The following is a 272,601-nucleotide window of genomic DNA, read 5'->3' on the forward strand; positions in this document are numbered from 1 at the left end:
CAAGAAAATAAACTCTTGATGAAAGCATTACTAATCCTTGATAATGATCCAGCCCACCCACCTGGTCTTGAAGATGACATTCTCGATGAGTTCAAATTCGTGAAAGTCCTCTACCTCCCACCTAACACGACTTCAATCTTGCAACCTATTGATCAGCAGGTCATTTCCAACTTTATAAAGCTTTACACAAACCACTTATTCTGCCACTGCTTTGAGGTGACTGAGAATACAATTCTAACCCTTCGAGAGTTTTGGAAAGATCACTACAACATCGTGATATGTTTACGCATTATTGACTTGGCATGGCAAGAAGTTACAAGAAGAACCTTGAACTCGGCATGGAAAAAGTTTTGGCCTGATGTTGTTGCAGACAGGGACTTCAAAGGATTTGAACCAGAGACCGAGACCAATGTAGAAGCGTTGGAGGAGATTGTGTCCCCCAGAAAGTCGATGGGTTTAGAGGTAGATGAGGGTGATGTAAACGAGCTCGTCGAGGAACATGAGGAGGAACTCTCAACTGAGGAGTTGAAGGAGCTATAGATGATGCAACATTTGGAGCTTCTGCAAGAGATTAGTAGTGAGGAGGAGGTAGAGTTGGAGGAAGTGATTTCTACAAGTGAAATTAAAGACATGCTGGTAATGTAGGAAAAGCTTTCAAGTTTCATGGAAAAGAAACACCCAGAAAAAGTTTCAATTGGTCGTGCTTCAGCACTTTTTAATGACACTTGTTTGTCACATTTCCATAACATTTAAAAGGCAGGCTAAAGCAAACCTCTTTGGATAGATTTTTATTCAAAAGTCCTGCAAGTGAAAGTGCCGAAAGTGCAGCCAAAAAGGCAAAAACAGGTGATGATTAAATGAAAAATACATAATGTTAAGCTTAGGTTAAGTTTAAAGTTAAGAAAATGCGTTTTTGTACAATTAAGTTTTTGTGGTTTCATTTTAAGTAAAGAAAGTGCAGTGCAGTTTTAGCTTTGTTTAAAGTAAAGAAAATGCAGTTTTAGTTTACATTTAGTGTTAAGAAAGTGCAGGGTTTTTTATTTTATTTTATTTATTCATTTTAGAGAGGAGAGAGAGGGGGAAAGAGAGAGAGAGAGACAGAGAGAGAGGAGAGAGAGACAGGGGGGAGGAGCTGGAAGCATCAACTCCCATATGTGCCTTGACCAGGCAAGCCCAGGGTTTCAACTGGCGACCTCAGCATTTCCAGGTCGACGCTTTATCCACTGCACCATCACAGGTCAGGCATAAAAGTGCAGTTTTTGTTTACATGTCTGCAATGCCTGTATCCCTTCCTCCCTCCCTCCTCCTCTGCCATTCACCTCCGTTAGCCGCACTCATCTGTCTCCAAGGTAAGAATACAGTACTAAATAACACTTTTTTCTTTTATTTCATATATTTTGTTATGTGTTGGTAAAGTAGACATGTGTGTTTCTTAATTAAAAACATGTCTTTTTTCATAATTTAGGATGGTTTGGGGATGTTTCACAGGGCTGGAATGGATTAAATCTATTTTAGTTATTTTAAATGGAAGAAATTTGTTTGATATACGAGTTGACTGACGAGCTCAGTTACAGAACGAATTAAACTCGTATCTAAAGGTACCACTGTATTGCCACAGGGATATTTGCATAGCCCTACTCTGTGTCATGGCCTGGTGGCCCAAGATTTGGCCTCATGGAACCACCCTGAGACAGTGCAACTGTCCCATTACATTGATGACATGATGCCAACCTCTAATTCTCTTGCAGAACTTGAAACAGCAGCCCAAGGTCTTCGAGAGGCCCAGACGGGCTGGGGGTGAGCTGTCAACAAGGACAAGGTCAAGCGACCTGAGTACTCTGTCAAGTTCTTGGGTATTGTTTGGTCGGGTAAGACAAAGGTTATGCCTGAGCTAGTGATTGAAAAAATTCAAGCATACCCCTAGCTTGAGACTGTTTAACAGTTGCAGACCTGTGTAGGTCTGTTAGGATTCTAGCAGACCTTCATACCCAGCTTGGCCTTTTTGGTTGACCCAGAAGGGTGAGCCCTGGGACTGGACCCCTGAGGCAAACCATGCCTTCAGAGTAACCAAGAGGGCAGTGGCACAGCCCAGATGTTACAGGTAGTAGATCTGGCCCTGCCGTCAAAGTTGAGAAGACAAGGTTTGGCTGGGGTCTTTGGAAAAAGCAGGATGGTCAGAAGATACCCATTGACTGTTGGCCCAGGTGTGGAAGGGAACTACTGTCCAGTATACTCTCATTGAGAAGCAGTTGGCAGCAACGTACGCTACCTTGCTGGCCTATGAGAACATCACAGAGCTACAGCCAGTCACGGTGCAAATCACATGTCCAGTCAAAGGCTGGCTTCATTCTTGGGCTACACGTCCTCCAAATGGGGTGGCGCAGACTCCCACCTTGACCAAGTGGGGTGTATTTCTGGAGCAATAGCCCCCTGAAGCAGGAGCTCCACTGCTTGCTAGGACCAATACAGTTTTTAACAGAGAAATAGGGAATAGAACCAGTCCTAGATCAAGTGCACGAGAGTCCGTACCAAAAGGGGAAGCCTCCTCCCCTTGGGGAAGCATGGCACATGGATGGCTCCTGTAAGGGGCAGCCACCAATGTGGACGGCTGTTGCCCTGCTGCCTCAAACAGAGACCTTTTGGTTTGAGACAGGTGTAGGACATTCAATCAATGGGCTGAGCTACAAACAGTATGGCTGGTCCTGATGAGAGAAACTGGACATCTGCATAGCTGGGCTGTGTACTGTGGCCTGACTCTGTGGTTACCCTGTTGGGCCACTCAGGATTGGCTGACTGGCCACTGCCTTCTGTGGGGGAAAGGGATGTGGCAGGACCTGTGGAAGCATGGCTTGCGGGAAGGAGCCATGATTTACTATATTTCTGGGCACAGACCCTTTCAGGCCCCTGGTAATGATGCTGCAGATGCCTTGTCACGGGTCAAGTGACCGTGCAGACCCAGAGCCAGCTGTGATCACGGCGAGGTTGCAGAAGAAGCTGGGGCATGTGGGGGTTCATACCAGGGACCTTGTTGCACAGTGCTGGGGACTGGCTGTGTCCTGGCAGAGGCCAAAGAAGCCATGAGACAGTGCACATGGTGCACTCCTCAACCTATAGAGGAAGTGCCTGGCTACCACCCCAGAACAGATACCTGGGGGGAGAAGTCACTGCAATCGCGGCAGGTAGTTTACATAGGCCCCATGCCAGAAGACCGGGGAGTCCGGTACGTCTTCACAGCAGTGGATACTGCCACCAGCTTGGGATATGCCTACCCTATAGCCAGGGCTGATCAGGAGCAACACCATACAGGCTTTAGAGGGCCTTTCAGCAGCCTACAGCTGCCTGCTAGCAGTTGCTAGTGACTGAGGGACCCCTTTCACTGGGCAAGCTGCCCAGGGGTGGGCTAAGGACAATGACGTGCACTGGCAGTTGCATGTGCCATATTGCCCTCAAGCTGCCAGCACGATTCCATGTTTCAATGGGCTGCTGAAGGAGAAGCTGAAAGCACTGGTGCCCTCAGGAAAGCGGTGGAAGCAGCAGGTTCCCGTCCGGTGTGGCTGCTGAATGAGCAGCCTGGCTGAACAGGAAAGAGCCCTCTGGATCAGGTGCTGAAAGGGGCAACTTATTGCTGTAAGGTGACCCTTTCTGGATCCACGGACAAGCATATACAGGTACAGGATGGAGCCCTAGTGCTACCAGCTCTGTCCATGGTCATCCCGGGGATGGGAGGAAAAATGGAGCTGGCCATGGGAACTAGAGACAGAGTGGTCTCCGTGGGTAGTGTTGCTAGAACCTGGGGGGGAGGCAGGCCTAGAGAAAGGCTTGACCCTCCCACCCTGGCTCACCAAGTAGCTGGTGGAAGTGCAAGCAACTCTGCCTGCTACAGCTCCCTCCTCCCTTCTGAGAGGCGTGGTTGCCATGAGACTGTGGCCCGTGCCCTTGTACACAGTGGCTCTTAGTGAGGGCCCCCCTCCCCCAACTGCAGGTACACAAATCTGGTATCACTGACTGGGAGGCTCTTCAATACCTGCCATGGCTCTCTCACAGGATGGGAGGGTGGCTTGCATTCTCCCTGAGGGATGGGACTTGCCTATGATGGTTTCACTTTCTGCTCTGTCATATCGTCCAGGTTGACTGCTGGCCTCAGTCTCATGTCATGGGCCCAAACTTTTGCACAGGTGCATCAGGTGTCCCATTGCTGGATTTGCACCGAGCTGCCTACAGAGACAGCAGAAGGGCTTTCTTGGCATATTGCCCCTGCATCCCTCCAGAACTGGACTGAGTTGTGCGCCGGAAATGCCCAGCACACGAGTCTGGAGTGGAATGTGTGTTGATGTGCTATTGAGATGCTTCTCCGGAACTCTTGCCTCAATGAACCGCCCCTGCTGGGGAAAGCTGTGCATAACCATTGGGGTGGGTGGCAGGCATTCATGTGGAGCTTTTGCAGGCAGCCCCTTTTTTGTATAGAGCAGCTCAATGACAGTGATCCCAACCGCACTGTGGGCTGGCTGCCCGCAGACTTGTGTGCCAACCTGACGGTGTCTCCCACCACAAATCACTTGTGGGATCAGAGAAAGCTTGTAGGTACAAAGCCTACAGATAGTCTGCCAGGAGACGGGTTGTGGGTCTGTGGCAGGTGTGGCTGGCTCTACCTGCCAGCTCACTGGACTGGCCACTGTACTAGGGGTCTTCTGTTTATTTATGGCAAGGTGATGTAGACATTGCCACACAATCCCCCAAATTGGGACCCTGGGTATCACTGCTGACATATGAAAAAGAGAGCTGCCTAGTGGTTTTACCCTCTGGCTCTCTTTGTACTTGGGGGTAGCACTATTATTATAAAATTGCAGGTTGAGACATTTGCCCAATACATAGCCCAGGCCTTGAATGTCACATGCCATTCCCTGAGTCTTCTCCTTGATGAGACTACCAGATGTGGAAGGTAGTCTTGCAGAACCACATGGCTTTAGACTTGCTTACTGCAGCACAGGGCAGTACTTGTGCCCTGGTGCATGTGGATTATTGTGTGTATATCCCTGATAATCAGCAGCAGATCCGAGAGGCTTTGCAGGAGATGGATGCTGAAGTGTCAGCCATCCAGTGTCAGTGGGCCCTGTCAGGGGAGTCTCTCTCCCACTGGGGCAAGAGCCTGGGAATGTCCTGGAGATGGGCCTTGCTTGTTTTAGCAGACATAGCAGGGAGATTAGTAGTAGCCTGTTGTTCCCTCTACTGCCGTTGTGGCCTCTGGACCCAAGGGAGTGCCCTGAGGGAGAAGGCCAGGCACTCTGAACACTAGGAGGGTGGAGTGTGAGAGCCCAACTATGACCTAGAGCCCGGAGTGCCTGCACAGTAGCTATGCCAGAGGACATAACCTGGAAGTGGGAGTGCATGCGCTGTCACTCCCAGAGTTATATAACCTTCTGCCTTATATACCGTTTACTTCAGCAGAAGGGGGTTTGCGCATGCGTGAGTTCCTCTGCACTGTGTAAAGCTGGCCTTGGGAAATAAAGTGCACAGCAGTTTCTATATCTCTCTCCCATGTTGACCCCTCATGCATTCTCTTCCCTTGGCACTGCCTCACCTCCCAAGGGGCCCCATGACCCTCACAAGTATGTAAACAGTAAGTTCCCTATGTTATTTGAAAATAAAGCCAGTATTTTGTTTTATTTTAGAGCAATGAAACATTACACAGTACATTACAAAATCATGTGATTCAGCATAGCAAACATATATTCTCAACCTGTATGATAAAAAAATACTAACTGTATAGGAAGAACAATGAAGTGCTGTTCTGGCTGCTGAAGTAGTTTAACACGTAGAAATAAAGCAGATCCATGACAGTGAATGTGGGGGTGAGCGGCATGTATCATTCATGGTGGTTTGAATTAAGGAGCTAGGCTTTCAAAGCTCAAGGAACAGCAGGTACTTACTAACAGTATTTAGCTTCAGAAGGTTTCAGTGCTTAATGTTAAACCATAATGCTCTCCTGAAACATAAAATTGTTGTCTTAACTTCAAGCCAAAGCAGCAATATTAATAAGGTTATGTTTTTACCTAATCATTGTCCAGGCTCACAACTTCTGTTAATATTTGGTTTATTTTATTCTTCTTCTCATAATAATTAAGTCAGATATGAAATTAGCTATTACAGAAAATAGCTTTTGTGTATTGTTTAAACCTTTGAGGATGAAATGCATGCAGGCTCTTCCCCATGCAGAAATAACAAGACAGGTGAGGTATAAAAATGAACATTTATTTTTATTATTTTCAGTAAAAGATCAGAGCTATAATAAGTTTCTTAGAAACCATTGCCTACAAGTTACTTCATGGTAGAAAACTGCTGTAGAAATTTTCCTGGAGAATGGCAGGGGGAGCAGCCAAGTGTCACATGCTGATTTCCCAAACATAGAATTCAACAGAGTCGGATTGATAGAGGAAAACCAAATTCCTAGAATGCGGATGTTATAAATCTAATATATATATATATATTGTATGATGTTAGTAATTTCCATCTAAATTAATTAAGCTAATTTGTTGTAATAGAGACTGATGCAAATAGATTTCATTAACAAGGTAATCTAAGTATATGCAACTATCTCTATTTAAATTGTCTCCCTTCATAAATTTTCTGTAGAAATGCTCACAGAGACAATCCATAAATTTAATAGTTTACAAATCAACAAACTAATAAATAAATAACATAGATAATAATCAAGGGTAAATGTCGTGGCTTTACCCCAAATCATTTAATAGTATCAGACTAGGTTGTCGTTATCTTTCAATTATATAGAAGAATAGTGACATTCTAACTCAAGAATGTCAAGTAAGGCCCATATGAGTTTTGTTTTTGAAATAAGCTTAAATAGCCAATGCTTAATTTTTATCTGGAAATGTTGCTGTTGTGATATATATACATATATATACATACATATATATACACACACATATATGATATATAACCTGATTTCCTCAAAAAGATGAAAAAATGAAAGTGGGAGTGGGGTGTTCTGAGCAGGATAATCTTCATTATCTTGGCAGGCAAGTAAAATGCTATGCAAAGCTGATACTCGAATGTCAAATTATCTGGAAGTGAAAGGTTTACAGAACCAAAGAGATAATGACGTGAGCAGTGGTTTGGAAACATAGAGCACATCACAGCATTTGATGTGTCTTTCACAGCTCTCTTCTTTCACCTGCACAGCTAAAAAGGACAGTTCACCGAGGTAAGTCTTGACGTCCCCGTCTGAATCTGTTCACAAGTCACTGGAGCAGATGTCAGAGACAGAGGGAGTTCATCAGCCTGAGTAGTTGCATGTATGGCTCTGTAGTTTCCCAAACATTTTCACTTTGGTCTGAAGATCTGAAAGAGAATAAACACAATTACCCATGAGTCAGACTTTGGTTTTCATACATCTTTCATATACAAAAGATCAATACAATCAATCAATCGATCAATCAAGTGAAGAGTCAAAACATACCCACACTACAGTGAAGGGGCCTGTTCAGAGACATTTGCACACTTTCATGCACTGAGCCTTCTCCACCATGAGTAGGCATTGAAATGACATCATTAGATAGATGATCAGCATGGACTTGAGTTTGTATAACTTCCGTATTCAAATGCAATATAAAAATGTAAATAATAGAAGAATTAAATCAAAGGTAAACCTATCTTATCTGGGTCTATCTTTCCTAAAGTTACAAGTAGTGAAGGAGTATAGACAATACTTTTCAGGGTCACATTAGGAAGGCTGGAATTTGGACTCTGGCAAGCTGGCTCCACAGCCCAAGTTGTTAAGGACTTTGTTATATTGTCTGTTTTTTACTATGTCTAAAGTATTCATTGCTAAACATTTTGGTATAGCAGAATCTATAAGCTATTAAAACTCTTTGCTTACAACCCACTATTTTTTCCTAAATCAACAGCTGGCTGAGGTAATGCTACTAGTATTAAATTACACTGGGGAACAATTTTTTTTTTCATTTTCTGTTGCATGAGGTTTTAGAACTGTTTCTGTATATTTCTGCATCGCTGATTCCAAATCTGAAATCTGTATTTTGATGCATGCTCTAGTTTTTATACAATTTTAATTTCTTTTTGTTACAATTAATGGCATGCGTTGATTTTTAAACTGGAGTTAAAGGGTAACGACTCTTGGATTGAACATAACCACAAGGCAATTAATGTTTTATAAACATCACTTTTACATAATTGTAGTTGTTTTTAAATGTAAAAAATTATTATCTGATAAAACACCCTCTTATTTTGTTTTAAGATTGAATCATGGCTTCTTCGAGTAGGCATAAATGTAAGAATAGTCCTGACACCTTCTATTATATATGTGGCTGTTACACAGTTCAACGTCAAAGGTGCAATATTTCATCATTTGTGATACATGCATATAATTGCCTATTTTCAAGTTCCCCTTAGTGATCAAGACAAGAATTGGGCTCCTCATATTGTGTGTCATAATTGTGAGGAAATGCTTCATGACTGGACAAAAGGAAAACGCAAAGGAATGCCTTTTGGTATTCCCATGGTTTGGCGTGAACCTAAGGACCACAGCAGTGACTGTTATTTCTATCTGATTCATACAAAGGGCATCAGCAAGAAAAAACGGCATATGATCGCATATCCTAATATTCCTTCAGCAATACGACCTATCCCACACTCTGAGACACTCCCGGTTCCAGTTTTCAATGGTTTTATTTCTTCTAAGGACGAAGAAAGTGAACATGGTGATCAAGTGTATTTTGATAAGATGCATGAGGAAATGGTTGTAGAATTTGAAAGGTCTTCTTCTGATGCCAAGCAGCCATTAACCCCTCAGCAGTTTAGCCAACCCAAATTGAATGACTTAGGAAGAGATTCGGGCCTATCAAAGAAAGCAAATGAGTTATTAGCCTCCAGGCTTCAAGAAAAGAATATGCTTCACCAGTCAGCTAAAGTATCCCATTTTAGGAAGCATGAACAAATTTTTGTGGACTTTTTTTCCGAAGACAAACACTTTGTTTACTGTCATGATCTCAGTAGTTTTCTCAGCCAGGTAGGTGTTACCACTTAGAGTCCAACAGAATGGTGGCTATTTATTGACAGCTCTAAATGGAGTCTGAAATGTGTTCTCCTACACAATGGTAATGTTTATGCAGCGGTTCCAACTCGTTATTCAACTCATCTGCGAGAAGATTATAATGACATAAAAATTGTCCTCGACTTCCTGAAGTATGACGAGCGTAACTGGATCATTTGTGTGGATCTTAAAATGGTAAAGTTTCTGCTAGAACAACAGAGAGGTTTCACGAAGTATCCTTGCTTTCTGTGTTTGTGGGACAGCCGAGCTCAGGAGAAACACTGGACACAGAAGAAGTGGCCAAAACGTGAAGCTCTGGAAGTAGGGATGCAAAATATTGTGAATAAACCTATAGTTAATCCAGACAGGATCATTTTCCCCCCACTTCACATCAAACTTGGCTTAATGAAGCAGTTTGTTCAGGCTTTGAATAGAGAAAGTGAATGCTTTCAACATATTATTTCTACTTTTCCTGCCTTGTCTTTCAAGAAGATGAAAGCAGGTGTATTTGATGGACCTCAAATTCAAACCCTTAAACATGACGAAGAATTTGCCGGGAAGATGAATAAGGAGGAGAAAGCAGCATGGCAGTCTTTTGTGGCAGTTACAAAGAACTTCTTTGGCAACAAAAAAGCAGAAAACTATGAACTTCTGGTTCAAAGGATGCAGCTGGCTTTCTGCGACATTGGATATAACATGAGCATTAAGATTCACTTCCTGAACAGTCACCTTGATAAGTTTCCCGAAAATCTTGGAGCTGTTAGTGATGAGCAGACTACTGCTGGAGCATCAAATGAGATTGTCCTCAACAAGTACAAAAATGCAAGAGCTACAAACGCAAATTTTTGCCTGAATAGAATTTAAATAAGTTTTGTGCAAATTTTATGTTTAAAATAAGTGTTTTAGGCCCTAGCCGATTGGCCCATTGGTAGAACGTCAGCCTGGCATGCAGGAGTCCTGGACTCAATTCCCGGCCAGGGCACACAGGAGAAGCGCCCATCTGCTTCTCCACCCCTCCCCCTCTTCTTCCTCTCTGTCTCTCTCTTCCCCTCCCGCAGCCAAGGCTCCATTGGAGCAAAGTTGGCCCGGGCACTGGTGATGGCTCTATGGCCTCTGCCTCAGGCGCTAGAATGGCTCTGGTTGCAACAGAGCAGCGCCCTAGATGGGTAGAGCATCGCCCCCTTGTGGGCATGCTGGGTGGATCCCAGTTGGGCGCATGTGGGAATCTGTCTGACTGCCTTCCCATTTCCAACTTCAGAAAAATACCAAAAAAAAAAGTGTTTTAATATGTTTTATTTTGAAATTGTAGACAAATTCTGATGCAATCATATCTTTTATTGTATTAATGTATTTACTGTGTTATATGTTATATTTTCACAAAGATGATGCCCAAGAAGACATTCTACTTCATTATGTTAAACTAAATGTTGAAAATTTTACAATAAGATGAAACCCTAAAATATTGAATAGCAAAAAACTGTAGCTTACTGAGAAAAACTAATGTCATATTTAAGATCAGCACACTTGAATTAGGTAAGAAGAAGTGTTTTTGTGGATGCAAGAAAAATTTTGTTCCCCAGTGTTATTGAATATCATAGCAATAGCAGTTTTATTCTAGAAAACCCAATCATCGGTCCTTTATGCCTTACAGAGAACACTTAATAAAATATTGAGCTTGGCTGTAGTGTTTTTATACTTTCCTAAGAAGCACAATGTGAAATGGAGATTTTGATTTGTGGGGAACATGAAGAGACAGAAAAAAGGAAGATCTGGATGGATTCTTAGAAAGTAACATGAGACTGAGTACTCAGAAATTATGTGAAAGAAGCTAAGAAAAGATATCTGAAAAATATAAGAGATTCTGAGAGAAGAAAAAATGAGAGGTGATAGAAAAATAGAAACAATTTTATAGCACTTTGTAATTTTACTTATGGTCTTGGTGGTAGCAACTGCCTTCAGACCACTGAAAAATATTTCAGTAGGCATGTTTGGTTGCTATCACATAGGGCAGTGATTTTCAACCTTTTTTGAGCCGTGGCACATTTTTTACATTTACAAAATCCTGGGGCACACCACCTACCAAAATGACACAAAATGACACTCTAACACAGTACATATTATACATATAGTTAATAATATAGTTTCTAAATGTATTTATACTCACTTAGTGTGAAACCTGGGCCTGTTTCGATGAACACAAAAGGGATATCCTGGCAGGAATGGTAGAAAGACACACACGAAGCTCTTCCTCAACAGTTCTCAGTCTCTCTCTGTTTTTAGTTTTATTGCAGTCAAGCTTGAGAAGCTCACATAGATATGTGGTTGAAAACGGGAGCAATGTCAAAATAGCTTTGTTGGCCAGAATGGGGAACTCCTTGGCAACAGATAACCAAAAACTGTCCAAAGGAAGATCAGCAAACTTTAGCTTTAAAGTTAGATAACATTGTGATGAATTGTATATCACCTTCTTTGGGGGTCTCTTTTAAAAAGAAAAAGGTCAAACATCTATATACACCATCAGGATAGATATAACCAGCTGAGGCTGAGGCTTCATCTAGTGGTGGCAACATTTACCTCCAGTCCTGACCAGGATTAGAAATTGGGACCATGGGGAGGAGTAGCAGCTTCAACTACTCACCACGGCCACACAATGACAAGTGCGAGGCAGCCCGAGCGGGGACCTTCCTGTGTGTGGATAAGAGGCGGCCTCCTATTGGTTCATCGCTAGTGGTCGGGATGAATCCTAGAAGGTGATTGGTCAGTGAGCGTTCCCTGTGCCTCCACTCTTCCTGTCGCTGATAGCTGGAGGGATTGTGAGGGGAATGTTTATGTTCAGATGGAGGCGGCTGGCAGCGGGCCGGATAAATAGCCTCCGTGGGCCGTATCCGGCATGCAGGCCGTAGTTTGGGTACCCATGTTTAATTTCCCCACGGCACACCTGTCCATGTCTCACGGCACACTGGTTGAAAAACACTGACATAGGGTATTACTAGCCAAATTAAAGAAGCTTGATGAAGAAACTTTTGTGAAGAGTCCCTTTGTAACATGAATAATGACATCTGATAGTACTGAAGACTTAAAAATTGGCCATATCTTTACTTGTGTTTATAAAATAATGACTAATTTCCACTGGCTATATCTACATTGAGGCCAAGCATTTTAAAGTCTAGACCAAGGGTCCCCGAACTATGGCCCGCGGGCCACATGCGGCCCCCTGAGGCCATTTATCCGGCCCCCGCTGCACTTCTGGAAGGGGCACCTCTTTCATTGGTGGTCAATGAAAGGAGCACATTGACCATCCCATTAGCCAAAAGCAGGCCCATAGTTCCCATTGAAATACTGGTCAGTTTCTTGATTTAAATTTACTTGTGTTTTATTTTAAATATTGTATTTGTTCCCGTTTTGTTTTTTTACTTTAAAATAAGATATGTGCAGTGTGCATAGGGATTTGTTCATAGTTTTTTTTATAGTCCGGCCCTCCAACAGTCTGAGGGACAGTGAACTGGCCCCCTGTGTAAAAAGTTTGGGGACCCCTGGTCTAGACTCTATATAAATAAAAATGTAAATGTTCGTTTCTTCAAAATCTTAAATCTTGAAAATTTCTTCACTGATTGCTTTGAAATTTTGACACAGCATTGCATTCAAATACACAAGTGTTTTTATGTTTTTATATACCTACTATTATTATATAGATGTCACACCTGTGACAGGTAAAAACATGCTTTTTTGAAAAACAGCACCATCTGTTGGACGTAAAAGCAACACACTCTATACTAAATATTTTACGATTTCATTTCAGTGGTATGGGAGAAATATAAATCACACATGGTGAAGATATTTTTGGTCATATACACAAGGAAAATTCAAATATGAACATGGATTTCACAGCAGAAATCTACAACAAAGTGTTGATAATTATTGAAGATTTATGCTTAGAAATCACGAACAAAGTTCTCACTCAATTGGAAATGCCATCACTGAATTGATCTGCTACTGCTTCCTTCGATGTATAATTGTGGTCACAAACAAAATTACAACATAGGTGACCTTTTGTCGTATGTGCAATCAAATATTCCTAAGCTAACACTTGAGCAAAAAGGCATTTACGATCAAATAATGCAAACTGTTATAACGGGGTTGGAGAAATCTTCTTATAGATGCACCAGGAGAAACTGGTAAAATATTCCTAATTAGATTGATTCTGGTAGTAATTTGATCCCAAAATGACATAGCCTTAGCTTTTGCATTGTCCTGAATAGCTGTGACATTGCTACCAAATGGAAGAACTGCTCATTCCACTTTGAAATTGCCACCGAACATGCAATTCATTGAAACTCCCACGTGCAACATTTCCAAAGCATCCGGCATGGGAAAAGTATTGCAGAAATGCAAACTTATTGTTTGGGATGAATGCACAATGACGCACAAAAAATTGCTCAAGGCTCTTAATCGATCATTGCAAGATTTGTGTGGAAACATCAGACCATTTGGGAACACATTAATATTGCTTGCAGGAGATTTCAGGCAAACATTACCTGTAATTCCTCGATCAACACCAGCGGATGAAATAAATGCTTGCCTGAAATACTCTACTTTGTGGCAACACGTAAAGACGTTAAAATTAACTACAAATATGCATGTCCAGCTGCAAAACGATCGATCAGCTGAGATAGTCTCACATCAATTGTTGGAAATTGGGAATGGAAAGGTGCCGGTTGATCTGACCTCAGGACGAATTTCATTGCCTCATAACTTCTGCAATTTAGTGATGTCAAAAGAAGAATTGGTTGAAAAGTATTTCCCAATATTCAAACCAGTTATAAGAATCACGAATGACTGAGTGAACGAGCTATTCTTGCGGCCAAGAACAAAGACATCTATGAACTTAACAATATTATTCAGTCTAACATTCAAAGTGAGGCAGTCACATACAAGTTCATCAACACTGTTGTGGAAGCAGGTGAAGTGGTTAATTATCCAACAGAATTTTTGAATTCACTCAATATGCCAGGGATGCCACCACACGTACTGCAATTGAAAATTGGCGTGCTAGTTATCATGTTGCAAAATATCAACCAGCCAAAGCTATGCAACAGCACGTGACTTGCAGTAAAAAAAATTAATGAGCAACATCGTAGAAGCAACAATCTTTTTTTTTTTTTTTTTTTTTTTTTTTTTCCATTTTTCTGAAGCTGGAAACAGGGAGAGACAGTCAGACAGACTCCCGCATGCGCCCGACCGGGATCCACCCGGCACGCCCACCAGGGGCGATGCTCTGCCCACCAGGGGGCGATGCTCTGCCCATCCTGGGTGTCGCCATGTTGCGACCAGAGCCACTCTAGCGCCTGAGGCAGAGGCCACAGAGCCATCCCCAGCGCCCGGGCCATCTTTGCTCCAATGGAGCCTTGGCTGCGGGAGGGGAAGAGAGAGACAGAGAGGAAAGCGCGGCAGAGGGGTGGAGAAGCAAATGGGCGCTTCTCCTGTGTGCCCTGGCCGGGAATCGAACCCGGGTCCTCCGCACGCTAGGCCGACGCTCTACCACTGAGCCAACCGGCCAGGGCGAAGCAACAATCTTGACAGGACCTTTCAAAGGTGAAGATGTCCTCATTCCTCGCATTGCTGATTCCAACGGATATGCCATTTCAATTTAAGAGATTACAGTTACCAATTCAATTGGTGTTTGCAATCACTATCAACAAAGCTCAGGGCCAATCTTTAGAATTGTGCAGTTTAGATCAGGAGTCAGGAACCTATGGCTCACGAGCCGATGTGGCTCTTTTGATGGCTGCATTGGCTTGCAGACAAATCTTTAATAAAAAAAATACTAACGTTAAAAATATAAAACATTTTCATGTTTTACAATCCATTCATTTTCTACCGCTCATGTTCATGGCTATGGGTGGCTGGAGCAATCACAGCTGTCCTCCGGGACAACACCAAATTTTTATTGGATAATGCCTAATGTACATGGGTCATTGTATGGCTCTCACGGAATTACATTTTAAAATATGTGGCGTTCATGGCTCTCTCAGCCAAAAAGGTTACCGACCCTTATTTTAGAGCTAGACACGGATTGCTTCTCACATGAACAATTATATATTGCGTGTTCTAGAGTTGGCAAACCAGACAATCTCTGTATCTGCACAGACAATGGAACAACAAAAAATATTGTATACCCATAAGCATTGTGAAATTAAACATATTAGAAACGTGCACTTTCTCTTTTCTTTCTTTTCCATTTAAACAGACTGAGCCACAGCAACACGTGGTCAGGTACAGCTAGTATGTGTCTGCCTGATTAAAATAAATTTTAGTAATTTAATCAGATTTAAAAATAACTGTTGTTTCCTATATAACCATACTTTTATCACTGAGAAATTATATACTCAAGAGAAGCTAAAAACCCTAAAAATTAGCCATAATCTAATCATGCATGGCTAACAACTTTATATTTTGGTATACTTTTAATCTTTCTCTATGTATTTAAAAATCAGGATATGTTTTATAATCTAGTTTTCTCTTTAATAGATCATATTTCTATGTTACTAAATATTCTACATCCTAATTTAATGGCTACAAACATTCTATGATATAGATACACTATAATTTATTAAAACCATATTATTAAAAATCTTTAAACATAAATTTTCATGTATATATTGCATTACTTCTTCATATTAAAAGATTAAGAAGCAGAACTTTCAGGAATGTGTTAACTAGAACATGAGTGAAAAGAAAATACAGTATTTAGAGTGAGGCAGAAAGAGCCAAAAGAATGGAAAATGTAGAAAAGATCATAAGAGAAATAGAAGATAAGATGACAATGAGTAATATATTATATTAATTATAGTTATAGAGAAAAAGAGAGATATTTGAACAAATGACAAAATTTACCAACATTCTCAGATGTTATTTATCAAAATAAAAACAAAGGAAACCATAACTAGGCACATTACAGTAAAACTGAAAACCATAGAGAGAAAAACTTAGGGGCAGCCAGAGAAAAAAGATATATTCCTTCAAAGGGGCAATCATGAGAATAATGCAGAGACCCTTAAGGATACAGAAGACTGAAAATAAAAAGATGTGGAAATATGTACCATACCAACATTAACCTTAAGAGAGCTGGAGTCATTGTATTTGTGCTATATAATAAGGTAGCTTCAAAATATATAACACAAAAATTGTTAGAATTATAAAACTAAATATGTAAATTTCAAGTCACAGTGGAAGATTTTTAACTTACCTCTCTCAGTAACTAATACATAAGTGGACAAAAATTCCATAAGGATATAGAAACGTTAATATGATTGACAGACATGTGGGGCATTGTAGCCAACTGCAGAACACACATGCATCTCAAGCACATATGGAACCTTTACAAAAGCTGACATATGTTACTCCTAACACAAGTTTCATAATCTTCAAAGATTAAATTCATATGTGATGTATTCTCTGGCCACAATTTAATTGGCCTAGAAATCTATAACAAAAATATAACTACGAAATGCCTGTTATGCTTAGAAAATTTAAAATATGCTTCTAAATAACCCATGAACAAAAGATAAAATTACAGTGGCCTGACCTGTGGTGGCACAGTGGATAAAGTGTTCAGACCAGATTGAAAATGTATTGTTATCAACTCTAAATAAACCTTTTTTTAAACCTTATATACTTTTAAAATAACTATTATTAAAATCCATAGTTTCCTAATAACTCTGCAAGCATAATAATGTAATGTGGATTGTTAGAAATGTTAGCTGGATATACTTATTAATTGGAAAATAGATTTGGTGCCTCTTCTGGATTTCTCAAAGCTAGCCTTTGTTATATTAAAACCCTTTTGTTGTCTCATTAGCCTGGCTTTTTCTCCCAATTTTTGATTAGGTGGTATTATTATGGGGAAGAAAAATAGTGTAAAGGTGTATGACACGTTTAATATTTATCTCTTTTACTATGTTTACATTTATCTATGTATAGATGTATATAATGTGCTTGGGAATGGGAGGATAGGCAGTGATGGTGGATAGATGGTTCAAGGTAAGGAAAGATGTCTTGAATGGCATATAGCTTGGTGATAAGGGAAACTGGCAGAGAATTGAAAATTCAATTATAGTACAAAAATTGTTCTTTTAGTCACATAATCATTCCATAAATATTTTTTGAATTCCTTAAATTTGCAAAATATTGTTCTAGGTACTGGTAATACAATAATGAACAAATGGGATATGATCCCTTCTCTCACAGAGCTTAAGTTCTAATGAGAGGGACGATCTTAAGCCAACTACACAATTATTTCATGACAATTGTGATGAGTGCTATTGAAGCACATGACATATATAAAGAATGGCAGTATATAATTAGGCTATCAAAGGAAAAGTATGCTTGAGCTGGCTTTTAAATAAAAGGGTTTAATTGATGATGATGGGGAATGGGAAGGGCATAATTCCAATATATTACATAAAGCAACTGAAGAGATCAGCATGACTGGTGCACTGAGAGCAACAAGGGCAGTGGCCCTGGATGGAACTGGTGTGTCCAGCAGGGACAAAAAGCACGCAAGGGCTTGTAAATTGTTCCTAATCCTAATAGTTGCAGGATGCTAGTAAAGACTCTTAAGCAACCACTCCAATGTAGGAAGCAGGTTGGTATTGCAGACAGAGTTTTGGTCTGGCAATCAGAGCTACAGCATGAATTATAGGCCTTTCAGGAAAGAATTAGCCTCCTGGAAATGGCTTCCTCATGTGTAAATTGAGAATTTGGATTAGATGAGCACTAAGATTTCCTTCAGCTCTAAAATTCTGTTTTTACTTCTGTATATTCAAAGTCAAATGTCAGTTACTGGTAACTTTTTAAAAAGTTCAAAAACGATTTTTTAAAATTATAGTTAACATGCAATATTATATTGGTTTCAGATGTACAACATAGAGGTTAAACATTTATATAATTTATGAGGTGATCACCCCATAAATCTAGTACCAATCTGACTCACAGGTCACATTTTGATGAACTCTTCCCATTTGTAGAAACGAATAAGCGTTCAGATCCCATTAAGAGTCATAATTTAATCTATGTAATGGTGATAGGGCTGAAGTTTCCTTATCTCAAAGAGGACTGGGAGGTCTTAAGTTGGGAAATGGAGAAGATAGTAGTGAGCAAAATAAATGTAATCAATGTTTATAAAGATAAAAGCAGCAAGGCAGAGGCAGGCCAGAGGGGGAAATTCAGCTTTAGTAGGATCACTTAACATAAAGGTAGCTAGTGGCAATCAAAGGGAAGCTTAAGAGTAGGAAGGAATTGTTTATCAGCAATCCTCTTTCCCACCATTTTGATACTATAACTGACGTTTCCTCAAGCTTGTGCCTTGTGTAGTATGTTTTGCAAACAGTTGCAAGCACCGCATTCCTTGAGATTTGTTCAAATAAAACTTCTATTTAAAAACTTTTGAGCAGAGGTGAAGGCGACTTTACAATCTGAAGGACAGTAGAGTCGGCTTGTGAGGGTTTGTGGGGAAGAATTAGTAGAAAGAAATGCCATTCCAAAGCGTTCGTCCTAAATACAGTCTTGGCGATCACCTTCAAAGCACACTCCGGATTTTAGAGATAAGACAACGGAAACCTTCGAGGTGAGGCGATTTTCCCAAGTTGCCACAAAATGGATTAGCCCAGCCGCAGTCTGAGGGTCGTGGAAGGACCTGGGTGTCCCTTTAAACCTGGGAAACTGCAACCTTTTTCCTAGCTGGAGGAGTGGACAGGAGGCTGGATGCGGCGTGGCCTCAGAATGCCCGACAGCCAGGGAGCTCCCCCCTTTGCAGGGTCGCTAGCTTGGTCTCCCTCTTGTCCTCCCGGGGTGCTAGGAGGACACTTGGGGCAGGGTGGGCTCAGCGCTGGGAGAAACGCAGTTTCTTTTTTTTCTTTTTTACATTTTTTTTTTTTTTTTTTTTTTTGTATTTTTCTGAAGCTGGAAACGGGGAGAGACAGACAGACTCCCGCATGCGCCCCACCGGGATCCACCCGGCACGCCCACCAGGGGGCGCGATGCTCTGCCCCTCCGGGGCGTCGCTCTGCCGCGACCGGAGCCACTCTAGCGCCTGGGGCAGAGGCCAAGGAGCGATCCCCAGCGCCCAGGCCATCTTTGCTCCAATGGAGCCTTGGCTGCGGGAGGGGAAGAGAGAGACAGAGAGGAAGGAGGGGGGGGGGGGGTGGAGAAGCAAATGGGCGCTTCTCCTATGTGCCCTGGCCGGGAATCGAACCCAGGTCCCCCGCACGCCAGGCCGACGCTCTACCGCTGAACCAACCGGCCAGGGCCCGCAGTTTCTCTTGGATCACTGAGAAGACAGAACGGGCGGGGCACAGTGGTCAGAGCAGGTTACCGAACGGTCCCCGCCCGGGACCAGGCAGTGCCGGCCCACACAGCCCGGTCCTCGGGGATGCGACACAGCGACCCTCAAGGCTTGGCGCTGCCGCAGGGGGCAGCCATGCATTGGGCTTGCCAGGTGTGGCCTTTGCTGCGGGAGACCGGGGTCGAGCAGCCGGTTTCTCTCCCCTACTTCCGGCAGCCGGAAGGGCCGCCCCAAGTTGCGGGGTACCCGACTCTTAGCTATTCCCGCAACCCCGAGTCCTCCCCAAGAGCAGGTGGCTACCCGCCGACGGATACAAATTTGGCGCGGCGTAAACCGAAGCGAGCCGCAAAGAGGCACGGACCGGAAGAGGCGGTTGTTATGACTACCGAGGTGACAGGCCTCCTTCCCGCCTCCACAAACAGAACCAGATGCTCCAAGAGCCGTGTAGACCGGCTGATTCCGGAGAGGACCAGACCGGAAATCGTTGTTTCCATGGTAACCCCGGAGAGGGTTGCGGGAGACGTGACCCCTTTTGGTCTCTTTGAATCTCTACGGTAGCGTCATTTCTAAGGCAGAGCTGACACCCTGGATTGTCTCCTGCCATGATCCCCGGGAAGTGCCGCTCTGTCTCTGGCCGAGCTGCGAACAACGTAGGTTGGGGTCTCCTACTTTCACTTCCCTTCCCTTCGTATCGTCCGTTCTGTCTGGCGTCTTTGTCCTGGGTGGTGTGTTACTGTGACCAGGATTGCTGAATCTACCTAAGCTATTGTCTGACCGGGGTTTGAGATTCGTGGGCTGGACCAAGGCAATTTGAGGATATTTGTATTGTATGATGGATAGTCAAAGCCTTGTCCCAGATCTGGGCTTCCCGGGAGGTGGAGCTGGTCTGCTGTGAAAGGCTAATGTTCATTTAAATCCCTTTAAATAGTTCTTCCTTTTTTTTTTTTTGTAAGAAAAGTCTATTAACAAGACACTCCCATCTTCTTCACTTGTTCCATTGAGATTATTTAACTAGACCTGAAATACCAAGTGTCAAAATCCTGAGGTGCACAATAGAGGGTTAAATTGCTGCAGACATTTTGGAAGATGAATCACAGTGAAAACTTTAATTTTTCTTGTGATTTTATTGTTTTAGCAAATCCTCAGAACATGATCGTAGACCAGAAACAAACAAAAAGCAGGCATTCTGTTTGTACTATTTTGGGGAGAAATGTGTGTGTAAGTTAAGAACATATTTTATGGTTTAATTTTTACATTGCAGGTGAACTGTGGGCTTCATCTGGTTATTCAAACATCATCTCTCCCTGAAAAAAACAAAGTAAGAAACAGCATGATTTAAAGAGTAGAGTCTGAATTGCAAATTTGAAGTATTTTTGTCTCCAATCTAGAACTAATTTTTATATTCTGCCTACATGAAGTAAAAAAAAAAAACCCACCCCTCTTTAAGAGACTGAATCTTATTGTTCTGCAAGAGGTAACATATTCTTTCTTTTTTCTTTATTCATTTTTCATATTTTCTTTTTTCTTTATTCATTTTTCATATTTTCTTTTAAACATTTAAACATTTTTAAAATCAGAATCATTCTTAAAATTGATGGCACATTGTACTTTATTGGAAAAGTTTTTATTTTTAGTAATGGGTAAAATGATGGTGTGTCATACTACTCATGGTGTCTTGTAATGTAACAATTACAATGTAATAAAATGTAACAATTTGGGGGGCATGCATTTAAAATTGGGGGAAAATAGATTAGTAGTGGAACTATGCTATTTAGAAGTTAAGATATGAACATGACTTTCTATTTCCACCCCCAAATAATTTTCCCGTATCTCTGGTATTTCCATAATTTCTGGCTTTTCATTTGATTTTTGAGCTACAGATGTTTTTCTTTCCCTCTTGTCTCAGTCAGCACTCAAAATAGACCCATCTCTCACACAGTTGTCTTAAGACACAATATAATTTTTCTCCTTTGACCAAGATGTACACCTTGACCCATCACAATTCAGTTGTTTTTTCTGAAGAAAATGTTCAGTGTCACTGGAGGAACTCTAAAGCAAAGGGCAGATTTTACAGATTAACAGCATGAGGAAGGTAAGTAGGGACGTGAGGAGGGTGGATGGAAGGACACAGTTAAGGCCACAACAGTTGATTATATTCTGTATATGACACTCAACACTTGTAAACTAGAACATCTTGAATAAATAACAGTTAGCTAGATTAAGTGAAAATATTCCTCTTAAAATCGAACAGAATGGATTCCCTCCAAAGTTAATTGACTTCACTGAACAAATTCTATTCTGCTATTAGAGTGTTTCTAAAAATGATGTATCTCATCCCAACAATTCATTTTCCCTCGTGTGAACATATATTTTGAGACAATACCTTCAGCTCATATAATTCATAAAAAAATGCAAATGCTATTATAATGTTTATAGTGTAGATGAATCAGAAGAATCATAATTCTTTTAAAATATTTAAGGTTTTTCGTGGCTAATCCTGAGAGAGTGTTAGATTTTGTCTTTTTTCAGTTCTAGCAACTAATTAAAAACAATTTGGAGAAATCTTTTCTTGGAAGATTTAAGTATATAATTTTATTATTTTACAATTAGACTCTTAAAGGAATTCTAATGATAAAAACTGATTTTTTTAACAGAATTTAGTTTTTATTTCATGTTTCTTGTTTTTGTTTTTGAGAAAGTTGTTCTTGAAATCATTGTATTTTTGATGAGGGTCTGGAGGAATTGGAAGTGCCTCTGAATGGAGCATGGCTTCATCTGATCACAAGAAGTAGCTCTGATTATGTGTGTGTTTGGTAAAACATGCATAACATAAAATTTACCATTTTAATTTAAATTATACAAATCGGTGGTATTAACTGCATTCACAGTGTTGTGCAGCCATCACTGCTATTTACTTCTACAACGTTTGATCACCTGAAAGGGAGTCCCTGTGCCCATTAAGCAATCACTTCTCATATCTCCTACCCCACTCCACTGGAAGCCACAAAATGCTTTCTGTCTCTATAGATTTTCTTATTCTTGATATTTCATAAATGGAATTCTGCAGTATGTGGCATTTTGTGTCTGGATTCTTTCACTTAGCATAATGTTTTCAAGGTTTATCTGTATGTTGTAGCATACTCCAGTTATGTTATTTTATAATTATCTTCATTACTTATTGTTAGGTTCTTAATCTAAGTTTTTAAAATAATGTTTTTTAGGTTGAATTCAGGCTAAATAAAGAAGCACCATCATTCTCTGGTCGACTCCTACAACATGACCTTGAAAGAAACTACTCAAGTCGGCAAGGTATTGTTAGTGACTAGAGATCAGTTACGGTTTATCTTGTTTGAGTAATTTTGTTTAATAATATTGAATTTCTAGATCCAAAAAGATGTGAATTAAAAATTAAATGGTTATTTGGTTACCAAGTCATTTTGGTATTTGTTTAAATCAGAATTGATTTTATATGCACAGTATAGCAGATTATTTTCAGTACAGAAAAAGATGCTGTGTTTTAGTTTTGGAGTGGTCAATGTATGAGAGAATGTGAAAGAATCTTTCAAATACTGTATTAGAACTAGGAACAATGGCTCATTAGTGAGGGTAAGAATATGAGAACACATATTCTATAGGAAATAAGGAAAAAGTGGGAAGAGTAGAAAGTTAGGAGTGGAAAAGAAACAATCTCCCTTACTCACACATATAATTAAATATATTTTATATCAAAGGCCCTAAACTTTAGTGTACATCACCTGAGATTTTGTTAGAAATGCAGGTTCTTAATCCTTCCCTGCTCTTTTCCTCTTCCTCATTCTGATTTTGTAGATTTTTGGTGGAATTTGGAAATGTGGATTTTTATAAATACACAAAAGGGATTTTGATGGATGTGGTTTGTGTATGACACTTTGAAAAATACTGCCTTATGTGATCTGGTTATATTTATGAATGTATTTTTCAATTTAAGGAGAAATTTTCTTTAGCACCTTTGAGTTGTTAGTTGGTTGCTAACAACTGTTAGCTAATGGTAATGTTCACTACAGAATCCTCATACATAGCACCTTCCCCACCTCCCAGAAGTTTGAAAGAGGGGGTTGATCAGTATAGGCCTCTCTAGATTATTCATCTCATTACTGCATGAACATGTGGTGACTTTGAACATTTGATGAGTTTTCCATTTTCACTTCCTTACTTTTGGACCTTCCTCATGGGCCCATGTAATCTGGCATGATTTTCCTCCTTCCTAAATCCTGCACTCTTGCCTTGGCCAACTGCTGGGCATGACATCAACCTAACCGCAGTCTCATAGTGCAGGAAATGTCTGTCCTGCCTTCTTTGGTTCGGTGAATTCATATTTATTGAGTGTGTAATGTACCAGGTACTATATTAGGCACAAAGTTGTACATATGAAGAACCTGAAAGTTTTTGAGTAGAATTTTTTATGTTGGCATTGTGAATTTTCTTCACATTTTTTATAACAATATCTTAAAATTTTTTCAGATTAATAATCATAATTAAATACTTTTCCCAAGCTATTCTCAAGTTAGAGGAAGAAGTTGGTATACAGATTTGTGAATGCCTGGCCATGTAAATTTATTTAAGTTGTAATGTATTACTGGATGTTTGCTAATTGAGAAATAGTATAGAGGCACTGAATTCTGTGAAACAGAGAGATGAATAAAGTCTTATATATAAATAATGACCCATGAAATACAATTTAATTCTTTAGGGAAAAATAAACTTATTTGGTTGTTTGGTTTTTTTTGTATTTTTCTGAAGTTGGAAACAGGGAGGCAGTCAGACAGACTCCTGCATGCGCCCGACCGGGATCCACCTGGCACGCCCACCAGGATCCACGATGCTCTGCCCATCTGGGGCGTTGCTCTGTTGCAACCAGGGTCATTCTAACACCTAAGGCAGAGGCCATGGAGCCATCCTCAGCACACGGGCCAACTTTGCTCCAATGGAGCCTTGGCTGCGGGAGGGGAAGAGAGAGACAGAGAGGAAGGAGAGGGGGAGGGGTGGAGAAGCAGATGGGCGCTTCTCCTGTGTGCCCTGGCCGGGAATTGAACCCGGGACTCCTGCACGCCAGGCCGACGCTCTACCACTGAGCCAACCGGCCAGGGCTAAACTTATTTGTTTTTTATTGAAAGATTTTATTCAAAATCATTTTCTGTGACAGACTACTTATTCATACCTGGTGTTTCCAATTGTGCCTTCTCTATAGCATCAGGCAGCTTCCTGTAAAGAAGTCCACATAATATATAACTATTGTCTTGATTTGTGCTCACAATTCTACCATCAAAGGCATAGAACTTTGGAAGAATTATAAGTAGCACTTTATCAGGAAAAGATTGGGGATGTCTGTTTAATAAACTGCACCCTGATACCTAATCATTGTAATTGATTTCACCTCATATTTTTATTTTTCAAAATTAATTGAAAGTTGATCCTTGAACAACACTAGTTTGAACTGTGTGGGTCCACTTATACATGGATTTTTTTCAATAACGATGCAATTGGCACATTGTATCTCTGGGTTGTGTATTTGTAGATTCAACCAACCTCAGATGGCAAAGAGTATTTTCTGTCCACACTGAGGAATCTGCTGATGCTGAGGGTCAACTGTCTGTATTGTTTTATACCATTTTATATAAGGGACTTGAGCATCCATGGATTTTGCTGTTTGCAGGGGTGGGGTCCTGGATCCAGTCCCCCATGGACACTGAGGGATGATTGAAAATTCTGGGGAGTCAAAAGATACACTCAGATTTTCAACTGCATGGGGGTCAGTGCTTATTGTCCTCACATTGTTCAGCATAAATAAACCAATTGTACTTTAAGTCCTAAGGAAAGAAACTATATTTTAGCAAGACTGCTTAGTTTAAAACTTGGTATGTGATTTCTTTTAGGCTTCTTAGAGTATTGTTAAGAGTTAACTCTGTATCTTTGAGATTTTTGTAAGAGTCAGATATTGCAGGGACTACAATACAATAAAATCTCAGTAACATAGACTATAATTGATCAAGCCCCTTAAGAATTCTAGAGTGTGAATATAAAAAAGAAGAGGCAATGTTTAACTTTTAAAATCATGATAAATCACTAGATTTTAGCTACCAAAGAACTCTCAAAGACGAGGCTGAGTGGACACACACATATACTGACATACTGTATAATCCAGCCAGTCAGCCAGCCATCATGCATCTATTTATCCTTCCTTTTTTCCTTCCTTTTTTCCTTCCTTTTTTCCTTCCTTTTTTCCTTTTTTCCTTCCTTTTTTCCTTCCTTTTTTCCTTCCTTCCTTCCTTCCTTCCTTCCTTCCTTCCTTCCATCCATCCATCCATCCATCCATCCATGTATTTCGGCTGAAGTGAAGATTCTTACCAAATGTTGACCATTATGCCTCTAAACAACTGTGAAATCCTAATTATAAAAGAATTCATTCAGCATTTTTATACTAAAATATAAGAGTTTATGATTTGTTAACAGAAATATTATATATAAAATAGATTTCCTGTTAACTCATAGTAAATTGGAAATCAGTTCACTTACTGATTCCTACTGAGTTTAGATTCTTTGAAGCATAGAAAGAATATAAAATGAGGTCTGTCTCTCAAGGAGCTTAATTGGGAAGAGAAAGCCTACATATCTGGTAAATTAAATAGTGATATCTGAAATAAAAAATAGCTAGGAATATATCAATTACAGTTTTTACCATATAGTAATGCAGTTTATATGTGGGATGAAATATCTCATATATGTGGGGTTTTTTGTGTTTTTTTGGTTTGTTTTTTGACAGAGACAGAGAGAGAGTCAGAGAGAGGGACAGACACACAGGAAAGGAGATAGATTAGAAGCATCAGTTCTTCACTGAGGCACCTTAGTTGTTCATTGACTGCTTTCTCATGTGTGCCTTGATGGGGGGGGGCTATAGAAGAGCGAGTGACACCTTGCTCAAACCAATAACCTTGGGCTTCAAGCGAGAGACCTTTGGGCTCAAGTCAGCAACCATGGGGTCACGCTAATGATCCCACACTCAAGCCAGTGACCCTGCGCTCAAGCTGGTGAGCCTGTGCTCAAGCCGGCGATCTCAGGGTTTCGAACCAGGTCCTCTGCATCCCAGTCTGATGCTCTATCCACTGCGCCACTACTTGTGTGGTTTTTTTCAGGCTATATGTGTGGGTTTTTTATATACCCACATATGTGCATGTTTATATATCCACATAAATAAGTGGATGTTTAAACAGATCACTCTGGTTCCTAGTCATTAAGAGGGTCTTGTTTGTGGATCTTAAAGTTTTTTTCTACTCAGTCATTTTCATTGCTATTTATTGTAAAACGTATATCAAACTGATGATGATAGCAAGTGCATGGTATAGTGATTATGAGAGGAGCTGAAAAGTGTGAAGATAAATCCTTTACTCACTGAGTGTAAATAAAATTTACTGTTCTATTACTGCCTCTACATCTCAAGTCTTATAAAGTTTAAATCTGCATCTTAAATTGAGGATTGGCTTGAAGTCTTTCCAAACAGATACTAAAAACCTAACTCTGATGTTAGTAATAGAAATCAGGTTATCTATTGTTTGGAGTTTTCTCTTTATCTGGCCAGTTTATTCTTAATCAGTTAATCCTTAGACTCCTTGTAGTTTGTTTTTCTTTCCAAATCAGTTTACTGAATGATGGTTGCTTGGGTATCCTGCAAGCAGCTGGTCATGTCACAAAATCAGTTCATTGATGAACCTGATGTCAGTTCTGAATGCTTATGATATTTTATGATATTCAGAAAAGTGTGATCCCTGCTTATTTTGTTCAAGAAGCTAGGTGTGTAATATTTGGTTTATTTATACCTTTCATACCTGGAAAAGTTTAGCAAATTCCACTGCTTTCTGGTTCTTTCATACAATCTATACAGAACTTGATTTTAAGTTGCCATCATATTGTCTGATGGCCTCCCAAAGAGTCGGTTAACTTCCTGCATTTGGTTTTATCTTTTCTCCTTATTGGTCGTTTTAAGAAGAGAATTCTGAGGTAATCTTAGGTTCTATTTTACTGCTTATTTCTACCCTCAACATCAGATGTTGCTTTCAGGAAACTTTCTTTTCACAGAAGAAAATACAGTAGAATTCCTTTGGTGGTGAAACTGTCACTTTTAACCCAATACTTAAATCTTATCTCCTTTCTGGAACTTCCCAGTGTCTCTTCCTGACCATTCTACATTCTTCTTGGTCTTTAGAATATATCTTAATATCCTCCTCTCCACAAACTCATCTGCAGCCATCTTTTATTTTTTATTTTGTTTTTTGCAAGAGAGAGACAGAGAGGAACAGACAGCAACAGACAGGAAGAGAGAGAGATGAGAAGCATCAATTCTTCATTGCGGCACCTTAGCTGTTCATTGATTGCTTTCTTCATTGATTGCTTTCTCATATGTGCCTTGACTGGGGGACTCCAACCGAGCAAGTGACCCCTTGATCAAATCAGCAACCTTGGGCTCTAGCCAGCAACCTTGAGCTTCAAGCCAGTGACCTTTGGGCTCAAGCCAGTAGCCATGAGGTCATGTCTATGATCCCACGCTCAAACCAGCAACATTGCGCTCAAGCTCGTGAGCTTATGCTCAAGCTGGATGAGCCCGTGCTCAAGCCAGCGACCTCAGGGTTTCAAACCTGGGTCCTCAATATTTCAGGCCGATGCTCTATCCACTGCGCCACTATCTGGTCAGGCTGTAACTATCTTTTAATAAAAAACAGTGAAACACATTTATGTGTGAATATGCCATTAGATATTATTTTTTATTTTGTACATGTTCATATATATACTTTAGTAATTTCATAGGCATTTGCCCACTAGATTGAAAGCTACCTAATGGGAAGGACAACATCTAACCAACAGCCTATAAATGTCATGTGGATGTCCTGTACCCTGTGACCCATCACTATAAATGTGCATGATTTGTTGACACCCACTGTGGTTCTGCTGTATTCTCTATAGTAGTAGTTGAGTGTACAGAAGAGAAGTGATGACATAAGGTTTACCTTTGCTATCCAACTGCTTTCTCTGTATTTCCTGTAGCAAAGTCATGTACTGTGTAGCTTTGTGATAAACTTTTTGATATTTTGAAGGAGATGGAAGAATAATAAGCCCTTCGCCTCGTTATAAATCATCATGCATCTCATCCACAACAAACGTGACAGAACTCTGTGGGCTGGACATGAAAACTACCTTGAGCTCCTTATCATCATTTGGAGATTCTTCCATTCAGATACCTTCAAAGTCCAGAATCCGGCAGGGCTGTCATAGTGCTGGCCCAAATGTATCTGGTAATGAGGGACTATCATCTCAGTTATAAGAGAGCTAACATTTAGTGTGAGGTTTCGGCATTACCAAGGGATAAAGATAGCACTAGATTATTTGGCACACACAGAACACATAGTTAGGTTTGAAGAGGAAAGAAACAAACTCAAATTTAGTAATTAGTCTCCAAACATGGAGAGCTATAGAAACTATACTTTCTGGAAAAGATTTTTGTAGGAGCCAAAGTTCTCTAAATTTAAGGTGACTTTAGTTTTAAGATTTTAAAGGTGTTTCTTAAGTAATTTGTATATCATTTTCAATAGGTGATCATATTAATTTGGTGAGCTCATCAATGCCATCATTTCCCATTCTCCAACGTTCTTGTGAAGAGAAAATTCTTTACTCAGACAGGTTGACCCTAGAAAGGTGAGGACAATTTATTTCCTTATTATTTTTTTGACTAGATAATACATAGGCCTGGTACAAGATTTGAAATGTATAGAAGTCTCTCTGCCTCGTCTTGTTCTCCACCTATCCAGCTCTTCTACTGAAGTATAACCACTGTTACCAACTGTTTTTCTTCAAGGGGTATGGGGAATTTTATATCTATATAATGTAAAAGAGTACTATACCTAAAAGAGTACTAAGTAATTCTGGAATATGACCGATTTGCAGTATAGACCACACACAGGCTACTGGGGCCTGTCCCGTTGAATTCTGCCCCCTGCTGGCCTCAGTCCTCCTGACCCACCTTCTCTCACTCTGCGTCCGTGGCCACCCCACGCGTGCTCACACTACAGGGCTCCTGCGCTTACTCTTCCCACACACCTGTAGGCTCTAAACTCTTCCTTCTTCCTTTAGGTTTTTAGTCAATGTCCTTATCTCAGGGATGACCTTCCCTGGCCACCCTCTCCAAAGTTTCAAACCCTTCCACCCTGACAATCCCCAGCTCCCTTCTCTGCTTTATTTTTTTCTCAGCACTTATCACTCTCTAACATAGTAAATAGTTTCCTATCAAGTTTATTATTTATCTCCTACTAAAATATAAGCTCCACAAACACAGAGTTGTGTTTAATTCTGTTCCCCCAGCACTTAGATCAGAGCCTGAGACAAAATAGGTTCTCCATAACAATTTTTAAATCAATGAACTGCTCACAAAAATTAGGGGATATTTAGAAATGAATATGAAGTGATAAAATACCCCCTAACTTTTGTGAGCAGTGTAGTTGGGACTTGCGCCCTGTCTTTGGACTCAGGAAGGCATCTGCTGTAGAATGGTGGGTGAAGGGTCCGAGCCCCACCTTAGCGCCATGGTCAGCAGGGAAACCGTCTGCTGTGTGTGCCTTTCTTCTCGCTGCACAGCCCGAACATCAGTTTGTTAAGCAGACTTCTTAGCTTAGCAGTGCACAGCGTGATAGCCAAGGTCACAGGCCATTTCTATTTGTATTTGGGAGGAAACTCTCTGGAGGGTGTGACATGTTTTGTACGCAGAGTAACACTCGAGGGCAGTTACTCTCATGACATCTTTACCGTATTGTTGGTTTTTGAAATTCTAGTGCTATCTAATATTTATAACATAAACAATATCATTTTAATGTTTTGATGGGTTTTACGGTAATTTTGATCTAAGTCTTTAAAAATCCAGCCAAGAATAATACCTCAGCCCTTTCATTTCCTCTTACTTCAGACTAACAGGAGCCAGTGTTTATAAGATTGTGACATAAGTTAGTCACTTGTGCTATCGGTGAGGGTAACTGAGGCAGTGGGGAAGATGGTCTTCGGTGCATGAAGCCAACTTTGATCAGATGGAGGCTTGCTTACCTAGGAAGTCAGACCAAAGGGATGGACTCAGCTTCCAAGGCTGGTGGTAAAATGGCAGGGTCACAGAGCTGTCACAGGCTCAGGCCCAGTTTGATCAGTACCAGGATGTGCAGTCATGGAAGCTGGGCCAGCAGCCAGACACTTAGGGATCATTGTCTGAGAGCCAGTGGGAAACAGCAGAGATTTTCAAAGGGAAATCTGCCATGGTAGGCTGTTTCATAGCCAGGAGACTGAGGGTTCAAGAGTGGAATCCAGCCCTCAAAAGAAGTGCTAGAAGCTCAACTCTTACTGTTCTGGAATTTAGGATAGGTCTGGAGTACCCAGAAGGCAGCTTACCAGCACCAAATAGGAAGTCAGAGACAAAAGCACAATCCAATAGACACCTCAGTAATGGGGTAGGGATTTTGTAGGCATAACAAACTCTCCCGGAGAGCATAGATAGAACCCATGGTGTGTCTGCTTGCTTTGCTGGCTGACAGGGACTTATGGATTAAGGAGTATGCAGGTGAGTCTTAGAGTTGGGACTTAGTGACTGGATTTGGAACCTGAGAAAGTGACTATTTCGAGTTGCAGTGGCTTATGTAAGAGGTAGTTAGAGGTGTTTTTGTTTTATTTTTTTCTATTTTAGTGATACTGACTCAAGAATTGGATGAACTAGAAGCTGGGTATCAGTAAGTTTAACTATGAGAAACAGAGGGAGACTGAAGCAGGAAAAATGAAACAACTTAAATTTTTTTGCTAAACTGATGTACCAAGACATACATTTTAAACTAGAATACTTAAAATGTAGGAAAATACCAAATGAGGTAGTGTAATGAAGCGCATGAAATGAATTCAAAATACTAAGCACACATTAAAAGAGTTAAACTATTACATAATACTTTTTCTTCTGTTTAAAATTAATTCTTCAAGGGTCTGTATTTTAAACACCATGTCTTTGTCAACTGTTGACGTTTGGTTATTGCCTGTGCTGGTCTTTATTTCCCTTTATGCGGAGGGTCCTGATCACTCACGCAGTTTCTCTTATGCTGTGGCACTCTGATGTATTTGCTTTAAAAGGTTTCATTGACTTGATCTTTACTGAAAGAAAATATTTCTAATTAATCTCCTATTAGAAATGTTCACACTTTAATCAGTAGAACTGCATTTTCCTTAAAGATTCTGTTGGGAATCTCAGAGTAGAATCATTTATATTTGGTCATTTTATTATCCTAGTAGAATTCTTAAAGGGCCCTGCATATATTAACTTCACAAGTAGTACATTATACTTTTTGCATAATGGAGGTTTAAATATATATAGCTAAAGGCGTATATTGTTAAGGTTTTATCCTATCCAGTAGTATTCTAAATATCCTGCAAAGTTTAAACTTAATGTTGAACATGTAAATATATACTTAAAATCTAAGTGTCTGCAGAAATGTTCAATAAAGGATGAAATTGTTTTTATCAAAGTGAGCTGTAGAGGGCTGAATTTCTTGCTCTTTCTAAGATACCACCCAGCTCAAGAGTCTACAGTTCTGAAAGACCCCCATTTTTTCCCCTGATGACTTACCATAGTTATCTAGGCAGTCTTTGTATCAGTCGATTGATGGCAAGGACATTTCTCTGGCTATGTGACATGGTTCCTTGAATCATCTAAACCTCTATTGCATAAGGGGGTGCATTGAGAGTTTTCTGATGTTAAGTCAATTTTATGTGAAATAATTTATATTGGAGTTTTTTTTAATATAATGAGAGCTTCGACTTTATTTTAATAATTAATTACCCTTGTCAATGTATATTGGCTTTTATATGAACAATTGACAGATCTAGGATGCTTAGTTCATGGAGGCAAGAAGTGGTTTTATTTATATTTTTCTCTCATAACAGGAGCTCAAAGCTACTAATAATATTTGTAAGAGAAGGCAGGCAGCCAAATCAGAATCTTACTAACTTTTTGAGATGTTTTTTAGGCAAAAGCTGACTGTATGTCCTGTCATCGATGGAGAAGAACACCTTCGTTTATTGAATTTTCAACATAATTTTATAACTCGAATCCAAAATATTTCTAAACTACGGAGGCTAATATTCTTGGATTTATATGATAACCAGATTGAAGAAATTAGTGGGCTTTCTACTCTGAGATCCCTCCGTGTCCTTCTGTTGGGGAAAAACAGGTAAACTTTGTAGAACAGTTCTTGTTTATTATACTTAGGATTAATGGTGAGTCCTGTGATGTTTCTATGGCAACTCAGAATTGAAAAAGAGTTAAGAACCTAAAAGATGAAATTTTTCGAAAGATTATTTGAATGGATTAAGATTTAGTTGTATTTGTTTTATGAGAGTCAGTGTGACAATTAGTTAAACCACTTGACGTACGGACTGTGTATCTCATTATTCCCATTGCTCTCCAGGGCCACCGCTTGCGTGGCAGTGAAGGGCAGATTGGCCTTATGTTCTCAGGCTCTGTTTTAAGCGTATGTATTCATTAGGAATATGTATTTCAGTGGTGATTCTTCTCAGTGCTTGACTGAGGGTAGACATGTGATACTTTGTAATTGCCAAATTACTGATTCTTGTTCAGGTGGTGTTTTCAGTATATATTTAAGATTACATCCTATGTGGATGTCCCCACTTCTTTTTTTTTTTTGCATTTTTCTGAAGCTGGAAACGGGGAGGCAGTCAGACTCCTGCATGCACCCGACCTGGATCCACCCGGCACGCCCACCAGGGGGCGATGCTCTGCCCATCCGGGGCGTCGCTCTGTCGCGACCAGAGCCACTCGAGCACCTGGGGCAGAGGCCAAGGAGCCATCCCCAGTGCCCGGGCCATCTTTTTGCTCCAATGGAGCCTTGGATGCGGGAGGGGAAGAGAGAGACAGAGAGGAAGAAGAGGGGGAGGGGTGGAGAAGCAGATGGGTGCCTCTCTTGTGTGCCCTGGCCTGGAATCAAACCTGGGACTTCCGCACGCCAGGCCGACACTCTACCACTGAGCCAACCGGCCAGGGCCTCCCACTTCTTTTTTCTCTTTTTTTTTCAAGCAAGGGAGAGAGACACAGGAAGGGAGAGAGATGAGAAGCATCAACTTGTAGTTGCAGCACTTTAGTTGTTCACTGATTGCTCCCCATATGTGCCTTGACTAGGGGCCTCCAGCTAAGCCAGTGACCCCTTGCTCAAGCCAGTGACCTTGGGCTCAAAACATCGACCATGGAGCCATGTCTATGATCCTACACTCTAATCAATGACCCCGTGCTCAAGCTGGTGAGCCTACATTCAAGCTGGTGACCCTGTGCCCAAGCTGGTGATGTCGGGGTTTCAAACCTAGGTCTGAAGCATCCCAGGTTGACTCTCTGTCCCCTGCACTACTACCTGATCAGGTTCTGCATTTTCTTCTGGTCATGACTATATATTAAACTTTCTTTCCTCCAGACCCTGGGATTCCATATTCCTTTACTTTTGATTGCTTGAAGTTTCCCATGTATGGGTTTGTTTCTGACACCTGAATAGCCTCGCCTTCCTATGGATCCTGTAGAGGGGCCTTATCCTGCCATCAGGGTCAAACTGTGGCCTGCAAAGACAGCTGTCATACATCCCTAAAGGTCTATAGCAGCGGTTCTCAACCTGTGGGTCGCGACCCTGGCGGGGTCGCCTAAAGCCATTGGAAAATACATAATGCATATCAGGTATTTACATTCCGAACCATAACTGTAGCAAAATTATAGTTATGAAGTAGACACCAAAATTATTTTTTGGTTTGGGGTCACCGCAACATGAGGAACTGTATTGCGGGGTCACGGCATTAGAAAGGTTGAGAACCACTGGTCTATAGCCACTGAAGTGATAGGTGAGCCTTTTATTTTTCTAGTCTCAGTTTTGTTTAATGGAAGAATTTTTTTTTAATCTTTTGGGTCACTTTGGTGTTAGTGTAAAAATCTTTAACTGTTTGGGAACTGACTAGGATTCTGCAGATTCCCAACATCAGTACCGGAATCTGACTATGGCCTTCTGGTCAACTGATCACTTCATCTGTCTCTGAGTTCTTTAGGCTTGTATTTGTTTTCATGTCATTTCCGGTCCTGGGCGTGTGCCCAGAGGCAGTTCATGAGAACAGGACAGCAAGATGGTTAGTTGGTTTTGAGTTTAACTGACTGAGCGACTTGGCCTGTTTTTCTTCCATTCACCTCAGCGATCAGAATCTGCAATGAGAGTCTCAAAACCAGTCTGTGTCCCAGCTCAGGGAGTGCTTGACATCTCGACAGATGGCACTGTTTCACTGGGTAGCTTAGCAGTCTGTGAGGCCCCGTGCTGTTCTGTGGGAAGACATGTGCACATTTCGGTTTCTGAGATGGAAGTGCCTTACACATGCCCAGAGTTCCTGGTCAGCACAGAACAGATTACACTGACCCTCCAAATCACAGTAATTGGGCTAAGACAGCCTCCGTGCCTGTGTCTGATTTCCAAAGTATTAAAAATACAATTGTCAGACAGATGGTCATTCCAGGCTAGTTTTTAAAATCAACTCATTAATGAGGAAACCAACCAGTAGGGTGACAAAGCTGGTTCAAAAGAGGATAAAAGAAAATGATACATATTCAATGAAAAATGAAGAATTCTGGAATAAGACTGTTAAATTATAAAACAGGTAAATGTCCTACCCTCTGGGCTATCTTTCCTATGAGACAGAAATAAATTAGATTTCTACTTGACAAAAAGCATGAGATCATCAGTGTTTTACAAGTTAGTATATAACTTTACAGAATTTGGGCTCCTATGCGAAGAAAATAGCTAATGCTCAGGGAGGCTATCGATAGTGCTCTGACACAACATTGGAAGGACACATGGTCATCCCTTTGCCTTCTTTTCAAGATGTGGTTGTCTACACCAAGTAGCATCCTTTATTCTATATTCACATTTCACAGTTTTATAAATTGTTTTTATACTCTGTTTTTTACTTGAATATACTTTATTTTTTCCCATGTCATTAAATGTTCTTTGAAAATATAATTTTTAAGAGCTGCATAATCTATATGGGTATATAATAATTATATAATAATTTACTTAATATTTTTCCTTTTTGTTAAATATTTACATTATGTTCCTTTTTTGCACTATGATAATGCTGTGATGACTGTTTTTTGTCCATAAGTCCTTGTCTGCATCTCTGATTATTTCCTTAGAGTAGACTTCCTATTAGGTAGGAGTTCAATGTAATAAAGCTTACATGAGGGGAAATTGAGATTTGATAAGAAGAAAATCTATATTTTAGGGCATTACTTCTCAAAATGTGATCCCTGGCCCAGCAACATCAGCACTATCCAGAGAACTTACTAGAAATGCAAGTGTTTGGACCTCACCGTGGAAACCCTGGATGGGGTGCTCAGATGCATGTTATCAAGCCCTCCGGGGACTCTGACACACACAAGTCTGAGGACCGTCATTTTAGGGCAGGGGTCCCCAAACTACGGCCCGCGGGCCACATGCGGCCCCCTGAGGCCATTTATCCGGCTCCCACCGCACTTCCGGAAGGGGCACCTCTTTTATTGGTGGTCAGTGAGAGGAGCATAGTTCCCATTGAAATACTGGTCAGTTTGTTGATTTAAATTTACTTGTTCTTTATTTTAAATAGTGTATTTGTTCCCGTTTTGTTTTTTTTAAACTTTAAAATAAGATATGTGCTGTGCTTGCTTCGGCAGCACATATACTAAAATAAGATATGTGCAGTATGCATAGGGATTTGTTCATAGCTTTTTTTATAGTCCGGCCCTCCAGCGGTCTGAGGGACAGTGAACTGACCCCCTGTGTAAAAAGTTTGGGGACCCTTGTTTTAGGGACTGCGAGTTTAGGAGTATAACAATTGCAGAAGAGCCTTCTCTGGTAGCTCCACTGTCAGATGGCTGTCAGGACGCACCCCTCTCCCCTTGGCCAGATTGTCATGGGACTGTCATTTTCCTCAACTGTTCTAGATATTTCAAAAGCAAAGCAAGCAGAGGAAACTGTTCAAAGTTTTGTCTGTTTTCACATCTGGTTTGGCTGTGCTTATTATTGTTATTAATATTGATCATTATTATTAGAGAGATTTAGTATTAAATACTTAGCTCTGTGTGAAGGCTAGTGAAGGATTCCAAAAAATCTGGAAGGATGTTAATGGTTTGGATGAAATGACTTAGGAGTGTTCAGGGCATAGGTTGCTTTCTAGGAAAAGAGCAGATTCTGCCAGCATGATGGCGTGAGATAAAAGATTGATGAGGAGGTTCTTGGCATAAGAGAGAGTGGTGTGTGTGTGTGGGGGGGGGGGGATAAGGGAGAGAGAAGAACTATAATCACGCTGTGATGGTATATAGTGGGTATATAATAAATATATTTGTAAGTTGTAAAGAATTGGTTGTGCTATAATTCTGAATTTGGCATTATGGAAGATGGGTGAGGTGAAATGGAGATAGAAATTCATGAAGTTTAAGTTTGCATTATGTTTACGTGGTGATTAGCATATGTGAAGTTTTAAAGGATGAAACTTCCGGGCTCTGGAAACACTTAGGAAGATGGAAATATATGTAGTTCTTTGAGACAGTAAACAATGGCAACAGAAATGAATAGTGAAAGGAAGACAATGATCAAGACCAGTTGCATGAACTTCATTTCTGTCCTTTCCCTGTCCTTGTTTCTTCCTACTGAACAATGGAAGGAGGAGGACTTAGGGTCGCTGGGAGTGTAAAGGATGAAAGGAAGTGAGTTTTTTTTTTTTTAGAAGAGTCCAGTTGAAGGCACTTAGACAGGTAAGGTAGCCAGAGAAGACAGGAATGATGAAGACTGGGTAGGCCCTAAGCGTTAGAAGATGTAAGAGAAGGTATTTAAGAGATAAAATTCTCTGATTTTAAATTTATTGCAACATTTCAACTTTTCAAAAGATGGCAAATCAAAAATTCCAAATAAATACTCACAGACTGAGTGAGTCGAATAGAAAGCATTTAGGTAGTGTTTATTTTGTCTCTGGTAAATAATCCTGTTACGAATACCCTTCTACCCATTTAGTTATGCTCACCCATTTAGTTATGTTCATTCATTCATTGAACATGCATTTATTGTGTATCTACTTGGTGCCAAGCATTGTCATGAGTCCTGGTGATAGAGAACATATCAAAGTTTCTGACCTCTTAAAGTTCACATTTTGGTTAGAAGGGGAGCGTAAAAAAGTAAATACATGGATATTATCATTTTAGGCAAGATGAGTGTATTGAAGTCAATTAAATCAGGTGAAGGAAAGAGTAATGAAGACAGGGAGGGAGAGCTGTTTTTGATGAGGTCATCTGGAAAGGCCATTCTGAGAAGACATTTGAGCCGAGATCCAGATTATGCAAGGGTTTAAACCAGTGTTTTTCAGCTGCTGGTCCACAGACCAGTCCACCAGAAATTTCATGCTGGTCTGCAAAAGAGTTAACTGCCCTGATGTTGTATGAAGACTATAGACTCAGTGATCTTAATTGAAGTTGCTTATGGTCAGGGTGATTGCTGCATATCAGCCTGTATCATCAATGAAAATATTGTTGAGGTTGTCTTAGATGTCTTTGGAGCTTGTAGGCTCATTGGAACAACCTTTTGCACCATGCAGAGCATTAACAAATCATGTGCAATAGACAAAGAGCATTCAGACAAATTATGTGGTATCCAATGTGTCATATATGTGGAGTTTGGAAACCAAGTACCAGCTTGTACTGTGTTGCACTGTTAGACGCAATAAGATAAAACTTTGTTTATTGCATGTTTCTGTTTCCGGCCAGCTAGGTCAGGGATTCCCAAGTGTAAAAAGCTTGAAAACCACTGGTATAAACCATCTGAAGTGCTGGGGAAAGAACATTAAGGAAGAGGTAACAGCAAAGGTAAACACCCCAAGCAGGAACAAATTTGTGAGGACAGAGACAGCAAGAAAGGCTGAGGCTGGAGCAGAAGGAGCAAGGGCGCCTGAGCTGTGGGAAGAGAGCAGGCTGGAGGGAGAGTCAGCAGCCAGTGCTCAGGGCCTCGAGCCAGTGGAGGAGTTCGGATTATATTCTAAGGTGGAGGGAACTGCTTTGGAGAAGTGCCTTGCCTAAGGTTCTTAGAAGAATTCCTCTCTCTAAAGATAGGACTTTTAAGCTGGGGGTACATTTCCTCTATTAGAAATGCATATTTAACAATATAATTAAATTAAATATGTTTTTATTTAATATATAATTATATATAATCTATATATTTATATAGATAGAGCTACTTCCATATCTGTATTTAATTTATAGAGAAGAAAGTAAGATGAGTTATGCCTTAGCCGGTTTGATTTGTAATGGCTGTGACACATCTGTGGTTCTACTCTACCTATTCTGATTTCAGAATCAAGAAAATCTCCAATCTGGAGAATCTAAAAAGTTTAGATGTCTTGGACCTTCATGGAAATCAGGTACTGTAAAGACCTTTTATATTTTTCTTCTTTGAAAAAAAGTCCTGGAAATTTGTCATTCTAAACGTTTTAAGAGTTATGTTGAATTTTTTAAGAATTCCTTTACTGAGTCATTGAAATATGAAGCCTATTTATATAAAATCTGGTAATTCCTCTCAGTAAATGATATATAAAGTATTCAAAATCCTTATGGTTATGACATTTCTGTTTCTTATTTAGTTTTCTATTAACTTATTTCTAAAATATACACTATCCAACCCCAACCCAAGAATTAGAATATCACTAATGATTTTCTTCTCCTTAGGTGTTCCTCCTTTATTTTGGATTTTATGTTTACCATTCTTATGTTGTTATTTGGTTTTATAACATGTATGTATGCCTGAGTAATATATTGTTTAGTAGCCTTGTCTTTTAATTTGAAAAAGGTTTCATAATGTTGTCATCTGGTTTTTGTTTTTTAGATACAATATGATATTACCAGAATTAATCTTTTTTATTAAGTAACTATAGTTTATTTATTTTCACTGTTGTATGTTCCATGGTGTGGTTAGATGAAAACTTTTTCTCCAGTTAATTATTGATAGACATTTGGGTTGTTAGCTTTTTCTTTTTCTGTTTTGTTTCCTATTGGGTATAGTACTTCTAAGAACATTCTTGTACCTACTTCTTCCCTACAACATATGTACTCTAGAAGTGAAATTGATGGGTTAGGTTATCTAAATGTCTAACCTTAAAAGGTAATGTCAAATTGTTTTTATAAAGTGGTTGTATCAGATTTGTTACTTCATATCCTTTTCAACATTTGAAACTGTCAGATTTCTTAATTTTTGCCAATTACATTTTTATAGTGTCTCTTTGTGGTTTTAGTTTACATTTTCCTGATTACCATGTAATCTGGGCTCATTATTCTGTCCACTCAGTCCATTTGTCTACCCCCACAGTTGTCTGTCTTCATTTCTCCATCTGTTTGTTGTGTTCCCTGCCTTGTTATTCTCACAGATCATCTTGGCTGTTTTGTTTTGTTTTTAACCCTTTGCTCTTCTGCTGGAGAATTTAGCTGCTGTTGAGGAATGGTGAAAGATGAAGTAATAAAGCCAGATTGTAGAGGGCTTTGTATGCCATACTAAGGAATCGCTGTTTTACCTTGTAGTCACAATTTCAAAAACAGTGATTGACTACAAGTGAAACATTTTATGGTAGCAAGATTTTATTAAGTTTATTTTAAAAGGTACATATGAGAAATAAATATGTGGTTTTTACATAATATATCTTTAAGAATTCATAAGCATTACCCAAGGTCTGTAAGACCACCTGATAAATGAATAACATATCACTTGATCTGTGTAGTATGTCTATGATATTATTTACCAACCATTAGGTAGATGAAAAATGCTCTATTCCTTGTTAGATGAGACCTGTTATATGTCTTATAATTTCAGCATATGTTTGTGATATTCCGTGTATTAACATTAAACATTCATACGACACAAATTATTTAATAATCTATAAAAAAGAAGAAAGAATTTTCAAATGAAAATCTGAGTTTTGTTCCAAAGTAACTAAATCCAATAATAAAATTTGGAGTGTTTTAAAGGAAAGATAGTCTTGATAACCTTAGGTTTTTAAGAAGTCAGAAGATAAATTATTCAAGATGAAACAGTGTCTAAATGTAAAAAAAAAAATAGCATCGGTAGTTAAAAAAACGCTAGAAGAAAATTGCATGTATAATTTGTCTTTTGAATTTACTTCTGTTTTAAATAAAAATGAAACTTAGTGTGCATTGTGAAAATGTACTTGGTTTATGGATGTGAAATGTTCTGAGGAATGATGGTGAACCATTCTGAGGAATGATGGTGGTGTTCAAGAACTAGACTGGGGACTGGAACAAGATGTAGGGAGGTGAAACCGGGACAGAAGAGTTGAAAGTCTAATCTAGCAATCTTGGCGAGAAGTGATAATGGCCTGAATTTCAGTAGTAGCAATAGGGACATTACAAGTGCAGACTGGATAAATATACTGTATAGAAAGTAGAAACATCAAGATTCAGCAATTGATTAGATGTGAATAGTGACGAACACAAAGGAATCCAGGTGATTGACTCTCAATTTCTGACATCAGTTTTGTTTGTTCTTCTCAAATTTATTCTCTTCATGGATGCCTGCTTTAACACAGACACGGATATGCTTCAAGAAGAATCTGTTCTTTCAGTGACATCTTTTCCTTCTGGGGGAACTTGCTCTTTCTATAATTGCTTGCCTGAAAACAGACAGTTACTCTTTCGGTGTTGCTGAGTAGGAACCGTCTGGGTTACTCACAACAAATTAAGACTGGGGTGTCCAGCTTCCCTAGATACAGTCAGAAACTCTGCAGTCTATCTGGGGACCCTCTCTCTGATCAGTGTGACCCATAACTAGGCTTTCTCACATCCCCATCATCTCTTCTTGCAGTCATGTTTATTAACTAACCAAGAACTATGCTGTCACCCTACACCACCTTTGCCTGGAGTTTCTGTCATTTACTGTATGCTTGTGATTTTGTCTGTGGCTCAACAAGTAACAGACTATTTTCTTAAAGAGACACCCTAGGATTATTAGCAGAAGGAGGAAGACACCCTATGCAGGTCATACAACTGTGCCCCTTTATTCTGTACTTTTATATCTCCCTAGAGCTCAGCAAAGTTTTATTTTATATATTTAAATATTGCTTCTCCATTGATGTTTATTAGACCCATGACTGATTTCCATACCCACATCTATTTTTTATTCTTCCTATATCTATTTCTTTTAAGTATTTTAGGAGAATTTCTTAAGCTTATGCTTACATTAACTGACTTTCTACAGTGTCTATTTTGCTTTCTACCAATCCATTAATTTCTAATTCTGTTACCTATTTAGTTTTAAAATATTTTTGTCTAAGTTTAATTATTCAGTTCTGTCATCTGCAAATACTGATATTATAATTTTTATTTAGTTTATTTTCACTTTACACTACTTAGACCAAAAATCTTAGGACAAATTTTAAAGCATGATCCGATCTTACCTTTATATATTATTCAATTTACAATAAGCATATTTAAGTTTCACCTCTTGAACCTATATGGAATCTAGACAGTACTTCTGGAATGTAAGAGAAATAACAACATAGAAATTAGATTATAAATTTAAAATTTTTTAGCCAACATCTGCTCTGAAGTGTTAAATAAAAAATTCAAATGAGGCCCTGGCTGGTTGGCTCAGCGGTAGAGCGTCGGCCTGGCATGCAGGGGACCCGGGTTCGATTCCCGGCCAGGGCACATAGGAGAAGCGCCCATTTGCTTCTCCACCCCCCACCCCCTCCTTCCTCTCTGTCTCTCTCTTCCCCTCCCGCAGCCAAACCTCCATTGGAGCAAAGATGGCCCGGGCGCTGGGGATGGCTCCTTGGCCTCTGCCCCAGGCGCTAGAGTGGCTCTGGTCACGGCAGAGCAACGCCCTGGAGGGGCAGAGCAACGCCCTGGAGGGGCAGAGCATCGCCCCCTGGTGGGCAGAGCATCGCCCCTGGTGGGCGTGCCGGGTGGATCCCAGTCGGGCGCATGCGGGAGTCTGTCTGGCTGTCTCTCCCCATTTCCAGCTTCAGAAAAATACAAAAAAAAAAAACTTCAAATGATACTGTGATGGTGGTATAAATGAGAAAATCTCTACTGATTGTGGAATTTGTTTTTTTTGATGTTCAAGAAAAGTGTTATGTGTATGAGTCATTGTTACTTAAGTATGTTACATTGAAAGGTTGAAAACTCCCCTCAAGGACCCCTGCTTATTTCTGTGTCACATAGAAACTCATCCCATTGTGCTATGCCTGCGATAGATGTTACAGTAGTATGGCTTAACATCATGTTGAGCTCTTATCACATCGTGGGTATAGTGTTTACTTACCCGTACCTTACTGTGCAACTTAGACCCTCTGCTGCAGTTCAGTCCTATGTGAACGTGCATACTCTATGACTCGGGTCCTCTTGCATTACACAGTCAGTGTCCACCAGTGCTATCCCATCTCCTTCCTGAGTACTTCCACTAATAAAGAATATTCATCCTCAACCTTGCTGGGAATTCTGGCCCCTGAACCCTTTCCATTCAGACTGTTGACTGCTCTCAGGATGCTTCAGTATAAATGAAATGAACAGAAGAACTTGGCATCATTCCTTTTTCTTGCCTTTTCTTTCAGAAGGTGGTTGTGCTGGTCAAAACATTGTAAGCTAATGCCCTGGGCTCACAGTGACTCTCTATTTGGCGGGTAGTATGTATACTTCATGTCACCTTCATGGGACCTGGCACAGTTTTAAACACTTAGAGATGTCCCAAATCATGAACTTTTTGGTTATTTAATAACATTGACACTTAAAGTGTCTACTGCAGTCAAGTGATAAAATAATGTTTCTTAGTTAATCTTCATAAGTTAAATGACTTCATACTATCTACAACAGAGGAAATTAGAAATAGATTTTTATTTTTTAACTTAAATTGGCTTTATTTTTTATGTTTTTAAATAAAATTTTTTGGGGTGACATTAGTTAATAAGATTACATAAGTTTTAAGTGTACATTTCTGTGATATATGATGCATAATATTGCATTGTGTGTCCACCACCGAAAAAACTTGTCACCATATATTTCAATATTTGGCCCTCTTAACTATTTATTACCCTCCAACCCCCCCCTTCCCTCTGGTAACCACCATATTGTTTTCTGTCTATGCATATCAATTTTATATCTCACATTTGAGTGAAATCATATGGTTTTTACCTTTTTCTGACTGACTTACTTCGCTTAGCAAAATATTCCAAGATCCGTCCATGTTGTTGCAAATGGCAGTATTTCATCTTTTCTTATGGCTGAGTAGTATTCCATAATATACAGTATGTCTGTAAAGTCATGGTGCACTTTTGACCGGTCACAGGAAAGCAACAAAAGATGATAGAAATGTGAAATCTGCACCAAATAAAGGGAAAACTCTCCCAGTTTCATACCTATTCAGTGCAGTTCGATGTGGGCTCACGCACAGATTTTTTAGGGCTCCTTAGGAAGCGATCCCGTATAGCCTCTATAGACTCGTCACTGACTGATGGCCTACCAGAACGGGGTTTCTCCACCAAACTGCCTGTTTCCTTCAACTGCTTATCCCACCGAGTAATGTTATTCCTATGTGGTGGTGCTTCGTTATAAATGCGCCAATATTCACATTGCACTTTGGTCATGGATTCGAATTTAGCGAGCCACAGAACACACTGAACTTTCTTCTGTACCATCCACATCTTGACTGGCATGGTTGTGGGCTGCTCCGCTGTATACACGGTGTTATGTCATCATCTACGCACGCGCACATGCTGCCACATCATCCTACAGAAACTGGGAGGGTTTTCCTTTTATTTGGTACAGAGTTCACATTTCTATTGTCTTTTGTTGCTTTCCTGTGACCAGTCAAAAGTGCACCATGACTTTACGGACACACTGTATATGTACCACATCTTCTTGATCCAATTCTCTGTTGAAGGGCACTTTGGTTGTCCATGTCTTGGCTGCTGTGAATAATGCTCCAGTGAACATAGGGGTGCATATATCTTTGCAAATAAATGTTTTCAATTTTGGGGGGTAAATTCCTAGAAGAGGGATCACTGGGTCATATGGTAACTGTTCTTAACTTTTTGAGGAACCTCCATAGAGTTTTCCATAATGGTTGTACTCTACTAATTTACATTCCCACCAGCAGTGACTGAGGGTTCCTTTTTCTCCACAGCCTCTCCAACACTTGTTATCACCTGTCTTGTTGACAATAGCTAGTCTAACAGGTGTGAGGTGGTATCTCATTATAGTTTTGATTTGCATTTCCCTAAGAGCTAGCAAGATGAGCATCTTTTCATATATAATATCTGTGGACTATTTGTATGTCTTCTTGGAAGAAGTGTCTAGGTCCTCTGCCCAATTTTTAAGCTGGTTTGTTTGTTTGGTATTGAGTTGTGTAAGTTCTTTATATATTTTGAATATTAACCCCTTATCAAAGCTGTTGTTTACAAATACCTTCTCCCATTTATTGGTTGCCTTTATGTTTTGTTGGCAGTTTCTTTTGCTGTGCAAAAGCTTTATTTTGATACAGTCCAATTCATTTATTTTTGCCTTTACTACCCTTGCCTTTGGGGTCAAATTCATAAAATCTTCTCTAACTTTAGAACCTATGTTTTCTTCTATGTAATTTAATTCAGATCTTATATTTAGGTCTTTGAACTTATTTTAAATTAATTTTTGTACATGGGAACAAACTGCAGTCTGGTTTTAGTGTTTTGTGCTTTTGCATGTGGCTATCCAATTTTCCCAGCACCATTTTGTGTGTGTGTGTGTGTGTGTGTGTGTGTGTGTGTGTGTGTGTGACAGAGACAGAATGAGGGACAAGTAGGGACAGACAAACAGATGAGAAGCATCAATTCTTTGTTGTGGCGCTTTAGTTGTTCATTGATTGCTTTCTCATATGTGCCTTGACCGGGGCCTACAGCACATCAAGTGACCCCTTGCTCAAGCCAGGAACCTTTGGCTCAAGCTGGTGAGACTTGCTCAAACCAGATGAGCCACACTCAAACTGGCAACCTTGGGGTTTCAAACCTGGGTTCTCCATGTCCCAGTCCAAAGCTCTATCCACTGCGCCTCTGCCTGGTCAGGCCCCAGCACAATTGTTGAAGAGGTATCCTTTTCTCCATTGTATCTCTTTGGCTATTTTGTCAAAAATATTTGTCCATATAGGTGTGGTTTTATTTCTGGTTTCCCAGTTCTGTTCTATTGGTCTCTGTGTGTTTTTCTGCCAATACCATGCTGTTTTGATTATTGTTGCTCTGTAACATAATTTAAAGTGAGGTGGAGTGATACCTCCAACTTTGTTCTTTTCTGTTTTTGTTTGTTTGTTTTTGATTTTAGGATTGCTATGGCTATTCAGAATACTTTGCGGTTCCATAAAATTCTGATGATTATTTTTTTCCTTTTTTTAAAAAATGACATTGGGACTTTGATGGAAATTACATTAAATGTGTATATGGCTTTGGGTAATATGGCCATTTTAACTGTTTGTTCTTCCAACCCATGAACACAGAACATCTTTTCATTTCATTGTGTCTTTTTGAATCTCTTTCAATAATGCTTTGTAGTTTTCAGTATGTAGGCTATTCATATTCTTTGTTAACTCTATTTCTAGGATTTTTAAATCTTATTTATATTAATTTTAATGCAGTGACATTGATAAATCAAGGTACATACATATGTTCCGAGAAAACATCTCCAGATTATTTTGACCTTTGATTATGCTGCATACCCCTCACCCAAAGTCAAATTGTCTTCTGGCACCTTCTATCTGGTTTTCTTTGTGCCCCCTACCCTCCCCCTACTCCCTCTCTCTCCTTCCTCGCCCCCTCCCCACCCCTCTACCCCACTCCCTGTTACCATCACATTCTTGTCCATGTCTCTGAGTCTCATTTTTATGTCCCATCTATGCATGGGTTCATATAGTTCTTAGTTTTTTCTGATTTACTTATTTCACTCCATATAATGTTATCATGGTCCATCCATGTTATTGTAAATGATCCGATGTCATCATTTCTTATGGCTGAGTAGTATTCCATAGTATATATATACCAAAGCTTTTTAATCCACTCGTCCTCTGACGGACACTTGGGCTGTTTCCAGATCTTCGCTATTGTGAACAATGCTGCTATAAACAGGGGGGTCCATTTCTTCTTCTGGAACCGTTCTATGGTGTTCTTTGGGTATATTCCTAAAAGTGGGATGGCTGGGTCAAAAGGCAGTTTGATTTTCAATTTTTTGAGGAATCTCCATACTGTTTTCCACAGAGGCTGCACCAGTCTGCATTCCCACCAGCAATGCAGGAGGGTTCCCTTTTCTCCACATCCTCGCCAGCACTTATTCTGTGTTGTTTTGTTGATGAGCGCCATTCTGATCAGTGTGAGGTGATATCTCATTGTGGTTTTAATTTGCATTTCTCTAATGATTAGTGATGTTGAGCATTTTTTCATATGCCTGTTGGCCATCTGTATATCCTCTTTGGAGAAGTGTCTATTCATTTCTTTTGCCCATTTTTTGATTGGATTGTTTGTCTTTCTGATGTTGAGATTTACAAGTTCTTTATAAATTTTGGTTATTAACCCCTTATCAGACGTACTGTCAAATATGTTCTCCCATTGTGTAGTTTGTCTTTTTATTCTGTTCTTATTGTCTTTGGCTGTGCAAAAGCTTTTTAGTTTGATATAGTCCCATTTGTTTATCCTGTCTTTTATTTCCCTTGCCAGTGGAGATAAATCAGCAAATATATCGCTGCAAGAGATGTCGGAGAGCTTACTGCCTATGTTTTCTTCTAAGATGCTTCTGGTTTCACGCCTTACATTTAAATCTTTTATCCATTTTGAGTTTATTTTTGTGAATGGTGTAAGTTGGTGGTCTAGTTTCATTTTTTTGCAGGTTGCTGTCCAATTTTCCCAACACCATTTATTAAAGAGGCTGTCATTACTCCATTGTATGCCCTTACCTCCTTTGTCCAATATCAGTTGTCCATAGAGCTGTGGGTTTATTTCTGGGTTCTCCGTTCTGTTCCATTGATCTATGTGCCTGCTCTTATGCCAGTACTAGGCTGTTCTGAGTATAATGGCCTTGTAGTATAGCTTGATATCAGGAAGTGTGATACCTCCCCCTTTATTCTTCTTTTTTAAGATTGCTGAGGCTATTCGTGTTCTCTTTTGGTTCCATATAAATTTTTGGAATATGTGTTCTATATCTTTAAAGTATGTCATTGGTATTGCATTGAATTTGTAAATTACTTTGGGTAATACAGACATTTTAATGATGTTTATTCTTCCTACCCATGAGCACGATATATGCTTCCACTTGTTTGTATCTTCCTTGATTTCTTTTATCAATATTTTATAATTATCCTAGTACAAGTCTTTAGTCTCCTTGGTTAAATGTACTCCTGGTTGTAATAGTGAAGGGGATTGTTTCCTTAATTTCTCTTTCTGATGGTTCATTGTTGGTGTATAAAAATGCCTCTGATTTCTGAGTATTAATTTTATATCCTGCCACTTTGTTGAATTCATTTACCAGGTCTAGTAGTTTTTTGACTGAGACTTTAGGATTTTCTATATATAATATATCATCTGCAAATAATGATAGCTTTACTTCTTCTTTTCCAACTTGAATGCCTTTTATTTCTTCTTCTTGTCTGATTGCTGTGGCTAGGACTTCCAGGACTATGTTGAATAAGAGTGGTGAAAGGGGGCACCCCTGCCTTGTTCCTGCACTTAAGGGGATTGCTTTTAATTTTTGCCTATTGAGTATGATGTTGGCTGTGGGTTTGTCATAGATGGCTTTTATCATGTTGAGGTATGTTTCCTGTATTCCCACTTTGTTGAGAGTTTTGATCATGAATGGGTGCTGGATTTTATCAAATGCTTTTTCTGCATCTATTGAAATTATCATGTGGTTTTTCTCCATCCTTTTGTTTATGTGATGAATAACATTGATAGATTTGCAAATATTTTACCAGCCTTGCCTCCCCAGAATAAATCCCACTTGATCATGGTGTATGATTTTTCCATATATTAGTGGATCCAGTTTGCTAATATTTTGTTGAGGATTTTAGCATCTATATTCATCAGGGATAATTTTCTATAATTTCTATAATTTCCTATAATTTTCTTTTTTTGTGTTGTCTTTGCCTGGTTCTGAAATCAGGATTATGCTCGCCTCATAAAAGGAACTTGGAAGTCTTCCTTCCTCTTGAATTTTTTGGAATAGCTTGAGAAGGATAGCAGTTAGTTCTTCTTTGAATAGTTGGTAGAATTCACTTATGAAGCCATCTGGCCCAGGACTTTTCTTTGTTGGGAGTTTTTTGATAACTGTTTTGATCTCGTTTGGTGTAATGGGTCTGTTTAGGTTTTCTGATTCTTCCAGATTGATTTTTGGAAGATTGTATGTTTCAAGGAATTTGTCCATTTCATCTAGGTTGTCTAGTTTTTTGGCATACAGTTCTTCATAGTATTTTCTTACAATCCTTTGTATTTCTGTTGTGTCAGTTGTTATTTCTCCCCTCTCATTTCTAATTTTATTTATTTGAGTCCTCTCTCTCTTTTTCTTGGTGAGTCTAGTTAAAGGTTCATCAATCTTCTTTACCTTTTCAAAAAACCAGTTCCTAGTTTCATTGATCCTCTGTATTGTTTTTTTAGTCTCTATGTCATTTATTTCTGCTCTGATCTTTATTATTTCCTTTCTTCTACTACATTTGGGCTTTACTTGCTGTTCTTTTTCTAGTTCTTTTAGATGCAGGGTTAAGTTATTTATTTGAGCTTTTTCTAGCTTCTTAAAGTGTGCCTGTAGTGCTATGAACTTCCCTCTCAGTACTCCTTTTGCTGTGTCCCATTAATTTTGAGTTGTTGTATGCTCATTATCATTCGTTTTTAGGAATTTTTTTATTTCTTCTTTGATCTCATTCTTGATCCATTCGTTATTTAACAACCTGCTATTTAGTGTCCATGTGTTTGAGAATTGTTGAGCTTTTCTGTTGTGGTTGATTTCTAGTTTCATGCCATTGTGATTAGAGAAAGTGCTTGATATGATTTCAATATTCTTAAATTTGTTGAGACCACTTTTGTGCCCTAACATGTGGTCTATCCTAGAGAATGTACCATGAGCACTTGAAAAGAATGTATATTCTGCTGCTTTAGGGTGAAAGGTTCTGAAGATATTTATTAAATCGAGTTGATCTAGTGTGTCCTTTAAGTCTGCTGTTTCTTTGTTAATTTTCTTTCTTGAGGATCTATCTAGTGATGTTAGTGGGGTATTGAAATCCCCTACTATTAAAGTGTTGCTGTTGATCTCGCTCTTTATATTCATCAAGGTCTGCTTTATATATTTAGGTTCTCTTATATTAGGTGTGTAGATATTTATAATAGTTATATCTTCCTGTTGGATTGCTCCCTTTATCATTCTGTAGTGGCCTTCTTTATCTCTTAATATTCTTTGTTTTAAAGTCCATTTTGTCTGATATAAGCATTGCTACCCCAGCTTTTTTTTCATTTCCATTTGCATGTAATGTTATTTTTTCATCCTTTTACCTTCAACCTATGTGCATTTTTTGTTCTAAGGCAGTGGTTCTCAACCTGTGGGTCGCGACCCCCGTGGGGATCGAACAACCAAAACGCAACCCCTGTGTTTTGGTCATTCGATCCCCGCGGGGTCGCGACCCACAGGTTGAGAACCGCTATTCTAAGGTGTGTCTCTTGTAGACAGCATATGTACAGGTCCTGTTTTCTTATCCATGCAGCTACCCTATGTCTTTTGATTGGATCATTTAATCCATTTACATTAAGGTTATTATTGATATGCAGTTGTTTATTGCCATTTTATGCTTTAAAGCTGTATTCCTCTTTTGCTATATTCTTTTCCCACTTTGATCTGTTTGCACCATGCCCCTTAACATTTCCTGCAGCATTGGTTTGGTCGTAATGAATTTCTAATTTTTTTTTTGGTCTGGGAAACTTTTTATTTCTCCTTTAATTTTTTTTTCTATTTTCTAGGTTTTTATTGGTATTTTTGCTATTTGAATCTCATTCATCTTTTTTTTTTATTTAAATAAATTTTTATTAATGTTAATGAAGTGACATTAATAAATCAGGGTACATATATTCAAAGAAAACATGTCTAGGTTATCTTGTCATTCAATTATGTTGCATACCCATCACCCAAAGTCAGATTGTCCTCCGTCACCTTCTATCTAGTTTTTTTTGTGCCCCTCTCCCTCCCCCTAAGCCTCTCCCTCCTTCCCTGCTATGTCCTCCCTCCCCCCATCCCTGGTAACCACCACACTCTTGTCCATGTCTCTTAGTCTAGTTTTTATGTTCCAACAATGTATGGAATCATGTAGTTCTTGGTTTTTTCTGATTTACTTATTTCACTCCATATAATGTTATCAAGATCCCACCATTTTGTTGTAAATGATCCGAAGTCATCATTTCTTATGACCGAGTAGTATTCCATAGTGTATATGTGCCACATCTTCTTTATCCAGTCATCTATTGAAGGGCTTTTTGGTTGTTTCCATGTCTTGGCCACTGTGAACAGTGCTGCAATGAACATGGGGCTACGTGTGTCTTTACGTATCCATGTTTCTGAGGTTTTGGGGTATATACCCAGTAGAGGGATTGCTGGGTCATAAGGTAGTTCTACTTTCAGTTTTTTGAGGAACCACCATACTTTCCTCCATAATGGTTGTACTACTTTACAGTCCCACCAACAGTGGATGAGAGTTCCCTTTTCTCCGCAGCCTCTCCAACACTTGCTAATACCTGTCTTGTTGATAATAGCTAATCTAATAGGGGTGAGGTGGTTTCTCATTGTAGTTTTGATTTGCATTTCTCTAATAACTAATGAAGATGAGCATCTTTTCATATATCTGTTGGCCATTTGTATTTCTTCCTGGGAGAAGTGTCTGTTCATGTCCTCTTCCCATTTTTTTATTGGATTGTTTGTTTGTTTGTTGTTGAGTTTTATGAGTTCTTTGTATATTTTGGATATTAGGCCCTTATCTGAGCTGTTGTTTGAAAATAACATTTCCCATGTAGTTGGCTGTCTGTTTATTTTGATGTCAGTTTCTCTTGCTCAGCAAAAACTTTTTATTCTGATGTAGTCCCATTCATTTATCTTTGCCTTCACTTCTCTTGCCTGTGGAGTCAAGTTCATAAAATGCTCTTTAAAACCCAGGTCCATGAGTTTAGTACCTATGTACTTAATTGTTTCAGGTCTTATATTTAGGTCTTTGATCCATTTTGAATTAATTTTAGTACACGGGGACAAGCTGTAGTCGAGTTTCATTCTTTTGCATGTGGCTTTCCAGTTTTCCCAACACCATTTGTTGAAGAGGCTTTCTTTTCTCCATTGTGTGTTCTTGGCCCCTTTATCAAAAATTATTTGACCATATATATGTGGTTTTATTTCTGGGCTTTCTATTCTGTCCCATTGTCTGAGTGTCTATTTTTCTGCCAATACCATGCTGTTTTGATTGTCGTGTCCGTATAATATAGTTTGAAGTCAAGTATTGTAATGCCCCCAGCTTCATTCTTTTTTGTTAGGATTGCTTTGGCTATTCCGGGTTTTTTATAGTTCCATATAAATCTGATGATTTTTTGTTCCATTTCTTTAAAAAATGTCATAGGAATTTTGATGGGAATTGCATTAAATTTATAAATTGCTTTGGGTAATATGGCCATTTTAATTATATTTATTCTTCCTATCCAAGAACAAGGAATATTTTTCCATCTCATTGTGTCTTTTTCTATTTCTCTTAACAATGCTTTGTAGTTTTCGTTATATAGGTCCTTTACATTCTTTGTTATGTTTATTCCTAGGTATTTTTTTGTTGTTGTTGCAATCGTGAAGGGGATTATTTTTTTGAGTTCGTTTTCTAATATTTCATTGTTGTTATATAGAAAGGCTATGGACTTTTGTATGTTAATTTTGTATCCTGCGACCTTACTGTATTGGTTTATTGTTTCTAGTAATCTTTTTGTGGAGTCTTTGGGGTTTTCGATGTATAGGATCATATCATCTGCAAAAAGTGATATCTTTACTTCTTCTTTTCTGATATGGATGCCTTTTATTTCTTTGTTTTGTCTGATTGCTCTGGCCAGAACTTCTAGCACCACGTTAAATAAGAGTAGAGAGAGTGGACAACCCTGTCTTGTTCCTGATTTAAGGTGGAAAGTCCTCAGTTTCATGCCATTTAATATGATGTTGGCTGATGGTTTATTATATATGGCCTTTATCATATTGAGATATCTCCTTTAATTTTAAATGATAGCCTTGCTGGATAAAGTAGTCTTGGTTGTAGGTTCTTGTTCTGCATTATTTTGAATATTTCTTGCCATTCCCTTCTGGCTTCAAGTGTTTCTGTTGAGAAATCTGATGTCATTCTTATGGGGGCTTCTTTGTAGGTGATAGCCTTTTTTTCTCTCACAGCTTTTAATATTTTCTTTTTATCACTTAGCTTTGGTATTTTAATTATGATGTGTCTTGGTGTAGGTTTCTTTGGGTTTCTTTTTAGTGGATTTCTCTGTGCTTCTTGAATTTGTGAGAGTTTCTCCTGCATTAATTTAGGGAAGTTTTCAGTTATGATATGATTGAACAAAGCCTCTATCCCTTGTTCTTTCTCTTCTTCTTCAGGAACCCCTATGATGTGGATGTTATTTCTCTTTATGTTGTCACAGAGCTCTCTAAGAGTTTCCTCAGACTTTTTTCATCTCTTTTTTTTCTTCTTCTCTGCTTTCATGCCTTCATTCCAGTTGTCCTCCAATTCGCTGATTCGATCCTCAGCTCTATCCATCCTGTTTTTAATTCCTTCCATTGTGGTCTTCATTTCTGATATTGTATTTGTCATCTCCGATTGATTCTTTTTTAATATTTCAATATCCTTTTTTTATACTTTCTATTTCTTTTTTTTTTTTTTTGGTATTTTTCTGAAGCTGGAAACAGGGAAAGACAGACAGACTCCCGCATGCGCCCGACTGGGATCCACCCGGCACGCCCACCAGGGGGCGACGCTCTGCCCACCAGGGGTTAATGCTCTGCCCCTCCGGGGCGTCGCTCTGTTACGACCAGAGCCACTCTAGCGCCTGGGGCAGAGGCCAAGGAGCTATCCCCAGCGCCCGGGCCATCTTTGCTCCAATGGAGCCTCGCTGCGGGAGGGGAATAGAGAGACAGAGAGGAAGGAAAGGGGGAGGGGTGGAGAAGCAGATGGGCGCTTCTCCTGTGTGCCCTGGCCGGGAATCGAACCCGGGACTTCTGCACGCCAGGCTGACGCTCTACCACTGAGCCAACCAGCCAGGGGCTATTTCTTTATTTAGGTGTTTGTGCTGACCATCCATTGTTATTCTAAGATCTCTACGCATCCTTACAATCATTATTTTAAACTCTGCATCTGAAAGTTTGATTATTTCCATATCACTCAGTTCATCTCCTGAAGGCTTCTCTTGTGGTTTCATTTGGATTTCACTTCTTTGTCTTCTCATTGTGTCTGCATGTCTGGGTGTTTTCTTTGTAGAACTGGTTGAGTCTAGGCTTGGTGTTGTCTGCCTTCAGTTTTCACTTGTGTTGTTTCTACGTCTTCTTGGGTTGGCATCAGCTATTATTTGTAATCCACTTTCAGATTTGGGCTGCTTTGAATTCTTGATTTGTTTGTTTTCTAAACAGGTGATTGTCTTCTTTGCTGATCTCAGCAAGGGGCTTATTTGAAAGTGTATCCAGGAATGCGGTGGGTGTGACTTCAGGCTCTGAAGTCCTCTTCTGCCAGTTAATTTCTCTGGGGGTGGGTTGCTTTCTCAGCTTCAGTACGGGGAGATGTATCTCAGATCTCCATGGAGACCTGAGTTACTGCCCCTCCTCCCTACTTCTTGTTTTCAACTTTGTCTTGTTGCACTGTTTGGCACTGGAGAGATGTCTGTATCTCTGTGACCTGGAAATAGTTTTGTATTTTGATTTGTGGAAGGATCAGCCCCTCCCCCAGTAACGGCTCCCTCCAGCACAGAATGAGTCAGGTTTTCATGTCATCACCTGTATTCCTCTCCCCCTCACCATCTGTCTCTCTCTCTCTCCTTTCTTTTTGGAAGACAAGCGGGCCCTTTCAATGCACCTCGTTTCCTGGTTGCCAGGCAAGTGGCTGTGTATTTACTGCTCTTTTCCTTGCAGTGAGAGCCCGGCCTCACTTACCCCCCTGTTCCTGTAAGCTGGGGAAATTCAGGCGCTCCCTACCAGGTTTGTTGTGGCTTCTTCTTTGCTCCTTGGTTTTTGAAAGCTGTTATTGTAGTTCAGATTTGGTTTTTCACGCTGATTGTTCATAAATTAGTTTATAATCCAGTTCGGTGGTGTGAGCTGGGAGTCTGTGCGTCTGCCTACTCCGCTACCATCTTCAGGTCTATTTCTAGGATTTTTTTATTAATTGCAACAATTTTTTTTATTTCCTGAAATTTTATTAAGAATGCAGTGGATTTTTGTATATTGATTTTTGCATCCTGCAACTTTACTGTATTTGTTTACTGCTTCTAATTGTATTTAGGGTTTTTTACGTAAAAAACATGTCATCTGCAAAAAGTGACACTTTTAGTTCTTCATTATCAATCTCAATGCCTTTTATTTCTTTCTCTTGCCCGATTTCTCTGGTTAAGAATTCAAAAACTATGTTGAGTAAGAGTGGTGAGAGTGGGCATCCTTGTCTTGTTCCTGATTTAAAGGAAAAGCTTTCAGTTTTTCATCACTGAGTATGATATTAGCTGAGGGATTGTCATATATGGCATTTATTTATTGTTATGGTACTTTCCTCTGTACCTATTTTGAGTATTTTAATCATAAATGGATGTTATATTTTATCAAATGCTTTTTCTCCATCTATTGATAAAATCATACGCTTTTTATCCTTTGTTAATTTGGTGTATTAAATTGATTGATGTGCATATGTTGAACCCCAATTGATCATGATTTATTATTTTTTAAGTATTGTTATATTCAATTTTCTAGTATTTTGTTTAGAATTTTATATTGATCTGTAGTTTTTCTTTTGTGTGTTGTCGTTGCCAGGTTTTAGTACCAGGGTTATGTTGTCCTCATAAAATCACTTAGGAAATATTGCCTCTTCAGTTTTTTGGAAGAGATTGAAAAGGATAGATCTCAGATCTTCTTTGAATGTTTGGTAGAATTCACTAGGGAAGCCATCTGGTCCTGGCCTTTTATTTTGGGGGAGGTTTTTTTGTTTGTTTTTTTGTTTGTTTTTGTGTGTGTGTGTGTGTGACAGACAGAGAGAGAGAGAGAGAGATAAGGACAGACAGGAAGGGAGAAAGATAAGAAGCATCAGTTCTTCGTTGTGGCCCGTTAGTTCATTGATTGTATTCTCACATGTGCCTTGACTGTGGGGCTACAGAAGAACGAGTGACCCCTTGCTCAAGCGAGCAACCTTTGGGCTGAAGTCAGTGACCTTGGGCTTCAAGCCAGTGACCTTTGGGCTCAAGCCGGTGACCATGGGGTCATGTCTGTGGTTCCACACTCAACCCATCGACCCCGTGCTCAAGCTGGTGAGCCCGAACTAAAGTCAGTGACCTCAAGGTTTTGAAACTGGGTCCTTTGCATCCCAGTTTGATGCTCTATCCACTGCGCCACTGCCTGGTAAAGCTTGGGGGAGGTTTTTGATGGTTGTTTTAATTTCCTCACTGTTGTTCAGTCTGTTTAGATTTTCCAATTCATCATGATTGAATCTAGGAAAGTTATATATTTCTAGGAATTTATCTACTTCTTGGTTATTCATTCTGTTGGCATATAGTCTTTCATGGTAATCTTGTATGATCCTTTGTATTTCTGTGACGTCTGTGGTACTTTTTCATTTCTGATTTTGTTTATATGAGTTTTTTCTCTGTTTTTCTTGGTGAGTAGTGAGGAGTTTGTCAATTTTATGAATCTTTTCAAATAAAAAACTTTTCATTTATTTATTTTTGTTTTCTATTTCATTCAATTCTACTCTAATTTTTATTTCCTTTTTTTCTGCTGATTTTGGATTGCCTTTGTTGTTCTTTTACTAGTTCTTAAAATGTAATGTTAGATTGTTTACTTGGGATTTTTCTTGTTTCTTGAGCTAGGCCTGTAATGATATGAACTTCTCTCTTATTACTGCTTTTGCAGCATCCCAGAAGTTTTGATATGTCATATCATCATTCTCATTTGTTTCTATATATTTTCTATCTTAACTTTTATTCCTTCTTTGACCCAGTCACTTTTTAGTAGTATATTGTCTAATCTCCACATATTTATGGGTTTTTTTACTTCCTCTTTGTATTTTGTTTCTAATTTCAAAACACTGTGGTCAGAGAATATGCTTGGTATGATTTCAGTCTTGTTAGATTTTGTGGTTCTACATATGGTGTATCCTTGAGAATGTTTCATGAACACTGGAGAAAAATGTATAATCTGATATCTGGGATAAAAGACTCTGGATTGCAGTTATACCCATTTGATTTATCTTTATTGATATTCTGTTTGGATGATTGATCTAGACTATCAATCAAGTGTTAAGGTCTGGAACTGTGTTTGTGTTTTTGTCTGTATTGGCCTCTTGTTCTGTTAGTAGTTGCTTTATATATTTCAGTGCTTCCTGATAGGGTGCATATATATATGAAGTGTTATGTCTTCTTGATGCAGTGTCTCTTTTATCATAATAAAATTTCCAATGTTTTCTCTTGTCTCTGTTGTTATTGAAATCTATTTTGTCAGATATTAGTATGGCTACACCTGCTTTTCTGTGGATGCTATTTACTAAGAGAATCATTTTGCATTCTTTCATATTGAGACTGTCTTTGTCTTTGCAGCTTTGATGTGTCTCCTGATGTCAGCATATGGTTGGGTTTTGTTTTTTGATCCAATCTGCTACTCTTTGTCTTTTTATTGGGGAATTTAACTCATTCACAATTAGGGCAATTATTATTATTATTATTTTTTTTTTTTTTTTGTATTTTTCTGAAGCTGGAAACGGGGAGAGACAGTCAGACAGACTCCCGCATGCGCCCGACCGGGATCCACCCGGCACGCCCACCAGGGGCGACACTCTGCCCACCAGGGGGCGATGCTCTGCCCCTCCAGGGCGTTGCTCTGCCGCGACCAGAGCCACTCTAACGCCTGGGGAAGAGGCCAAGGAGCCATCCCCAGCGCCCGGGCCATCTTTGCTTCAATGGAGCCTTGGCTGCGAGAGGGGAAGAGAGAGACAGAGAGGAAGGAAGGGGGGGGTGGAGAAGCAAATGGGCGCTTCTCCTATGTGCCCTGGCCGGAAATCGAACCCGGGTCCCCCGCATGCCAGGCCGACGCTCTACCTCTGAGCCAACCGGCCAGGGCCTAGGGCAATTATTGATATATGAGGGTTTTCTATAGTCCTTTCATCTTTTGTTTTTTGGTAGCTCTGTGCTTCCATTGATTCTTTTCTTTTGTGTTTCTATTTCCTCCTTTTTAAAGTTTCATGTCTAAGTTTTGTTTTGTGTGTGTGTGGTTACCATTAGGTTTAAGAAAAAGAAAGTTTCTTATATACAGTAGTCCTTTTTTTTTTGAATGCATCTGATCTCCATCCTGCTTTACAAATTCAGACCTTTACACACTCCTCTTTTACGTTATTGTTGCCACAAATTATCCCTATTTATGCTGTAAGGTTGTTGGTGATCTTACTCATAGTTTTGTGATCTTTTGTTCTTTGTTTCAGGTAGAATAACCCCCTTAGTATTTCCTGCAATAGAGGTCTTCTGGTGATAAATTCTCTCAGCTTCTGCACATTTGGAAAAGTCTTTATTTCTGTTTCATATTTAAAAGATAACTTTGCTGGATACATTATTCTTGTCTGGTAATTTCTCTCTTTCAGTAGCTTAAATATTTGGTTCCACTCTCTTCTAGCTTGTAGAGTTTCTGCTGAGAAATCCAGTGACAATCTAATAGGTTTTTCTCTATAGGTTACTTTCTTCTTTTCCCTGTCTGCCTTGAGAATTCTTTGTCATTAATTTTGACAATATTAATTCACTGTGCTTTGGAGAGGGCCTTTTTGGGTTGAGGTAATTAGGTGTTCTGTTTGCTTCTTGGATATGAGGATCTAGGTCTTTTGATAGGCTTGGGATGTTTTGTCAACTATTTGTTTGAATATGCTCTCTATCCCTTCTTCTTCTCTTCTTTTTCTGGTATGCCTGTTATTCTTATATAGGTCTTTTTGATAGAGTCAGATGGTTTTCATAGTTTTTTCTTTTTCTCAAGGGTCTCTCTCTTTCCTTCTGTGGTGTCATTTCTATATTTCTATTTTCAATATCACTATTTTAAAGTTTCAGTCTCTTTGGCAAAGTACTCATTTTGGTCATTTATTTGGTATCTGAGTTCATAAACTGCCTATCTGTTTTCTTGCATTTCATTGAGTTTTTCAGAACTGATATCAAATTCTTTGTCACTTAGTTCACCTATTTTTATGTCTTTAAGTTTATTTTCTGGAGATTTTTCATTTTATTTCTGAGCTGCTTCATGGTATTTGATGGATTCCCTCTCTGTTCTGGGCATCTAGTAAATGTGATAAGAACTCTATTGTTTTCCAGCAGGTGGTGCTGAGTCACAAGTATTTTTTAGCTTTCTTGGATTGCTTTGGCTTTTCAGATCTCTATAGGGTAGTGGAAAATGCCTTGTGTTCTCTAGGAAGGTGGGTGTCCCCCCTGTGACCTGGTTGCCCAGGTACCAGGGGACCAACCCCACAGTGATGGGGCTCCAAATCTGTGAAATTTCAGTGCTGACCCTCCATAGTCAGATACCACTCACTGTGCAGCCTTGATGTGTTGGAGTGTGGTGATTTGGGGGAAGCTGTCTGCCTTCTTTGTTGTTTTGCCCTTCCAGCAATGGTGACCAGTGAACCTCTAGCATTCCCCTGTGCCTCTTCCTAAGCCTGGGATTACTCACAGAGTGCACCCTTCCCTTAGGGAAAATGTGTTTCTGTAGTACCAGTTCTCAGGTTTGCAGATAATGTTCTCTGCACCCAACAGGAAGAGTAAGGAGTAGCAGCTTACTCTGGGAGGTTAAGGGAAAGTGGCCAGGCTCTGTGGCCAAACAACTGCCGCGGCACCTCTGTGCTTTGTCCCTGCCCAGGTCACTGGGCTTAGCCACACTTCATACTGCCCATTCCTGTAGGAATACCTACTAACTCTCTTTGCTCCTCCTGGCTGCAGGGAGTGCCATTTGCAACCTGATACCTCTTCTCTCTGGGCTGAGCCCCACAATGAACTTGGGCTGCAGGGCTGCGTCTGTGACTCCTGTGAATTCTTCTCCCTTCTTGCTTTCCTGGTTCACTCCTACTTGTCTACCCTTAGATGTTTCAATGTGCGGATCTCACAGACATGTTTGTGCATTGAGCAGGGCATCCTTTGTTGAATTATAGCTATTCAAATTGTGGAAACTTCAGGGGGAGAGACCAAGGGGATCTCTCATGCCAGCATTCCTCTGATGTCACTGAGATGAAAGACAGACTTTTAAATGTCTTCATATAAACTTGTACCTTAGTGCAATGGCTATATATTTTATTTTGGGTTTTTATGACAGACATATCTGAGATTTATGCCTGCTAATCATCTCTTCTTCATTTTTAACAGATTACCAAAATTGAAAATGTCAATCATTTGTGTGATTTGAGAGTTTTAAACCTTGCTAGGAACCTTTTAAGTTACATTGATAATCTTAATGGGCTGGATTCACTGACTGAACTTAATCTGAGACACAATCAAATCACTATGGTGGTGAGTATTCAAATGAAATATATGCACAATTCTTCACTTTTCTTTTAAGGAAATGAAATAAATGTTTCAGTATTGCTTTATGTAAAGTAAGCAGCTAAGGTAATTTTTTTTCTGAATTTAAATTGTAGATTTAATTATTAAGCTTTATATTTTATTGATTTGGGAAGTATTAAGGTATTTTCCATTTTAAAAGATAAACATAAAATTAGGAACAGAATAGAAGTATTATCAATAAATGGATCAGCTGGTGTAAATAAATACTGAATCCTTTCCTGTTTTGTCATGGTTATGAAATTAATAAGAAGATTATTAGTGATTGCAAATTGATGAATTGTTGTATCAAGAGGGAAAAACTTAGGAGGTTTAGGGCTCTAAAGACATGCATAAATATATCCTGTGCAGTTTCTAAAGAGGCAGGTTGGTATAGTGGAAGAGCCATTGCATAGGGCAGCAGAGGCCTGGTTCTGGTCTTAACTTCATCTCTCATTTCCTGTGTGACCTTGAATAAACCCCTTTAACTGGTAAGCCTTAGTTTACTTTTCTCTGAAATAAGGGCATTGGGCTAGATTGTTTCTAGGGTCCTTTTTTGGCTCATTGACTCTGAAAAAAGACAAAGATAGAAGAGAACTGGCATGTGAGCTAGAGGAATAAGGTTAGAATTGTGGGGGAAAAACTACAGGAAGGCAAGTGTACAACTCTTAGGATAAACTTTGTCCAATTTATAGTTTTACTCAAGTTCAGCAACTAACAGTTAACACTCAGGTATTTAGTATTGGGCTTATATGAAGAGCACTAGAAATATGGACTGTATCATGTCATACATGATACAGTCCATGCAGACTCCTAATGATTAATAAAAGCATTGTTCTTTTATAATTGTTTGTACATTTTACAATGTTCTTTGTTTACATGCAGTGGAAAAACTATGTTAGGTTCTCTCTGGGTATCATTTAAGCACGTTCAAAGGCACAATCTAACTCAACTTTCTCAGACATTTTGTACATTTTACAATGTTCTTTGTTTACATGCAGTGGAAAAACTGTTAGGTTCTCTCTGGGTATCATTTAAGCACGTTCAAAGGCACAATCTAACTCAACTTTCTCAGACATTGAGTTCCTTTGTAAATAATTAAGTGTACCATATGTAGTACACATTAAAAAGCTAGAGGACATATAATGTCTTATCTGTAGGCCTCATTATACAGACTGGTTTCATTTTTGAAGTTTTCCCAGAAGATCTGAGCCATGTAATACTCATATTTTCTTGGGATAATTTCAGAACCTTCTGGATTTACTCCAGAGTCTCTAAATTCTGTCTGGTTCTCCTCAGATTGGATTTAAATATTGGAAATGGTTTATTTTAAAAGATAAGCAAATTGAGTTTATCTGTTACATTGCTGAGTCTCTAGGAACTGCTCAGGCTAGATGTAATCTGTCTTCATAACATCGATTATGGTTAGAATCCAAAAAATTTTGGTAGAGTAGGGTATAGAAATCTGTTGGCCCTCGCATACTCTGGTCTACATTTTGTCTTTCTCTTGGGAAGTGCGTTATGCAGATCCAGGAAACTGCTTACTGAGTTACTCATTGAATATTGTATCTAATCATTATTGATTTAGCTGAGGCAGCAGTAAACATCTTAGGGAAAAGGAAATTATATATTAATTTCTAAAACTTAAAAACATGCATATGGTATCATTGTCATGATAATAGGTGTCATGAATATTAATTTATAGGAAATTACAAATAAGAAACTTTATCCAACTCTTATTTTTTCTTTTTCAAAGAATTATTTTCCTAAAAGAACCAAGAGGCTTTTAAATCTGAGGAGTCTCTTTTTTTCCCCCCCTCACTATCTCTTCTTTTCTCCAAAGTCTGTTATCATACTAATTATTTTTGTTTTGTTTTGTTTTCTTTCATTGTTTTTGCTCTTTCTCAATGGCTGGTAATTCCTTTTTTTTTTTTAACTTTTATTTATTTATTTATTTTACAGAGAGAGAGGGATAGATAGGGGCAGAGAGACAGGAACGGAGAGAGATGAGAAGCATCAATCATTAGTTTTTTTTTGTTTGTTTGTTTGTTTTTGTATTTCTCTGAAGCTGGAAACGGGAGAGACAGTCAGACAGACTCCCGCATGCGCCCGACCGGGATCCACCTGGCACGCCCACCAGGGGCGACGCTCTGCCCACCAGGGGGCGATGCTCTGTCCCTCCGGGGGGTCGCTCTGCCGTGACCAGAGCCACTCCAGCGCCTGGGGCAGAGGCCAAGGAGCCATCCCCAGCGCCCGGGCCATCTCTGCTCCAATGGAGCCTCGGCTGCGGGAGGGGAAGAGAGAGACAGAGAGGAAGGAGGGGGTGGGGTGGAGAAGCAAATGGGCGCTTCTCCTATGTGCCCTGGCCGGGAATCGAACCCGGGTCCCCCGCACGCCAGGCCGACGCTCTACCGCTGAGCCAACCGGCCAGGGCCAATCATTAGTTTTTTGTTGCGACACCTTAGTTGTTTATTGATTGCTTTCTCATATGTACCTTGACCCTGGGGCTACAGCAGACCGAGTAACCCCTTACTCGAGCCAGCGACTTGGGTCCAAGCTGGTGAGCTTTGCTCAAATCTAATGAGCCTGCGCTCAAGCTGGCGACCTTGGGGTCTCGAACCTGGGTCCTCTGTATCCCAGTCCGAAGCTCTATCCACTGCGCCACCACCTGGTCAGGCAATTTCTGGTAAATCTTAAAGGAAGATTATATTAAGTGGTAGCTAGGTCTCTTGTGAAGCTGAATAGGTCCTTTTAGCCATAACACCTTTGCCTAGAATGATCACTGGATTTGTGGAAGTTGTGGAATCCCACACATTGGCTGGCTCCCCTTTTGAGTGAGTAAAAGGGAAAGTCAGGCTTATTCTGTAATTGCCAACATAAGAAAGGGTGTTGTTGGGGTAGAAAGATGTTAGTACCTTTGGTGCCAGGTGAAACTGCCATTCTTTTTTCACCTCTGGTCGTGCTGTAGCAGTTATTAACCGTCTCCACAGATCAAGTGTTCACACCCTTCATCCTTCCTTGACAGATACTCTGTTTTGTTTAGACAACAGATCCTGAGCCTGCACCTGAGGTTGTCCTCAGCCACTTGCTCTGTGCATGGTATGTGTGTGTGCATGGCAGGGTAGGGGTGGCCTGGGTTTGTTGGTATTCCAGGGATAGTTGTTGAGTAGACAGACCTCTAATTACACATCCACTGATTTGCCACATCAAGCACCGTGTACCTGCGTCATGTGCACATGGACCTGAACGTGGAGCATAGAGCAGGAGGGTTCATCAGAAGGGACCTGCTTTTGCGCACAACGTTTTCCACGAGTGCTGAGCTCAGGTCTCCAGTATTACCGTGTCTGCTTTCCAGCTCTCGAAATTCATCTAATGTGTATCTCTTATGATAACTCTCTTTTCCTTTTCTTTTTTTTTTATCATTTCCATGTATTTACTCATTTTATGTTTTTTTCCTTCACCCATTGAATCTTGAGAAGGACATGAAAGAAACATAGTACCTATTCACCATCTGATTAGAGACCTGCTCATTTTTTGATGTAGAAAAGTGACTGTTTGTTGTAGGTAAATTCACTGATATTTTTCTTAAAAATTTTATAAATTTTAAACCACATGTTGTTTTTGTTTACATCGTATTTTTTCCTTTTAAGAATTATGAAATAATTTAGACATTCCCAAAAGAATATTCCAAACATTTGTGTATCCACAAATCAACTTAATAAATAAAAATTTTTAAAATAGAGTTGAGGCCTTCTCTGTGTCACTCCCCAAAACATTTTTTCCCTTCTTTGCAGAGGTAACCACACTTCTGAACTTGCTGTTTATTCTGCATGTCTTTTTCCCCCATATATATATATATCTATATATCTATAGATATAGATATAGATATATAGATATATATATAGATATACATACACACACACACGTGTGTGTGTGTATATGTATATATGTATCCCTAAACAATATGAAATAATTGTTTTGCATGTTATTAAATGTTCTGTAAATGGTATCATTTTACTGTACATACATACCTTCTGTAAGTTGCTTTTATTAATGTTATGCTTTGAGAATTATCTTTGTTGATACCTGTAGCTCTGGTTCACTAATTTTCATTGTTATATAGAACTACATTATATGATTATAACTAAATATTCATTCTTCTATTTAGGGACAGTAATATGTAGTTCCGTTTTTTTTGTTCTTAAGAGTAGCACAGATAAGTTATTTTCCTGTCTTTTTGTCATACTGTAACAATTTTTCTAGGTTAGTGACTTTCAGACATTTTTAACCATAATGGTAATAAATAAAATTTACATTAAAACCCAATTTTTAAATTCATATTTATATGAGTACATTATCAATACTGGAAACAAACATTTCAATGAAACTATATCTCCTCTTACTATATAATCCATTCTGGTATATCTTATTTGATTCTATTGTATCTCATTAAAAAATTTAAAAATGTTGGTCTCAAAAAAAATGTTGGTTTCAACCTACTGAATTAAATTCTTGACCAATGAAAAATTGTTTGCAACCTGCATTTGAAAAACAATGCTGACTAATGGATACTTGAGAGAAGCCTGCTGGGTGCGGGATTATGCACAGTATTTCACTTTATCAGCTATCTCCAAGTTTTTCCCACAGTAATGGTACCAAATTATACTTCCATCATCACCTGAGAATTTCTTTAACTTCACATCTTTGCTGACACTTGATGTTGTAGACCTTTTTATTTTTGCCAATCTTTTAACTATGAAGTTGTATTGTTTTGAGATTTTATTTTGAATTTTCAATAAGGTCTAATGGCTTTCATCTTTTTTCTTTTTTGTTATTGATACTGTCTCTTTTCTGGGTAGTCTTAGTGCTTGCCCAGTGTAATAACAGTATTTTCCCATTTCTCAGTTGATAAACAAATTTGTTTCTGCTGTCTTTTGAGGTACAGAAGTAAATCATCAGTAGTTTTTTGTTTGTTTGTTTCTGCCATTTTTGTTTTTCTGTAAAACCATTCTTTTTAGGCTGTGGCCATAATTATATATTTTTTACATTATCTAACCAAAGTTTTAAGGGTTTTCTTCACATGTAGATGCTTCATCAGTTTGGAATTGATTTTACTTGTAATATAAAGTTGAAGTCCAATTTTATTTTTTTCTCATTTATTGAAATGCGAATTCTTTCTGTCTTTCCATCTCCTGTTGATAGTATCTTCCTCTAGCAAATTAAATATTCATATATGTGCATGGATCTGTGCCTGAACCCTCTGGCCTGTTTAAACTGCTCTCTATTCATTTTTCAGTGTAGCACTCTCTTAATGATGATGACTTTCTCTTATGTTCTAGGTCAGGAGCTAGTGGAACGAAGTTCCCAGTCTTCTTTCTTCTTCCTTCTCCTTCCTTTCCCAAGCTGTCTTGCCTTCCTTCCTTCTTTTTGAAAAATCATCTTGGTCCTTTCTTCTTCCATATACATTTTAGAAATAGTATGTCAAGTTTCATGAATAACCCTACTACAGTAGTCTGTTTGATTGGAATACTTTTGAGTGTGAACACAATTGACTTTTTTATGATACTGAGCCTTTATATTATAATATGATCATGTCATATATATTAATATGAATGGCATAATATTAATACAGAATATCTCTCAATTCATATATGTTTAATTTAATGATTTTATGCTTTTCTCCATGAGTAACCTAATTTTTTTTTGTTTAGATTTATTTCCAGATATCTTATACTTTTTGTTGTTATTGTAAATTTTGTTGGGTCAGAAATAGATATCTTACTGTTCCTAGTATACGGAACCACAGTTGATTTGGATTCATTTCTCTTATATCTAGCAACCTTGCTCTAACACTTAATAATTCTATTCTGTAGATTTCTTAGTTTTTTTACTAGACATTTATAGTTTCTTTTGTAAACAATGTTAGTTTTTACCTAAGCATTGTAAATTTTGTTTCTTTTTATGGCTGACCCTCTGGTACAAGATTGGATAATGAAGTAAAAGTGCTTATTTTTTATTTTAAAGGGAATGCATCACTAGCTATGTTTGCTAAATGCTCTTATCAATCCGAAGAAATTATCCTCTGTTTTTAGTTTTCTGAGGGTTTATATTATGGCTGGTTGTTGGTTTTATTAAGTGATTTTTCTACAATTCTCAGATTGATTCTTCTTTGATATATTAAATTTACAAATTATAAGGTTTTGTAATGATGAGTTGTTCTAGCATTTTTGGTTCATTATGTATATTATAGGCTATATTTCATATACATTCCTGATTTGGTTTGCTAATATTTTATTTACAATATTTACACCTATCTTTATAAATGAAATTAGCCTGTAATTTCTTTTCTTTTTATTACTCTTTTCTGATATGAAGCTCATAGTAGCCTTGCAAAATATATTGGTGCTTCCCATTTTGACATTCTGTGGTTTCCTATTTTGGTTTCCTACTTAGTATAAATCTCAATTTATGTGAGATAAAGATGGTCTGCTCCTTGAATATTTGATAGAACTTATCTATTAAATAGTCTGAGTAAATTTAAACTATTGAACGTGTAATAATAGTGGGGACCAGTTTTGATATGTAATAGTTTTCTTTTATCTAAATTCAGTTCTTTATTTTTGGCTGCTCTATTTATAGTCATGTCCCCTTGTCACTTCTAATAATACATATTTATACTCTCTATTTTTGATGTCTGTTGCCCAAGGGTTGTTTATTTTATTAGTAGTTTCAAAGAACCAGCTTTGGGCTTTATTGAATCTCTCTCATAGCTTTTTTAAAAATATCACTTTGTAGAGTTTTGTTATCTCTTATTTCCTCTATTTTCTTTCTGAGGTTTTGTGTTGGATATCTGATACATTAGTTTTCAGTCTACATTTATTTTCTAATATAAGCTCTTCAGGCTATAAATATTCTTCTAAAAATCACTATAGTTACTTCTTACAAGTTTTCATATTTAGTACTTTTATTATCATTTAGTTCTAAATACTTTCCAAGTTACATTATGATTTCTTCTTTGATCTGTGGGCTATAAAGAAGTATATTTAAAATTTTTGATATGGACTTTTTTCTCATTCTCTTCTAATTTATTGCATTATGGCTAGTGAATGTGGTATTTGTAATAGGTTCTTGGACTTTCATTGAGCTTTGCTTTATTGCCTTGTTAATATTTATAGTCAATACTCGCTACCAATATATTTGCCTCATGTGTGGTCAGTGTTTAAAGCTATGTTTCTAGGTGTACATAAATTTAAAATTGATGCATCTTCCTGGTAAGTTGTTCCTTTCATAATTATGTATTAGATATCTTCATTACTCTCTCCTTCATTGAGCATGTTTTATGAGCATGGGTCAAGTGCCAGGCACTGCTGCAGCTATGTAGTGTATGTATCACGAAGCTAACAATACTTCTTGCCTTTTATTCATTTATTCAGTATAATGTTAATACCAGCTTTTTTTTGGTTATTTTTTTTCTGGTATATCTTTTTTATTCTTTAACCTTTTAAAAATTTAAAAATTTGTCATCATTTCAGAAAATGCTCTAATAATGGTATAATACATTCCCAGTACCTGTTATTCAGATTTCCTGAATGATAACATTTTAGTACATTTGCTTTATCCACTCTCTTAATCATTCTCTCTCTCTTCCTTTCTCTGTGTATCCACCAGTCTCTCTATTTTTCTCTGAACCATTTAAAAGTAAGTTGTAGACATGAGGCCCCTTTGTGTATTTTCTAAAAACAAGGAATTTTTCTATATAACCATATTATAGTGATCAAAACCAGGAAATGAACATTGATGGTACCTATATAGCTAACCTATATATCCCAGTCAGATTTTCCCAGTTGTTTCAATAGCATCTGTCCTTTATAGCAAAAGGAAATTCGTGATTGTGCCGGACATTCAGCTATACTTTCCTAGTCTTCTTCAGTCTGAATGTATACCTGTGTCTTTCTTTGTATTTCATGATGTGGACATTTTTTAAAAGTATATATTTTTTTGCTTTTATTAAGTCTTTAATTTTTTTTATTTTTTGTTAAGTGAGAGGAGAGGAGGCAGAGAGACAGGCTCCCACATGCTCCACAAACAGGATCCACCCAGCAATCCCCATCTGGGGCTGATGCTCTGCCCATCTGGGGCCATGCTCACAACTGAGGTATTTTTAGTGTCTGAGGTGAAGGCTCCTCAACATCCAGGGCCAATGTGCTCAAACCAATCAAGCCATGGCTATGGGAGGGAAGGATAGAAATGGAAGAGGAAGGGTGGAGAAGCAGATGGGTGCTTCTTCTGTGTGCCCTGACCAGAAATCAAATTTGGGACATCCACACACTGGGCTGATGCTCTACCACTGAGCTAACCAGGAAGGGCCAAGTCTTTAATATTTTAGAGAAGTTTTAGCTTCACAGCAAAATCTGGTGCAAGGCACAGAGATTTTCCAAGTCTTTGAAGACTGTAGTTTCTTATTTTGTAGTATGTTCCTTAACTTTGGCTTGTCTAATGATGTTTCCTCATGATGAGATTCAAGGTTTATACTTTCAGCAAGAGAATCTACAGCAGTGACGCTGACTTCTCAGTGTATCGCAGTCAGTTATTTAACTCTCAGCTTTTTTCTTATAAATAATGCACTTTTTTTTAAGGTTACATTGGTTAAAACATTATATAAATTTCTCATGTACATCATAACCTGATAACTGTGTACTCTATTGCATGGTTCCCGCCAAAAGTCTAGTTTCCATTCATCACCATATATTTGATCCCCTTTATGCATTTTCCCCTCCCCACCACCTCTTCCCCTATGGTAACCACCAAGTTGCTGTCTGTATCTATGAGTTTGTTTTTGTTTTGCTTTGTTTGTTCATTTGTTTCTTTTTTGTTTTCTATTCCACATTTAAGTTAAGTCATATGGTTTTTATCCTTTTTCATCTGACTTACTTTGCTTACCTTAGCATAGTACCCTCAGGATCCATGTATGTTGTAGCAGATGGCAGTATGTCTTGGGTTTTGGTTGTTGTGGTTGTTTTTGTGGGTGAGCAGCAATTAGCAAAAAGAAATAATAAAAGGTATTAAATTGGAAAAGCAGAATTAATAGTGTCGCTATTTGTAGATGACATGATTTTATAGATTAAAAACACCCCTAAAGATTCCACAAAAAAACTGCTAGAAATAATAATAGTACAGTAAAATTGCAGGATATAAAAATCTATACACAAATATCTGTTGCATTTCTATATACTAAGAACAAACTGTCAGGGAAATGAAGAAAACAGTCCCACCTACAATTGCAACAAAACCAGTAAAATACATAGGAATAAACTTAACAAAGGAGGTGAAAGACCTGTCCTCTGAAAACTACAAGATGACATTGAAAGAAATTGAAGACATGACTCCATTTATAATTTACAGTCTGACTATCTTCTAACCAGAGATTTTACTCTATTATAGATATTAATTGTGATTATTGATATATGTAGATTTGTCACTTCAATGTTCCTCATGCTTTCCATTTGTCCTGATTTTCCTCTGCTTTTTTATTTCTTGTGCCTTATTTCATGTTGATGGCATTTTCACTATTCTTTCTTATTTCCTTAAATAGTTACTCTTAACATTTTAGAATATACCTTTCATTTAAATTATACGTCAATATATATCCGTACCTTTTTCTCAAATAAGGACCTTGGGATTATTTAATCCAGTATCTTTATGCCGTTTTACATGTTTCTGTTACCCAGTATTTTCTTTTTATCTTTTTACTCTCAAAATTTAAGACACACATTTTTCCATATTTAAACAATTCTGAAATCTGGATATGTCTTACAAACTGTGGCATCTTGAAATCACTATTGGATAGGCCACAACAGTTTGTTTGCCTAAATACTATATATGTGAACTTGGTTATAACTGTTTATACTATTATTATTTCAGTTGTTGGTACAACATGTTTTGAATTTAATCACTATTCAAAATGTATTTTAAAAGATTACATCATGATTTGGCATTGAAATGAAACGTTACTCTTCAAAAATGTGAAACTAGAATAGCAAAGATAGAAGTTTAATATTAGTAAACATATTTTATGGGAGGAATGACTGCAATTTCACATTTTCTTGCTAATTAGTAATCAGATAGTTTAGAAGAAAGATAATCATGTTTGGCAAGGCTGTGTTACATTCTGTTACTGAGACAGGCTCGGAGAAGTTGCTTATCACATGCCAAGCAATGCAACTGAACGCAGAAGAAATTGAGCAAACTCCTGGGAATAGATGAAAGAAATTTCAAAGTAACAAGAGGCTGTCTGAATAATTCATTGTGGTGCCTTCGCACATTCAGGCTCCATAACAGAATACCACAGACTAGGCAGCTTATCAACAGCAGAAATTTATTTCTCCTAGTTGTAGAGTCTAGGAGTCCGAGATCAAGGTGGTAGCAAGGTTGCATTCTGGTAAGAGCCCTCCCTCTTCCTTGTCCATAGCTGGTGCCTTTTCACTGTCATCGTGTAATGGAAGAGGCCAGAGGTGTCTGCAGGGTCTCTGCAGGGTCTTTTCTATAAGATACTAACCCCATTCATGAGGTTCCACCCTCATGACTTAAGCACCTCTTGAAGTTCCCACCCTGCTAATATCATCATTTTGGGGAGTAGGATTTCAACATATGAACTTGGGGAAACAAATATTCAGCCTATAGCACTGGTGTTTTTTTATCAATATGAAAACTTACAGACTGTGCTCTGTAGCTTGGAAAAAAAATCCTGTGGACAATAATAGAGCACACTCTTAGTATAAATTGCATTACCAGTGTGTTTGATGGCCGAGAAGACAATATTGTGTGAACAGCATGGACATAGTGATTCAAAAGTTGGACTCTAAATGTGAAGACTTATTCTCCATACTTTATCAAGGAATAATTTAGATACAGTAAATAGCACAAATCATATATATAATACTCTTTTGTGTACTAAACAGATAGTTTGATAGTCATTCATTTTGATGAGTGTATCGTTTTTTTTTTAATGCTGAATTGTATTTGTTGTCTAAATTTAATACAATTTTCTTTTTCATTCTTCTGTTCACAGGCATCGTGGTTATCTCCAATTTTTACCTCTTGAAATAAAGCTGCTATGAATATTCTTGTACCTTATTTATATATTTATTTTGCTGGGCATATTCCCTAGTTTCTCTTAGATAAATACATGGGAGCAGCATTACTGAGGCATGAGGGATAGATATCTAAATTTATTAGGAAATGCCAAACAGTTTTATGAAGTGATTACACTCTAGTACACTCCCACTAGCAATAAGTGAGAATTTTAATTGCTCCATGTCCTTGCCAATGTTTGACGTTGACAGTTTTTATAATTTTCATGATTCTATGATTCATATTGTGGTTTTAATTGAAGTTCCTTGATGACTACTGATGTTGAGCATCTTTCAAGTAGTTGTTGGCCATTCTGGCATTCCCTTTGTGAAATAGTAGTGCAAGTCTTTTGCCCATTTAAAAAAATTGGATTTTTTTTTTTTTTTCACTGAGTTGTAGTAGATCTTTATTCTAGATTTAGGTCTTGTTTGTTTTTTTTTTGTTTTTTTTTTTTGTATTTTTCTGAAGCTGGAAACGGGGAGAGACAGTCAGACAGACTCCCGCATGCGCCCGACCGGGATCCACCCGGCACGCCCACCAGGGGCAACACTCTGCCCACCAGGGGGCGATGCTCTGCCCCTCCGGGGCATCGCTCTGCTGCGACCAGAGCCACTCTAGCGCCTGGGGCAGAGGCCAAGGAGCCATCCCCAGCGCCCGGGCCATCTTTGCTCTTATGGAGCCTTGGCTGCGGGAGGGGAAGAGAGAGACAGAGAGGAAGGAGGGGGGGGTGGAGAAGCAAATGGGCGCCTCTCCTGTGTGCCCTGGCCGGGAATCGAACCCGGGTCCCCCGCACGCCAGGCCGATGCTCTACCGCTGAGCCAACCGGCCAGGGCCGATTTAGGTCTTTTGTTGGATAATTGTATTGAGTGCATTTTCAGCATGGCTTGTCTTTTTGCTTTCTTATTTTTTTGATATGTCAAAGCTTTAAATTTTCATAAAGTACAGTTTATCTGTTTTTTTTTTTAAACATTAGTGCCTTTTTGTCTTATGCAGAAAGTCTTTGCCTATCCCAATACACAATATGTTCTCCTCTGCTGTCTTACGAATGTTTTATAGCAGAGGTCGGGAACCTTTTTGGCTGAGAGAGCCATGAACGCCACATATTTTAAAATGTAATTCTGTGAGAGCCATACAACGACCCGTGTACGTTACGCATTATCCAATAAAAATTTGGTGTTGTCCCGGAGGACAGCTGTGATTGGCTCCAGCCACCCGCAGCCATGAACATGAGCAGTAGGAAATGAATGGATTGTAATACATGCGAATGTTTTATATTTTTAATGTTATTATTTTTTTATTAAAGATTTGTCTGCGAGCCAGATACAGCCATCAAAAGAGCCACATCTGGCTTGTGAGCCATAAGTTCCCGACCCCTGTTTTATAGTTTTACCTTTCACTTTGGATCTGTGATCCATCTTTAATTAAATTTTATGTATGGTGTGAGGTAGAGGTCATGGTTCATTTTTCACACATAGCGAAATCAATTTGCTCCATTAACTTTTATTAAAAAGATCTTGCTTTCCCCATTGAATTGGATTGATGTCTGTTGAAATTAAGTGATAATCAAAAATGAGTCTTTTTCTAGGCCTTCTGTTCTGATCCATCTACATAAGGGGTCTCAAACTCAACTCAGCATGTGGGCTGCAGAGCAAGATCACAGCCGTTAGGCGGGTCGCACTAGGTCTACAAAAGGCAACTGTTACACAACACTTTTCTCACTGCAGTTGAAAACAAAAAAAAATCAGTACAACAAGCACAATCGTACATGCAGTTTACTCAGTGTCACAAAACGACCAGAAACTGTAGTTCGCATCACAACTGCTGTTAACTAAGCTAATATCTAGCTAGGATGCTAGAGAAATGAAAAATACAAGTAGGCCCCTAGGCTTACTTAATTTTATCCAAAATATTTTGAACTTCGTGGATTAGTCTGCGGGCCGCACAAAATTATTCGGCGGGCTGCATGCGGCCCGCGGGCCGCGAGTTTGAGACCCCTGATCTACATGGTCATTTATTTAACGGATTTATTTTGCTTAATTTTTATGTATGCATAAGAGTAATAATTGCTTAAACATTTATGGTTAAGTAAATTTATAAAAACTTAATGATGAAATAAAAATTCTAAGTGATAGATTATTTTGTTATTGATTAATCATGTTTGTTTTCACCAAGTGTTTATCAAATAATTGTCAAATGGTATCTTAGATTTGATTAAATATGGTAATTTTATTAGCATACCTAATATCTGTGTTTTCCAAATCTGCATATTCATTTTTTTTTATTAATTATGGGAATATTCTGAGTCTTTTATGTTTTCAAATATTGCTTCCTCCTATTTTCTCTATTTTTTAAACACCTATGACATAGTGTGGGTCTTCTTGTTCTAGTCTTTATTTTTTAAAATTTTCATCATTCTGCATTTTTTTACTTCTGTAGTGCTATTTTCCAATTCACTAACTCTCTCAGTTTTGCCTAATCTGATTTTCAGTTCATATAGACACCCAATTTATAGTATCCTGTTTTTCACATTTTGATTTATTTTATTTCTATAATAATTTTAAACAAAAATATTCCATAGTATTTATCAAGTGCTTGTATGCCTTAATTTTTTTGGCAGTTTTTGCTTCCTGAAATTTCTGCTGACTCCTGCTCATGCAAAATTTTCTTTTCATAGGTTAGTAGTTTGGGAGAGTCAGAATGCTCTAGAGCCTGAGTTGAGTTTGTGTCTTTTTTAGTGGGTTTCACCAGGAGTGATAGGGGCATGAAAGCTAGGGACCATTTTTTATGAGGAGTCTTGTTAGGTCATACATGTGATATAAATTTGAACTTCAAATTCAAGTGAGGAAAGGCCTGTGAAGTTGAGGTGTTTCCTCATGGCTGTTCAATTTAGCTCTCCTACATTATAAAGACTAGAAATCTCTGCAGTCACAGAGTCAGTGCCTGTTACTAGTCTCATTTTCAGTGCCCTTGTATTCTATTCTTTGCGTGGGGAATTACAACAGTGCATAGAATTATACCACACTGGAAGGTAACTGGGCAGCTAGATTGACTAATATTTACTGCCATGTAGTGCTTGCTTTGGCACCACATACACTAAAAAAAAATATTGCCATGTAATGGGTAGTAAATGGAAATAAAAAGCAGATATACATATTAATGCCTTTGGGTAACGGATCAAAATTATGAGCTTTTTTTATTGTCATTTAAATATATCATTAGAGTCATTGATATGATGGTTTACACATATTATTCCTCAGATAATATTTATCTGTGTCACAGTGACAGCTGTAGGAAGTACTCATTTTGAAATTAATTTAATAAAACTTTTTATAAAAAATATTACTTTTCTATTTGTTTTTCAAACTTAATCATCCAGTTCACAAAGTTAAAATAATTACCCTTTATATAGTTTTACTCTGACTTTTTTGTGAGACAGAATAAGTGACAAGATGAGACTAACTATGATTTTATTATAGTCATCTTTGCCCTACCCAGTGCATGCCAGAGCCTCTCTCTGCCTTCTTCCTTATTCCTCTGCAGGAGGCTGCTCTAAAAATAACTACGGTGATGGATGTCACATGGTCAGATTGCTGAATCATGTAGTTCTTTTGTGAGCTTAGGGGTGTGGAGAACAGTGAGCAGAGTGGGATAAGCATATTGACCAAATGGCAATATAATACTCTCAATATGTTGTAGTATTTTATTTCAATCTATTTTAAAAGAATTATATTTTTAAAATATATATAAAATGGTTTTGAATCTTCATAAAGGTTTTGAATGTGATTCTCAGAATTGTGTTTTATTACATATAATACATTTAAAATAATATAAATAAAATATAATAAATTTGAAAAAACATGAATATGAGCAGATTAATAACTGATGAGCTATAAATATTCTATATAAATATTCTATTTCATTATCTTCTCATCTTAGGTATGGTAACATTTTTGCCTCCCTGTGATAGTTTTTCTGCCTCTCGTGGGGTTATCTCCAGAAAAGGGCTGTCGGTAGGTTCAGTGCTTGACAAAGAAAGCAATATGCTGACTTTTTCTCAAAAGGATGAGAATTTAGCTTCCTTGTATTATCCTTACCCACCATTTCTCCATTCCCCTTCACTCCAAAATAATTATACTTTTTGGATAAGCAGATTGTTGAATGCCAGTTTCCCCCAAATACCATCAGGATGACCTGTTTTACTGCTAGGAATTCATTACAAGGTATATCTCAGAATTGCTAGAAAAATCAAAGTAAAGTTATTACTTTCTTTAAAAACTGAAATTTGGAACAAAATTGGTTGTGTAATTATTTTGCATTTTAAATTTATGGAGAGACTGTCTATTAATGTGGTTATAAGGATATATGAGCTGAAGTCTGATTTTTAGTTTTTCAATTTGTTATGAATATTTTTCATAGCCCTAACAGGTCATGACAGTTATTGATTTTGAAAATTTGATAAAGACATCTAGTGAAATTCTGTTTTATAAATGAAGATAAATACAAAACATTATAATTTAAATAAAAATTTTAGAAACCTTTCTCACAAATTATCACCTGATGTAATTTGATCATATATTTTAATAGCAAAAAAATACAGACACCTTTCAAAGTGTCTGTAGTCTCTGCTGGTGGCAGGCTGGAGCTCAAAGAGTCAAATGTAGTTGTTTGAGGTTCCTTGAGTCAGAGGAGACCCAGGTACCGCTTCTCAGTGCTCACCAGGTTGATGTCAGCAAACTGCTGCACCCAGAAGTAGCTCAGGTCGACTGCTGGAGGAATTTGGGAGGAGATTCCCCAAGAGCACAGAGAGTGTGTTCACTTAGGTTGTGACTCCATACTCTGGAGAGCAGACAATAAGCAAGCTGCCATTTCCTCTGAAAAACAGGGCTCTGGACTAAAACGAGCCCCACCACTAGTCCAGCGCTCCTCCGCCACCCCAACTCCCCATTTCTGGGAATAGCAGAGAGAGGTTGCTGGTGGAGCTGGTTCAAGAAGTTTGCCAACATGTAGAGCCATCCCCCACTGAGGGGACTTGGGCTGTCTTTCTATTTTGTGTAGACCTATTCCTTGAGCATGGTTCATAAACTCTCAAAATCACTAACTCACAGCTATGGAACAGGCTTTTCAGGGGTGGGCCTGAGAATGGCAATGCCAAAGGGATGGAATGCACAGCCAGTGATTTGGTCACTGCAGTTATATTTATTTTACACTGCTCAGGGCCTCAGGTTTGAGAGAAGATGGCGAATGGTACACAGGAAAGCTTCATGGGAAAATGTCTTAAGCCAGATTCACTTTTCCTGCACTCTCTCAAAAAATCAGTGAGATGTGACTCTACCACAATTCTATCACACAGATACATATACACATTTGTACAACAAGCTTTTAAAAATAAAAAGTTGAACCATTTTCTGGAAAAGCTGGGCTTGCCTGTAATTTTAATGCACTTGCCTAAATTCATACTGGGTTCTTGGAAATGGTGGTTTTAAAAGAGAGGAAGAACAGGAGGGAGGAGGAAGATGACTTAATGGAAACAGTAAAACAAGTTTTGATTAGGATTGGTCACAAAAACATGTAAAATGTATATATTTATATTAGCATTAATCAAAATCATATAAGAGGAATTATTGTAATGATATTGCCCTTAAAATAATAAATATTTTAAGTGAGAAATGCCAGTGTGTTGTGTTTTAAAGAGCAGCATATGGGAAGCTGTGATAAATGTGATCCTGTCCTGTCTCAGCCTCTAGGACAGTATGTAACCCTAGGTCCCCACCCACCACACTTTGGCCCTGCCCAGCAACAGCCTCAGCTGTTTACTGTTTTGTGTGTGAATAATGAGCTTGTAGACTAGGTGATTACTAAACTTCCTTGTAAAATTCTGTTACTCCAGTATGTCATACTTTTCAGAAGGTTTGTATCTTTTCACTTAATGAAGTTAGGTAGCTTTGCATTAATTTTGTGATTTTTAAAAAATCATTTGGGCCAAAGTTCTCAATATTTGCTGAGTGTAAGCAGTTTGAACAGCTGAGGTTGGCTTTGGGGTGCTCAAGTATACTTGAGCAGGGTCAACTTCCAATTGCAGGAACCTCCAATTCCTGCTTGGATTGGAAATTGCCCTCTGGTGCCCTTCAATAACACTCACTGTGACCTGCTTTTAGTTTTATGGGGGAATTGTCTGTGTTTTGGTTCATTAATAACTGAGTGGTCTATTTCCAAGGGTTTGAGTGAAGTAAATAGCTTTGAAATTCTCAGTACTGTTTGGAAAGCTAATTACATAAATCCAAATTTTCAAGCTTTTGAGCGTCTCCCTTAACAAATGTTTGATCATACCACATTTGTGCTACAGTTCAAATGCTGAAGAAGCATTTTGGCTTCTTTCCCAAAAGCATGCTTAAAGAGGCTGGCAACCTCCTCGGTACCTTTTACTTTGAGTGGTGCAGCTTGCTCTGCGGATGCACTGGAACCTCCCATTTCATCCGCAGTGGAGGAGAATGGAACTCAATGTCCAGTAGAAATCAATGGTCTAGCAAGGTTGCAGCAAACAGAAATGACTAGCTATTTCAACAGCTGAGCAAGAAGATGTTTGTATTATTTCTTCTACTTTCCAGCTGATAAATTTTTGCTTTCTGTTTCCTTCTAGAGAGATGTGAATAATTTGCCCTGCCTCCAACGTCTGTTTCTCAGCTACAACAATATATCTAAGTAAGTGGAAATACCCAACTTGTCATCTATTAATAACTTGATCGTGTGGGTTCTAGTGCTTTAAACTAAGATTGTAAGAATCTTGGAGAATTTCTTGACATGTGAGATTTTAAATTGGAAAATGACAGGCTGGTCTGTGACCAAGTTTTTTGTGGAAAAACAAAGCTCTGCTGTGGATTAGTGCCTCTGATACCGAAATGATGAAATTAGTACAACATGCACTTTTTATTTAATTATACTTTAGAGTTGCTCTCTTGTAAAACATGGAAATTTCAACATACAGTTTGTTGTCCTTTGTTTGACAGTTACTGTACTAGTCAGGTGAATTAGAATTTCTTTCATGTATTATCTATTATATGTATAGCTACCAAACAGTTTTGGTATAGCAGGTTATATTTGCCAGAGACACTTGCTAATCAGGCCATAACTTCTAACTTGGTATTTCTACTTAGAACTGAGGCTAAGAGACTGCATATTAAACTACATAAATGTATAAATTTTGCTTTCTAAAGATTTGAAGCCTGTCATCCTTTACATTGTGATAAGGCCTCATTCAGTGTCAGAGTGGGAGAGTTCCGACCTGACCTGAGACAAGCAGTCCAACTTTTCAATGCAGAAGCGCCAGTGTCCCTCCCCCAATTCTTTCCTTTTCCTCCCCCCAGCCACTTAGTCTGAACTAGGCTTTATAACTGACTACCCCTAAGTGCTTTGGTTTTTCACTGCAAGGCTGTTCTTTGAACCTGCTTTTATAATACCGTAAGAATGAAATATAAAGGAGTTTAGGACACACCTCTTCCTGGCCTCCAGATCTGTGCTGCTGATTATTGAAAACTAGTTGAGGTTTTGTGCATTTTCTGTTTGCATCTTTTCCTCCTCCATCAGACTTGTATTACCCCATATCCTGTACTCCATCTCTAAAATTAGAGATTAAATCCAGATGGTGAACTTTGCAAATAGGCATTATTTCAAAGAAAATACCCTGAATCTCTGTTTTTTCTCTTCTGTGGAAAAAACAGTTTTCTGGAAGACTTTTTTTTAGTGTATGTTGACTGCTCTTGCAGCTGCCTTTCTATCTTGTAGGAGAGTAGGATTTATTTTGCAATAGCAGTGTAAGGGACATTCGGTTTTCTTCAACGAGTTCCTACCTGAAGACCATTAACAACTGTTTTGAGGGACTAGTTACTCATTATCTCAGTTGTTTCTCATGTCTCACAATATTAACTGCTTATAGTGCTGCAGACCCTTAGATTCCCCCAACTTGTGGTGGAACTCATTACTATGCTTCTTGTCTTCTGTATGGGGAGTGATTTAAAGAGAGATATAAATTTGGGTATAGGGGTTACAGTGTTCCCTGTTCCCCAGGATACCTGGAGTTCAGGATACTTCTGAACTCCTAGTGTGACTGCAGAGCTAGCTCAGACTGGTCCTATCCTGTTTCTAGCAAGACCCGGAACCAAAGTTTATGAGTAACACTTGTCCATCCTTAACTGCTTCCCCCATGGGATGAAAGGACAGAACATAACAAGATCCTGAACACAGAACTCTTTAAGAAGCAAAGGGGGTCCTTTGTCCATGAAGATCCAGTGCTGAAACCCCTTAATCCTGCCCCAAACCCTGGATTAGGGAGACAGATTTGAGCCTTGCCTCCTGTCTCCATATCAGTCAACTTGCAAATAAAAGACTTTTCTTTTCTCAAAAGCTGTTGCCATAATATTGGCTTCTCTGTGCAGTGGGTAATAGCCCTTGCTCAGTAACACTGGGTGTGTTGGGGATTATTATTATTTTTGGTTTGTTTGTACTTATTGATTTGAGAGAGAGTAAGAGAGAGTGAGAAGGGATGGAGTGGAGAGATCAGCTTGTATGTAGTAGTTGCTTCTCACATATGCCTTACCTGGGCCAGCCTGGGCTTTGAACTGGTGACCTCAGCATTCCAGGACCACGCTTTATCCGCTGTGCCACCACAGGCCAGGCAGGAGTTGGTTTTAATTGCTTGTATTTAGGGAATTTTCTTCCTACCCTATAAAGGAGTTTCACTCACTCAGCAAAATAAAGATATACTTAATGGGGCAAATATTTATACCTTTCCTTAGAAAGCATGATTTTGAAAGAAATTGCAATAGAAGTGAGTCAACAGTTTCAGGGCTTTCATTTTCTCCCTAATGGCTTTCTCTGCATTTCTACATGGGCTTAGCTCTCTACCTTTCTCTGCGGCTTCCAGCTGATCCACTTTTGATGCTAAGCACAATTTCTGCTAGTTCCTATTGGTGCACATGGTCCAGGAGATGTGGTGTAGAGAATATATTGGGTCTGGGGGGAAGATCAGAGAGTTCAAGCCTTGAAACTCAGGGCACAAATATCTCATATAGGCAGGCCATCAGGTGATTGGCAGTGATACCTGTAGTACCTTTTCGGGTCTATGTGCCCTGCTGTAGTCCTAGCACAACAGATTTGCCCTGATGTAACGGGCCAAGAAGAGCCATCTAAGGCTGCAAGTCTGTACCTTTCAAGACTCCTGTATAACTCTCAGATGGTATTTCACAAATGAAAATATACAACCATACATCCATTTTGGGGAGACACACACACACACACACATATATGTATGTATAAAACATATTTTTATTTAATTATATAATTTTATATATAATTATATATTTTAAAATTATATGTATATATGTATATATATTTGCGACAGAGAGGGAAAGACAGGGACAGACAGGAAGGGAGAGAGATGAGAAGCATCAATTCTTTGTTGAGACAGCTTCGTTGTTCATTGACTGCTTTCTTTTTTCTTTTTTTTATGATTTTATTCAGTTTTTCAGAGAGGAGAGAGAGAGAGAGAAAGGGAAAGAGGGAGGGAGAGAGAGAGAGAGAGAGAGAAGGAGGGAGGAGCAGGAAGCAACAACTCCCATATGTGCCTTGACCAGGCAAGCCAGGGTTTCGAACTGGCGACCTCAGTGTTTCAGGTCAACGCTTTATCCACTGCTGACTGCTTTCTTATATGTGCCTTGACCAGGGAACTACAGCAGAATGAGTGACCCCTCGCTCAAGCCAGCAGCCTTGGGCTTCAAGCCAGCGACCATGGGGTCGTGTCTATGATCCCATGCTCAAGCCAGTGACCCTACACTCAAGCTGGATGAGCCCGTGCTCAGGCCGGCAACATCAGGGTTTTGAACCTGGGTCCTCTGCATCCCAGTCTGACATTCTATTCACTGTGCCACCACCTGGTCAGGCAACAAAAATATATTGACTGTTAATGTAGTAGGGCTCCTAGGTTTTAACCAAGTTATTGGACTCTTAAAGGTCCATTTGCATAAATTATCAGGTAAAAAATAAAAACACCAAAAAACAGAAGAAACCAAAAAAAAAAAAAAAACACTTGCAAAAAATTAAAATAAATAATATAAAAAATTAAAGGAAATAAAGTTCAAAAGGAAAAGAAGAAATTTCAGTTTGAGAAGTTTTTCAGTTTTCTTCCAGTTGGTGTTACAGTATTACAAGGTTAGCTCTGAAATTTTGGGGCTCACCTCTGCTGAGGTGTTGCTTGCACAATGATGGAGGCTGGCTGCAGTCCTGATGGTCAGTGGGGTGTGTTGTGAGGACTTTACAGCTTTAATAATGGTGATCTCAAGCCTCCGGATGCTCCTTCCCACATCTCAACAGATGTGGACCAGACATGGGGAACCAGACATGGAGTACCTCTCTTCTTCAGGGGAGAGAGTGGCTCTGGAAAGTTAGCTGTGGGGTCTGTCTCTGCCACTCTTCATACCTTGTGAGGTGAGGGAGGCAAGATATGGGGAGTTGGGAAGCCACACTTTTGCTTTCTCTGTCTCGGTACTGAGTGCGGGCTGCTGGCAGACCAGAGGATTTAATGGCAGGTGCTCCGGGCGTGCGCCCTGGGCCCTGACTTCTGAAGGGCCCCACAAAACTCCAACTTTACACTTTTTCTAATGACAAGGGGCCCAATATTTTCTTTTGCACCCGGGGCCTCAACCAACTTTAATCCGCCTCTGTGGCTGTGACCCCTTGTTATGTTACCACTTTGTTTTAGTATCTGCCCTCAATCCTACTGCTTCTCCCGGCAGAGGAAGACCGGTCACTGTGGCTTCCCTCCTTCAGGAGCCTCTGCAGACGAAAACTTGCACAGTCCGGGCCTCTTTCCTCTCTGTAGCTGACTGCAAGTACATCTTATCTTCCACCCCCTTCTCAACTATTCCCACATCCATTTGGTGCGTGGATCTTTCAGGCAAGCCTGCAAGCCCAGCTGGGGTTCTTTGGCTGTGTTATAGCTCTTTAGTTTGTAGAAATTTCAAGGGAGAGGTAAGGGGTATCTCTCTCATCACCATTACTCTCATGTCATTATCCATAATTTGTGGCATTCTGAGATAAAAGCTGTTTGAATTTTTCTACAATAAGCTAAAGATCATACAATTTAGTTAATTTTCTTTGACTTTTATTTTTGTGTTGTAGTCAAAATGATTTTTGTTTTGGTCAGTCTTAAGTACTTGTTGATCTCATGCTAGACAGATTATTGACTGCAGAGATGGACTGTGACCACCACAGTCCCATGCACTCCTGTCAAGTGGGGGTATTATTGAAAACACCAGACATTTTCTTCTGATTTAAGGGAACTAGCACCACTGTCGTTCACACAGAACTTGGAAAGTATAACTTTGTCCTATTAATGTTATGTAGCTAAATGAGCATTAGAAATAATCTTTATGCACTATGGGCAAAAGTAGATTTGCAGTTATGAGAATGTGAACCACAGAGTTTATTCTTGTAGTATTATTTATTATTATATTACTTATTTGTATTATTTGTCTTATTGTTTTTCTTATTTCATATCCTTACTTACAATTTATCTTTTAGGTAATGATGGCTGGTGATACAACCACCTTTTGCCGAGCCCTATATACCTTACATGTCTTTATAACATTTTGTGGTTATAAATTCTATAAAATTTTTGCTTTAAGCTAGCATTTTAAAGTGAACAGAGTACATTTGCTTTATATCTTCTAATTTACTAAGCTGTGTATAGAGTTAATTGCTAACAATTAGTTCAGTGGCACGAATAGAAGTTAAAAGCTTCACTCAGATGTGTTGTCAGGGAGCGCCTGAAAACCAGGTGGCGACTTTCCAGCTAAAGCAGGGCCAGAGCTCCTATAGGACATTGGAGCATGCAACTCGCGGTTTTATGGTTTTACCGTAGGTAGTTTTCAGCTTTAACCTTCAGCAGCAATGGGGATTGTTCCTTTTCCATCCCTCTTGCTTGAGGACTCAATAACTCAGAATGGTATCTACTGAAGCCTGTTTGTGCAAGCCTTGTGGCTTATTGAAGAGTCACAGTGCATAGGGCAGGGGTGGTGGATAAGACAAGGGGGCAAAGGCACAAGGCAGTGGGGAACCTCTACCACATTTGTTGTATTCCTGTTGCAATACCTTTAAAAGAGAGAAAGGCAGAAAACAATCTGTTGGATAGCAGTTACTTTTTATTACCATTACATGCCTTATTTTATTGTCCCCTTTCTCTCTGATGGCATCTGTAGTCATTTAAAGCATCGATTCAGTAGATACAAAAATATGGAGAAATGCTGTCATGGGCTTTTTGATAACATCATGAGGAAATTCCCCAGGAATTTTCTCAGATACTCTTAATGTAATCATAAGATTTCAGTTTCATTAGTGTAAGGGTAATCTGTTCGTATGTGTACATGTGAATTTTTACAGGAAGGATTATTGAACTAAAACGAAGGACCTGTGAGCAGGCAGTTTGCACACCTAGCCTCAGACGAGGTTCATACATACATAGTTGAAAGGCTGATAGCTATTCATGTAAGTGAATTAATAATTTTAAAGCATTGCTATATCAAAGGCCCTTTTGGATTTTGTTAATGTGAAGGTTCTAGAAGTTGCAGGAAAGTATGCATTTTTGATACATATTACTAAGGGAAATTTTGCATCTTAAAATTACTTTTAATTACCATATTTTTCACTCCATCAGATGCACCTGACCACAAGACGCACCTAGGGTTTTAAAGAGGAAAATAAGAAAAAAGATATTCTGAACCAAATGCTGTGTTAAAATATTTAATAAAATATACCACAATAATATTTCAACAATGTAAACTCAGCAGCAGTATTAACAACTATTAGCACTGTTATTAACAAATGAGAAGAGACTTTAATGTTCAAATACTCTTCTAGGCCTTGGCCAGTTGGCTCAGTGGTAGAGCGTCGGCCTGGTGTGCAGGAGTCCCAGGTTCGATTCCCGGCCAGGGCACACAGGAGACGTGCCCATCTGCTTCTCTACCCCTCCCCCTCTCCTTCCTCTCTGTCTCTCTCTTCCCCTACCGCAGCCAAGGCTCCATTGGAGCAAAGTTGGCCTGGGCGCTGAGGATGGCTCTGTGGCCTCTGCCTCAGGCGCTAGAATGGCTCTGGTCACAACAGAGCGATGCCCCGATGGGCAGAGCATCTACCCCTGGTGGGCGTGCCAGGTGGATCCTGGTCGGGCGCATGCAGGAGTCTGTCTGACTGCCTCCCCGTTTCCAACTTCAGAAAAATACAAAAAACACACACAAAAAAACACACAAAAAAAACAAAAAACAAATACTCTTCTAGTTGTCCGGGAACCCACAGCAGCTAAAAATAATGAACATTTGCTCCATAAGATGCACAGGCATTTCCCCCTCCACTTTTGGGGGAAAAAAGAGTCTTATGGAGTGAAAAATATGGTACATATCTTATTGGGTGTGGTTGTCTCTAGTTTCAGAAACAAACAAGTTTGATAAATTGAGACCAATGTGTGTTTCATGATTTCCTTTTATTTTTGTTCTACACATGCAAGGAAATCCAAAATATACTCATAAACAACCTAAGGTAGAAGTAAGTAGACTAAACCCAAAATGCACATAGAAATAATCTTAAAGTATATAAGTTAGTGCCTGACCAGGCAGTGGTACAGTGGATAGAGCATCAGACTGGGAGGCGAGGATCCAGGTTCGAAACCCCAGGGTCACCGGCTTGAGCACGGGCTCATCTGGTTTGAGCAAGTCTCACCAGCTTGAGCCTAAGATCGCTGGCTTGAGCAAGGGATTACTCAGTCTGCTGTAGCCTCCCAGTCAAGGCACATATGAGAAAACAATCAATAAACAACTAAGATGCCACAACGAAGAACTGATGCTTCTCATCTGTCTCCTTTCCTGTCTGTCCCTATCTGTCCCTCTCTCCATCTGTGTCACACACACAATAAAAGTATATAAGTAGCTTCTTCTAGTGCTCTTCCTTGTACTGATATTGTTGAAAATACTTCCAAAAGTGGTTTGAAGTAATTTACAATACAAATTTCCAATGCATAAACATTTAAACATAAGCATTTAAAACAAAGGTAGGTAAACAAATTGTTCAGTTAATTTCAGAAAAAAACAAGCTCAAAATCAATCATGAGCAAACTCCAAATGTGTACGCCTACCTGCAGAACTTTCAGTTTGATCTGTTGGAGAAACTTGGGTTCATCCTTTAGGATGCAATCCAAATCCTGAACAAGTAGAATTATTTCCATTTTGTAAGACCTCTATAATACCTTTTAGTGCACTATAGTCAGTTAGGCCATGTTTAATTTACAGCAGGTGACACATTTGGCACAGAGGGAGAAAGGAAAATTATCTTTGTTTTACTTAATGACTAGATAAGGCCAAAGTTTAAGCTGATGTCTTTTAGTAATCATAGATGATTCTTAACAGTCCTATTCAACATGTTATCTTATTCAGTTCTTTGAAGATTCTGTTTGCAGCTAATTCATCATGGCTGCTCCTAGTATATAAAAGCAGAAAACCAATTTTTTTTTTTTTTTTTTTTTGTATTTTTCTGAAGCTGGAAACCCGGAGGCAGTCAGACAGACTCCCGCATGCGCCCGACAGGGATCCACCCGGCATGCCCACCAGGGGGCGATGCTCTGCCCATCCGGGGTGTCGCTCTGTCGCGACCAGAGCCACTCTAGCGCCTGGGGCAGAGGCCAAGGAACCATCCCCAGCGCCCGGGCCATCTTTTGCTCCAGTGGAGCCTCAGCTGTGGGAGGGGAAGAGAGAGACAGAGAGGAAGGAGAGGGGGAGGGGTGGAGAAGCAGATGGGCGTTTCTCCTGTGTGCCCTGGCCGGGAATCGAACCCGGGACTTCCGCACGCCAGGGCGACGCTCTACCACTGAGCCAACCGGCCAGGGCCAGAAAACCAATTTAAGGTTATTTTATGATGGAGTTGGATTAACAGTAACACCTGTCGTGAGATCTTCATGACCAAAGGCTCTCCACAGCGGGGTACTTTCTGAACATTTGAGTAGATTCAAAGTTACATCTTGGAGAAACACTTGAGACTTTGCTTCAGGTAGTTTCTATGTCATGATGCAAAGATAAGCTAGCCTTCAACTTGTGTAGAGATTTCTACCTGAATGTCATATATTATATATGTGGCTTTTTACAAAGTCCTGTCTGCTGCTTCCAACATCCATGTCATCTCTGAGACTGTTTCTGTTAACTTGTTCTTCTTTAGGATTTTTTTTTTTTTTTTTTGCTTCCCTTCTCTTGCAGTTTTTATTGTATTCTGGGCATTGTGAGTATAGGTCAAATAAGTTTGTAAATATGATATATAGGTTTGCTCGCTTATAGTTTGCATTGGGTGTGGGGGACAGGCTGTAAGCAGGCCGGGTTGTTATAGCCTAAGGCTTAGTTTTAAGACTAAGCTTTTCCCCACACCCTTGACTGTTGCATGATGTAGGGTGGTGCACTCTCCTGAGGAATCCCATTATGCCTCAGATAAGTGACTCTGTATCAGAGACTTCCTTGTTTGTATATTGGATTAAAGGTTTTGGTTTCTACACTATAAAGTGGTGCAGAGGAGCCCATGCTAGAGAAGAGCAGAGAAAGGCCACGTGGAGGAGAGGAGAAGCAGCCAAGATGGTGGAGTGCTGAAGGAGAAGCTAGTTTGTGCAGAGAGAAGGAGATGGGGAACAGAGGTGAATAAGGCTGGTGAGGTAGAAACCTTTGATTCTAGGAAACTCGGATGAGTCAGTGGCTTTGGGAGCCCTGAATGGAAAGAGAAGTGTTTTCCCACTGTGTGTATTTCTTGCCTGCCAGGTGCAAGCTAGGATTAAAGCTAATGGCCCACCAGTTCATGGCTCGGTTGTTTCATTACCGTCTGTCCAAATCAAATGTGAACCTGCATGGGCCAGGCAGCTCTGATGGTGGCCATGGCTACTGGCTTTACATTTGGCGTAGTCTGTGGCAGGATTCGATACAGATCGATATGGAGCCACCACCACCTTTGAGTGGTGGAGTAGAGGACTGGCTGCTGTTATGGTTCCCCATGGCTGTCCTTTTGGGGACTGTAGGCTGGCTGACTTTTACAGCTATGCGTGAGGAAACTGAGAGCTCTATGGAAGAGGCTGCCCTGAACCTGCAAACCGAGCAGTGGAAGGAGCTGGAGCAAACGTGGGAGAAAGAGATGCTGGACCTGGAGCTGGAGCAAGCACCGGAGGAGGCTGACCAGGTTTGTGAGATTTGCTTGGAAATGGAGCAGCCACTGAAGAAGGAATCACAGGTTCGTGAGTTGGAGATTGCCCTGGACGTTGTGGAGAGCCAGCAGTGGCGGGAGGCCAGGGCTGAGGCCGGAGCTGGAGCTGCAAGACCTGGAGAGCAAAAGGCAATGGTGGCCAGGGGCTCGAGTCCAGCAGTGGGAGCTGATGTTTTCAGTTCTTCTTTGAAGGATGATGAGAATCGGGCTGGAGTTGCAATCCACAGTCTCCAGAAGGTGAGAGCCCAGCAGCAAGGAGTACCTACTATGCCCCTGGTAGGGCTGCAATTTTGGGACATAGGGGTGAATGCCATCATGCTCTCTGAGCAGAGATGGAAATGCTGACTGCCATTGCCATGTGCTCCTCCTTGGGACAGTGTAAGACCTGCCAGGACGGCAGGGATGAGGGGAGGTGGCTGAGGCCCCATGTGCTTGGACTGATTCCTGGACTATGACTGGAGTGGGCACTGGCTCCTTTGCTGGATGGACTTACGGGTTTTGGACAATGTGAAATACCCTGATGGGGGTGGGGGTCGGCTTTGCTGGAAGCACTCCCCTGCCCCGGGAAGCTTTTCCCATGGCTAAAAAGAAGTCCGAGGACATTTTGCACTTTTGGCAAAGTGCTCAGAGACTGGTGAAATGTACCTTTGTAATTGTTGAAATTGTATGATTTGTCATGTGGTTGTAATTTGTGTAATGTGCCTAATTTCCTTGTGCAGGAATACCTGTGCTTTAAATTGTAAGTGAGCAAAGGGGTGGAATGTTGGTCAAATAAGTTTGTAAACATGATATATGTTTGCTCACTTATAGTTTGCATTGGGTTTGGGGGACAGGCTGTAAGCAGACCGGGTCGTTATAGCCTAAGGCTTAGTTTTTTTTTTTGTTTTTTTTAATAATTTTATTTTTTTAATGGGGTGACATCAATAAATCAGGATACATATATTCAAAGATAACAAGTCCAGGTTATCTTGTCGTTCAATTATGTTGCATACCCACCACCCAAAGTCAGATTGTCCTCTGTCACCTTCTATCTTGTTTTCTTTGTGCCCCTCCCCACCCTCTTTCCCTCTCCCATTCCCCCCTCCCCCCCCCCCCCCCGTAACCACCACACTCTTATCAGTGTCTCTTAGTTTCACTATTATGTCCCACCTACGTATGGAATAATACAGTTCCTGGTTTTTTCTGATTTACTTATTTCGCTTCGTATCATGTTATCAAGATCCCACCATTTTGCTGTAAATGTTCTGATGTCATCATTTCTTATGGCTGAGTAGTATTCCATAGTGTATATGTGCCACATCTTCTTTATCCAGTCATCTATTGATGGGCTTTTTGGTTGTTTCCATGTCCTGGCCACTGTGAACAATGCTGCAATAAACATGGGGCTGCATGTGTCTTTACGTATCAATGTTTCTAAGTTTTTGGGATATATACCCAGTAGAGGGATTGCTGGGTCATAAGGTAGTTCTATTTTCAGTTTTTTGAGGAACCACCATACTTTCTTCCATAATGGTTGTACTACTTTACATTCCCACCAACAGTGTATGAGGGTTCCTTTTTCTCCACAGCCTCTCCAACATTTGCTATTACCTGTCTTGCTAATAACAGCTAATCGAACAGGTGTGAGGTAGTATCTCATTGCCGTTTTGATTTGCATTTCTCTAATAGCTAAAGAAGATGAGCATCTTTTCATATATCTGTTGGCCATTTGTATTTCTTCCTGGGAGAAGTGTCTATTCATATCTAAGGCTTAGTTTTAAGACTAAGCTTTTCCCCACACCCTTGACTGTTACATGATGTGGGTGGTGCACTCTCCTGCGGAATCCCATCATGCCTCAGATAAGTGACTTTGTATCAGAGACTTTCTTGTTTGTATATTGGATTAAAATGGGGCAGAGGAGCCCATCCTAGAGAAGAGCAGAGAAAGACCACGTGGAGAAAAGGAGAAGCAGCCAAGATGGCGGAGTGTTGAGTGAGAAGGCAGTTTGTGCAGAGAGAAGGAGATGGGGAACAGAGGTGAATAAGTCTGGTGAGCTAGAAACCTTTGATTCTAGGAAACTCGGATAAGTCAGTGGCTTTGGGAGCCCTGAATGGAAAGGGAAGTGTTTTCCCACTGTGTGTATTTCTTGCCCGCCGGGTGCAAGCTAGGAGTAAAGGTGATGGCCCACCAGTTCATGGCTCAGTTGTTTCATTACCGTCTGTCTGAATCAAATGCAAACCTGCTGGGCCAGGCGGCTCTGATGGTGACCATGGCTACTGGCTTTATAGTGAGCATACTGTTGAGAATCTGGATTTTCTTGGCTTTCTTATTTTTTCAGAGAATAATTATTTAAAAATTTTTTAAATTAAATTATCAGGGTGACATTGGTTAATAAGATTTTATTATAGGTTTCAAGCATATATTTGTATGATCTGTGAAGTATATATACTGCATTGTGTGCCCACCACCTAAAGTCAGATCATCTTTCATCACCATGTATTTGGCTCCTGTAAGGCGTTTTTGGCCGTTGACATGCAGATTTGCATTGAATTCGGGCAGATGGTGAAGGAACTGTGGAGCTGGAAAATGGTGGGCCATTTTGTTTTTTAGAGTCTCACAGTGGTGGACAAGCAAGCAGGCGGAGAAAACTTCTCTCTCTCTCTTTCTCTCTCTCTCTCTCTCTCTCTCTCTCTCTCTCTCTCTCTTTGTCTCTCTTCTCCTGGGGCTGACAGCAAACAGACCAGGGGAAAAACTCTGACAAACAATAGAAAAAATGGCATCTTCCAATGGCGGCAAGCAGTCAGCATTCTACAATCTGCTGCTCTGAGGGCAAGCACCTGCAGCCTTACACAGGCTATAAACACGTGGTGCTGCCCCGTGCTCACACACCAATCAGGCAAAGTACAAGTGAGCAAGCCTAACACATTTATTTGCCCAAAAGCCCCCTTTACCCTTTGCTACCTTCCATGCTCTTCCCTCTGGTGACCACTATACTGTTGTCTGTGTCTGAGTTTCAGTTTTATATCCCAGTATGAGCGAGATCATATGGTTTTTAGCTTTTCCTAACTGACTTGTTTGCAACAACATGGGTGGATCTGGGGAATATCATGCTAAGCCAAATGAGTGGGTTTTCTTGTCTTAGTTTAGAGACGTTGAGTTTTATTCTGTAAGACATCTAACCTACTGGAGAAGTAGATTCATCCTGCTGAGGCTTATTTTTAGGGCAGGTGTAAAGTAATGCTTATTATCTAACTAGAGAAATAAGTTTTTGTATCTATCTATATTTACTTCATCCTGACAGTAAACCCAGGGTTTCTGGATCAGAGGCTGGTTGATTATTTACCTGCAGAAGGTCTTGCATTGGTGTCCATGCTCCATTTCCCACAGGGCGTTATTTGTTGAAGGCGATGTTACCTACAGGGGCAGGTGGAAGATTTCTAGTGAGAGGAACTCAGAATGATTTCTCTTGAAGCTTATAGGAAGGCACTGCTTGCACAGCTGAACATCCTTCCCTGTAGAGAAGGAGGAGGGCAGAGAGGGGTGGGGGAAAGAGAGGGAATTACCCACTGAAATGTAAATAAATGGCTCCAGGCTTTATTACCTTTGACTATAAACACATAGCTCTGGGAGATAAATTTCTGTATTATTCTAGAAGTCTCTATCTATACAATTACCATTTAACCTAGATGCCATTTTCCTTTGCTCAGAAAGCCTTGCTCTTGCAGAAACATGAATATCCTCACATTGTCTGCAGAACTGGAGTCCTACCTCTGAGGGGTACCCTTTACGATGCCTTGGGTCTGACCTGAGAGTTCAGTGAGGTCTCCTCCTGTACCCAGTTGGAACGTCAGTGTGCCCAGCTCCGTGTCCTGTAGGCACAGTGCTCCCTTCATCTCACATCCCTCAGTCCTTATATTTTGCGAGGTGCCCTAGGGTCTCCCGTGTTGGTGCATCCTCATATCCAGCCAAGCGTTTACAAGACCCATGTGCAAGATTTCTAGTTTCTCCCTGCACAGCTCCCTGAGTGAACCGAAACTGACCTTTGTTTTTACAGCCAAGAGCCTGTTCTCTCTTGGACTCCGCTTCTCTGTGCTGTGATTGGGACAGTGTCTGTCCCGCAGTTGTTTACATGGGGACAGTGGGTCTGATACTTTCATTGCCAAAATTACCAGTTCCTTTCACTAGACCTCCAAATTCTTATGTCATGTATCATCTTTGCCAGCCACCTTTTCAGTACTTAAAGAATATGAATGTCCTTTAAATCAATGATACTGTATTCCTGTATCTACAAGCAGTGATCTAAACTAACCTTGAACTGGTAAATGCAGTTTCTGTCCACACAGCCTTCCTGATACTTAAACAGTTTAGAAATGGGCTAAAATCTATTCTTTAGATTCTTTAAATTCCATTCCAATATATTATTTGTCCAAAAAACTTCATGCTTTATCTTTTGTACTTTATCTCTCTATAGAAATACTTTTAAAAACTGTAATTTAATATATTATAATCTTTATTGAAGAGATCAAAGAAAGAACCAGTCTTTAAGAACTAAGTCTCAAAACTAAGTTAAGCCAGAAAACTTTAGCTCCTGAAGGATACTATACTTTAAGCACTTATTTTGTTATTTGTGAGGATGAAAAGGAAACACTGTGAATGTAGGGTTGACTTATCAGTGTACTTTTTCATATGCGCACACCATAAATGTGTCTGCATATAGTCGTTCTTGAGTACTTTATTGAGCTTGAATGATTATGTCATTATGAAAAGAAAAATACTTTTTCCTGTTTATGATTGAAAACTACCTATAATCTAAAAGCTGTGTTAAATTATTTAGGAATAGATTTATAAAGATTGTATGTGTCTATAAAAGCTGCCAACTTTTGATGTTTGGGAGCTGATTGATAATCATACCCTTTCCCTTCTCTAATTTTTGAATCAACTGAAAAATACAAGAATCAGACAGATGGGGTACTTAATAGCAGAACACAGTTTAGAAATGTTCTCACAGTCAGGTTTCTGAACGCATCTCCAGCACTGGGTTTTGGACTCACTGGCAGAATAAATTGAAACTTGGAGCTTACTCTCTGTAGGGTGGCTACAGAAGACACTCCCACCCTGGGGACTGGTGGCCTGAAAGAGAAGAAAGGGAGTTTAGAATTCTTATGTATACATTTCTCCTTTTGGAAGCTTACCGTTTAGGAATTTGTTTGTGTGTGTGTGTGCGCGCGCATGTGTGTGCGTGTGAGTCGGTGTAAGGCCAATAGCCATGGCCACCATCAACAGCCGCCTGGTGCAGGTTCGCATTTGATTCGGACAGACAGTAATGAAACAACGGAGCCAAGAACTGGTGGACCATTAGCTTTAATCCTAGCTTGCACCCGGGGGGGGGGGGGGCGAGAAATACACCCAGTGGGAAATCACTTCCATTTCCAGTCAGGGCTCCCAAGGCAACTGACTTATCCGAGTTTCCTAGAATCAAAGGTTTCTACCTCACCAGCCTTATTCACCTCTGTTCTCCATCTCCTTCTCTCTGCACAAACTCTGCACAAACTGGCTTCTCCTTCAGCACTCCACCATCTTGGCTACTTCTCCTCTCCTCCACGTGGTCTTTCTCTGCTCTCCTCCAGCATGGGCTCCTCTGCCCCATTTTATAGTGTAGAAATCAAAACCTTTAATCCAATAGACAAACAAGGAAGTCTCCGATACAAAGTCACTTAGGGTAGGAAAGGCTTAGTCTTAAAACTAAGCCTTAGGGTATAACAACCCTGCCTGCTTACAGCCTGTCCCCCACACCCAATGCAAACTATAAGCTAGCAAACCTATATATTATATTTACAAACTTATATGACCAACAGTCAGTTATTAGGTGGGTTGAATTAATTGCTTTCCCTATATTAGTTTTTAGTATTAAAGATGACTTTTATGAAGGGGGACAAAGGAAAAGAAGGAAAATTATTGCCTGATCTTAAAAGACACTGGACTTTTTATCACGCCTGGGTTGAAAGAAGATATTTTCTCCTTTAAAAAAGTCTTGCTTACATCCAAGTAAGGGAGTTGAGAATTGGGATTTTCTATAAATAGGGAGGACACTTCTGGATTGTTGTCTACAAGGATAGGGACTCAGTTTAACTTGCTTTCCTGGGGGCATGAAGGGTGTTATAGTGACTTAATGTCACACCTCTGAGATGCTGTACAGCAGTGGACCCCAACCTTTTTTGGGCCATGGACCAGTTTAATGTCAGAAAATATTTTCACGGACCGGCTTTTAGGGTGGGATGGATAAATGTATCACGTGACCGAGACAAGCGTCAAGAGTGAGTCTTAGACGGTTGTAACAGAGGGAATCAGGTCATTTTTTAAAAATAAAACATCGTTCAGACTTAAATATAAATAAAATGGAAATAATGTAACTTATTTATTCTTTCTCTGCGGACCAGTACCAAATGGCCCACAGACCGATACTGGTCCACGGCCCCGGGGATTGGGGACCCACTGCTGTACAGTGTGCTTAACTGTCCACTAGCCTCTGGGCATTGCTTTTTGATAAAACTTCCTGCTTTGGCTTAAGAAGAAATTGATAATATCAACTGTAGATGCCACATTAGAAACCATACTGCTTAGTTTAGGAATATCCTGGGAAGAGCTGAATAAATTTGTAAACCAGATTAATAATATTTTTTTATAGTTCTTTTAATTAAATAATTAATTTTGATTTCAGAGAGAGAGGAAGCGGGGCGGAAAGAGAGAGAGAGAAAGAGGAATTTATTTGTTGTTCCACTTATTTAATGCATTCATTGGTTAATTATTGTATGTGCCCTGACTGGGGATCAAACCTGCAACCTTGGTGCATATGGACAATGCTCTAACCAACTGAGCTATCCAGCCAGGGCTTTCTGTAGTTCCTTTCATTTTGTCTTTGGGGTTTGTTTTCTTGCACTTCAGGGGTGCTGGCTGTGTTTTTCCGTAATGACCCACATGAGGGACTGTGAGAACCACTCCAGTGTTTCATGGCTGACTGAGGTCAACTCATAGGGCTGTCTAGAGGATATTCAGATGGTGGGAGCGAGAACTGGTCCTCCTCCTTCACATCCTTTACCATGTCATTAAAATGTCATGTAAATTGATATTTTAACTCCATCTCTTTCACAAAGAGAATTTAAAATGTCTTTCCAGTTGGTTGTTGAATTGTGCATCTCTGTATGTAAACCACCAATTAGGCAATAAGGCGTGTAGGGTGTGATGAGCATGCAGCTTCTCTTTCTGTGAGTAGGCGGTCTGGTGATAGACCACAGAGAACACAGAGAAGCGAGTGACGGGCACAAAGATGGCCAGTCTGCAGGTGTAGGAAAGCCCAGTCCCCGAATTAATCTCTCTGCTTAGTGCTCTGATGATGGGCTCTTTCCTCCCTGCTAATGCTGGAAGTGACTTTCTGAGGAACCTTGGTGTTCAGAATCGTGACTGTGAACCAGCAGTATTGGCATCACTGGGGAGCTTATTAGAAATCCAGCCTCCAGCCTGCCCTCTGCTCTGTACCAGGGTCATCATCTTTAGAAGATCCCGGTGATGCAGGTGTCCATCACAGACTGGGGGCACTGCTGCAGAAGTCTGACTGCACTTACTTAGGTCAAGTACTGAGTGGGAGCTGGCATTCAGCCGGGGCATAGAAGGCACCCTGACTGCTCAGGCCTGGGCATATGCTCCCTCTCACCATGCACAATGGCAGTGGGATGTGATGATGGACTGGGTGTGCTGCAGAAAGAAGTGTGCTGTTACCAGGCAAGGGAAGCCGAGCAGGAAGATAACTATCCAATAAACTTACTCCCTCTTTCATGTTAATGTTAGAGCTAGCTGTTGTTCTATACCTTTCACTTTGGGTCATTTCATCCCATTTCCGTGTGTGTGTGTGTGTGTGTGTGTGTTCTACACCAAACCTCCTTCCCCTCACGGAGCCTTCTGTCTGCCTGATTCGATACCAGAGATCTTTCTTCTTCCACAGCATGGTTCTTCTGTTGCTCCTCAGAGTCATAGTTCTCAAACACATATGAATACATTAAGGATAATGATACATGTCTCTGTGCCTGAGTGACTGGACCCCTGCACTCTTGGTAGAGCAACTCTTCCTTACTCATGCTTTTCCTTCTACTGGGAAGGCATTCATCTGTGGAGTCATGCCTTTTCAAGCTGTGAATGCCTCTGCATTTGCTAGTGGGAGTCATGCTTTAGCCCTCAGAAATTATAACTCCTAGTGACTGCTATACAGAGGTCATAGGGAAAGGGAAGGTTATAATCCTTTATTACTAGTTTTGATTCTCACATTTTCCTGGATCTGTTATACTGGCTCATATTCCTGGCACAAGGTGTTCCAGGATCATTTTTTGCAGGAGTTCTGATTCTTCTTAATGGAAAATGGTACTAAGAAACCAGGATTCAAGTGCTAGGTAAGCTGAGGTGCCATTCCTGCTACATCTTCTCAGTGATAAAGTTAGGAAATGTGTGTGTTCGTGTGTTTATTTGTGTATCATACATCTTTATCTATTTGTCTACCTGCATGTACTAAATTGTGGCTTCATACTGACACCTTCATGAATTCAATCATAAAACTTTTAATTACAACCCAATGCCATTGGGCTTTATTTTAGCCTTTCACCATGCTCTCTTCTTAATTTATAATCACTGTCCCTGGCATTGGCTCCCCATTACATATATTTACTTATATACTCAATCCTTGAATATATAGTGTGTCTGTAAAGTCATGGTGAACTTTTGACCAGTCACACGAAAGCAACAAAAGACAATAGAAATGTGAAATCTGCACCCAATAAAAGGAAAACCCTCCCAGTTTCTGTAGGATGATGTGGCAGCATGTGCGCATGCACAGATGACGTAACACTGTGTATACAGCGGAGCAGCCCACGGCCATGCCAGTCGAGATGTAGACGGTACAGAGGAAAGTTCAGTGTGTTCTGTGGCTTGCTAAATTCGAATTCGTGACCCAAGTGCAACGTGAATATCGGCACATTTATAAGGAAGCGCCACCACATAGGAATAACATTACTCGGTAGGATAAGCAGTTGAAGGAAACGGCAGTTTGGTGGAGAAACCCCATTCTGGTAGGCCATCAGTCAGTGATGAGTCTGTAGAGGCTATACAGGATAGCTACCTAAGGAGCCCTGAGAAATCTGTGCGTGAGCACACATCAAACTGCACTGAATAGGTATGAAACTGGAAGAGTTTTTCCTTTTATTTGGTACAGATTTCACATTTCTATCGTCTTTTGTTGCTTTCCTGTGACCGGTCAAAAGTGCACCATGACTTTATGGACACATTGTATAAAAATAGTTTCAGAATTGCTGATTCATAATTCTGTGGGAAGAAAAAAGAACTACTAGCCAGGGTTAAATATTTATTTACACTGTGTTTTGTCCTTAGCCTAAAGGTATATAATCAAAATGCGTTAAAATTTGCTTTGGGCAGTTCTGCACTATTTTCAGTGTGATTATGTTATTTGTTTGAACAGTAAGATTTATGTGTTAGCTCGGTTCTAAAGCTCAGAACCACACATAAAGGCATTACTCAGAGACTGATCACTTTCCCATTCATTCTACCTCCTGTTCAACCCCCTCCTTTCCAGCTTGTTTTCACCCTCCGCACAGATACCAGTCTCTATCTTTCTGCTTTATCCTGGTTGAGGTCTGTTGCTGCTGCTGCTGTTGCAGGTACAAGATAATAAAGTAATGTATGTACGAGAGAGGAATTTACGCCTGTTTTTGCTTGGTTTCAATTTCTACATTAGGTCCCTGATTCACTTAGAGCAGTGGTCCCCAACCTTTTTTGGGCCACGGACCAGTTTAATGTCAGAAAATATTTTCACGGACCGGCCTTTAGGGTGGGATGGATAAATGTATCACGTGACCGAGACAAGCGTCGAGAGTGAGTCTTAGACAGGGAATCTGGTCATTTTTTAAAAAATAAAACATCGTTCAGACTTAAATATAAATAAAACAGAAATAATGTAAGTTATTTATTCCTTCTCTGCAGACTGGTACCGGTCCGTGGCCCGTGGGTTGGGGACCACTGACTTAGAGGATATTTTTTTTTTTTTGCATAGAAAAATGGCATTGGTAAAAGTGTATTCTTTCCTCAGTGTGGTGTTGAATTTTGTTTCCTAATATATTTTTTTAAAACTTTGGCAGTGAACCTACCAGTGACTTTCATCTGTCATTTTCTCTTTTTTTTTTTATTAAGTGAGAGGCGGGGAGGCAGAGAAACAGACTCCCACATGCATCCCAACTGGGATCTACCCGGAAAGTCCCATACAGGGCTATAGTCTGCCCATCTGGGGCCACAGCACTGTTGCTCAGCAACTGAGCTATTTTAGTGCCTGAGACAAGGCCATGGAGCCATCCTCAGGGCTTGGGGCCAACTTTCTCCAACCATTCCAGCCATGACTGTGGAGGAGGAAAGAGAGAGCTAGAGAGGAAGGAGAAGGGAGAGGGATGGAGAAGCAGAGGTCACTTCTCCTGTGTGCCCTAACCAGGAATCAAACCCGGGACTGCCACATGCCGGGCTGTTGCCCTACTGCTAAGCCAACTGACCAGGGAGGATTCTCTTTCCTAAAAGTACTATTTTTATCAGGTTTAGGTGTCAATATTATACTTAGCTTCATAAAAATATTAGTAAGTTTTTTTTTAATTTTCAGTGCTCTGGAACAATTTATGAAGCATTGCTAGTGTTTCGGTCTTTGAAATTTTTGTAGAATTTCCCTGTGACCCCTTGTGTGTTTGTGTGTGTGTGTGTGTGTGTGTGTGTGTTTTCAGAGAGCCTAGATTGGTGTCAGATTCCCGATTTCTTGTAGACTAAGTGGTCTTTGTTTCAACTACTTAACTCTACTTCACAAAAGCAGACCGAACCAATATATAAATGAGTGAGGTGGGTTGTGCTCCAATACTACTTTATTTATGGACACTGCAGTTTGGATTTTATATAATTTTCACGTCATGACGTTATTCTTCTTTTGAGTTTTTACAACCATATAAAAACATAGGGACTGTTATTAGCTTATGAGTGTACAAAACAGGTAATGGCCATATGTGGCCTGTGGGCTATGTTTTACCCAATCCTGGCCTTTCTGAAACACTTTTAGGCCCCTCTCTTGGTAAAGCATAGAACCGGGTCTTCCTTTCTTAGCCAAACTGAAAATCTTTTTATTTTAATTGGTGAGTTAAGGACATTTATGTTTATTCATATAACTGAAGTCTTCAGCTCTGTAATATAATCTCATAACTCTAATGTGCATTTTATTTATACTTGCTATAGTTTTTATATGATGTGTTTTCTTTGCTTTTTGAAATTTCCTTTTGTATTTGGGAAGTTTTCTATTTTTGTTGTATTGGTTACTTTCACTTGATATCTAAGTGCCCTTGGTCCAGTTTTCTTTTTTCAGTTGAGTCAGTTGACATATACTATTGTCTTACGTTTAAGGTGTACAGTGTTTTGATGTGATACACTCATGTATTGCAAAGTGATTACCACTATAATATTAGCTGTATCAGATCACATAATTATCATTGTCTTGTGGGGGAACACAGTGAAAATCTAGCCTCCTAGCACTCTGACACGTGTATGTTGACTGTGATCATTAGGCTGTGCATCCGATCTCCAGCTGTCCTGTTTGCTGATTTTCTCCTGTACTATCATGTCATTTCTTTTTTTTTTTTTTTTATTTATTCATTTTAGAGAGGAGAGAGAGACAGAGACAGAGAGAGAGAGAGAGAGAGAGAGAGGGAGGGAGGGAGAGAGGAGAGAGAGACAGGGGGGGAGGAGCTGGAAGCATCAACTCCCACATGTGCCTTGACCAGGCAAGCCCAGGGTTTTGAACTGGCGACCTCAGCATTTCCAGGTCGACGCTTTATCCACTGCGCCACCACAGGTCAGGCCTATCATGTCATTTTTAATGGTGCTTTTTGTTTGTTTGTTTGTTTATTAATTTTAATGGGGTGACATTGATAAATCAGGGTATATATGTTCAGAGAAAACATCTCTAGGTTATTTTGACATTTGATTATGGTGCATTCCCATAGCCCAAAGTCCAATTGTCTTTTGTCACTTTCCAACTGGTTTTCTTTGTGCCCCTACCCTCCCCCAACCCCCTCCCTCTCCTCCCCCCCCCCCCACCATAACCCCCACACTCTTGTTCATGTCTCTAAGTCTCATTTTTATGTCCCACCTATGTATGGAATCGTATAGTTCTTAGTTTTTTCTGATTTACTTATTTCACTCAGTATAATGTTATCAAGGTCCATCCATATTATTGTAAATGATCCGATATCATCATTTGTTATGGCTGAGTAGTATTCCATGGTATATATGTACCAAAGCTTTTTAATCCACTCGTCCACTGATGGACACTTGGGCTGTTTCCAGATCTTTGCTATTGTGAACAATGCTGCCATAAACATGGAGGTACATTTCTTCTTTTCAAACAGTGCTATGGTCTTCTTGTGGTATATTCCTAAAAATGGGATAGCTGGGTCAAAAGGCAGTTCTGTTTTTAATTTCTTGAGGTATCACCATACTGTTTTCCACAGTGGCTGCACCAGTCTGCATTGCCACCAGCAGTGCAGGAGGGTTCCCTTTTCTCCATATCCTCGCCAGCACTTATTCTGTGTTGTTTTGTTGATGAGTGCCATTCTGACTGGTGTGAGGTGATATCTCATTGTGGTTTTGATTTGCATTTCTCTAATGATTAGTGATGTTGAGCCTTTTTTCATATGCCTATTGGCCATCTGTATATCCTCTTTGGAGAAGTATCTATTCATTTCTTTCGCCCATTTTTGATTGGATTGTTTGTCTTCCTGGTATTGAGTTTTAAAAGTTCTTTATATATTTTGGTTATTAACCCATTATCAGACGTATTGTCAAATATATTCTTCCATTGTGTAGTTTGTCTTTTTATTCTGTTCTTACTGCTTTTAGCTGTGCAAAAGCTTTTTAGTTTGATATAGTCCCATTTGTTTATCCTGTCTTTTATTTCACTTGCCCATGGAGATAAATGCGCAAATATATTGCTGCGAGAGATGTCAGAGAGCTTACTGCCTATGTTTTCTTCTAATATGCTTATGGTTTTATGGATTACATTTAAGTCTTTTATCCCTTTTGAGTTTATTTTTGTGAATGGTGTAAGTTGGTGGTCTAGTTTCATATTTTTACAGGTTGCTGCCCAAATTTCCCAACACCATTTGTTGAAGAGGCTGTCTTTATTCCAATGTATGCTCTTCCCTCCTTTGTCAAATATCAGTTGTCCATAAAAATATGGGTTTATTTCTGGGTTCTCAGTTCTGTTCCATTGATCTATATGCCTGTTCTTATGCCAGTACCAGGCTGTTTTGAGTACAATGGCCTTATAGTATAACTTAATATCCGGAAGTGTGATACCTCCCACTTTATTCTTCCTTTTCAAGATTGCTGAGGCTATTCGTGTTCTCTTTTGGTTCCATATAAATTTTTGGAATATGTGTTCTATATCTTTGAAGTAAGTCATTGGTATTTTAATCAGTACTGCATTGATATTATAAATTGCTTTGGGTAATATAGACATTTTAATGATGTTTATTCTTCCTAACCATGAGCATGGTATATGTTTCCACTTGTTTGTATCTTTCTTGATTTCTTTTATCAATGTTTTATCATTTTCCAAGTACAAGTCTTTAGTCTCCTTGGTTAAATGTACTCCTAGGTACTTTATTTTTTTGATTGTAATAGTGAAGGGGATTGTTTCCTTAATTTTTCTTTCTGACAGTTCATTGTTGGTGTTTAAAAATGCCTCTGATTTCTGAGTATTAATTTTATATCCTGCCACCTTGCTGAATTCATTTATCAGGTCCAGTAGTTTTTTGACTGAAACTTTAGGGTTTCTATATACAATATCATATCATCTGCAAATAATGATAGCTTTACTTCTTCTTTTCCAACTTGAATGCCTTTTATTTCTTCTTCTTGTTTCATTGCTGTGGCTAGGACTTCCAGAACTATGTTGAATAAGAGTGGTGAAAGGGGGCACCCCTGCCTTGTTCCTGATCATAAGGGGATGCTTTTAATTTTTGCCTATTGAGTATGATGTTGGCTGTGGGTTTGTCAAAGATGGCTTTTATCATGTTGAGGTATGTTCCCTGTATTCCCACTTTGTTGAGAGTTTTATCATGAATGGGTGCTGGATTTTATCAAATGCTTTTTCTGCATCTATTGAAATTATCATGTAGTTTTTCTCCTTCCTTTCATTTATGTGATGAATCACATTGATTCATTTGCGAATATTGTACCAGCCTTGCCTCCCCAGAATAAATCCCACTTGATCGTGGTGTATGATTTTTTTCATATATTGCTGGATCCAGTTTGCTAATATTTTGTTGAGGATTTTAGCATCTAAATTCATCAGGGATATGGGCCTATAATTATCTTTCTTTGTGTTGTCTTTGCCTGATTTTGGAATCAGAATTATACTCACCTCATAAAAGGAGCTTGGAAGTCTTCCTTCCTCTTGAATTTTTTGAAATAGCTTGAGAAGGATAGGAGTTAGTTCTTCTTTGAATAGTTGGTAGAATTCACTTGTGAAGCCATCAGGCCCAGGACTTTTCTTTTTTGGTAGTTTTTTGATAACTGTTTCAATCTCATTTGTTGTAATTGGTCTGTTTAGGTTTCCTGATTCTTCCAGATTGATTTTTGGCAGATTATATATTTCAAGGAATTTGTCCATTTCATCTAGGTTGTCTAGTTTTTTGGCATACAGTTCTTCATAGTATTTTCTTACAATATTTTGTATTTCTGTTGTGTCAGTTGTTATTTCTCCCCTCTCATTTCTAATTTTATTTATTTGAGTCCTCTCTCTTTTTTTCTTGGTGAGTCTGGTTAAAGGTTCATTGATCTTGTTTACCTTTTCAAAGAACCAGTTCCTGGTTTCATTGATCCTCTGTATTGTTTCTTTAGCCTCTGAGTCATTTATTTCTGCTCTGATCTTTATTATTTCCTTCCTTTTACTACCTCTGGGCTTTACTTGCTGTTCTTTTTCTAGTTCTTTTAGATGCAGGGTCAAGTTGTTTATTTGAGCTTTTTCTACCTTCTTGAGGTATACCTGTAATGCTCTGAACTTCCCTCTCAGGACTGCTTTTACTATGTTCCATAAATTTTGAGTTGATGTATGCTCATTATTGTTCATTTCTAGGAATTTTTTTATTTCTTCTTTGATCTCATTGTTAACCCATTCAATATTTAATAACATGCTATTTAGTTTCCAAGTGTTTGAGTATTTTTCAGTTTTTCTGTTGTGGTTGATTTCTAGTTTCATGCCATTGTGATCAGAGAAAGTGCTCGCTATGATTTCAGTCTTCTTAAATTTGTTGAGAGCACTTTTGTGCCCTAACATGTGGTCTATCCTAGAGAATGTACCATGAGCACTTGAAAGAAATGTATATTCTGCTGCTTTAGGGTGAAAGGTTCTGAAGATATCTATTAACTCGAGTTGATCTAGTATGTCCTTTAAGTCTGCTGTTTCTTTGTTAATTTTCTTTCTTGAGGATCTATCTAGTGATGTTGGTGGGGTATTGAAATCCCCTACTATTATAGTATTGCTGTTAATCTCGCCCTTTGAATCCATCAAAGTCTGCTTTATATATTTGGGTACTCCTATATTAGATGCGTAGATATTTATAACAGTTATATCTTCCTTGGGATTGCTCCCTTTATTATTATGTAGCGACCTTCTTTATCTCTTACTATAGTCTTTGTTTTAAAGTTCATTGTGTCTGATATAAGTATTGCTACCCCAGCTTTTTTTTATTTCCATTTGCGTGAAATATTTTTTTCCGTCCTTTTATCTTCAGTCTATGCACATCTTTTGTTTTAAGGTGTGTCTCTTGTAGACAGCATATGTATGGGTCCTGTTTTCTTATCCATGCAGCTACCCTATGTCTTTTGATCAGATTATTTAATCTATTTACATTTAAGGTTATTATTGATATGTAATTGTTTATTGCCATTTTTTTCTTTAAAACTGTATTCCTCCTTTGCTATATTCTTTTTCTCCTTTGATCTATTTACAACAGGCCCCTTAGCATTTCTTGCAGCCTTGGTTTGGTTGTAGTGAATTCCTTGAGTTTTTTTTGTCTGGAAAGCTTTTTATTTCTCCTTTAATTTTAAACGATATCCTTGCTGGATAAAGTAGTCTTGGTTGTATGCTCTTGTTCTGCATTACTTTGAATATTTCTTGCCATTCCCTTCTGGCCTCAAGTGTTTCTGTTGAGAAGTCAGAAGTCATCCTTATGGGAGCTCCTTTGTAGTTGATAGTCTTTTTTTCTCTAGCAGCTTTTAATATTTTCTCTTTATTGCTTAGCTTTGGTATTTTAATTATGTGTCTTGATGTAGATTTCTTTGGGTTTCTCTTTAGTGGAGTTCTCTGTGCTTCTTGAACTTGTGAGATGTTTTTCTGCCTTATTTGAGGGAAGTTTTCAGCTATGATATGTTTGAACAAAGTCTCTATCCCTTGTTCTTTCTCTTCTTCTTCAGGAACCCCTATGATGCAGATGTTATTTCTCTTCATGTTGTCACAGAGCTCTCTTAGAGTTTCCTCAGACTTTTTGAGTCTCTTTTTTTTTCTGCTCTGCTTCTGTGCCTTTATTTATCTTGTCCTCTAACTTACTGATTCGATTCTCAGCTTCATCCATCCTGCTTTTAATTCCTTCCATTGTGTCCTTTATTTCTGATATTGTATTTGTCATTTCTGATTCTTTTTTTATTATTTCAATACCCTTTTTTATATTTGCTATCTCTTTATTTAGGTATTCGTAATGACCATCTATTGTTGTTCTAATATCTTTGAGCATCCAAAAATCATTACTTTAAACTCTGCATCTGGTAATTTGGTTATATCTGAGTCATTCAGGTCCTTTTCTGGGGATTTCTCCTGATTCATTTGTGTTGCATTTCTCTGCCTTCTCATTTTGTCTGTGTAAATGAAGGTTTTGTCCTCTGGAGTTCACTGGGTGTGGCTTCTGTGTTCCCTAGGTGTGGTCTGTCTGCAGGCCTGCCACCCCCTGTGCTGTTGCTGCCTAGGGTGTTTGGGTATGTGCGTTGCCTGTGCCTGCCTACTGGGGCTGATTTCTGTGGTTTTTGCCTCTCCTTCACGGGAGTGGCTATGGTCACGTCCTCGGGTGTACAAGCCTCGGTGGCCTTGGCCTTCACCCCACCCCCTTGGGTGGCATTATGCTTGACCCTGAGGGCATGGGTGAGCACCTTTGCTCAGCTGTGGGTCACTGCCTGATTCCGCATTTTCGCCCCGCCCTTGCAGGAGGAGCCTGCTCGTGGGACAGCTGCAAGCCTTGGCTCCACAGGCCTGGCAGGACTGCTCAGTAGCGGGACTCCGCCTGTTCTTGGCTTTTGGCTCCACCCCTGCGGGAGGAGCCAGCTCCCAAGTCAGGCCACAAGCCTCGTTCCCCGGTTGGGGCAAGGCTCTGCTCCTGCCCCGTGGCTCAAGGGCTGGTCTCTACCCCTTCCAGGGTTCCTGCCCTTCTCCCACAGGCTGGATTGCAGGCGGCCCACAGCTGGGCTTGACCACTTTTGCACATTCCCTTCTTCCCCAGCCAGGCAGGACTGAGCTCACACCTGGGCTTCAGTGGTGGCTAGCCGGCTTCCGCCCTTGCCGACAGAACCGCACTTTCGCATCCGGCTGCCGCCCGCACTCAGGGAGCCCTCAGCCATGTGGGTGGGGCGCTGTAGCTCATACCCTAAGACTCACTGCTGTAGACCTAAAAGCTCCCTCCTTCTAAGCAACTCTGCTGTGAGTGCTGTGGGAGAGCTTGTTTGGCTGGTGTCCTGCTTCCCTTTGCTGGTATTGCTGTTTCCAGGGGAAATATTCACTTCAGATTTGGGGAGTGACTGGTCCCAGGGGTTAGGGTGGCTGTCCCTCAAAGTGTTTCTCTCTGTGCCTCCTAGATTACACTCTCTTCCTGCTACTCCGGTCCTCTCCTCTCTCCCCATCCCCTGGAGCCCTGGGTGTGTGGTTGTGAGAGAGGTTTTCTGCACAGTCTCTTTAAGAAGAATCCTGGCTCTGAGATATCAGTCTCTTTCTCACAAACAGTATCCTGTCTTGTTTCCAGCTAAATACAGTCCTCTTCTAGGCTCTGGGGCTGCAGGCTGGGGCTTTGTTCCTGGGACTCAGGACCCTCCCCTCTCTGCTAAACTCAGTTCCCACCACACGAGTCTCTCCCGGCTGCGGTTAGCTCCGGGGAGCTGGGCAGCTCTCTCCACATTTCCAATTTTCCTACCAGTCTCAGTGTGGCTTCTTCAGTGTTCCTTGGTTGAAGAGTCCTCTTAGTTTAGTCCAAAGTTGGTTTTTCCAGATGATGGTTCTTCTGTAGTGGTGCTTTTGACACTATCTCTGGCCTACACAGTAACCATGAACTTACTATATTCCCATTTATTCTTCTACCTTCCTTTATCAGCTGTTTGATTTCTCCTTTCCTGCACATAAAACACATTTTCATTAGAACACAGTGTGTTGTTCTTCCACGTAGGTTCTTGCTTCTTTGTCTTAGATCTATAATTAATCACTGAATGCTCATTGTCAGTCATTTTACTCAAGTTTCTTCAGTCATTTCTTCGTGGACGGAGCTCATCCAGTCCAGTTGTTTCTCAAGAAGGAATCATGAATACAGAATATTCTGACCCCTTGCTGTTTAAAGATTTTCTATACCTTGATGCCTGAAGACCACCTTGTCTAACCAGAAAATTCTAAGCTCATTCATTGTTTCCTCTAATTATTGATGTTGTATGGTCAGCACGGCTCATTGTTACCTTGCAGTATAAGCTGTGTTTATGATATCTTGATGCCAGTCCAGTTTTCGATCTTGATCTTTGTGTTTAGAGGTTTTGAGGGTCCTTTTCTTTTATTTTTTAACTCTCATAGTTCTACTAGCATATGTTTTTAAATTGATCATTCTGGTTAAGTTTTCCCAGTTACCTCTTGGACTTTTTCAATATATACTTTTTAGTCTTTTATTATTTCCAGAAAGTTTTCTTGGGGTATTGTTTTAAGTATTCTGTTCAACTGTTTTGTTTTTATCTTTAGGACCTCCTATTGTATACACTAGTTTTCCTCTTTGCTTTCTTTCATTTCAGCCGCTTTACTTTTGATCCATTATTTCTTTGCCTGTTTTCATTCTTTTGGTTGCTTCTCTGGCTTTCCTCCATGTTTCTCAGTAAAATTTTATGTAGTCTGTTCTCCCTTGAGGTTCTGATTTAATCTTGGATTCTGCAATGGTTTTACCTCCTTCTTTTACATCTTTCCTATGTTCAATCTTTTCTTGTTTATTGTACATTTCTGCATTTAATTTTTGAATTTTTTTCACAGTGGTTTTCATATCTTTATACATTTACTTGAGGGTATTGACTTCAGTGTCAATGTTCAGTTTTCTTCTTCATGTTTCTTTTTGAGGGGACAATTTTCATCAACATGAGTGGGTTTGATTTTCAATCCTTAATGTACTTTATATAAATTTAGTCTGTTATTGCCAATTTATTTTGTGGGTTTGGGGAGTGTACAGGAACCTTCCATCAGGGGTCCTTCTTTGTCAGCATAGCAATGTAGTGTGTGTGTGTGTGTGTGTGTAGAAATGGTTGTGTATCTTAATCTTTATTTCTTAGTTCCCTTTTATTTTGCAAGACTCTACATTTTCCTCTTTTGCTTCTTCACCAATAATCTTCAATAATCTCACCTAACTTCTTTTCTGTCTTCTCAAAAGCAGTAAGTTTTTGAAGACTGCCACCTGGAAGTGCTCTTAAAAGTCCTTTCCTAGCCAGACCGCTTGGTTGCTCAGTGGATAGAGTGTCGGACTGGGACACGGAGGACCCAGGTTTGAGACCCCGAGGTCGCCGGCTTGAGCGCAGGCTCATCTGGTTTGAGCAAAGCTCACCAGCTTGAGCCCAAGGTCTCTGGCTCGAGCAAGGGGTTACTCGGTCTGCTGTAGCCCCCCCCCCCCCATCAAGGCACATATGAGAAAGCAATCAATGAACAACTAAGGAATTGCAACAAAGAATTGATGCTTCTCATCTCTCTCCTTTCCTGTCTGTCTGTCCCTCTCTCTGTCTCTCTGTCCCTGTCTCTGTCTCTGTCTCTCTCTCTCTCTCTCTCTCTCTCTCACACACACACACACACACACACACACACACACACACATTTTTTCCTTGAAGCACATGCGCAGGTCTGCTGACACTCTCCAGTGCTTTGTGCCTGGTGTGCCCGTCTTCGTACTGATGGTGACCTTGGATGGATTTCAGACCTAATAGTTCCCCTTTCTCTCTTCCACACAGGTTTTCTTTCATATTGCCCTTCTATATTTCTTAATAGATAATTTAATAGTTGGGCATTCTCTGTCTTGACATTATGTTCTGGGCACTGGTTTTATGTAAGTTTTTTATTCCTTTTGTAGGTCTGTATTGTTTTTTGAAGGATTGACTGGGACGTTAAGTTTATGCCTTTGCATTTACCTCACAGATAGGTGCACACATGCATGTCCTTGTGTATTATGTATGTGTATGTGTATGTTGTATACACATACATATGAGATATCTCCTACCAAAATGTAATTTCCTTAAGGGTAGCAATTGGATATTACTCATACTTCTGTCTTTAGCAATCATCCCAGTGCCTAGTATATTCAGTGCCCTTTAAACATTCCTTTCTTCTATTACAATTAAAACAAAGTTGCAATAGAACATGTTACTCTATTAATAAACTGTTTATTTTTTAAAGGCTGTAGATAGCTAAAGAATTGTAACATTAAGTTAAAATTCTCTTAGCTTTGCAACTATGCTCATGTAGGCAAATAACTGGCTCTTGGAGTTATGACTTGAGAACTTGACTCTATAGAAATTGCCATGCCACTCACAGCACAGGAGCATGGTGCACAAAGGAGTGTCACAAGATGATCCAGTCAGAGGAAAGCCTCATGGTTCCTGACCAGATACATCATTCATGTCATTATTCTGTGGTTGGCTAGGAAATGAAGCGAGAGCAGTGAGAAATCATTTGTTCACTATGAAGAGGTTAATATTTGGAGATAGTGCATTTTTAAAAAGTAATGAAGGTAAAATGAGGTTATTATCAGCAGGTTCTAATCCAACATGATTGGATATAAGAAGAGGTAGGATACCTACTAACTCAGAAGAAAAACTATATAAAGATAGAGAAGATGGCTGTCTAAAGCCAAAGAGGGAGGCCTGAGAAGAAATCAGCCCCACTGATACCTTGATCTTGGACTTGAGCCTTATGAACTAAATTAAAATTTTTTGTTTAGATTACTCAGTTGTGGTACTTTATTGACAGCTCTAGCAAACTAATATTACAAGGATTCTTGTCACAGAAATTTTTAATAGCAACTGAAAATAGAAACAACATACGTGTCCAGTACTGGGGCACAGTTACGTTCCTATTCACATCTACCTGCCCTTCCTTCTCTGCAGTCTCTCAAGCAGCAGAAAAGAACATGAATAGTTAAGGACATAGGCTGTCATCATCATAACTAACATGAACTAACTCATGAAATTTCTCAGTAGAAGAAGCTCCACTGTCCTTCAGTGTACGGTTTCCACTGTGCAGTGGGTACAACAGCAGGGAACTGTTATTTATGCCAATAATGAACATCCTGAGAGAAAAAGGGGACAAGCACCATGCCTGGGAACTTTAAGTGCGCATGCTTAGTAGATCTCTTTCCTTCGAAAAGATTTCATTCTTTGTTTTCTACTCAAATTCCCACCAGAGCCTCCTTTGAAATAAGATTTAAACTGCTCAGTCCATTCTTTTTTTTATTATCCTTACATCTCTAATTACTATGCCAAGATCAAATATACTTGTTTATATCTGATTAAATATTTCTGTTTTTGCCAATAAAACCTTACAATATAATCCCCAATTTCTATTACTATAAACAAAATTTCTTTCAAGGTTTAGTTCTCATATAATATTTTATAATTCCTGACATTTTAATATATTCAATAGTAGATTTCTTCCACAAAGAACTAGAATTCAACAGATTAAATAAGTTAGTATATTTTCAAAACATTGAAGTATTATAAATTCATTAAAATAATGACATGGAAAGGTATAGGTGGAATGTTAAGGAGACAGTATACAAAGCTATTTCATATAACATGATCTACATTTTGTTAAAATATGTATAAACAGGAATATCTTTAGGAGGAGGGATTTTTACATGGTTTTATTTTTTTTACAAATTTTCATGTTACTTTTCCAAATTTCTTTAATAATTATATATTACTTTTAAAATGGGGGGACATAAAGTAACAGTTATGAGAAAGGCTGCTGATATCATTTCACTCCACATTTAAGAATTTTATTGCATAATTATGGAGTAAGATAAGGTTTAAAACAGCAGTGCTGTTGAGAGTTTGGTGAGAACCTATAAGGAATCTCTCAGATTTTTGGTCCTGAATCAGCACTGTTGACAAATGATCTTTTTCAGTTAGCAATATATCAGAGATATTTTTCCATGTCTCTATAGGTAGGCAGGGTGATGATAAAAAAAAATCATAAGTATGGCATGTGCACTATAGTGTACTGGTGACCCAATGTACGTGGATACTGTTCAGTCAGACTAGGTGCTGCGCGGGTCTCAAGGCCCTTGTGTGGCTAAGGTTGGTCTTATTGCCAAAACAGCAGGACGTGCAGGGCTGAGACAGGCAGTGTGGGGCCCTGAGGTGTTTGGAGAGCAGTAGCCCTCACCAGCTGGCATGAAGGATGTCAGGATGTCAGAATGTTTGCTAGTGTAGTTAGTTATGCCAGGCACATGTCTGCCTTGCATTACATGCAAGAGAGGAATAGGGAGACAGGAAAGAAGAGGGATGAGAAGCGTCAACTCGTAGTTGTGGCACGTTAGTTATTCATTGACTGCTTTCTCATATGTGCCTTGACTGGGGGGGGGGGATCCAGCTGAGTCAGTGACCCCTTGTTCAAGCCAGTAACCTTGGGCTCAAGCCAACGACCACAGGGTCATGTCTATGATCACATGCTCAAGCCTGCGACCCCGCACTCAAGGAGGCAACCTCAGGGTTTCAAACCTGGGTCCTCAGCATCCTGGGCCAACACTCTTATGTTCTGTGCCACCGCCTGGTCAGGCTTTCTTTCTTTCTTTTTTATTTAATCTCATTTTTTAATGGCCATATTCAGTTTTATTGTATGGATTCATCTTAATTATTTTAATGAGCTCCTTATTGATGGTCATGTATATAGTGTTGCACTTTTTGGTCACTATAAGCAATGTTATGATATATAATTTTGAACATACTTTTGTGAACATGGGCCAGTGTATCACAATGTGAGTTGGAGAAATCATCTTTCTTCTTAGAATTGTGAATCCTTCCTTAATGTTCACAGGGATTATGAGGTTCATGTGAGAATTCAGTCATTTTAAGGGAATATTGAAGTTTAGGTCAGCGGTCTCAAACCCTGAGTCTGCATTGGAATCACCCACAGAACTATTAGGAACTGACACCTGTGACCCCGCTCCTAGATATTCTGGTTTTGATCTGGATGGGTTCTGTAAGTATTTGTATTTGTTAATAAGTCTCACAAATGATTCTGATGCCCAGCCAGTATTAGACACTACTGAAATATAGAAAAATTAATATTTTGAAAGAGAACAAGATTGTAGGATTTGTCAACATCTGACCAACGGTAAGTATACATGAAGACTGAGAGCTGCTGGAGCTCCATGCCTGCGAGTGGGGATGTGGATCAATGAAATCATTCTGTAAGACTTGCGGTGTCTGTCCAGTCAAACTTAATAGCATATTTTATGACTCAGCAATTCCACTCCTAGGTGTGTTCTCCATAGACATGCTTGACATGTTTATCTGAATGTTCTTAACCACTCTATTTAAATAACCCAAACTGCAAACAAGCCAAATGTCCTCCAACAGAGTAAAGCAAATTTAGTGCTATTTTTATATAACAGAATACTACCTAGTAACAAGAATCATCAGACTGCAACTACATGCAATATGAGTGAATTTCAAAAAACAGAATGTGGAGCAGAACAAGCCAGATTCAAATGATGGCATATTTATGATTTCATTTACATAAAGTTCAAAAGCAGGCAGAACTCTGTAGGGTTAGAATCGAGAGAATGGTTACTTTGGAGAGGAGTAATGGCTGTAAGGGGACAAAGAGTGGTGGCATTGGTAGATGGTAATGTTTTGTTTCTTACTCTGCTGTTGGTTACATGGGTGTGTTCAGTCTTTGCAAAGTTCGCTGTGCACTTATGATTTGTGCACTTTTATGTATGTATAGTAATATTTGATAAAAAGTTTAACTAATAATGTAAAACCATCAATAGGAGGAAGTTACTCAAATTACAAAACTGTTTCATGATAAAATAGTAGCTGTCCTTCCATTCACTGTAAGAGGGATTTAATGTGGCATTCTGTGCTTGTCACAAGACAGCTCTGTGCTGCTGTCCCCTTCAGTGACATCTAGGGCTGGGATGGGCCACATGGGGAATATTTACCCCACGGAAATGGTTTTCCCAGAGAGCAGCTTACCATGCGCAGTACTGAATTTAGAGCTCTTTGTTCACAGGTATTATTTGACTTGCTTTATAGCCCCTGTGTTTATTGATTAATATAGATGTTAAAAGTGGCTACAATGAGCATGCTTTAGGGTTATCCTTATCACATGTTGAGAATGCAAAGAATCTTTTTTTTTTCTTCTGTAAATTTGAGGAAGCTTATTCGCATTCACATATCAATCCAGGAAGAGAAAATATGTCATTAAGAACTCTCTAGCCCTGGCCGGTTGGCTCAGCAGTAGAGCGTCGGCCTGGCGTGCGGGGGACCCGGGTTCGATTCCCAGCCAGGGCACATAGGAGAAGCGCCCATTTGCTTCTCCACCCCCCCCCCTCCTTCCTCTCTGTCTCTCTCTTCCCCTCCCGCAGCCAAGGCTCCATTGGAGCAAAGATGGCCCGGGCGCTGGGGATGGCTCCTTGGCCTCTGCCCCAGGCGCTAGAGTGGCTCTGGTCGCGGCAGAGCGACACCCCGGATGGGCAGAGCATCGCCCCCTGGTGGGCAGAGCGTTGCCCCTGGTGGGCGTGCCGGGTGGATCCCGGTCGGGCGCATGCGGGAGTCTGTCTGACTGTCTCTCCCCGTTTCCAGCTTCAGAAAAATACAAAAAAAAAAAAAAAGAACTCTCTATATCACTTCAAATTTTATTTCAGTGTCACAAATGAGCATTACAAGACCATTACCATGTCTTAAAATCTACCCTTAGTAATTAGTCCTTGTGAATCACCAGAGATTGAAACTATCTTGCTTTTTTCTTTTTACTGCTAGAGAAATTATGGCAACCCAGAGAAAGCTAATAGAATCATCACCTGCATTTCTGAGACAATCAACTCTGCTGTCAGCCAGATGAATACAGACATAATAGGCGTTTTCTTTACTCAATTGTTGTCAGTGACACTGTTGTAACAAAAGATACCTAAAGAGATGGTTGCACATTTTTCTCTCTGACATCTGTTTTTTATGTACCATCTCCTCCTTTTCACTTTTTGTTTCTATTGGTATCCATAGTCTTCTATTTATTTCTCTTTGGTATCACTTTAGCTTCTCAAATATTAAACATTTTTCTGACCTGTGGTGGCGCAGTGGATAAAGCGTCAACCTGGAAATGCTGAGGTCGCCAGTTTGAAACCCTGGGCTTGCCTGGTCAAGGCACATATGGGAGTTGATGCTTCCTGCTCCTCCCCCTTCTCTCTCTCTCCTTTCTAAAATGAATTAAAAAAAAAGGCAGGGGTCAAATATTAAACATTTTTAAACATTGTAATGAATGGGTTATTTAGACGTTTCCTTTTAAGCACCAAGACAACAGGCCCAAAATGGAGTCACTTAATGCTCAGCCCCACATCACCAAACCTAGACTTGATTACAATGTCAGCTCTCCCAAAAATGGGATCGTAAACCAGCCAGTTAGGAACTGCCTGGTCAGAAACACTAGTTAGGTAATTGGCCTGATAACCTCCTACCATTCCCTAAAGGAAAGTAACTTTGCAATAACAAACTAGGATTTTTGCTTAGTACAATTAACTTGTTCCTGCTCCTGCTATAAAAGTCTTTCATTTTGTGCAGTTCCATGGAACCCTATGTGCTAAATTAGATACTGCTTGATTCCAATAGATTTTTGCTCAAATAAACTTAAAATTTTCATTATGCCTCAGTTTATCTCTTAACATCCCTAAAGAAAATTTGGAGATCTTTTTCATGCATGTGAGTTTTGAGGGGAGGCAGGGTGATAGAAACAGAGAGAGGGATAGACAGGAACAGATAGGAAGGGAGAGAGATGAGAAGCATCAACTCTTCGTTGCAGCATTTATTGATTGCTTTCTCATATGTGCCTTGATGGGGAGGGGTGCTATAGCAGAGCGAGAGACCCCTTGCTCAAGCCAGCGACTTTGGGCTCAAGCCAGTGACCTTGGGCTTCAAGCCAACGACCTTTGGGATCAGGCCAGCGACCATAGGGTCATGTCTATGATCCCACGCTCAGGCCAGATGAGCCTGCACTCAAGCCATTGACCTCAGGGTTTCAAACCTGGGTCTTCTGCGTTTCAGTCCAATGCTGTATCCACTGCGCCACCACCTGGTCAGACTGAGAAAAAAAATTTTATTATCTCAACCACACTTTTGCTTTGTAACAAAAAATAATGACTTATTAGGTGACTTTAGATCAGGGATCCCCAAACTTTTTACACAGGGGGCTAATTCACTGTCCCTAAGGCCGTTGGAGGGCCGCCACATACAGTGCTCCTCTCACTGAACACCAATAAAAGAGGTGCCCCTTCCGGAAGTGCCGCGGGGGCCGGATAAATGGCCTCAAGAGGCCGCATGCGGGCTGTAGTTTGGGGACGCCTGCTTTAGATCTTTAGAACATTTTAGTTTCTAAGAACCCCTGCTACTATCATGCACTAAAAATAATTCTAGTAACTAATATTAAAATGTATCCATATAGATGTTAATTACAATGTATCCATATAGATGATTAATTGTTATGGAGCACCAAAAGGAGAGAAACAAAAGTAAAAGAAAATGGAAAAAGGAGGAGAATATATATAGAGAAAATATGTGTCTTGCTTATTGTAATGTTAAAACTGATTACTGGGTTGAGCTGTTGTTGGCCTGTTCCATTTTTTTAATGTTCCCCAAATATTTTAGCCATCATTGGTGATCATTATTTGGATCCATTTTTTCATTATGGATTACAAAATGGTGATATTCTATGATTCTTCAGTTTTTTTAAAAAAGTGTAAGTCTTCTATAAAAATAAAGCTTATTGTCATTTTAATTATCCCCAAAGAGCAGTTTGTGCAGGAAAGGTGGATGAATGTTTGATTTTTTTCTCCATCCATTGCCTTTGGCTTTTCAGTTTTAATTTTTTATCTCTAGAAGTTGTCTTTTAAAATATTTTTGAATTTTACTCATATTTCAAACCTGTTTTATTTCTTGAAATACAGTGTTTTTATATTCTCTGTTTGATAATCCCTTTATATTAAGAAACTTGAGCTACTCTATGTCATCTGTTGTTTCTGCCACCTGTCAGTCAGAATGTTTTGTTTCCTTTTGAACTGTGAGCTGTTTCTTTCTCTTGGTACCTTACCTTTGGGAATTCTCTGGGGTTTTAAGAAGTTAGGCTCCTCTGCAGGGGATTTGCACTTGTTTCTGCCATGCACTTATAGGCATAACTAGCCTGAGAGCTCTTAAAAAAATAAGTCAGTTCTTGTATTGAAATATTTAGTGTAGATATGGGCTTCAAATTGTGGTTAGTGTTTATAAATAAATAATCAAGGAAGAATTTCTCCCTCCTTCTACTTAGCCTGAAGTTTTGAGATAGGCAGTATTTTGGGGGTAGTGAGTAGCAAAGTTTTTATCTAATTCATTCTGTGTTAAGAGTCTAGCCCTTGGGGTTTCAGAATTATGGATAACTCTCCCACTTAGGTGGCCCCTGGAAGTTGTTGTCTTTGATCTCCTGGCCCTGAAGATCATGTAACCCCAAAGCTCAAGTTTATTGGTTTTAGTAAATACCCTCACAGCAAAAAGGTCAATTTCAGTATTCTGCTTATCTCTCAGTGCCCACGTGTCCTTTTTTTTTTCTTTTTTCTTTTTCTTTTTTTTTGCCTATATATTTTTCATCTTTTACCAGGTTGTAAATGCATTTGAAAATATTTTTAAAATATTTTTTATCTATCATTTTAACTTGTTTTTAGGTAGGCCCTCAGTTCACAAACTTAGCTCATTTTGTCAAAAATACAAACACCAGGCTCTGGCCTGTTAGCTCAGTCAGTTAAGAGCGTCATCCTGAAACAAGGCTGTGGGTTCCATCCCCAGTCTGGGCACAGGGAAACCAACCAATGAATGCACCACTGAGTGGAACAACAAACGAATGCTTCTCTTCCTCTCCCCTCTCCCTCCCTTCCTGTCTCTGTCTCTGTCTCTAAACAAAAATAAACCCCGGCCAGATAACTTGGTTGAAGCGTCATCCCAAGAGCAGAGGTTTTCACTTCGATCCCCGGTCAGGGCACAAACAGGAGCAGCTTCATGTTCCTGTCTCTCTCCCTCTCTCCCTCCCTCTCTCTCTCTAAACAAAAAACAAACAAACACAAACACCACCATTATGTGCTCTTTTCTTTAACTGTACTTCATTCTTTAATACTTAAATATATATTATCTTACAGATCTTTCTAATTATTTTGTGTTTGTCAGTTGTGTATATTTCAGTCCTGTTTAGCACACTGAATTCATTGTTTCATTTCATATACTTAGTAACTTCTATAAAATTCTCACTGATCTAAGTAAGTGAGTTTTTCATTAAAGTTATTTCAGAGTTCATGGTAGTTTATTGGTATGAAAGAGTAAAATACTTTTTTCTAAAGTAACTAACTTACTTTGGGGGAGAACTTTCCATTGGATAAATGTAACTAATGTTTGGTAATTGTTAGTTACATATCTGTGTGGTAAACATGCATATATGGGAATTTTATCTTTTCTCTGTACTTTATTAAGTAAGCATAAAATCGATTAAGATACTTTTTCTTGTGAGACATGCATTTGGTTGGAGGAACAGATTGTTCCCCTACCCTTGGTCAACAAACTGCGGCTTGTGAGCCACATGTAGCTCTTTGACCCCTTGAGTGTGGCTCTTCCACAAAATACCACGTGCGGACGCTACTTCAATAAGGAATGTACCTACCTATATAGTTTAGGTTTAAAAAATTTGGCTCTCAAAAGAAATTTCAATCGTTGTACTGTTGATATTTGGCTCTGTTGACTAATGAGTTTGCCGACCACTTCCCTATACGATCTTTAGCAGATAGGAAGCAGATATGGTACTGGGAGGAGATTGCTGAGAAGAAGAACACATGGATGAGTAATCTGGAAAGAGATTAAACTCAGATTATGAGTTAGATGTAAGCCTTTGGACTAGAACTTTTCCATTCTTGGTACTCTGAAGACGCAAGCATCTGACTGTTCTTAAAAGAGAGAGACAAATTAAACCTGGTGTGAGGAGAGAAATGGTGGCATGAGGAATACTCTTGATTTCTGCCCTTGAAATTTCAAAAAATTCAACAATTAAACACAGAGAAAAAAATCTCCGGAGCACTTGAAATATACACACACCAGACAAAGGTATGATTGGGTGAAAAGGTGGCTGAAAATAAAATTTACTCAGAAGGAAAGAAGACAGAGGATGGGGTATTTCACTTTCCTCACTGATCTGAGGAAGGGGCACTTTTGTTTGGAGCCAGGCGAAGTGGAGAGACTGAGATAGAGGGGAAGGAGCTGAGTTAGGGCAGGTGCTCAAACAAAAGAAAGAGCACACTGGCTCTGCCTGACATCACAGACACTGGGCACACTCATGGACGGTGGGCTCCACCTGAAATTACCAGCACAGAGTACTCATGTGGGCCAGTCTTTGTGTATTCCAGGCTCCACCATCACCGGCGGAGCTATGCTAGTGGCACTGGCACCATGGGTGGTACACATGCACGTGGGTCAGATTGCTTAGCCCAAGAAGCTGGGCACCTATGTGGGCCTATGCAAGCATCTTTGAGCATTTCTGGTTCCACAATCACGAGCGCTGGGCATGCACACAGGCCAAAATTCTTAGCTTGAGACTGCCCGGGCTGGGTGCGTACAAGCATCTATGTGCATTCCTGGCTCTGCCTGAGATCACAGGCACTGGGGGCTGGAGCCAGCCATTGCAAGCGTCTGTGTGAATTGCTGGAGTCGTGGGACCTGGACACAGATGTGGCCTACCACGGGCTATCAAACAGTGCGCACATGCAAGAAGCCCATGGAGACCAGACCCACTGCATGCTGAGGTGTGCTAGATCTGCCAGCTGGCCCATAGAATTTTGCCTGTGTGTAGCAGAAAGGTGCTTGATCTGCAATCTGTGCCCAGCCCTGCCTGCTCTCGCTGGTGGCTCTCATTGCCACTGCCCTGCCCAGAACTGTGCTTTGAGTGGTACTGAAGGGAGTATCTGACAGCACATAGCTCCCCTTGCTCTGCAAAAAGGGGCTGAGGCGAACCTCAAAACTGAGTCCCCAGGCTGCTAGCTCCAGTGGGAGGGTCGTGGGGAAAGGCACCTGGAGGACTGAGACTGCCATTGTTAGAGCCTTAAAGCCCTCAAAAATCCTGCCTGCCAACGGGACTGAGGCCCAGCCTATGTCATTACCACAGTGACCCACCAGCAGGCCCCTCCTTTTTTCCTGCTTTTGAACTTCATTATCCATAATTGATACATTTTTCATTCTTATTTTCTGTGAGAGTTTCATTTCAGAAATCTTTACTTTTTTGTTTTTTTTTATTCTCTCTCTTTTCTTCTTTTTCTTTTTTCTCTCTTTCCATTTCTTCTCTTTTCCCTTTTTTTTCTTTGTTTTTGGTTTTTTCTTTCTCTCATCTAAATGTCATTTATAATCAAATTATTATATTTTGGACTCATATTTTTCTTTGTGGCATTTTTCTTGTTTTTACTTCATTATTTCTTTTTTCATTTTTCCTCAGTTCCTGCTCCTTGTTTTCTGTACCTTTTGTTCCACTTATCATTTTAGAATTTTTTACTGTATGTTTTCAATTTTTATTTTATTTTTTTAATTATCTCTTATTGGTGTTATTAACAATACCATTCTCAAATGCCATTAAGGAAAAGAAAATCAAATACCATGGATACAAAAGACAGAGACGTAGCTCAGATAGGTGATGAAAAATCTCTAAAAAAAAAAAATCAATTACTTGGAAACCTTGGAGTTAAATGACATAAAATTCAAAATTAAAGTTCTAAAAATACTCAGGGAAATACAAGAAAGCACTGGAAGACAATTTAGTGAGCTCAAAAAACAATTTAATGAACAAAAAGAGTACTTCTCCAAGGAAATTGAAACTATAAAAAGAAACCAAACAGAGATGAAAAACTCAATACATGAACTGAAAAATGAGATAACAAGCTTAGCTAATAGAAAAGGCCAAATAGAGGAGAGAATTAGTGGCATAGAAAACAGACAACTAGAGACACCACAGAGAGAAGAGGTGAGAGACTAATGAATTAAAAAAATGAGAAAACCCTACAAGAGTTGTCTGAATCCATCAGAAAGAGCAATATAAGAATAATGGGTATATCAGAAAGAGAAGAGAGAGAAAAAAGAATGGAGAACATATTCAAACAAATAATTGAGAACTTCCCAAGCCTGTGAAAAGAATTAGAACCTCGAATCCAAGAAGCAAACAGAACACTGAGTTACCTTAACCCAAACAGACCTACTCCAAGGCACATTCCAATGAAATTATCATAAATCAATGACAAAGAAAAAATTCTCAAGGCAGCCAGGGAAAAGAAGAATACAACATATAAAGGCAGGCCCATTAGGTATCATCAGATTTCTCAGCAGAAACTCTACAAGCCAGAAGACAGTGAACCCCAATACTTAAACTACTGAGAGAGAGAGAGGGACTTTTAGTCAAGAATACTATATCCATCAAAGCTATCCTTAAAATATGAAGGGGAAATAAAAACATTCACAGATATAGAGAAGATGAGGGAATTTATCACCAGTAAACCCCCACTTCAGGAAATACTAAAGGGGGTTATTCGACCAGATACAAAGAACAAAACTAAACAAAATCACAAGTAAAAGCTCAAGATCACAATAAAAACAACGATAATCTGTGATGACAAAAACAAAAATGGGCAGACGACAAAGATTAGCAGTAGCAAAGAAGGATGGAGTGCAGAAGCACTCATGAGATAATGGACTACAGTGAATATGATATATATTCTTTTAATTACCTAATGGTAACAACCCTTGAAAATACCACTACTGAAACACATAGCTTAAAAAAAGAAGAAACAGAGGAACGAAGTATGGAATACAACCAAACAAAAACAAATGACAGAAAAACAAAAGAGAAGAACCAAACAAGAAACAGAGCTATCAGAAAGCAATATATAAAATGGCAATAGGAAACCCTCAAGTGTCAATAATTACATTAAATGTAAATGGATTGAACTCACAAATAAAAAGGCACAGAGTAGCAGAGTGGATCAAAAAAGAAAATTCAACTGTATGCTACCTTCAAGAAACACATCTAACCTACAAGGATAAAAACAGATTCAAAGTGAAAGGTTGGAAAATGATTCTCCAAGTAAATAATATCCAAAGGAAAGCAGGTGTAGCCATACTCATATCTAACAATGCTGACTACAAGACAACAAAGATAATCAGAAACAAAGATGGTTATTTCATAATGATAAAGGGCACATTGAATCAAGAAGACATAACACTTCTTTTTTTTTTTTTTTTAATAAATTTTTATTTTAATGGGGTGACATCAATAAATCAGGGTACATACATTCAAAGAAAACATTTCCAGGTTATCTTGTCATTTAGTTCTGTTGCATACCCATCACCCGAAGAGAGATCGTCCTCCGCCACCCTCCATCCAGTTCTCTCTGTACCCCTCCCCCTCTCCCTCCCCCTCTCCCTCCTTCCTTCCCCCCACCCCCCATAGCCACCACACTCCTGTCCATGCCTCTTAGTCTCGCTTTTATGTCCCTCCAATGTATGGAATCCTGCAGTTCCTGTTTTTTTCTGATTCGCTTATTTCACCCCGCACAATGCTACCAAGACTCCACCATTCCTCTATAAGTGATCCGATGTCACCATTTCTCCTAGCTGAATAATATACCATGGTTATTATGTGCCCCATCTTCTTCATCCAGTCCTCTATTTTTTTTACAGTGATTAAAAGCCTTTAAGCAAACTCTTGGCCAATACAGCAAGAATCCCTAAAAGAGTAGTGTCCTTAACATGTTCCCCAAGTCCAAGTTGGCCCCATCACCATGCCAAATCCCTGAAAAATGCAACCCAACCACAGTTCAGTCTGTTAGGAGCTGTCACAGGGAGCAGGAGTCCAGGAAAGTTCCCCACAGGAAAAGTCCGCATGGCACTGGAATTGTTGTCACCATTCTATACTTTGCAGCTCATGTCCAAGTCCCAATGACCACTGCTTCTAGCTGGTAATGATTCAGGTAGACTGGCCTGACCTATGGTGGCGCAGTGGATAAAGCGTCAACCTGGAAATACTGAAGTTGCCGGTTCAAAACCCTGGGCTTGCCTGGTCAAGGCACATATGGGAGTTGATGCTTCCAGTTCCTCTCCCTCTTCTCTCTCTCTGTTTCTCCTCTCTCTCTCTCTCTCTCTCTCTCTCCCTCTCCTCTGTAAAATGAATAAATAAATAAAAATTAAAAAAAAAATTAAAAAAATAAAAAAATAAAAAAAAAATAAAAAAAATGATTCAGGTAGACTGGAAAAAGCCATTTGCAGCATGCGTGGATATGAAGCTTCTGTTCTCCTCTGCCTGGAGAGTTGAGACCAGGTTGCTTTTTCCTGGAGCTCTGTGACTGTGGCCTGGTAAAGAGAACCTTGGGATACACTAAGCTGGGTGGCAAAGGTAAATTCATAATACAAGTTGGCAAAAGGAGGAAAGAGAGCTCTAAATTAGGAGTAGGTCCCAGCCTGAAATATGAGTGGGGCATTGAGGTAGGAGGGATAAAGGAAACACTATATATTAAGCAAAGCAGCAGAAAATAGGACTATCAACACCCACAACAGAGATCTTTGAGGGAAGAATAAAAAACCTGACTATTCAGGCAAAACATAGTTAAGTGGCCCTTGTGCGAATGAGATCAGTTTACCTGCTTCTTGGAAGAAATACCCTAGGCTCGTCCACAGTGTCGTAGATGGGGCCGATGGCCCTGGGCACCTTCAGCCTTCAGTGGCAAACCCCAGCTTTCTGGGCAAGGTTAGGTCATAGGTGGCTGGAGCAGGACTGGGAGAGACTGAACCCTCCCTTAGAGGAGCGAGGGGGAAGCCCACCTTCCAGTGTCCCTGTTTCCTCACAGCAGAGCGTGTAAGCCTGGCAGGCTTTAGCTCAATGACCTTCCTTTCCACTATTGAAGCAGGACCCAGATGGCATCCTATGAGACCCCTTTGGGGTGTTGGAGCCTTTAAGGGTGTATCCTAAAAGCTGGTAGTTCCCCTGATCTCTATTGGGCTTTTTCTGCCTCTAGGTATCTTAAAAGCCATTCTCAGAAGATCTCGCTGAGGGGTTTGAGGATCCCCATCTGCCTATATAAATCTTTTCCATATATCTGGAGCTGTTTGGAAAAAAGACAGAACAGTGTTATTAGCTAGATCTAATAAAGAAGGTAGTAGTTTGCAGGCGAAAAAGATTTGGTGTCTCCTGTTCATCAGCATTCAAAAGAAATGTAATTTTTTTTTTTTTTTTTAAGTAAAAAGCATGATATGGTAGACCCGTCGGAGTCATTGGCCTGGTGTGCAGGATTCCCGGGTTCGATTCCTGGCCAGAGCACAAAGGAGGAGTGCCCATCTACCTCTCCACTCCTCCCTCTCTCCTTCCTCTTCGTTTCTCTCCTCCCGCCTGCAGCCAAGGCTCCACCGGAGCAAATCCACCCTGGGCACTAAGGATGGCCCCACGGCCTCCGCCCCAGTTGCTAGAATGGCTCGGGTTGTAACAGAGCAACATCCCAGATGGGCAGAGCATTCCCCCCGGTAGGCATGCCAGGTGGATCCCAGTCAGGCGCATGCAGGAGTCTGTCTGACTGCCTCCCCATCCTCAGAAATATACAAAAAATAAATAAATAAAAGAAAAAATACTAAAAAAATAAAAAATAATAATAATAAAAAAAAAGGGAGGGGGCATTCCCTTGTGCTAAAGCTCCAGGGAGCATGGAGTGAGCTTGAGTATGTCCTATGAAACATGGAGCTCTATGTTGACATATAAGTCTTTGAAGAAGGAGAAACTGCTGAAGTAGTTTATCAGCATTTGTCCCTAAGACAGCAGTCTTTGTAGTGGGAACACCATACGTAAATATTTGCTGTCTGTCTATAGATTAAGGGGGGAATATGGCAAATGCTGAAAAGTCATGATCTTTGTGACCCTCCCCTCCCCCAACCCCCTCCCTCTCCTCCCCCCACCCTGTAACCCCAACACTGTTGTTCATGTCTCTGAGTCTAATCTTTATGTCCCACCTATGTATGGAAACATATAGTTCTTAGTTTTTTCTGATTTACTTCTTTCACTCAGTATAATGTTATCAAGGCCCATCCATGTTGTTGTAAAAGATCCTATGTCATCATTTCTTATGGCTGAGTAGTATTCCATAGTATATATATATATACCAAAGCTTTTTAATCCACTCGTCCTCTGATGGACACTTGGGCTGTTTCCAAATCTTTGCTATTGTGAACAATGCTGCCATAAACATGGGGGTACATTTCTTCTTTTGAAACAGTGCTATGGTCTTCTTGGGGTATATTCCTAACAGTGGTATAGCTGGGTCAAAAGGCAGTTCGATTTTTAATTTCTTGAGGAATCTCCATACTGTTTTCCACAGTGGCTGCACCAGTCTGCATTCCCACCAGCAGTGCAGGAGGGTTCCCTTTTCTCCACATCCTCGCCAGCACTTATTCTGTGTTGTTTTATTGATGAGCGCCATTCTGACTGGTGTGAGGTGATATCTCATTGTGGTTTTAATTTGCATTTCTCTAATCATTAGTGATGTTGAACATTTTTTTCATATGCCTATTGGCCATCTGTGTGTCCTCTTTGGAGAAGTGTCTATTCATTTCTTTTGCCCATTTTTGGATTGGATTGTTTGTCTTCCTGGTATTAAGTTTTACAAGTTCTTTATAAATTTTGGTTATTAACCCCTTGTCAGACGCTATGTCAAATATATTCTCCCATTGTGTAGTTTGTCTTTTTATTCTGTTCTTATTGTCTTTAGCTGTGCAGAAGCTTTTTAGTTTGATAAAGTCCCATTTGTTTATCCTGTCTTTTATTTCACTTGCCTGTGGAGACAAATCAGCAAATATATTGCTGCGAGAGATGTCAGAGAGCTTACTGCCTATGTTTTCTTCTAAGATGCTTATGGTTTCACGGCTTACATTCAAGTCTTTTATCCATTTTGAGTTTATTTTTGTGAGTGGTGTAAGTTGGTGGTCTAGTTTCATTTTTTTGCAGGTAGCTGTCCAGTTTTCCCAACACCATTTGTTAAAGAAGCTGTCTTTACTCCATTGTATTGTCTTACCTCCTTTGTCAAATATCAGTTGTCCATAGAGCTGTGGGTTTATTTCTGAGTTCTCTGTTCTGTTCCATTGATCTATGTGCCTGTTCTTATGCCAGTACCATGCTGTTTTGAGTACAATGGCCTTATAATATAACTTGATATCTGGAAGTGTGATACCTCCCGCTTTTTTCTTCCTTTTCAGGATTGCTGAGGCTATTCGTGTTCTTTTCTGGTTCCATATAAATTTTTGGAATATGTGTTCTATGTCTTTGAAGTAAGTCATTGGTATTTTCATTGGTATTGCATTGAATTTATAAATTGCTTTGGGTAATATAGACATTTTAATGATGTTTATTCTTCCTAACCATGAGCACGGTATATGCCTCCACTTATTCGTATCTTCCCTGATTTCTTTTATCAATGTTTTATAATTTTCCGAGTACAAGTCTTTAATCTCCTTAGTTAGATTTATTCCTAGGTACTTTATTTTTTTGGTTGCAATGGTAAAGGGGATTGATTCCCTGATTTCTCTTTCTGACAGTTCATTATTAGTGTATAAAAATGCCTCTGATTTATGAGTGTTGATTTTATATCCTGCCACCTTGCCAAATTCTTTGATCAGGTCTAGTAGTTTTTTGGCTGAGACTTTAGGGTTTTCTATATACAATATCATGTCATCTGCAAATAATGATAGTTTTACTTCTTCTTTTCCAATTTGGATGCCTTTTATTTCTTTTTCTTGTCTGATTGCTGTGGCGAGGACTTCCAGAACTATGTTGAATAAGAGTGGTGAAAGGGGGCACCCCTGCCTTGTTCCTGATCTTAAGGGGATTGCTTTTAATTTTTGCCCATTGAGTATGATGTTGGCTGTGGGTTTGTCATAGATGGCCTTTATCATGTTGAGGTATGTTCCCTGTATTCCCACTTTGCTGAGAGTTTTGATCATGAATGGGTGCTGGACTTTATCAAATGCCTTTTCTGCATCTATTGAAATTATCCTGTGGTTTTTCTCCTTTCTTTTGTTTATGTGATGAATCACATTGATTGATTTGCATATGTACCAGCCTTGCCTCCCAAGAATAAATCCTACTTGATCATTGTGTATGATTTTTTCCATATATTGCTGGATCCGGTTTGCTAATATTTTGTTGAGGATTTTTCCATCTAAGTTCATCAGGGATATTGGCCTATAATTTTCTTTTTTTGTGTTGTCTTTGCCTGGTTTTGGAATCAGAATTATGCTCGCCTCATAAAAGGAGTTTGGAAGTCTTCCTTCCTCTTTAATTTTTTGGAATAGCTTGAGAAGGATAGGAGTTAGTTCTTCTTTGAATATTTGGTAGAATTCACTTGTGAAGCCATCAGGCCCAGGACTTTTCTTTTTTGGGAGTTTTTTGATAGCTGTTTCAATCTCATTTGTTGTAATTGGTCTGTTTAGGTTTTCTGATTCTTCCAGATTGATTTTTGAAAGATTATATGATTCAAGGAATTTGTCCATTTCATCTAGGTTGTCTAGTTTTTTGGCGTACAGTTCTTCATAGTATTTTCTTACAATATTTTGTATTTCTGTTGTGTCAGTTGTTATTTCTCCACTCTCGTTTCTAATTTTATTTATTTGAGTCCTCTCTCTTTTTTTCTTGGTGAGTCTTGTTAAAGGTTCATCGATCTTGTTTACCTTTTCAAAGAACCAGCTCCTGGTTTCATTGATCCTCTGTATTGTTTCTTTAGCCTCTATGTCATTTATTTCTGCTCTGATCTTTATTATTTCCTTCCTTCTACTAGCTCTGGGCTTTACTTGCTGTTCTTTTTCTAGTTCTTTTAGATGCAGGGTTAAGTTGTTTATTTGAGCTTTTTCTAGCTTCTTGAGGTATGCCTGTAATGCTATAAACTTCCCTCTCAGGACTGCTTTTGCTGTGTCCCATAAATTTTGAGTTGATGTATGCTCATTATCGTTTGTTTCTAGGAATTTTTTAATTTCTTCTTTGATCTCAATGTTAACCCATTCATTGTTTAATAACGTGCTATTTAGTTTCCAAGTATTTGAATGTTTTTCAATTTTTCTATTGTAGTTGATTTCTAGTTTAATGCCATTGTGATCAGAGAAAGTGCTCAATATGACTTCAATCTTCTTATATTTGTTGAGCCCGCTTTTGTGCCCTAACATGTGGTCTATTCTAGAGAATGTACCATGAGCGCTTGAAAAGAATGTATATTCTGCTGCTTTAGGATGAAAGGTTCTGAAGATATCTATTAAATCGAGTTGATCTAATATGTCCTTTAAGTCTGCTGTTTCTTTGTTAATTTTCTTTCTTGAGGATCTATCTAATGATGTTAATGGGGTATTGAAATCTCCTACTATTATAGTATTGCTGTTGATCTCGCCCTTTAAGTCTATCAAACTCTTCTTTATATATTTAGGTGCTCCTATATTAGGTGCGTAGATATTTATAATGGTTATATCTTCCTTTTGGATTGCTCCCTTTATCATTATGTAGTGACCTTCTTTATCTCTAACTATAGTCTTTGTTCTAAAGTTCATTTTGTCTGATATAAGTATTGCTACCCCAGCTTTTTTTTCATTTCCATTTGCGTGAAATATTTTTTTCCATCCTTTTATCTTCAGTCTGTTTGCATCTTTTGATTTAAGGTGTGTCTCTTGTAGACAGCATATGTATGGGTCCTGTTTTCTTATCCACGCAGCTACCCTATGTCTCTTGATCGGATCATTTAATCCATTAACATTTAAGGTTATTACTGATATGTAATTGTTTATTGCCATTTTTTTTCTTTAAAACTGTTTTTCTCTTTTGCTATATTCTTTTTTTCCTTTGACCTGTTTACAACAGGTCCCTTAGCATTTCTTGCAGCCTTGGTTTGGTTGCAGTGAAATCCTTGAGTTTTTTTTTTGTCTGTAAAGCTTTTTATTTCTCCTTCAATTTTAAATGATAGCCTTGCTGGATAAAGTAGTCTTGGTTGTAGGTTCTTGTTCTGCATTACTTTGAATATTTCTTGCCATTCCCTTCTGGCCTCAAGTGTTTCTGTTGAGAAGTCGGAAGTCATCCTTATATGGGGGCTCCTTTGTAGGTGATAGTCTTTTTTTCTCTCGCAGCTTTTAATATTTTCTCTTTATCATTTAGCTTTGGTAATTTAATTATGATGTGTCTTGGTGTTGGTTTCTTTGGGTTTCTCCTTAATGGAGTTCTCTGTGCTTCCTGAACATGTGAGACATTTTCCTGCCTTAATTGGGGGAAGTTTCCCGCTATAGTATGTTTGAACAAAGTCTCTATCCCTTGTTCTTTCTCTTCTTCTTCAGGAATCCCTATGATGCGGATGTTATTTCTCTTCATGTTGTCACAGAGCTCTCTTAGAGTTTCCTCAGACTTTTTGAGTCTCTTTTCTTTTTTCTGCTCTGCTTCCGTGCCTTTATTTATTGTGTCCTCTAACTCACTGATTCGATTCTCTGCTTCATCCATCCTGCTTTTAATTCCTTCCATTGTATTCTTTATTTCAGATATTGTATTTGTCATTTCTGTCTGATTCTTTTTTATTATTTCAATGTCCTTTTTTATATTTGTTATCTCTTTATTTAGGTTTTCGTAATGGCCATCTATGGTGGTTCTAATATCTTTGAGCATCCTAACAATCGTTATTTTAAACTCTGCATCTGGTAATTTGGTTATATCTGATTCACTTAGGTCCTTTTCTGGGGATTTCTCTTGGTTTATTTGTGTTGTATTTCTCTGCCTCCACATTTTCTCTTCACGGGAGTGGCTGTGATCACGTGCTCGGGTGCACAAGGGTTGGTGGCCTTGGCCTTTGCCCCACCCCCGTGTGTGATGTTATGCTCGGTCCTGAGGGCACTGGCGAGCACCTTTGCTCAGCTGCGGGTCTCCGCCTGTTTCCGAGCTTTCGCCCTGCCCTTGCAGGAGGATCCCACTCAAGGAACAGCTGCTAACTTTGGCTCTACCACCAGGCAGGGCTGCGTGCCCAAGCTCAGCTCCGTAGCGGAACTCCGCCTCTTCTGGGCTTTTGGCTCCACCCCCGCGGGAGGAGCCGGCTACCAAGTCAGACAGCAAGCCTGAGTTGCACGGGCGGGGCAGAGATGTGCTCCTCTGCCCTTGCTCCGGGGCTGGTTTCTACCCTTTCCGGGTTTCCCGCCCTTCTCCCGGAGGCTGGATTACAGGCTGCCAGCAGCTGAGCTTGGCCGCTTTTGCATGCCCCCTTCTCCCTAGCCGGGCAAGATTGAGCTCACACCTGAGCCCAGTGGTGGCCAGCCAGCTTCCAACCCTGCCAGCAGAACCGCGCTTTTGTCTCCTGCTGCCGCCCGCCCTCCGGCGCGCCCTCAGCCGCGTGGGTGGGGGCGTTGCAGCTCGGACCCTAAGACTCACTACTGTAGACCCGAAAGCTCCCTCCTTCTATGTGACTCTGCTCTGAATGCTGCGGGGGAGCTTGTTTGGCTGCTCTCCTGCTTCCCTTTGCTGGTATTGCTGTTTCCGGGGGAAATATTCACTTCAGCTTTGGGGAGTGACTCGTCCCAGGGGTTAGGGTGGCTGTCTCTTAAAATGTTTCTCCCTGTGCCTCCTAGATTATACTCTCTTCCTGTTACTGTGGTTCTCTCCCCTCTCCCTCCATCTCCAGGAGCCCCGGGTGAGTGGTTGTGAGAGAGATGTTCTGCGTGGTCCCTTTAAGAAGGATCCTGGGTCTGAGAAATCAGACTCTCTCACAAACAGTATCCTGACTTGTTTCCGGCTAAATACTGTCCTTACGCCTCTTCTGGGGTCTGGGGCTGCAGGCTGGGGCTTTTTTCCTGGGGCTCAGGACCCTTTCCCCTCTGCTAAACTCACTTCCCGCCACGCGAGTCTCTCCCTGCTGCCGTTCGCTCCGAGGAGCTGGGCAACCCTCTCCGCGTTTCTGCTTTTCCTACCAGTCTCTGTGTGGCTTCTTCAGCGTTCCTTGGTTGAAGAGTCCTTTTTCGACATAACACTTCTTAATATATATGCACCAAACCAATGAGCACCAAATTATATAAGATATCTACTAACATCTAAAAATACAAACAGACAAAAATACAATCATACTTGGAGACCTCAATACACCGCTGACAGCTCTAGATCATTCATCCAAAAAAAAAAATAAAGAAATATTGGCTTTAAACAAAACACTAGAACAATTGAATATGATAGACATCTACAGGACATTTCATCCCAGAACACAGATTATACATTTTTCTCCAGTGTATATGGAACATTCTCAAGAATTGACCATATGCCACAGAACTAACATCAACAAATTTAGAAAGATTGAAATTATACCAAGCATATTCTCTGATCATAAAGCTTTGAAACTAGAATTCAACTTCAAAAAAAGAAGTAAACAAACCCACAAAAATGTGAAAATTAAACAACATACTTCTAATAAATGACTGGATCAAAGAAGAAATAAAAGCAGAGATCAAAAGATATATACAGACAAAAATGACATGACATATCAGAATCTCTAGGATGCAGCAAAAGCAGTAATAAGGGGGAAGTTCATATCATTACAGACTTATATGAACAAACAAGAGAGAGCCCAAGTAAACAACTTAACATCACATCTTAAGGAACTAGAAAAACAAGAACAACAGCAACCCAAAACCAGCAGAAGGAAGGAAATAATAAAAATCAGAGCAGAAATAAATGAAATAGAGAACAGAAAAACTATAGAAAAAATCAATAAAACAAGGAGCTGGTTCTTTGAAAAGATCAATAAAATTGACAAACCTTTGGCAAGGCTCACTACGTAAAAAAGAGAAATGACTCATATAAACAAAATCCAAAATGAAAGAGGAGAAATTACCACTGGTATCATAGATGTACAAAGGATTATTGTAGAATACTATTAAAAACTATATGCCACCATATTTAACAATCTAGAAGAAATGGATAAATTTCTAGAATACAGTCTTCCTAAACTGAACCATGAAGAAGTAGAAAGCCTACACAGACCCATAAGCAGAGAGGAAATAGAAACAACTATCAAAAACTTCCCAAAAAATAAAAGTTCAGGGCCAGACAACTATACTAGTAAATTCTATCAAATATTCAAAGAATATTTGGTTCCCATCCTTCTCAAAGTCTTCCAAAAAACTGAAAAAGTAATACTTCCAAATACTTTTATGAGTCCAACATAACCCTCAAAGCAAAACCTGGCAAGGACAACACAAAAAAAAGAAAACTACAGACCAATATCTTTAATGAATAAAGATGCAAAAATCTTAAACAAAATACTAGCAGATCGAATACAACAACACATTAAAAAAATAGTTCACCATGATCAAGTGGGATTCACTTCATCCCAGAATCACAAGAATAGTTCAACATATGTAAAACGGTTAACGTAATACACCATATCAACAAAACAAAGAAGAAAAACCATATGATCCTATCAATAGATGCAGAAAAGGCATTCAATAAAATACATTTTATGTTTAAAACACTCAACAAAATGGGAATAGAAGGAAAATATCTCAACATAATAAAGGTCATATATGACAAACCATCAGCTAACATAATTTTAAATGGTAAAAACCAAAAACTTATCCTGTAAAATCAGGAACAAGACAAGGCTGCCCACTTTCTACTCCTATTCAACATAGTATTGGAAGTTCTAGCCAGAGCAATCAGACAAGAGAAAGAAATAAAAGGCATTCATATTGGGAAAGAAGAAGTAAAGATTTCACTTTTTGCAGATGATATGATCCTGTATATAGAAAGCTCCAAAGACTCCACAGAAACAATAAACCAATACAGTAAGGTCGCAAGATACAAAATTAATATGCAGAAATCTAATACTATAATATATGTCAACAGTGAAACTTCAGAAAATGAACTAAGAAAAAATAATCCCTTTTACGGTTGCAATACCTAGAAATAAACATAACAAAGAATATAAAGGACTTATATAATGGAAACTACAAAGCATTAAAGGAAATTGAAAAAGGTCCTGGCCGGTTGGCTCAGCGGTAGAGCGTCGGCCTGACATATGGAAGTCCTGGGTTTGATTCCCAGCCAGGGCACACAGGAGAAGCGCCCATCTGCTTCTCCACCCCTCCCCCTCTCCTTTCTCTCTGTCTCTCTCTTCCTCTCCCGCAGCCAAGGCTCCATTGGAGCAAAGTTGGCCCAGGCACTGAGGATAGCTCTATGGCCTCTGCCTCAGGCACTAGAATGGCTCCAATTGCAGTGGAGTGATGCCCCAGTGGGGCTGAGCATCGTCCCCTCATGGGCATGCCGGGTGGATCCCAGTTGATCGCATGCGGGAGTCTGTCTGCCTCCCCACTGCTTCTCGCTTCGGAAAAATACAAAAAAAAGGGAAATAAAAAAAGATACAATGAAATGGAAAAATATTTCTTGTTTTGGATAGGAAGAATAAATATAGTTCAAATGGCCATATTACCCAAAGCAACATACTAATTTAATGCAATTCCCATCAAAATTTCAATGTCATTTTTTAAAGAAATGGAACAAAACATCCTTACGTTTATATGGAACCACAAAAAAATCCAAATAGCTAAAATAATCCTAACAATAAAAAACCGAAGCAAGGGGCGTTACAATAGCTGACTTTAAATTATACTACAGAGCCATGATAATCAAAACAGCATGGTATTGGCAGAAAAACAGGCACACAGACCAATGGAACAGAATAGAGAGCCCAGAAAGAAAACCACATATATATGGTCAAATCATCTTTGATAAAGGACCCAAAAACATACAATTGGAGAAAAGAAAGCCTCTCCAATAAATGGTGCTGGGAAAACTGGAAAGCCATGTGCAAAAGAATGAAACTCGACTACAGTTTGTCCACTTGCACAAAAATTAATTCAAAATGGATCAAAGATCTAAATATAAGATCTGAAACAATAAGTTAAATAGAAGAAAACATAGGTACTAAACTCATGGACCTTGGCCGTAGAGAACATTTTATTCTAGATTCTTCTCTCTTTCTCTTATATCTGGATGACTACTAATTTCTGTCCATGTCACACTCTGAAGTTTCAGGAACCTCCCCTACCTCTTTACTCTCATGTCTGCTGCTCTAGTTTTTCACCTCTAGTACTGCAATCTACTTTATAACTGGTTTTCGACTCATGTCTTTCTTGTTTATGTCTTCCATGATATTACTAAGTTCTGGTTATTCTAATCACATTATCCCCACTTGCTTAAAAACCTTTGATGACTCTTTGCAGTTCCTATTATAAATCATCAATTTCTGACTAAGTGATTGGTTCATAGTGGCAACTGACTAGCTGATGACCATAATCAGATATCACTTAACAGATAGGAACTATACACAGAGAAGCAGATTTGTGGAGAGAAGGAGATTAGTTTGTTCACTAACAATATGGAAGAAATAAACATTTGCCTGTGTTTTGGTTTTGAAATTATGATGTATTTGATTTAAGCTTTATGTTAACAACCATGAGGGCAGGAGAGAAGTGTGAACTTTACCTTCTAGATTGATAAAGATAAGGTCTGAGGTGAAATAATTGATAGCAGAGTATTTCTTTACCTTGAATGGGAGGAAAACATACTAGAAATATTTAAATATAACAATAAAAAAAAACTTGATTCTTGTTAAAAACCTTGCCTTGATCTTAACTGAGGGAACAAAGTTTTTTTTACTGTATGGTAAGTATTTGATATCCCCATATCTTTTCATAATACAGGAAGAAGGGGCATTCAAAATAGTGCCTGGATAAATAAAGTACTTTTAGGCCCAAGTGTTTATATTAGTTATTAGAATAGTCATTGAATGAGAATTATGCTAATAGAAATGAACTTTACCACCCTGTTCTGATAATATTTAGAAAAGTGACTATTCCCTTCTTTAAAAAATGAATGCCCCAGTCAAAATTCCAGCAAGGTGTTTTATATATTTTAACAAATGGGTGATCAAATTTATATGGAAAAGCTAAGCCCAGATTCACAACACAGAGCACAAAGTTGGAGGACTCACACTCATCTATTTCAAAACTTAGCATAAAGATACAGTAATCAGGACAGTATGGTATTGGTGAAAAACAGACACATATATATCAATGGCACAGAATAGAGGGGCCAGAAATAGGCTCACACACATCACTTTTTCAAGTGATCTTTGACAAAGGAGCAAAGGAATTTCAATAGAGTAAGAATAATTTTTCGGTAAATGGTATCAGAATAATTGAATATTCATATAAAAAACTGAATCTATACATGGACCTTATGCCTTTCACAAAATTCAGTCAAAATAAATCATAGACCTAAATGTAAAGGACAAAACTATAAAACTTATAAAAGAAAACTTAGGAGAAAATCTAGGAAACCTTCGGTTTGGCAGCAATGAATGTTTAGATACAACACCAAAAGCATAATCCCAGAAAGAGAACGTTGGTAAGTTGGACATCATTAAAATCACAAACTTCCGCCCTGAAAAGACACTGTTAAAAGAATGAAAAGACAAGTCACAGACTGGGAGAAGTATTTGCAAAACATATATATATAAGAGATGTATTCAATATATACAAAAAACTTATGCAAAAGTAAGAAAACAAACCTGTTAAAAAATGGCATAAGCTCTGAAAACACTAGATGTGCAGACAGCAAATATGCAGATCTTTGTCTGCAATACCATCCTCCAGTAAAAGGAGCATGGCTCCTTGGAGACGTGACTGATTCTAGGACTGGGCTAGCAAATATATAATATAAATCTAGAGAATTATGTAGTGCCAGAAAGTAAGGAAGCACTAAAGAAAATCCACATTGATGGGGCGGGTATGTCTATGGGCCACCCATGGCTTTCTTTCAAAGAATTTGGGGGTGGGGGGAGGGGGTGAAGAGTAACATTACACTGGAGAAACCTGAAGAGCACTACCTCAGCCTGTGATCAGGTCAGCATCAACAATGATGTCATGTTAGTGACTAGTATGTACATTAACCCTAGTCTAATCGCTAGAAAAACATCAGACAAACCCCAGTGGAAGGGCACCCTACAAAGTAACTGATGAGAGTATGCCTCAGAACTGGCCAGGTCATCAAAAAACAAGGGAGCCTAAGAAACTGTCACAGCTAAAAGGAGTCTGAGGAGACATGACAACTAAATATTAAGAGGTGTCCTGGGTGGGATCCTGGGAAAGAGTAAGGACAGTAGGTGAAATTTAAGGAAATGTGGGTAAAAGGTAGACTTGAGTTAGTAAGAAGGTATTGCTATTCTCACTGATAGAAAAAATGTACTGTGCTACTAGAAGATGTTAATAGTAGGAGAAGCTGAGTGGGAGCTGTCATCTCAAATTTCCTGTAAGTCTAAAACTGATCTGTTAAAGTACTATTTGAAGGTCTCAGGATAACCCAGTGTGTCCTGTCTTCACAGTTTTGAGAGTGTCTGCTGCCTCGCGGAGTCACCCTCTCTCTCGGACATCGCCTTTGATGGCAACCCCATAGCTCAGGAGTCATGGTACAAACACACCATCCTCCAGAATATGATGCAGCTGCGCCAGCTCGATATGAAGAGAGTCACGGTGAGGACCCACCGGCTACATGCCAGGCAGCTCCCTGGGGGGTTGAGGAATGGGTTCAGGATCCCTGCCTGACATGCTGCTTTTGTTGTTGTTGTTGGGGTTTTTTGTTCGTTTTTGTTTTGAGAGAGAGAGGAACAGAGACAGGAAAGGAGAGAGATGAGAAGCATCAGCTCATAGTTGTGGCACCTTAGTTTTTCATTGATTGCTTTCTCATATATGCTTTGACTGGGGGTTTCAGCTGAGCCAGTGACCACTTGCTCAAGCCAGTGGCCTTTGGGCTCAAGCCAGTGACCATGGGGTCGTGTCTATGATTCCATGCTCAAGCCAGCACCTTCGGGGTTTTGAACTTGAGTCCTCAGCATCCCAGGCCAACGCTCTATCCACTGCGCCACCACTTAACAGACCTGCAGTGCTTCTTAATGTTAATGAATTTGGGATTATCAGAAATGTAATTATGGTATAGTTCATAATTATAATATAGATCTTTTTTTACTACCTCTTTCTATTCCCGATGTCATTGAATGGGGCTTTTAAAATTTCTCACAATAGAAATTTAAATTAATCATTATGCTTGTTTTTCATTCTTGCTTCATATCCAACTAATAATGAACTTTAGAATGTATGAGTAAAAATTTCATCAATAATGGTTAAGAATATGGGTCCTGGAGCTAGACAGCTTGACTCTGAATTCCAGCTTGACTATTCTTGAGTCATGTGACCTTCAGCCAATTCCTTAACCTTTCTATACCTCATTTTCTCAAAGTCACATGTGGATCATCATTGTATTAATGATACAATGATAAGGCTGTTGTTAAGGTGAAATAAAGCACTAAACCTTAGCACTCTGTAAGGCTCCGAACAAGCATCAGACACAGCTGTGTTAGTGCTGTGTCTCTCTACATAGCAGTCTCTTTTTTTTTTTTTTCTGTATTTTTCTGAAGCCGGAAACGGGGAGAGACAGTCAGACAGACTCCCGCATGTGCCCGACCGGGATCCACCTGGCACGCCCACCAGGGGGTGACGCTCTGCCCACCAGGGGGCGATGCTCTGCCCCTCCGGGGCGTCGCTCTGTTGCGACCAGAGCCACTCTAGCGCCTGGGGCAGAGGCCAAGGAGCCATCCCCAGCGCCCGGGCCATCTTTGCTCCAGTGGAGCCTCGGCTGCGGGAGGGGAAGAGAGAGACAGAGAGGAAGGAGAGGGGGAGGGGTGGAGAAGCAGATGGGCGCTTCTCCTGTGTGCCCTGGCCGGGAATCCAACCCGGGACATCTGCACGCCAGGCCGACACTCTACCACTGAGCCAACCGGCCAGGGCAGCAGTCTCTTTTTTTAACCGCTCTCCCCCAGTGGTGGGATTCAAATAATTTAACAACTGGTTCTCTGCCCTAATTACCTAATTCCTTGTCACCCCCTGGTTGTTTGACACTTTTTCTCTTTACATTGTATATCTGTTTACTGAAGTAACAAACATGAGGGAATTAAAATGTAATATTTCATCAAATGTACAATGAGTTTTATGAAATGAATAAATAAATATTGCAATCATAGTTCCATCAAATCTTTTTCACCTATGGATGGAATGAACATTACTACAGGTGCTTAGAATAAAAATTACAGTACGCGGTTGCACAGATGAATGTTAAAAAAAAGAGTAAGGAATGTAAATTTGTGATTTCCACATTGGACAGCTGCCCAGGCACCAACCTTAGAAAGAACCCTGATTCCAAATGCCATTTTAATAACTGGTTCACCGAAATCAACCAAAAATTAGGTATCAGTTCTGCCTAGCCAATGCGAACTGGCTGAATCCCACCATTGCCGTGCCTCTGTCTGGGACATCTTCTACACTTAAGCGTAGACAGGACATCTCCTGACTCAAGTAAAGTGCTGCATGTGATCACCATGCTTTTAGGCAAACAAAGTGCATTAGCATATTATAGGTTCTGAGAAGGTCCAGAATAAACATACTTGCTTTAATTTGTTTCATTGTATCCCAAACTAATTTGGTTATTTTATTTTCTTAGGAAATTTCTTTTGATAATCTCAGACCTAAACTTCTACCTGTTTTCTTAATTCCTGACTCTGCCAGTTGTGGCATGAATTGGGAATGATCAGCTAGATCAGTGGTCAGCAAACTGCGGCTTGCAAGCCACATGTGGCTCTTTGGCCCCTTGAGCCTGGCTTTTCCACAAAATACCACATGCGGGCGCGCAGGTTATAATAACAATGTACCTACCTATATAATTTAAGTTTAAAAAGTTTGGCTCTTGGCCCTGGCCAGTTAGCTCAGTGGTAGAGCATCAGCCTGGTGTGCAGGAGTCCCGGGTTTGATTCCCGGCCAGGGCACACAGGAGAAGCACCCATCTGCTTCTCCACCCCTCCCCTTCTCCTTCCTCTCTGTTTCTCTCTTCTCCTCCTGCAGCCAAGGCTCCATTGGAGCAAGGTTGGCCCGGGAGCTGGGGATGGCTCTGTGGCCTCTGCCTCAGGCGCTAGAGTGGCTCTGGTTGCAACAGAGCGACACCCCAGATGGGCAGAGCATTGCCCCCTGGTGGGCATGCCGGTGGTTCCTGGTCAGGCGCATGCGGGAGTCTGTCTGACTGCCTCCCCATTTCCAACTTCAGGGGAAAAAAAAAAATTGGCTCTCAAAAAGAAATCGTTGTACTGTTGATATTTGGCTCTGTTGACTAATGAGTTTGTCGACCACTGAGCTAGGTTATTTTAGTGCCCGTTGGCTTGGGTACCACACACCAGCCACACTGTGTGCAGTCCACCTGTCTGCCTCAGTATGTTCCAGATGGCCAGGGTAGCCGGCAGGCAGTTAAGGGCTCATGAATTCCTGAATACCAGGGGCCCACCCGGGCCGCCTCCCTCTTTGCTTCAGCGTGGGGTGTGGGTCTTGTCGTCTCAGCGTGTTCCGCTTTATGCCATCCACACTGTTTTGAGCTCTTACTCCCCTGTGTCTTTCTTAACCAAATATCTTAGGTACTACTGCTCATTGCCCTTCACAACAAGGTTGAGCTAGATGAGTGGGGTGAGAGGTGAGGCTAACTCATTTGTATAAATTAGTCCTTAATTATATATTGTTATATTGTGTTTCTTATAGTGAGTTTGTATGTCAGTCTTGTCTACCCAGCAGTGTCCTTCAGCCACAGCTGTTCTCTTTCCTTGCCCACACCGACAGGTGTTCCATGCGTGCTGCTTTTCTTCTCTCTCCTTTAGTGCCAGGGTGTGGTCATGTCCAGTAAAGACTTGTTGGTTGAGTGAGATTCTCCTACTTCTGTGCCTGAAATGAAGGAGAATAATACTGTCTATAATCATTGTCCTTGTACAGTCCTCAGAGCGCTTCCTGCTGAGATGATGGGGAAAATCTGCTATGGTGGGAGCAGGGCCAGCTGTCCTGCCAACACAGAGAAGCAGCCTCCCAGTTGCTCCACCATGGTTTAGTTTACAGACTTAAAAAACTCTTAAATGGAAACAGTTTTGGAGTTGTAGAAAGGTTGTACGTACAGTACAAAGAACTTCTTTTCTTGAACCATTTGAGAGTATGGTAAGTTCCCAACCCAGTTCCCCAAAAGCCCGATCATGTTAGTGTGTGTTTCCTAGAAGCAAAGACACTGTCCTGTGCAGATACAACATAACCAGTGAATCAGGAAATGAACATTGAATAATTACTAGTGTTGAATTCTCACACCACATTCAGTATTACCAACCGTATCAAATATTCTATATAGCAGAATGATCCAGTTTGGAATTATACATTTGTGGGGGCTAATATTAATACTTTTCTTCCCACCTTCTAAGTTCTTCAGGCTGGGCTAATAACCAAATTAGTAGAGATTGCACTGTTAACAGGTTAACAGGAGAAAATCAAAGTTTAATATATGTACATGGGGAATTCACATAGGCATGACAATTTCATGAAAAATTCCAGAGACAGTGAGGCAACATTGGATATATAATACATTTCTGAACAAAGGTGAAAATGGAGGGGCTTGGGTATCAGACTTCAGAAGTGAGAATGGATGATTTACAGGTAGTGGCAGAAGAGCAGAACACAGGGCAGCAAAATCCTTGTTAGGGGACACAGGGTCTCTACTTGTTTGAAGCCCTCTTATTTATCGTACTTAATTCAGGTTAAGCTAAAGAGACATCCTAAGGTCTCCTTCCTGAAGCAGGTTTCTCTGTCTGCGCCTCTGAGGTAGGAAAGGGGGAGGGTCAAAAGTTCTAGTCTTTTGTTTCTTAATAAACAGCTTAAAATTAATATCCAAAAAGCAGCTTTAGGGTGTCGAAATTTTGGTCCTTTCTCATTTGTTGTCCTGTCTCTGTTGCCACCATATTTCCAGCATGGTTCCTGTTTTTCCTTGACTTTCATGATGTTGATATTCATGAAGATTACAGATCAGTTATTTTATAGAATGACCCTCAGTTCAGCTCTCTTTAAAGTTTACTTGTGATTAATTTTTAGTTGCAGATGTTTGGCACGAATATCACAGAAGTGATTTTGCATTCTTCTCATTGTACCTGTCAGGTGATGTGCAATTCATATTTATCTCTATTGGTGTCCATCTTAACTAAGAGGAAATATAATTTTGTAATTCATTTCCTCAGAAAATTTCAATTTATTCCTATTGTTTTGGACCATCATATTTAGTTTCATTTTTGTTGATAATTTTTTAGTAATTATAGTATGCAAACAATATACCATTTTAAAGACTTTCTGTAACAGGATTGGGGTACAACGGCCCATGAGCTGCTCACCTGCTTTTGTAAAAAAAAGTTCTGTTGGAACACAGTCACATTCATCTATTTATGTATTATCTGTCTGCTTTGATGCTACAGCAGAACTGAGTAGTTGCTAAAGAGACTGTGGCCTACAAGCCTAAAACATTTACCATCTTGCTGGAAAAGCTTGCTGACACTGTTCTATAACAATTTCTCTTTTTAAAAATGATACCTGGAGTAAATTTTTATGTAATTTACCATAGAAACAGTCTAGCTGGGGTGGATTACACAAATGTTCAATGAACTTCTGTGAACTAGGGTGGCGGTTCCCAGACTGTGTGCCAAAGATGCTATAGTGAGCTCACAGGGGGCACTGTCTAACATATTTTTATTTTTAAGGGAAACTCAGTGATATTTGGTATCTGTGAGATACAGGGAAACTTCTGGCTTGAGGTACCTTACCATTTCAGCACTAGGTCATGTTGTTTCTCTCTCTGGCATTATATCTTTCCACGCTGAGTTATTCAGTGGTGGTTGTGATAAAACAAATATGGTACCAGGCCAAATCAGCGTGGTACAGGAAATGAGGGTGGTGGTGTCCAGTTGTTACAGCAGGCAGCTAGTTAGATATTAATGAAAGAGAAGGGAGCCAGACATCTAATTAAACCGGATTCACTAGGAAGCTGCAGCTTCACAGACACCCAGGGTCCAGCCGCATCCTCCACCAAAGAGACTTAATCCCTGAGCTTTCCTTTGTCCCCAGGGAACAACGGGTCCATTCCTGCAGACTAATGAGGGAGGAAGAACCAGCAAGGGAGAAATTCCTCTGCTGAGGCATTAGCAGTAGAAGCAGACAACAGCCAGCAGAACGTTGAGTCAAGTGCAGTAGCAGCCAAAAAGGGGACCGACTAGAGGAGGAGTCTCGCCTGAGGAAATCTGGGGGAAAGACCTGATAGGAAAAGGGCACAGAATCAGAAGATTCAGGAAAAGGATTGGATAGAGGGAGGTACCAGCACAAACCAGTGAAAATTTAGGAAGAAGATTGGTTAGTTTGAAAGAAAGCCTGTGCTCTCCCAAACCAAAGGAAATGAAATCACAGCCTAACGAAAGCCCCAGGCACATTCTCTCGTGGCAGCAGCCATGGTCTGGGCGTATAGCCACATGGCTGAAGCTCAGCACCTAGAGCTGGCTGCATGGGAGCAGAGGCTGTGCTGGACTACTGGAGCCTCGGAGGCCAGGCTCGTGGCAGGCAGCTCTGGGTCTTGGCCCTCCTCCTGATCTTGGTGCGCCCCAGAGGCTAGACTTATTCTGCAATGAGACAGAGTTGGCCACCTGCTTGTGGGTGAGATAGTGTGACAGTCTCTTCAGGGGCATCTGTGCCCTGCATGCCCTTCCATTAAATCTCCACTATTGCTCACATCCTCCTGTGTGTGAGCACCTGAAATTCTTTTCTCACAACCTCACAAGAAACTGTTTCCAGATTGCTCTGGCAGACCCCCTTGGTCCCGGTCCGTGTCTGACAACACAATCTAATTCCATTGTCTGAGAAGTTGCATAGTGGCCTACAGGTGCACACCTTCCATTGGTAAGTTACTGTGGTTACTTAAGAGTAGTATTATTTTGTTCAATTTATATGTATTATTATTTTCAAATGGCTACTAAGTTGCTAGAACATGAATACTTATTAAGTTATTTCCTAACTACAATAAACAGCTGTAGCGCATTTCTTTTGACCTAGAGGCACCATGAAAAAGTTTTTGAGACATTTTTAGTCACTTTGAACTACAGTGTCTGTGCTCTGGTCTGTATTAGAGACTAGAGACAATAAGACCAGAATTATAAGACGCCCTAACATTAACTTACAGTCTAGTGAAGAAGCAGTCATCCAGCCAGCTCACAATGCAAAATGACTAGTTAGCTAAGACAGATTGATTGATAAAGATACATCTGTGTGTACACACTCACACATGGCACAGTTGTATCAAAGAGCAGGGCATTCCTATGTCCACTGGAGAAATAGGAACTGTTCCAAAGGAGAAAATACTTGACCTGAGCCTTGAAGAGTGGCAAAGAAAAAGGAGGATGTATCTGTGGAGGATGTTCCGAAGAGAGAGAAGGGTGCAAGATGCAGAAGAGTGCCAACAGGATACAGCGACTGATAGCAGTTCTTCAACATAGCTGAGCAGTGGGTGTACATGAGGGGGATTAGCAGGAGAAAAAGCATCTGACAGGCAAAGATCAGGCATGAAAGGCGTTTTATGAATGATAAAGAGGTTAGATTTTTTTCATGGACAGAAGAAGCCCTTGGAGAGTTTAAGATAGTTACATTGGAATTGCCTACAAAAAAGCTTTTCTCTGGGTGGCAGCCCAGAGGATGAATCAGGAAGATGGGGCAGGTGACGGGATGAGAAGCAGGGGCAGTCAATCAGGGTCAGCGCTGTGGTCTCTGGTGAGAGGGACGACAGGAGAATGTGCTGCCAAGAGGTAATATGAGTTGCTGGCTTCCTGCCTGTTTTGCTTTTGTTATCTCTGTTAGGAATAATGGCTTTTAGTGTGTTCTGAGTAGAAATAAATATTGATAAGATGAAAGTGAAGCCTAGGATAGGTGAATAAGTAAGTTTGAATTCAGACTCATCCAGAACAGGGCAAATTTTCCCAGTAAAGGACCTGATTGTAAATAGTGTAGGCTTTGGGGCTAGATAGGCTGTGTTGTAACTGCACAGCTCTGCCATTGTAGTGCGAAAGCAGACATATACAATTCATAACTGAATGAGCATGGCTGTGTTCCAATAAAACTTTATTTACAAAAGCGGGTGGCAGACTGGATTTGGCCCTTAGGCTGGAGTTTCAGTCCCTGTTTACTTAGTAAACAGGTGAATGAACGGCTGACCCACTGACAGTGCTTTGTGAGACAAAGAGTAGAGAGCAGAGGAGCTGAAGGTAAGATGAGCTGGTCTGTCTTTGTATCATGAAAGGAAAGAAGAGAAATTCTCAAATTATGACAGGAGCCCTGGCTGGATAGCTCGATTGATTAGAGAGAGCATCATCCCAAAGCACAGAGATTGCCAGTTCAGTCTCCACTCAGGGCACAGACAGGAACAGATTGATATTCCTCTGTCTTCACTAAAATCCAATAAAACTTTTTAAAAATTTGTGACAATAGACTTGATGTTGATTATGAAAGAAAACTAAATTAGACTATTAAAAGATGGGTTGTAAGTACTTAAGGAATTGATTGCTAAGAGGTAGCATTAGTTCACTAAAAACAATTTATACCGAAGTTATATTTCTATTTGAGATATTATAAATTTATATAGCCCCTCGCAGAAGAGTGCTATACATAGATAGTGTTTTGGTATTTAAGCAAAGTGTTTGATAAAGTCTTTTATGAGAATATTTTGAATGAACTGTAAGACAACATAGTTAAATGGATGTGTGGTTCAGGCTCACCTGCAGGACATGAACTCACTGGTTAACAGTGGCCTGTGGAGGCTTCGTCCTCAGGCCTGCTCTAGTCAACATTTTTATCTAATAACTAGATGACAATATTTATTTTATTCTAATAAACTGTGTGAGTGACAGAAACTGGAGAACTTAGAGATCCTGAAATATGGTTGATTAAATCAGAATTTAAAAGCAGTTTGGTAATCCAGACCAGCTTTAGCAAAGTAGAGCCTGAGGCCAAGTTCATTCTGCAGCCTGTCTTTGTGGCTCTCAAGTGAAGAATGGTTTTATGTTTTAAAGCATTGTATTTTATAAAAAAAGAAAAGAAAACCGAAATTTGGAGTAGATATTTTATGTGGCTCACAAAGCCTCAAATATTCACTACCTGGCCCCTTACACAAAATGTTTGCTAACTTCTAGTCTAGAAAAATAAGCGGAATTATCAAGATAAGAAAGTAGATAAACTGAACATTCTGAACTTCCCAACAACAAACAGAACAATTCTCAGACCAAATGCAGGGTTATGGGAAATGAGAAAAACACTTAGCATTGGAATTGATATGTTCAAATTGAGTTTATTGTGAGATGTGATTGTTAGAAGTTAATATGGTTTAAAACAGTATTTATTTATAGAATTAGAGAAGCTGGAAAAACGGAGACAATAGTCTTTAATGGTCAGGTTACACCTGAACTATTAGTGTTAGAGGCTGACATCAAACAAGTTTTTCTAGAGAATGTGGCATGATTTGTTGACAAAGGAAAAGACAAAAGGGAGACAGTGCAGGTCTTCAAATATTTTTACAGCTGTCCAATAAGAGGAAATGCACATTTTGAGAGGCTAGAAGGAAGACCGTTGTACAGGAAGTCCAGGCAGTATTCTGTGAATGCAGGCAGTATTTCACAGTTCTGAAAGACACAATAGTGAAGTTTTCACCTTTGGTTGGCTTAATATGAACTTATTTATAATTTACTCTTCAAAAAGTGGACCAGCCTGAGACAGAGGAGAGTTTCTTTCTCCCTTCTGGCGATGTGGTCACCATTGCTGATACTTGCCAGCGCATTCTGGTTCTTCTCTTTTTGACATGTGGAGAGATGGTATTGCCTTTCTTTCTGCAGGTAGGTGTGGTCATGCAACTTGCTTCCACCAATAAAATATAAGCAGAAGCAATGTACGTAATTCCCAGGCAGAAGCATTTAAAAGCCAATGTGTGATTTTCCATGCCTTTCTTCCGTGGTCATTTTGGGAGCACATGATTAGTTGAAGATGCCATTAGATCGTAGCGCCAAGGAGAACTTAGCCACTGTATGGAGGACAGCTGTTGTGTTCTCTGCATGACCAAGAAATACATTTTCTTATTGTAAGCCAGTGTAAGCTGCGAAGTCATTATAACTGCATAGCCTAGCCTGTTCTGGCTTTTTCCCGTTGGTATTTTTTTTTTTTCTTTTTTTTTCTGAAGCTGGAAACAGGGAGAGACAGTCAGACAGACTCCCGCATGCGCCCGACCGGGATCCACCCGGCACGCCCACCAGGGGCGATGCTCTGCCCACCAGGGGGCGATGCTCTGCCCATCCTGGGCGTCGCCATGTTGCGACCAGAGCCACTCTAGCGCCTGAGGTAGAGGCCACAGAGCCATCCCCAGCGCCCGGGCCATCTTTGCTCCAATGGAGCCTTGGCTGTGGGAGGGGAAGGGAGAGACAGAGAGGAAAGCGCGGCGGAGGGGTGGAGAAGCAAATGAGCGCTTCTCCTGTGTGCCCTGGCCGGGAATCGAACCCGGGTCCTCCGCACGCTAGGCCGACGCTCTACCGCTGAGCCAACTGGCCAGGGCTTCCCGTTGGTATTTAACAGCTAATATCCCTGGGCCAATAGAAGTCAGGTGACAGGGCTTCTAATGTACACTCTGACATTATCTATGACCCTGGAAAAATCAGTTTTCTCTGTAAAACAAGACTTTTTGAATGAAAAATACAGACCATCTTTTCTAGGCAAAAACTCTGATTTTAAAGTCTACTTTAATATCTGATGTAGTCAAAGAAAACAACATCTTCTGTAACTATCTGTTCTATTGTATTTAACTGTATGGTTAAAAGCCCAATTGCCATTTACTTTTTCAATTCTCCGTAACTTGCTGCCTATATTAGGACCATTTTATTTAGTTTGGAACAAAACTTCTTCCCACATAATATATGCATTGTTTTAGAGCCCTAGTAATCTACTAACAGAGTATAATCCAGGTTATCAAACACCTATTAAATCACTGTACTTCTTAATTTATTTGAAATCATTCCTGTAATAGGGCTTCATGACAAACTGAAGTATGGAAAAAAATTGATTTTTTATTTTATTTTTTTGTCCCAGCTAGGTTCTACTCCTTGCTACATAAAGGGTATGGCTTTTATCCCAGAAATTGAACTATTATCATGAAGATGCCAGAATTTCACAGTTTTTTCTTCTTACTAACAGATTTATAGCTTATCTTTAAAGTTAGAGGTCTATTTCTGTTTCTGAGTTTAATTATTTTATAATTATTTGGGCTGAAATACAGTCATCAGATATATAAATTCCTTAAAACACTCAATATTTGAATTGATTTGGCATCTATCCAGTTTTCCTAGCTTTGGCTTTCCTTTTCAAGTCCTACTGCCTTTAGTAGAAGCTCAGATTCTTTTAGGAAATCTGATGGAATCACCTCTTAAGTATGTGTTCTACGTGATCCGTACAGTTTCTAGTACTGTTTGAAACTGGCTGTTTAAATAACCGATCTGTTTCTCGTTCACATTTTATATATGAGTTAACAATTGAACATCAATATAATTTGCTCTTTAAAAAGTTTGTTCTGAAATAGGTTATACCTAATAGGTACCAAATCAGTATTCACTGAAAAGAATTTAATATACTTATTAATCTAGCTCTTTTGTGAAGCTGGGAATCAAAGTTCTGAATGTTTTATTTAGTTTATTTCTCCTCATTACCTCTATTCAGCCTTACATTAAGAATAACTATATTCTATCTTGTAAAAGACACTTTAAATTCACCAAAAGCTCACATTATATTTCTGTTCCCTTTTAAACAACTAAATCATGTGGCAAATTACTACTGAATTTGGCCCTGGCCGGTTGGCTCAGTGGTAGAGCGTTGGCCTGGCGTGCGGAAGTCCCGGGTTCGATTCCTGGCAGGGCACACAGGAGAAGCGCCCATCTGCTTCTCCACCCCTCCCCCTCTCCTTCCTCTCTGTCTCTCTCTTCCCCTCCCGCAGCCAGGCTCCATTGGAGCAAAGTTTTCCCCGGTGCTGAGGATGGCTCTGTGGCCTCTGCCTCAGGCACTAAAATGGTTCTGATTGCAGCAGAGCGATGCCCCAGATGGGCAGAGCATCACCCCCTGGTGGGCATGCCAGGTGGATCCCAGTCGGGCGCATGCGGGAGTCTGTCTGACTGCCTCCCCGTTTCCAACTTAAGAAAAATACAAAAAAAAAAATTACTACTGAATTTTGACCTCAGCTTTTTCATCTCTATAAAATCAGTAAAATACATTTAAATGTATCATAATTACAAAGGCTACAAATTCCATTTCTTACAAGACAGGGCTTCTGGGCTTGACTCTAGTTTGGTCACTAACTGTGACCTTGTATGACTTGCTAAACTTCTCAGAGCGTTTATTTACTTGCTTCCAAAATTAGAGGTTTCCAGAGGATATATTTCTAGTTTCCTTTTTAACTCTGTGATAGTTTCTCTTTCTACATGTTCAATATACTTCTTTAGTCTAGGTCTTTCTTGGTTTTCAGAAGCATTTTTTTTTTTTCATTTTTCTGAAGCTGGAAACAGGGAGAGACAGTCAGACAGACTCCCGCATGCGCCCGACCGGGATCCACCCGGCACGCCCACCAGGGGCGACGCTCTGCCCACCAGGGGGCGATGCTCTGCCCATCCTGGGCGTCGCCATGTTGCGACCAGAGCCACTCTAGTGCCTGGGGCAGAGGCCACAGAGCCATCCCCAGCGCCCGGGCCATCTTTGCTCCAATGGAGCCTTGGCTGCGGGAGGGGACGAGAGAGACAGAGAGGAAAGCGCGGCGGAGGGGTGGAGAAGCAAATGGGCACTTCTCCTGTGTGCCCTGGCCGGGAATCGAACCCGGGTCCTCCGCACGCTAGGCCGACGCTCTACTGCTGAGCCAACCGGCCAGGGCTTCAGAAGCATTTATAATGACTTACTCTCTAGAATATATTTTCATGGCCTCTTTGACCTTCTTTAATTCTAACATAACAGATAATAACAGATACACTGGTCAAGATAGGCCAGATTATGCTGCAGTTAACAGCTTCTCTGACCTCAGTGGATTACAGTAACCACATTTATCTTATGTTCATATTGTCCACCCAGAGTATGTGGTCCCGGAACTTCGCTGTGTGTTGCCTTCATTTCAGGACCAAGGTCTTCAGAGTACTCACCATCTGGTGCTTTGCAGATTCTGCAGCAGAGGAGAGTGAGGAAAGTCTCGTGCATAGCCTCTGAAAGCTTCCACTGAGAAATAAACACATCACTTTTGTTCACATGGCATTGGCCAGAGCACGTCAGTGACCACACCTAACGTCAAGTGGGCAGGAAGTGCTATCTCACAATGTGGCCTGGATGTGGAAAGACACGGGGATAGTTGATGAACAGCTCTTATGACTCTTCATCATGTTTTAAATAAAATGTTGACTTCTGGGAGGGGTATAAATTAGTACTACATTTATGTAGGGAAATTTGCATTCTTATCAAAAGCCCTCAAAATGTGTCTGTCACTTTATTCAGCAGTACCAGTTTTAGGCAATTGTTGACCAAATATATAAAGCTATATATTCAATAATTCACTGCTTAAATACATACTCATTGAATATCTGCTTTGTCCTCAAGAGCTGACATGGTCCATACCTTTCTGGAGCATATTAGGGTAAGGGGAGAGAGGTGGTTCCAGAGATAATTCAAATGACACAGGTTAAGTGTTGTGATGGGGAAGTATAGGGTACTTTGAAGGCACATAGGAAAATTTTCTTCTGACCTGGTTTTCAGTCATCTAATTCTCTCCTCAGCTGTGTAAAATCTACTATGCAACCCTCTTCCATTGACATTTTTTTAATTTCAGTTTTTATAATTTTTTTTTTTTTTTTAGTGAGAGGAGAGGGGGCAGAGATAGACTCCGGCATGCGCCCGACCGGGATCCACCTGGCAAGCCCAATAGAGGGCGATCCTCTGCCCATCTGTGGCCCTTGCCCCATTGCAATCGGAGGCCATGGAGCCATCCTCAGTACCCGGGGCCAACTCACTCCAATTGAGTCATGACTGCAGGAGGAGAAGAAAGAGTTAGAGAACTGAGAGGGGGAGGGGTAGAGAAGCAGATGTACACTTCTCCTGTGTGCCCTGTTTGGGAATCAAACCCTGGACATCCACACGCTGGACCAATGCTCTACCACTGAGCCAACCAGCCATGGCCTGTAATTTTTTATTTTTAAGAGTTCTCCTTCAACTATGCTAAATTATTTTCTATATTATCTCTGAAGTTTTTAAGCTTGTCTTTTATGAATAAATTGTTTTTATAAGCTGTGACATAATTTTAAATGCCTACAAATCTTTTGATAATAAAAATGAAAAGTTACATGTTTATAACTTACTCTGTTAAAATTTGACAATCTTCTGGGTAAAAGCATGATCAAAATTGTGTATACCTGACCAGTGAGCTCAGTCAGCTAAAAGCGTCATTACAAAATGACAAGGTTTCAAATTCAATCCCCTGTCAAGGAGCACACAGGAAGCAATCAATGAATGCACGACTGAGTGGAACAACAAATGAATTCTTCCCTCACCCTTCCTTTCTCTGTCTAAAAAAAAAAAAATAGAAAAATATTAAGCTCTGGCCAGATAGCTCGGTTGGTTGGAGCATCGTCCCAGAACACAGAGGTTTCCAGTTCAATTCCTGCTCAGAGCATATACAGGAGCAGCTAGCTCCATGTTCCTGCTCTCTCTCCCTGCCTCAAGATTGTGTATAGAGATTGCAACTTTTAAAAATTTGTTCACAGTGAATATTGTACAGTGATACAGAGATCATAAGATTTGAGCTAGAATGTTGGGATGATTGATTTTTAAAAATTTTCTAAGTGTCTATAATGTTATTTCACAGTTTTTAGAATTTAAGAAATTAGACTGGCCAAAGTAATTTTAAAACGAAGTAAAAGTGCCTCACCAGTGGCAGCTCAGTGGGTAGAGCATCGACCCAGAACACTGATGTCTCCAGTTCAAAACCCTAGGTTACCAGCTTGAGCACAGGGCTGCTGGCTTGAGTGTGGGATCATAGACACTATCCCAAAGGTTGCCAGCTTGAGCCCAAAGGTCGCTGGCCTGAAAAACCCAAGGTCACTGGCTTGAGCTCTGAGGTCGCTAGTTTGAGCAAGGGGTCGCTGGCTCAACTTGAGCCCAAGGTCTAGTCCCCTCTTTTTTTTCTTGTGTACAGCATGTACGAGAAGCAATCAATGTACAACTAAAGTGAAAGCAACTAAAAAAGTAAAAGTAATATTTTAATGGAGAGCCTGACCTGTGGTGGCGCAGTGGATAAAGAGCATCAACCTGGAATGCTGAGGTCATCGGGTCGAAACCCTGGGCTTGCTTGGTCAAGGCACATATGGGAGTTGATGCTTCCTGCTCATCCCCTCTCTCTCTGTCTTTCTCTTTCTCTCTCTCTCTCTCTCTCTCTCTCTCCTCTCTAAAATGATTAAAGTCTTAAAAAAATTTTAACAGAGAATAACTTATTAATATCAATGGAGAGTTTTAAAAGGCTTTCACTTATTTTATCATTTAAAAAAAACATTGATTTGCAACCAACGATAAAATCAGAATTATTAAAAGTATTTTGATTCTTTTAATCTTCATGATAGAAAGTTTAAGTCTTTCTTTGTGGAACTCTTGTGCCCACTGTACAAAGAAAAATTATACAAGCTTGCTCCCCTCTCTTTTCTTCTCATTATTTTTTCTCTCTTGTATTAGCTAGATTTATCTCACAAACAGAGTTGAGAGTAGGGTTAAGATACAGGGTGTTTAGAATTAGAAAAGAGGAAAATAAAGAAGAACAAGCTCACTTTTTATTTGAAGGCATAGTTTTTATGAGCTAAGTCAGTGTTTTTCAACCACCAGTCTGCTAGAAAGTTCCTGCAGGTCTGTGAAAGAGTTAACCACCCTCATGTTGTATGAAGATTACAGACCCAATGATCTCATTCAAACTCATTTATGCTCAGGGTGATTTCTGCCTTAGCAGTCCCTGAAATAATTCTCCTATTTTCACTGGGCCCCAAGTGAAAAACGGTTGAAAACTACTGAGCTAAGTAGTACTCCTCTCACAAAGAAACCCAGACTTGCAGAACTGAAGATATTTAGCATAAAAAAGGTAAATACTTAATAATTTTTTAAAATTTCTTTAGGAAGAAGAAAGGCGTATGGCATCTGTTGTAGCCAAAAAGGAGGAAGAGAGGAAGCGGGAAAGTCACAGACAGTCCTTACTCAAGGTATTGTCTGCCATCTGCGTGCATGCATGTGTCCCCACACACAGGACACTGAAGCCGCCGGTCAGTGAGGAGGGTGGTCTCCAACTCTAAAATTGCCATGCCTATCAATAAAATGGTTTTTATAAATACCCCTAAAACCTATATAAGTTTACCACTTATAAATAAACTTGTACTCTGAAATATTGGGTTGGGGAATAAGTTCGTAGCGTTTTTACCGAAGACTTTTATTTAAACAAAAAACAATATATCAATAAGTTAATCAATTATATATTCGCCGTTGCTGTTTACAACCTCTTCCCATCTCTCGACCAATTTGTTGATGCCGTTCCGCCAAAAATTGCCTGGTCTGGTGTCAAAGAAGTTGTTGAGCCAGTTTTTAATGACCTCTTTGTTATCGAAGGTAACGCCCTTCATATGGTTTGACAGGGAGCGGAAAAGATGGTAATCGGTTGGTGCAAGGTCCGGAGAATACGGCGGATGCTGAAGGACCTCCCATTCGAGCTCTTGGAGTGTGGCTTTGACGATTTGTGCAACATGGGGCCTGGCATTGTCGTGAAGGAGTATGGTTTGACCATGTCGATCAGGTCTTTTCAGTCGAATAGCCTCATTCACGCGGTGTAGCTGGGCAATGTAGAGCTCCTTGTTGACCGTGGCATTCTTTTCGAGCATTTCCCAGTTCTTCATCGAATTCAGAAGGCCTTCCGCTGTGGCACGTGTCATCGACGTCAAAGTCGCCATTTTTGAACTTTGCAAACCATTTCCGTGCTGTAGACTTGCCTATGACACCTTCTCCATACACGTCGCAAATGTCCCGGGCTGCTTTGGCAGCTTTTTGACCTCGATGAAAAGCAAAGAAGAGCTGGTGTCGAAAATGTTGATTTTTGCCTCCTGGGTATTCCATTTCTAAGCCTCAAAACTAATAAAAAATTAAATAACTCAAAAATACAATTAACAGTTTTGTAGAGCAGAAAGAGTTTTATCGAATGAATACTTACCCTTTGCCAAACAGCAAACAAATTGTTGTAAAATAAAAGAAAATATAAAAACGCTACGAACTTATTCCCCAACCCAATACAATATAATGCACATTATAAAACACATGCAAAAGTTATTTTAAAAGGAAGACATAAAAATAAACATAACAAATTAGTTATAATTTGTTTCCACACTCGTGCATTCCCTCATGGCCTTTAAAGTTCTACATTTGAAAACTGTGTTAGATTCTCTGACATAGGGGTGGCAAAGGTTTTGAGGAATTTAGACATTGAAATTTTAAACTGGTTTTAAGTGATTTAGCACATTATATATTTCTTTCCTTACATGAAATGTTTTGTTTCAAAATATTTTGTTAACATCACAAGGTATAATAAAGACAGCTTAAACCTAGTATCTTATATTAATTAATCTTCACACTGTTCTAAAACTAAGGATATCACTGATAATCATTACTCATTCTTGTCTTATGTAGGTGCTTTTCTTTTTAAAATTAAAAACTCTAAGAATTAAAATTAAAATGGCATTTAGAATTTTTAAAATGACTAGTAGTGATACCAAGTTTATATGATAAACTTCAGAAACAAGGGAACTTAGTGGTGTGATGGAAATTATATATATCTTGATAGGGCTGTGATTACACAGCATATACATTTCTCAAAACTGATCAAAGTACATGTTTATCTATGTATTTTACTCTAGGAAAACTGTTCTTAAGCTAAAAGAAAAAGAAAAACAACTTAGTCCCAAGTCCTCTCAGTTTAGGACTATTATTTCCAAAGCAGTTGGAACCATCACTGAGGATGCCATGATCTCCTCACCTGGTGTTACCTCTGACCTGCTGACTCCTCCCACCCTGGTCTGTCCTCATTCCATTAATGAGATGTGCCTAAGCCCTCCTTGACATCTCCACCTTTTTATTGATTTAGCCAATAAGATGTTCAAACTCCCTTTAATGGAATATCCCTAAAGGTTGGCTACAAACACATTGATTTATAGGATATATAGTTGTGGGCAGTATTTTTTAAATTTATAGGAGCAAGATTTATCATTGTCAGATAATAGTACTGGCAAACTTTCTGACTGGTCAACTGCTGCTTTCAGATGCATAAGTGAATGAATGAATAACTGAACAAAAGCACATAAATAAGTAGACTAAAGCTCTCAAACCTAAAGAACACTTGTTTGAGCCCCAGGGCATGGAAAGGAAGAACAAACCAAGAAATCCCATTATGATTTAGCTCTAAGCTGGTGTAAGTAGGGCCCACAAAGAGGCAATATACCGTACTTGACTCAACCTTTGAACTGAAATTTTTTTGTTAAATACCCAAGTCAGCTGCTTGTTATCACCAGCATTTTTGGAACTGTGACATTAAATTTTTGGCAAACATGTTTTTTAAATGTTTGGAAAATTTTTGTGGAAACTTCAAAAAATAGCTGATGCTTCTCTTACAGTCACTAAATAGGACTCTATAATTATGAGGGTTACTTAGTTTTAAAATTTTTTAATGAGAGGGAAAGCGTGGGAAATCAGGAGACGTGGGTCCTAGTCCTACCTCAGATCGGGGGTCATGACACCAAAGACCCTCGGTGGCTGGTTGCAGAGGGACAGGGAAGTGCACAGACACGCATCTTCTCCCTTCTGGCTCTCTGTCTGCTTCCCTCGCACGCTGGAGAAGGAGCGGAAGTAATAGTGCACACACTGGTGTGGAACTGCTTGGACTATGAAGAATTGACTCATATGTAGAGCTGAAATTTGATGTCTTCTAAAATAATTGTCACAACACAGAATTGGCAGTGTACTGCCATCTAGCTTTAGCAACATGTTTGTAACTGTTGTGCCGAATGCATCTGTGATTACTGAGCACACAGCTTTCTCTGGGTGCCTCTTCTGCTTTTCTGCCTTGCAGAATTGCTCTCTTTTCTTTTGCTTCTTTTTTTCTTGCTCTACAGATATATCTAGTCCTTCTGTGTTCCCCTGGCAGCCAGTGAGTCCCACCTGACCCCAGGCTGCACTCCTATTTTAAAATATGTCTTTCCTATTCCTGGACCCAAGAAAAAAAAATCATTCTCTTAGTCAACATGGTGTGTATCAGATTTTAATAGCCCAAGTAAAGGATGCTTAACTTTGGGGTAGGCAAAGGAAAGTGTTTACATTCTCAGAGTGCCTTGTTATAAATTTGTCAATATACTCAGTGGTGTAAAGATATTTTACATATCTTTTCTAAGCCCTGCTTTATCTACCTCATTAAGATTATTTCTTTCTGCCTGACCTGTGGTGGCACAGTGGTTAAAGCGTTGACCTGGCATGCTGAGGTCGCTGGTTCAAAATCCTGGGCTTGTATAGTAAAGGAACATATGGAAGTTGATGCTTTCTGCTCCTCCCCCCCCTTCTCTCTCTGTCTCTACAATGAATAAATAAAAAAAATAAAAGACATTTATTAATAGTTATATTTATATATTAATATTTCTTTCTGCCGACTTTGAGTCAGCCAGAAACCAAATGCATGGAGTGAGCATGAGAGCCGTCCTCCCTTAACTCACTGCCCCTGCCTCTTTCAGAGTGGCCTTGGTAATGAATAAAAACAATGGCATTGCTTAGGTTAAGGATTGGATTATTCCAGTCATCTGCAAATAACTGAAATAGAAATTTTAAAGTAAGATGACTCTTCATTATCAACTTGGAGAGAACTGTTTTATAGCAGGACAGCAGGTTCCATTTGTTGTGGACGGGGCGCACAGGATGTCAAGAACCCCAGCAGCGTATTTATATTAAGTATAACCCACTTAACTCTAGACAGATTTGAGCTACCAAGCAATAGGAAAAAATTCTAAAAAACATTTCTAAAAACAAATAGAAGTTCTAAAAAGTTTAGTTTTAATTAGCTTTGTCATAACTTTTTATTCCTATTCAGTGCCATTTCTGCATGCTAAAATTTTAGATAACCAAATATAGGCAAAGAGGTGGAACTAAAAATAATTATTCTACATGTAGATAAGCACTGAGTAGAGAGGAGCAAAGAATTTTTCTAACAGCTTCACTGGCTTCAGGGGAGCAGGTGAGGGTCCACAGCTCACTGGCTGGTCACTGGGTTCTATGTACTCGGTGGGCGACAGGGGGCGCCTGTCTGAAGCCTCTGATCTAATAGACATGCCATATGGAAATACTAACTCATGATACTGTAGAATAGAGTGGTGATTATTTCCACCAGTACATTTATGTAAGTTGACCACATAACTTGTCACTGCTTCTATCCATCGTCTAGCTCTGCCTTTCGGACAGGTTTCTGTGAGTAACGGAGCCTCTCGCCCTATCAGTGGTTCTCAGAGTGAGGTCCATTAGCCGCACCTGGATGTCTGTTAGAACCCCAAGAACGAATTTAATTTCGGTTAAATTCTCAGGTAGTGCCTGACCAGGCGGTGGCGCAGTGGATAGAGCATCGGGCTGGGATGCAAAGGACCCAGGTTCGAGACCCCGAGGTCACCATTTTGAGCGCGGGCTCATCTGGTTTGAGCAAAGCTTACCAGCTTGAGCTCAAGGTCTCTGGCTTGAGCAAGGGGTTACTTGGTCTGCTGAAGGCCCCCGGTCAAGGCACGTATAAGAAAGCAATCAATGAACAACTAAAGTGCCACAACGAAAAACTGATGATTGATACTTCTCATCTCTCCGTTCCTGTCTGTCTGTCCCTCTCTCTGTCTCTATAATTAATTAATTAATTAATTCTCAGGTAGTGAATTTTCAAATCTTCAATGGGATAGTGTGTGTGTGTGTGTGTGTGTGTGTGTGTGTGTGTGTGTGTGTGTTTTAAAGATGATAGACCATATTAAGATGTTTGGATGCACAAGGTAAATAAAGGCCAGTAGTACTTTGTTTTACAATGCAAATTTGGTAGCTGCTTTTAAGACCTAGACTTCTTTTAAAAGTGTGTTAAATAGTATAAACTGTATGCCCCTCGGATCCCCTCCAGCTACAAAAAATGCCTTATGGATTTGTTCACAGGAGAAGAAGAAGTTAACAATTAACAACGTAGCACGACAGTGGGATTTGCAACAACATCGAGTAACCAATATTGCTACAAAGCAAGACGGAAAGGATCCTGACTCCCCTTCTCGGGACCCATGTCAGATGGACGGAAGAGCTGTCTCTGCGTTTCCAGAGGAAGTGGGGTAGGTGATGGCGTTCTTTCCACATCCTGGTCTTTGGATAACTGAACTTGAAGCAGAGATAGGGAGCCATTTCACACATTTATTTAACAATAGTTTTCTTAAGAAAACATACTGATATTAGATCTTAGGTCTTTCTGAGCATGCGTGCAGCCCTGGACATGAATGAGGCTTCTAGAGTCCCTGGAATACACAAAGCCCTTTCTCCTCAGGCTTTCTGGTCTGCCTATTGTTTGCCCAAAGCAGCAGTAGCTAATACATTTTTTATTTTAAATGCTTTTAACAAATGTCACCTCAGCCATTAGGAAGCTCTAAGACAGGTGGAACAAAGGCAAGCCCTTGAGCTGGTCCTTCTGGGAGCCATTAGATGCATCAGAACACACAACCAAATAAGTTTTTTAGAGTAATGTATGTATTGCTTCCTCTGGTGCCAGCCACCTGCGCATGGGATGTGAGCTGCCACCTTCAGGGCTGGGGAGTGAGGGGATGGTAACGGGAAGATTAAATGCCCCAGAACTCCTAATGAAATTCAGCATTTTTTCCTAAGCATTCCCTAGGTTGTTGTAATTTTTTTGTTAGATTCCAGAGTTCTGAAAAAGTTGATTCTGACTGTTCTTGCTAGCAAATTTGTTGCCTTTATGGAAGGATGGAGTTCTGGCGTTCCCTACTTCACCATTTTCTCCTTTGGAACTGGAATAATTTTTTATATTCTATAAGCTATACTTTTACACTTCAAGATCAAGATAATGCACATCTGTTCTATACTCTTAACATTTGTCAGTTGGCCTCTTCTAAAGATTGAAAAATAATAAACACTAAGTTTCTGTGGTTATGTAATTATTTTATAACTATTTTTTACTTGAGAGCTAGGTAGTGTACTGTGATTATCTCTCATTTTTTTGCTCCATAAACTGCTGAAAGAGACTAATCCTAGCATAGCAATCTAAATACCCCCTCTTGATTTCACTTCTAAAGTTGTTCCAAATCATGACACACTTCAGCTTGCTTCATACTTGAGCTGTGCCTTTCATGGATGTTTTTACCTGGACTTTCTTGTTGCCTGTCTTTTTTTTTTTTTAATCAAACAATGTTTGTGCTGCCTTTACTGCACCCCCATTTCTTCAGACTTCTTATCTTTTTGAAGAAAACTCTTTTCCTGCCTAACTGAGCCTCATTATTTCCTTTATTATTGTAGATCATATTACTAAGAGATTATTTTCTTTTCTCGTGTTTATCTCAGGTGGTCAGATACTTGAGCCTCTCTCTCAGGTTACAGATGCTAGCATCTCTGACTGCTCGGACTGAGACCCAGACCGTCTTCTCCCTCAACGCTTCCCCTGAGCAATTTTACAGATGGCTAGACTTTAAATACCACTTATATTTTGAAGATACCGATATGTACACCTTTTCTTTTATGGTTTACTCACTTAGATTGTGTTTAGGGGGAAAAAATCTTTTATTACACTGAGTTTATAGACATATTCTTCTGGGGGTTTTTTGGGGGGTTTTTTTGTTGTTTTTTTTTACAGAGGCAGAGATAGACAGGGACAGACAGACAGGAATGAAGAGAGATGAGAAGCATCAATCATCAGTTTCTCGTTGCGCGTTGCGACTTCTTAGTTGTTCATTGATTGCTTTCTCACATGTGCCTTGACCGTGGGCCTTCAGCAGACCGAGTAACCCCCTGCTGGAGCCAGCGACCTTGGGTCCAAGCTGGTGAGCTCTTTGCTCAAGCCAGATGAGCCCACGCTCAAGCTGGTGACCTCGGGGTCTCGAACCTGGGTCCTTCCGCATCCCAGTCCGATGCTCTATCCACTGTGCCACCACCTGGTCAGGCTGTTTTGTTTTTCTAACAGTTTAAAATCTGTCCTTTTGTACTTCAGCCTTGAGTACACCTGGACTTGATTTTGAAGTGTGAGGCTGAGATCTGAGCTGGATGCTTCTTCCCTGGGGGAGTAGCCGGGTGCCCTGGCATTACTTACAAGTGTGTTATTTCCCTGCACCTCTGCCGTGCCCCTCTGCCTCCCTGGTTATCAGTGGTGGGCAATGTAGGAGTGGGGTCCTTTTACATATCTTTCGCTCTAATGTCCCTGTGCTTAGTGTCACTCCTCACTCCCATCTTCCATCATGCCCAATTACCAAAGCTCCACCAGGCAGGGGCAGGCTGCTGCCATCATTTCCTTTGTCCCCGGGGCACAGACAGAGCTGTAGTTTCCTCTGTCCTCCTGTGTCCCTCAGCGGTCCTCACCTCCCAGTTCCAATAATTTGCTGAAAGTTCTTGCTGCGGATGGTCCCTTCCTCGTACTTGTTGTTGTGGGTTTATAGCACTTTAATTATTTTAATGGGGTCTTAGAGAGGTTTCAAACACATGCTCAGTCTGCCTGCTATTTCATCTGAAAGTACAAAGTGAACTGTTTTAAATATTACAAGTTCTATTACTACACTATCTGTAAGTCTTTTAAAAATACCATTAAATTTCATCTTTCTGGAATGATAAGCACTTGGCTCTCTTCAAAGGTAGAAAGCTGGTCAGGGGGCCACAATTTCTTCTTTGGAGTTCTGATTTGTTTTTTAATGTTACATAAGTTTTCCATTTTAACAATCCCATTTATAGTCTTTAGTATTTTGTAATTCCAGAATGGTGGCTAACTTGTGTTTCAGTATCTGTGACCTTTAGCTTATGGATGTGTAACTAAATGCCTGGAAACAGGTATCCATGAAGAAATTACAGGCAAATGCAAGGGAGAAGTTCCATAACACTGAGCTCCATCCATGAACGATTCCCTGGTCCCTGAGCGTGGGATGGCTCTACACGGCGTGGCGTGTTGCCGTGTCCCTCTCTGCCAGACTGGCGCACTGGCAGTAACGTTCCCTCTGCTTACCTTGGATGCGTGCAGTGAGCCTGGGGTATTTTCAGTCACTTCCTATCTATGAACACTGCAGTACTGTAGCCAACACTGCTATAATAAAATATAATGCAGAAAATGAATTTCTACACCTACAAATTTAATAGAAATCCATAAAATACGTTATTATAGGAGTTAGTACCACTTAGTCACCAGAAAAGGAATCTTTTGGAATATTTTAAGTCTTTCTGTCTAACCTGTTATAAAAAGCCTAAAGATCTTTTCAGAATACACCAAAATAACCTGTAATTCTCTGAAATATTGTCTTTTTTCCCATTTTAGCATTTAAGACAGTTTTCAGAGAGTCATAACTTTATTGCATTACGTTAATCACCCTGCACTTCACAGGGTATAGAAATGTCTAATCACTCTGTTGTACACCTGAAATTAGTATAATATTGAATGTCAATAGTAATTTAAAAATAAATTAAATATATATATTAAAATCACCTTATTTTAGAGTCCTTTAATAATCAAGAAGGTACAGAATATTTTTCTGATCCATTGCTATATAAAGATCGAGTTGAAGAAATGAATGTTTGACTTGGATTTAACCAATGATGATCTTGAAGAGAATTCCTGTTTGATGGCAGATGGCCCACTGTTAAAAAAATCATATTTTAGTTGGAAAATATCCATGGAAATGTATTAGTCTCCATGGGAAAACAAATGATGAAACATAGATCCTGCCCAAAAGAATACATTTCTTAGAGCATGAACCAAACTAGGCAGGGACAGAAGACTGGACCAGGTGACCCAGCCACCTGCTCTAGAACATTTGAATCACGTTGATTCCTCCCTCTCCTTCATTCCCTGCAGTCACTCACTAAGTCCTTTTATTTTCTCTTAAGTATATGATAAATTTATGTTCTCATCTTTTATTACTAATAGTCACTAAAATACATTGAGATAAGGCATGGGGTATGGTTTAGAATATTCTAGTCTTCATAACAACTTTGAAAAAAATAGATATTAGGATCTCCATTTTACATAGCAGGAAACTGAAACTACAAAGAAATTAAACAACTTGCCCCCAAAATCATCTTTATCTTTGAGCTGTGGTCTGCCTGATTTTCTTGCCAATACCATTTCCCCCACACCAGGGCCTCTTGGCGGTGATGCTGCCATGTGGCCTTGTTCACACTAGTGCACTGGTCTTCCTGCTGGTCTCTGTCCCCGCCTAGCCTCTTCTTCCTGTTCCACCACAGAATTGCCCACCTGTCTCAGGTGGGCCCTGAAGCCAGAGAGATGTCTCATTCATCCTATCCCCAGCACTAGCACCAAACTCCATGTGTGGCACATTGGAGGTGCTTAAAAACTTGTGTTGACTATGGTCCTGTTGCTTTTTTTTTATTTAAAAATCTATTTTCTGCTCCTCACACTTACAGGATAAAATCTGATTTTTCAGCTTCATCTTTAGACACTACCCTCTCCCACATGGTGCATGTTCTAGCCACATTGACGTTGTTCTTAACTGAATATGTTGTACACACTTAGGCTACTGTGCCTTTCTGTATTCTGTTTTTCTTACCTAAAGTGTGCTTCCTCCTTCTGTTTCTAATGTAATTCTACTGTTTATCTTTCAAGGACGAATTCAAATGCTTCCTCCTTTTGAAACCTGACTTCTCCCCTCTAGAAGAATTAGTCCTTCCTTCCTCTGTATTCCCAAAACATATTATTTAAAGATTCATTAATGAGAGTAAGCATCTTGTATTAGAGTTAATGTGTATGCTTATTTTGCTTTCCACCCTCCATCCAGACTGGGAGGAGGTCAAGTAAGCCTGAATGTATCCTGACATCCCCAGTGCTGCGCAAAACTTGACATATATATGTTCTCCAGTTAACCTTTTCATTTCGTGAGGTTAAGGTCATTTCTGTTGAAAAATTATATCCTATGAATCTATTAAATTAATTACAGAGTATTAGAGCATTTATATTTCTGGGATCACAGCCCAATAAAAGTGAAGATAAATTTTGATATATCCAAAAAGTACAAGATTTCCATATTGACTGTCCTTATTAATACAGATGATTTCCTTACTCTGCACCACAAGTCTTAATGTATATATAGAGAGAATGCGCCCTGTATATATCAATACAGATGGTTTCATTATCCTGCACCACAAGTCTTAGTATATATATAGAGTGCTATATATGTAGTGGGCTTTCAATAAATGGTGAATAAATGAATGAATGAACAAGTAAAATAATATGCATTTATAATCAATAAAAAGAAGTGGACATATGACCGAGAATACAAAGAAAACTGAAAAGACAATCCTAGAAACATCGGTTGACAAACTTGCTAAGTTTGCTGAGCAGTATTGAGAAGGGTGTCCCTGTCGAGAGCCCGGCAAGCTTGCATTTGTTTTTACTGAATGTTGGTATCAGAACTATAGAAACTGGAGATTACTTCTGCTTTATTTTGTAACTATATAACTGTTTTTGCTGAATCTAGGCTGCTTAATATTCCACTTATTTTTCCAATTGTTTGCTTGACAAAACTTTAAACAAAATAAATTTTATTTTGTAATTAATATTCTTTCTTTAATTCCATGTTATGAGGCTACCTATTCAAGTTATTTACAACTGTAATAAACATCATATAGTGCTCCAAACGTAGGCTGTTCATGTGGAAGGCTCTGCAAAAGAAGACACAGTCAAGACTGCCTTATAATAAGAAGTACAAACCTTCCTAGAGACAAGGAAATAAAAGGACAGATCTAGCCATCCACAATAAATCACTGTACACATTTTATTTATAGTTTTGTACACTGTCCTAATAGAAATGGGACTACTTTTCTACTTGCACAATTTTTTTAACCAAAGCAAAATAACCTAAGTGTTGAAATATAGCATAAAGATACAAAAACAGACATACTAATTCTAATTAGGAATGTAATGATGTCACATTTTTTTGTTTGTTTGTTTGTTTTATTTTTTATTTTTTTAATAATAATTTTATTTTTTAATGGGGTGACATCAATAAATCAGGATACATATATTCAAAGATAACAAGTCCAGGTTATCTTGTCATTCAATTATGTTGCATACCCATCACCCAAAGTCAGATTGTCCTCTGTCACCTTCTATCTTGTTTTCTTTGTGCCCCTCCCCCTCCCCCTTGCCCTCTCCCATTCCCCCCTCCTCCCCCCCGTAACCACCACACTCTTATCAATGTCTCTTAATTTCACTTTTATGTCCCACCTACGTATGGAATAATGCAGTTCCTGTTTTTTTCTGATTTACTTATTTCGCTTCGTATCATGTTATCAAGATCCCACCATTTTGCTGTAAATGTTCTGATGTCATCATTTCTTATGGCTGAGTAGTATTCCATAGTGTATATGTGCCACATCTTCTTTATCCAGTCATCTATTGACGGGATTTTTGGTTGTTTCCATGTCCTGGCCACTGTGAACAAGGCTGCAATGAACATGGGGCTGCATGTGTCTTTATGTATCAATGTTTCTGAGTTTTTGGGGTATATACCCAGTAGAGGGATTGCTGGGTCATAAGGTAGTTCTATTTTCAGTTTTTTGAGGAACCACCATACTTTCTTCCATAATGGTTGTACTACTTTACATTCCCACCAACAGTGTATGAGGGTTCCTTTTTCTCCACAGCCTCTCCAACATTTGCTATTACCTGTCTTGCTAATAATAGCTAACCGAACAGGTGTGAGGTGGTATTTCATTGCAGTTTTGATTTGCATTTCTCTAATAGCTAAAGAAGATGAGCATCTTTTCATATATCTGTTGGCCATTTGTATTTCTTCCTGGGAGAAGTGTCTGTTCATATCCTCTTCCCATTTTTTATTGGATTGTTTGTTTGTTTGTTGTTGAGTTTTATGAGTTCTTTGTATATTTTGGATATTAGACCCTTATCTGAGCTGTTGTTTGAAAATATCATTTCCCATTTAGTTGACTTTCTGTTTATTTTGTTATCAGTTTCTCTTGCTGAGCAAAAACTTCTTAGTCTGATGTAGTCCCATTCATTAATTTTTGCCTTCACTTCTCTTGCCTGTGGAGTCAAATTCATAAAATGCTCTTTAAAACCCTGGTCCATGAGTTGAGTACCTATGTATTCTTCTATGTACTTAATTGTTTCAGGTCTTATGTTTAGATCTTTGATCCATTTTGAGTTAATTTTTGTACAGGGGGAGAGACTGTAGTCCAGTTTCATTCTTTTGCATGTGGCTTTCCAGTTTTCCCAGCACCATTTATTGAAGAGGCTTTCTTTTCTCCATTGTGTGTTGTTGGCCCCTTTATCAAAAATTATTTGACTATATATGTGGTTTTATTTCTGGACTTTCTATTCTATTCCATTGGTCTGAGTGTCTATTTTTCTGCCAATACCATGCTGTTTTGATTGTCGTGGCCCTATAATAGAGTTTGAAGTCAGGTATTGTAATGCCCCCAGCTTCATTCTTTTTCTTTAGGATTGCTTTGGCTATTCGGGGTTTTTTATAGTTCCATATAAATCTGATGATTTTTTGCTCTATTTCTTTAAAAAATGTCATTGGAATTTTGATGGGAATTGCATTAAATTTGTATATTGCTTTGGGTAATATAGCCATCTTGATTATATTTATTCTTCCTAGCCAAGAACAAGGTATATTCTTCCATCTCATTATATCTTTTTCGATTTCCCTTAACAATGGTTTATAGTTTTCATTATATAAGTCCTTTACATTCTTTGTTATGTTTATTCCTAAGTATTTTATTTTTTTTTGTTGCAATCGTGAAGGGGATTATTCTTTTGAGTTCGTTCTCAATTGTTTCATTGTTGGCATATAGAAAGACTATTGACTTCTGTATGTTAATTTTGTATCCTGCGACCTTACTGTATTGGCTTATTGTTTCTAGTAGTCTTTTTGTGGATTCTTTGGGGTTTTCGATGTATAGGATCATATCATCTGCAAAAAGTGATACCTTTACTTCTTCTTTTCCGATATGGATACCTTTTATTTCTTTGTCTTGTCTGATTGCTCTGGCTAGAACCTCTAGTACCACATTAAATAAGAGCGGAGAGAGTGGACAACCCTGTCTTGTTCCTGATTTAAGGGGGAAAGCCTTCAGTTTAGTGCCATTTAATATGATATTAGCTGATGGTTTATCATATATGGCCTTTATCATGTTGAGATATTTTCCTTCTATACCCATTTTGTTGAGAGTCTTAAACATAAAATTGTGATGTATTTTATCGAAAGCCTTTTCTGCGTCTATTGATAAGATCATGTGGTTTTTGTTCTTTGTTTTGTTGATATGATGTATTACGTTAACCGTTTCACGTATGTTGAACCATCCTTGAGATTCTGGGATGAATCCCACTTGATCATGATGTATTATCTTTTTAATATGTTGTTGTATTCGATTTGCTAGTATTTTGTTTAGTATTTTAGCATCTGTATTCATTAGAGATATTGGTCTGTAGTTTTCTTTTTTTGTGCCATCCTTGCCTGGTTTTGGTATGAGGGTTATGTTGGCCTCATAAAATGTGTTTGGAAGTATTGCTTCTTCTTCAATTTTTTGGAAGACTTTGAGTAGAATAGGAACCAAGTCTTCTTTGAATATTTGATAAAATTCGCTGGTATAGCTGTCAGGGCCTGGACTTTTATTTTTGGGGAGGTTTTTAATGGTTTTTTCTATTTCTTCTCTACTGATAGGTCTGTTTAGGCTTTCTGCTTCTTCATGACTCAGTCTAGGAAGGTTGCATTGTTCTAGGAATTTATCCATTTCTTCTAGGTTGTTGAATTTAGTGGCATAAAGTTTTTCATAGTATTCTACAATAATTCTTTGTATATCTACGGTGTCCGTGGTGATTTCTCCTCTTTCATTTTGGATTTTGTTTATATGAGTTCTTTCTCTTTTTTCCTTGGTAAGTCTTGCCAAAGGTTTGTCAATTTTGTTGATCTTTTCAAAGAACCAGCTCCTTGTTCTATTAATTTTTTCTATAGTTTTTCTGTTCTCTAATTCATTTATTTCTGCTCTGATTTTTATTATCTCCTTTCTTCGGCTGGTTTTGGGTTGTCTTTGTTCTTCTTTTTCTAGTCCCTTAAGGTGGGAAGTTAAGTGGTTCACTTGGGCTCTCTCTTGTTTGTTCATATATGCCTGAAGTGATATGAACTTCCCTCTTATCACTGCTTTTGCTGCATCCCATAGATTCTGATATGTCGTATTGTCATTTTCATTAGTCTGTATATATCTTTTGATCTCTGCACTTATTTCTTCTTTGACCCATTCATTTTTTAAAAGTATGTTGTTTAGTTTCCACATTTTTGTGGGATTTTTTTCCTCTTTTTTGCAGTTGAATTCTAGTTTCAAGGCTTTATGATCAGAAAATATGCTTGGTACAACTTCACTTTTTCTGAATTTGCTGATGTTGTTTTTGTGGCCCAACATATGGTCAATTCTTGAGAATGATCCATGTACACTGGAGAAAAATGTATACTCAGTCACTTTGGGATGAAATGTCCTATAGATGTCTATCTTATCCAGGTGCTCTAGTGTTTTGTTTAAGGCCACTATGTCTTTGTTGATTCTCTGTTTGGATGACCGATCTAGAGCCGTCAGTGGTGTATTGTGGTCTCCAAGTATGATTGTGTTTTTGTCAGTTTTTGTTTTAAGATCAATAAGTAGCGGTCTTATATATTTTGGTGCTCCTTGGTTTGGTGCATATATATTAAGAATTGTTATGTCTTCTTGATTCAGTTTCCCCTTAGCCATTATGAAATGGCCATTTTTGTCTCTGAGTACTTTTCCTGTCTTGTAGTCAGCATTATCCAATATGAGTATTGCTACACCTGCTTTTTTTTGGATGTTATTTGCTTGGAGTATTGTTTTCCAGCCTTTTACTTTGAATTTGTTTTTATCCTTGTTACTTAGATGAGTTTCCTGTAGGCAGCATACAGTTGGATTTTCTTTTTTAATCCATTCTGTTACTCTGTGCTTTTTTATTGGTGAGTTTAATTCGTTTACATTTAGTGTAATTATTGATACTTGTGAGTTGCCTATTGCCATTTTATATCTTGCTTTCTGTTAGTTCTGTGACTTGTTTGATCCTTCTCTTTCGTTTTTCTATCTTTTGTTTTTATTTGGTTGTATTCCATACATCTTTCCTCTGTTGCTATCTTTTTTATCTCATGTGCTTCTGTGGTGGTTTTTTCAATGGTGGTTACCTTTGAGTAATGAAAAGGGTCCCTACCCTGTTCATTGTAGCGAACTATTTTGTGAGTACTTTTGCACTCCATCGTCCTTTGCTACTGTTAATCTCCATCTTCTCCCCCTCTTTCTTTTTGTTGTTGTCACAGTTTAAATTTGGTTTTATTGTGTTCTTCTTGGAGCTTTTAGTTGTGGCTCTGTTTTTTTTTTTGTTCTTTGTATCTGATTGGAGAACCCCCTTTAGTAATTCCTGGAGTGGGGGTTTTCTGATGATAAATTCCCTCATCTTTTCTGTATCTGTGAATGTTTTTATTTCTCCTTCATATTTGAAGGATAGCTTTGATGGGTATAGTATTCGTGGCTGAAAGTTCCTCTCTTTCAGGACTTTAAATATTGGGGTCCACTCTCTTCTAGCTTGTAGAGTTTCTGCTGAGAAATCTGATGATAATCTAATGGGCCTTCCTTTATATGTTGTATTCTTCTTTTCCCTGGCTGCCTTGAGAATTTTTTCTTTGCTGTTGGTTTGTGTCAATTTCATTATGATATACCTTGGAGTAGGTTTGTTGGGGTTAAGAAAACTCGGAGTTCTGTTTGCTTCTTGAATTTGAGGCTTTAGTTCTTTCCACAGGCTTGGGAAATTCTCATCTATTATTTGTTTGAGTATGTTCTCCATTCCATTTTCTCTCTCTTCTCCCTCTGATATACCTATTATTCTTATGTTATTCTTTTTGATGGAGTCAGATAATTCTTGTAGGGCTATCTCATTTTTTTTAATTTTTGAGTCTCTTTCTTCTTCTCTCTGTTGTGCCTCAAGTTGCTTGTCTTCTATTTCACTAATCCTCTCTTCTATCTGACCCGTTCTATTAGCTAAGCTTGTTACTTCGTTTTTCAGCTCGTGAATTGAGTTTTTCATCTCTGTTTGATTTGTTTTTATAGTTTCAATTTCCTTGGACATATATTCTTTGTGTTCATTGAGTTGTTTTCTGAGCTCCCTAAATTGCCTTTCTGTGTTTTCTTGTATATCTCGAAGGATTTTTAGGATTTCTATCTTGAAATCTCTGTCATTTAGCTCCAAGGTTTCCAATATATTAAATTTTTTCTCCATAGATTTTTCCTCATCTAGCTGTGTTACCTCTCTTTCTTTTGTATCCATGATATTCGATTTTCTCTTCCTTAATGGCATCTGAGGGTGGTTTTGTTGATAGTATTAATGAGATTTAATAAAGAATAAAAAGTTTTAAAAAAATTAAAAAACAAATCGAAGAGTTTTTTTTAAAAAAAAATTAATAATGAAATAAAGAAAAATAAAATAAAATAAAAATTTTAAAAAAAGGAAATTATTACCCCCCTCCTTTTTTCCTCTCCTCTCCTCTCCCCTCTTTCTTGAGAAAATCTTGTGGTGAACTGTTAATTATAACAAACAATGCCTGTGATGGAGGGCCTGAATTGGGGAAAGTAATAAAGGGGCAAAAAAAAGAAAAAATAAAAAAATAAAGGGGGTATGGACCCACAAAAAGCAAATAAGGAAAAAATTTGGGTCAAGAATAAAATGATTTGCTTTTAGGTGTTGGTTGTCTAAGAGTTATGATGAGAGGAATAAGAGGAAAACAGAAAAATGGGGGGACAAATTAAAAAATTATTATTGTATTTAGTGGAACAAGAACTAGATAAAATGGAGAGCCAGGGATGGGAGCACTGCTAGTGAGTTAAAAAGGTGAAGTAAAAACCCCCCAAAATGCCACAAACATAAGTTTGAGTCCCAGATAAGATAATTTGTTTGTTATTGAGGTTTGAATGAGAGGAGATGTAAAGGAGAAAGGAAGAAACTAATATAGAGGGAGAAAAGAAAGTGAGAGAGAGAAAAAAAGAGGGAACCACTAAAAGAAGAAAAAAGAAAGGAGAGAAAGAGAGAGAGTTAAGGGTTTTGGAGTGCAACCCTCATAGAGAGAAAGGAAGAGGAGAGAAAAGATAATGGGAGATGTAACACTTATGGGTAGTGTAGTTCAAGGAGAGGAGAGAGTAAGACCAGCAGAGAGTTAATCGGCCAAGAATGATAAGAGAAACAAACGAACAAATATAATAAAATGGGATAGGTTATAAAGTCTGCAGATTATTCTTGATTTTGAGAGGTTATCTTCTTGCTTTTTCTTTTTTTTCCCTCTTCCTGGTCGGTGACTCTGTACCCCGGGTTCTGCCCCTTTGGCACGCTCATGTAGAGGTTTGCACTTGATAAGTCTCTATGACAATGTCATGTATTGTGCTTTAGTTTCGTTGGCAGTCGAGGCTCATTAGCATTTATAGGCTCCAACAGTGAGAGAGTCCATGTTCCTGGAGCCTTTCTCCTAGTCTTTCCTTCCTCAATTAGTAGCCTGATAATCCAGCTATGGGGTTGCTGCTGCCTCTGCCTGGATAGTAAGAGGCTCAAAGAGCTGGCAACTCCCCACTCTATTTCCACTCAGCACAGGGCTCTAGGTAAGGCTCAGTCAGTCCGAGCTGCTAGCATAATCAGGCAGGCTTTCCGCCCACTCAAAGACCTCTGGTTCTGCCACTCTGTCTGGTAACACAGGAGGGCGCCCACTTCCGGGGCGCTTGGAGGAAACTGTCGCTATCTGCGCGTGCTGACCAGGATATCCGGCCAGCAGTCTCACGCTCTGAGTGAAACCCCCAACCGCATGGAAAAGTTGCAGCGTTGGAATTGGCTCTCGCTCCGTCCCCGTACGCGGCTTTTGCAAGGCGCTGGGGCAGCCCGAGATTCCGCTTTGGCCCACACAAAGGCCCCTGACTCTGCCCCTCTGTGCGATAACACGGGCGCGCACTGCCGAGGCACTCGGAGGAATCACTCACTATCTGCGCACGCAGACCAGGATATGAGGCCGGCCACATTTCCCTCTGAGTGAAACCCCCACCAGCATGGAAAATTTCCACCGTTGGAATTAGTTCTCGCTCCCTCCCATGCACGGCTTTCCCAGGGTGCTGGGGCTGCCCAGAGATTCTGCTTTCGGCCCACAGAAAGGCCTCTGACTCTGCCTCTCTGTGGGGTAACACGGGCACCCACTCCCGGAGCTTAGGAAGAAATCTCTCGCCCACTAACTGCGCACCGACCAGGAGATCGGGTAAAATGGCTGCCCCGCTTGTCTTTCTTTGTTTGGGTTTGGCGCGAGTGTTAGCTTGTATTGCCCGGGTTGCCACAGGATCAGTTTTTCGTCGGCTTGGATCTCCGTGCCACAGCCTGGTTCGGCTGTTTGTGCCGCGGCCTGGTTCTATTCACCCCCTTTGCCCGCCTCAGTTTCTATATTCACAGTTACCAGAGAAAGCCGCCCTGTTTAGGTTAGTGAGGAAGGCGGAGCATTTCTTACTCCCTATTTCCTTCGGGGTTTGGTTATATATTTAGCCAATTTTTCACTTGACCATACGTTCAGGTGTATTGCGAAGCATCTGGAGGCTCCAAGTATAGGTTTTTCTGTTTCTGGTTGAAGATCTTGTTGAGTTTTGGGGGAGATTTATCGGTATCGCTTCCTACCCCGCCATTACTCTGACGTCATCTCGATGTCACATTTTTTACAATCCACAATTATATTTAGGAAATCACAAAAACATAGATCACTGATTTGAATGAACTGCATACATTTGTAGCAAAGCTTTGTAGTTAGCCTGACCTGTGATGGCACAGTGGATAAAGCGTCGACCTGGAAATGCTGAGGTTGCCGGTTCGAAACCCTGGGCTTGCCTGGTCAAGGCACATATGGGAGTTGATGCTTCCAGCTCCTCCCCCCCTTCTCTCTCTCTATCTCTCCTCTCTCTCTCTCTCTCTCTCTCTCTCTCTCCCTCTCCTCTCTAAAAATGAATAAATAAAAAATAAATAAAAAGAAAATTGTAGCAGGAATTCTTAAAAAAAAATTTTTTTTAAAAAAGCTTTGTAGTTAAAACAAACAAATAAACACCTGGGTTACCAAAGAATGCACAAAATTAATGTTTATTCCTCCTTTGTCATATTCCTGGATCCTTCACCAATGTTACATGAGGGAAAAAAACAAAAGCAAAACAAATGAAATACAAAAATTAGAATCACTAATGTTACCAAGTGGAGAAACAAATGAATTAAAATCTAGCAGCTGGTGGTCAGCAAGAACGCACAGCAAAGGCAGTGCCATAAAAGGAAACGAAGAAAATCTCTGTGTGCCCTTTACTCTCTAAAACGTGCTCCCGTGTGCCATGGAATATGTGTAAGGTATAGAAATACAAATTCTTTTTTAATATTGTGGGTGAGTAAAATGTGTTTGTAATGGTGGTTCTGCTAAGCTAACATGGAGTGAGCCAGGAACACATTTATGGATTCTGGGGGCAATGTGTACTGTAATTCTTTGATTGGGGTATGTGGGCACTCTAGCTAAAAAAAACTTAAAAACTAACATATAAGTACAAGACAAAGGCTAATGAGGCTTCTCTTATATCTTAGCAACATTTAGATAGATATCAAATTTAAATGCTGTCCACTCTGCTTCTGAAGAGGCTTTGGTTTAGCTCCCAAGTCTCAGTTGCTTGACACAGACTCCTATGTGAACATTCAGAAGGTGTCTTAAACAATAAGCCTGTCTTCAGTGATGGGGCCGTTCTTAGTAGCTATGTCTGCATGGACTAATAGCCAGTCACTATCTTTGGAGGGAGTCCTAACCTTTCCTTGTGTACCCTCCCTATATGTCTAACAGCTTCTCTGTTTTCACATTCAGTAGTCCACATTGGCACCTGTCACCTTTAGCTCTGACATTAACAGCTCCATACACACCAGCACCGTAGCCATCAAAAGGTTCTGTAAGGCGCTGCAGTGTCTCCAGCCAAAAGCCCTTGAGGTCACTTTGTCTCTGCTGTTTGTTCCCTGTGCTTGGACATCATCCTCCCCATGTGCTTTTCTCATCTTCCCACAGACTCAATACCATCCTTAAAAAGTGAGTGTTCACAGCCAGGCATTATGTTACTAGACAACCGGATATGGTTGTGCAGAGCCCAACAGTCTTCAACAGTATCGAACTCAGAGATCAGCCAAAGGTTTGCTTGCCAAGTTTTGCTTTGATCTTTTTTTCTAAGATTTTATTTACTGATTTTACAGAGGGGAGGGGTGTACAGCAAGATGTATCAATTCATAGTTGCTTCACTGAGTTGTTCATTGATTGCTTTTCATATGTGCCTTGACCAGGCAAGTCCAGGATTTCAAACCAGCGACCTCAGTGTTCCAGGTCAACACTTTATCCATGGCGCCACCACAGACCAGGCAAACTTTGATCAATTTTACAAAAACAGAGTGCCCATTTGTTCTGTAAAGAATGTTTAATACAGTGTTCTGGGTTAGCAACCTTCAGGTTAAATGCTGTTCTTTTCTTCTGTGGGTGGGGGACAAGAGGCAGGACTGATTTCCAGTTCCAGGGTTGCCATCTTGGGTTGCTCTGTAGTTTATATTCTTACACTTCTAATCATATGGACAAAGAAGAGCAAACTACTTCCCAATATACAGTGTAAAACAATACCACTTCTCAAAGGACTTATTCATGCTTTTGGTTCATAGCTCAGATTCCCCATCATGTTTACATTAAAGCGAAGTTCTTTTGCTGGGTGTCATGGCTCATCAGCTAGGAACCTTTTCTTCCTGTCCTGACCTCACTTCTTCATTACTTGTCTTTGCCTCACCTGAGAATACTTCATGCTAACTTGTCTGTGCCTGTCCCACTGATCTGCACCTTTGTTCCAGCTATAGCGTATGGTTAGGAATCCTTCATAAGATTCAACAGATACTCATAAAAAAACAACAACTTTGTAATTGTCCCACTTTATTAATCTACTTCAAAGATATTGAGCACAATACATGCCAAGAGCTGTGCTTGATGCTGGTCCCACTACAGTGGATGTGACCAGGTTCAAGCCCTCCAGGGTCACCGTGTTTAGTGAAGCAGTTGCATTGCAAGGTGGGCAGTGTCTAATAGGAGCAGGGGCGCTCTTTTCACCAAGCCTTCTTTATTTGAGTGGCAGTGAAATGGAACTCCTTTATCTGACTTCGGAAATGATTATCTGCTCTACAGAGCTCAGCACAGTCTATCACATAAAGCACCATATACGAACTCTTTAATTCTCATCTTTCTTGTGTTCTGTTGTCAGCCTTTACCTTTCTGGAATTAGGATCTAAGATTATTCATGCACTACTAGTCATTGAATGTTTGAATATTTTATATGATAATCATTGTAAGCACTAGTCTGGCAGAAATCCAGCTTTTTTTGTTGCATATTCACTTAGAGTTGACTGATGTCATTACCACCTTGTTATTGTTGAAGTCCAGTGATTTTCAACTGGTGAGCCGCAGAAATATTTAAAACACGTAAGTACCTATTTAGTCATGGACATGGATCTCTTTTCTCTTAGATTGTCAAACAAAAAAATGACAGCAGCCAATCCAATAATACAGTGTGTCCGTAAAGTCATGGTGCACTTTTGACCGGTCACAGGAAAGCAACAAAAGACAATAGAAATGTGAAATCTGCACCCAATAAAAGGAAAACCCTCCCAGTTTCTGTAGGATGATGTGACAGCATGTGTGCATGCGCAGATGATGACGTAACTCCGTGTATACAGCAGAGCAGCCCATGGCCATGCCAGTCGAGATGTGGACGGTACAGAGGAAAGTTCAGTGTGTTCTGTGGCTCGCTAAATTCGAATCCGTGACCAAAGTGAATGTGAATATCGAAGTGTTTATAATGAAGCGCCACCACATAGGACAGTACTCAGTGGGATAAGCAGTTGAAGGAAACCGGCAGTTTGGTGGAGAAACCCGTTCTGGTAGGCCATCAGTCAGTGACGAGTCTGTAGAGGCTATACGGGATAGCTACCTAAGGAGCCCTAAAAAATCTGTGCGTGAGCCCACATCGAACTGTACTGAATAGATATGAAACTGGGAGAGTTTTTTCCTTTTATTTGGTGCAGATTTCACATTTCTATCGTCTTTTGTTGCTTTCCTGTGACCAGTCAAAGTGCACCATGACTTTACTGACACACTGTAGCTGTCTGGTGTGAATCAATCAAAATTAGACTATGACAAAAAAACATATTTTTGGGTGTGCCGCAGAATTTTAGTAATTAATTTATGTGTATCATGAGATGAGTAAGGTTGAATACCATTGATGTAGACGAATGTGTTACATATTAATTTGTGGCTCTCAGATAAGATCATGTTAAGTCTGGTAAAGCCTGATGAACCGACAGGGTAACAGTTGTCAGCTTCATCTCCCAACATCAGCATTATAAAAATGTTGAAGATATTTAATAATGCAGTTATTGGCCTGACCTGTGGTGGCGCAGTGGATAAAGCATCGACCTGGAAATGCTGAGGTCACCGGTTCAAAACCCTGGGCTTGCCTGGTCAAGGCACATAAGGGAGTTGATGCTTCCTGCTCCTCCCCCCCCTTCTCTCTCTCTTTCTTCTCTTTCTCCCTCTCTCTCTCTCCTTTCTAAAATGAATAAATAAAAACAAAACAAAAAAATAATGCAGTTATTCAGTATATATTGTGAAAGCTCATTACTATGTCCCAGAACCCCCAAAGATAAAAAAATATATATAGTCTTTAGTCTCGAACTCACTGTCTGATTGAGGAAGCAGAAGTGTAAAACATGTGATCGTGAGGCAGCAGGACAAGTGATATCCGGGAGGAATGTGCAGAAGTCCACTGAAACACAAAGGAGAGCAAAGCACTAACATCCATGAGGGCAAATGTGAGAGCACAGGGGCCGAGATAAGAGCACAGGGCTGAGAGCCAAGCATTGCTTCGGTTTGGAGATCCAGTAACATCAGAAAATCTGAGTTGGACTGAGCGATTTCTTTTCTTTTCTGACTACCATTTAAGTAGTCTTTACAGAAAATGTAGCTCCTACAATGGAAATAGTAACAACTATCATTTTGTGTAGTGTATGTGATGTGATTGTGTGTGTGTGTATAATATATATGTGTATATGTGTATATATATATATATGTACAGTAAGTAGTGGATTTTTTTCACCATTTATTGTTTTGAAATGGGGGAAACAAATCATTAATTTTACTGCTTATAATTTTAGTATGCACATGCAAAATTTTAGATAACACTGAAGTATTCAAAAATAGTCAAAGTTACCCCCTAACCCAACTTCAGAGAGATTAACTATTGCCAAGAGTTATTTTATGTCTTCCCAAGTGTTTTATAAACATATTCTTTGTATTTTATGTGTTTTTTCTATAGAAATAGTGTTTTGTAAAATGTGTGTGTGTGTGTATTTTTAGCTGGACAGTGGAATATGTTATAGTTTAGGGAAACCTATTGTATTGATATGAAAACATACTCATAATATATTAAATGGATTGTTTTAAAACTAAATAGAATACTAATTATCTTTCATTGACATAAATAATTTTGGTTTAAAGGTGGTATTTTTTTATTCACATGTGCCTCTTTTGAATGAAAATATATGACTGAGATGCAAAACTTCCAGATAGTCTATTGAGAATTAGTCTTTAGCGTACTGGGTTTAATTATTGAATTGAACAAAATAGAAACAGACTCATAGATACAGAGAACAGACCCACAGCTGTCAGAGGGAAAGGGGGTTGGAGGCTGGGTGAAAAAGGTGAAGGGATTAAGCAAAGATGAAAAAAAGCTCGTAGACACATACAGCAGTGTGGTGATTATAGGAGGGATGGGGGTGAGGGAGGTGTGAGAGGGTAAAGGGGATAAATGGTGACGAAAGCAGACTTAACTAGAGGTGTTGAGCGCACGGTGCACTGTACAGATGATGTGTTGTGGAATGTTACATCTGAAACCTATGTCAATTTATTAACCAATGTCACCCCAACAAATTCACTTTAAAAAAACAAAATTTAATTTAAAAATAAAAGAAATGAAAAGTGAATATAGAATTTTAAATACCTTTTCCAACAGGTCTTTATATTCTGTTTCTTTGCATAATAAGACTGTCATTTAAAGTTGTATGTTGGGTTTTCCAGGTCTCTGGACTCGGCACTTACCAGCACTCTGCCAGGTTTGTCTGTCATCGACACACACCTTGTCGAAGTGGACGGGGACACGCTCTCCCTGTATGGCTCAGGAGCCCTAGAGTCTCTAGATCGGAACTGGAGCATTCAAACAGCAGGAATGGTGACAACAGTGTTCTTCGCTTTCATAGAATTTGATGAAATTGTCCAAGTGTTTCACAAATTGAAGATGAAGTTCCCTAATTCTCTGGTAAACATTTCCTTTTAGTAATCTACATACATGACTTGTATGTTTAAGCTAAACACCTGTTTTTAACTCTTCCTTGTGCAGCTTCTGTCTGGCAGGGAGACAGACTAAGCTTTTGTGTTGATTTTCTACATCTGGAATTTAAATTAGTATTCTTAAGTGCCCTTGCAGCTTTCTGTTACTATGGGAAATTATCTCTTTAGAAATTATTCTTTATGGCATATAAAGGCCCTATATAATTTTTTTTAATTGTTTGCTTCTACTTTGTAAAGCATTCACCAGGACCTCCTCTAACCATGTTTATACATTAATTTATTGTACCAGATATTAATGGAACATGAACGTTTTTATATAATTTTTACAGTAGTCCCTAACATTTAAAATAATTTTAGTAGCACATTAAAATTTCTTTGAGAGTTAGCCTTTTCCAATTATGGTATTATTGTATTATTTATTGGTATGCATTTGCAGAAACTGTGATTTCTATAGTAAGTTCTTTCTTGAGTTGTTGTGTTTTTCCTCTGTTAGCCAAAGTGATTTCTCTCACATGCCCTTGTTAATTTAAGTGAGAGTAGGGGAGATAGACTCTTGCATGTGCCCCGACTTGGATCCACCTGGCAACCCCCATTGGGGGCTGATGCTCTGCCCATCTGGGGCCATACTGGCAACCAAGCTATTTTTAGCTCCTGAGGCGGAGGCTCCATGGAGTCATACTCAGTGCCCGAGGCCAACTCGCTTGAAGCAAATGAGCCATGGCTATGGGAAGGGAAGAGAGAGAGAGAGAGAAAGAAGGAGGAGGGGATAGGGGGAGAAGCAGGTGGTCACTTCTCCTGTGTGCTCTGACCAGGAATTAAACCTGGAACTTCCGCATGCTGGGTCAACACTCACTGCTGAGCCAACCAGCCACGCCCTCACCTGCCCTTTTATAGTGTTTTCCCCACATCATTCTTCCTAAGTAAGATAGATAGATGTGGAGACAGTATGTTTAGAAAGGAGCATCCAATTTTATAGACAGAACACTTATATTAGCATTTTAGTTTTAGTGACTAGCTGGTTTAACTAGACTACATAGTAATTAGCAAGATACAGGTATAATGGCTAACTAGTTCTCTCAGAAGCATGGTGAGCCTGTATTTTTAAAGTTACGAAAATTTTATTTTTATTTTATTATTTTAATTTTATTTAGAAATTTAACAGGGTGACATTGATCAATAAGAGTACATAGGTTTCACGTGAACATTTCTATAGCATTTGAACTGTTGATTATTTGTATACCCATCACCCCAAGTCAAATCATTTTCCATCATCTTATATCTGTCCCTCTTTACACCCTTCCCCTCGTCCTCTCCCCCCATTCACTCAAGTCTCCTCCCCCTTCCTCTACGTTTCCTTCCCCCTGGTAACCACTTCACTTTTATTTATGTCTATAAGTCTCAGTTTTATATTCCACCTATGTGTGAAATTATACAGTTCTTAGCTTTTTCTGATTTACTTTTTTCACTCAATATAATGTTCTCAAGGCCCATCTATGCTGTCGTAAATGTTACTATATTGTTATTTCTATGGCTGAGTAGTATTCCATTGTATATATGTACCACATCTTCTTTATCCAATCCTCTTTTGAGGCCTGACTTCGAATTATACCATAGAGCTATGATAATCAAAACAGGCTGGTATTGGCAGAAAAACAGACACACAAACCAGTGGAACAGAATTGAGAGCCCAGAAATAAAACCACATATATATGTACAAATCATCTTCGACAGAGGAGCCAAAAACACACAATGGCAAAAAGAAAGCCTCTTCAATAAATGGTTCTGGGAAAACTGGAAATCCATGTTCAAAAGAATGAAACTTGACTACAGTTTGTCCCCCTGCACAAAAATTAATTCAAAATGGATCAAAGATCTAAATATAAGATCCGAAACAATAAATTACATAGAAGAAAACATAGATACTAAGCTCATGGACCTTGACTACAGAGAACAGTTTATGAATTTGACCCCAAAGGCAGGGGAAGTAAAGGCAACAATAAATGAACAGGACTATATCAAACTAAAAAGCTTCTGCACAGCAAAAGAAACTGTCAACAAAACAAATAGCCAATTAAATAGGAGATGTTTTCAGATGACAGCTCCAGTAAGGGGTTGATATCCAAAATATATAAAGAACTCACAAAGCTCAACAACAAACAGGCAAACAAGCCAATTAAAAAATGGAGAGAGGACCTGAACAGACACTTCTCCCAAAAAGACATACAAATGGCCAACAGATATATGAAAAGATGCTTGTTTTCACTTGCTATTCAAGAAATGCAAATCAAAACTACAATGTGACACCACCTCACACCTGTTAGATTAGCTATTATCAACAAGACAGATAATAACGAGTGTTGAAGAGGCTGGGGAGAAAAAGGAACCCTCATCCGCTGCTGGTGGGAATGCAGACTTAATAAAACCATCATGGAAGAAAGTATGGTGGTTCCTCAAAAAATTAAGAATATAACTACCATATGACCCAGCAATTCCTCTACTGGATATCTAACCCAAAAACTCAAAAACACTGGTATGTATAGACACATGCAGTCCCATGTTCATTGCAGCATTGTTCACAGTGGCCAAGACATGGAAACAACCAAAGTATCCCTCGATAAAGGATTGAAAATTTTATTTTTAATAATTTCTTTGTAGTTTTAATTTCAGCCAAAAATACGTAAAATCATTGTAATGAGTTATGGAATATTTATATCATTTTCAAGAATCTTTATTAATAAATGGGGTGATGTCCTCTGCAGAAGGGAAGTCACTTTGAATTCAATATTGGACGGATTAAAAGATTTCATCAATGATGTGTTAGATGGAGTAAAGGTTGTAAGTTTAGTATGTTCAGTTGACTTAATGTGATGCAGACCTATCAGCTCAGCCCAGAGTTTACAGAGCAATTTAGGGAATGATCAGTGAGTGAAGCCTCACTGTCAGCATTTTAAGATGGTTAAACTTGACATTCAGTTTTGTGTTTCATTATCACAGCACCTCAAGTTTAAGGAGACCAACCTTGCAATGCTGCAGCAATTTAATGCGTTGGCGCTGCTGCGCCGTGTGGACCAGCTGACTGTGGACCCTCAGGGCAACCCTGTGGTCAGCTTCACACTCTGGAAGTACTACGTCCTGTTCCGGCTGAGCCACTTCAGCCTGCAGAAGATCAATGGCACGGAGGTGAGCTGGACGTGGTGGTGTGGTGAGAGGGAAGGATTCCTTTCTAAGAGAAATAGTCACTGAGATGGTCAGGAATTTAAGTGACTGTGCTGAAAATTTTGAGAAATTTTTTTTCAAATCTTGACAGTTAAAAGTGTCAAAAAGCTAAACATTATTTGTTCTAAAACTTCTAAAGCACTAGACAATTTTATAAAATAAAATAGTAAGCCCTGGACGGCTGGCTCAGTGGTAGAGCTTAAGCCCAGTGTGTGGATGTCCCAGGTTCAATTCCCAACCAGGGCACACAGGAGAAGTTTCCCATCTGCTTCTCCACCCTTCCCCCTCTCCTTTCTCTCCATCTCTCTCTTTCCCTCCTGCAGCCAAGGCTCCATTGGAGCAAAGTTGGCCCAGGCACTGAGGATGGCTTAGGTGCTAGAATGACTCCTGTTGCAACAGAGCAATGCCCCAGATGGGCAAAGCATCGCCCCCTAGTGGGCTTGCCAGGTGGATCACGATCGGGCGCTTGCAGGAGTCTGTCTCTCTGCCTCTCCGCTTCTCACTTCAGAAAAATACCAAAAAAATTAAAAAATAAAATAAAATAGTAACCAGGTTGTGATGAATAGTAAATGCTTTTACTGTTGTTTGTAAGCATTCAGAGAAGTAAAATGTTGGTATAATGACAGTTTAAAATAAAAAAGATCTTTCTATAGGTAATGTGATCTTTATATTTTTTAAAGTGTTGTGTAGCCTGCCCAGCATGCAGAAGGGGATGGGGACGTGATATCCAACGTCAGCCAGTGAGGGCAGTGGTGGAGAGCAGGAAGAATGTACACAGGAAAGAAGAGTGAGTAAAAGCAGAAGAGATAGAAGGAGGAATAAGCAAGCAAAGAAAGTAAAAGAAGAAAAAATATGAGAGAAAGGAGCATAAAAAATGTCTGGACTGCTTTGTCAGCAGTCCGTGGAGCTGCCTGGTGTCTGCACTGTGCAGCGGGCCTGGTTAGGGATAAACTTTGTGTTTCAGATCGATTCCGCTCAGCTGGTCACAGAGGTCATCCCCCTGCTATCCAAAGACCATGTTCTCTTCCAATATAATTCAGGAAGGAAAGAAGCATAGCTTCTTCCTCTACTGCAGAATTCTAGAAGTGAATTTAAGTAACCCTCCAAAGGGAAAAAAATCTTTAATCGCTGTTAGTATTATTATGGTTATCCCTTAAAATTCAGAGGAACTCCTTATTGTCAGATGAACTGTAGCGAACTGTGCTGGCGTGGTGGTAGCAGCAACTGTATTTCTTAGAACTGCTACAGCGTAAGTCCATGTGGGCCAGAACTTCACAGACCTGGCATCCTGCCAGGGGCCCTGAGGCCTCCAGGTCACTGTGTGAGAGCCCTGTGAAACCTTCCTCCCCCAGGATAGGCTGTGCCACATGGTGCCAGCTGTCTGCTGAGGAGGAGGGCAAATCCAAGCCTTCAGATGACTGTTTATTTCTGCAGCTTATTCTTAAGGGGTTGAGTACTCTTGTGTTAGTCCCAAAGGTCTCCAAAGCCACTTCCAGTTCCACTCTGGACTGGAAGTAAATGACTTTGGCTGTGGGTAATTCTGCTTCATTAATAGTCAGACTGTTGTCCCGATTAACCCTAAATCGTGTATTTACCCAGATGTGGATCATACTAGAGGTGAAATAATTTACCATAGACCCAGGAAAAAATTGTATATTATAATTGTAGAAAGTAGAAAAGAATAAGAAAGAACCAATATAATTTATTCTAATTTAAAATTCTAAAAATGTCCAGGCTGGAGATATTTGACTCTTCAATAAAAGACCTAAAATAGAGCCCCCACCCCCCCACCCCACCCCTGCGCAGCAATTTAGAATAAGGTATCACGCTGTCTGTGCTTCTCCTGTGTAAGAGGAGATGATGTTGCAGGAGGTCGAGCTGTATTGAATTATGAACATCAAGAAGAAAAGGTGGAGTAGTGGCCCACACCGGCCACTAGGTGACTGCCTTAAACCACACAGCTTAGTTGTCAGCCAAAGGAAGAATTTGTGGGGGCAGCAGCCTCATTAACTGTGTGTGTTAAGTCAAGGGAAAGGAAGGTTCAGGGAAAGGAAGGAAACGAGTCAGTCTGAGCTGATTCATGAGAGGCTTGGGAATTATGGGTTAATTTTCAGAAAATTCCTGTGAAGTATATTATAGCTAGTGCTAAGAATTACTTTTTAAAAATCCATAATTTCACTATTCCAGGGTTTCTCAACTTCAGCTCTGTTGACATTTTGGGCTAGATAATTCTTTGTTGTGTGGTCTTTCCTGTGCATTTTGGAATGTTTAACAGCATCCCTAGTCTCTGCCCACTAGATGCCCCTTTACCAGTATGACAACAAAACATGTCTCCAGACATTTCCAAGTGTTCCCTAGAGTCTACAAGGGCCCCTGACTGGGAACTGCTGAATGATATAAACAAACTAATAGTATTTAAAATGCAAAGAACCCTATTTCACATTGAAGAAAATATGCCCAGACATTAATCCAAGTCCTGCTTTTAGCATTTTCTTGCTTAACATAGGAATGAACCCTCAGAGGGTACCTGTGACAAGTTACTCCTTGCGGTGTGAAAGGCAACATAGCTTCAGAGTGAACAGGAGTATCCTTGCTAACCCCATGTTCCATCTTTTAGGCAGGAGAAAAATTGTCCTTATAGGAGCAAAGTCTGAACAACACCTTGTCTTGCCTTTGAAACATTATGAAAATGAATCTATTTCATTGACACATGGGAGTTCCCCCACTACATCATTCTACTCCGAGAAGCGATAGGATTTCTGAAAAATTCATTAAGAATTTAAGGTTCCTCAGTATACTTCTCAGGAAATATAACTTCTAAGTCAGTGTGAACTGACTTCTAGTTATCCTCCAACACCATGAGCCACATTTGTACAACTTCATTCTAATTAAGCTCGGAAGAAAGAGAGATGTCCGTGAGAACTCTCTGCTTACAGCGAGGAGAATGTACTTCCCTGGACTAAAAAGAAAATACTTAATCTGGACATTTCTTTGGAATGGTAGTTGTTAAGCTAAAGAGACTGCCATCTTGACCCATCTCCATTGCATCTCTTCAGGTGACACGGAATGATATGATAATGGCTGAAAGGCTCTTCGGAATCCTAGCACATGTCGCATCCTCCGAGTTACCCCAGTACCGCATGATTTCAATTCTAGGCAATGCCAGGTAACCTTTAATTTCTAGAGTTTTTATGGAATTACTGTTGCACTAGAAAAAGGAATACATTCCACACACCTCTTAACGGTGCCATTTATACATCTCACAAACAGTGTGTGTGTGTGTGTGTGTGTGTGTGTGTGTGTGGTTGGCCCTATTCAAAGTGTTGGGAATATAAAGATGAATAAGACAAAGTCCTCACTCTTGTGTGGTTTACAAGCTAACAGGCTAAAGGTAAAGATAAACAATTACAATAAAATGTTTCAGATGCTATAAGAGGGCTATTGGAGCAGAGGAGAGACTGACAGTGTTTTGGAAGAATGGAAGAAAGTTAGGGAAGGTGTCACAGGTAACATTTTATCCAGGTCCTCAGGAATTGGCAGAGAGTTTCAGGGAGAAGGTATAGGGGAAGAGCATTCAATGTGACTGGAGCACGAGATGATTGCAAACAGTATTCAGGAAACTAGATCTTCTGTGCTGTGCTAGGAGTATAACTATTATAGAAGGAGATAGTTTGGTAATCTCTATCATATTTCTGGATCCAGAAGTTGTGAATCCAGGTATATATTTTTAAACAACCAGGAAAAGAGAGTTTATCTTCAAGGGAATCCACATCAACAATAACTTCACAACAGAAGCGGTAGAAGCAGAAGACGGGATGACGACTCTATTGTTAAAAATATGGAACAAAACTAATCACCAACCTAGAACTCTATACACAGAAAAAATGTTCTTCAATAATGAAGATGAAATAGACATTTAAAAAAAATAATGAAAACAAGACCCAAGAGATTTCCCATCAGTACCCCTCCACTGAGAGAAACAATGGCGCTTGTAACTGAGACAGAGGAAAGGAGTCCCAGATAATAGGTCTGAGGTGCAAGGAAGACTGGGAGCACAGGAAGTGTTAAATTTGTAGGATAAAGCTAAGTGAACATTAACTCTGTAAAGTAGCAGTAACAATATATTGTGGGGTTTAAAAATATAGACATAAAATACACTACCACAGTAGTATATCTTAGGAAAGAGTAAATAGAGATGTAGTAATAGCTTCAGATGTCAGTGAGTTAAGAGTGCTTGTTGTAACTTCTGTGGTAACCAAAGAATAAAAGAATGTATAAAGCTTCCAATCTAGGGGTGGGGAGGTGGGGAGAAGAAAAATAGAACAAATGTAGAACATGTGAGTCAAATAGAAAATAAAGGAAATGTCAGATTTAACCTAAATGCTACTATGTTGGCACTTATATTTGTAGCAAAAGTTGGTGGCTTCAAACAAAACACCTCCTCCACCCCACATCTCTAGGTCAGCAGCTTGGTTTTTCTGCTTCCATGGGTACTTTGTTCGTTCTGCAGTCACCTACCACCTATGGGTTAGGCAGGTGGCTCTGCTGATCTAGCCTGGCTCTCTCATTTGTTTAGAGGTTGGCTGGCAGTATGCTGGCCTAGGAAGGCCCTCAGCTGGGACAGCTTGTCCCTGCTCCACATGGCCTGTCCTACTCCAGATATTTGCCTGGGTTTGCTTTTAGGCAGAGGCAAGGTTTGAAGAGAGAGCAAAAACATACAAAGCCTCTTGAACTGATACACCATTATTTCCAGTCGGTTGGTCAAAGCAAGTCACAGAGAAAATGTAAGGGACTTGGAAGTAGACTTTTCCTAGCTGCAAAATCACATTATAAAGGGCGTGGATTCAAGGGAGCCATTAATTATGGCCATCAATTTAACCAGCCCACCTCCATGATAAGGTGCACATGTACTAATGTTCTGGTTAAAAGCCAAAGATTATCAGACTGAATAAAAAAAGAAGTTCAACTCGATGTTATTACGGGAGACACATCTGAAACATAAGGTTATCTAAAGTGTGGGGTGGGGGGAAATAAACAACATGAGGACTAACCAAGATAAAACAGAATAGCCATGGAAGACTAAACAGACAAGGTTAAAAGCAATACTCGAAATATAAAGAGGATCATTTCAAAATGATAATTTAATTTGTATGCACTCATTAGCATTGCCTCAAAAACTTTTAAGCCAAAAGTTAACAATACTGCAAGTCCACATTACACTGGGGAGTTGTCATGTACTCTGAACAAATAATAGAAAAAAGATGAAATAGTTGAACAACAGGATTTACAATTTAACTCAGTAGACATTCAGAGAGTGTTGCCCACAACAACTGCAGACTGTACATTATTTTCAAGCACACCTGGAATATTTATAAAAAGTGACCAAATGCCATTCATAAAGCAAATGTCAACTTATCTCATGTTCTCTGTTCAAAATGCTATTAAACTTTAACTCAATTACAAAATGTTAATTGGAAAATGTTCATATGTTTGAAAATTAAGGAACATTTCTAAACCCACAGGTTAAGGAGTTTTATAATGGAAATTTGAAACTACCTTGAACTGAAATATAATAAAAATATGACATTTCAGAACTTGTGGGATCCTGTGGCCAAAGTGGTAAATGGAAACTTTGTAGCCTTGAGGTGGGTCTGTTAGGAAAGAGTAAAGTCTGAAATTGAATGGGCTCAACATTGTATCTAAAGAAATAATAGAACAGCAAAGTAATTCTGAATAGTTAAAGAAAAGAAATAATGACTTTAAAAACGATTAGTGAAAAGTTGATTATTTGAAGAGACTAATAAAAGTGATATAAAATGTATATCACTTTATATGTAGATGTATATCACATTACTCTTGTAATAAAAAAATCAATAAATAAAATCAGTGCTGATAAAGACCTATATAACTCACTTTTTTCTTTATAAAAGTGAGAGTATTGCCTGACCAGGCGGTGGCGCAGTGGATAGAGTGTTGGACTGGGATGCGGGAGTCCCAGATTCGAGACCCCAAGGTCGCCAGCTTGAGCATGGGCTCATCTGGCTTGAGCAAGGCTCACCAGCTTGGACCCAAGGTCACTGGCTCGAGCAAGGGGTTACTCAGTCTGCTGAAGACCCGCAGTCAAGGCACATATGAGAAAGCAATCAATGAACAACTAAGGTGTCCCAATGAAAAACTAATGATTGATGCTTCTCATCTCTCTCCGTTCCTGTCTGTGTGTCCCTAATTATTCCACTCTGACTCTCTCTCTGTCTCTGAAAAAAAAAAAAAGAGTATTATACTACCTAAATATCCAATAAAAGGGTCTATTAGATAAATTGTGATCTATATAAAATTGATTTTTATATATTCATTAAAAGTACTAGTTTTTAATATGAAAAACGCTTATTGTATCACATTAAGTGAAAACAGTATACAACATTGGATGTTTAGTATTATCTTTACTTTTTACCAAAATGTATAGAAAAATCTAGAAAGAAGTAAGTTGGCCCTGGCCAGTTGGCTCAGTGGTAGAGCATCGGCCTGGCGTGTGGATGTCCCGGGTTTGGTTCCTGATCAGGGCACACAGGAGAGGCTCCCATCTGCTTCTCCACCCCTCAGCCTCTCGCTTTTCTCTCTCTCTTCTCCTCTTCTCCCCTCCTGCAGCTATGGCTCAATTGGAGTGAGTTGGCTCAGGGCACTAAGGATGGCTCCATGGCCTCTGCCTCAGGCATTAGAATGGCTCCAGTTGCAACAGAGTAAGGGCCCAGATGGGCAGAGCATCGCCCCCTAGTGGGCTTGCTGGGTGGATCCCAGTTGGGGGGCATGTAAGAATCTCTTTCTGCCTCCCTCCTCTCACTAAAATAAAAAATAAAAATAAAGAAGTATGTCAAATATAAAGTTTTATGGATTTATATATATTTATGATCTATAGATTTATGAGTGATTTTTATCTATTTATACTTTTAAAAATTTGTATTCCTTATAATTTCTAAAATGATTGTGATACACTTTTAAATTATAAAAAGGAAAAAATAGGAAGAAATTTTCAAATCTGTATTTTTCTTTTCTGTTCCCAATCTTAAGTTCATAGTAAAGTAATAATATCTCTTTGTTTATGGACACACTGAGTGGCAGAAACCAGAAAGCCAGTTTCATGGAGGAGGAGTTACCATCCTCTGGATTAGGCTTCTGGGTCTATGAGTGATACTCTGAGCATTGTTTCTGTTCCCTTGGTAATCACTGTGGCTTCCGATCATTATTTACCCCTGCTCGGATCTTGCCCTGATATGCTAACAGTTGGAATTTTTTGGTTCTGTTTGTTTTGGTTTTTTGCCTGAACGTAAACCAGTTTCCCTTTCCATTTTCTAGCTGTGAGTAATACTACGGAGCTGCATGATGGAACATGAACTATTTTTGTGATTTCTAAGAGGATAACTAACATGTTTTAGGGAATATGAAGACTACATATATAATTGGGGTTTTTTGTACTCTGTGATTACTTAATTTTTGTATTGATTTTCATAATGTAGAGGTTCTTTTCACTTTAGAAATGCTTGAGATATGTTTGTATTGATGATTGGGACTTATGAAACAAGAATTTGGGTTGAATAGCTTAATTGGTAGAAAGACTGGGATACTGAACTGAGCTCAAGTAAATAATAAACTCAGACTCATCAAACAGATATTTAAAAGAGCATATGTTCCCTTCTAAAATCAACAACAACAAAATGAACATATGTGAATAGATCTTTCAAGTAACTCTCTGACTCTCTTCACTGTCTTTCTACAGGAAGAAGCAGTTCAGGTGTCTGCAAGAAATCAAGGGGAAAAAACCTGGGGTTATCAGTGAGGAAAATAATGACAGCAAAAGACTCGTAGGAGAAAACACCAATCGTGCTGTGCTGAATTACACTACGAGAGACTTTTATAATGAAAAGCTAGAGGTACAGCTACCACTACGTTTTGGAATCTGATGCCTGGATATATATCCCACCTGGCTCAGGACTTGGCTGGAAAACGTTTCTCCCTTACTCAGTTAAGACAACCTCGTTGGTGTTGTTCTGAAATGTTAGCCATCCTTAACATACAAAGGTGGGGACAGTCAGAACCAGGCATTAGGAAGAAGTAGAGCCCATTGTTCTACTAACATTATTTCTGCAGGGGAAAAAAATCTTTAAAAAATTGGTAGCAAAAATCTAGACCAAAATCGGACCTGGAATCCTCATTTCTCTGAATGAAGAGAAGGGACACTGCTTGCTGTGCATACTGAACTAGCCATGGCGGACCTGCAGGGGGCACACTTCTGTTCTCTCTGCTTGAGTCCTTGATGTCTTAACTCACTTCTCTCAAGCTCCTACTCCTTAATCATGTTATCCAATTTTGACCTGTTCTGCTTCCACTATAACTACTTAGGCAAAGTGTTCAGAAGTTTATTTGGGGGAACACAGAGTTAGGGTGTTGCGTCAGCTACAGAGAAGAAGAGCATGCACTTTCGGCCTTAGCAGAGCTCACGAAAAAGCTGGGGAAACAACTCAGCTAGTTAACAATAGAATGCTAGATTATACATTGAGGGACTAAAGGGCAAAAGAATAAGAGACCAGACAGCGTTGACTGAGCACATTTATATATCTATATATATGCAAGGCACTAGATATAGCTATAGATATATCATATATAGATATATACAATTTGAAATGAAATAGGCAAGTAGTTTTTTTAATTTTTTTATTAATTTTAATGGGGTAACATTAATCAATCAGGGTACATAGGTTCAGAGAAAACATCTCCAGGTTATTTTGACATTTGATTATGTTGCATACCCATCACCCAAAGTCAAATTGTCTTCCGTCACCTACTATCTGGTTTTCATTGTGCCTCTCCCCTCCCCCAACTCCCTCCCTTTCCTTCCTCGCCCCCACCCCGTAACCTCCACACTCTTGTCCATGTCTCTGAGTCTCATTTTTATGTCCCACCTATGTATGGAATCATATAGTTCTTAGTTTTTTCTGATTTACTTATTTCACTCAGTATAATGTTATCAAGGTCCATCCATGTTGTTGTAAATGATCCGATGTCATCATTTCTTCTGGCTGAGTAGTATTCCATAGTATATATGTACCACATCTTCTTTATTCAATCATCTATTGAAGGGTTTTTTTTGTTGTTTCCATGTCTTGGCCACTGTGAACAACACTGCAATGAACATGGGGCTGCATATGTCTTTACGTACCAGTGTTTTTGAGGTTTGGGGGTGTATACCCAGTAGAGGGATTGAGGGGTCATAAGGTAGTTCTATTTTTAAATTTTTGAGGAACCACCATACTTTTTCCATAGTGGTTGTACTACTTTACATTCCCACCAACATTGAATGAGGGTTCCTTTTTTTCCACAGCCTCTCCAACACTTGTTATTACCTATCTTGTTGATAATAGCTAATCTAACAGGTGTGAGGTGTTATCTTATTGTAGTTTTGATTTGCATTTCTCTAATAGCTAATGAAAATGAACACCTTTTCATATATCTGTTGTCCATTTGTATTTCTTCCTGGGAGAAGTGTCTGTTCATGTCCTCTTTCCATTTTTTTATTGGATTGTTTGCTTGTTTGTTGTTGAATTTTATGAGTTCTTTGTATATTTTGGATATTAGGCCCTTATCTGTGCTGTTGTTTGAAAATATCATCTCCCAATTAATTGGCTGTTTGTCTTGTCAGTTTCTTTTGCTGTGCAAAAGCTTCTTAGTGTGATGTAGTCCCATTCATTTATCTTTGCCTCCACTTCCTTTGGCTTTGGAGTCAAATTCATAAAGTGCTCTTTGTAACCAAGATCTATGAGTTTAGTACCTATGTTTTCTTCTATGTAATTTATTGTTTCAGGTCTTATATAAGGTCTACCGGAAAGTTCTGTCTGTTTTTGGAATAAAACAAAATACAAATTTTTCTTACCGTCAATAAACTTTATTAAATAATATAATTGCCATTATTATTAATGATTTCTTGCCAGCGTGAGGGCAATTTGTATATCCCATTTTTGAAAAATGTTTTATCTTTTGATGCGAAAAGTTGAACCAGTGCTTGTTTGATACCTTCTTCATTTTTGAATTTTTTGCCCTTCAAAAAATTTTGTAAGGACAAAAACAAGTGATTGTCAGAGGGTGTTAAGTCCAGGGAATATGGTGGATGCGACAGACATGCTTCTGTAGCATTTCTTCCTTGTTGAAATTCGTAAAAATTACAGTGGCGTAAATGAACTTTATCAGTAGCCATGGGTACACTATCGCTTCACACATAAGACTAACGTGAATCAACTTTGTTTTAGTTAATTTGCTACTTCAGTATGTATACATTAAGTGATAAAAATAGAGAAGCACACATGCGCCAAATAAACATGTGCTTATATGTCGAAACTTGTTGTGATAGAAACTGACAGAACTTTCCGGTAGACTTTATATTTAGGTCTTTGATCCATTTTGAATTAATTTAGGTACAAGGGGACAAACTGTAGTCAAGTTTCATTCTTTTGCATGTGGCTTTCCAGTTTTTCCAGCACCATTTGTTGAAGAGGCTTTCTTTTCTCCATTGTGTGTTGTTGGCCCCTTTATCAAAAAATTATTTGACCATATACATGTGGTTTTATTTCTGGGCTTTCTATTCTGTTCCGTTGGTCTGAGTGTCTGTTTTTCTGCCAATACCATGCTGTTTTGATTGTCATGGCTGTATAATATAATTTGAAGTCAGGTATTGTAATGCCCCCCAGCTTCATTCTTTTTCCTTAGGATTGCTCTAGCTATTTGGGGTTTTTTATAGTTCCATATAAACCTCATGATTTTTTGTTCCATTTCTTTAAAAAATGACATTGGAATTTTGATGGGAATTGCATTAAATTTGTATATCGCTTTGGGTAATATAGTCATTTTGACTATATTTACTCTTCCTATTCAAGAACAAGGAATATTTTTCCATTTCATTATATCCTTTTCGATTTCCCTTAACAATGTTTTGTAGTTTTCATTATATAGGTCCTTTACATTCTTTGTTATGTTTATTCCTAGGTATTTTATTCTTTTTGTTGCAACCATGAAGGGGATTGTTTTTTTGAGCTCTTTTTCTGATGTTTCATTGCTGGCATATAGGAAGGCAATGGACTTTTGTATATTAATTTTGTATCCTGCGACCTTACTGTATTCGTGTATTGTCTCTAGTAGTCTTTTTGTGGAGTCTTTGGGGTTTTCGATGTACAGGATCATATTATCTGCAAAAAGTGAAACTTTTACTTCTTCTTTCACAATATGAATGCCTTTTATTTCTTACTCTTGCCTGATTGCTCTGGCTAGAACTTCCAGCACTACGTTAAATAAGAGTGGAGAGAGTGGACAACCTTGTCTTTTTCCTGATTTTAGAGGAAAAGCTCTCAATTTTATGCCACTTAATATGATGTTAGCTGATGGTTTATCATAGATGGCATTCATTATGTTGAGATATTTTCCTTCTATACCCATTTTGTTAAGTGTTTTAAACATTAAATGTTGTATTTTATCAAATGCCTTTTCTGCATCTATTGATAAGATCATATGGGTTTTGTTCTTTGTTTTGTTGATATGGTGTATTACATTAACCATTTTACACATGTTGAAACATCCTTGTGATTCCAGGATGAATCCCACTTGATCATGATGAATTATTTTTTTTAATGTGTTGTTGTATTTGATTTGCTAGTATTTTGTTTATTATTTTAGCATTTGTATTCATTAGAGATATTGGTCTGTAGTTTTCTTTTTTTGTGTTGTCTTTGCCAGGTTTTGGTATGAGGGTTATGTTGGCCTCATAAAATGTGTTTGGCAGTATTGCTTCTTCTTCACCTTTTTGGAAGACTTTGAGTAGAATAGGAACCAAACCTTCTTTGAATGTTTGATAGAATTCACTAGTATAGCCATCTGGCCCTGGACTTTTATTTTGGGGGAGGTTTTTAATAGTTGTTTCTATTTCCTCCCTGCTTATGGGTCTGTTTAGACTTTCTGCTTCTTCATGACTCAGTCTAGGAAGATTGTTTTGTTCTAGGAACTTATCCATTTCTTCTATATTATTAAATTTGGTGGCATATAGTTTCTCATAGTATTCTACAATAATTATTTGTATATCTATGATATCTGTGGTGATTTCTCCTCTTTCATTTTGGATTTTGTTTATATGAGTCATTTCTCTTTTTCTCCTTGGTGAGTCTTGCCAGGGGTTTGTCAATTTTGTTGATCTTTTCAAAGAACCAGCTCCTTGTTCTATTAATTTTTTCTATAGTTTTTCTGTTCTCTATTTCATTTATTTCTGCTCTGATTTTTATTATTTCCTTTCTTCTGCTGGTTTTGGGTTGCCTTTGTTCTTCTTTATCTAGTTCCTTAAGATGTGAAGTTAAGTGGTTTACTTGGGCTCTCTCTTATTTGTTCATATAGGTCTGTAGTGATAAAACTTCCCTCTTATTACTGCTTTTGCTGCATCCCAGAGATTCTGATATGTTGTATTATTATTTTTGTTTGCCTGTATGTATCTTTGATCTCTGCGCTTATTTCTTCTTTGACCCACTCATTTTTAAAAGTATGTTGTTTAGTTTCCACATTTTTGTGGGTTTGTTTACCTCTTGTTTGCAGTTGAATTCTAGTTTCAAGGCTTTATGATCAGAAAATATGCTTGGTATAATTTCAGTCTTTATGAATTTGTTGATGTTATTTTTGTGACCCAACTTATGGTCAATTCTTGAGAATGTTCCATGTACACTAGAGAAAAATGTCTACTCTGGCACTTTGGGATGAAATGTCCTATAGATGTCTATCATATCCAATTGTTCTAGTGTTTCATTTAAGGCCCATATTTCTTCGTTGATTTTCTGTTTGGATGAACAATCTAGAGCCGTCAGTGGTGTATTGAGGTCTCCAGGTATGATTGTATTTTTGTCGGTATTTGTTTTTAGGTCAGTCAGTAGCTGTCTTATATATTTTGGTGCTCCTTGGTTTGGTGCATATAGATTAAGAAGTGTATGTCTTCTTGATTCAATGTTTCCTTTATCATTATGAAGTGACCGTTTTTGTCTCTGATTACCTTTGCTGTCTTGTAGTCAGCATTGTTAGATATGAGTATTGCTACATCTGCTTTTTTTTTAGATGTTATTTGCTTGGAGTATTGTTTTCCAACCTTTCAGTTTGAATTGTTTTTATCCTTGTAGCTTAGATGTGTTTCTTGTAGGTAGCATACAGTTGGATTTTTTTTAAATTCATTCTGCTACTCTGTGTCTTTTTATTGGTGAGTTCAATCCATTTACATTTAGTGTAATTTTTGACATTTGAGGGTTTCCTATTGCCATTTTATATATTGCTTTCTGATAGTTTTGTATCTTGTTTGGTTCTTCTCTTTTATTTTTCTATCATTTGTTTTTGTTTGGTTGTAATCCATACTTCTTTTCTCTGTTACTTCTTCTTTCAAGCCATGTACTTCTGTGTTAGTTTTTTCAGGGGTGGTTACCATTAAGTAATGGAAAGCATACATATCATGTTCATTGTAGTACATTATCTCATGAGTGCTTCTACACTCCATCCTCCTTTGCTATTGTTAATCCTTGTCCTCTCCCCTTTTTTGTTTCTTTGTCACAGATTAATCTTGTTTTTATTGCAATCTTGATGGAGCTTTTACTTGTAGTTTTGTTTTGTTTTGTTCTTTGTGTCTGGTCATAAAACCCCCTTTAGTATTTCCTGAAGTGGGGTTTTTCTGGTAATAAATTCCCTCATCTTTTCTATATCTGTGAATGTTTTTATTTCTTCTTCGTATTTGAAAGATAGCTTTGATGGGTATAGTATTCTTGGCTGGAAGTTTCTCTCTTTCAGAACTTTAAATATTGAGGTCCACTCTCCTCTAGCTTATAGAGTTTCTGCTGAGAAATCTGTTGATAATCTAATGAGCCTTCCTTTATATGTTGTATTCTACTTTTCCCTGGCTGCCTTGAGAATTTTTTCTTTGTCGTTGGTTTGTGCCAATTTCATTATGATGTGCCTTGGAGTAGGTTTATTAGGGTTAAGATAACTCGGTGTTCTGTTTGCTTCTTGGATTTGAGGCTCTAATTCTTTCCACAAGCCTGGGAAGTTCTCGTATATTATTTGTTTGAATCTGTTCTCCATTCCATTTTCTCTCTCTTCTTCTGATATACCCATTATTTTTATGTTGCTCTTTCTGATGGAGTCAGACAATTCCTGTAGGACTTTCTCATTTTTTTAAATTCATGAGTCTCTCTCCTCTTCTCTTTGTAATACCTCTAGTTGCCTGTCTTCTGTGTCACTAATTCTCTCCTCTATCTGGCCTGTTCTATTGACTAAACTTGTTACCTCATTTTTCAGTTCATGAATTGAGTTTTTCATCTCTGTTTGATTCGTTTTCATAGTTCCAGTTTCCTTGGTGAAGTATTCTTTCTGTTCATTGAGTTGTTTTTTGAGCTCCCTAAATTGCCTTTCTGTGCTTTCTTATATATCCCTGAGTATTTTTTAAGACTTCAATTTTAAATTCTCTGTCATTTAACTCCAAGGTTTCTAAGCTATTGAAATTTTTTTTTCTATAGATTTTTTCATCTATCTGAGTTACATCACTGTCTTTTGTATCCATGATATTTTATTAATTTTTCTTTAATGGCATTTGAGAGTGGTATTGTTAATAACACTAATAAGAGTTGATAAAAAAAATTTTTTTTGAGAAAATGCAGTGAAAAACTGAAAATTCTATTGTGCTAAGTGGAACAGAAATATGTAGAACGGAGGGCCTGGGTTGGGTGGGAGTGACAAAAAGGCAAAAAATAAGGCAAGAACCCACAAAATGCCACAAGGAAAAGATTTGAATCAAGAATAAAATAATTTGTTTGTAAACGATGGTCAAATGACAAATAGTGTAAGAGAAAAGAAAAAAAAAGAAAAAGAGTAAAAAGAAAAAAATACAGTGAAAAATGAAAATTCTATTGTATTAAGTGGCACAAAAACTATAGAATGGATAGCCAGAGTTGGGGTAAATGCTAAAGAGATAAAAAGTGAAGTAAAAAGCACACAAAATGCCACAAAGAAAAAATTTGAATCTAGAATTTAATCATTTGTCTGTGGGTGAGATTCGAATGAGAAAAAGTGAAAGAGAAAAGAAGAAACAAAAAGAGAGAAAGAAAAAAAATTGAGTTAAGTTTTTTGGAATGTAACACTCATAGAAAAAAAAGAATGGAAAATGTAACACCTATGGGTAATAACGTTCAAAATTAAAAGAAAAGAATAAAACGGAAAGAGGATAAAATGACCAAGGTGGAAGGAAGAAAAAAAAGATAAAAAATACAAGAAAAAAAATGGAAAAATGTATAAAGACTGTGGATTTTTCCTGATTTTGAAAAGTTATATTCTTCCTTTTTCTTTCTTCTCTCTCTTTTTGGCCGGTGACACTGTAACCCAGGTTCTGCCCCTGTGGTACTCTTAGGCAGAGATTTGCTGTTGTGTCGCTATGGTAATGACATAAACTAGGCCTCAGTCCTGTTGGTAGGCGGGACTTGTTGGTGTTTGCAGGCTCCAACAATGGGAGAGTTCGTTTTCCCGGAGGCTCTTCCTAAATCTCTCCTTCCTAAACCAGCAGCCTGGGACCCAGCTGTGAAGTTGCCCCAGCCAGTGCCTGGAGAGCAAGAGGCTTTAAGAGCTGCTAAATCCCCCCTCTATCCCCACTCAATGCAGAGTTCTGGGTAAGGCATTGCCAGCCAGAGTCACCAGCATAATCAGTCAGGGCTGGGAGCCGATTGCCTTTCAAATGCTTTCTTTGAGCCTCCGGGCATGTCTAGTATCCCTCAGCACTCTGCAGGTCTGCTCTCCAGGGGCTATCTGCAAGCAGGCAAGTAGGTTTCAAATTTTTTTTAACTGTAGCTGAAAACCCAGCAAGTCCAAACAAAGCAAACAGCAGAGCTGCAGCTGTAGCAGACAAGAGGTGGGCCCAGAGCTGCGTTTGACTGGCTCTGTACTTTCCTGCCCCCTCAGCACCCCCCAGTCCTGGAGCGTCTCCTTGGAACCCACAGGGCTCTGTGCATTAGAGCTTGAAGATCATTTGAAGATTCACTGCATGTGGCCATATTTTGTAGCACCCTAAGATGCTCAGACTTTGCCTCCAGGTGTGCAGGGGCAGGACAGGCTGCTGCTTTATGATGTAGCTGTGCCACCAAACAACTCCAACTATAAAGAAACTCGTACCCAAATTAAACTGATAGCTTTCATTTCATTTAATGACTCTAGGACTGACTGCTTTGTGCCAAAAAGAGAACAAGTTTCTTTCTTATGGAAACTCTTCAAATACTTGAAGTCAGCTAACCCTCAGTCTCATCTTAATTCTCTCTACACTTATACTTTCACCCATTCAAAGATCATATATTATGTACCACACACAATAGTTGGGCTCTAAGAAGTTCCTAACATTCTAACAGAGGTGAGAGGCATGCATAGGGCAAATCAGTCTACAAAACAGGGGAGAGGCTGGCTAACCTGGCCAGGGACAGTTTTCTAGAGAAGCAGCTTCCTGGTGTGAGTCTTAAAGGATAAAACAGCTAAGTAACAAAGAGAAAGGACAATTCTAGATGATAGCACAACATGCATAAAAGGCATAGAAGTATAAAAAAGACAAGGAGAGCTGGGAACTAGATGCAGTTTAATGTTGTTAAGACACTGAGGCTGAGGTAGACGGTGTTGGAAGGCGAGCCCGGGCGGCAGCAAGAGGACTGTGTGGAAGAGACAGAATACAGTCCTGTGGCCCTTAGAGGTATCCTGATGTTATCGAGAGAGGACGGTGAAAGCCAGACCAGCAGGATTATGAGTCCCTTTCTTCCTGAACGCAGTTGCTTCTATGAGTCAACAATTAATACAATTTCCATAGAAGACATTTAGAAAAGTGTCAAGGAGCTGCATTCAAAACAATAACAGTTTCACAGAGAAATCTACCAACTCTCTGAGGAGCAGATAATTCCAGTGATTTCTAAATTGTTCAAGAGGACTGAAAAAGAGGGAAACTTGTATAGTTTTTCAAGGTTGACAGCATAACATTGATTTCAAATGTTATATCAGGATTGCACAGAAAAACGAAAGCCAGACCAGATGCCTAAGAATGTTAATGATGCAGAAATCCTTTTGAAATTTTATCAGTGAGAATGCAGCCAAACATTCAATGAACATTACAGCCAAGTGCAGTTTATTCTAGGAATGTAAGAAAGATTCAATACTAATAAATTAATAAATCTAAGGTGAAAATTTGTGATTATTTCCATAAATGTTGAGAAGGCATTTCACATAATTAAATGCCCATTCTAAATATTCTTTAACTAAATAAATAAGATAACTAGAAATTGGATAGTAAACATTATGCATGATGGAGAAACTCTGGGAATGCTAGCATTAGTGGAGGCAGAATTCTAACCAAGATGGCCTCCATGATTCCCACTGCTAGTGTTCACTCTCTTGTACAATATAATATCCTCTTTCAAGTGCAGATAAAACCTCTGACTTGGTTCTAACCAGTGGAATTTGGCAGAGTAAGGGAATTCTGCAGATATAATTAAGATCCCTAATTAGTAGTCTTTGAGTTAATAAAAATGGAGATTATCCTGGGTGAGCCTGACCTAGTCAGGCAAGTCCTTTAAAAGAGGGCTCAAGATTTCCCTGAGAGAATCTCCTATTGGCCTTAAAATAGAAAGCTACCATATTTTGAAAAGGTCATATAAGAATAAAAGTGTGAGAAGCTTCTAGAGAGCAACTCCTGCTGACAGCCAGCAAGAAAATGGGACTTCAGTCTGGCATTTGCAAAGATGTAGATTCTGCCAACAACCACTTGAGTTTCGACAAGAACTCCAAGCTTCAGGAAGGAACATGACCATGTGAAGGCCTTGTGAAGTTCTGAACACCAGGCTCAGCCATGCCTGGATGGATACCTGGAAACTGTGAGGTAACAGGCATGTGTTGTGAGCCCCCCACATCGAAGCTGTGTCGAACATTACTGTGTCACTGATAGTATCAAGACAAAGATGTCCAATATCACCATTATTATTTATCAAAACAGATAATGCAATTAGATAAGAGAAAGAACTCAATGGTAACTTAAAAAGAAGGGAGTGAACTTACTCTTTGCAAGATAATGTTATTGAATATCTGATAATCCCAAGTTAATTAATTGAGAAACCATAAAAAGTTGTAAAAAAAAATTCAGTAATGGAGCAGAAATCAACAACTTTCCTATAAATAACAACTGAAAACTAAATATAATGGAGGAAAGACCCAACACGCAGTAACGACACAAAAAGATAAAATACCTAGTAAGAAACTAATGAATAAATATGAAGTATACTTTGAACCCTTAACGAAGCACACAAAAGATGTATACAAATGGAAAAACCAACCATGTTTTGGATAAGAAGGATCTAAAGTAAAATGTTAGCTTTTCTTTTATTAACTTAAAATTTTAATATGATTTTGATAAAAATATACAATTTTTCACTGAGGTATTTTTTTCAAACAGGTACAGTACATGTGGGAAAATAAGCAAATAGACATAAAAACTCTGAAAAAGAAGACTAGTACTACTAGAAATTAAGGCACATTATAAAGTCTCATCACTCCAAATAGGATGGCCATGAGGAGAGGGGCAAATAGAATAGAATGGAAAGTCAAGTGTGCATCTAAATACAAAAGAGAATGGACTATATGATGAAGAATAATCTCTAACCAGTGATCTGGACTCTCCAATAAAAGACTTGAGGATAATTAGGGAACTGAGAAAAAAAAGTGAGGGCATTCTATCTTACTCCAGCATCAATTCCAAATGGATCAGAGATCTTAAAGTTCATAATGAAAGCATAAAAATTCTACAAGAAATGACGGAAAATTCATGTGTAGCATTAGGATAAGCAAGACCATCAGTGGAATGATAAGTAAAGACATGAAAAACAAAAAAAGGACTTGCAGAAATCTCCCTAAATTATAAAGAGCTTTTAGAAAAGGAATCAATAATTTAGGTTGTATTTTTTATTTAGAAACTAATTTTAAATAATATATTATTTGCTGCAGTAAGAAACATTATAGACCTAAATAATAAAATATGTATAAGCTGTTTATGGAGATTTCACAAATTTATTGAAAGACATTGAGGAAGAGTAAGTAGATAGTTAGTGATCGTGGACAGAAAATTTCTGCTTGGTAAAGGTGTCAGTTCTTCCTAAATCCATCCACAAACAGAAGTTTTTTTTGTTTGTTTGTTTGTTTTTGTTTGTTTTTTCATTTTTCTAAGCTGGAAACGGGGAGAGACAGTCAGACAGACTCCCGCATGCGCCCGACCGGGATCCACCCGGCACGCCCACCATGGGGCGACGCTCTGCCCACCAGGGGGCGATGCTCTGCCCATCCTGGGCGTCGCCATATTGCGACCAGAGCCACTCTAGCGCCTGGGGCAGAGGCCACAGAGCCATCCCCAGCGCCCGGGCCATCTTTGCTCCAATGGAGCCTCGGCTGCGGGAGGGGAAGAGAGAGACAGAGAGGAAAGTGCGGCGGAGGGGTGGAGAAGCAAATGGGCGCTTCTCCTGTGTGCCCTGGCCGGGAATCGAACCCGGGTCCTCCGCACACTAGGCCGACGCTCTACCTCTGAGCCAACCGGCCAGGGCAAACAGAAGAAGTTTTAATCAAAATTTGGACAGGGTTATTTGTGGAACTTCACCATTTGATCATAAAAGTTATTTGATGGAGTAGTTTTTTAAAAGTTATCTGATAGGCCTAAAACACACAAGAGTAAAAGTGAGAAAACTTGCCTTGCCAGACAGTGAGTGTTATTGTAAAGCACAGTGATGTAGGCAGTGTAGGAAGGGACATGTAGCCTGTGCACACGGCAGAGAGCCAACGGTGTCCGTGTGCGGGGGACTGTCTGGCTAGCGGCTACTGCAGACCAGAGTGACAGACTGCATAACTGGTAGTGACGGAACTCTACTTTACACTGACAGTAAACACTAACTCCAGATTAAATAAAAATCCAAGTATGAAAAGTAAAATTTTAAAGTTCTCAGTTTTTAAAAAGAAGAAAAGTCTTTATGACCTTGGTTGGGTAGGCTATGATTTTCTAACACCAAGGGCACAAATGAGAAAGAAAAAAAAATTGATAAATTTGGCACTCAATGTCATTAGTTTGTTTGTTTTTTTGTTTTGTTTTTTCAACTGACATAGTTTCAGTGGAATCATATAAGCAGTCTTGATTAAAGTGGTCTAAGCAGTAACTAAGCAAGGAGAAGGAAAGGCAGGGAATGTTGACTCCTGCTTTGAGAAGTACCAAAGGCAAAGAATGAACTGACGTCACAAAATATTTTGGAAGGAATATTAGGCGGCTAAGAGGCTTGCATTCTTACTCCCTGACAGACATTGCCCTCATCGCTTCAACACCCTCTCTTGATCACAACCCAGCATTCTTTTACTTACACCATAGACTCCCACCATTGCTTGAAATTATTTAAATCTCTGCCACATAGAATGCTCAGTCTCTCCTGCATCCTGAGTGCTTGGGGGAGGGTGGGGGTTAATAGATGTGATTTTCTCACAGATCAGGGTAGGCACATCCTTTCATTATACACGTGACATGTACAATTACACATGTGACATGGACAATTCTGTTGCTTGGTAATTGTCCATCCAGTCTCCTGATGGATGTAGAATTAGAGAGCTGAAAGTGACTCTCGAGTCCAGTCCTGTCCTTGGACAGATGAGGAAAACTGGAAACTTGGGATCCCATGATCATTTTGACTAAGCCACGTCCAGAACTCAGCCCTGCTGTTCCCGACCTTGGACACTCTCAGTCAGTAGACTGTGTATGCTGCTTTCTGAAGTCTGCTTGACCACCACGCGCAAAAGGGTTCTCTTCACTGAACTCTGATTATATTTGCTGTCTAAATATCTCATTAAGCCCATATTTGCTGTTTATTTTTATTTATTTATTTATTTATTTTGTATTTTTCTGAAGCTGGAAACAGTGAGAGACAGTCAGACAGACTCCCGCATGCGCCCGACCGGGATCCACCCGGCACGCCCACCAGGGGGCGATGCTCTGCCCCTCCAGGGCGTCGCTCTGTTGTGACCAGAGCCACTCTAGCGCCTGGGGCAGAGGCCAAGGAGCCATCCCTAGTGCCTGGGCCATCTTTGCTCCAATGGAGCCTCAGCTGCAGGAGGGGAAGAGAGAGACAGAGAGGAAGGAGAGAGGGGGAGGGGTGGACAAGCAGATGGGCACTTCTCCTGTGTGTCCTGGCCGGGAATCGAACTCGGGACTTCTGCATGCCAGGCCGACGCTCTACCACTGAGCCAACCGGCCAGGGCCTGCTGTTTAATTTTTTGTTAGCTTTTCATATGTGTAGGCCATCTCTCCAGCTACACTGCAAGTTCTTCAAGGATTAGATTAGTGTTTTCAGATGATGTCTAATCCTGAGCAAGTCTCTCAACTTCTATTGACCGTACTTTCCCATTTATAAAATGGAGATATGGATTACATCCCAATATAATGTTATAGTTAATATAGCTTTATAACAAATCCCACCGCTGGCCTGTATTTCTCCCTAACAATCTTCATGACAATAAAATTTTAGTTCAATGAAATAATATAAACAGTGTTGTAGAGAGTTCATCTCATCAGGATTGGACTTGTAAAATACTTGCTTTGTGAACCACATAGGGATACTGTGGGATAGAAAAAATTAAGTATATGAAAGCATTTGAGAATGGAAAAAGCATTATTTGAAGGGCATAATTCAAAAAATTGTAAAAATTTAGACATGGAAGAGAAATAAAACAAAGGAAAAAAACACTCATGGTCTCACAACAGACTGTCTTAATGACATTTCAGTATATTTTCTTCCAGTAGTTTCCTATGTATACTTTTTTCTAACTTTTTAATAAAAATGTCAAATATACAGCAAAGCTGGAAGACCGTGTGAACAACCAGACGCACAGCTTGAGACCGCTGTGAACGTGCTCTCTCATAGCTCTGCATCTGCCCCGTCCTCTGTTCATCGAAAAGCCCTTATTTTTGAAATTTATTTTAAAGTAATTGCAGGCATTAGCATGCTTCTCTCTAACTAATTCAGCATGAATGCCATTAATTAGAGTTCAGTATTTTATATAGTTTCTTCTTTTGAAGTAAAATTTATATACAATGAAATACAAATCTCAGCTGTACAACTGCTATGTTCTGACAAGAACATACTTGTGTCTAACCCATAATCCACCAAAATCTTATTTTCTGTTTTTTCCACTTAACATTATGTTTTCCTTATTATTATAAATCTTTGTAAGTATAATTTTAATGGCAATATCTATTGATACTTAAAATTTTTCTCTTTAATTCATCTTGAAGTTATTTTGGTGTTTTGATTTGAGTTGGAGGTTTCTGTAGATCCTTTGCAAGTAGTTAGACCAACTGTCTCATTGACATTTCTTTCCTCTTCATTGCAGTGAGTTGATTCCCCTGTAATTCTGATTATCTGATCTATGTCATTGATTTTTCCTTATCATCATCATGCTTTCAAACTCCCCCAAAGTATTAATATCCAAAATTAATGTCAAATGCTTGCATTAGATACAATGGCTTGGTCTCTGCCTCTGGGTGACCTGAAGCCCAGTGCCCACACATCCTTGGGTCTGAAGTGTCCACTCTTGTGTTTTGAACCTGGGTTTCCCGCTGTAGATGCCAGCCACAAGTAGAGAGGGAAAGCCAGCCTCTGGGTCCCAGGTTTGTATCTGTCTCCTCCTCTTCCTCCTCCACTTTCCCCCAGCTTTGTGCAGTGGTCTAGGCCACACAAGTCAGTATAATGTACACTACATGCCCCCCTAAAGTACAGAGTGAGTTTAGAGTATGGTTGTTTAGACTGTGTTTGTGGATAACTGACCCCACACCAATTAATGCTGTCAGGCTCAGAATTCTGACCCATTTACCACTAGAAGCCCTGACAGGCATCCAGCTGCCTGTGTGAGCTAAACGCCTGACTGGAAGCATGTCCACCAGGAGAGGCAGGGCAGTGCCGAGGGAGAGCCCAGTAAAGAAGCGTGTGTTCCCACTGGCGCCGGGCAGGGAGCGCCCGGAGCCGTGTCCATGCCCTCTGCAGGCTGGGCAGGCCCCAGGGGCAGCTCGAGTCCAGACCACTCTGACAGGTGGGGTTACAGTAGGGTCTCAAGTATCTCCTGCTCAGTGAACTGTTGCTGTGGCTTTTGGATTAATAACGATTCTGTGCCTATTCTTTGTTTTTGAACAGGAAACAAAGGAAAAACAGAAATTCTGCAAGAGGTACGTGGAGGACCTGGTGAAGGGAGCCGCGGAGGTCAGCACCAAGGGCGCGGCCCTGCAGCGGCTGTGGCCGCAGCTGTTCATCGAGCTGGTCCGGGACGCTGTCCTGGAGACTCGCAGCAAGAACTCCTACATGAAGCTCTGCCTGCAGCAGATAGCCGACCAAAAATAGAGATGGCTTATCGTTACAGTTGATTGGAGCGCTTTTATATTCTTAAAGGCTGAGCATATATAGGTTAAGATAACAACACTATCCTGCAAACTAGGACACATCAAATCATTATTGGGCACTGTTCTTATAGTTAAAGGTTAGAAAGGGAGGGAGGAAAGTGAGAGAAAGGGAGGCCCCCTTCCCTGTAGATGATAACCAGGTGACCAGAGACAGCCCTGGGGACTGGCGTGGGCCGTGGAATTACATGCATCCCCAGTTCTTGCTCTGAGTGGCCCTCCCACGGCCAGCAGTAATGTCAGCTCACAGCGGCAGCAGCGCTCTCACCTCTCAGCCAATGATTCCCATTATTTGCCTCTTTATTTTATGTCATGGGTTCAAAGCCAAAAACATGTTTTTTTGTATAAGTTTATTATTAAACTTATTAATAAATTAGTAAAGAAAAAGTGTTTGCCTTGTTTTTCAGGTCAGAATTATCATTTTTACCATGTGTTCTCTTTAGTGAGCAGGATAGGAAGGAGAGGTGTCAGTCTCCTAGGTGCACACCCTCAGGGCACGCTGGAGCTCCTAAGGGTCACTGTGGGCAGGACATATGCAAATAATTCTAAACTGAGCCGGAAGAAAATGCTTTGTCTTTAGGGACCCTTAGTGAATGTAAAATGGTTGCAAATGTGTAAGTCGGTGTCTCCTGCTGTTCACTGTTCTTGGGCTCTATTTTCAGGTAGGTATGTGCACCTGCACCTCAGAAGTGTTAGGGACTTCCTAGTGAAAGGCTCTGATTTTTCTCCTTCCATTTCAAGGTCAAACAGGTAAAGAGGATGTAAGCAGGGGTTTTAACTGTCCTCTATTCGGGCTTTGCCCGGGTCTCCAGGAAAGGGGAGAGATACACGTCCCACTGTCTGAAATGGTCCGGGCTAGTGTGTACTGAAGGGTTTCTTTTTTTTCCAAAAGGAATCTCAGAAAGAATGTTGTGGTTGCCTTAGAAGCAGAAATGCCAAGTATCCCTCATGTCCTGCGCATCAGATGACGCTCTGCTGTTGTGGTGCAGGAGCTAGCTGGTTACATGTGCTGATGGATCTGGAGATGGTTGCTAAGTGTGCTGCTGGATCTGAGGCTAGTTAACTGTGCACCTGAGTCTGAGGGCGGTACTGGTGTCAGCTCCCACTTCCTGAGCTTCATGCCACTAACTGTCTTGCGTGGGAGACAGTGAAGCCTTACCCTGCTCCTCTCTGTCCCTGACCAGGGCATGGAAAGCTCTGTGACTCATGCTGTCCTCCACTGAGTGATGATAATCATAACAACTAGAGGTTACTGAGCAGAGACTAGCACCATTCAGAGCTTTTTGCATGCATTATCTCACTTACTCTCTGACACTATGATTACAGGTGATAGATACCCCCATTCGAACATTGGAAAACTGAGGCACAGAGAAGTTAAAACCTCACTGGAGGGTATTTCAGCCAATAAATAGTAAATAGGACCTGCACTCCTAACCAATGCTGGTCTTAAGGATCTGGCATTTGGGTAAAATAAATGAAAGAATGAAAAGAAAGGAAGAAGGAAAGGAGAGAGGGGGAAACAGAGGATTAGGGAAAGAAGAACCTGGCTAATTAGCAAGGCAACATGAAAAACAGCACACAGAGACAGCTCAGGAAAATATCGAGTGTAAATTCTGTAGAACAAAGGTGAGTTTTTGTAACCTGCCTTTACAGGGCAGCTGGAGGTGGAATGGTTGCTGCTGCCAAGAAGTTTGGAGCCAAGTTTGAAACTTGATCACTGCCACTGTGGTTAACCAGTATCGATGGAGTATTTGTTGTCTTTGATCCTGACTTTCTACTTGTGTTTACATTTTCCTGGCTCACTATATGTCTTTGGTCACGAGCAACCCTGAGTCCCTCGTGGAAAGAGGATAGAATAAATAAATGAGCTAAAGTATACCTGAAGCTCCAAAGCACAATGACTCCTGTATTTCTTGGGGAGGAGGACAGTTTCGAGTTCTCAGGAGACAATGAAACTAGTTCTAATTCCTTACACCAGTCTCTCTAAGCTTGGATTGTCAGAGAGTAGACTTCTCTTTGTTTATCTTGAAATATTTCAACATGCAGAAATTCATAGAGAATAGTATCTCAAATAAATGCCCTGTATTCACCCCCAAGCACAACAGATATGATTTTTCCACATTTGCTTCAGATTTTTAAAATCAAACATTATAAATAGAGATGGAGGCCCCCACACACACACCTTTTCCCTCCTTAGAGATAAACACTCTTTTGAATTCAATACTTATTATTCATTCATGTTTTCATACCATTCCTTTTTATGCATACATGCATGGGGAGTTCATTAAATTGAGTTTTTATATTTCCAAGTTTTATATAAATGGTATCATGTAATGTGTATTTTTCTGCATCTTTTTTTGCTCACTCAATATTCTGTTTCTGAGTAGCCCTACTCAGAAACAACTGCTGGCAGAACCTGTGCTCTTTCCGCTTTTACTGCTGTTTGATGTTCAGTAGTATGGTTGATGCACAGTTTATACCCACTTTCCTGTTGCTGACTTCTGATGTGTGACTATTCAAGGCAGTAATGCCCTGACTTACAGTAATTGTATCTGTGATTTGAGGGAAGTACACAGTTAGTGGTGGAATTGCTGGGTCATAGGCACACACGCACGATATGAAATATTGTCAACTCGTTTCCATTTCCACAAACAGAGGATACAAGTTCCAGTTGTTCCACACTCTCAGTGACAGATTTTTTATTTTTGCAATCCGATGTTTAACATGAAGTGTGTGTGTTTATGTTTGTGTGTGTGTTTGAGCAGACTTTTGTGCACATTGTTCAAGGCCGTTTTTTATGATGTGCCTTGGAGTAGGTTTGTTGGGGTTAAGAAAACTCGGAGTTCTGTTTGCTTCTTGAATTTGAGGCTTTAGTTCTTTCCACAGGCTTGGGAAGTTCTCATCTATTATTTGTTTGAGTACGTTCTCCATTCCATTTTATCTCTCTTCTCCCTCTGATATACCTATTATTCTTATGTTATTCTTTCTGATGGAGTCAGATAATTCTTGTAGGGCTATCTCATTTTTTTAAATTTTTGAGTCTCTTTCTTCTCTCTGTTGTGCCTCAAGTTGCTTGTCTTCTATTTGACTAATCCTCTCTTCTATCTGGCCTGTTCTATTAGCTAAGCTTGTTACCTCATTTTTCAGCTCGTGAATTGAGTTTTTCATCTCTGTTTGATTTGTTTTTATAGTTTCAATTTCCTTGGACATATATTCTTTGTGTTCATTGAGTTGTTTTCTGAGCTCCCTAAATTGCCTTTCTGTGTTTTCTTGTATATCCCTGAGTATTTTTAGGATTTCTATCTTGAATTCTCTGTCATTTAGCTCCAAGGTTGCCAATATATTAAATTTTTTTTCCATAGATTTTTCCTCATCTATCTGTGTTACCTCTCTTTCTTTTGTATCCATGATATTCGATTTTCTCTTCCTTAATGGCATCTGAGAGTGGTTTTGTTGATAGTATTAATGAGATTTAATAAAGAATAAAAAGTTAAAAAAATTAAAAATTGAAAAAGGTTGTGTTTTTTTAAATTAATAATGAAATAAAGAAAAATAAAATAAAATAAAAATTAAAAAAAAAAAAAGGAAATTATTTCCCCCCTCCTTTTTTCCTCTCCTCTCCTTTCCCCTCTTTCTTGAGAAAATCTTGTGGTGAACTGTGAATTATATTGTATTTAATAGAACAAACAATGCCTGTAATGGAGGGCCTGAATTGGGGAAAAGTAATAAAGGGGCAAGAAAAAAAATAAATAAATAAAAATAAAAAATAAAAGGGGGGGGGGGGTATGGACCCACAAAAAGCAAATAATGAAAAAATTTGGATCAAGAATAAAGTGATTTGCATTTAGGTGTTGGTTGACTAAGAGTTATGATGAGAGGAATAAGAGGGAAACAGGAAAATGGGGGGACAAATTAAAAAATTACTATTGTATTTAGTGGAACAAGAGCTTGATAAAATGGAGAGCCAGGGATGGGAGCACTGCTAGTGAGTTAAAAAGGTGAAGTAAAAACCCCCCAAAATGCCACAAACATAAGTTTGAGTCCCAGATAATTTGTTCGTTATTGAGGTTTGAATGAGAGGAGACGTAAAGGAGAAAGGAAGAAACTAATATAGAGGGAGAAAAGAAAGAGAGAAAAATAAGAGGGAACCACTAAAAGAAGAAAAAAGAAAAAAGAGAGAGAGAGAGTTAAGGGTTTTGGAGTGCAACCATCATAGAAAGGAAGAGGAAAGAAAAGGTAATGGGAGATGTAACACATGGGTAGTGTAGTTCAAGGAGAGGAGAGAGTAAGACCAGTAGAGAGTTAAACGACCAAATTGGAGGAGGAAAAAAAAAAATCAAGGATGAAGATAAGAGAAACAAACGAACAAATATAATAAAATGGGATAGGTTATAAAGTCTGCGGATTATTCTTGATTTTGAGAGGTTATCTTCTTGCTTTTTCTTTTCTCTCCTTCTTCCTGGTCGGTGACTCTGTACCCCGGGTTCTGCCCCTTTGGCACGCTCAGGTAGAGGTTTGCAGTTGATAAGTCTCTATGGCGATGTCATGTATTGTGCTTCAGTCTCGTTGGCAGTCGAGGCTCATTAGCATTTATAGGCTCCGACAGTGAGAGAGTCTGTGTTCCTGGAGCCTAGTCTTTCCTTCCTCAAGTAGTAGCCTGATAATCCAGCTATGGGGTTGCTGCTGCCTCTGCCTGGATAGTAAGAGGCTCAAAGAGCTGGCAACTCCCCACTCTATTCCCACTCAGCGCAGAGCTCTGGGTAAGGCTCAGTCAGTCAGAGCTGCTAGCATAATCAGGCGGGGCTTCTGCCCACTCAAAGACTTCTGACTCTGCCACTCTGTCCGGTAACACGGGCAGGCACCCACTCCCGGGGCGCTTGGAGTAAACTCTCGCTCACTATCTGCGCGCGCAGACCAGGATGTCAGGCTGGAAGTCTCGCCCTCTGAGTGAAAACCCCCGCCGCACTGAAAAGTTCCAGCGTTGGAATTGGCTCTCGCTCTGTCCCCGTGTGCGGCTTTTTCAAAGCGCTGGGGCGGCCTAAGATTCCGCTTTCGTCCCACACAAAGGCCCCTGACTCTGCCCCTCTGTGGGATAACATGGGTGGGCACTGCCGAGGCACTCGGAGGAATCTCTCGCTCACTATCTGCATGTGCAGACCAGGATATCAGACCAGCGGCCTCACTCTCTGAGTGAAACCCCCTTCCGCACGGAAAAGTTCCAGCATTGGAATTAGTTCTCGCTCCCTCCCCGTGCGCGGCTCCCCCAGGGCGCTGGGGTGGCCCAGAGATTCCACTATCGGCCCACACAAATGCCTCTGACTCTGCCTCTCTGTGGGACAACACGGGCGCACGCTCCCGGGGCTTTGGAAGGAATCTCTCACCCACTATCTGCGCGCGCCGACCTGGAGATCGGGTAAAATGGCTGCCCCGCTTGTCTTTCTTTGTCTGGGTTTGGCACGAGCGTTAGCTGTATTGCCCGGTTTGTCACAGGAACAGTTTTTCCTCGGCCTGGATCTCTGTGCCACAGCCTGGTTTGGCCATTTGTGCCGCGGCCTGGATCTATTCACTCCCTTTGCCCGCCTTAGTTTCTATATTCTCAGTTTCCAGTGAAAGCCGCCCTGTTTAGGTTAGTGAGGAAGGCAGAGCATTTCTTACTCCCTATTTCCTTCGGGGTTTGGTTATATATTTAGCCAATTTTTCACTCGATCATACCTTCGGGTGCATTGCAAAACATCTGGAGGCTCCAAGGATAGGTTTTTCTGTTTCTGGTTGAAGATCTTGTTGAGTTTTGGGGTCGAATTATCGGTATCGCTTCCTACCCCGCCATTACTCTGACGTCATCTCTCAAGGCCGTTTTTTAAAGATGAAGTTTGTATACAGTGAAATGTATTTAAATGTATAATTGATTAATTTTGAAAATATAATCAACATCTCAAGAGAAAAAAACATTTTAATTACTTCAGAATAGGTCTTCTGGTCGATCCTTGTCCCTCTCCTAAGAGCAACTTTTGTTTATTTGTTTGTTTTATTTGTTTGTTAGAACAACTCAGGAAATTAAAATTCTAGTTTATTGTTGGACAACATTGTTTCACACATAAATCAAAAAGGCCAAAATAAGAAAAATTAAACAGCAACTTCATAGACCAAAATAAGGAAGAAAAAAAATAAACCTTTTCTCTTTGGCCTTTTAGCCCTCTCATACAGAGGAACTGCTATAGCACAGCTAAGCACATACACAAAGGAAGTGAATGGGGCTCTGAATAAGATTGTTTTGTGGTAGTTGTTGCTGCTTTTTTTTTGTTAATTTTTTTTTACAAGGTTATCTTTTCTCTTTTGAGATTATAATGAACATGGTCACACAAAAAGTAAGTCAGAGTAGAACGGGCTGGTTTGGTCATCCGGAGATCATTATAAAGGGCTGAACCCTAAAAATATGCACAAAAAATATGAAATGTAAATTTTAAAAATACAAAGAAATTTGCAGGGGGTGGTGGGGCGACTCTTTACTGAGTGACCACGTTCAGATTCTGAGACGGGAAGTGGAGGGTAAATAGGTCACGGCAGCCTTTCTTTTTTTTAAGTTTAACTTTTCTTTTTTTGCTGTTTATTCCCCTCCTCATGGTGTGAGCATCGTCACTCTTATCATCTTCAGCTGCCCGCTTGCCCGTAGCTGCCTCAGCCCCCTCATCTCCATCTCCAACCTCTTCCTCACCATCACAGTCTTCCTCTCCTCCTTCCTCCCCCTCTTCATCCACCTCCCCGTCGGCCTTCTGCTCCCTGTTTCCCTCAGCACTCCCTTTAACAGGTGTGTCTCTTCCATTCTCTGCCTCCTCCACAAAATCCTTCTTCCTTCTGGAGTCCTAGTGGTGATTGGGGCGCTGATGTCCACGCCGCGATTGACAGGTGGGGCACGCAGGTGACCTGAGGGAGTGGATTAAAAAGAAAGTGGGAGTCCGTGACTTTGCAGGTGGCTACCCCAGAGAGCGACACAGGGACAGGCAGAGGTGGCTTTGCAGAGCGGCTACTTCTGTAGTTTCTTTTACCATTGATTAATTTGGTCTATTCTGAACTTTTTATATAGAACAATAAAGTATGTACTTTTTGTATTGAGCTTCTTTTAACCTACGTAATGTTTTTGAGAATCACCATATTGCTTCATGTATAACGAACTGGGTTTTTTTTATTGACTAGTATGAAGATATCACATTCCAATGAGGTGTCTCAAACTTGTGGCTATTATAAAGGGAGACATTTTTACACAAGTCTTTTTGTGCTGTTGAACTGCTAGGTAATAGAACAGTTTTAACTTTACCTATAAAAGGAACTGCCATAGATTTTGTCAAAGCAGAGGTTTAATTTTGCACTCCCTCCAGCGACGTGTGAAGACTCCACCCTTTGCTAGCATTTATTGTTTAAGTCCTTTTTTATTGTTAGCTATTCTGGTGGGGCTTTTTCAGCCATCTCCTTGCTGCTTTAACTTTATTTTTTCTGATGTCTAATGATGTTGATCACATGCTTACATGGTTTTGGGTCATTTTTATATCTTCTTTTGTGACTTAACTACTCAGGTTTGTTGTCTATTTCTTTTATTTTTAAATTGAATTTATTGGTGTACCACTGGTTAACAAAATTATACAGGTTTCAGGCGCCCAATTCTACAACACATCACACACCATATTGCATATTCACCTCCCACCGCATGTCAAACCTTCATCTGTCACTATTTATCCCTCCTTCACCCCCTCTACCTCCCGCCGCCACCCCACATCCCTCCCCTGGATAGTCACCACATTGCTGTCTGTGCCCATAAATTTTTTTCTCTCATTTTTGGCCATTTCGTCTTTTTTCTTTTTTTTTTTTTAATTCATTTTAGAGAGGAGAGAGAGAAGGGCCGGGGGAGGGGGGCGGGAGCAGGAAGCATCAACTCCCATATGTGCCTTGACCAGGTGAGCCTGGGGTTTTAAACCGTGACCTCAGCATTCCAGGTCGATGCTTTATCCACTGCGCCACCACAGGTCAGAATTTTTGGTCCATTTTTAATCTAATTGTTTGTTTGTTTGTGTTGAGTTTTATAACTTCTTTATAAATTTTGGATATTAATCCCTTATCAAATGTATCGATGAATATGTTCTCCCTTTCATTGGATTGTCTTTTCATTTTGTTGATGGTTTTCTTTGCTGTGCAGAGACTTTTTAGTTTGATGTGGTCTTCCCGTTTATCTTTTCTCTTGTTTTCTTTGCCCAAAGAGATATAGCTGAAAAAACATTGCTATAAGAAATGTTTGAGATTTTACTGCCTAAGTATTTACCCAGTATTTCTATAATTTTGAGTTTAATATTTGTCTTTTTCTTTTTTTGTGTGTGTGTGTTTTTCCAAAGTTGGAAATGGGAGGCAGACAGACTCCCACATGCACCCGACCGGGATCCATCCGGCATGCCCACCAGGGGGCGATGCTCCGCCCATCCAGGGCACCGCTCTGTTGCAACCAGAGCCATTCTAGTGCCTGAGGCAGAGGTCATAGAGCCATCTCCAGCGCCCAGGCCATCTCTGCTCCAGTGGAGCCTTGGCTGCGGGAGGGGAAGAGAGAGACAGAGAGAAAGGAGAGGGGGAGGGGTGGAGAAGCAGATGGGCGCTTCTCCTGTGTGCCCTGAACAGGAATCGAACCCGGGACTCCTGCATGCCAGGCCGATGCTCTACCACTGAGCCAACCGGCCAGGGCCAATATTTAAGTCTTTAATCCATTTTCAGTTTATTCTTGTAAGTGATATAAGAAGGTGGTCTAGTTTCATTTTTTTGCACTTATCTGTCCAATTTTCCCAACACTACTTATTGAATAGACTGTCTTACCTCACTGTATATTTTTGCTTCCTTTTCAAGTATTAATTGACCATATAGGCTTGGATTGATTTCTAGGCTCTCTATTCTGTTCCATTGATCTATATGTCTCTTTTTGTGCCAGTACCATGCTGTTTTGATTACTATGGCTTTCTAGTATAGTTTGATATCAGGTAGCATGATTCCTCCACCTTTGTTCTTCTTTATCAAGCTTTCTGTGGCTATTTGCAGTCTTTTGTGGTTCCATATAAGTTTATGGAATATTTGCTCTACTTCTGTGAAATAACACTATTGGAATCTTGATAAAAATTGCATTGAATTTATAGATTGCTTTGGGTAATATGGATATTTTGGTGATGTTAATTCTTTCTATCAGTGAACACAATATATACTTCCACTAATTTGTATCTTCTTCGATTTCTTTCTTCAGTGTTTTATAATTTCCTGAGTACAGGTCTTTTACACTCTTGTTAAATTTATTCCTAAGTGTTTTATTCTTTTTGAAGTAATTGTGAATGGAATTGTTTTCTTAGTTTCCCTTTCTGATAGTTCATTATTGGTATATAAAAATGCAACTGGGCCCTGGCCATTTGGCTCAGTGGTAGAGCGTCAGCCTGGTGTGCCGAAGTCCCGGGTTCGATTCCCGGCCAGGGCACACAGGAGAGGCACCCATCTGCTTCTCCACCCCTCCCCCTCTCCTTCCTCTCTGTTTCTCTCTTCCCCTCCCGTAGCCGAGGCTCCATTGGAGCAAAAGATGGTCCGGGTGCTGGGGATGGCTCCTTGGCCTCTGCCCCAGGTGCTAGAGTGGCTCTGGTCGCAACAGAGCGACGCCCTGGATGGGCAGAGTGTCGCCCCCTGGTGGGCGTGCCGGGTGGATCCCGGTCGGGCACATGCGGGAGTCTATCTGACTGCCTCCCCATTTCCAGCTTCAGAAAAATACAAAAAAAATACAAAAAAAAATGCAACTGATTTCTGGATGTTTGTTTTGTATCCTGCTACTTTACTGAATTCATTTATCAATTCTAGTAGTTTTTTGGTGGAATCTTTAGGGTTCTCTATATAAAGTATCATGCCATCTGCAAATAATGACAATTTTACTTCCCTTTCCAATTTGGATGCTTTTTCTTTCTTCTTGCCTGATTGCTGTGGCTAGACTTCCAATACTGTATTAAATAACAGTGATGACAGCAGATACTCTAGTTTGTTTCTGACCTTAAGGGGAATGCTTGTAGTTTTTGTTCCTTGGCCTACTCTAGCAGTCTGGAAAGGAGTCCAATTTAGTTACTCCACCATGAGGAAGTCAAGCTGATCAGACCCCAAGTGATATAAGCCTATGTTAACTAGAAGAAATGGTTTTGCAACAAGAAGACAAGAAGAACCCAAAGAAAGTTTTTGCAATTAGCTTTGAAATGCTAACTTTATAGACTGGGGAAAGAACCAGGTAGCCAGTGGCAAAGCATTTAGTAAGATTGTGCTTCAGAGACTGAAGGCCTTGAATATTTATAAGAATAATAATGCTTGTGGCTCCCAACCTGTGGAAGAGATTGCTGACAGTGATGAAGACAGTGACAGGATAGGGCCAACCAACGACGTGTGGGGCAAGTACAACCTAAGATTTTTAGCTAATCCCAGTGAATGTGAGATGCAGAGATCTTTTAATACCAACAATTGTGGAAAGGTATGTCCAGTAGCAGAACTTACAAAAGCTATTAGTCTGGGATGGCCGTCAAGATAGAAAATACTGGAGCCAAAAATGAGGAGCCCAACGGCCAGTGGCCAGTAGGGTCAAGCATCACCAAGGATGGACATTTCCCTGTAGCTCCACTCAGAGCTCAGTTCTTCATTTGTGTTCACCTATAAGCATCCTGCCAGCTTTCTTTCAGTCACTTAGTCTGTGACTTGTATTCATGGGCCAGGATGAAACTGTATGAGCTCCCGCTCCACTCTTCTTTCTCCTTCGGTCCATTTTTCTTTTTTTTTCTTTTCCTTTTTTGTATTTTTTCTGAAGCTCGAAACGGGGAGAGACAGTCAGACAGACTCCCGCATGCGCCCGACCGGGATCCACCTGGCACGCCCACCAGGGGCTACGCTCTGCCCACCAGGGGGCGATGCTCTGCCCATCCGGGGCGTCACTTTGTTGTGACCAGAGCCACTCTAGCGCCTGGGGCAGAGGCCAAGGAGCCATCCCCAGTGCCCGGGGCCATCTTTGCTCCAATGGAACCTCGCTGCAGGAGGGGAAGAGAGAGACAGAGAGGAAGGAGAGGGGGAGGGGTGGAGAAGCAGGTGGGCGCTTCTCCTGTGTGCCCTGGCCGGGAATCGAACCCGGGACTTCGGCACACCAGGCCGACGCTCTACCACTGAGCCAACTGGCCAGGGCCCGGTCCATTTTTCTAACCTTTACTGTCTGTACATCTTTCTCTGCTTCTAAAACCTCTCTCAACATCAACCATTTTTTCCACGTCTGTCTTCTCTCTATATACTTTTCTTCTTTCATTTTTGTCCCAAATATTCCTGTAATTCTCTTCCTACCATTCCTGCTCCACCCTCTCAATGCCGTTTCTCTCTCAAGCTTCTCATCACAAAGAGCACCTTTCCCTCCCTCTCACTCACTAATTTCTTGGTGTGTTTGTTTCCGAGGGTCTTCTGAGCCCCCTGTGACTATTTATAAACATCTCTATGTTGATCTCGATCTCACGCAGTTATGCTCAGGAACACACGTGCCAGGGGATGTGAAAGGTTCTGACAAGCAGCCTCTGAACCCACTCCAGGCAAGGGGGATGGTGACACATGTAACACCCAGTTTATCTTCTGCTAGACTATGACTTCCTTGAATGAGGGACAGTTCTTGGACCTTAAAGAATACATGTGTTTATTAAACTGGCCTTTTGTTACCAAAAAGAAAATTTTAGTAATGGTTGGCACCATCGACTACAATAAAAGTAGGGCACAGCAATATAATATATTAAATTTTAAAAATCATTGGAAACCATGGGATATTTTTCAAAATGGGATGTATTTTCAAAATTACATTACAATTTTGAATGTAAATGGCTCAACAGCAGTGATGGAACTTCTGCCCATATTCCATATGCATCCTTCCATGCCCACCATTTCATACAATTGTCAAGTGAAAGACACCAAGAATGCCAGAGTAGAGACAGCTCCTTACATTCAGGGTGTAGATCAGAATAAGCCTGTAATATCCTGTTTTTACCAGAAAGCAATAATTATATATATATATATATTTTTTTTTCCTTTTTCCCAGTAAGAGGAGGGAGATAGAAAGGCAGACTCCCACATGTGCCCTGTCCAGGATCTACCTGGCAACCAAGCCGGCACTGAGGATAGCTCAACCAAGCAGATTGTTGGGGTGGGGGGAGATGGTCGCTTCTCATGTGTATCCTGACTGGGAATTGAACCCGGGACATCCATATGCTGGGCCAACACTCTATCCACTGAACCACCAGCTAGGGCCTAATTTTATATTTTAAAAAAATGTTAGGGGCGGCCCTGGCCAGGTTGGCTCGGCGGTAGAACATCGACCCAGAGTGTGGAAGTCCTGGGTTCGATTCCCAGCCAGGGCACAGAGTAGAAGCGCCCATCTGCTTATCTGCTTATCCACCCTTCCCCTTCTCCTTTCTACCTCTCTCTTTCCCTCCCACAGCCAAGGCTCCATTGGAGCAAAGTTGGCCTGGGTGCTGAGGATGGCTCCATGGCCTCCGCCTCAGGGGCTAGAATGGCTCTGGTTGCAGTGGAGCAACACCCCAGATGGGCAGAACATCGCCCCCTGGTGGGCATGCTGGGTGGATCCTGGTCAGGCACATGTGGGAGTGTGTCTGTCTTCTGCCACCACCACCCCTGACCCCACCCCCACTTCTCACTTCAGGAAAATACAAAAATAAATGTTAGGGGCAATATCAAAAGGCCAAAGGATGTAATTATAAGGGTTTCCATTGACCAAGTTGTGATAACTGAAGTACAAAATATTATTATTATGATTACTTGGAGTAAGTTGAGGCTAGGAAAAATCATGGATACATAATTATTCTCGAGAAAAGTTACATAATGAATACAAAAATATAGTTGCAATACAAAAAAATTAATAACCAATTATGGATTTGTTTCTTGTTGATGGATTTTAACATGACTGTTGTTTACATATGGACATTCTGGCTCCCCCACTAAATTACTGTTTTTTATAAAATATATAAGTATATATGCACATATTTGTTTCCAAGAAAAAATAAAATTATGGAACTGAGTAAACAAACCAATAATGTAGGAAAATACAGGACCCAACAAGAAGAAGAAGGATAGGCCCTGGCCTGTTGGCTCAGTGGTACAGTGTCGGCCCAGTGTGTGGATGTCTTGGGTTTGATTCCCAATCAGGGCACACAGGAGAAGCAACCATCTGCTTATCCACCCCTCTCCTTCTACCTTCTCTCTCTTCCCCTCCCACAGCCATGGCTCGATTGGTTCAAGCGCTTCAGCCCCAGGCACTGAGAGTGGCTCCGTGGAGTCTCTGGCCTCAGACGCTAAAAGTAGCTTGGTTGCAAGCATGGCCCCAGAGAGGTAGAGCATCAGCCCCAGATGGGGGTTGCCAGGTAGATCCCGGTCCAAGGCACATGCAGTAGTCTGTCTTTCTATCTCCCCTCATCTCACTTGGAAAAGAAGGAAATATTCAATAGAAGAAAGAGGGAGGACTGCTTTGGTTGGTACTGGGATTAGCATAATAATTTAGGTGGAAAGAAGGTACAATACTTAATCAGGATCAGTGATCACACAATTACCAAGCAGAAGAAGAGTTCAAAGTGTGTTCCAAAAAGATGAAATAGTCAAATGTTCCAAAGAGGAAGCATGTATTACCGATACCTAATGCCTCATCTCATAGGAAATGAAACCATAGATGTCCCTACTCATTTTAATAAAATACCAACAAGGAACACATATTTCTTTAAAAAGGTAATAGACCAAGTCAATATATCTACTGACAGAACAGTGGGTTTTGCAATTCTGACAAGTGAGACTTTAAAAGTACTACCTCATTTCCTGAAAGACACCAGGTTGTAAAAAAAATTAAACTCAAGTGAAGGTGTGATCTTAAAAATTATGTTTCAGTAAGGTCAGAAGTTCATGCAAACTAGTGATGAGTCCTGCTCCCAGACCAAAAATGGGTCAGCCAGTTCCCCACTTCCTGCAGCCAGGGCTAAGCTGGGTGTGTACACTTTTCCTTCTGGGTCTAGTACTATCACTCCCCCCAAGGGGAGAGATAAAAATATATTACTGAAACCGTAGATATTAAAATAAGTATATTAATATCCCCTAGGAAGGTATAAAACAAGCACATAAATTATCAAAGGAATGAATAAATCTATTATTCTGAGGCTTTAGAATACATTGTAATAAGCTATTTAGTCTGCATTTATGAAAGTTTTATGATATCTGAAGTGTTCAAAAATAATCAGCCATTGTAAATGCATAATTGCATTTTAAATGATTGAAAAGAATTTAATCAAATTATAGTAAGCTTAAATTTTCAAGATAATTTGTTTTTAACATATCTGCTTATTAGGTATATGAGTTCAATAATCTGAGCATTAAACAAAATACAAGTTTCCGGTTCCTGACAGGAAGATTAAGAAACCTGTGCTGTAAGGTCTCTTTTCTGACATCATCTCCAAGGAAACTAGAGACAGGGATTGAAGAAAAACCTTTGTTGCTTATTAAAATTGCCCAGGGAGTTATAGGAACAATTGCTAGTCAAAAAGGCTCCTTGCACCAATTATATTAAAATCTCCAGGAGCAGAGCATTATTATTTTTAAATATCCTCAGGTCCAATGACTATGCAGCCAGGGTTGAGAAACTGATAGAGGAGGAAGAAGACAGAGTCTGTGGAACTAACGTAAAACTCTGAGAGGGTAGTAAGGAGACAAAGACAGTTGTGAACAGGTGTAGAAGTTGTGGGATGTTGGGGACACTGTGGGGCAATAGGCACAGCTACGGAGGGAAAATTTTGCTATCACCTGTTCTCTTCATTGCTTTAGCAAGACCATTTCCAGCTCCATCATTTCCACAGAATGGAAATTAGCAAGAGCGGCCCAGATACCAGGTGTTTGTGTGGTGAAATTGAAGGGTTGGGGAGGTGGGGGGTACCAAGGCTATGGGAACACACATGTGATAACTAGCTGCCCTGGGGTGTTTGCTCCCTCATTTTTTTTCCTCTCCTTTCAAGGACAGTGGATTGCAAACTCAGAGGTTCTGTCTTTCCAAGAATTGAAGGGTGATTCTCTGATGAAGGCAGGGCCTGATGGTGCTGGGGATAGAGTTGGTCTGTGCACAGTTCTGTGATGTGTGGTGCTCTCATTCCCAGAGCCCTCCCCCAAGCTTCTCCACAAACTTCCTGAAGGTCTGTGTCACACAGACTGTGTTCTCCAGTCACAGTGCAATTATGCTAGAAAGAAATAACAGAAAAGAATAATTGTTGGGTGGCAATTCTCTATGGGTCTCTTGTGTTTCTCTAAGTCGTTTGAGCAGAGACATTATCAGCTTTTATCTGGATTATCTTTTCAAAGATGTTTATATAGCAAACAGCCTTGGAAAATAAAGATGGTATCTCCTTTCTTGGCAGAAGGTGGGTTTGTTTGCTGTCCTGTAAAAATGAAGATAATGTCTCCTTCTGGGGCAAAGATTGGGAGAGTTGGCTAACATCCCTTACAAAAGATTGGGATTTTCTGATCTCAGATTCTTTCAATGGTGATTTAAACCCACTCTCCTGGTTGCACACACAATCACTCTTGTGGGGCATGGGAGGCAGGTGGAATCCAACGAGAAAATACAGTAATTGAGGCTTAGTCTTTGATCAGGAATATCATGTCTTCTGTCGGCAGTTTTGAAACTGTGTCTGGCTGCCTTGTTAGCTTGCAAGTAGGGCAACACCCAAGACTCTTTACAGTCCTTGATAATAATTAAACAAAAACAAAAAACAACAAAAACCCCTTAAGTCTGGATATAAAATAACAAACAACTAAATAATCTTAAGATTTAAAAAGAACTCATGGCCTGACCTGTGGTGGTACAGTGGATAAAGCATTGACCTGGAAAGCTGAGGTTGCCAATTCAAAACCCTGGGCTTGCCCAGTCAAGGCACATACAGGAAGCAACTACCATGAGTTAATACTTCCTGTTTCTCCCCCCCTCTTTTACTCTCCCTCCCTCTCTCTCTCTCTCTTCTCTCTAAAACTCAATAAACAAAATGTAAAAAAAATTAAAAAGAACTCATGAAGGTATTATAGAAAACAATAAACTGAAAGTATTTTAAGCCAAAATGCTTGGACAAGGTAGTATTTGGAGGGAAATTTATAAATTTAAATCAATTTAATGAGACTCAAGTAAGCTAGAAATAACACAACTGAAAATTGGAGACAGACAACACCAAACCTAGACTCAACCAGCCCTACGAACAACACACCCAAACACACAGACATAATGAGAAGACAGAGAAGTGCAATACAAATGAAACAACAAGAGAAATCTCCAGAAAAGGAACTGAGTGAAATGGAAATAACCAAGCTGCCGGATGCAGAGTTTAGAATAATGATTGTTAGGATGCTTAGGGATTTTAGAACAACAATGGATGGTCATTACAAACACCTAAATAAAGAAATAACAAGTATAAAAAAGGACATTGAAATATTAAAAAAGAATCAGTCGGAGGTGACAAATACAATATCAGAAATAAAGACCACAATGGAAGGAATTAAAAGCAGGATGGATGAAGCTGAGGATTGAATCAGCAAGTTGGAGAACAAGATGAACAAAGGCATGAGAGCAGAGCAGAAAAAAGAAAAGAGACTCAAAAAGTCTGAGGAAACTCTGAGAGAGCTCTATGACAACATGAAGAGAAATAACATCCACATCATAGGGGTTCCTGAAGAAGAAGAAGAGAAAGAACAAGGGATAGAGGCTTTATCCAATCAAATCATAGCTTCCTGACCTGTGGTGGCGCAGTGGATAAAGTGTTGACCTGGGAACACTGAGGTCGCCGGTTCAAAACCCTGGGCTTGCCTGGCCAAGGCACATATGAGAGTTGATGCTTTATGCTCCTCTCCCTTCTCTCTCTCTCTCTCTCTCTCTCTCTCTCTCTCTCTCTCTGTGTGTGTGTGTATGTGTATCTCTCTACAAAAAACTGAATAAAGTTAAAAATAAAATTTAAAAAAAATCATAGCAGAAAAATTCCCTAAATTGATGCAAGGAAGGGTCTCACAAGTTCAAGAAGCACAGAGAACTCCATTTAAGAAAAACCCAAAAAGACCTGCACCAAGACACATCATAATTAAAATACCAAAGCTAAGCGATAAAGAGAAAATATTAAAAGCAGCTAGAGAAAAGAAGGCTATCACCTACAAAAGAGCCCCCATAAGGATGACATCAGACTTCTCAACAGAAACACTGAGGCCAGAAGGGAATGGCAAGAAATATTCAAAGTAATGCAGAACAAGAACCTCCAACCAAGACTACTTTATCCAGCAAGGCTATTGTTTAAAATTGAAGGAGAAATAAAAAGCTTCCCAGACAAAAAGAAACCTCAAGAAATTCATTACAACCAAACCAATGCTGCAGAAAATGTTAAGTGGCCTGTTGTAAACAGATCAAAGTGGGAAAAGAATATAGCAAAAGAGGAATACAGCATTAAACAATAAAATGGCAATAAACAACTACATATCAATAATAATCTTAAATGTAAATGGATTAAATGATCTAATCAAAAGACATAGGGTAGCCCTGGCGAGTTGGCCCAGTGGTAGAGCGTTGGCCTGGCATGCAGGAGTCCCAGGTTCGATTCCCGGCCAGGGCACACAGGAGAGGTGCCCATCTGCTTCTCCACTCCTCCCCCTCTCCTTCCTCTCTGTCTCTCTCTTCCCCTCCTGCAGCCAAGGCTCCATTGGAGCAAAGTTGGCCCAGGTGCTGAGGATGGCTCCATGGCCTCTGCCTCAGGTGCTAGAATGGCCCTGGTTGCAACAGAGCAGTGCCCCAGATGGGCAGAGCATCGCCCCCTGGTGGGCATACCGGGTGGATCCCAGTTGGGTGCATGTGGGAGTCTGTCTGACTGCCTCCCTATTTCCAACTTCAGAGAAATACAAAAAAAAAAAAAAGACATAGGGTAGCTGCGTGGATAAGAAAACAGGACCCATACATATGCTGTCTACAAGAGACACACCTTAAAACAAAAGATGCACATAGACTGAAGGTAAAACAATGGAAGAAAATATTTCATGCAAACAGAAATGAAAAAAAAGCTGAAGTAGCAATACTTATATCAAACAAAATGGACTTTAAAACAAAGACTATAGTAAGAGATAAAGAAGGTCACTATGTAATGATAAAGGGAACAATCCAACAGGAAGATATAACCATCATAAATATCTACGCACCTATAATAGGAGCACCCAAATATATAAAGCAGACTTTGATGAATATAAAGGGCGAGATCAACAGCAATACTATAATAGTAGGAGATTTCAATACCCCACTAACATCACTAGATAGATCCTCAAGAAAGAAAATTAACAAAGAAACAGCAGACTTAAAGGACACACTAGATCAACTTGATTAAATAGAAACCTTTAGAACCTTTCACCCTAAGGCAGCAGAATATACATTCTTTTCAAGTGCTCCTGGTACATTCTCTAAGATAGACCACATGTTAGGACACAAAAGCAGTCTCAACAAATTTAAGAAGATTAAAATCATATCAAGCATTTTCTCTGGTCAGAGTGACATGAAACTAGAAATCAACCACAACGAAAAAACTGAAAAATACTAAAAAACATGGAAACTAAATAGCATGTTATTAAATAACAAATGGGTTAACAATAAAATCAAAGAAGAAATTTAAAAAATTCCTAGTGCCTGACCTGTGGTGGTGCAGTAGATAAAGCATCGACCTGAAATGCAGAGGTCACCGGTTCCAAACCCTGGGCTTGCCCAGTCAAGGCACATATGGGAGTTGATGCTTTCTGCTCCTCCCCCCTACCCCTTCTCTAAAGTGAATAAATAAAACCTTTTAAAAAAAATTCCTAGAAACAGATGATAATGACCAAACAACAACTCAAAATTTATAGGACACAGCAAATGCAGTCCTGAGAGGAAAGTTCATAGCACTACAGGCACACTTTAAGAAGCTAGAAAAAGCTCAAATAAACAACTTAACCCTGCATCTAAAAGAACTAGAAAACGAACAGCAAATAAGGCCCAGAGGTAGTAGAAGGAAGGAAATAATAAAGATCTGAGCGGAAATAAATGACATAGAAGCTAAAGAAACAATACAGAGGATCAATGAAACGAAGAGCTGGTTCTTTGAAAAGGTAAACAAGATTGATGAACCTTTAACAAGACTCACCAAGAAAAGAAGAGAGAGGATTCAAATAAATAAAATAAGAAACGAGAGTAGAGAAATAACAACTGACACAACAGAAATACAAAATATTGTAAGAAAATACTATGAAAAACTGTATGCCAAAAAATTAAACAACCTAGGTGAAATGGATAGATTCCTTGAAACATATAACCTTCCAAAAATCAATCTGGAAGAATCAGAAAACCTAAACCGACAGATTACAACAAAAGAGATTGAAAGAGTTATCAAAAGGCTCCCAAAAAACAAAACTCCTGGGCCTGATGGCTTCACTGGTAAATTTTACCAAACATTCAAAGATGAACTAACTCCTATCCTTCCCAAGCTATTTCAAAAAATTCAGGAGGAAGGAAGACTTCCAAGTTCCTTTTATGAGGCAAGCATAATTCTGATTCCAAAACCAGGCAAAGACAACACAAAGAAAGAAAATTATAGGCCAATATCCCTGATGAATTTAGATGCTAAAATCCTCAACAAAATATTAGCAAACAGGATCCAGCAATACATGAAAAAAAACATACATCATGATCAAGTGGGATTTATTCTGGGGAGGTAAGGATGGTACAACATTCATAAATCTATCAATGTTATTCACCACATAAACAAAAGGAAGGAGAAAAACCACATGATAATTTCAATAGATGCAGAAAAAGTACTTGATAAAATACAGCACCCATTTATGATCAAAACTCTTAGCAAAGTGGGAATACAGGGAACATACCTCAACATGATAAAGGCCATCTATGACAAACCCACATCCAACATTATAATTAATGGACAAAAATTAAAAGCAATTCCCCTAAAATCAGGAACAAGGCAGGGGTGCCCTCCTTCACCACTCTTATTCAACATAGTACTGAAAGTCCTAGCCACAGCAATCAGACAAGAAGTAGAAATAAAAGGCATCCAAATTGGAAATGAAGAAGTAAAACTATCATTATTTAAAGATGTTATGATACTGTATATTGAAAACCTTAAAGTCTCAGTCAAAAAACTACTGGACTAATAAACGAATTCAGCAAGGTGGCAGGATATAAAATTAATACACAGATTAGAGGCATTTTTATACACAAACAATGAACTGTCAGAAAGAGAAATTAAGGAAACAATCCCCTTCACTATTGCAACAAAAAAATAAAGTACCTAGGAGTAAATTTAACCAAGGAGGCTAAAGACTTGTACTCAGAAAATTATAAAACATTGATAAAAGAAATTAAGGAAGTCACAAAGAAGTGGAAGCATATGCCGTGCTCATGATTAGGAAGAATAAACATCATTAAAATGTCTATGTTACCCAAAGCAATTTATAAATTCAATGCAATACCAATTAAAATACCAATGACATACTTCAAAGATATAGAACACAGATTTCAAAAATTTATATGGAACCAAAAAAGAACACGAATAGCCTCAGCAATCTTGAAAATGAAGAATAAAGTGGGAGGCATCACACTTCCTGATATTAAGTTATACTACAAGGCCATTGTACTCAAAACAACTTGGTACTCGCATCAGAACAGACATATAGATCAATGGAACAGAACAGAGAACCCAGAAATAAACCCACATCTTTATGGACAATTGATATTTGACAAAGGAGGTAAGAGCATACAGTGGAGTAAAGATAGTCTCTTTAACAAATGGTGTTGGGAAAACTGGACAGCTACCTGCAAAAAAATGAAACTAGACCACCAATGTACACCATGCACAAAAATAAACTCAAAATGTATAAAGGACTTAAATATAAATCATGAAACCATAAGTATCCTAGAAGAAAACTTGGGCAGGAAGCTCACCGACATCTATCACAGCAATATCTTTGCTGAATTATCTCCACAGGCAAATAAAATAAAAGACAGGATAAACAAATGAGACTATATCAAACTAAAAAGCTTTTGCACAGCTAAAGACAATATGAACAGAATAAAAAGACAAACCACACAATGGGAGAACATTTTTGACAATACATCTGATAAGGGGTTAATAACCAAAATTTATAAAGAACTTATAAAACTCAACACCAGGAAGACAAATAATACAATAAAAAAAATGGGCACAGGAAATGAATAGACACTTTTCCAAAGAGTACATACAGATGTCCAATAGACAAATGAAAAAATATTCAACATCACTAATTATTAGAGAAATGCAAATTAAAATCACAATGAGATACCACCTCACGCCAGTCAGAATGCCGCCCATTAACAAAACAACAGATAATAAGTGCTGGTGAGGATGTGGAGAAAAGGGAACCCTCCTGCACTGCTGGTGGGAATGCAGACTGGTGCAGCCACTGTGGAAAACAGTATGGAGATTCCTCAAAAAATTAGAAATGGAACTGCCCTTTGACCCAGCCATCCCACTTATAGGAATATATCCCAAGGACACCATATCACCGACTGAAAAAAAGAAATGCACCCCCATGTTTATGGCAGCATTGTTCACAATAGCAAAGATCTGGAAACAGTCCAAGTGTCCGTCAGTGGACGAGTGGATTAAAAAGCAGTGGTACATATATACTATGGGGCCATAAAAAAGAAGGAAATATTACTCTTTGCAACATCATGGATGGAACTGGAAACTATTATGTTGATTGAAATAAGCCAGGCAGAGAAAGAAAAATATCATATGACCTCACTCATTTGAGGAAACCAAGGAACAATGAGAACTGAGAAACGGAATTGAGACAGAGGAGAGATCAAAGGTACCAGAAGAAAAGAGGACAGAGGGAAAGGGGGATGATAGGATGGGATAAATCTGAAGGGAAGGGGGGAGGGCACTGTGGGGAGGCGGGCAAGGGAGATGTTGAGGGGAATAGAGGGGAGGGAGGATGTATTCAGGGTGACCCTAGAATCTATGTAAACACAAAGAAAGAAAGAAAGAAAGAAAGAAAGAAAGAAAGAAAGAAAGAAAGAAAGAAAGAAAGAAAGAAAGAAAGAAAGAAAGAAAGAAAGAAAGAAAGAAAGAAAATTTTAAAAAGACTCAAGGAAGACTGAAATCTAAGAAGAAGAAAAGGAACATTAGAGCAACACTAAAGGAATCAGAGAGAAGGAAAATTAGTGGCAGGAATCAAAATAAAGAACAAAAAAGTAATAAAGCAATCTATAATGATAATAACAATGAATAATAGTAAAGAATAATGAAGAACAGCAGAATTGAAAGCTGGCTGTTTTAAAAGATAAGCAAGCTTCTGGAAAGACTGGTCAAGGAAAGGAGAGATTACCTACAGAAACAAATTTCATATTCAGGAGAAAATTTAAAATAATAAAAGAATATTGTAACCGACTATAGTCTAACATACCTGAAATTTTACATGAAGTAGATTTGGTTCTACAGGTGGTATTTAAAAGTACCTGGACAACAGCAGAGCTCAGGCACTGGCTAGTTGGGACAGACCATACCTGTCAGAAAGGGTACCGCCTGGTGTGCCGCCATGTCCTGCTTGAGTCACAGCTCTGTGTTTACATATGTAGGTGATTATATTAATTAGTAAAAATGTGCCTCTTAATATATAGAGAGTCCTGTGCAGTTATAGAAATGAGTGTGGGCCCTGGCCGGTTGGCTCAGTGGTAGAGCGTTGGCCTGGCATGCAGGAGTCCCGGGTTTGATTCCCGGCCAGGGCACACAGGAGAAGCGCCCATCTACTTCTCCACCCCTCCCCCTCTCCTTCCTCTCTGTCTCTCTCTTCCCCTCCCACAGCCGGGGCTCCATTGGAGCAAAGTTGGCCCAGGTGCTGAGGATGGCTTCATGGCCTCTGCCTCAGGTGCTAGAATGGCTCTGGTTGCAACAGAGCAATGCCCCAGATGGGCAGAGCATCGCCCCCTGGTGGGCATGCCAGGTGAATCCCGGTCGGGCACATGCGGGAATCTGTCTGACTGCCTCCCCGTTTCCAGCTTCGGAAAAAAAAAAAAAAAAAAAAAAAAAAAAAAAAAAAAAAGAAAGAAAGAAAGAAATGAGTGCAAAAATCCTCCGTAAAAGTTAAATGCATCCCAAAGAGTATTCAAAATATATCATGGAACCCGGATTGCTCTCCTGCCTTAAACAATGAGAAAAACTGGACAGACTATGTGGAGTGACTGTTTAAAAATATCGGATAATAAGAATATCACAGAGTCCACAGAGAAAAGGAACAAATGAGGTAAGTCCCACAGTCACTGCAGCTTCCTGCGTGGAGGCCCATCTAGACACCAGAGCGGGCAGGGAGCTCTCGAGCAGGCACAAAGGTCTGTCCAAGATATGGAGCAGAGACTGGAGTCCTGGGAGTCTGCAGGAGCTGGGCGTGTGGGGCCAAGTCCAAGAGAGGTGAGAACTGCATAGAAAAACAGCTCAGTCTTTGATTAATACTGAGATGGGTAATACTAGGACAGAAGTGAAACCTTTTTATATACATATATATTTTTAAAACTATAATATTATTTGAAGGTATACTGTGGTAATTAAAGTTATTTACTATTACACCAAAACAACTAATTAGGAAACAAAGAGTTAGAGCTAATAAGCCCCCAAAGGAGGAAGAAATGGATTCATAAAAATATTCAATTAATCCAAAAGAAGTCAATATAATGAGTTCACAGATGACATATGGGACAAATAGAAATTAAACAGTCAGGTAGAAGCTTGTAATTAATTGCATAAGGTATAAATGATATAAGAACCAAGTTAAAAGGTAAGAGATTGTTAGACTGGATAATAAAGCAATACCTAACTATATGCTGCATATAAGCAATCCTGTTTAAATAGAAAGACACAGTAGATTAAAAATAAAAGAATGGAAAAAATACACCCAGATAATCCTAATTAAAATAGAGCTGGTATGGCTGTACTAATATCAATGTAGATTTCAGGGTAAATAATCTTAGGACATAACAAATAAAATTAGAACATAACAATTCTCAGTATTTTTGCACCAAGTAACAGAGGATCAATATATATCAAGTGAAAAACAAACAAAGAAAAAAAAACTCTCATAGACCCCAAAGGAGAAATTAACAAATTTATAATTATAGTTGGAGATTTTAACATCCTGTCTTGATAAAAACAAGTAGGAAATCTGTGAGGACAAAGAAGGTGTAAAGAACATAGTAAATGCTATAAACCAAACCAGGCCTACTGCCTGATCCCTCAGAGTTCTACTCACTCCATCACCTGACCTGAGACAGGAGGGTTTAGGGTTACTGGTGGCCAGGTGCTTTAGCCACATCCTGTCCCCCATCACTGGGCTGACTGCCACCCCCCCACACACACCACCACCACTGAGATAGCTCCAATCCTATTCTCTTAATGATGGTTAAGTGGTCATTCTAGGGCTTTGCTATAGTTGGGTGAATAGTGTGTCCCACTCAAGCAACCCACCCTTTTGCCATCCTGGATGGCTCACAGAAGTGGGTGTATATTTTATTTTCTATGTACTCTATCTAGGGCCAATAGCTTCTTGTTTGTACTCTCAATGACCCATAATTTTTCACACAATATTCTCCATACTTTAATATTTCCACAACACTCTCTTACCCAAAGTTTCTGTTAACATAGTTTCTTCAGTGAGGAGAGGAAGACTGCTGTCAAGACTCCTTGGAAGCACTATTTGACTTTCAAAACTGTACACATGTAAGTTTTTTTTAAGTTTATTTATTGATTTTCAGAGAGAAGGGAGAGAAAGACAGACAGAGAGAGAGAGAGAGAGAGTAAGAAAGAAGGGGGAGAGGCAGGAAGCATCAACTCCCTTATGTACCTTGACCAGGCAAGGCCAGGGTTTCCAACCAGCGACTTCAGTGTTCCAGGTCAATGCTTTATCCACTGCACCACAGGTCAGGCACATGTAAGTTTTACATAAAATGAAATAGAAAAGCAAAAGCACAGGATGTTTGCTGCTCTTCTCCATCTTGGGCCTGACGCAGGCGTCCCATCCCTAATGGTGCTCCCTCGTGGACGTAGCCTCCTGACTGGGCACACTTCAGTGCCCTGGGCAGGCACTGCCCATCAGAGCTGATGTGAAACCAGTTTCTTTCCTGATCTTTTCCACTGGCTCTGGAAACAGGCTTTGCTTTGGGTTTTCTAGTTCTGAACTTCATGTCTTTTCCAGAAGAATTTCAAGCTTCAGACCTCAGCCTCATACACCACAGCCTAAGGTGTGGACTGCTCCCAACCAAGCCATGCCTCACTACCAGGGAAACTTATGTAGCCAGTCCAGTCCCTGCTCAGTGGGGAGAGTGGTGGACAGCCATAGTGTGTAGGAGCATATTTATTTAAAGAGGTCCAAACAGCCTGACCAGGCGGTGGCTCAGTGGATAGAGCACTGACCTGGAACGCTGAGGACCCAGATTCAAAACCCTGAGGTCCCAGCTTGAGCATGGGCTCACCAGCTTGAGTACAGGGTCACTGTCTTTGAGCATAAGATTGTAAGCATAATCCCATGGTTGCTGACTTGAGCCCAAGATTTCTGGCTTGAGTAAGGGGTCCCTGGCTCAGGTGGAGCCTCCTGGTCAAGGCATGTGTGAGAAAGCAATCAATGAACAAAGTGAAGCAACTAAGAGTTGATGCTTCTCATTTCTCTCTCTTTCTCTCTCTCTGTCTCTCTTGAAAATAAATAAAGAGGTCTAAATAGCCAGAGCCCCTGAGAGAAATCCCCTTTGGAAACAGTGAGTGCAACTGACTGAACCTATTATGCTTTAGAGGTCCTTAGTCCTTTCTGTCAGTCTCAATCACCATCAGCGGGCAGTGACCTCTGACCTTTCATTACTTTTCTCTCTGAGAGGAGCAGCCATCCCACTGCAGTGGCTTTGCGCCCTAAGGGAATGCCTTGTGGGAAGACCATCGTCAGTGGAATCTGTTACTGAGCACTCCCTCCCATCAGGAGGAATGCTACCTTTTTTTATCCTTCCTCTTGCAAATCTTCAGTCTCAGAACAATCAATCTTGTTGTCAACACAAACAGGCCTCATAAAATGCAAAGTTAAAGTTACCTCTGACAGTTTCATCACCCATAAAACAAGGGGTTAGACCGGATAATCTGATAGGGTCTTTCCAACTCTCAGGTCTAGTGACTTCATGGCTTTGGTCCACAAAATAAAACAGGAGTGGGAAGCAAAAGACTTCCTCTGAAACTTAGCATGGGTCCCGGAGAGAAGAGTCAATCTGAAAAGTCAAAAGCCAAAATGAATTTTGAAATGGAGTAGGCTAATGAGAACATGCTTGTAAAATGTATCACCATCCATGTGCCTTCCCTTGGCCCTGGATAACTTCCAGACAGTGGTATCTGACTGATGAGTATCTTTCTTCATTAATGTAACCACAGTTTGTTGTATTTGCCAGAGGTTGGAAGAAACGTGGCCAAGAGCTGGAGGCCAGAAGTTCCCCACTCCTGCCCAGCGCATCCAAGCCCTGAGTTTGTACGTTTTTCAACTACATTCAAGGCAACTGACTTTAATTTTGCTTGTCTGTCTCTTCACTGTGAAATACCACATCTCCGTGAAAACAGGGGATGCATTTGCCTTTTTCAAACCTGTTTAAGTCCTCCCAGAACAGTGGCACTCAGACGAGAAGGGAGCCTTTGGGAAGGGTGAGGCGGCTCAGGGAATGCAAGTGTGTGCAAGGAGAGGGCACGAGAGAGGAGGCCAGTGGAAGGGTGCCATCTCGGTTCCATTCCTAAGACCTGTGTCCTTCCTGTCTCTTCACGCCCTTGCACGCCCCCATCTGGGCTGGTGTAGTGTTGTATGTCTTCATTGAGTGACTGAGTCATCCGTTTTCTTTCTCCACCTAGTTTGCTCCTTCGCGCAGAAAGCATTTATACAGCACCTACTGTGTACCAACTGTTGTCTCAGGCACTAGTTCACGTGGATAAACAGGACATGGCCTCTGCCTGCCAGGGCTCACAGCCCAGGCTAGGGAGGTGGACAGCTGAACAGGTGGTATAATCAGCCTGGTCCATGTCATGGTGAGGTGAGCAGGAGATATGGTGGGAGTGTCCCAGTAGAGCCTGAGCTCTACGTCAATCAGGCATCCCCAATTCAACTTCCCCGCGCAGTGGGACACTCCTGCTTAATAGCAGGGCTGGCAGCCTCTTCAAGACTACTCTTGAGGCGGCTATGAAGATTCTACTTATTGGTACTGAGACTAATCGCCACCGGAGGAAAGACACGACTGACACACAAGTTAGTTGCAAAAATCACACAGGCAGTTTATTACTCACAAATCCTTTTGGTGGCCCTGGCCAGTTGGCTCAGTGGTAGAGCATCGCTCTGGCGTGCAGGAGTCCTGGGTTCGATTCCCGGCCAGGGCACACAGGAGAGGCACCCATCTGCTTCTCCACCCCTCCCCCTCTCCTTCCTCTCTGTCTCTCTCTTCCCCTCCTGCAGCCAAGGCTCCCTTGGAGCAAAGTTGGCCCGGGCGCTGAGGATGGCTCTGTGGCCTCTACCTTAGGCGCTAGAATGGCTCTGGTTGCAACAGAGCGATGCCCCAGATGGGCAGAGCATCGCCTCCTGGGGGGCATGCTGGATGGATCCCGGTCGGGTGCATGCGGGAGTCTGTCTGACTGCCTCCTCGTTTCCAACTTCAGAAAAATACAAAAAAAAAAAAAATCCTTTTGGTGTGCCTGGGTACAGCTTAAGGAGGCCCCATTTGGCGTGCTCCTCTCAGTTGTCCCTGGTCAGAGCTCAGAGTGGCGTGGAGACAGACCATGTTCAACGTTGGAGTCTGAGTGACTACTGACTACTGCAGCAGGGGGGGCCCTTAGCTTTAGTACCTTTTCTGGCCAATGCCTTCTACCAGGTGTCAATCTACAGGATTATCACCTCAAACCCCCTTTTTGGGAGTTCTTGCAGGGAGCCCTTTTTATGTTAATCTACTGAAATGTTACATAAAGCCACTTTTAAGGTGTCCCTAGGGATGCTTCTTGTTTATGTTAACCTACAGAGTTATGACATCAAACCACGTCTTATCTATGTATAACTTCACACACACACTAACTGGGCCCTGCGTGAAAGGCAGAGTCTGGCTATCATATCTGTACACACTAGATTAATTCCTATCCTGATGGCATAGACTTATTTACTTTCCTTAATTGCTTTTAATATTATATCCTAATTATTTCTATATATCTTCCATATTTTTCTATATTTAATTACTATAACATTATATTACTGTAATAGGGAGCATAGTAGAGGGGCCACTAAGCCACCTTGGGGAGGGAGCACAGTGGGCTTTCCAAAGGAGAGCTTGCCTAAAGGATTCTGAAGGGTGTGGTGTTGTTTGATGGGTGAAGAGCAGGAGGGGAAAGAGGTGAAGGGCATTCTGGGGTCCAGGACAGGGAGCAGCTTTCATAATGGCTCATGACAAGGAAGATCACATGGGGCTTAGCACTGACCTAAAAATGGTTCAGAGAGCTCAGCTGATGGACCAGCCACACACTTCATGGTAGGCTGGGCCCTCATCTTTGTTCGAGTGTCTGCTAAGCAGCTTCTACAAAGACATCAGCTTGCTTGGGCAGGCGCCGTAAAATTATTTCCTTTGGTTTGATTCTTTTTTAACTCTGTGTGGTTGGGTTCAATGAGATGTGCCCTGTTTTAGAAGGAATGTATAGATTTTTGAACCAGAGAGTAATCTGAAGAAATGGCGTAGTGGTGGATAAGGTGGCCAACTTGATGAAGGGACTGATGGGAGAGACCCTCGGGTGTGATCTGGCCACCATCAGAGCCACCCTGAATGGCATAGGCACATGAGGAAAGGGCAACAGCATTAACAAAGCACCTGCTTTGTGTCAGATGCAGGGAGGAAGCCACAGACAGGTCACCTAATCTCCTCTTGACAAACTGATGGAAATCAGCATTACTACACTCATGTTACCAATGAGGACGTGGAGTCTTGGAGTTTGTCAAAGCCACCCACCCTGCATCACTTTGAGAGGAAAGTCCTGGTTTTCCCTCAGTTGGAGCAGAGACCAAGTTAAAGTATCAGGAGTAAGACCAATGTTGGGGGAGGAAACAGCACAGTCAAGCATCTGGAAGGTGTGAGCCGCTCGAGAGAGCTTTCGTGAGCTGGGACACGTGAATGGCAACATTCATATTTAGAGCAGGAAGATCAGGAAAGTTGTGGGTTTCAGCATATGGCTTCACTCATTCACTCATTCATTCACTTTATTTATTCAATTGAAGATTCTGCTAGATGTGCAGCAGCAAAGCAAACAAAAAAAAAGACAGAACTCTCACAGACCTTACCTTCTAGTGGGAGGCAGATGACAGACAGAATAAATAAGTGTAGTTTATGGTAGGGTAGCAGTGATAAGCATTCAGGGGAGAAATGAAGGCAGGAAAGGAATACCGAAATGTCAGATGGTTGCAGTTTTAGATGGAGTAAGCAAGGAAGTGGCATTTGGGTGAACAACTGAAGAAACTAAAGGAGTGAGCCATGAGGACAGCTGGTGGGAAGCATTTCTGGCTGGAGGAACAGCGAGGGCCAGCCCTGGAGACGAGAGCATGCTGCTGGGCGTGAGAACCAGCCCAGAGCCTGTGGCAGCAGCTGAGTGACCCAGGGGCTCACCATGAAAAGATAGGAGCATTTAGGAGGCGATAGACCACAGGAGACCTTCCAGGGCCATTGTATGGACCTCAGTTTCCCCTTGAGTAGGATCTGAAGTCTTTGGAAGGCTGTGAGCAGAGAGTAATATTCGTCTGACTTCTATGTGGAAAGTCCGTGGTCTGGAGGAGGCAGAAGCCAGTGCAATAACCCAGGTGAGAACTGATGGTGGCTTGGGACTGGAGTGGGGGCCAGGGAAGTGGTGAAAAGTGGTCAGAGTTCTGTAACATTCAGAAAGCTAACCCAGCAGAATTTGCTGACAGATGGGATGTGGAGTGTGAGAGGTAGAAGTCAAGGATGACCCCAAGGTTTTAGCCTGGGCACTGAAGGTGCCTCTAATAGAGGGCAGAATGAAGAGTTGAGCAGGTTCGGGTCTGGAAACCAGGGTCTTGGTTTTTTTACCTATTAAGCTTGGGACAAAGATATGGAGGAACAAGAAGATGGGACAGCTTCACAGGGGCCAAGAGCAGTAGGAATGTGTGAAATACTGTGAAAAGGTCAGGGAAGTGAGCATGGAGGCAAAGTCATTGGATTTGGCAAATAAAACAGCACTGAGATCACAGAAGAGGCACACCGTGTGTTTGGGGGTTCTCACCCAGTCCCTATTCCCCTCAATTACGTATGGGGTTCTGTGGGTCAGCTTCTTTTTCTGTTCTCCTTCCCAGCTCTTTTCAGACCACTGCTGGTCTGTGCCTATCCACTCCCTCAGTCCTGGCTTTGAAGGCTGTTTGATTTCATGGTCACTCCAGGGATCTCTTGGAAACTGGTGGGAGAGTGCCCAGTCCCCTGTATGGCATTTTTATGTTCAATTTTATGGGGCATTTATTTTTCCTTCTAAAAATATCCCATGCCTTTCTGGAGGTAGGGGAGAGGGGAGGTGGAGCGGAAAAATTATTTCAGCATCTCGCTTACAGATCTGCTCAGTGGCCTGGAGTCCCTACCTACACTGGGTGTCAGCATGGGCTTTGCAGGCCTGTTTCTGGACGTCCTCACCACTGTTCCATCCAGGCCCTTCCTGTTCTGACGGAAGGAAAGCAGGGCTGTCCCAGCCACTCATCTCAGAAATCCCTCTGGATGGCCTGGCGCATTTCCCTTTCAGTGGGTGGCACAAAACTGAGTTCACAGAGCTCAGAAAAAGCTGCACATCTGTTTCTATGGGTCTGCATGATGTCATTTGTCCTGGAACAGACCCTTTCCCCTAGCCCCCACCCTACCCCCCCACACATACAGCCCAGATTCTAAATGTGGAGGGGGAAAAGCCAGAAAGGGAATTCCTACTGGTAGTGTCTGGATGTGGAGGGCACCCACTCTGGCCTCTGTCAATGGACTGATTGAACTAGGTAGGCTCAAGAGGCTTCTCTCTACTCACAGCACGGCTTCCCTAAATTCTGTCTTTTGAAAATGGAAAGAAAAATAAACTGGACAAAGCCATTCCTGTGTGAAACGGGGCTAGGGGTTAGGATTTCCATGGATCTAAGAGGAATGGAGTCATTACTGTTGCAAAGATTCAAGGATTGCAGGGTGGTTGAGTTCATATATCACAGGATATTTGAGAAACCGTCTAACAGAAATTTCCCTGTGACCTAGCATGAGCTGGAGTAACAGCTCACTTTAGAAAGGCAGAAATAAGTAAATGATGTCTCAGCTGTAGAAGGTGGGGCAGAGGCTGGAGGGTAGAGAAGGGGGTCACCCTGTGAGGAGGCCTTTGTACAGCTGGCTCTGGAGGAAGGACCCTCTCTGAGCCTCACCCTGCTGCTGCCTCCAGGGTAAGGGTGTGGCTTGGGACCTCCATGCTAAATAATTCTGGCCTGGGGAGGAGTGAGTAAGGCACAGCTTGTGAACTATATGTAGCACTCCAATAAGGTAGGCTATTTTAAAGCCCAATTCTGTAAGGAAGGGCCCACGGAGCATGGTCGTGGGAGAAGGCACTGGAGGAGGGGTGGAGTATGGCCTATGTGCTGTTTTGCCAACTTGGAACACTAGAATTTTTTTTTTATCTGTTGATTTTAGCAAGAGAGGAAGGGAGAGAGAGAGAGAGACAGATAGAAACATCAATCTGTTCCTGTATGTGCCCTGATCAAGGATCAAACAGGCAACCTCTGCGCTTCAGGATGAAGCTCTAACCAACCAAGCTATTTGGCCAGAGATCAGAGCACTAGAATTTTTACTGCAGCAGCATATGGGGTCTTCCTGGTAGAAACATATGTCTACATCAATATTCAAAGGAGTGCTTTATCTCAGGACTCTAAGAAGATAGCAAAGGGCTTGCTGATAATATGTGAACCTATACTTTTGAATGAGAACTTTATATTGTTACTATACGGGTACCATAAATCTAATTATGTACACCTGTGCAAGTTAACCCCACAGGCCTGAGGCTGTTCTCCTTAGCTTGGGCCCCTTGCAAGGTTGGCCGTTGGCTGGTGTGTGGGAATTTAGCGGGTTAACAATTCCTCACATGTGTAAGGAATCACCCATCTAACTGTAAGGTATTTTCCAACGCGGAAGAAAGAAGGACGTAGCCTCCAAGTGTGGACAAGCAAAAGCTTTGTTTAGAGCACTCCCGGGAGAGGTTCACTGGTCCGCAAGACAGGGGCCAGGGGAGTTGCACAGCTTCTCCCGCCCGGGGTGGGGGGTGTGGGGGGGTAATTTATAGCGTTGGTAGGGTGGTGGTGGGGTGATAGGTCATGGAGAGATTTCATTGGCTGACAGTTGTCTTTTTTCAAAATGCTCCTGGTCTGTTTCTTTTGGTGGTCATGGGCATGGGTGGTTCCTCATGTGACCTTCCCCCATTGCCAACCGACCTCACATTCCGACCTTTTCTGTTAGATAGGGGCAACGCTATTCATCTGGCTACTTCCTGCTGGTTAGGGGCATCGTGGGGAAGGGAGGTTGGAAGGTGGTGGCAAATTCCTTTGTGGGGTTCCATCCACCTGGGCTGTAGGGAGCTGGGTTGGAGTTCCCTTAGAACAGCGGTTCTCAACCTGTGGGTCGCGACCCCGGCGGGGGTCGAACGACCAAAACACAGGGGTCGCCTAAAGCCATCGGAAATACATACTTTATTTAAAAATGTATTGTATAATAAATATGTATTTTTCTCCTCTTGCCACCTACCTCCCTAAGAAAGGGGAGGTAGGTGGCAAGAGGAGGGGGGTTGACAGGTAAGTTGTGATTGATTAGGAATGGTGTACCGTAAACCAGCTCAAAGGGGCTGAGTCCAGTGGGGTTTTGCGAGGTTTCTCTGATTCTGGTGAGTGCCAGGGGGAGGAGGTTTGGCCAGGAGAGTCTGGTCTTGATGGAAAGTTTGGTTAGCTGACCCTTCAGGATGCCAAGGGCCCTCTCCACCTTACCCGACGATGAGGGTGATAGGGTATGTGGAGCTTCCAGGTGATGTTGAGAGAGGTGGCAACCTGCTGGACTATCTGGGCAGTGAAGGCCGGGCTGTTGTCTGACTGGATGGTAGTCAGCAGTCCAAATTGCAGGATGATATGTTCAATGAGAATGGAGACAACGGTGTCTGCTGTCTCTTGAGAGATGGGAAAGGCTTCTATCCACCCTGAAAAGGTGTCAACAAAAATTAAAAGATAATGGAGTTTTTTGTGAGGGGGCATGTGAGTGAAGTAGATTTTCCAATCCTGGCCTGGCACGTGCCCCCTCAGCTGATGAGTAGGGAAGCAGGGGCAGAGTCCCCCTTGTGTAGAGGCTTTGGAACATATAGTGCATGCTGCGTGTACCTTTTCGATAGTCTGCTGGAGGCCTGGGAAGAAAAAGAGTGGTTGCAAGAACTGATAGAGAGTTTTTGGTCCTATCAGTAAGGAAGAGTTAATATTAGAAAGGAGAGTTTCAGCCTGTCCTTTTGGTAAGGCAATTCTATCTCCGAGAAATATCCATCCCTGGTTGCACATGTCTCCAGCTTTTCTGAGGAGGGCCTGTTCTTCCTCAGGAGGGTAGGAAGGTTTCAAGGAAGTGGAGAGAAACATGAGAGAAGTGGGGGAGGCTCCCAGGGTGAGGTTTTGAGCTGCCGCATTGGCCTGAGCATTTCCCAAGGCCACTGGGTCCTGAGAGGTTTGATGGCTCCTACAATGTACCATGGCCACCTCAGCGGGAAGCTGTATGCCTGCAAAAGTTTAGAAATGAGGGTAGCATTGATTATGGGGGAGCCCTTGGTAGTGAGGAAGCCCCTTTCCTTCCAGAGGGCAGAGTGGCTGTGGGTGATAAGGAAAGCATATTTAGAGTCAGTATATATAGTTACGCATTTTCCCTGGGCCAGAGTGAGTGCCCGCGTGAGGGCAATCAGCTCTGCTTTCTGGGAGGTGGTGCCCTCTGGCAGCTGTTGAGCTTCTAGGGTGGAGGAGGTGGTGACCACTGCGTAGGCTGCCCGTCATCATCCGTCGGGTCCCTGTACAGAGCTCCCATCTACAAAGAGTATTAGATCTGGATCTTTTAAAGGAGAATCTGATAATCCATCTCGAGGCCTGTTGAGGAAATCTATTAGTTCTGTACAGGAGTGGGTGGGTTCCAGAAGTGTCGCTGGAGCTGGCAGTAGAGTGGCTGGGTTGAGTCTGGGAGAGGGCAAAAGAGTGACTGAAGGGTTTTCAATGAACAGGAGGTGAAATTCTTGTAGGCGGGAAGGACCCAATAGAGAAAGAGATTTGTGTGAAAGGAAGTCAGTGAGCCTGTGGGAGGAGAAGACAGTGATGGGCTGGGAAAGGGTGAGTTTAGTAGCCTCCTTGGTGAGTTCAGCTGCTGCGCCCAGTGCCCGGAGGCAGGGCTGCCAGCCTTTGATGGTGGTGTCTAATTGTTTAGAGAGGTATGCTATGGGGTGGTATATAGGCCCCACAGGTTGAGTCAGTACTCCAATTGCATTACTGTGTTTTTCATCAGTGAAAAGGTGGAAGGGGTGTCTGGGGTTAGGTAAAGTGAGAGCAGGAGAGGAGATGAGGGCATCTTGAAGGGTAGAGAAAGCTATTTTAATAGTATTGGGGGATGTGAGAGGTGCCGTGGGAGTCTCTTTTGCAGCCTCATAGAGGAGTTTGGCTAAGAGAGCAAAATTAGGAATCCAGTGCCTAAAGAAGCCTATTAGACCGAGGAAAGAAAGAATCTGATCAGCAGTGGTAGGTGGCTGGAGACTGCAGAGGGTCTGAGTTCAATCTAGAGCAGGGGTTGGGAACCTATGGCTTGGAAGCCAGATGTGGCTCTTTTGATGGCTGCATCTCGCTCACAGACAAGTCTTTAATAAAAAAATGATAACTTTAAAAATATAAAAATTCTCATGTATTACAATCCATTCATTTCCTACTGCTCATGTTCATGGTTGCGGGTGGCTAGAGTCAATCACAGCTGTCCTCCGGGACAACACCAAATTTTTATTGGATAATGCATAACATACACGGGTCATTGTGAGGTCAGGAAGTAAACTTCCCTTTTTTTAATCAACTAGTCAGCTAGCTAATTGCAAAAACCCTTTTGATGAAGAAGATGACTAAAAGAAAAAAGATGAGGAGTATCGTACTTTTCAGCAGGAATTGACAGAGGAATTCGCCTTTGTGGAGAGAGCAGGTTCTGCAGTGTTTCTAATATGCAATGATAAAATTGCATTGATGAAACAGTCAAATATAAAGCAGCGCTTCGACACACACCATACTACATTTGCATCGAAATATCCAGCGAGGGACAGCAGGAAGAAAGCATGTCAAGAGCTACTGTGCAGAGTGTAAGCTAGTCAGCAGCAACTCTGTGTTTGGACCCGACAAGGTGACTGGAATTCGGCTAGCTTTGCTGGTGCTTTAGCAATGGTGAGAAACAGAAAGCCATTCACAGATGGGGAGTATGCCAAAACATTCATGCTTGATGTTGCCAATGAACTTTTTGACAACTTTTCGGATAAAGACAAGATAATCAAATGAATAAAAGACATGCCTCTGTCAGCAAGAACTGTTCATGATCATACCATCATGATGGCAAATCAAATTGAGGCAACACAAGTGAAAGACATAAATGCAGCTCCATTCTTTTCTCTCGCTTTAGATGAGTCAACAGACGTAAGCCATTTATCCCAGTTCAGCGTGATTGCAAGGTATGCTGTTTTCCTCACTACGTGAGGAAAGTCTTGCTGTTTTTCCTACAAAAGAGACAACAAGAGGGGAGGATTTATTCAAGTCTTTCACTGAGTTCACTAAAGAAAAATATCTACCAAGGCCCTGGCCGGTTGGCTCAGCGGTAGAGCGTCGGCCTAGCATGCGGAGGACCTGGTTTCGATTCCCGGCCAGGGCACACAGGAGAAGCACCCATTTGCTTCTCCACCCCTCCGCTGCACTTTCCTCTCTGTCTCTCTCTTCCCCTCCCGCAGCCGAGGCTCCACTGGAGCAAAGATGGCCCGGGCGCTGGGATGGCTCTGTGGCCTCTGCCTCAGACGCTAGAGTGGCTCTGGTCGCAACATGGCGACGCCCAGGATGGGCAGAGCATAGCCCCCTGGTGGGCAGAGCGTCGCCCCATGGTGGGCGTGCCAGGTGGATCCTGGTCGGGCGCATGTGGGAGTCTGTCTGACTATCTCTCCCCGTTTCTAGCTTAAAAAAAAAAAAAAAGAAAAATATCTACCGATGGATAAACTTATTTCGGTGTGTACTGATGATGCTCCGTGCATGATGGGGAAAAACAGAGGATTCATAGCACTTCTTCGTGAACATAAAAAGAGACCCATCCTAAGTTTTTACTGCATCCTACATCAGGAAGCGCTTCGTGCTCAGATGTGTGGCGAGCAGCTTGGTGAGGTGAGATCGCTGGTAATTTGAGTGGTCAACTTTATTGTTGCCCGAGCTTTATTTTTATTTATTTTTTGTTTAATTTTTAAATTTTTTTTATTTTTTACAGGGACAGAGAGAGAGTCAGAGAGAGGGATAGATAGGGACAGACAGGAACGGAGAGAGATGAGAAGCATCAATCATCAGTTTTTCGTTGCAACTCCTTAGTTGTTCATTGATTGCTTTCTCATATGTGCCTTGACCGTGGGCCTTCAGCAGACCAAGTAACCCCTTGCTCAAGCCAGTGACCTTGGGTCCAAGCTGGCAAGCTTTTTGCTCAAACCAAATGAGTCTGCGCTCAAACTGGCTACCTCGGGGTCTCGAACCTGGGTCCTCCGCGTCCCAGTCCAACGCTCTATCCACTGTGCCACTGCCTGGTCAGGCTTGCTCGAGCTTTAAATGATCACCAGATTAAAACACTGCTGGATGAAGTTGGGAATAACTATCCTGGTCTGCTTCTGCACAGCAATGTGCACTGGTTGTCAAGAGGGAAGGTGCTCAGCCATTTTGCGGCTTGTCTGAGTGAAATCCGGACTTTTCTTGAAATGAAAAACATTGAGCATCCTGAGTTAGCTAACAGAGTGGTTCCTGAAGTTCTACTATCTTGTGGACATGACTGAACATCTGAACCAGCTCAATGTGAAAATGCAAGGTGTTGGAATACAGTCTTATCCCTTCAACAAGCAGTGTTTGCATTTGAAAACAAGCTGGAACTCTTCATTGCCGACATTGAAACAGGTCATTTACTACACTTTGAAAAACTGGGAGAGTTTAAAGATGCACGCACAGCAAGTGACCCTGCTCAACATCTTGATCTCCAGCAGCTAGTGGGCTTCACATCTAATCTCCTGCAGTCATTCAAAGCGCGCTTTGGAGAATTTCGTGAGCGCACTCGTCTTTTTAAGTTCATCACCCATCCACATGAGTGTGCAGTGGACAGCGCCGACCTGAGTTACATCCCTGGTGTCTCCATCAGAGATTTTGAGCTACAAGTTGCTGACCTGAAGGCCTCAGACATGTGGGTAAATAAGTTCAAGTCACTGAATGAAGATTTGGAAAGACTTGCACGACAGCAAGCAGAGTTGGTGAGCAAACACAAATGGGAAGAAATGAAAATACTTCAACCCGCAGACCAGCTGATTGTCAAAACTTGGAACGCACTTCCCGTCACATACCACACACTGCAGCATGTGAGTATTGCTGTACTGACAATGTTTGGCTCTATGTATGCATGTGAGCAGTCTTTCTCACATCTAAAGAATGTTAAGACCAACCTACGATCACGTTTAATGGATGGAAGTCTCAATGCCTGCATGAAGCTAAACATCACCACGTATCAACCAGACTACAAAGCCATCAGCAAAACCATGCAGCACCAGAAGTCGCATTAATGGTAAGAAGTACTTTATTCATCATTGGTTAGCACCAGCATAACAATGTTTTTAAAAAGAATTCAGAGACTTATTGTACTTTAAAAGTGTTGGTCTTACATAAAATGTACACATTTACTTGTATTTAGTGTTAAACATACTGTATGGCTCTCACAGAATTACATTTTAAAATATGTGGCGTTCATGGCTCTCTCAGCCAAAAATGTTCCTGACCCCTGATCTAGAGTGAGACCTTGGGTGGTGGGATTAAGGTGACGCCCAGATAGACTACGGACTGAGAGTGAAGTTGAGCCTTAGTAGAGGAGACATGATACCTCTTCATGGAGAGGAAGTTAAGAAGGGTGGCAGTATGTTTCCTTGAGGCGGACAGGGAGGGGCTGCAGAGGAGTAGGTCATCTACATATTGCAAGAGGGTACTTGTCTCAAGATCGCATGCTGCTGAGTCCTGAGCTAGCACCTGCCCAAACAGGTGTGAGCTGTTTCTGAACCCCTGGGGTAAGACAGTCCACGGAAGTGGTTGGGCTGCCTTAGTGTCCGGATCAGTCCTTGTAAAGGCAAACAGAAAATAAGAGTCAGGGTGTAGAGGAATGGTAAAGAAGGTATCCTTGAGGTCTAGGACTGTGAAATGAGTGGTGTTTAAGGAAATGTGTGACAGTAAAGTGTGTGGATTAGGAACTACTACCTTGCTAATTAGGTGTAAATCTTGTATGAGGTGTTAAGCCCCTGAGGGTTTTCGAACAGGAAGGATGGGGGTATTACAGGGGGAGTCTGTAGGGATGAGTAAGCCTTGATTTAAGAGGCGGGTAATTATGGGTTTAAGGTCCTGTCGATGATTCGCCGAAATGTGGAATTGGGGTTTAGATGGGAATTGGGAGGGATTTTTCAAGCGGATATGAACAGGTGGGTGGTGGGTTGCTACCACTGGGGTCAAGGTGTCCTAAATTTAGGGGTTTACAATGTCTGGTGGAATAGGGGGTGTGATTGAGTTAGGGTGATCTGTGGTAGTGGGAGAGCCTTCAGTCATGAGTGGCAGGAGTAGGTGGGAAGATGCTGTCAGCTGGATAGTGGCTCCGAGACTTTGTAGAATGTCCCAACCCAGGAGGGGTACAGGGCATGAGGGCATAACTAAGAAGTGTGAAAAGGGGAATTCGTCCAAACTACATGTCAGGGATGGCGTGTGAAGGGAAAAAGAAGGGGTCCCATCCACTTCCATAACCGAGACCTGTGAGGGAACTAGAGGTTCAGAGTGTGATGGCAAAACAGAGAAGGTAGCCCCTGTGTCCACAAGAAATGAGTTGGACTTACCCGCTACCTGCATCATTACTCTGGGCTTGGTGAGGGTGATGGAGGTCTTCGAGTCCGGGCCGTGTCAGTTGTCCACGAGACCAAGAAGTTCAAGTGATGAGCCCACCTGGCTGGTTTGGCCTCCCATTTGGGTGGCTTGTCCTCCACGTGGAGGTGCTGAGGAAGAGCCTGTTACCCAAAGTGGGCAGTTGTTCTGCCAGTGACTGAGCTGCTTGCAGTCAGGGCAGGGCTTAGTGGGTGGCCTCGGACAGGGGCACTGCCGGTCCCAGTGACCCTCTCTGCTGCATTTAAAGCAAGCTCCTGGTGGGGTTCCTCTTTGTGGCCCGGACTTGGGTCAGGCACCTCCTATACCCGTGATGGCGAACCTTTTTATAAAAACTGTCCACTTTTGCAGTGCTGGTCAACCTGGTCCCTCCCACCCACTAGTGGGCATTCCAGCTTTCTTGGTGGGCCAATCGCAGCGCCATCTGGTTGCTCCACTACCACCATCATGGTCCTATACGTTGCCCCTGTTGCTCTGCCGGCCTCAGGGCTGCCACAAGAGCCTGGGTTTGGAGAGTTACCTTTTGCTGCATGTGGGCCTGGTGAACAGCCTTGGCTGTGGCTTGGTCAGCAATGGGGGACGGTCACATGAGGAACCCAGACCCGGGAACTTGACTAGAACCGCCCACATCCAGGTGCATCAAAAGAAACTTTCCAGGAGCCCTTTGAAAAAAAAGTGACTGTCCGTCAACCAGTGAGATTTCACCATGTCATATTAGCTCAACCACCCTAGGGACCTTTTAAATATCCCCCACGCAGGTCACCCTATGCGACTTCCCTGGCCTCGGTCCCTGGGGCTAGAGAACCTCTTTGGACGGGATGCACTGTACTCAATAAAGCCTTTTATTATTCCACACTTTGTGGCTTCGACCCCTTCCTTCTTCCTCGGTGGGGAAATACCTTACATTGGCCTTTTCCTCCCAACTATTAAAAACTTTAAATGCATGTTCATCAGGTCTCAGATAGGGGTTTGGGGGCCCTCTTCCACCTTTTTAAATTTCTTCCGAATGTCCAGGGCTGATTGGGAAATAAACTGAGTAGCTAATACAGTGGCCCTGGCATCGGAGGCAGGGTCTAGACAGGTATGGAGGACCATAGCATCAGTGAGGCGGTTCAAAAAGAGGGCCGGGTTTTCCTCAGGCCCTTGAGTGATTTCTATTTGTCATAGTTAACTACCTTTTGTGCTGTGCTCTGCATGCCAGCTATGAGACATTCAATCATTTGGTCTCGTCGTCTCCTACCTGTTTGTCCCGTCTGGTAATCCCAGTTAGGGTCTGTGTTGAGGACTGCCTGTACCTCAACTGGCATTTGGTCATTCGTGAGGTGAACCTGATTGATATGAGTCCATGCCGCTGTCCATATTCAGTCCCGTTCGTCGGGGGTAAGGGTAGAAGACATAATAACATAGAGATTATGCCAAGTGAGGTCATATGCCTGAGTGAGACATTGGAATTCCTTGATATAGGCAGTAGGATTAGAAGAGTAGGAGCCTAAATGTTTTTTGATTGCAGACAGATCAGAGAGGGAAAAAGAAACATGAACCCGCCACCTCACGGAGAAGGCAGAGAATGTTTCTCCCTCTTGTGGCCTGTGACAAGATCTGGTGTGAGCGCTGACAGGGGAGGAGAGAGAGGGACTGGTATTTGCAGGCAAATGAGAAACAGGACCCAGTGAAGGGAGAGGAGGACCCTGGCAGGGTGGAGGGGGTCGTGCAGGAGGGGGAGAGAGTTCCTCAAGGAGGGTTGGCGAGGGAAGAAAGATCAGAAGCGGAGGGTTTAGCTGATGTTTCTCTGGCTAAAAGGATCTGTGCCGTAGAGCAGGCAGCACAGAGATTAGGATGGGAGTGCAAATACCAGAAGCCCTGAATGTAAGGGATCTCCAACCATTTCCCAGTTCTCTGGCAATAGTCCTGTAAATTGGTGAGGGTGTTAAAATCGAAAGTCCCTTCAGGAGGCCACCTGGTCTGGTTATCCAGTGTGGCCTGGCCACAGTGGAGAAGATCAGTTTCTTCTTTAGGGAGAGATCTATGTTTGAGAGATTCCAGATAAAGCACCCTAGGAGTGTTTTTGAGTCAGGTTTAGATTCCTGCGCCCCCATGGCCATCCTCAGCCTTGGGGTGATCAGATGAGAATTGGCATCCCACAACTCAATCTCTGGCCACCGGATAGTCAGGCAGAGTGGGAGTGTCTGGGACGTCTCCACAGGCAGACACATACTCGAAAGGTAGGAGGTCCCTGATGCAGCTGTGATTATGGACAGGGAGTCTCGGAGTTGGAAAGAACTGAAGGGAGGCTGGAGGCAGGAGGCAGGGGACTTACCACACCGTGTGCCGAAGTGGGTGGGAGGTCGAAGGTCTTGGTCTTCCTTGGAAGGGAAGAGGAGAGGCATGGCCCTTGCAGGCTCAAGCTCCTCCCGGGTTTCAGCACCAAATGTAAGGTATTTTCCACCGAGGAAGAAAGAAGAACATAGCCACCAAGTGTGGACAAGCAAAAGCTTTGTTTAGAGCACTCCCTGGCGAGGTTCACTGGTCTGCAAGACAGGGGCCAGGGAAGTCGCACAGCTTCTCCCGGGGCGGGGGGGTAATTTATAGCGTTGGTAGGGCGGTGATGAGGTGATAGGTCGTGGCGAAATTTCATTGGCTGACAGACAGTTGTCTTTTTTCAAAATGCTCCTGGGCCATTTCTTTTGGTGGTCATGGGTGTGGGTGGTTCCTCATGTGACCTTCCCCCATTGCCAGCTGACCTCACACTAACCTAGAACCCTCTATGACTTGGATTGGGGAACTTTTGCTAAAAGTCCTGAGTGAATGTCTCTTGGATGCAAACACCAAGAAACTGTGTGAGTGAGTGACCTTTGTGCAGACATGAAGGGATGCATGTGAACTGGCCTTAGAAAATAGCCTAGATGTTCTAGATTGCCCCTTCCTTTGTGCTTATTAATTAGCAAAAGAAAAAGAATGTACTAATCCAAATTAGCCTTTCTCCAAGTCAGCAAAACCACCATTAGTCATTCTTCCTTCTTATCACCTGATCTCCCTCCCTTGTAATCCTGTTATCTCAGTTCTGCTTCTGATCAATAAAAGCTAAGGGAGAAGGAGATTCAGGAGGTCTCTCTCTGCCTCCCTTGGCAGGCCTCCCCCCTCTTCATCTTGACATAAGTTTGTGTCTTGTGTAGGTTTCTTTCACGCGACACTGGTAGTTCCCAGCTGGCTGGAGTACTACACACATAAATACAAAAGTGTTCCTAAATGATGTAGGTGGCTCCCTGGGCCTGTACTGTTTGTATGATATTCTTGATGCTGAACACCTGGTTTTCTTCAGGGAGGCTGGAATTTTAGGACAATAGGAGGGCCATATGACCAGCCCCCCAAAAAACTTTAGACACTGAGGTTCTAATTAACTTCCTTGATAGACAGCACTTCATATGTGTTCTTATAAGTTGTTGCTGGACGAACTGCATTTGCTGTGTGTGACTGTGCCAGGAGAGGAACTGGAAAGCTGTGACCTGTCCCCTCCTGACTTCTCCCTGCACACCTTCCCCTGCGTTGACTTTGCTCTGCCTCTTTCACTGTAATAGATCAGCCAGGAGTGCAGCTGATTCTGAGTCTGTGACTCTCTCCAGCAAATCGCTGATCCAGAGGTGGGCTGGGGGACCCCTGACACAACCTAAAACCATGCATGCTACAGGACAGGCCTCTAAAGTTAATGACCAGCTTTGTCTGCACCAAAGAATGTGAAAATTTTTTAACCAGGCGGGGTTAAAAGAAGGTGTTGATGTTGGTCTGAATAGTGTTGTTAACCCTCTTCATGGTGACCCCACTCTTCTCGTCCCATGCCCCATCTCACAGAGCAATTGCTCCCTGTCCCAGGACCTCCCCCACACGCAAATGGTTCTCAGTATCCGCTTACCTGTGAGGAGCGGAGGCGGAGCAGGGGCAGGAGGGAGTGTTTGGGTCTATCAATGGTTGATGCTAGAACTCTGCAGATGTTTGAGTTTACCTCTTAAGCCAGAAGGAGGGTGACTGTGATGAGCTGGCTGTCAGTACAATGCATGGTAGAGATGGATCCTTACCAGGTGGGCCTTTCTGACTGAGGTTCTTCTGGATTCCAAGCCGATCTACTTCTGCTTGGTTTCCACAGTTTTTCTTTAGATGTGCTAACATAATCAGCTAACTAATGCAGTCTTGTTCTGGCCTGTGGGCCTTCTTCTTCTGTAAGGTGGCTATATCTGTCTATAACCTGAGTTGTACCATATTTCCCCATGTATAAGATGCATCTTAATTTTGGGGCCAGAAATTTGAAAAAAAAAAATGTATTACATAAAGTTATTGAACTCAAGTTTTATTCATCATAAAATTCATACAACTCCTCATCACTGTCAAAACTCCCATCCATTAGCTTGTCCTCATCTGTGTCTGATGACGAATCACTATCTTCATATATTGCCTCATCCTCAGTTCCATCTATGGCATTTGAAATGCCACACTTCTTAAATGACTTGACAACAATCTCAATCTTGATATTATCCCAGGATCTTTGCACCCAGGTACAAACTTCTCCTATAGTTGGTGTAAGGTCGGTGGATAATGGGGGATGGTCACGGGGGGAACTCAGACCCGCGAACTGTGGCTAGGACCGCCCACAACCAGGCGCGCCAAAAGAAGCTTCACAGGAACCGTTTGGAAAAAAGCGACCGTCTACCAGCCAGTGAGATTTCACCACGTCATATTAGCTTGACTTCCCTAGAGGGACCCCTTTAAATATCTCCCACGCGGTTTAATCCGTGCAACTTCCCTGGCCTCCATCTTACCTTGGGGCCAGGGAAACTTGCCGGGCGGGATGCGCTGTACTCAATAAAGCCTTTTACTATTCCACACTTGGTGGCTCCGCGCCCTCTTCCTTCCTTCTTGGCGGGGAAAAATACCTTACAGTTTCTTCACTCTTCCTGCTGGTGTCAAACTGTCCCCAGAAGACTTCATCCATTGGTTCCACTCGTTTCTCATAACAGCTTTGAAAGGTTTTTAATGCTGACATCAAGTGGTTGGAGCTGGATGTCAAGCTTCCAGGTATGATGGCAAGTTTTGTGTTTTGCTCTGCAGCAATCTTTTTTGTGTTTTTTGTTATGTGTGCCCTGAACTGATCAAGCACCAATAGGACAGGTTTGCATAAGAACCCACCTGGTCTCCTCCAAACTTTCTCAAACCAGATCTTCATCCCAACCTGATCCATCAACCCTTGTCATGAACATGGACAGTCACTCTAGGAATGTCTTCTTTTGGCATTGTTTTGTGTTTGAAATCAGCATAGGAGGCAGCTTGGTTCCATTGGCACAACAAGCTAGAACAACTGTATAATGGCTCTTTTCATGTCCACTTGTTTTCACAGTTACAGTTTTCACCCCCTTCTTATCAACAGTTCTGTTACTTAGGACATCAAATTGAAGGGGGGCTTCGTCCATATTTGCAATCTGCCCCAACTCAAACTAATGTGTTTTCTGACATTGAATGATAAAACAATGAAATCCAAGGACCTTCTGCTCATAGCTTTCAGGCATCTTTTGGGCAAGTCTGGTGTGTGTACGGATGCTTAGTCCATTCCATTTCATGAACCTGAAGCACCAATTGTGTCCTCCTTTGAAATCAGTAACTTCTTTTTCATCAGCAATTCTTCTTGCCTCATGCTGAACCATCTTTGTGAACACAGGAATTCCAATTGCCCTTAGCTCTTCAATCCATATCCTCAATTCCCTCTAAATGAGGCCATTTTGCTGACTTGCCTCTCATGGCCTTCTTTTGCCATGGCACTTTCAGTAGGATTTCTTCTTCCCGTAGCCAGTCTCAGACTGATTTCTCACTTGGAGGAGGACCAAACTTACGTTCAGCAGCACGATTTCCATTCACTTTTGCAAACTGGATCACTTTCAACTGGAATTCAGCACCGTACAAAAATCTTTTCTGAGCCATTTCTGGGAAGAATGTGGCAAAACGTAACCTACCTTACCATACCAGTAACAAATGTGAAACAATGAGCGCAAAGACAACAGTGTGAAAAAGCAGGAAACGCAAGTAAAAAAATCTAAAACCACCATACAAGACGCATCCAGTTTTTAGACCCCAGATTTTTTGAAAAAGGGTGCATCTTAAACATGGGGAAATATGGTGGGTTTGGATCTCAAAGAGCAACTTGACCCAAGTTTGAGATCTAGGTTTTGTGTTTTAGTCAGAAGCCTTTAAGGGAACATGGTGTGAGGAGGGTCTTCTTTTATATCTGTGGGCTCGCTCTCTACTCTTAAAGTTTTAGGGGAAGTAAGCAGAAGTCCCATCATTTGCACTGTTACCCACTGGTGAAGCAGCTGGGATGGTAAGGGGAAGCCACAGAACACTGACTAGGATGTGACCTTTTCCTGCAGGGAGCTTCCATCCACTACGGTAAGATCGGTAAGTGGGGAGACCTGAAGATGGCAGCAGAGTAGGCAGATGCACGGACTCCCGGCTCACACCACTGAACTGGATTATAAACTAATTTATGAATAATCAGCGTGAAAAACCAAATCTGGACTACAAGAACAGCTTTCAAAAACCAAGGAGCAAAGAAGAAGCCACAACAAACCTGGTAAAGAGTGCCTGAATCTCTCCTGCTTACAGGAATGGGGGGGGGGGTGAGGCTGGGCTCTCACTCCAAGAAAAAGAGCAGTAAATACTGCTCACAGCCCCTTGCCTGGTGACCAGGGAATGAGGTGTGTTGAAAGGGCCCACTTGTCTTCCAAAAAGAAAGGAGAGAGAGAAAGATGGATGATGAGGGGGAGAGGAATATAGGTGATGACATAAAAAGCTGACTCATTCAGTGCTGGAGGTGGCCATAACTGGGGGAGGGGCTGATCCTTCCACAAAGCAAGTAAAAAAGTACTTCCAGGTCACAGAGATACAGACATCTCTCCAGCTCCAATCAGCGCAACAAGACACAGCTGAAAACAAGAAGTGAGGAGGAGGGGCAGTAACTCAGGTCTCCATGGAGATTTGAGATACACCTCCCCCTACTGAAGCTGAGAAAGCAACCCACCCCCAGAGAGATTAACTGGCAGAAGAGGACTTCAGAGCCTCAGGTCACACCCACCGCATTCCTGTAAACAGTTTCATATAAGCCCCTGCCGAGATCAGCAAACAAGACAATCACCTGTTAAGAAAACAAACAAATCAAGACTTCAAAGCAGCCCAAATCCTAAAGTGGATTACAAATAATAGCTGATGCCAACCCAAGAAGACCTAGAAACAACACAAGTAAAAATTGGAGGTAGACAACACCAAGCCTAGACTCAACCAGCTCTACAAAGAAAACACCCAGACACAATGAGAAGACAAAGAAGTGCAATCCAAATGAAACCACAAGAGAGACCTTCAGGAGATGAACTGAGTGATATGGAAATAATCAAACTTCCCAATGCGGAATTTAAAATAATGATTGTAAGGATACTTAGGAATCTTAGAACAACAATGGATGGTGTTGGGCAGATAAAATGTATTATGCTCACTTTGTTAAAGTGGCGCTGCCCACGTGGAGGCCGTTGCCCAGGTGATATTAATGTGTGTCTCTGTGGGCAGGCAGAATCCCTGTAGCCTGGGGCTTGGTTTTGGGATTAAGCCTTTCCCACCCTTTTTGATGTGGGGCGGTACAATCCAATCATGCCTCAGAGAAGTGACTTTGTATTAGAGACTTCCCTATTTTGTATATCGGATTAAAGGTTGTGAAGCTACAGTATAAAATAGGGGTAGAACGGGAGCTTGCTCTCTTGGTTCCTGGGATGATTAGCATGAGAGAGCAGAGGGAGCAAAGCAGAGAGCAGAAAGAGGCCATGTGGCCAGGAGAAGCAGCCAAGATGGTGGAGTGCTGAGTGAGATGCCAGTTTGTGTAGAGTTTGTATAGAGAGAAGGAAGGAGATGGGTAACTGAGGAGAATAAGGCTGGTGAGCTAGAAACCTTTGATTCTAGGAAACTCGGATAAGTCAGTGGCTTTGTGAGCACTGAATGTGAGTGGGTTTTGGAGCCCAGTGTGTGTTTTTACTTGCCCGCTGGGTGCAAGCTAGGATAAAAGACTATGGCCCATCAGTTTTTGGCTCCATTGTTTCTTTGCCGACTGTCCGAATCCAATGCAAACCTGCATGGGTCAGGTGGCGGCTATGATGGTGGCCCTGGCCTTGGCTGCTGGCTTTACAGATGGTCATCATAATCACCTAAATAAAGAAATAGCAAGTATAAAAAAGGATATTGAAATATTAAAAAAGAATCAGTCAAAAATGAGAAATACAATATCAGAAATGAAGACCACAATGGAAGGAATTAAAAACAGGATGGATACAGCTGAGGATCGAATCAGCAAGTTGGAGGACAACTGGAATGAAGGCATGAAAGCAGAGAAGAAAAATGAAAAGAGACTCAAAAAGTCTGAGGAAACTCTTAGAGAGCTCTGTGACAACATAAAGAGAAATAATATCTGCATCATAGGGGTTCCTGAAGAAGAAGAAAAAGAACAAGGGATAGAGGCTTTATTCAATCATATCATAGCTGAAAACTTCCCTAAATTAATGCAGGAGAAACTGTCACAATTTCAAGAAGCACAGAAAACTCCACTAAAAAGAAACCCAAAGAAACCTACACCAATACACATCATAATTAAAATACCAAAGCTAAGTGATAAAGAGAAAATATTAAAAGCTGTGAGAGAAAAAAAGGCTATCACCTACAAAGGAGCCCCCATAAGGATGACATCAGACTTCTCAACAGAAACACTTGAAGCCAGAAGGGAATGGCAAGAAATATTCAAAGTAATGCAGAACAAGAACCTACAACCAAGACTACTTTATCCAGCAAGGCTATCATTTAAAATTGAAGGAGAAATAAAAAGTTTCCCAGACCAAAAAAAAAAAAAAAACACAAGGAATTCATTATAACCAAACCAATGCTGCAGGAAATGTTAAGGGGCATGGTGTAAACAGATCAAAGTGGGAAAAGAACATAGCAAAAGAGGATTACAGCTTTAAAGAATAAAATGGCAATAAACAACTACATATCAATAATAACCTTAAATGTAAATGGTTAAATGATCCAATCAAAAGACATAGGGTAGCTGCATGGATAAGAAAACAGGATCCATACATATGCTGTCTACAAGAGACACACCTTAAAACAAAAGATGCACATAGGGCCCTGGCCGGTTGGCACAGTGGTGGAGCGTCGGCCTGGCATGCAGGGGTCCCGGGTTCGATTCCCAGCTACGGCACACAGGAGAGGTGCCCATCTGCTTCTCCACCCCTCCCCCTCTCCTTCCTCTCTGTCTCTCTCTTCCCCTCCCGCAGTGAGGCTCCATTGGAGCGAGGATGGCCCGGGTGCTGGGGATGGCTCCTTGGCCTCTGCCCCAGGTGCTAGAGTGGCTCTGGTCCCAAAAGAGCGACGTCCCGGAGGGGCAGAGCATCGCCCCCTCGTGGGCAGAGCGTCGCCCCCTGGTGGGCGTGCCGGGTGGATCCCGGTTGGGTGCATGCTGGAGTCTGTCTGACTGTCTCTCCCCGTTTCCAGCCTCAGAAAAATACAAAAAAAAAAAAAAAAAAAAAAAAAAAAAGATGCACATAGGTTGAAGGTAAAAGGATGGAAAAATACATTTCATGCAAATGGAAATGAAAAAAAAGCTGGAGTAGAGCAGTACTTATATCAGACAAAATGGACTTTAAAACAAAGACTATAGTAAGAGATAAAGAAGGCCACTACATAATGATAAAAGGAGCAATCCAACAGGAAGATATAACTATTATAAATATCTACGCACCTAATATAGGAGCACCTAAATATATAAAGCAGACTTTGATGGATATAAAGAGCAAGATCAATTGCAATACTATAATAGTAGGGGTTTTAATACTCCACTAACATCACTAGATAGATCCTCAAGAAAGAAAATTAACAAAGAAACAGCAGACTTAAAGGACACACTAGATCAACCTGACTTAATAGATATCTACAGAACTTTTCACCTTAAAGCAGCAGAATATACATTCTTTTCAAATGCTCATGGTACATTCTCTAGGATAGACCACATGTTAAGGCACAAAAGTGGTCTCAACAAATTTAAGAAGATTGAAATCATATCAAACACTTTCTCTGATCACAATGGCATGAAACTAGAAATCAACCACAACAGAAAAGCTCAACAATTCTCAAACACATGGAAACTAAGTAGCAGGTTGGTAAATAACGAATGGAATAAGAATGAGATCAAAGAAGAAATAAAAAAATTCCTAGAAACGAATGATAATGAGCATACAACAACTCAAAATTTATGGGACACAGCAAAAAGAGTACTGAGAGGGAAGTTCATAGCACTACAGGCACACTTTAAGAAGCTAGAAAAAGCTCAAATAAACAACTTAACCCTGCATCTAAAAGAACTAGAAAAAGAACAGCAAGTAAAGCCTAAATGTAGTAGAAGGAAGGAAATAATAAAGATCAGAGCAGAAATAAATGACATAGAGACTAAAGAAGCAATATAGAGGATCAATGAAAGTAGGAGCTGGTTTTTTGAAAAGGTAAAGAAGATTGATGAACCTTTAACTAGACTCACCAAGAAAAAGAGAGAGAGGACTCAAATAAAATTAGAAATGAGAGGGGAGAAATAACAACTGACACAACAGAAATACAAAGGATTGTAAGAAAATACTATGAAGAGCTGTATACCAAAAAACTAGACAACCTAGATGAAATGGACAACATACTATCTTCCAAAAATCAATCTGGAAGAATCAGAAAACCTAAACAGACCAATTACAACAAATGAGATCGAAACAGTTATCAAAAACCTCCCAACGAAGAAAAGTCCTGGGCCTGATGGCTTCACAAGTGAACTCTACCAAATATTCAAAGAAGAACTAACTCCTATCATTCTCAAGCTATTTCAAAAAATTCAAGAGGAAGGAAGACTTCCAAGCTCCTTTTATGAGGCAAGTATAATTCTGATTCCAAAACCAGGCAAAGACAACACAAAGAAAGAAAATTATAGGCCAATATCCCTGATAAATATAGATGGTAAAATTATTAGCAAACCGGATATTATTAGCTCAACAAAATATTAGCAAACCAGATCCAACAATATATGGAAAAAATCATACACCATAATCAAGTGGGATTTATTCTGAGGAGGCAAGGCTTGTACAATATTTGCAAATCTATCAATGTTATTCATCACATAAACAAAAGGAAGGAGAAAAACCACATGATAATTTCAATAGATGCAGAAAAAGCATTTGATAAAATCCAGCACCCATTCATGATCAAAACTCTCAGCAAAGTGGGAATACAGGGAACATACCTCAACATGATAAAAGCCATCTATGACAAACCCACAGCCAACATCATACTCAATAGGCAAAAATTAAAAGCAATCCCCTTAAGATCAGGAACAACGCAGGGGTGCCCCCTTTCACCACTCTTATTCAACATAGTTCTGGAAGTCCTAGCCACAGCAATGAAACAAGAAGAAGAAATAAAAGGCATTCATGTTGGAAAAGAAGAAGTAAAGCTATCATTATTTGTAGATGATATGATATTGTATATAGAAAATCCTAAAGTCTCAGTCAAAAAACTACTGGACCTGATAAATGAATTCAGCAAGGTGGCAGGATATAAAATTAATACTCAGAAATCAGAGGCATTTTTATACACCAACAATGAACAGTCAGAAAGAGAAATTAAGGAAACAATCCCCTTCACTATTACAACCAAAAAAATTAAGTACCTAGGAGTACATTTAACCAAGTAGACTAAATACTTGTACTCGGAAAATTATAAAATATTGATAAAAGAAATCAAGGAAGATACAAATAAGTGGAAGCATATATCATGCTCATGGTTAGGAAGAATAAACATCATTAAAATGTCTATATTACCCAAAGTAATTTATAAATTCAATGCAATACCAATTAAAATACCAATGACATACTTTAAATATATAGATCACATATTCCAAAAATTTATATGGAACCAAAAGAGAACACGAATAGCCTCAGCAATCTTAAAAAAGAAGAATAAAGGGAGAGGTATCACACTTCCTGATATCAAGCTATACTACAAGGCCATTGTACTGAAAACAGCCTGGTACTGGCATAAGAACAGGCACATAGATCAATGGAACAGAACGGAGAACCCAGAAATAAACCCACAGCTCTATGGACAACTGATATTTGACAAAGGATGTAAGGAAATACAATGGAGTAAAGACAGCCTCTTCAACAAATGGTGTTGGGAAAATTGGACAGCAACCTGCAAATAAATGAAACTAGACCACCAACTTACACCATTCAAAAAAATAAACTCAAAATGGATAAAAGACTTAAATGTAAGGCCTGAAACCATAAGCATCTTAGAAGAAAACATAGGCAGTAAGCTCTCCGACATCTCTCGCAGCGATATATTTGCTGATTTATCTCCACAGGCAAGGGAAATAAAAGACAGGATAAACAAATGGGACTATATCAAACTAAAAAGCTTTTGCACAGCCAAAGACAATAAGAACAGAATAAAAAGACAAACTACACAATGCGAGAACATATTTGACAGTATGTCTGATAAGGGGTTAATAACCAAAATTTATAAAGAACTTGTAAATCTCAACACCAGAAAGACAAACAATCCAATCAAAAAATGGGCAAAAGAAATGAATAGACACTTCTCCAAAGAGGATATACAGATGGCCAATAGGCATATGAAAAAATGCTCAACATCACTAATCATTAGAGAAATGCAAATTAAAACCACAATGAGATATCACCTCACACTGGTCAGAATGGCACTCATCAACAAAAGAACACAGAATAAGTGCTGGCGAGGATATGGAGAAAAGGGAACCCTCCTGCACTGCTGGTGGGAATGCAGACTGGTGCAGCCTCTGTGGAAAACAGTATGGAGATTTCTCAAAAAATTGAAAATCAAACTGCCTTTTGACCCAGCCATCCCACTTTTAGGAATATACCCCAAGGACACCATAGAACGGTTCCAGAAGGAGAAATGCACCCCCATGTTTATAGCAGCATTGTTCACAATAGCGAAGATCTGGAAACAGCCCAAGTGTCCGTCAGAGGACGAGTGGATTAAAAAGCTTTGGTACATATATACTATGGAATACTAGTCAGCCATAAGAAATGATGACATCGGATCATTAACAATAACATGGATGGACCTTGATAACATTATACAGAGTGAAATAAGTAAATCACAAAAAACTAAGAACTATATGAACTCATACATAGATGGGACATAAAAATGAGACTCAGAGACATGGACAAGAATGTGATGGTAACAGGGAGTGGGGTGGAGTGGTGGGGAGGGGCAAGGAAGGAGAGGGAGGGAGTGGGGGGAGGGGAGGGGCACAAAGAAAACCAGATAGAAGGTGACAGAGAACAATTTGACTTTGAGTGAGGGGTATGCTGCATAATCAAAGGTCAATATAATCTGGAGATGTTTTCTCGGAACATATGTACCCTGATTTATCAATGTCACTGCATTAAAATTAATAAAAATAAGATAAATAAAAAGAAAATGTAATACAGAATTTTAAGATATTACTTATAAAAAAAAAAGATAGGTAAGTGGGATTAAGTAGAGGCCATATTATTGAACAGAGGCCAAGTCAATAGGAAATCCTAACTGTGGTGGAGGGCTCCACACTGACTCGCTTCTCACCTGCCAATATATTTGCTGGGAAGACTGTGGAGGCAGCACTTACTTTCTGGGATAATGGCTTTCTGCATGAAATATCTTTTAAGGAGGCCTTCAACAATTGAAATTTAGGTTTTCATAACCCAAGTCAATTAACATGATTTGAAGGCCTACAAGGTTGGGGGAGAATGGGGTCTCTGATCACATGCTGCCTCCTCTCTGGGACTGGCTATAAACTTCAGTTGCTTGGCAGACAGCACAGAACTTCCAACCCCAAGTGAGCCATTTAACCTGTACCTAAGTTGAATTTTTGGAAGTTTTCTGGAGAAAAGAAGTAAATTCCCCAGGCATCCGGGAGTAGGCATGCAGGTGTGTCTCTAGTCTCTGTTGTAGATGGTGATCTGCCTCTGCCTCCGTCCAGAGCAACTTGCTACCTGTGCACAGGGTCCGGTGCCTGCTGCCCAGTCAAGGACTTTGCATCTGCGTTTGTGTCATTAGCTTTGCCTGTCCAGTGGTTCATCCCATTGACATACCAATAAGTTGTAACATCCCTTATTACGTGGAAAAAAAAATCTCTTTTTGATCTCCAATTCTTCCTTCATTTATTATTTTTTTTTTGCCCTCTTTATAGCAAAACTCCTCCAAACAGCTGTTGCTACTATCTCTAATTCCCCACTTTCTATTCTTTTTTGGACATATATCACCCGTTTTTACTCCCTTCCCTGTGCACCCTGGGCTTCCATGCCCACGCCCACCGCCACCCCTTGCTTTGTTTTTTTTGAGTGCTTCAGACCAGACTGAAGAGTTCTGATTTCCTCTGGCTCAGTGTAGTTCACAGGAGGCTCAGACTAGCTAAGCCATTTCTGAATTTCAGGTTTCTAACAGAAATCACTGGTACTCAAAGTAAGAAGCTGATTCCTATCTCAGTTAAATCAGATTTTAACTGGTTCTAAGCAGGTCAGATCTAACCTTCCTGGATCAAGGAGGAGAAAATTTTCCAACTTGGGAACAAATCAAATTCAGAGCAATTCATGTTGACCGAGGCCTGGTGAGCCTGGCCCTGCTTGTCCTCCCAGGGTCAGACCGGAAGAACGGGACCCCCGCCTCTGAGGAGGAGGAGTGGGTTCAGCCAGGTGACCCAGCCTTCCCGTAGGAAAAGCTAGTGGAAATGACTCCTGGTAAACAGATTCTAACAAAATTAAACCAGTTTAAAGTCACATTTGTCGAAATAACTTGGTTTAAACTGGATCAAATCAGCTTGAATTTCAATAGACTTACTCCTGTTGATAAAAACCATCTCTGCCCAGTGTAAACCAGATCACCCTACGCTCCCCCATGCCCAGCTCTGCTGCTCCAGCATTACCTGTGGGCGAGGCTGGAAAGAGGGAAGGAAGAAACAAAAGCTAGAGGATCTTCCCCACTCTCTGACTCTTAGGAGGCTCTTTTCTGACTTCTTGAACCAGGAAAAGGGACTCCTCCTGGAGCTCTGTCTGCCCCTAGAGCACACTCTGAGTTTCTGGCTGCCTCGGAGTGTAGGCTGGGCAGCACTGAAGGGAAAAAATGGTCAGGTTAGTGGAACTTTGCATTCTGGTCTCCGTCCCTGATCTGCCTGCTATGATTCATTGTCAGAGCCCCGGGAGAGCGCTGCTCCATCCGTCCGTCTAGGATTTATGGCTGCATCTAGCCTGTTCCTCCTTATTCCATCTTCTCTGGAATCCACATCTCATTTTGCTTTTTTTAGTCGTTGGTCCTTTGCCACATGGAAAATGGTATCTTAGTTTATGTTTATGGCACCTATTGCAAAAAAAAAAAGTTGTATTTTAAAATTTTGTTGACCAACAATAACCCTGTATTATAGCTTAAAAGAATTAGTCAGTCCATAGCCTATTTTCAGAACCATTCTCCCCAAGATGGTGGCTCAGTGGATAGAGCACTGGTATGCTGAGGACCGAGGTTCAAAAACCCGAGGTTGCCGCCTTGAGCGCTGGCTCACCAGCTTGAGCGTGGGATCATAGACATGACCCCATGGTCACTGGCTTGAGGCCCAAGGTCACTGGCTTCAGCAAGGGATCACTGGTTTGGCTGGAGGACCCCTGTCAAGGCACGTATGAGAAAGCTATCAATGAAAAACTAAGGTATCACAACTGTGAGTTCATGCTTCTCATCTCTCTCCCTTTCTGTCTGTCTCTCTCTTGCAGAAAAAACAGCAATTTACACAAAGACTGAACTACAACTTCTGAATAATACCTTATGTTGTTTTTCTTGTTTGCATGTTTCCCCTGCATCTAGCTGTGAAGTATGGAACAGGACACAGTGATATGTTCTATTGATGACACAGTAACCTGAATGGGCTGCCTAAATTTCCAGGAAATGGGAACCTGGGGTTGAGGGTCAGAGGTTGGATTCAGGTGGTGAAGGTACAAGGAAGAAAATTATTCCGGGAGGGTAGGGTGCATAGCACGGCAATGGAGGAGAGACGGGATTAGGTGCAGAGGGGTGCTTAAACTCTGCGTTGTCATGGACTTACAGTCACATGCAGCCTGGGCTCTAGCTGCTGCTCTCCAGGCCCCACCCCCCAACACTGTGTCCTCCACCAATTCCTGAGCACTGCCCCCCTTAGAGCCTGGAGAGTTTCCCCATTGCATTCCCCCTTCCAGGACACGGATTGGCCCTTTAACTGGAGCTTTTTCAAAGGCCAGGGGTGGCATTTAGGTGACCATGGCAAACCTAATGGGGGATATTTTGCAGCCTGGTCCCTGGTGGAGGCAATCAGGAGGGAAGTTGCAGCCTTCTGTGCCCCACCTCACTTATGCAACAGTATACCCCTCAGTTTGGGCCTGCTAATTAGCGCAGTTACCTCTGAGTATTGAAATGGCGAAGCTCTTCAAGGGCTTCTCCAGTGCCACGCTGTATTTACAAACACCATAGCATTTTATTGTGACCACCACTGTGCCTGTCATGATATACCTGGGTTTTGCTGCAGTAACTGACAAACCCAAATCCCAGTGGTTTAACACAACTAAAGATGCTGCACCTCCAACAGGAGTGGTGGGAGCTTTGCTCATCAAAGACCCCTGAGGCCCAGGCTAACTGAGGCTACATCTTGGCAGTAGCTTCCATAATCTTACAGCACCAATGGGAATATAACATGATGATTTGTAGACTCTTAAGGAATCTATCAACTTTTTGTTTGTGTGCACGTGTATTTTAATTTTTAAAAGAAGTCAGCTTCTTGGCCGAAGCAAGTCACATGGCCACATTTAACTTCAAGGGGACAGGGAAATGAAATTCTTTCTTGCCCCTACCTGGGAGATGGTGACCCGCAGTAACAATGATCCAAACCATGCCCTCAAGTTATCTCCACTCTAGAGTTGAACAATTCAGACTCTAGGAAGTCACGTTTCCAAAGTTCACACAGTGAATACGTCAGCTGAGCAGGGATCCAGGTGCACACTGTTTAACGGCAAAATCCAGCATCTTCCACAGCTCGGGCGTCTTCCCTTCACGAGACCATTATACAGCTTCAAGGGAACATCAGGTGCTGACAAGTGAAAAGTCTGACACCCAATTAAAGTTAACCTGATGAAAATAGGTTTCTTTTCTCTCTTTGCAACAATCTGTTCTTAAAATGGAAAGGAGAGATAGAGAAGAGAGGAAAAGAGAAGGAAAGAAATGAATAGAAAAAAGAAGAAAACAGAAACAAACAGGCCCGTTCTCCAGCTGCCCCCCACCGGAACCACAATATCTAATTGCATGCCAGGGTGATTTGGTTCCTTCCACCGGGTGGTATTTTCCACTCACAGGACAGGGTCAGGAGAAGTGTATAACTTAACCCCCTTGTTCTTGCTTATGTTTGTCCTCTGCTTGATCCCATACTCTTCATTCATCCTTTGGAATGCCCCCATGACAACGGGAAAATGGCAGTGTAGTAAATGAGATGAAAAAGAGCAACAAAGTACACAGCCCAACTTCCCCAAGACCTAGAGTCCTCGGAGGGAGGGAGGGCAGAGAGCATAAGAGCACTCCCCACCCCTTTCCCCACTTAAGAGAAGTCAGCCGTGGGTGTTTAGTCCCAGTCTGCAGATGAGAAAACTGAGGCTCAGAGAGGTGAAGTAATTGTTTGAGGTCACACGGCTAAAGCCAAATTAACATCAGCAGTTATTGTTTTCCTGAATCATATCTCACTTCCTGTCCACTCCATTCTGCACCCTTCGACATCCTCCTAATCTGGGGAAACTGACCGTGAGGATACCATAGCTGTGGATGCAAGAGTAGCTCTGCCTTATCTAAAGCTGCCCCACTTCGTTCTGCTTGCTCTCTTGACAAGCAGGGCGGCCCTTCACCATGGAGACATTAAGGTAAGGCAGTCACTCCACGGCTCAGGCTGTGGGCCCTGGAGGTGGACATCCCCAATGCTTTGGAAGGAACACTTCTCAGGCCTCAGAACTCTTCCTAAACAAACCTGAGGTGCCCAGAAGAGTTCTGGAAGGAGGCACGGACAGTGGTGGAAGCTTGTGTCCACACTGCTGGGCTGGGCCTCTGGACAAACCCATGAGGAAGACCCAGCAGTGTTTTCTTTTAACCCCAAACAAGGAAGAACACAACTTAATTAGGTTACGTGAGCTTTGAGTAGGGCCTGAAGTTCTCGGCTTTAGTGTGCAGGAGATTTGAAACCAGAGAGGCAGGCATTTAGTAGTTTCTGTAAGGTATTTTTCCCCGCCGAGAAGGAAGGAACAGGTCTCAGAGTCACCAAGTGTGGTAAGTTCAAAAGGCTTTATCCAGTACAGAGCGTTCCCTGGACAAGAATCACTGGCCTGGAAGATGGAGGTCAGGAAAATCGCACACGGAGAGACCGCGTGGGTATATTTAAAAAAGGGTCCCTCTAGAGCAGTCAGGCTAATATGACGTAGAGAAATCTTACTGGCTGACAGTCAATCGCCTTTGTTTCCAAGGAGTCCTAGGAAGTTTCTTTTTGGCGCGCTTGGCTGTGGGCGGTCCTAGCCAAAGTTCCTGGAGCCTAAGTTCCCACGTGACCATCCCTCTATCCACCGACCTTACATTCCGATCTTTTTGTGTTAATAAGGGGCACCGCTTATTCCTCTGGCTACTTCCTGCTGAATAGGGGCGTCGTGGGGAGGGGGAGATCGGAAGGTGGTGGTTTTGAGGGGTGTCCGGAGGAACATCTGTTTGGCCATGAGTTGAGAAACTTCGTTGGTGCAGTTCTGTAAGAATTTTTAAAAAAGAGACAAATATGAGTTATACGCTGATAATTAGAAGAAGATTTAGGTAGGATAGGGGCAGCCCAGGTAAGAATAGGTGGCTGCTATTAGGAGTTAAGCAGGTTGTAGGAGGAGAGATTTTTGCTTAATTTTTCTTGCAGACAGTTCAGATTGAAGCTTCTTTTATCAGGCCAGTCTTACTGAACAGCATTGCTCCCTGCTTCAGCTCACTCTGGTGGCAGGTTCCTGGTGGGAGGGACAGGAGCAACAGGAGGGTCTGCATGGCCCAATTTTTTTGTGAGCCGCAGACGAGTAAGGTCCAGTGGTTCTGACTCCCAGCAATCCTGTATGGGAGCAAGTTTGAGGCGAGAGACATGATACCAAGGTGTTTGCCCTAGGAGCTTAGCTGCAGTAGGAGTAGTCAGTATTACCGTATGGGGTCCCGTCCATCTGGGCTGCAGGGAGCCAGGCTGGAGCTCCCTTAGAAGAACGCTGTCTCCTGGTTGGAGGGGGACCGCTGGCTGTGTTTCATCTGGACCCCCTATGGGAGGAAGGGTCCAGTCCGCGTGTTCCCTGAGAAGATGGCGAAGTAAAGACAGAAAGGGGAGGTACGTGGCAAGAGGAGGGGGGTTGACAGGTAAGCTGTGATTGATTAGGAATGGCCTACCATAAACCAGTGCAAAAAGGCTAAGTCCAGTGGGGGGTTTTGTGGGGTTGCCCTGATTCTGGTGAGTGCCAGGGGAAGGAGGTTTGGCCAGGAGAGCCTGGTCTCAATGGAAAGTTTAGTTAGCTGACTCTTCAGGATGCCATGGGCCCTTTCCACCTTACCCGATGATTGAGGGTGATAGGGTATGTGGAGCTTCCAAGTGATGTTGAGAGAGGTGGCAACCTGCTGGACTATTTGGGCAATGAAGGCCGGGCCATTGTCTGACTGGATGGTAGTCGGCAGTCCAAACCGCGGGATGATGTTTCAATGAGAATGGAGGCAACGGTGTCTGCTGTTTCTCGAGAGGTGGGAAAGGCTTCTATCCATCCTGAAAAGGTGTCAAAAGAGGTTAAGAGATAACGGAGTTTTTTGTGAGGGGGCATGTGAGTGAAGTCAATCTGCCAATCCTGGCCTGGCATGTGCCCCCTCAGCTGATGAGTAGGGAAGCAGGGACGGAGTCCCCCTTGTGTAGAGGCTTTGGAACATATAGTGCATGCTGCGTGTACCTTTTCGATAGTCTGCTGGAGGCCTGGGAAGAAAAAGAGTGGTTGTAAGAACCAATAGAGAGCTTTTGGCCCTATGTGTAAGGAACAGTGGATATCAGAAAGGAGAGTTTCAGCCTGTCCTTTTGGTAAGGCAATTCTATCTCCGAGAAATATCCATCCCTGGTTGCACACATCTCCACCCTTTTTGAGGAGGGCCTGTTCTTCCTCAGGAGTGTAGGAAGGTTTCAAGGAGGTGGAGAGAAACATGAGAGGAGAGGGGGAGGCTCCCAGGGTGAGGTTTCGAGCCGTCTTGTCGGCCAGAGCATTTCCCAATGCCACTGGGTCCTGAGAGGTTTGATGGCTCCTACAATGTACCACGGCCACCTCAGTGGGAAGCTATAATGCCTGCAAAAGTTTAGAAATGAGGGTAGCATTGATTATGGGGGAGCCCTTGGTAGTGAGGAACCCCTTTCCTTCCAGAGGGCAGAGTGGCTGTGGGTGATAAGAAAAGCATATTTAGAGTCAGTATATATAGTTACGCATTTTCCCTGGGCCAGAGTGAGTGCCCGCGTGAGGGCAATCAGCTCTGCTTTCTGGGAGGTGGTGCCCTCTGGCAGCTGTGAGCTTCTAGGGTGGAGGAGGTGGTGAACACTGTGTAGGCTGCCCGTCATCATCCGTCGGGTCCCTGTACAGAGCTCCCATCTACAAAGAGTATTAGATCTGGATCTTTTAAAGGAGAATCTGATAATCCATCTCGAGGCCTGTTGAGGAAATCTATTAGTTCCGTACAGGAGTGGGTGGGTTCTGGAAGTGTCGCTGGAGCTGGCAGTAGAGTGGCTGGGTTGAGTCTGGGAGAGGGTAAAAGAGTGATTGAAGGGTTTTCAATGAACAGGAGGTGAAATTCTTGTAGGCGGGAAGGACTTAACAGAGAAAGAGATTTGTGTGAAAGGAGGTCAGTGAGCCTATGGGAGGAGAATACAGTGATGGGTTGGGGAAGGATGAGCTTAGTAGCCTCCTTGGTGAGTTCAGCTGCTGTGCCCAGTGCCCGGAGGCAGGGCTGCCAGCCTTTGACAGTGGTGTCCAGTTGTTTAGAGAGATATGCCACAGGGCGGTATGTAGGCCCCACAGGTTGAGTTAACACGCCAACAGCATTACCGTGCTTTTCATCAGTGAAAAGATGGAAGGGGCGTCTGGAGTCAGGTAAAGTGAGAGGGGGAGAGGAGATGAGGGCATCTTGAAGGGTACAGAAAGCCCTTTTGATGGTGTTGGGGGATGTGAGAGGTCCCATAGGAATCTCTTTTACAGCCTCGTAGAGGGGTTTAGCTAAGAGAGCAAAATTAGGAATCCAGTGTCTAAAAAAACCTATTAGACCAAGGAAAGAAAGAATCTGATCAGCAGTGGTAGGTGGTTGGAGACTGCGGATGGTCTGAGTTCGATCTAGGGTGAGACCTCGGGTGGTGGGAGTCAATGCGATGCCCGGATAGACTACAGACTGAGAGTGAAGTTGAGCCTTAGTAGGAGAGACACGATATCCCTTCATGGCAAGAAAGTTAAGAAGGGTAGCTGTGTGTCTTCTTGAGGCAGACAGGGAGGGACTGCAGAGAAGTAGGTCATCTACATATTGTAAGAGAGTACTAGTCTCGAGATCGCATGCAGCTAAATCCCGAGCCAGCGCCTGTCCAAACAGGTGTGGGCTGTCTCTGAACCCCTGGGGCAGGACAGTCCACGTAAGCTGCTGGGCTGCATTAGTGTCCAGATCAGTCCAAGTAAAGGCAAACAGAAAGTAAGAGTCAGGGTGTAGAGGAATGGTAAAGAAGGCATCCTTGAGATCTAGGACCATGAAGTGAGTGGTGTCTGATGGAATGTGTGACAGTAATGTGTAAGGATTAGGGACCACTGGATGGAGGGAAACTACTGCCTCGTTGATTAGGCATAAGTCTTGGACGAGGCGATAAGCTCCTGAAGGTTTTCGAACAGGAAGGATGGGGGTATTGCAGGGAGAGTCCATGGGGATGAGTAAGCCTTGGTTTAAGAGGCGGGTAATTATGGGTTTAAGGCCCTGGTGGTGACTTGCTGAAATAGGGAATTGGGGCCTAGATGGAAATTGGGAGGGATTCTTTAAGTGGATGTGTACAGGTGGGTGGTGGGTTGCTACCACAGGGGTAGAAGTGTCCCAGACCTGAGGGTTGACAACATCCGGTGGAATAGGAGGTGTGACCGGGTTAGAGTGATCTGTGGTAGTGGAAGAGTCTTTAGTCAGGAGTGGTAGGAGTAGGTGGGAAGATGCTGTCAGCTGGATAGTGGTCCCGAGACTGTGTAGAATGTCTCAACCCAGAAGGGGTACAGGGCATGATGGCATGACTAAGAACGAGTGTGAAAAGGGGATTCCGTCCAAACTGCATGTCAGAGGTGGTGTGCGAAGAGGAGAAAAAAGGGTCCCGCCCACTCCCATAACCGAGACCTGTGAGGCAACTAGAAGTCCAGAGTATGAAGGCAAAACAGAGAAGGTAGCCCCAGTGTCCACAAGAAATGATATGGACTTACCCACTACCTGTAGCATCACCCTTGGCTCAGAGAGAGTAATGAGGGTCTCCGAGTCTGGGCCGCATCAGTCGTCTGCGAGGCCTAGGAATTCAAATGATGGCCCCGCCTGGCTGGCTTGGTCTCCCATCTGAGCGGCCTGTCCTCCATGTCGAGATGTCGAGGATGAGCCTGCTGCCAAAAGGGGACAAATGCTCCGCCAGTGACTGGGCTGCTTGCACTTAGGGCAGGGCTTAATGGGTGGCCTCAGGCAGGGGCACTGCCAGGACCAATGACCTTCCTTGCCACACTTAAAGCAAGCTCCTGGTGGGGATCCTCTTGGCGGCCCGGACCTAGGTCGAGCACCCTCTGTGCCTTGCCCTTGTTTCTCTGGCCTTAGGGCTGCCACAAGAGCCTGGGTTTGGAGTGATACCTTCTGCTGCATGCGGGCCCGGCGTTCAGCCTCAGCCTGTTCCTCTCAACTGTTAAAAACCTTAAATGCCATGTTCATCAGGTCTCAATTAGGGGTCTGGGGGCCCTCTTCTGCCTTTTTAAGTTTCCTTTGAATGTCCGGGGCCGATTGAGAAATAAAGTGAGTGGCTAATACAGTGGCCCCGGCATTGGAGGTAGGGTCTAAACGAGTGTGGAGGACCATAGTGTCAGTGAGGCGATTTAAGAAGAGAGCGGGATTTTCCTCAGGTTCTTGAGTAATTTCCCTTAACTTGTCATAGTCAAGTACCTTTTGTGCTGCATCCTGCATGCCAGCTACAAGACATTCAATCATTTGGTCTCGTCGTCTCCTACCTGTTTGTTCCGCCTGGTAATTCCAGTTGGGGTCCGTGTCAGGGACCGCCTCTGGGCCCACCGGCATTTGACGGTTTGAGGTATGGACCTTATCTGCATGAGCTCGCGTGGCCATCTGGATTCGGTCCCGTTCATCGGGGGTAAGGGTAGAAGACATAATAATATAGAGATCATGCCAAGTGAGGTCATATGCCTGAGTGAGATATTGGAATTCCTTGGTATAGTTGGTAGGATTAGAAGAGTAAGAATCCAAGCGCTTTTCAATTGCAGACAGATCAGAGAGGGAGAAAGGCACATGAACCCGAACAACTCCTTCTGCTCCGGCCACCTCGCGGAGAGGGCATAGGAGGTTGGCTTCCTCTTGTGGCCTGGAGTGAGATCGGGTGTGAGCGCTGACTGGAGAGGAGAGAGAGAGAGCATCATTTGCAGGTGGGGAAGCAGGATCTAGCGAAGAGGGGGGAGGAGTCCGATGGGACCGAGGGAGCCGAGGGAGTCTTGCAGGAGGGAAGAGAGTTCCTCGGGGGAGTCGGAAAAGGAGGAGAGATCTGGAGCGGAGGGTTTAGCTGAGGTTTCTCTGGCCAAGAGGATGTGTGTTGTAGAGCAACCGGCACAGTTTAGGATGAGAACTCAGATGCCAAAACCCCTGAATATAAGGTATTTCTGACCACTTCCCAGCCTCCTGGCAATAATTCTGTAAATCAGTAAGGATGTTAAAATCGGAAGTCCCTTCCTGATGCCACCTGGTCTGGTTATCCAGTGGGTATTGTGGCCAGGCTACGCTACAGAAGAAGATTAGTTTCTTCTTTTTCAGGGAACGATCAATGTTTGAAAGACTCCGGATTAGGCACCCCAGGGGTGTTTTAGAGTCAGATTTGGATCCCTTTGCCCCCATAATCACCCTCAGTTCTCGGAGTGGTCAGACTTGAGTATTAGCATCCTAAAAACTCATGGTCCGGCCACGGACGGAAAAGGTAAAGTGGAAATGCTTCGGATGTCTTCAAAGCAAATGTACTCGGTCAGAAAAAAGAAGTCCCTGACGCAGCTGCGGTTTCGGACAGGGATTCTCGGAGGAAAGAACTGAGGCGGGGGGGGGGGGGCGGGGGGAGAACTTACCACACCGTGCGCTGAAGTGGGTGGGAGGTCGGAGGTCCTGGTTCTTTCTCGGAGGGAAGGGGAGAGGAGCGGTCCTTGCAGACTTCTGACTCCTCCCGGGTTTCGGCACCAAAATGTAAGGTATTTTTCCCCACCGAGAAGGAAGGAACAGGTCTCAGAGTCACCAAGTGTGGTAAGTTCAAAAGGCTTTATTCAGTACAAAGCGTTCCCTGGACGAGAATCACTGGCCTGGAAGATGGAGGTCAGGAAAATCGCACACAGAGAGACCACGTGGGTAAATTTAAAAAGGGGTCCCTCTAGGGCAGTCGGGCTAATATGACGTAGAGAAATCTTACTGGCTGACAGTCAATCGCTTTTGTTTCCAAGGAGTCCTAGGAAGTTTCTTTTGGGCACGCTTGACTGTGGGTGGTCCTAGCCAAAGTTCCCGGGCCTAGGTTCCCCACGTGACCATCTCCCTATCCACCGACCTTACAGTTTCAGCGGCTGTTTCTGACAGCATGATACCCCACCCCCACCCCCATTTTCTCCATCCATGGACTTAGGAGGGGTGGGAAATGGGGAGGGGCTCCATGAGGAAGCCCAGGGCCTGGAGCCCTGGGCCCGTGGGGAAAGGGCACTGCCAGGCACTTAGTCGGTGGGTGTTTCTTCCTGACAAACCACGTACAAGTTCAGTGTGGTTTGCTGCTCACTTCTACTTCCTTATCTGTGTGAGGGGATGTGTTCCCTTCACAGGAACTCTGTGATTTGAAGTAGGGGAAATGAACTTCAGAAGAAGCTGGCCATGGACATGGATCCTGTAGCTTTGGGACCCATGGCTAATTCTAGAGGAACCTAGGAGCCCACTCTGGGCTCCCCACACAGGCAGGCCGTCCCTAGTCCAACTCAAAGGGTCACAGCCACCATGCCAATGAGTCAAAATGGCTGCAGACATGGGTCTTGGGGGCATTTTCCCTTGGACATGACACAGCACTGTTGTCACGGGGTAACCCTCTACAGTTCAGGGCATGAAAGCAGCCATTTCGAGTGCGGCTTGAATTTTTTTCTTTTAAAAAAGAAGTCACATACTTCTCTCTGCATATGTCATCTTTCCCCAGAGGAGTCCAGAGTGAGTCACATAATTTTCCTGTTGCAGAGTTTCTGAGAGAATCAGGTCTGCAGATCTGAGTGCCAGGAGGTCTTCCCGACTGGGTGTGAGTCGGGTCCCCTTACTTCCAGCAGGTGTAAATAAGTCCTTTCCATTGTGTGGAGCAGGGGGTATAGCTGGGGGTTCTGTGACGCAGGCCCAGCGGCGCCTGCTGGGGGCTGGCTGGGCACTGGCTGCCTTCCTTTCTTCCCTAAACTGCTTCACACAAGTAGAGGACCCTGTTGTGCAGAATGGTGACCAGGTAAACAGTAAAGGGACAAGAAGGGATGTAGGACCCACAAAAATCTCGGTAGCAGAGTCTGGCAAAAGGTCACAATTGGCATACAGCAGGTCCTCTAGACACTGAAAACAGAGGGAAGACGAGGGTGCACAGGCAAGGAAAAGCAATGAGCTTGAAGACTGACTTCATGGTTTTCAGTGCCCTGGGTTTACATACAAATGATATCTGGCCGGTGCTCACTGGTGATGCGATATCTCTGAGACTTTATAAAAATTAATCCACTCAGCACACAAAAGCCAGTTTACTAAAGAGGGAAAATTGCCAACGAGGCCAAGGTGACGGCTGTTTTAGGCCCAGCATAAGCTCATTAGCCTCAGAGCGACGCTGCCGCCTGCCCCACGGCCTCCCAGGCCGGCTGTCCTGGAGACCTGCGGTGCCTGTCACGAGGCCGCTCGGAACAGTGCAGGCAGGACCAGGCCTCATTAGGAGAGTCTCCCAGGAAGCAGGGAAGGCAAACAGGGCATTCTTTTAGAATGATGGGTTTGTTTTATTTTGCATCTTTTTTCATTACAAAAGAATTGGGGAATTGATGTTTTTGCATTACCTTTCTTTCTTTAACGACAAGGGGATTTATTCCCCTCTTGCTCTGGATAAGCACTGATCATGTCAGCCTCCACTTAAACCAGTGGTCTCCAACCTTTTTTGGGCCATGGACCGGTTTAATGTCAGAAAATATTTTCATGGACCAGCTTTTAGGGTGGGACGGATAAATGCACAAAATAACATTATGCGACTGGCGTAAAAACTGTGGTATTTTTAAATATAATTGTCGAACTTATGAGACAAGCGTCAAGAGTGAGTCTTAGACGGATATAACAGAGGGAATCTGGTCATTTTTTAAAAATAAAATATTGTTCAGACTTAAATATAAATAAAACGGAAATAATGTAAGTTATTTATTCTTTCTCTGTGGACAGGTACCAAATGGCCCACAGACCGGTACCAGTCCACGGTCTGGGGGTTGGGGACCACTGACTTAAACCCTTCAGAGACTTCCTCTTCTTGCTCATTTGAAAATAACCCAGTTCACAAAAGTGGCCATAAGCATCACTGACTTTGAAGAGGTTTGCACAGGACAGTTTTTCCAATCATTTACAAAATGACATACTTCTGTGTTGGTCAATTAGTAGCCACTCCCCAAGCTGCCTGGACTACTCCTTCTACCCTGGGACCCCCTGGACTGTCCTCATATCCAGCATCTCAGACAGCAGGGGGCTGCAGGACCCTACTTCAATCTATGGCTGTATCTGTTCTGATGGGACACATCTGCGCCTCTGCGATTGTTGAAGGGTTATCAACCCTGGTGGCTCAGGGCAGTCTGATCGCAGCCCCTCCCCCACACTTCCCTCCTTTCTCTGTCTAGGATTTTGAGCCCTGGCCACAGAGCCCTTCTCTATACTTCTTGTGTGCTTCAGGCCTTCCCTTGGGGACTTTACAACTCTGTAAAGTCTAGAATGGTCTCTCCCATCCTGTCCCCTTTGACTCTGGTTCACATTTTTCATCCTCCCTTCAATCATTCATAGTCAGCTTCAATAAAGGCCCTGGCTGGTTGGCTCAGTGGAAAGAGCGTCAGCCTGGAGTGCAGACATCCTGGGTTTGATCCCTGGTCAGGGCACACAGGAGAAGCGACCATCTGCCTTTCTTCCCCTCCCTTTCCCCCTTCTCTCTCTCTTCCCTTCTCGCAGCCAGTGGTTCAACTGGTTCAAGCGTCAGCCCCAGGTGCTAAGGATGGCTCAGTTGATTGGCGCATTGGTTCCAGATGGGAGTTGTTCAGTGGATCCCAGTCAGGGTGCATGCGAGAGTCTGTCTCTCTATCTCTTCTCCTCTCACTTAAAAAAAAGAGAGAGAAATAAAGATGAATGAATGATCAATCATATTTGAGAGGCACTTGGGGAAGGACTAATTGCAAAGACACCAGTCGTCTCCCCCTAGTTAATCATCGCCAGGAGAAAGGGAGCCTGTGGATATGGAGGCCACAGTGTCCACCCTCCATCTTGCTTGGTGTTGCCACTCTGGAGAGAAGCAGCTGCAGTCTGGGAGATGCCTCTGAGCTGTGAGCATGATCGCTCACAAAGAGGTGAAAGAGAAATAATTTAAATATTTGGGATTCCAAAAGTTGTCTTGTACCATGTAACATGGAATTTCCATCTCCATCAACCGGGCACGGTTGAGAGTGAGAGGGGAGCTCTAGTGAGACTTGGATAACCTGACAGGTAACCCAAAGACTCTGACACTTCATGGGAAAACTTGGCTTTCTAACTAGAAACCAACTGGCTTCTGTCCTCAGAGCTGTGGATGCAAATGTTCATTCCCTGCCTAGTCATAAATTACAGGTGTAGTAGGGAGCCAGTCCCAGGCAGGTGAACAGAACAGCCTAGCTCAACATCCCACAGGCTCAGGAGGAAGAGGAGGAGGAGGAGGAGGAGGAGGAACTGATTTAAGGAGGCAACTGGCTTCTTAACACTCATCCCAGGTGCTTAGACACTTTTGCCAGCTCCAAAGGCTTGTGTGGTGTTTTGTTTGTTTACTATGCTCCCCTTATTTCCTTATCATTCATAAAGCTTGCCCTAACTTCTGACAAAGGTTACCACCAGGAAACTGAAAGGAACATTTTGTAAGCATTGTGATGGATCCTGATACCTTGTTGAAGCCTAAAATTAGGGGTTTGACTACATGTCTGTTTCCCTTCCGCCTCCAAAACATTAACAAAGTAGGGATAATACAGGGGTTTCCTTCCTTGCTGAGACACAGCCCCCTGAGATGCCATCAAGATGAAAACACCAGTGTCTGTCGAGAATGCAGAGCAGTGTTTTTTGAAGTGTACTTTTTGGGACTAAGCCCCAGAAACGTTGTGTTGGTTTTCTGGTGATGTACAGAAGGTGTACTGCTCACAAGTCCCCACAGAGGTCCAGTTGTCCCAAGCTGCTTTCCTGTAGTCTTTTCACACTCTGCTCTGAAATCCCAGGAAACTTCTGCCAGCAGCATGACATCAGTTCTCCAGCATTTGGGAGCCCTCACTCTGTGAAGACTCTGTGCGCAGGGATGGACACCGCCCAGGAGGATCGGCAGGGCGCAGCCACAGTGAGGTGGGTGGTGGAAGTCTTCTGTAGGACCACCAGGTCATTCATCATCGCAGCTGGGACAACAGAGTGTAGGGACCACTATTAACCATAAATCAATAATTGTACTGGGGAAACAGGTCTAAACTAGGACCATCCTACTAATGCAGAGCTGACACATGATAGAGGGCTATGCCTTTTGTCTGTCCTTTGAGAAGTTATCAGAGCAGAAAACGTTTTCAGTTCAAATGGAAAGGGGCTTACTAACAGAGAGCCTCCAACAACAGTATGAGGTAGTGAGCACCTTGTCACTGCACATATGCAAAAGGATAACTAACAACCCAGCCACCAAGATGTTATGCACAGAAAACAATGACATGCAAGTGAGGTACTGTGGTCTGGCCTCTGTGACTCAAGGTCCCTACTCTTCTTGGTTTTCTCTATTGGTGAGGGTGAGTAGCTTGTCTCATACATGGGCCAATCAGTCTGATTCATGCACATGTACACACTTGGATAAAAGTAGACAAACACCAGGACTGCAAGGTTAAACACTTGTATTTATTAATTAATATTCACAGGTGCCTATACATAATGTAAATATCTTTTTGTTTAAAATGTGAGCCAATTTCACAGCCTGGTCTTGATTTTGAATGAAGAACTGTGATATATGAGCAAAATATGGTCAAAAAAATTTGAAGTGGATCAGAAGCCGTTTCGAAGAGCCAGTCTAAGGTTAAATGGATCAAGTTTGGTCCAAAAATAATTGTACTTTACTTATGTAAGAAGTTAACATTAAGGGAAGATAAAAGGGAATTCTTTGTACTATTTTTGCGACTTGTCTGTAAGTCTAAAATTAGATTTAAAAAAACCCCATAAGCCCTGTTCACACCATGCCCTGACTGATGAACTCTGCTCATCCTCCAGAACTCAGCTCAGGAGAAACATCTTGGATTTCCACTCCCTCCCCATGAGTCCTCAGATACTTCTGCATATCCCCCAATCAGACCTATCACCTATTCGTGTGATTTCATGATATATGACAACCTCATCTTATTCTGAGCCTTTTTTGGACTGGATTTCCCCCCCCCCCCCCTCCACTTCATCTTTACAATGAATTAATAAGTTAATCCAATTTGAACATTTTATGTTTTGCTTTCTTTTTAAAAATTTGTAGTAAAATACACATTATATAAAATTTCCATTTTTTCTTCCTGTATATAACTGAATACATTCCAATGTTGTGTTATTTTCCTATCATGTTAAATGGCTTAAATTGCCAGACTTGACCAGATTGTTAGATCCACTTAGCCTGGACCCAGGGGACTTGTGACACTCAGAATTAATTTAAGCCCGCTAATGCCAGGTGCCTGCAGTCAGCGTCTGTTTGATCAACTGTGGAGTTATTTCATCCCGTTTGAGCCAGCTAATCAGTGAGTACTGGTTCTGCCCAGGTTCTGGGCCAGTAGTCAGCACTCAAAGATGGTTCTCTTTCTTTGGCCTAACCTCTTGCTCTGTCACTTTCTCTTTTGTTCACTCCCCACCCCGCCAGAGTTCTCGCCTGTTTCTCTTGCTCTCCTTTCTCCTCCATTCACAGCACCATCTGGTTTGGCGGGCTCTGGGCTGTGTAACACCACCTTCACTGTCCTGTCCTGCACTTTGAAAACAACTCCCACTGGTGGACTTGGGAGGCAGTGATATACACAGGGTGACTTGTATATAGGGAGAGTACCTGTATCTGGGCAGCCTCTCCTAATGTTTCAGGGCACCCCCACCCCCTCCCCAGAGAGGAGGGACATTTTCTCACTGACTCGAAAACCTCTTAATGTAAAGAATGCAGCACTGCTTTGGGAGCTAGGAACCTGGCCTCCAGTAACCTTCCAGCCATTAACCAGCTGTGTCATTTTGGCCATGCCCTCTCTGGGACAATATTTCCTAATCAGTAAAAAGAGGGGCTTAGATATACAAATCAAAGTCTTATGATAATGCTGACGATGACGATGAAGATGACTTTGTGGCATGTTTTTTTCTTTCTACACAATAATACCGTGAATGAGACAGAGGACCACCCTGGTCAGGGGCTATCTTCTATCTCCCCCATGCTGTCTAGCCCCAGTTAGCATTTGGGGGGCTCGAGTCCTTTCTCCTGCCTAGAAGGAGCCCCACGAGGCTTCACTGCATGTGAATGTGCGAGGGAGTGTGACTGTGTGTGTCCTTTAGAGGAGGGCTCTTCCTTCTCTGTCCTCTCACTCACGGCCTTCTCGGCTCTGGTTTACAGAGCAATTTCTCTTGCTGGCTCCTTGCCTCAGCCTCCAAAACCCGAGGGTGCCCACATCCTGTGCTTCAGATGACTCCCACAAACCTCAAGATAAGATTCAA

General features: G+C 40.9%; 1 protein-coding gene, 1 non-coding gene and 1 pseudogene across 10 annotated transcripts; 1 reads left to right on the plus strand and 2 right to left on the minus strand.

Moving 5' to 3' along the window:
- The first annotated feature begins 19,686 nt into the window (after positions 1-19,686).
- LRRC49 (leucine rich repeat containing 49) lies at positions 19,687-202,182 on the plus strand. 9 transcript variants are annotated; one of them, XM_066342958.1, is made up of 17 exons: positions 19,687-20,059; positions 20,671-20,727; positions 22,631-22,718; positions 28,532-28,729; positions 29,027-29,129; positions 32,477-32,680; positions 38,861-38,927; positions 60,129-60,272; positions 78,070-78,131; positions 134,757-134,904; positions 150,507-150,590; positions 155,584-155,750; positions 174,831-175,068; positions 178,095-178,280; positions 181,373-181,482; positions 186,088-186,241; positions 201,590-202,182. In XM_066342958.1, the coding sequence occupies exons 1-17, from the start codon at positions 20,012-20,014 to the stop codon at positions 201,791-201,793; spliced, it is 2,262 nt and encodes a 753-aa protein (XP_066199055.1). In that variant the 5' UTR covers positions 19,687-20,011; the 3' UTR covers positions 201,794-202,182. The 9 variants fall into 9 exon arrangements, with proteins under 9 accessions (XP_066199055.1, XP_066199057.1, XP_066199056.1 ...); XM_066342961.1 differs by lacking the exons at positions 19,687-20,059; positions 20,671-20,727 and adding exons at positions 20,863-20,883; positions 21,389-21,501; XM_066342960.1 differs by lacking the exon at positions 150,507-150,590.
- On the minus strand, positions 170,393-171,243 carry LOC136376498 (eukaryotic translation initiation factor 4E-like; annotated as a pseudogene).
- A 10,803-nt stretch (positions 202,183-212,985) lies between the features above and the next one.
- TRNAT-GGU (transfer RNA threonine (anticodon GGU)) lies at positions 212,986-213,061 on the minus strand. Its single transcript has one exon. It is a non-coding gene; the product is annotated as a tRNA-Thr (tRNA).
- Positions 213,062-272,601: the final 59,540 nt, after the last annotated feature.

Source organism: Saccopteryx leptura, chromosome 6 (genome assembly GCF_036850995.1).
Source record: "Saccopteryx leptura isolate mSacLep1 chromosome 6, mSacLep1_pri_phased_curated, whole genome shotgun sequence".
Lineage (NCBI taxonomy): Eukaryota > Metazoa > Chordata > Mammalia > Chiroptera > Emballonuridae > Saccopteryx > Saccopteryx leptura.

Excerpts from the sequence above, each read along its gene's own strand:
- LRRC49 (XM_066342958.1), top strand. The coding sequence starts at position 20,012 with ATGATCCCCGGGAAGTGCCGCTCTGTCTCTGGCCGAGCTGCGAACAAC. Across the intron at positions 20,728-22,630 it reads CTCTCCCTGAAAAAAACAAA|GTTGAATTCAGGCTAAATAA; the intron begins GTAAGAAACAGC and ends AATGTTTTTTAG. Across the intron at positions 38,928-60,128 it reads TGGACCTTCATGGAAATCAG|ATTACCAAAATTGAAAATGT; the intron begins GTACTGTAAAGA and ends CATTTTTAACAG.